At 52.9% G+C, this 206,063-nt stretch overlaps 1 protein-coding gene across 5 annotated transcripts; it reads right to left on the reverse strand.

Annotated features, from left to right (window-relative positions):
• Positions 1-477: 477 nt before the first annotated feature.
• On the reverse strand, positions 478-172,995 carry CALN1 (calneuron 1). 5 transcript variants are annotated; one of them, XM_077188551.1, is made up of 7 exons: positions 172,494-172,995; positions 152,577-152,771; positions 126,769-126,893; positions 76,713-76,856; positions 56,544-56,656; positions 14,693-14,846; positions 478-7,187 (listed from the first exon to the last, which is right to left on the reverse strand). In XM_077188551.1, the coding sequence occupies exons 2-7, from the start codon at positions 152,696-152,698 to the stop codon at positions 7,060-7,062; spliced, it is 786 nt and encodes a 261-aa protein (XP_077044666.1). In that variant the 5' UTR covers positions 152,699-152,771; positions 172,494-172,995; the 3' UTR covers positions 478-7,059. The 5 variants fall into 5 exon arrangements, with proteins under 5 accessions (XP_077044666.1, XP_077044667.1, XP_077044671.1 ...); XM_077188552.1 differs by lacking the exon at positions 172,494-172,995 and adding an exon at positions 170,229-170,406; XM_077188556.1 differs by lacking the exons at positions 152,577-152,771; positions 172,494-172,995 and adding an exon at positions 143,958-144,092.
• Positions 172,996-206,063: the final 33,068 nt, after the last annotated feature.

Here is a 206,063-nt window from a genome sequence, read left to right on the forward strand (position 1 = left end):
TGAGTGCAGTTAATCCTCCCAGAGCAGCCCTCAGGCCTTGGCAGTACCAGAGTCAGGATTAAAGCTGTGCTCAACATCCTCCTCCCAGCAGTAACAGTGCCCCAAGCCCTCCCAAGCTCAGGGGTCAGCCTCTGGCTCTCTGGGAGGGATAACAAAGGGGCTTTTAAAGCAAATGCTGACCTTTCTCTCTGAGATCTGACCGCTTGTGGCTTTGCTTTCCAGAGAAGTTCAATCCCTCCCTTTGGCCTCCTGTGCATCTGGAATTGCTGATCCCATTTCTCCAGCCAGGAGCTCCTTCTGTAGTAACAGGCTTTTAAATATGTAAATCTATTTTCAAAGCAAAATAACCCCCCCAAATGTTCATGTATCTCTCAGAAGGAATAAAGGGTCTCTGTCCTAATATTTTATGCAAATCTTGCTTTTGCTCTTGTACTCGGGCATGAATAAATATCAGTGCTTCAAAAGAGGAAAAAAAACTTCATCAAAAGAAAAAAACCTTTATTTCTATTGCATAAATAATGGTAAAATTAAAATATTTTTATACAGATTATATATTTACAGTAGAGTTTGGTTAGAGGGAACAGCTGATACATATGGCATTCAGTTTTCCTTTATACACTCCTTTATACACTCAGATAACTTGTAATAACATAGGATTTATTTCAGTTGCATGCCCAGTTAATTTATATTAATATTTACAGTATTTTGTACAAAGGTTTTTTGTTAGGATTTTTTTTTTTTTTACTATTATGCTGCTGACTTTGTGAAGTTTTTTCTTTAATTAAAAAGCCATGTCTTTTGTTAACGAGCCAAAAAAACCCGGTGAGTTTACAAATGAACAGTAAAGGGCTGGAAAACATGAGCTGGTGACAAAAGGGAGACACGGGGATTAGTGGAGACCTTCCTAGAGATGAATCAGGAGGATTCCTAATAAGGAATTGATTCCTTAGATCCTGCTATGGATTAAATGGCAGCAGCCTGGCTCCTGGGCTTATTCCAGTTAACTCATTTGAGTTATTTCTGACTGACCCTGGGGCCCACAGGTAACCTGCTCTCCCTTCCTCACCCAGCTCAGAGAAATCTGAGGATCAACAGCTGGAAGGGCTTTGGCTGCTCCGGAGGGGATGCTCAGGAGGGTGAGCCCAGCCTCGGGCTGCTGAGAGGGAACAGAGGCAGGGATTTGGGGGCTGGTGTCACCAGCATCACCTGCACCCTTTGCAATGGCCCCCAGCAGGGACAGAAGGTGCCCAAGTGCTGGTGGCACCAGAGCCACCTCAGAGCTTCCCAAGGTCTCCTGGCTGGCTGATGGAGACACAGCTGGGAAAGGAAAGCTGGAACATGGATCTCACCTAAAGAAGGGCAAATCCAGCTGCTGGTTTGAGATGCTGTCAAATACAGGCCAGGAACAGCTGGGAAAATAATTGGGTGGAAAATGGCAATTTCATCTAGCAATGGTTTTCAAGGCTACAAAGTATTTTGGTCAGTCTTGGCAGAAAATAAAAAAAACCCTGTGGTACTTTCATCATCAAATTGTCAAGTACTGAGCTCTAGATCCAGAGGATTTCTTTTTTTCTCCTTTCTCCCTCTTCTGGGGCTGCAATTATTTCATAGTGAAGATGCCAAATTACAGCAGTTTTCCAGACTTTTGCCTCTGGAAAGGTGCAAGTGGATCACATTTCCAATTATGGGTCTTAGATTTTCTGCCCACCTTGCTCTTGGTGAAGCTTCATCACTTCCTAGAGCTGCCTAAAATGTCCTTCTTGAACTGGAGAAATACAGAGCCCATCCTGATAGCAGCCAACAACATAAAGATATGAAAATGTGGTGAAACTTGCCTTTTTCTGCATTAAATTTCTGGGAAAGGAACAGGTTTTAAGTGATGCCAGGGAAATGTAATTGCACTGTCAGAGCACAGGAGGGTAAAATAATAGATTGAAACCCAGCAAGTTCTGTACATCTTCATCAGTGGAATGGAAGCATGATTCAGAGCCAAGAAAAAAAGACACTTCATCAGATTCTCATTTTTAGAAGGGTTGGTTTTTCTTCTTTCAAACGCTCATCCATAAAGCAGGAACTAAATCATGGATTACAGGGGTGGGTAAAATAAGGGACTTCATTCTTAGAGATTTTAATGTCATTCCTCCCACTGCTTCTCCCCTCGCTGCTGCAGGGCTGATGGGGGCTGTGCTCCTGTCACCTCGGGGTGGTGACAGCCCTGGCAGCTCCCAGCACGTGCAGGGGCTGAGTTTTCCATGGGAAAAGCTGAGTCCCCCTTTGTCCTGGGGCCCTCACTGAGAACGGAGCCCTCCCAGTCACCTGGAGCCCCTCCCAGTGCCAGGGGTGGCCCAGGAGATGTTTGGCTCTTCTCCAACAGGCAGGAGGATGCAGAGTCGGTTTTTGGGACAAAATATTCCTAAACTTCAATGGAGGAAAGGACCAGGGGGTGCTCGGCTCATCCGAACAGATTTCAGCCACCCAGAGTGGCAGCTTTGGGAATGTTTTTAGTTTGGCTTGCTTTGCTTGCTTCCTACCCTAGTTCTGGATTTAAAGCCCTTCTTTACTCGGCCCAGCTTATAAAGAGGGGTACCCAAATTGCTGGAATTAAAGCAACCAACATCAGCCCTGCCACTGCACGTGTCCAACAGGTGAAACCTCTGGATAACCAGGATGGAATCTCTCAAATGAACTGGATTACACCCAGAAATTCAGCTTGGCTCACCGGGGAGCAGGGACAGGAGCTGGGGGTGCTCCTCCCTCCCACCCTCCTGCTCACCCTGGACCTGGGGTCTGTGATCACTGTCCCAGGTGCCGACAGTGACTGGGGGAAATGGGGGTGCCCATCAAGCAGGAAGGAGAATTATTTTGTGAACTCTCTCTAATTCCCTGGCAGCTCCCACAGCATGAGGACCAGAGCCCTAACAAAGCCAAGCCTTCCTAATTTAAATCTTTCAATTATGTTGACATTGCTTCTGATCAGAAATTCCTCCTCAGTGGTGTACTCATGGAGGGGCCAGGCTCCCATGGGTGGCACCAGAGGTGACACCTCCCAGGTGTCACTGGCTGGGAGCAGGATCTGGCTCTCCAGGGCCACCAGCACCACCATCATGGAATATCCTGAGTTGGAAGGGACTCACAAGGACCTCAAATCCAGTTCCTGGCCACAAAACCACTGCACCTGTCCTGCCTGGAACTCCCCAGCTGTGGTTCCCTCATGGCTGCCCTGAAGGAATGTCTTTGGCTCAGACAGGTGAGCAGTGTTCCTTCAGCAGATTATGCTGGAATTCACTTCCCTCCAAATTATTTCAGCATTGGTGAGGCTGCTGTTCCTTCTGCTGGCTTCTCCAGGAGCACGGATCAGGATCACTGCTGAAGCCAGAGGTTGGAGCCAAGGTCAGTGGTGATCAGGGGTGCAGGAGCAGGAACCCAAATCCTTCCCACCAGAGCTTGACCCCCACATGGAGAACCCTCCCAAAGAGTCCTCAGCAAGCCCAGGACAGGCAGTGCTCAGACTGAGTGGATTTCACTCCCTTCTGAATTCAAGCAAAGCCTCTCCCGGGCTGAAATCATCTCGTCCCTTTTGAAGCCTTCCCTGCACATCAATCCCCTTAATTGCACACAGTTCTTTGTGGCCAAGCCAACAGAGTTGCTCACGAATTCCTAATAATTTCCTAATCCACGAAAAGCCCCTGTCCCACTGCTGGGAGCTGTTTGCCCATCCCTGGAAGTCTGGATCATGTGTGCTCTGCCACGGTGGCACCCATGTCACGAACAGCCAGGGTTGCCATGGCAATCTCCTGTTCCTCCAGAACTGCAGGGCTGAAAAGACACTTCAATCCTCCTGGAACTGGCAAGAGCAGAAGTTTAGAGCTTTTTCTGACAGCTCTGCTGCAGTCTGGGTATTTTTTAAAGTATGTTAATTAGCACTTAAATAAGGTTTTTTTTCCTTAAAGTATGGGATGTGGGGTTTTTATTTTTATGTCTTTGATTCTTCTGCTTTCTCCCCCCTCAGCTTTTGCCATCAGGTTCCAATCAGAATTTTACTGCTCTATTTTTACCTCCTGTCTGTAAAAGCAGCAAAAAGCCCTATTTTTCCCCTCTTGTGTAGAAGGAAAAAAAAAAAAAAAAAAAAAGAGATAAATGGATGTTACATAAATGGAGCCAGGGAGGGAGGTAGGAGACATTCAGTGCTGCTGGATGGGAAGGTTGTGGGGAAGGAAAGGATGGAATAGCTTGGCCTGATCCATCCTGCATTGCCAGGAGCCACTGATTAAAGAAGGGATCTCTTCACAATGCCTGGGGATGGAGGAAGGCTGCTCTAGGAAGGGAAAGGAGACCTCTGGCAAGACATGACCCTGATTCATAATGAAAAAGAGAGGTTCCCTACAGAAAAATCACACCCCAAAGCCCCAAAAATCCTGTACCCAGTAAAATCAGTGGGGAGTTGTGCAATGAACTCTACTGACACCAGGCTATGGCTTTTACCAATATATTCATTATAGGTTTGGCTTTACAAATGGAGCTGGGAGGGGAAGGGTTGGGCTGGAGAATGGCTCTATTTACAAGGGTTTATGGGGCATGCAGGAGGCAATTCTAGAGCCTTCCAGAAAGCTTCAAGGAATGCAGACAATCATTGTCCATGAGGTGCTGCTGGGCCTGGAGTCTGCTGGGGTTTGTGGCACATGGGTGAGGAAATGTGGGGAAATGCCTGGTTTGGGGTTGTGGGTTTGGGGTTGTGGGTTTGGGCTCAGTGGAGGCATTGCTCCGCCCTGTGCTCCCCCATCCCTCCCCTCCACCTCCCTCTGCCCATGCTCACTCCAGCACAATCCCAGGGACAAAAAGAGTATTCCTTGGTGTCAAGGAACATTTAGACTTTTTTCTCACAGCTGCCACCTTTCCACAGACCCCTGAGACCTAAAAGTGGGGATGAGTTTCTGCAAAATGATCTCCAAGTTCGTTATCTGCAATGCCCAGCACAGAAAATGTGTCTGGGCTCCCCAGTACTGAGAATCCCACACCAGAATATCCCACTGATATTCTGCTGCTGCCCTGTAGCAAATGGAAATCTCTCTGTCTTCTGGGAGACAGAATCATTTTTTTAATGGAATATTCTGCAGTTCACCTCTATTGGTCACAGCAGAACAGAAATGCAGGAATTATGTGTTTGGGAAAGGCAGAGAAAAACAACTCTGCTGCTGTGGAAAAGGTGTTGTCTTTGGGATGGAGGGGACAGCAGGAAAATGGCAGGAAAAGGTGAAGGTGGGACACTGAGACACTTAAAAGTGACTTGAGTTTAAAGGAGTGGTGGGAGACAGGACAAGGAACAGCAGATTTTTAAATTAGGCTGCTAAAAATACAGGTAAATGTCACTCAGAGTGGTAGAAAAGAAAGAGCTGGAATGAGAGTTGGGGATAGATCCAGTGTAAGTCAGTGGCTGCAGGGTGAGATGAAGGAGGCTGGGGCTGTGCAGCCCCTGGGGGAGCCATCCTGCCCCTCCTGTGGCACAGGGAACAGTCACCTCCGCTCCAGGAGCAGCATCTCAGGGCTCCTGGGTGTGCCTGGAGCTCTCCCAGCACAGCCACCCCACTCCAGCACCCGAGTGCCTCCATGGAACTCCCTTGGAGCACTCCATGATCACCAGCTGGGATCTCCCAGCAGGGCAGGAGATCACCTCTGTCCTGGTGTGGCACCCAGGGGCACAGTTCATCCAAAGGGAAATGCACGGATTCGTGTCAAGTTTCAAAGGAAAAACTCCTTCCCAAGTCCAACTGGCTCCTTGCACTTCCCGTGTGGTGTCCCTGCTCTGCACCATTCCATCTTCTCCTTGCTGCTCCCTAAAATGTATTCCAGAAAAACCAGCCAAGGCTCCCCAGACCTGGAAGTCTGACACACTCCAAGCACACGGGCTGGGCTCAGGTTGGGTTCCTTCTTCTCCTGCTGAGCTCAGCTTTTCCAATGGCTCCTGTCGGAGCCTGCCATGGGATGGGGGTGGTGGGATGGATCCTGGGAGGGAATGGAGAAGTTGGCTGGTCAAATCAACACTTTACCATGTGGAGGAAAATAAAACCTCCCCCCACAGGAGGATGTCTGCCATGGAGGTTTCACTGCAGATCATAACCAGGCCACATGAAACGGAATAAATCAAAATTGTGCAGGCAAGGAAAGGGGAGGGAAGCTCAGGAAGAGCTTCCCTCAGGATTTTCACCTGGGAAAAAATTCTTGAAGACCAATAAAGAAGAAGAGTAAAACTGCTGGAGAGGAAATGTTGAATATGCAGAGAGGCCCGAGGAGAGGGAGGTTTAGCTGGCGCTGGTGGTGGCAGAGTCCCTTGGAAGACTTTGCACAAGTTCAGCAATGCCCAGGTGGGAAAAAGGGGTGCTCCTCAAGCCCTGATTCACAGTCGGAAAAAAATGGCCAACAGACTCCTGCTACCCCACAGTCTCATGTCAAAGGTGGAGTTGATGAAGCAAAAAATAGACATTTTGTATGGTGCTGGCAAATTCTCCCCTTTTTTCCTCAGAAAATACTGTACAAGGATGCTCTAGCTCCCCTCTAATGCCGTAAACTCCATGGCATGGTCATAAGGGAAAAGGAAAGTGAAGCTGGAACACGTGGAACAAAAGGAACAGGACTTGCTTGTGGCAATGCTACGATCAACTTCCTGGGAATGCGGGCCCGGCGGGAGCTGTGTGGGACAGTCACTGGGCCCTGGGTCAGGACCAGTCACGAGGCTGAGCCTCCTCCCACCCGCAGAGCGCCGGATCCAAGCGTCCTCCGCGCTGCCATTGCTGTTTCGAAGCAATAATTCGGGACTCCTGGATGTGGGATTATTGCATTAGGAAACAAAACCTTTAAAGCATTAGAACAGCCCTTTGATGTCCCTGCCAAAAGGATGTGGTTGGTTCACAGGACACGCTGCTGGCTCCGGCTCCCGCCGCAGGCGCCGGCTGTGCCCGCGTGTCGGTGCCGTGGGATCGGGGCGGGAGCTCTCCCGGGTGCGCATGCATGGCGGCCATCCCGTGCCAGGACCACTCCGAGCCGAGCCGAGCCGAGCCATGCCAGCTACTCCATGCCGCTGCGCAGGATCTGGTTGGCCGCGATCAGCATCACGCTGATGATGAAGGCCATGGCGAAGGCGCAGATGAGGCTCTTGCGCACGCACGTCTGGCGGTTCTGCTTCTGGGCGTGCACTGCGGGGACAAGAGCGGTGTCACACAGGGCAGGGCTTTGATATACGCTCTTTATGAGCTAGGTCTCGTAAGCTTTTGGAGATTTATATCACACTTAAGATAGCTACCTTAAAAGGCATCAAATTAGCAGGGTGGCTTCTGTGGTAGTGTTGGAAACAGAAAAGTTTTAATAAAAGGCAAAATAACAAAAGGTTATTTTTGTTATTTTACTCCAACAATTTTGTTATATACTCCAACAACCATACCACTCTCCATTATTAAAATAACTGCCCTAGTTGTAACAGCCCTAGGCATCGCTTTAGCCCTAGAAATCTCAAAAATAGCCCAAACACTCATCCTCACAAAACAAACCCCTCTCTCAAACTTCTTCACATCCCTAGGGTACTTTAACCCTTTAATCCACTGCCTAAGCATAACTAACTTCCTCAAGGGAGGACAAAACATTGCCTCTCATCTAATTTTTCTTCTTTACAGAGAAAACTCGAGCTAGGTGCAAGAGGTTCTTGCTTTTGGTAAAATACCCCACAAAAGCAATTTGGTTTTTTGTTATTTTCTTTCTCTAGTAAATTGCTTAGACAGGACTTTTTGGCTTCTGTTCAAGTGGCTATCTTTAAGTTTGAGGTGAAGTTTTTCAGGTCTTATGAGGTGTCTTTTTACTTAATTGAGGAGGGAAACTTCTGGGCTTTTTTCCTTTTTTAAGGAAACAATGGATAGTTTTGTCATTCCATCAACAGGGGGCACATTCCTACAGGGGTTCTGTTCCCTCCTAGAGCAGCTCAGGAACCCTCCTGTTCTCACTGTCACCTCTGCCTGCTGGGACATTCCCAAACAACCCACCCAGCCCTCCAGGACTTCCAAACCAGCCCATCCCAGTCCTTCCTAACCCTTCAGGAACTCCTTTCCCTCATCATGGCTTTTGATCCCTTTAAATGCTCACAGGGATGTTTGGGGTTAGCTGTGTATTTCTTTTAAGCTCTTTGTGAAGTTGGAATCACAGAATGGGTTGGGTTGGGTTGGGTTGGGCTGGGCTGGGCTGGGTTGGGCTGGGCTGGGCTGGGTTGGGTTGGGTTGGGTTGGGCTGGTTGGGTTGGGTTGGGTTGGGCTGGGTTGGGTTGGGTTGGGCTGGTTGGGTTGGGTTGGGTTGGGCTGGGCTGGGTTGGGTTGGGTTTGGTTGGGCTGGGTTGGGTTGGGCTGGGCTGGGTTGGGTTGGAAGTGACCTTAAACCTCATCTTCGTCCCATGGGCAGGGACACCTTCCACTGTCCCAGGCTGCTCCAAGCCCCATCCAGCCTGGCCATGGACACTTCCAGGGATCCAGGGGCAGTCACAGCTGCTCTGGGCACCTGTGCCAGGGCCTGCCCACCCTCCTCCCCACCCTCCTGACCTGAACTTCCCCTCTTTCAGTTTGAACTAAGTTGTTTCTAAAGTTCTTTAATAGCAATTATCAACCTTGTGTGAATCCCTCCGACTCATCCAGGTCAACTGGGAATGAGTGGAAAATCAAGAAGTGCTCCCTGATGACACTCAGGCCCCCACTGTGACAATTCCCAGGAGCATCCATGGCACATGAGTCACTTTTCCAAACTTTTTAAGTTTTAGGTTTTCTGTGCTTAAGCCAAATCAGATTTATTAAGAACCTTTCCAAGTGAATGCTTGCAGAATAATTGTCAAAAGAAGTGAGAGCAGCAATTAAAAAGCAGATAGAGTTGGGATTTTTAGCACTCATTTTATTTAATTTTACTTTTTGCCAAGCTTGTCAGTGAGAATTCGTGCTGTGACTTAATAAAGCCAGTTCATGACTGTCCTGGCCTCCCCACATCTGAATGTCAGAGCCACGGGTGCTGTTGGGGCACTGTGGAGATTTGTTTGCAAAGGCCTTGAAGGTTCCCCCAGGCAATCCCAGGGTGGTGATGGCTGCAACTGCCCAATTATCACCCCAGCACCACCACCATGCTCACCACTAAACCATCTCCTAAGTGCCACATCCACACTTCTTGGACACTTTCAGGGGTGGGGATTCCACCATTGTTTGACAACCCTTTTAGTGAAGAAATTTTTCCTATTTTCTCATCTAAACCTCCCCTGGCCCAGCCTGAGGCCGTTCCCTCTGCTCCTGTCCCTGTTCCCTGGGAGCACAGCCCGACCCCCCCGGCTGTCCCCTCCTGTCAGGAGCTGTGCAGAGCCACAAGGGCCCCCCTGAGCCTCCTTTGCTCCAGGCTGAGCCCCTGCCCAGCTCCCTCAGCTGCTCCTGGGGCTCCAGACCCTTCCCAGCTCTGTTCCCTTCCCTGGACACACTCCAGCCCCTCGGGGTCTGCATTGTCCTGAGGGACCCTGGGCTGTCCCCAGGGTTTGAGGTGGGACCTCAGCAGTGCCAGCACAGGGGACAAGCCCTGCCCTGGTCCTGGTGCAGCCCAGGTGCCACTGGCCTTTTTGGCCACCGGGGCACACCTGGGCTCATGTAGAGGCACTGGCTCCAGCACTCCCAAGGCCTTTCCCATCTGTCCAGCTCCTCTGTCCCAGCCTGGAGTGCTCCATGGGACATTCTGTTCCTGTTGTGCCCCATGGAACAAGTGCAGGACCTGGCACTTGGCCTGTGCAGGTCAGTCAGGGACAGCCAGGAAATCATCCCAGCCAGGATGGACAGCTCTGCCTGCCTGCCCTGGGCCTTGCTTTGCTCTTTGGCCTTGCTTTGCCCTGGGAAGGGATGTCCCTGTCACCTTCTCCTCATGGATGGTCTTGTGATGATAGGAAACTTTCAGATGGTTGAAAACTGCCCCAAAACAAACCTAAAATGCAGCCAAGGACAGGCTCCAGGTGCCCGTGTTTAGAAAGCTGGAAAGGAGAATATTTTTAGAATTCATGGAAAAACCCCTTGTTCTGATCCAGCCTTGAACCTCATGGCACAGAGAGCCCTGGATGCTGGGTTTGAATCCCAGTTTTCTCCCCCATCACCTCCTCTGGCTGGTGTTCAGCAGTGCCTGTGCCCCAATCCCAGCTCCCAGTGGCCCCAGCTCAGTGCCAGGGGCACAGAGCCCTCCTTGGGAAGGGTTGGAGCCATCCTGCCCTGGGCAGGGAATGTGAGTGAGGCCTCACTGTGTTCTGGGCAGGGAATGAAATCCCCCCTGCCATCAGCTCTCCCAAATTCCTCACTCCCTGTTTGCAGTGCTCTGCTCCAGGATTCCTTCTCTGGCTTTTATAAACCACACAGGATCAGTGCTGTGCCTCCCTGGCTTTGTGCACAGTGCCCTGCTGCTTTGAAAAGCTCATTCCTGCCCAGCTGTAGTTGTTTTTTTTATGTATTTTCTATTATTTCTGTACTTTGAAAGCACTCCCAGGCAGCAGAGAAATCACTGACAGCACCAGCACTGCTGTCAGGGTGGGGCTGGTGATGGGAACAGCAGCCTGAGGCTGGCCAAGGGTTTATTGGGATAACAAACTCACCTCTCCAGAGGAAAAGAGTAAAAGATGCTTGGTGTCTTTGCAGAAATGTTCCTGAATTGAACAACTTCTTCAGGGTTCTGTTATACAACAGAGCCTGAAGGCAGCAGGATGCAGGGAAGTCCCATTTACTGCTCTTTACCTACTAAAGGGACACCAACCATCCAAATTACCTACAAATAACCCCGGGGCAAAGGGGAATGTCTGCCCAGGCAGACCCTCTGGCTGTTGGTTGGGAATGACTCCAGGAAAGAGCTGGGTATCAGCATTGCCCTGCTCCCTTAAAATCCACAGGGAGGCAGAGGAGCTGAACTCCTGATGTCCTGATTCCTGGAATTCTTCCCTACAACATGAAATTCCATTTAACCAGCCCTGCTTACTGGGGAGGGCATGCCCTCAGTTCTCTCCTTTCTCTAAATCCATCACCTCTGAGCACAGGATCTGCTTTTCCTGCTGGTTCCCATAGCTGGCATTGTCCCAGAGCTGGATGCCAACATTTGGGTGCCACTGGGAGCTTTTGCCACCCACAGGACACGCCAGGGGTTGGATGTGGAGCTGGTTCATTGGGCATGGGCAGAGCCTGAGGCTCCTTGGGAGAAATCCTCAACCCTTTTAGGGGGAAGAGCAACCCAGAGGTTTGCAACATCCATCAGACCTCATGAAGCAAAGGCAAATCAAGGCTGGGTCATTCTTCATCTCCTCAACAGTCCCAGGACAGGCTGGGGAGGAGAACTCCCCCACTGGCACAGACCACAGCCCCCAGAACCCCTCAGGAGCTGGGGCTAATGGGGCCAGGCTGTTTCCAGGTCACCCTGCCCACAGTGGGTCTGGGATGTGCTCCCAGCACTGGGAGCCTTCTCTCCTGCAGGAGAACAGCTCCTCACAAGGACAGCAGCAGTGTATTTATAGAGCCCTGTCCCAGCCCTGCCATAGGTGAGTGATGGTGCCTTGCTCAGGCTGCCTGGAGTTATTTTTGGTTTAACAAGTCAGTTTGTCATCCCCAGGCTGAGCTGAGCAGGACAGGGGAGCAGGGAGGAGCTGCTGGCTGCATCCCATGGATGTGAGGGTGGCACCCCCCTGGCAGTCCTGTAGCCACTGACACTGCTGTGCCACCAGCTCTGTGTCCTGAGTGCTGGATCAAGGGAACTGCCAGGAAAAGGCTGCTGGGCTGTAAATCTTTGGGAGCTGCAAATTGTCCTTTGCCTGTGTCCCAGGAAATCACACAGCCTTCACTGTCCTGCCCTGAGTGCTGATAAAAACAGAGATAAAGCTGAGGACAGAACTGTGCCTCTGCCCTGGGCATGTCCTTCCCCTGCAAATGACTTCAGTGCTCAGAGGGAGCTGAGGAAATCCTGGCCTTGGCCCTGACTGTAATACAAATATTGTATATTTGGGGTAAGCTGTGTGCTGAGAGGTGCAAGGTCTGCCATCCACATTGATACTGAAGAAGATTTCATGGTCATAAAGACCTTATTATCACATTTCCATAATTGTATGACAGGAATTTCATGGCTTTGTACTGATGGTGATATTACCTGTACAACACTCTTCAGCACCTGAGCCAGCTCACCCAGGTGTGGAGAAGGGGAATGTCCAGGTGTGGAAAATGGGAATGTCCAGGTGTGGAAAATGGGGATGTCCAGATGTAGAAAACAAGGGTGTCCAGATGTGGAAAACAGGGATGTCCAAGTGTGGAGAAGGGGCATGTCCAGATGTGGAAAATGGGAATGTCCAGATGTGGAAAATGGGGATGTCCAGGTGTGGAGAAGAGGAATGTCTCTGCCCACAGGAGGAGAAGGGTTTGGGGCTGGTCTGGGATCCAAGAACACACCCAGAGGTGACACTGAGTGGGGATCCCCCTTTCACCAAGCTGCTCCTGGAAGTCTCTGCTGTTTCTGCTCCCTTAGGAGATCCCCAAATCTCAGTGGGAACCACTGGGGCTCCTCTTGGCTTCATTCCTCCCAGAATTAAAGGCCCTTCATGGGGTGGATGGTGCATTAAATATAGATGGGAGTTGGAAGAAATATTTGAATTGCTGGAATTGAACTAAGAAAGGAAGTTCTTTTAGGGTGCTATTCATCTCATCCCAAGGTGGCACCTAAATTAAACCCAAGGGGTTCTACCCAAAAAGCATCTCCTTCAGTGCACTAATTAGAAGTGAGTGACCCCAGGGACACCCCCAGGACAGCTGACAGCTGTCCCTTAGTGCCACAATCCAGGCCATGTAATTCCTGCTATTGAGGTCTGTAGGGATCCTGGTGTTGGAGAGCTGGGAGCTCTGAGGGTCATTCCTGGCAGCCTGGAGAGCTGCAGGGACACAACCTGTCCTCTCCTGGCAGAAATGCTCCTGTCAGAGCTGTCAGACCAGAGCTGTCCCCTTCCACTGGGACCTGGAGCAAAACTGTGTCCCATTGTTGATGGTTCAGCTGATCTTTATTCCCTGCTGGATTTGTGTGTGTTCCCAACATCTAAAAAAGGGTCTGTTTTGCTTCTAGGTTCTGCCTGGCACCAGCAATGCCAAAACATCCCACGAGAAAAGCTGTTCCTGCTGCACTTTTGGAAACTGGAGCTTCCAAAATGAGATGCTGAGCATTAGGAACCCAGGTTTTTTCTGGGATGGTTCAGCCAAGCTCCCAAAACTCTGCAGCAGTGACAGCTGGCTCCTGTCCCCAGGGATCAGCAGGTCAGTGGGCACAACAGCTCCAGGCAAGGAAGAGACATCTCTTCCTCTGCACTCTGCTCCAGGAGGAACACAAAAATTGTTGCTTGGCCTGATTCAGAGAGTGCTGCTGCTGCTTCCCTCCTGCAGGGTCTTTTTAATTCAGCTGTGCTCCTCCAGCTTCTCTGCCCTGTTGGACAGAGGTGAGGGTGAGAATGGAGCTGCTGCACCCCATTCATCAGCCAGGCCAAGGACTGGGCTGTATTTTCATCCTCTGCTCTTTGTCTCTGCCTGGTGCCCTTTCAGAGCTGTTTGACCCCACAGGATGTCACAATTCCCCCCAAAATGGTCTAAAGTGGGATTGCTGGGTGGGACATGCAGCGGCTCCACCAGGGCACAAACTCTGAGCTTCCCTGTTCCATTTCCCTGGGCTCTTCTGCTCTTGAGATGATTTCATGGAATCACAGATCAGTTTGAGTTGGAAGGGAACTTAAAAACCATCCCATTCCATGGGCAGGGACACCTTCCACTGTCCCAGGCTGCTCCAAGCCCCAGTGTCCAGCCTGGCCTTGGGCACTGCCACAGGCTGAACAACCAGGACCTCTTTGGTTGTACTAAGCAGCAACACTTCAGAGCAGTGTGGGTTCCTCTGGCCAAGGAAATGTAAATGCTTCTGAGGTGGCTTAAAATGGGGAATGTCCTTGCCAGTGTCAGCCCTGTCCAAGTGCAAGATTTACTGCAGAGCCCAGTTCTGATCCCAACTCCTGAAGGAGCCAGGAGCCCCAAACCAGACCAGCCCCAAACCCTTCTGATCCCCTGAGGCTCTGCTGAAGGAAGGAAATGTTTCCCTTTCTCTGGGTGCCTCCAAGCACCGCTCAGCCCTTGGCTTTGCAGAGCTCCTCCCGTGCTCAGAGGAGCTGTCCTGGCTGAGGCAGGTCCTGGCAGCTCAGAGCAAAAGGTGCCCAGGGCAGCAGGGCACAGACCTCTGCTCACTGCTGCTGTTACAGTGCAGGACAGGACTCGTCCCAGCTGCTCCCTGGGAGCCTTCTTGGGATCTCACAGAAAAGTGGAGAAGCCAACACAGCTTGGTAGGGCCTGCCAGTGCCAAGAAAGTCATTCCATGGTGGGATGAGGGAAATCAAGGTGTTTCTGTAGGGAAATTCAGCCTGGCTTAGACACTGACCTCAGCACCTGCATCCCAGCAGAGAGAGGGGAAACCCCCAGTGCTTCATCCCTGTGCCTGGAAAAGGATCAGCTTAGCTGAGGGACAGAAGAAGTCTGAGGGCAACTCTTGAGCTCTCTGGGTGTCCAAAATAACTCCCTGCCACCCCCAGGCACTCCTGTCCTGGATCAGAGGGAGTTTTAGAGACACAGGAAAATTGAGCAGGACCCCAGGGACTCTCTCTCACCTTCAAACTCCGTCTGGCAGTTGCCAGAGTTCTCGTTCAAGCTCTCCTCCTCGTTGATGATGATGTTCTCGATGTCCTTCATGGTGAGGTGGTCGCGGAAGGCGTGGTACAGGATGTGCTTCAGCTCCTCCAGCGTTATCCTCTGCATGTCAAACTGTGGGAGACAGCCCAGTTAACCCAGGGATGGGGCTCCCAGGAGAGCAGGCCTAGAGCAAGGCCACAATCCCCAGCTCATGTTTTTATCAACCTCATTTCAGCAGCTCAGGGTGGGTTTGTGCTCTTTGGGGCTGGTTTCACTCCAACAGTTGATGCTGTAAAAGGGTCTTGGCACTGGTGGAGCAGCAGAGAAACCCAGAAACCCAGGGATGGCCTTCCAGGCTGGAGAGGCAGCAATCCAGTCCATCCCAACAAAGAGAAAACCCTCAGGGATTCCCCTGCTATCTCTCACTCCTCCCATGAGCCACAACTCTGTGCCCCCTTTTTTATGTTCCTAACCCCCCAGTTATGCCTGGAGGGAGGAACAAGGAGAGGACACTTCCCCCAGAGCTGACTTCTGTTGTGGATCCAGTAGAAAGTGCTGTTCTTACACCAGCCAAGTGTTAAACCCCCAATTCCTGCTGAATGTGAACATTTTGCCCCAGCAGGACATTGGCCATGTGCAGTTTGTGGTATTAATGAATCCCTGCTCATGGTGCAGCAGAAGGAGACACCCAGGCTGCTGTGCAGTGCCAGGGGAGCAGAGAACTCTCTCTGGGTGTAGGAAAGGAGGATGGAAATGTTCCAAGCCATAGTGAGTCTTCCTGAGTGCTGCAGAAACTCCTCAAAGTGAGGCCTTGCAGCCCCAGCAGGGCTTGTGCACAGGAACCAGGGCTCTCCAGGGCTCCTCCACCCCATTGAGCCACCTCAGGGTACCCAGAAAGGCCAAACCCGTTGGGAAGGATGAAAGTTTGACAAGAAAGTCTCACAGATATATGTGCATGCTAGAAAGATTTTTAAATGTAGAGTCTGATGAAGGAATAGAGATGGAAGCAAGTTTTGATATAGAAGAAAAGAATTGCTGAGCCAGTCTCACTGGATAACCAAGGAGCAAAGGGTGTGTGAGTTAGAAGGGGTTTGTATGGCTTAGAGCAAAGGATAAACCCACCCCAAACAAGAAGATGTTTTGACCAAGCAGGAAGAGAGCACAGGCAAACAAGGCAGCAAATGTTGCCAGTAGATAAAAGGTCTCAGAATTTTCCACTGCAAGAGAAAACTGAGAAACAACTCCTAGCTTAAACTGTAATGTACTGACTGTTAGTGATTGGAGAATGGTAACATGAATATGGTAATTACAGCAGTTATGATAGGCTATAGATAATAGTTAAGGTATAGATTGGTTCTACTGTATGAAAATGCTCAGCAAAGAAAAGTCTATAATGCATTGTAACCAAAACCAAAGGGTGTCCAGGCCTGCCTGCAGCTGGAGCTGACAGCTGTGGGCACAGCTCTGTCACCCACAACCCTGGAGTGGTGTAACGCCTTGGATGGAATAAACTGCATTTTCTATACAATAAACTGCATTTTGTATATAATAAGCTGCATTTTGAAAAGCTTCCTGGAGTCCTGCATCCCTCAATCAGACTCTTACACAAACCCCTCTGGTCAATGCCCCAGTGGAGGGAGGGCAATGCCAGGTCCCAGCTCCCTCTGCCCTGGGAGAGTGGGGATGCAGCAGGGAATTCCCATTCCTTCCCCAGCCTGGGGAGAACAGGACAGAGCAGGCAGGACAGGACACAGGGAATGGCTCCCAGTGCCAGAGGGCAGGGATGGATGGGATACTGGAAATCAGGAATTGTTCCCTGGGAGGGTGGGCAGGCCCTGGCACAGGGTGCCCAGAGCAGCTGGGGCTGCCCCTGCATCCCTGGCAGTGCCCAAGGCCAGGCTGGACAGGGCTGGGAGCAGCCTGGGACAGTGGGAGGTGTCCCTACCATGGCAGGGGTGGCACTGGATGGGATTTAAGGTCCCTCCCAGCCCAAGACTTTCTGTGATCCTGATTCCCTGAAGTCAGAAAAGCCAAACCCACAAACTACAGCAAAGTCCAGATTTGAGTTGGCCTCGAGAATCGTCCCTGAAGCAGAACTGGAAAAGAATTCCAGCAGAGGTTGAGGATCAGCCCCAAGGAGGTGGAATGGGGTGACCACAGGCTGAGGGGCTGCTCCTGCAGGCAGGGAGTGACAATGGGGATGGAATGATGGGGTTGCCATTGCTGGGGCTGTTTCAGGTTGGAGTTTCCCAGGATGAAGACCCCAAGGAATGCAGGAGGGGGTGTTGGGTGGGAATCCTTGGATTCACCCCCATGCAATCAGCACTGCAGGAAGCCACCCAGGAGGGCTGGGAACCCTGGGCAGCTTCACTGCCCCCTGCAAAGCTCCAGCAACACCCCCAGCACTGCTGCAAGGCAACCAGAGGAATGATCCCAAATTTCCACACCTTCAGTTGCCAGGAGAAACGCTTTTTGTCATGGAACAGGATGTGAAGAGCACAGCTGCTCCCTTTTCAACATTAAAGACAGCAGAGCAGGGCTGGTGAGATTTGTTCATGCACAACAAAGCAGGATGGAAATTGGTGATTAAATCCCAGGGGGATTTGCAGCCCAGCTTTGAACTGGGCACCAAGGAGCCACTGGTGACAATGGGGTGCTCACTATTTTTAGCTGAATCCCTGAGGAAGGAGACAGCAGAAAAACCAAACCCATCAGCCCTGCTGCTCACAGAAATGCTTTTCATCTGGACAGAGCCAGAACTTTGTCTCTGGTCCCTGCTGTCCACTCCCCTGCACATTTCCTGCAGTAGGGCTGGGATGGTGCAGGAAATGAGTGAGGGGAGTTGGGGAAATTGGTGTTTCTGTGGGTGCTGGGTAAAACCAGAGGGATGTGTGCAAATCTGCCTGCACACCCAGGGATAGATGGGAATATTGCAGGGCCCAGATTAAGCAAAGTGCACTCCTTGTCCTTCATTAACCCCTCGGAGGATGAATGATTTTGCACCTGTGCCATGAGCAGGGGTCAGGGAAGAAAACCTCAGGCTGAGCAGCTCAGGAGTGATGAGAATCCCAGGATGGGCTGGGTTGGAAGGACATTAAATCTCATCCAGAGCCACCCCTGCCATGGCAGGGACACCTCCCACTGTCCCAGGCTGCTCCCAGCCCTGTCCAGCCTGGCCTTGGGCACTGCCAGGGATGCAGGGGCAGCCCCAGCTGCTCTGGGCACCCTGTGCCAGGGCCTGCCCACCCTGCCAGGGAACAATTCCTAATTCCCAATATCCCATCCATCCCTGTCCTCTGGCACTGGGAGCCATTCCCTGTGTCTGCCCCTGCAGTTCCTGGTGCAGGGTCCCTCTCTGCCTTCCCTGTGTCCCCTCCAGAGCCTGGCAGGTGCTGGGATGTCTCCAACACCCCCCTGTTCCCCAGGCTGCACAGCCCCAGCTCCCTCAGCCTCTGCTGCTCTCCCTCTCTCCCAGCACTGCCACTGAAAATTCTCTGCAGAGTCCTCTGTCCTCCTGCCTCTGCCCCAGGCTGGAGCACAAACACAACTGTGGGGATCAGCTCATCCTCAAACTGTGCCAGCAGTAATGACTTGAGGGGTTTGGGGTCTTCCTGTTCCCGTTAAAATCTGTCTGGAGGGAAGGAATTGTTCTCTTGACAAATGCTCAGCTGCTGCTGCATCTCAAATGTTATGCTAATAGAGAGAGAAATTATCTTTTTAACTTGTTTTGTTGTCATTTGTATCCTTTAGGAGGTGGAACAACCTCAGATGGGATTCAGAATCACCCTCAGTGGCTCACAGGAGCTGGGCTGCTTGATCTTTGGGAGTCCCAGCTCAGAAGACTCTGTCAATCTGTCAATCTATACAGTGATTTTTGGTCTCTGCCCCTTGCAGGACAGCCACCCTCCCTGAGCCCTGTGTCACCCTGACAGAGTGTCCAGGGTGGCTCCAGCTCGGGGCAGGCAGGGACAGGCTCTGCTTGGACTCCCAAGTCATTCCAATTATCCCTGCTCTCCAACCCAGCAATTTCCCTGATTCACTTTTCAATTACTCTGGGTTTTATTGTGGTAATGACAGGAACCAGGGAGCAACTCTTAGCTTTTATTGACTCCGTGGGGAGGAAAATGGGGACTGTGGCAAACTGGAAACTTTCTATAGGATTTATAATTAGGGGAAATCAATGGAGCTGCTTGTGAGCCTCAGAATAATTCACTGTGAGCAGTAAAACAAACTGAGCTGAGGCAGCTCCAGGTGCTGCTGTGAGTGGGAGCTGTGGAGAGCACCAGGACCTGGGCACTCAGCTCCTGAGGGACCCTGAGGCTGGAGGGTGCTGTCCCATGAGGTATCTGGGAGGGAAACTGCACCTGGTCCAATCTAGCCTCTAGCTTCCTTCTTGACTTAAAATTCCTGCAGGAAATGAATCCCTACCTCAGTTCCTTGAGTCTCCCCAGTTGAAATTTCCCAAATTTGTGTCTGCCTTGCCTGCAGAGCCCCATTCCCAGGAATGGCCCAATGGAAGGGCTTGTTCCTTGAAGGGGTTAAATGCTGGAGCAGCACTCCTGATCATTTCATAGCAGCTCAGCTTTAAAACAAAAGAGTGGGAGGCTCCTCTCTGCAGGGCCAGGGTGGCCTTGCTGCCCTGCAGGTGGATGAGGCCAGGGGGACCCTGCAGGGATGGGAGCAGGGCCACTCTGGGGACCTGCAGGGTCTTTTAAAGCCACTTTGCTCCACAAGAGGTGGGACTGGCTGCTCTGGCAGGGAGGTTTAGCTGGGAGAGCACTTAGACCCAGGTTTTCCAAATAAACCCCCTGGAAGGGTCAGCTGGGGCTGCTGAGGGCTCCAGGTGGAGCAGGATTTTGCCTCATGTTCTGAAAATTAATTCTGCAACCCAAAAAGCTTCAAAGAATCAGAGAATCATTTAGGCTGGATGTTGGATTAAGCTTTTTTCTGACCCAGAGATGGGGCAGCTGAGAGGTGTTTTAAAAACTTTTACTCCATTTTCAGTCTCATGTGAAGAGTGAGACAATACAGATGTTATAATTCACACCATCACAATCAGAAGCCAATTATTTCCTAATTACAATACACTGTAAGCATTTCTTGGCCTATCAGCTTTTGCCACACCATGGTGTAGATGCCCTAAAGCCAATCACCTAAAATCACCCCTTGTGGGTCCCACAAAGCTGGTGGAGCTGCCTTCCCCCATAACCGTCCCACATTCCCGAGGCTGCCGGGAGCGGGAAGGGCACGGCGACATTTCCATGGAGAAATTCCCTGTCCCCTGTCGCGACAGGCTCCGCCCCTTCCGGCAGCAGCGCTGGGACACGCAGTGACAAATGCCCGTGGTGAGTGTGAAATACAAAGCTGTGGTTCGTGTCAAGTACACACAGGCAATGTGGGTATTTGTCATTGTGATATGTGTGGAAACCGACCATGGCACAGTTATAAAGAAGAATTCTAATAATTACTGAGGAAAATAAAACATGGAAGAAGGCTTTTGAACCTACCCTTTATTTGCAACTAACCTTTTTAAGTCTTAAGTTGATTTAGGAGCATTTGAATTAAAGCTTTAAGGATGTTGCTTTTTGACAGGAACTTTCTGCTTGTAAGCCTTAAAGAGTTTTGCAGTAATAACTTTTTGAAGTATAATTTTAGAATATTGCCTGTAGAAAGGATCTTTTGAAACTATAGCTTTAGAATATATAAAAAGGAGACATGCAGCTTGAGAAAAGAAGATGGACGTCAACTCAAGGATAGGGAAGGTGGACATCACTGTTATGAGATTTATAGTCCTTGCAATCAAAAGGTGGACCCACATCTGGAAACTGGACTTCACCAGATGAAATACTCCTTCCTTCTTTCAGAAACTGAACCACCACCACCTGGGATGCTCCTTTTGGGATACATCCTGAGAAAAACTAAGTCACAATAGTGTATAGAATTGTGACATAAAAATGGGGAATAGAAACTGCTGAGAAAGCTGATGAGTACCCCTATAAATACCTGTAAGCCCCACCTATGGGTGTGCAGTTGGAGGGAAAACTTCCCCCACTGTACCCAGCGCTGTATTGCTCATACTTTACCATATTAATTAATAAATTGATTGCTGCTGGAATATTGGCCTAGTCAAGCTTCTTTGTCCCTTGTGACAAATGGCCCTTGTGTGTGACAAATGTCCTTTGTGACAAACGCCCAGCGGGGCTCAGGGCACACCTGAGCCATTGCAGCCAGGTTTGAGCACACAGCACCCTGACCCCAAACACCCAGGCCGAGTCTGCACTGTGAGATGAGGAGGAATTCCAGCCTCAGCCAGCCCTGGGAACCTCCAGTGTGTCCCACAGCCCTCATGGGGTCACCAGGGGCCATCCCTGGGGAATGTGGAATCCTCTGGTGCCTGTGGGTCCCAACCTGCTCCAGGCTGGGCTCCAAACACCCCAAACACTCCAAACAGCCCCTTTGCTCCCAGGGATGGGGGATTTTGTGGCCTCCTGTGCAGGGCCAGGAGCTGAACTCGATGCTTCTTGGGGTCCCTTCCCTCTGGATATTCCATGGTGCCCAGTGTGGATCTGGAGCATCCCTTAGAGCTGCTGCTCTGTGACTCCTGGGACAGGGGCTGGAGTGGTCCCCTCGTGCCTGCCAGGAGCCCCCAGGAGCCCCCAGGAGCCCCCCTTTGGCTCTGGAGGTGGGAAATGCTGCTGGGCTGGGCTGCAAGGAAACACTTTTGCATCCAGAAACAAACCCGGAGCTGTAATTCCCTCCTGGAGATAGAATTCCCTCTGCTGGTCTCACCTCCTGCTGAGGCTGGTCCCAGGCTTTCCTAGGCCCAGACTAATTTTGGGGCAGGATTTGAGCAGGGCAGTGGCTCTCTGGCCGTGCCTCCCCTTCCCAGCTGGGATCTGATGGTTCCTAACTGGGCTGAGAGGAATCGGCCGCCTGAGAGGCACCACCTCCCCTCACACACAGCAGGAGTATTAATGCTGGCCACATTCAATTAACTTGAAATAGTTTAGTAAACCACAGAGAAGTGGTGGTTGGGTGGTTTTTTAATTAGAGAATGCTCTGAGGCTGCAGCACAAATAACCAGGCCCCAACAATTTCTGTGGTGTGGGTTCAGGGCTGCCAGGGCTGATCCCAATCCAAGGGAATCCCTAACGAGGGCTGCACCTTCCTGACCCATGGCAGGCCTGGGGGAGCCTCGGGGGGAGCAAACTCCTGACAGCTAATGGGGGCTGGAGCTGGGAATTCCCATCTGGCCCCAACCATCTTCTGCCTGTCCCCCAGATTGGAGCTCTCATGGGCTCCTGTCCTGGGGTAAATCCAGCAGTGAGCTGAGGTAAAACTGCCCTGATGGTGCTGTCTGTTCTGACATGGAAATGGCAGGTGGCAGCCTCAAAAACAGCAAAATAATTCACACAATAAATAATTCACACAGGAAAAAAAAAAAAAAAGGATTTTTCAGTGTAGGACATAACAGTTGTTAAATATTTAAGCAAAAATTCACAGAATTCACAGCATGACTGGGTTGGAAGAGACCTTCAACATCATCTCCAACCCATGCCCTAAACACCTGAACTCACCCCTGGCACCCAGTGCCACATCCAGGCTTTGTTAAACACACCCAGGGATGGGGACTTCACCACCTCCCTGGGCAGCCATTCCAGAACTTTATCACCCTTTCTGTAAAAAACTTCTTCCTAATACCCAACCTGTATTTCCCTTGGCACAGCTTGAGGCTGTGTGCTCTGGTTGTGTCAGTGCTGCTGGAGACAGAGCCCAGCCCCAGCTGAGCACAGGCACCTTTCAGGAGCTGTGCAGAGCAATGAGGGCAGCCCTGAGTCTCCTTTTCTGCAGGCTGAGCACCCTCAGGTCCCTCAGGGGTTCTTAACAGTGTTTGTGTTCCCAGCCCCTCTCCAGCCCTGTTGTCCCCTCTGGATGTGCTCGAGTCCTACCTGGTGCTATCCTGTGATATCCCATAATATGAAATCCCGTGTCCCTCTGCAGGAACAGGATTCCACCCTGAGCTGTTCCCCCCTTGGCTCAGTGTGAGCACAACAAGGGAGTTTGGGGCAGATCACTCTGAGGCTGTGCCAAAACTCCAAATATTCCAAGGAGGGGAAAATCCTTCTGTGTTTGCCCCACAGAGCCTCCCCCAACAGGGGAGAGCAGGGGCTCTGCACCCCAGGGGGACCCTCAGGCTGCTGTCTGGTGTCAGGAAAATTAATCCACAAACACCAGAGGTTTGTGTCCAAAGAGGAGACAGAGGAGTCCCTTTTTGGTTTTATTCCAGTAAAGGGAGAGGCCATGGGGCATTCCCCTGGGGTCTCTCAGATTTTTGGAGGATGCAGCCTCCTTTTTATCCCAAGTTCCCAGCCACATTTCCCTTCTCTCTTTCCCCATTTCTGAGGTACCTGAGAGGTTCAGACTTCCCAGAACACCTGATACCAGAGATTACCCTCTAATGTATAACCCTCCTTTTTGATTGTTAATTCTTATGGAATTTAGGGGTTTTTCTTCCCCATTGTTTCTTTCATCTCTCAATGTCTAATTTCATTTATCAGCAAACCTAAAGTTATTTGTAAAAGCAAATCTCTTTTTCCATTCATCAATCAGTGGAATCCTTCCCATTGTTTCTTTGATCTCCCAGTGCTGGTTTTATCTACCAGCAGACCCACAGATGGTTTGGAAAGATAAATCCACTGTTCCTCTCACTGGGAATTCTGGAATTCCTGATCCAGGCAGCAGCAGGATGTGAAGGCACCTCTGCTGTGTGCCCGGTGAGGCTGGTACCACACCAGGTGCCCAGGACAGCTGGACAGACAGAGCCTGGGACAGCAGTGACACAGCCTGGGACAGCAGGGACACAGAGCCTGGGACAGCAGGGACACAGACAGAGCCTGGGACAGCAGTGACACAGCCTGGGACAGCAGGGACACAGACACAGCCTGGGACAGCAGGGACACAGACAGAGCCTGGGACAGCAGTGACACAGCCTGGGACAGCAGGGACACAGACACTGCCCATGACAGCAGTGACACAGCCTGGGACAGCAGGGACACAGAGCCTGGGACAGCAGGGACACAGACACTGCCCATGACAGCAGTGACACAGCCTGGGACAGCAGGGACACAGACAGAGCCTGGGACAGCAGGGACACAGCCTGGGACAGCAGGGACACAGCCTGGGACAGCAGGGACACAGACACTGCCCATGACAGCAGTGACACAGCCTGGGACAGCAGGGACACAGACACAGCCTGGGACAGCAGTGACACAGCCTGGGGCAGCAGTGACACAGCCTGGGACAGCAGGGACACAGACACAGCCTGGGACAGCAGTGACACACCTGACAGCACAGCGATTGTGGAGCCAGGGGAAGGCCAGGCCCTGCAGAAATCCCCTCCCCTGGCAGTTTCACTGAGCACTGACCCCTGCCTGCAGAGGGGATCTTTAATCTGCTCCTGGGTGGGATGAGGCAGCAGAAGCCCCAGTGAGGGGAATGAATGGGCCCTGCTGCTGCTGTCTCCTGGAAGCCCTCAGCCAAAGGAAACCAATTTTTCTTTAGCAGCTACAAATGTTCTGAGAACGCTGGGAGAAGTGGATTAGAAGGTGAGACCTGTTCCTGGGCTGCACAAAGGACCAAATCATTAATAAAGGCTTTACAAACCAGCCCCAGAGCTGCTGTAGGGGACTTGAGGCATCCTTGGCACTGCTGATGGTGGTTAATGAAAAATAATAACAATGAGGCAGCAAGGAGAGCTTCTAATCCTGCTGTGCAGCACCAGCCAGAGCCAAGACAGAATCCAGAATGGGTTGGGCTGGGAGGGACCTCAAAGTTCATCCCTGCCATGGCAGGGACACCTCCCACTGTCCCAGGCTGCTCCAAGCCCTGTCCAGCCTGGCCTTGGGCACTGCCAGGGATCCAGGGGCAGCCACAGCTGCTCTGGGCACCCTGTGCCAGGGCTTGCCCACCCTCTAAAGCAGAAGGGAAAAGAGAAAAAAATCCCAAAGTTTTTATTCTCTAGTTCCATCAGCAGGTTCTCTTCAGCCACTTCCCAGGAAGGATTCCAGCCCCTGGAGTTTCCCCAAAGACAAACATGGTAAATAACAAACTCCCCCCCTCCTCCTACTTTTCTTAGCTTTTATATCTGAGCTGACATGGTCTGGAATACCCCAGGACCTTAGGACTGGCACCTTCTCATTTGCAGGACATGAAATATTGAAAAGACAATTTTTTTTCACAGTGAGAAATTCACCTAAAGCAGGAGAAATTCATCTGTGCTGGGAAAAGTCATGATTTGTCAAACTGGCACTTTGTAAGGAGAAGGAAGAAATAACAAATTTGAAATGCCATTGCTGACATGGCTAATGGGGCCCAGGAGCTGGCAGAGAGGGGGTGGAAGTGCCACCAGCAGCGTGTCCCAGAGGGGCCTGCCCAGTGCCCCAGCCCAGCAGGCGCAGCCAAGGCACACAAACACCACTTTTGGGGTTATTTTCCATCTTCCTCCTAAGTTGTAGGAACCAGGGTGTTGCAGTGTGTTTTTATTTTTCAGGTTATTGTTTCATTTGTTGTTTGGTAATTTTTTGGGCTTTTTTCCCCTTGCTTTTAGAGTAACACAAAGACTTGTCTTTGTTATTCAATTGAGCCAGGTGTCGGTTTATCTCTTTGCTACTTAGCTACTTTTCTGCCAAGTTTCAAACCCCTTCCTCCCACACCCAGCTGTTAACCCCTCCTGTCCCAAGCAGATTTCCTCCCTTGTATCCCTTGCCCTTGTGTTCCACCCCCAGTTCTCCTGATTAGCTGAACATTGTATCCTCCCTTGAGACCTGCCCCCCTGTATAAGCTGTTGCTTGCCCCCAGCTCATTGCCTGGAACCCCGAGACACGGGGAGTGTAACATCAAATAAAGGAACCCAGTGCCACCCCAGGCCCATGCTGCTGTGGCCTTTTTGTTCCATGCTGTGCCTCCACTGGCAGCTGGGATCCTGTGGAGCCCCAAAAGAGGGGATTGTCACCCCCCCACTGTCACCATCTAGCTGGGACATGTGGCAGCTGGCGCCCAACGTGGGGCACCGCCTGTGACTCTAAGAGGAGCTGAGCAGTAAATTTAACAGGCTCCTGGACTCTCTCCCGCCCTTCCCGGTGTTCAGAGGCTTACCCAGAGGCAGAGAGAGAAAGCTCACCAGAAGACCCTGAGCAGACAGCACCAGGGTGTCTCTGAAGCCCATCCCATCATCCCCACAGCCCCACATGTGCTGAGGACTGGCAGGGCAGCTCCCCTGGTGCTGCCATGGATCTCTCCTGACACGTCAGGACCCTGAGGGAAGTCACTGAATCTCAAATTCACACAGTGCAAAACCCTCCCCTCCTGCAGCTCAGTTCAGCAATTCCAGGGCACAGGATGTGAAAAATTGGTGCTGGTGCACCAAGGCTCAGAGGATGGGAAGGAAGGACAGAAATTATTTGAATATTTGGAATTTGTTTCTCTCTGTCGCCTTGTGCTGGGATGTGGATTTGTCTTTCCTTATATTTGCATGTTGTAATTATTTTTATGCCACCTTTTGCTCTGCACATAGCAACCATTGTTTGAAACCAAGATTAATTCAGCTGAAAACCACGACATCAAAACTGAATCCTGGAGTATGTGCTCAGTTACTCCAGTGCAGGGAGTCCATGATTTTTTTCTTTGCCATGCTACAAACAAGGTGATCACTTCTGAAGTCCCCTCCAGCAATTCACTTGGCATTTGTGAGCTCCTGGCAGTGACCAATAACAGAGAGAGAGAGCAGAAAATACAGAGCAGCTGTCAGTGCTGAAAAATAAACTTCAGCAAAGTGATTTTAATGCCTTACTCAGTCTGCACCAAGGAGGGAGCCCTGGCACCTCCACTCTGGAATAAATGAGCAGCTTTTCCTGCAGGAAGGCTCAGGGAAAGCAGGGGCAGAGCTGGGCCCCAGCCAGGGGATCCCACAGCAGAGTGCAGGTGAAATGTGGGAAGAGCTCACCTGGGGAACTCTTGGGGACAGCAGGGATGGTGCAGATTGGGAACACATTCAGGAGCTCCACGTGCTTGTTTGGAGCCCACTGGGAGTGCAGGGGGACCCTCCCAGCAGCAGCTCTCCATCCCATCATCTGCACCAGGAACAGGGCACAGGGGGACTCCAGGGGTTCCTCAGAACAGAGCACAAAGCAGATGGGGCGGCTGCAGGGAATTTTCCTTCCCTGCCTTGTCTGAACTGCCCCATCATCAGATTTTGCTGTGCTGTTATCACAATAAATAAATAAATTCCTTTGGATTATCTTTTATCTTTTATTAAAGGGTTTGGATGATCTTTTATCTTGGGGTGTCCTTTATGGCAGATCTGACCATGAGTCTCTGGGGAGCTGAATGTAGAATCACAGAATATCCTGACTGGAAGGGACCACAGGGATCACCCAGTCCAGCTCCTGACACCCCAACAATCCCAGCCTGGGCATCCCTGGCAGCTCCTGGAGCTCTGGCAGCCTCGGGGCTGTGCCCATTCCCTGGGGAGCCTGGGCAGTGCCAGCACCCTCTGGGGGAAGAGCCTTTCCTGAAATCCAACCTGAGCCTGCCCTGGCCCAGCTGGGGACTGTCCCCAAGGCAGGAGAGCCCTGCCCCATCCCAGCCCTGAGCTCCCACCTTGGAGCAGCCACACCACAGGAGAGAGCTCTGACCTAGGCCTGTGACATCAGGCTGCTAATTGCACTTCAGTTCTGCATGAATTAGAGAAATATTTAGCTCAGTGACACTTAAGGGCTCTTGTCCCACTAAAATAAACTGAATAAATTGTCACATGGCAGCTCAGCTCCCCCACCCTGTGCCTTGGAGAGCCCAGGGACAGCGCCTGGGGCCAAATCAAAGCTGGGTTTCCAAACAGAGCCCAGAGCTGGGGATGGAGCAGCTCTGCTGGGGGAGAGGTGGCAGAGATGGGAATGTTCACCTGGAGAGAAGCCCCAGGGTGATCTCAGTGTGACCTTGCAGGGCCTGAAGATGCTGACAGGAAAGATGGAGAGAGACCATGGGACAAGGGATGGAGGGACAGGACACAGGGAATGGCTCCCACTGCCAGAGGGCAGGGATGGATGGGATATTGGGAATGAGGAATTGTTCCCTGGGAGGGTGGGCAGGCCCTGGCACAGGGTGCCCAGAGCAGCTGGGGCTGCCCCTGCATCCCTGGCAGTGCCCAAGGCCAGGCTGGACATTGGGGCTGGGACACCCTGGGACAGTGGGAGGTGTCCCTGCCATGGCAGGGGTGGCACTGGATGGGCTTTAAGGTCCCTCCAATCCAACCCATCCTGGCACTCTGTGATGTCGGACATGGAAAATGAGCTTTATGCCACACTGAAATCTCCCTCCCTCACTGATTCCTCCTGACACCAGAACATTCCCCTGGCAATAATTCCCTATTTCTCTTTATCCCACTGAGTCCAAGACCTCATCTGGAGCCTTGCTGAAGCCTCCTCTGCTCTGCAGGCACCAATCTAATTTTCTCACCGAATTATGAAATGTGTTAATAAAATCCTGCTCATTCCAACCCTGGAGTCCTCAGCTTCTGCCCCAGCCCTGGAGAAGGACATGAACCTTCCACAGCTTGAGCAGGGATATTTCTCTAATAGGAAATGTCATTGATCCATGAAAACTCTGAGCCCTGAGTTCATTAAAACCTCATTAAATTGAGGCCTAATGGTGAGAGGGAAGGACCTGGCAGCCTGACCTGAGCTGACTGCAGACCCTGGCAGGGACCAGGAGAAATGGCACTTAGAGATGTGACCAATTCCATCCCTGGAAGAAGAACCTGTTGTGAGGGACACCAGCACCAGCTTTGGGATGGCCTTTTGCCTGGAAAGGATCTCAATTTCATCACTCCTTGAGTCCAGTTTTGGATTCATCAGTCCCCGGGTGCAGTTCTTTTGCAAATGTTACTTCATGTTTGTTATTTGCCCAAGAGCCTTGGCTCAATGGCAGCATTTTCATCTCATTCCATCTGCTGGAGAAATTCTTTCTTTTGCAAAACAAAAATTCACAGATTTTGCAGAAGAAAAAGCTGAGGACAGAGGCTGGATCAATCCTGTGACACTCAGTGGAAGGAGGACCAGGCTACAAAGCCAGGCTGTCCTTTGCCTTCCCTTCAGCCCTGACCCAGGAACATCTCCAGAGCTCCATTTGCAGAGGACAAAGCGTCTGCTCAAGTCCAGATGGGATTGTGATCCCTGGGAATTTGGGATCTTAACACATCCATCCTGCTGGGTGAGGGAGGGTTGAGTTTGCCAAGGATTTATCTTGAACTTTGCTCATTTGTCTGAACCAATGCAAACCCTGCTGCATTCCTGCCCTGCACAGGGACCCTGTGGGTTTGGGGTCAGGCCTTGGGTGATCCTGTGGGTTTGGGGTCAGGTTTTGTGGACCCCCCCAGCTCTCAGGGTGACCCTGTGGGTTTGGGGTCAGGTTTTGTGGATCCCTCCAGCTCTCAGGGGTGACACCCCCTCAGTGCCTGCCTGCACAAGAACCCTTTGGAAAGGTCCTGCTCCTTTCCTTGCCTGGGCTCAGGCTCCAGCAGCAGCTCCAGAAAGTCCTTTTCCCTTTTCCTTGGTGACACATGTCAAGTTTTCTGTTTTCCCTGCTCACAACAAGCTGCCTTTCCCTGCAGGGAATCTGAGCTCCCTGCCCAGCTGTTCCAGCTCATCAGCTCCTGTCATCCCTGACACTTTTCCTGGCACTCTTCATCCTGGTCTGAAATCCCTCAGGAGAGAGAAATCCACATCTGCTGAGGGTTTGAGTGGCTCCTTTTCTGCACCTTTTCTACCCCTTTTCAGCCACACTGAGGGGAAGTTGTGCTTTGCTGTCCTAAGAATCCTTTCACAAATGCTGATTTCACCAAGGAGTGGGTGAAGGAAAGCAAAAAGAAAGGAACAATCTAAAATGCACCAAGAGCTGCTGCTCTTTGGTAGCTCAGAATCGCTCAATCCCAGAGTGGTTTGGGTTGGAAGGGGCTCTAAAATCATCTCCTGCCTCTGTGCTCCCTCTGTGACCTGCCCATTTACTGTGCAGCAATTTTGCTGTCAGTGCTGGAGCCAGGCTGAAATATCTGCTCTCTACCTGAGTGTGTCAAGTGCACCTGGATTTTATCAGAGAGATAAGGTGAGCAGACTCTGTCATATCTGCCTGGGGCTTAGGCATCAAAACAGGTCCATTTTTCACTGATTTTGTTTTTTTCCTAGTAAAGGGAAATGTGGGTTCTTCAGGATTTGGTTTTGGGGTTTTTTGTTTGTTTGTTTGTTTAGTTTTAAATTCTGTTTGTGTTTTTTCTCTTTTGGCAACGTGGTCAATTGAATAAAATTGACATTTAGGCAACAAAAGTTCACAACAGACTCTACCACCTTCTGTATTAAAGCCTTTCTTTCCCTCTGCACGCTCTGCTTGGAGAAGTTTGATGTTGTTGTTGATTCTCCAAGGGAAAAGCTGGGAAGAGCTGCAGGGAAGGGAGTCCCTGAGCCCCCACAACTGCTCTGGGTGTGTGTGTGCACATCCACATCCATCAGAACTGAGGTAATCAATAGGAAGGCATGGAAAAATATAATTTGAAGCAGTTTGCAGCATTCATGCATAATTTTCAAATTATTTGGGAACAGAGAAGTTATCAGAGTTGACAAGGCAATGTTATATGCAGTGAGAAGGAATGAAACTTGGTCTTCAATTTATATATTCTGTCAATTAATAAAGAAATGGATATAAATGAGGTGCTCAGGAGCTGGGAGAACAAAGGGGAACCTGCTTCTCTTAGAGCTTAAAAAGCCAAAGAAACGCGTACTGGAGAAGATGGGAAAAGACACCCTGGGAACAGGTGTTAGTGTTAGCTGCTCTTTAGAGGTGCTAATGAAAACTCCCTGAGATGAACGGGATCACAGGGAATCCTGAGGATTCGATAAATTTCCGGGATTTGGCTGTGTGAATTTGACATGCCTCCATCAAGGAGATGTTATCACTCCTCGAGTCAGCCCTGCAAACAGCTCCGGTAAATTTCCCTGAGCTAATTGCTCTTTAATAGTTTGTTGTGTGAGCACTCGCTAATTACAAGTCAGGCAGCTTTGTGAAAACACATCTGAAATACTCCTACAGGTGAGTAATGGGTTTGGGGAAGAAAGGGATTTTTGACGGAGTGTGGTTTCTGAGTCCTGGCTGATACAAAGTCCTGCTTCAAACACCAGCACTGAGGCAAAGCCTTCTTGTCATTAGACATAAATAATTCATCAGGTGAGGAGATCCAGGTAGCTCTGGCCTTTCTCTGGGTGCTGCATTTTAAATTAAAAATAACCCAACTCTTTATGCTGTTGTTTGTTTCTTAACTCTTGCAGGTTTCCCTCAGACTCTGCCATTTGGGCCCAGTACAGGACACAGAGGTTGATCCCAGCCTGGAGCATTCCTAAAGAGATGGGGAACGAGAGGAGCTGCAGAATGGGGCTGGGGGGGACCCAGGGATGTGTGACACTGCTGAGACCCCTCAGACCCTGGGGACAGCCCTGGGCTCCTCAGGACAGTGCAGACCCCGAGGGGCTGGAGGTGTCCAGGGAAGGGTCTGGAGCCCCAGGAGCTGCTGAGGGAGCTGGGCAGGGGCTCAGCCTGGAGCAAAGGAGGCTCAGGGGGGCCCTTGTGGCTCTGCACAGCTCCTGACAGGAGGGGACAGCCGGGGGGGCCGGGCTGTGCTCCCAGGGAACAGGGACAGGAGCAGAGGGAACGGCCTCAGGCTGGGCCAGGGCAGGTTTAGATGAGAAAATAGGAAAAATTTCTTCACTTCAAGAGTTATCCAACAGTGGTGAAATCCCCATCCCTGGCAGTGTCCAAGAAGTGTGGATGTGGCACCTAGGACATGTGATAAAAACAGGAGCAGGCTCCTGGTACTAAAGTGATTTCAGCATTTGTTATAATAAAAGAAAGGCCCAAAGCAAGGGGGCCCGGGCCAGGCAGGAGCGTTCCCACCAAGGATGGAGCAGCGCCAGCGCTGGGGCTGCTCAGCAGCGATGGCCCCAATGATACCCCCGATGGTCCAGGTGGAGCAGCACGGATTCACTGGGTCAGATGCCCCTTTTTATCCTGTTTTTAGTCCCTCTGGATTGGTTTCTGTTTGAATCCTTCATTTGCATGAAGGTTTAAGGTGCTCGATTGGCCCATTACAGCTCTCTCCAGGCTGGCTCATGGTGCACTTTACTGAGGTGTGTTATGGTACCTTGAGTACTGGATTTCTTATAACGACCCTTTGAACCCCTTTTTCAGTATAACAACCAAACTAACAGTACATGCTTACCAATCTATCAGCTATTTTACAACTGTCACAGACATGTTTTATGAAAAATCCTTTCCTTAGGATTTTTCCTCCTGAGAAGCTGAGAGGCCTCAGGAACACAATGTAACCAATGGTTATCTGCTGCTCTGGAATGCAACAGGTGCATCTGGGATTGGGCTCATGTGGTTGTTTCTAATTAATGACCAATCACAGTCAGCTGGACTGGACTCTCTGTCTGAGACACAAGCCTTTGTTATCATTCCATTCCTTTTCTATTCTTAGCCAGCCTTCTGATGAAATCCTTTCTTCTATTCTTTTAGTATAGTTTTATTATAATAGATATCATAAAATAATAAATTAGCCTTCTGAAACATGGAGTCAGATCCTCATCTCTTCCCCCATCCTGGGACCCCTGCGAACACCACCACATACAACAGTTTCTAACCTATTTTTAACAACATGATTTAGTGGTGAGCATGGTGGTGGTGCTGGGGTGATAATTGGGCAGTTGCAGCCATCACCACCCTGGGATTGCCTGGGGGAACCTTCAAGGCCTTTGCAAACAAATCTCCACAGTGCCCCAACAGCACCCGTGGCTCTGACATTCAGATGTGGGGAGGCCAGGACAGTCATGAACTGGCTTTATTAAGTCACAGCACGAATTCTCACTGACAAGCTTGGCAAAAAGTAAAATTAAATAAAATGAGTGCTAAAAATCCCAACTCTATCTGCATTTTTTCTGCAACGGCCTCAGGCTGGGCCAGGGGAGCCTCAGGGTGGACATCAGCAGGAATTTCCCCATGGAAATGGTGCTCAGGCATTGGAAGGGGCTGTCCAGGGAGGTTTGGAATGCTCATCCCTGCAGGTGCCCAGGGAAGGGCTGGAGGTGGCACTCAGAGCTCTGGGCTGGGGACAAGGTGGGGATGGGGCACAGGGTGGGTTCAGTGCTCTTGGAGGGATTTTCCAGCCCCAGTGATCCTGGGATTCCGTGTGGTCCATGTGCAGCAGAGCCAGGGCTGGTGCTGCGGTTCCTTAGGAGACACAGCAGCAACCCCAGTCCCTCCCACCCTTATATTGCATTTCTCCATCTAACTTCAGCCTTTACTGAGACTTCCAGATCAGTGGAATGGGATAAATTCCTGGGAAGATGCAGACTCTGCTAACTACAGAATCAAAGGAAAGGCAGAAAGAATCCCCAGACATCATTAGTCTTGATTGTAATTTATGCAATAAAAATAAAAAGTGATGGCTTAAATTGGAATTTTCTGTTGCCTCTAGGAAGATCAATTGGAGTTTTTATCCCACATTTAGATGCTAATGGTGCAATCCATCACTCCAGGGCCATTCTGGGGCAATGCTGGGGTTTAGAGGTCGATGAGAAGCAAATTCCTGATGAATTATTGAACGCTGGAAGAGGAAACATTGAATATTGGAAGAGGAAATATTGAATGCTGAAAGAAGAAATATTGAATGTTGGAAGAAGAAATATTGGCTATTGGAAGAGGAAATATTGAATGCTGGAAGATGAAGGAGATACAGTGGTGGCTTTCAGAGAACATCAGAGCTCATTTTCTCCACTGGTGGTGGAGCAACTGTGGGGTCTGGACTGCTGAGGTTCAAGATCAGGGTCTATTACAGCTGCTATTTGCTTATATCATGGAAAGGAAAAAGAGCATAATGTTCACTTTTAGTATCCCCTAAACTCCATCTCTTTCTTTGGGAAGAAGTTTTCCTCCTGGTGGATGTTATAACCCATGGATGGACACGTGCATGGGCAGGTTCAGAGCAGATGTCAGGAGGACAATCCCACCTTCACTGCAGAAGGGAGGAAGAGAGACCTCAAGTGAATAATTTGCCAAGTTATTTTGGGAAGTTCTGTGAACTTCCAGCACATCCAACTTGTGCTGTCAGGAAATTTCACACCTTGCAGGAGAAATCCTCTCCTTGGGCTTGCTCTGAAACTGTCTCCTGTTTCACTTGTACCTCCCCAGCTCTAGTCATCACCTTCCCAAATTCTGACATAGAAAAGATAACCCAGTTATCTTTTTCTCCACCTAAGTTTCTTCTTTTTACCCACTTAAGTTTCTTCTTTTTAGCCACCAAAGTTTCCTCTTGAGGAAGCACCTCCTGGAATTGATAAAGGTTTCCTCCTCATTAACTTCTCCCATCCCATCATCTCCCTGCCATGGCACAGAGGAGCAGATCCCAGTGACATCCAAGAACTGAACACACACCACAAGCTGGTGTTTCCCTATTCCCTTCTCAACCTTCCCCAGTTTTCCACTTGCTGAGGGCTGAGCTGACATTCCCATGGAGCTGCTACAGGGTCTCATTCCCGAGTGGTGCCAGCCGTCTCTGAGCTCAGAGATGCACAGTGTGGAAAAGGTTTGGTGTAACTCTGTGTTCATTTTGCCATGGAAGGAGGGCACCAGGGATGAGCACCAGCAGCATCTTTCTTCTACAGAGCATCCCAGGTGTTTTCCACATCCTTCTGCATGTGCCTGTCTCCCAAAAGTGAGGGGATGTCCTGGATTGTCAAGCAAATTGTATCTATTTGCCATCTGTATCACAGTTGTCTTCTGTTCGTTGGGCAGTTTTCCTTTTCTCTTCCACACCCACTCCTCCCTCAGGGGGGACACCTGCTGATAACAGCTATTGAATGTCACTGCATGGCTGGTAAGAACTACAGCATCCCATTGGCAGATGTGAGCCCAGAGGGAGGAGCCAAGCATTCCTACCTGGATAGAATCTGGAGATTCTGGAACACCAGCACAGCTTCTGCACTGGATTTCCCAGAGGAACAGCAGCTGCCTCTCCTTCCCCTGGATCTTCAGAGGAAGAGACTGCACCTTTCTACAGGATCCCTGCTCCAGGGGGGCTGCAGCCACAATTCCAATGGGACTGCTGCCAGCACCCTGACCCACAGGGTGTCAGGTTGGGTTCTGACTCTGTCAGTGTTGTTTTAGTGTACTCATTGTTTATTTTATCTTTTTATTTTCTTCCCTATTAAAGAACTGCTATTTCCTGCTATCATTTTTTTTTGCCTGAGAGCCCCTTAAATTTATAGCAATTCAGAGGGAGGGGGTTTACATTCTCCATTTCAGGGGAGGCTCCTGCCTTCCTTAGCAAACACCTGTCTTTCCAAACTGGGACAGGGGACACAGACACTGGCCACCATCCACATGGAGAAATCAGCCACTTTCACCCTGGAGACAGCTGTCCACTGGCTCACAGCTCCCACAGAAGAGCAAATCTGCAGGAAAAGGAGCAAAATCCCCATTCTGATGCAGCTGTCCAGCAGCTGGGTGAAACTGGAGCCCGACTGGAAATGGCCCTGCTGGTGTCCTGCTCCCTTTCTCAATGCAGTGGTTCCCTTCCCTCAGTGCTCACTCCTGTGGTATTCACATACTCTTTGAACAGAGACATAATTCTCTCTCCCAGGATTTTTCCTGGGGAAGGCAGTGAGAAAGCTCAGAGAGAGAAGAGAAAACAATTCCTATCTCTACTTGCTACTCCTGTTGTTTGGCACATGTGGAATGTGTTATGGAGATTGTTTACCCAAAGGGATTTGTTAATTGGACTCTGGTTATTGTTGTTTGGACTGATTGACCAATTAGGTCAAAGCTGTGTCATGACTGTTTGAAAGGGTCACTGGTTTTTCTTTAGTATAGAGTTTAGTGTAGTTTAGTACAGTATGTAGTGTAATATAGTATAGCTTAATAAAGCAATTGTTCAGCCTTCTGAATCATGGAGTCATTGCATGTTATTCCCACATCACGGGCTCCCTGCATGGATATGCTCCTACAGCTGGGATTTTAATTCTCCAGGGGTTTTAAGCTGGAAAAGCATCAGTGTCCTCCATCCTCTCCTGTCTAACCCCTGGTAGGTGTTTGTTAATGCTCAACACAGGGATTGACCTCTTTGGGAAAAGCTTCTGTAGCAGTGTATCCAAGGGATCTGTCCAGCAGCCAGAGGGGAACAGCTGCACCACAAGGAAGCAATTTTAACTATGACCCAGGAGCCAGGATTCCCACCTTCTCTGTGCACCATGCCTAGGGATGTGTCCATAAAATCCCACTGTGAAGAGAAAGCTCTGCCCTGTGACTGCCTCTGGCTTTGGGAGGAGATGGGATGGCTCCAGCCTTGGTTCCTGACCAGACTGATCCCTCAGCCTGCCTCAGCTGATCCCTGCTGCTCCTGATGCCAAGTCTGTTTTGGGTCTCAACCTGCCTGCTGGGATATCGAGGAGAAACTCCAGACACTCCATGCTGGCCCTGGAGAAGGAAAGGCTGCTTCTCAAGGAGCCCTTCTCAGTTTGAAGCTGTTTCACACTGTGGGGCACGGGCTGGAACAAGGGGAGTTTTAAGGCCCCTTCCTGCCCAAACCATTCAAGGATTCCATGATTTCATGGCTCTGGGATTCCATGATTCCATGATTTCATAACACTGTGATTCCACAATTCAATGATTCTATGATGTAATGATTCCCTGATTCTGTGATTTCATGATTCCACAATTCTATCACTCCATTATTCCATGATTCTATGGTTCCATGATTTCATGATTCCATGAGTCTGTTCTATGTTATGTCTATGTTCCAATGTTCTATGATTCTATGATTCCATGACTGTGATTTCATGATTCCATGAATTCATGATTCCATGATTTAATGAGCTACATTTTACATTTCTCTTTAATTAAGGGACTGTTGGGCCCCGTGGGTTTTTACATTTTGGAGAATTGTGACATTTTCCTGCAATTTAAGGGCTGGTGGGAATTACACTGGCCACAACCAGGAAAACCTGACATCACCTGAATTTTTGTCTCCACTTGAGTTTTTTGTCTCCTTACCCATGGAAATTTGGCTCATTTGAATGGATAACACAGCTCATTGATGTGAACTCATCCCCTTGTCACATTTTGTTATTTTATACCAACCCCTGAACCACCCCTTTGATCCCAAAGCCTCAAAGTTCACCAGCTTCCAGGAAAATCCCACTTTCCAAATGTGCAGTTTAATACTTTGGACTGCACATACAATTTCCCACTAGAAAAAAAAGGAAAAACCAACTTGTTTATCAAAGTTTCATTTTGGCAGAGCGTTATCTTCGACTGCTCTACACGAGCTCCAGTTGCTGCCTCAAATTCAGCGTGGGAGGGCTGAGACTCCCCAAAATCCCACAGCAGGCTGGGAGCACAGCTGCAGCTGAGCTCCAGATGTGCTCCTGCTCAGTCAGACTGGCTGCAAACACAGGAGAACAAAGAGGGCGGGATTGGGAAGGGATTTTTTTGTTGGGTGTTAAGAAAGTGGAAAATGAATATTATGGATATAAAAGGCAAACATAAAATCATGGAATCAGGAGTGAATGGTGAGTTAATAAGTTGAGTTTGCATTTTCAGTGTGTGAGCAAGGAAATAATGGATTGGGTTTAGGAGGGGGGTTGTTTTTATGCCTTTTATTACTGAGGCTGCTTCCCTGCCTGGCAATCCTTCTGAGAACTCCTGACTTCATCCCCAGCTCCACAGGCACACGAAAACAAATGAAAAATGGAGGAAATGTCAGCCAAGCAGTAGGAAAAAGCACCCAAATAGAAAAACAAAGCAGCTGAGTGCTTTCCAGGGAGAATGGAGCAGGTCTTCCCATGCAGGAGCCCATGGCCAAGGCTCAGGTAGGAATTAAACACAAATCCAAGTGTCTGCATTGTCTGGGTTATCTGCAATTGTTGAACACACATCCCAGCAATGCACTGGACTCCAAAGCCTGGCTCTAAGCAGAATTCAAGGCACAATGGCCACCCCCAAGGGCAAAAGGAGAATGGCACAAAATCAAATCTGAAAACACAAAACATTTATTTTTCCCCAGCAGCCAATGTTTTCTGGTAAAATGGCAGACTGGGAAAAGGAATAAAAAACTGGGAAAAGGGATAAATGCTCCCTGGGTGCTCCACTGGGTGCAAGGCAAGGCGGCAAATCCATGCTCTGGCTTCTTAGGGTGGGTCTCAGGGAAAGGGTGATGGGCACTGCCCAGGCTCCCCAGGGAATGGGCACAGCCCCAAGGTTGCCAGAGCTCCAGGGATGCCCAGGGAGGGATTGTTGGGGTAGGGCCAGGGGCTGGATTGATCATCCCTGTGATCTGTTCCAGCTCAGGACATTCTATGACTCCCCTGGGAGATGGAGAGTGCTGGCTTTGTGCCTCTGGTCAGGCAGAGCTTGGCCCAGGAACACCAGAGCAAGGAAGCAGCAGAAGCTCCTGGGTTTGGAGTGTGCAAAGTCAGCAGAGCCCAGCAGCTGCTCCTTTGTGTTATCCCTCCTGATGGCTTCCAAAGCAGGGCTCTCAGCATCCCCTGCTGCTCCCAGCCCTGCTGGAATGCCCAGCCAGAAGGTTTTTAGACAAACTCACTTTTCAACAAGATCCAACCTCTATTCCCAGTGTAAGGAAGCTCCGAAGCTCTGCTGGATGGAGTTATTTATAAAAGAAATGTAAACACACACAGTATTTACAATAATCTTCCATTACCCACTCCACAGGCAGCTTGGAAGAATGCACGTGGAGCAGGTGCCCCGTTGCTCTCTGTTCCTATCAGAACTGATTTTATGAGGATGAGATTTTGCTCTCAACATTTCAGAAGCAACTGAGGAACAGATGGGGAAGGAAGCTGCACATGGGCAGCCCTAAATCCACCCTGTCTCTGCTAAAAGCTCTTGGTGTAAGGAAAAGTGATGAACACAGGGACATTTTGGGGCAGCAACAGCTCAAAGGAAGGAATGCAGCAGGCTGGCAAATCCGTCAGGGCTGAGGAGCTGGGAAAAAACCCCAGGTTTTCCTGGGATTGAGTAAACCCAGAGGCCCAGAAGTTTGGGAAATGTCTTTCTGTGCAGGAAGAAGTTTGCTTGTGATGCTGCCACATGGGGACAACAGGGGTTCTGTGCCAGAGAATCCCAGCTCCATGGCTGGGATCTCTGGGATTAAACCTGCCTGACCTTCCCTCGCTGGGGGTGAGGAACTGGGGTAGAGAAAGGGAATCTTCCCTCTGGCACATCCTCCTGGCTCAGCTGTTCAGGTGCTCCTCAGGGTGACAAACAGAGGCCTTTTGAGTCATTGGCAGGTGGCAAGGAGGCTCTATTCAGGCAGGCTGTGAGAGGAGGCTCTGAGCCATCCCAGAGCAGGGGACCTCACTCCTGAGCCATCTTCATCCCAAGGCCATCCCTCCCATTCCATGCCCTGCCATCCTTCCTGCCCCAGGGGGTGGCAGCAATAATAACCCCACATCCCTCAGCATCACAAAGCTCAGCTCCTGTGGGGTTTGTTTCCAAGGAACACTGAAAACTGGAACATCCATTAAACCTGGGAATCACTGTAATTTAATTAAAATTTTATCTTGATGATCCCATCATATCCTAAAAGCAACCACAAGCTCTGCCTGTGTGATCAGATCAGTTCCTGGGATTTCAGGAGTCCTGCTCCCCTGGCAGCTCATCACACCCTGAGACTGAGGGGATGTGAAATTCCTGCTTCCTGCAGCAAGATGGAACATGCAGCACTTGGATTGATTCCTCAAGGAGCCAGAGGAGAAAGGGAATGAGGGAAACAGAGAAACCAGAGCAGTGGCAGTGGATGTGCCCAGGTACAGGCTCTGCCACAGACAGGAGAGGCTGCTTCAAATGGAGCCCCAAGTTCTGCTTGGAAAAAAGGGGGATTTCTATTCATTGTGTGGCACATCCAAAGGAGAGTTTGAATCACGGGGGCTGCAAACCCCAGCGTGGGCAAACCTGTGCCTGTGCTGAAGGGAACACATGAAAAGATTGCTAATTAAAGCCATGAACTGATTGACTTCTCCCCTGAGCTGAGTGGAAATAACTTCCCAAAGCCCAGGCTCCTGCTCCCTCTGTGCTGAGGCTCAGCAATTCCAGCAGGGAAGGAGGTTACCAGCAGATCCCTCTCCTCTGACAGCTGAGTTCATTCCTCAGGCAGAGCTGCCCCTGGCCTTCTGCTCCGTGCTGGGTGTCTGGCAGGGAGTGCTGGTGGAGGGATTCACTCCCTGATCCAGCCTTTTGTCACCCTCCAGGTGCCCCTGGGGTGCTCTGCCTGCACAGCTGTGGCTCTGTCACCTCCTCAGGTGGGACCTGCCCTCAAGCAGGGGTTGGTCTCCATCCCCACAGACTGAAAATCTGATTTTCTGGGAAATATTTCCATCTTAGGTACCTTCCCCTGCTCTAAAGAGAACAGAGACTTATGAATCACTGGGTTCATCATGTTGAAAGAATGTGACTTTTTATTGTCAGTGATATTTGAAGTATTTAAAGTTTGAACATGTCTTGTTCATGCTAAAAGGGAACGGGGCTTCATCATCCCCCACCCACGGTGACCTGCACACTGAGAGGGAATATTGCTGCCTCCTCAAAGTCACTGCAATTGTCATTGCCCAAAAGATTCTCCAGTTTGGCAAAACTGGCTAAAAACAATTGGCTGAAAGCCCCCCTCATACTGACTGGGGAGTGTTTTCAATCAATGCTAAACCAAGGTGTCATTTATTGCTATGATCCAGCAGCTCCTGAAATCCCATTCCACATCTCCAATATCCAGGCTCTCCTCCTCAGATTCCCATTCCAGTGCTAGGGTCAGATGGATGGATCTATTTGTGTTTGATGTTCTCCCCTATTTCCTGTATCTCCTTCCTGCCCTTTCCTTTGGCTTTAGGTTGGACTTGATGATCTCAAAGGTCTTTTCCAACCTTAATTATCCTCTAATTATAAAGAAGAAATGTTTCCATCCCTGCAGTGAGCTGAAGCTTTGACCTCTGCAGCTTTTCAGATGCAACTCCAGTAATCCAAGCCCTCATAATAAGGGATTTTATTATTCCCAGCTACAGAAAAGCCTTCTCAGTGGAATTCCAGGTCTCATTTTCTGTGCAATTCATTAGTTGGGATGTGGTGGCTGCACCTACTTGGAGTTTGTGCTAAAAGAGAATGGCAGGTTGTTTGAAATGAGGTCTCTGCACATCCAGTGTGAGCACAGCAGGAGCTGCTGATTCTCCAGAGCTGGGTCCTGCTTCCCAGAGCCAGGGAATCATGGAATCACAGAAACACAGAACCAAGGAATAACAGAAACACAGAACCATGGAATTTGTACATCTCAGTGAAGCTGTGGCTGCCCCTGGATCCCTGGCAGTGTCCCAGGCCAGGCTGGACAGGGCTGGGAGCACCCTGGGATGGAGGAAGAGGCTGGAACAAGGTGGGTTTTAAGATCCCTTCCACCCCAAACCATTCCATGATTCCTGGGATCTCCTCCTGCCCCCTTTTTAGTGAAGGCATTAAGATAAGGAAGCCCCAAGTCCTGACCTGGTGAAGCTGCAGCAGTGTCTGGTCCAGAGCCATCATCAGCACCAGGGCTCCTGGGGTGAAGAGCCATGGTGGGGACAGGTGCCAGCCAGGACAGGAGTGTCCCCACCCCCTGTGTGACCAGAGGAGCCCTGGCTGCGGCAGAGAGGGCACGGAGCCCTGTGTGGGGGACTGTGAGGGGACACAGAGGGGAGGGGACACTGCAGCCCCCAAAGCGCTGCCACCCCCCAAACAATGACCCGGGAGTGACAAAAGGCACTCAAAGGCTTGACTGGGAGTTCAGCCAGCCTCTCCCAGCCCCTCGGGGCTCTGCCAGCCCTGAGAGCTGGGGGACATCGCTGCCTGCCAGACTGACAGGAGTGACCCCGAGGCAGGGAACGGCTCCAGGGCCCGGATTTCACGGTGCAGGTGCTGAGGGAACGGACTGCAGCTCTAATTGCAGAGCCATTTCCATTGTCTGTCAAACAGCACAGGCCGGGAGGCTCTGAAAGCAGCCTCAGGCAGGAGGGATAATGTAAATTATCCTGGGCAGGTTTAAGGTCTCTTAACAGGTGTGTGATGACCTTGGTGAGTCAGGACTGGGGTGTTTGTGATGTTGTGGAATAGACACTTTCAGGGAAGGGAAGTTCAGAGCTTTTTCCAGTTTCACATTCAGAAAACAGGAATAAATATGGTAACTTTCTCATAATAAATATAATAAAGCTACCACATTCCCCACAAATTTCTGAGATGCAACAAACTCCCCACCACAGAAGCTGTCAACTCTTGTTGCAATTCAATTTCTAATATCACCCATATGTCTCCTGTGTCCCTGTGTTAGTGTTCAGGAACACATAATCACAGAATGATTATATGCAGGTGCTTTTATTAAAGAGCTCTGGGTGTCAGGGGTACAGACCCAAATCTGACCCGACATGGGTTCGAGCTGAACATGTTTTATATCCTATCATTATATAACTTACATATTAATTATTAAACTTACATTGTTCTATTGTATACATTGATTTCATCCAAGCATGGATTTCTCATGATCCTCCTCAAACCCCTAACATAGTTTCTCATGATTCTTTAAACAATAATTATATCTAATTACATCTAGCAATTTATCATATACTGACTACACAGGTGCAGTTTCACATGATCTAGCAAATAAAAGGCCTAACATTTTCCCAGGGCCTACTAAGCCCAACTTCCTTTCTAACTCCCTGAATTTACTATGATTTTGTGAAAAATGCATATTTTATGATTGGCTTTTTGCAAATATTCAAATGAATATTATATGTGTTATATTAGAAAGTTATGCTGTATTAATTCTCTTAAGTAGTGTGTTAAATATAGTTTTAGGTTATAATGTTAAAAGGGAAACTATGCTATGTAAGATACTTTTTTAAAAGGAAGGACTTGCACCAGATAGCAGCCACAGGAACCTCAATCTTTCAGAGAAAGAGAATTTATTGCTCCCTAATCAGAAGAAATGAACTTCTTTCTGCCTTGCTCAGCACTGAAGATGCAGTCAGGATTCAGAGGAAGAAGCTGACACTGCCCAGCCAGAATCCTGTGTTTGAATGGAATTTCTGCATCATGGATGAGGTGTATGAATATGCAACAGGCTGTTGCTTTTAAGGGTTAATCCTCTGTTAACGTGGGTCCTTTTTCAGACTAATGCTGCCCAGAAAAGGTACCTGGAGTGTCCATAACTCTTTGTTCTTGTTGTCGTAATCCAAATTGTCCAAAATTTTTATTACTATATATATATTACTATTTTTATAACCATTTCATTATCATTCAACTTTTAAAATTTTAGAAACAAGTGATTGGCATTTTTCACAATTTTAAAATCTTTACTATCACCTGGAGGAGGACAGAACACTTCCAGGGTGTTTCCTCCTGCAAATTCCAGGCCTTGTTTTCTATAAATCCAATTATTCTTGCCTTGTTTTCCTGTGTGCTGTGAGATGGGGCAGCAGCTCCGTGCCCGAGCAGGGGCACTGTGTCAGGGCTGATCGCTAAAGTCAGCACTGATTATCCAACACCCGGAAAAGGAGCTGGGCTGGAAGTGGAGAGAGGATTAGAATCATTCCTGGTGCATTTTAATGGCCTTTAATCAGCCACTCCGCGCTGATTACCAAACGTTTCCTCTGAGTGTGCATGGCTGGGGTGGATTGGGGTTTAACTGCCCTAATTTAATTCCTGCTCAGCAATCAGTGCTCAGCTGGCTCCAGAGCCATGCAGGTGGGGAAAGGAGAGGATTCCTCAGAGCTGGGAGAGCCCCCAGCCCTGTGCCTGCTCCTTCTCCCATTGCTCCATCCCTGCCCCTGCCCTGGCAGAGCCCTGCTGGCCCCTGGCTGTGGGAAAGGAACAAAATTCCCCCCTGGGAGGGTGGGCAGGCCCTGGCACAGGGTGCCCAGAGCAGCTGGGGCTGCCCCTGCATCCCTGGCAGTGCCCAAGGCCAGGCTGGACATTGGGAGCAGCCTGGGACAGTGGGAGGTGTTCCTGCCATGGCAGGGGTGGCACTGGATGGGCTCCAAGGTGCCTCCAACCCAACCCATTCCAGTGTTCTGTGAATAATGAACACTCTTGGAGAGGGAGGGGTGGTGGGCAAAGCAGACCAGGCTGCCAGAGGAGTGCTCATCCTTCAGGACATGGATCAAGATTGTCTTTAACCCAGGGAGATATGGGGGAAGTTTGGAGAGAGAATAAATCACCACTGCCAGAGAAGAAAGAGACTCAGAAAGTTCTGAGTGAGCCCCAGGATCATGGATGGGTTGGGTTGGAAGGACCTCAAATTCCATCCAGTGCCACCCCTGCCATGGCAGGGACACCTCCCACTGTCCCAGGCTGCTCCCAGCCCTGTCCAGCCTGGCCTTGGGCACTGCCAGGGATCCAGGGGCAGCCCCAGCTGCTCTGGGCACCCTGTGCCAGGGCCTGCCCACCCTCACAGGGAACAATTCCTAATTCCCAAGATCCCATCCAGCCCTGCCCTCTGGCAGTGGGAAGCCACAGTAGTGGGGGACTGCTATGGAAGTACCTTTACAATCCAGGTTTGCAGGTCCCTGTCCCCAGCCCTGGGGACACCTGCCCCAGTTCAGTGCACTTCAGTGACAGCCTGGCCACATGTGACAACCCCACGGTCACTCAGGACAAACTGCACTGAGCTACAGAAATGCAAAACCCCACATCAAACACCTCAAAGTCATTTTCCTTTGGCCCAGTGCTCCATTTTCTGTTCCAAATGATACAAGAGAAACCCCATTTGATTTGTTTGCTGAGAAACAGGCCCAGATAAATGAGGGTGTTGTGTCACTGCTGAGTGAAACACATTTTAAAACACACTGATGAAAACCAGGCACATATTCAGGAAAAACAGGGCAGGAATTCCGAGTCTAACAGCAGTTTCCAAGCCTTTGATCAAAGGCCCACTTGGGTAAAAACAGAGGGCAATTTGAAGGGAATTGGATTCACAAAAATGTGCTGGTTATTCCCAATCATCAGTGTAAATATTCTCTGAGGTATCACACACCTACCCAAAATGAAACCCCCAATTCAGCACAGGAGGAAGGAGCACAGCACACACAGAGCAGGCTCAGCTCACCCCTTCATTCCCAAGATCCTCATCTTGGGAGACTGATGCTGGCATTTCCCTGCTTATGACAGGCCCAGCATGAATCAAGATGTGAACCAAAACACAAACCTAAAATCTAAATCTGAATCTTCCCAACAAGCTGAGATCACACCTAAAGGCTTGGCTCAGGGTACCAGGACACCTCCCCTGCCAGCCCCAAAGAGGGTTGGGAGCAGTTTAGGAGCAGTTTAGGAGCTGCTCTGGGCCAGTTCAGCCCTGTCCCACACCAGTTTGCCTGTTCCTACCCAGCTCTGCTCTGAGCCATGTTCAGCACTGATCTGCTGAGGTTTTTCCCCAGATCAGGTTTAAACTCAGATCAAGTGCTTCAACTGAGGCCCTGTGTTCCACAGGAAGTCGAGGAAAGCTCAGAAGGGGCTGAAGGTGCCAAAGGCTCAGCTGGCTCAGGGACAGCAGGACAGAGGGGAGGCTTCTCTCCATTCCCTCCATCCTCACAGGGCTTTGTTCTCCTTCTCTGGAAGTTCACAAAACAGCAGTCCTGGGCAAGAGGAGTTATTTTCCACACCTATCCCGAGCTGAAGCAGCAGTTCCTGGGAGGTTTCATCCTCATTTCATTCTGTGATTATAACAAATTCCACTTCTGCCCTGAAAATGCCCTTGAAACAGAGAACTTTCAAATGGCAGTAGGAAAAAGAGGTGCAGGAACATCCACACAGGGGGTTTTGAGCATGAGTTCAGCAGAGCTTTCTGTCTGTGTTAAAAATGTGGCATTGCAAAATGCCAGAACAGGGCTGACACAGCAAAAGGAAGAGCCAACATTGGAGAATAGATAAATTTAACCTAAATCTGGATTCCCGGCATGGTTTGGGTGGGAGGGACCTTAAAGCCCATCCAGTGCCACTCAGGGACACCTCCCACTGTCCCAGGCTGCTCCAAGCCCTGTCCAGCCTGGCCTTGGGCACTGCCAGGGATCCAGGGGCAGCCCCAGCTGCTCTGGGCACCCTGTGCCCACTCTCCCAGGGAACAATTCCTGTCCAATATCCCACCTAACCCTGACCTCTGGCACTTTAATCCTGGATAATGTTGTGAAAGCATGCACCCACACACCAGCTGTCCATAAAACAAATATTTATGTTGCTTCAATTGTCTGTATACAAAGGACACAAGTGCTGGAAGCTGAGGTTCAGGGATTTGTCCTCACACTGGATCAGGGTCCCTGAAATCCCTGGAATGTGGCACTTGCACCCAGCCTGGCTCCCTCCCTGACAGCTCTGCTCCTTTCAAATGCCTCCATTTGTTTTGTGATAGATGAGCAATGCCATGGTTGACTCTCACAATTAAAAGGCAAATATCCTGTATGGATATTAGGAGCAGTTTTATAGATTTATAGTTGTGTTTTGCCCCCCTTGTGTTGTTCTCAGGGGTGCCCTGGGTTTGGGACATTTGGGAGGGTCACTCGTTCCTGTGGCAGCACCTGAGCTCCAATCAAGGTGTCAGGCAGTGATCTCCAGCACTGGGCAGGGAAGGAGGAGTCCATGGACAGAACTTTGGGAGGGGATAAAGGGTTAAAAGGTGAAACCCCCATGGTGTGGGTGAGCACATGGTGGGGAAATCCTCTGCTCCTGGTGCTGTAATCTTTTCTCTATTCAGTCTTCTGTTGTATTTTTTATAAGGTTTTAATAAACCTTTTAAATTTTTAGAAGTGAGTAGCATTTCTCAGTTTCGTTTGTCTCTCTATTGCTCTGTCAGTCCCTGAGTTTGAGGCCACTGGAGCTGCAGGGGCACAGGGGAGCACTTGTGACAGGGACATGTTTGATAATGATCCCCTGGGCAGGGAACCCCCTGGGGAACATCAGAACCAACCCCCAGCAGGGGCAGGAGATGAAAAACACGCAGATCACTGTCAGGAATGATTCCCCCATCCCTTCCCCAGGGAAGGCAGCAGCTCCCACTCCCTGCTCAAACCCTTCCATGAGCTCCACCTTGCTGGGTGATCCCAAGGGTTGGCTCTGCTCAGAGCAGGAAATTTGGACACTAAAATCCATCTCTGGAGGGAACTGCAGCCTTATTGTGGCTCATTGTGAGCAGAGATCTTCCCCTTACGCCTGATCTACTTATTCACTCTCCAAAATGATAAAAATCAGTTCTGAACACTTCCCACCGAGCTCACACAAATATTGGATGCTTGCACAGTTCCCTCAGGTTGCTCTGGGCCCCTGCTGTGGCTACATTCCTTTAACTGAGTAAATGTATTGGATCACAGAATCATTTATTCTAATGACCACTTGATAGAGTTGTGTTCTCAACAGCAAAAATAACAAAACAAATATCTGTACACCACATCAGCACTGCTGGCTCTGGAGGCTGCAGCCACCTCAGAATGCAGATTTCTGTCTTTGTCAGCACAAAAATAACCCCAAACCTCCTCAGACAGAGAAATGGTGGTGCAGAAAACACCCAGACAAAAGAACAGGTTCTGAGTGAAGTGGTAAATGTGCTTAAAGAAAAATCCTCAAGGAATTTCTCTTGAAGATCTGCATTGTTCCATTCACTTGGTAGAACTGCATTAGGGATCTGCTGGGAATTTTGCTGATAAATTCAGAGCCTGGGAAGGATCTGCCTGGCACTGGTGCAGTGATGTGAGATAGTCACAGCACCATGAACACCCTCAGTCCCTGCACATCACCCAAAAGCCCAGAAATTACTGACAAAAAAACCCCAAACTGACATAAAAAAAGCCCCAAACTGAGGTAAAAACCTCCAAACTGAAGCACAACCCCACTGGCAGCACTGGTGGCACAAGTGCCTGGAGAAATCAGGGCAAGATCCCAAAGGAAGGGGAGGGAGGTGGCCCAGCCGCTGTCCCACCTCCTGCCAGCAGCAGAGGGCCCAGGGGACACGGCAGGGAGGAGCTGGGCCTGCAGGACACCCAGGCCATCTCCACCTCCTCAGCAGGGATCATCACCACCCTGGTGGCCACAGGAACGTCCCCATCCTGGCAGGAGCTCAGGACAGCTGGGCCTGGGTGACTCTGAGAGGGCCACCAGTGGTGGCACAGCTGACCCACACAGGTGACAGCTGGACAAGCACGAGCAAGAGGGGACACCTCTCTTCTCCATGGGCACTTCCAAACTGCTCCTGGTGCCTCTGCAGGGGCAGAAGCCCAGCCCCAGGTGGCCCTGGCAGGAGCTGAGCTCAGGAGACACCTGGAGAGCATCACAAACCCCCGTGGCTCACTCAGGGGTCACTCAGGGTCTGGAACCTCCAGGGAGTTCTTTCAGAACCCCAGAAGGGTTTGGGTTGGAAGGGACCTTCAAAGCCATCCCATTCCTACCCCAACACCTCCCACTGTCCCAGGCTGCTCCACGCCCCATCCAGCCTGGCCTTGGGCACTGCCAGGGATCCAGGGGCAGCCCCAGCTGCCCTGGGCACCCTGTGCCAGGGCTTTGGTGCCAGGTTCCAGGTGCACCTGAAATCTGGGATACACACTGGGAAATGGGAGTTACCTGCTGGGCTGCAGGGATTCCCTGCATGCCTTTCCTCCCCTCACCCCAAGGAACTCCAGCACTCCCCACCCCCAACACTGGGATCTTTGCAGCTTCTTCATTTACATTTTTCTAAAGGTCTTTTTTCTTTCTTTTTTTTTTTTTTTCCAAGCAGGTAATTTATTTTTTAGATTTTTCTTTCACAGAAAAGGTCATTTTCTTCCTAACACATTTCTTTGTTGCAAACAGTTGCCAACGCCTCGAGGTTTCTGCTTATTTATGAACGATGGAGTGTCTATTTTCCTGCTTTCCCTTCTTTTTAAAGCCTTAGTTCAGTTTCCCTGATATTTTTACTCCACTGAATGCCAGAGCTTGGAGGCAGGGCAATGTGTAGATTTTTATCTCACAGTGGGGATTCTTTAGAAAAAAAGAAGAAATAAACAGGCCAAGTCTGTTTTAAGTTCCCAATCTCAGATCTCCATGAAAATCAGACTTTCCTTTGAGTCAATTAAGATTTCCCTCAACAAAATTCCTGCAGTGCAGTGAGAGGTGATTTTGTTACAGGAATAGGAAGAATCCAGGGAAGCCAAAGGCAGAGTCCAGCAGGATTGGAGCTGCTCCCATGGATGGACGGATGGATGAGGGATGGATGGATGGATGGATGGATGGATGGATGGATGGATGGATGGATGGATGGATGGATGGATGGATGAGGGATGGATGGATGGATGGATGGATGGATGGATGGATGATGGATGGATGGATGGATGATGGATGGATGGATGGATGGATGATGGATGGATGGATGGATGATGGATGGATGGATGGATGGATGGATGGATGGATGGATGATGGATGGATGGATGGATGGATGAGGGATGGATGATGGATGGATGGATGATGGATGGATGGATGGATGATGGATGGGTGGATGGATGGATGGATGGATGAGGGATGGATGGATGGATGGATGGATGGATGGATGGATGGATGGATGGATGGATGATCCTGAGATCTAGACTGGGATTTAAGGCCGGGTGGAGCCTCCTCTCTGGCAGAAACTCCTTTCTGACACTGAGAGTGAGAGGATTTGGGATTTGCCCTGAAAGTCCCCTGACTGAAACTCATCATCTCTGCTCCATCACCCAAAGAGGCTTTTCCAAAGGAAAAATGATCCCAATTCCAAGAAAACCAGCACTGGGGGTGGATCCTGGTCCTCAGGGGTGCTGGGGATTCCAATCCCCTCAGAAAAAAGCCAGGAAGCCTCTCCCAGCCCCGTGATGCTGGGAGAACAGGTAATGCTCCCCCACACATTCACCTTTCCTACAGGCTGCTCTTGACACTTCCAAGAAAATCCCTGAGAAATCCACAGCACAATTCCCATTTCACACACCAGGCAAGAGAACAAAACTCTCAAAAAAAGCCCTGGAGCTGCAGACTGAGTTTATAAATAAACTGGCACAGAAAGAAGAACCTCTGGAGCATGAGAGCTGCTGGAGGAAGTGTCCCTGAGTGCTGCAGAGGGTGCACAGAGCCCAGTCACACCTTCCAGGGCAGCCAGATCCTGAACCCAGCTGGCAGGAACCCTTTGGATACCAAGTGCCTGCTTTAAACAGGCTTTGAACCAAAGCTGCAGAGCATTTCTGAGGGCTAAATGTGCTGCTTGAAGCTCAAAACCACAGCTGGGCAAGGAAATCCCGCTTTTCTCCTGCTTTGCTGCTTCCAAAACCTTGCCATCTCCAGCTATAAACTCTGCCCTGGAGGTTTGGGAGGGTAGATTTTGTTGCAGGGAAAATGTGGGGGTGGAAAGGAGGTCCCTTCACAGGCAGGTGAATGTGAGGCCTGCCAGAGTTGCTGTGGTGGATTCATCCAGGGCTCCAGGGGCATGACAGGGACACCGTGCCACCACGGGCCAGAGCACAAAGCCCTGCAGTGCTCACATCTGCTCCAGCTGTGCCAGCACATCTGGACTCAGACCTTGGCACAGAGAGCAGTGTCTGGAGATGGATTCATCCCTGCATGGTCTCAGCTCTCCCTGTGCTGCCACAAATCCACAGAGAGCAGCAGGGCCAAGATGTCCTGGCAGCAAAGGGAGGCTCAGTGGGGCAGCAGAACTGCTCCCCTGCCAGTGATAACAGCACCACAGGGCTGGAACTTACACCAAAAAGGCCTTGAAAGCCTTGCTGGGACCCACAGGTGACATTTAGCTGTCCCCAGTGCACACAGCTCCATCTGAGCCACTTCCCTCCACATTTTTTGTACCAAATGCAATAAAAATGGCACTTCTGAAACACAATTTATCCCTTCCTGAGGCTGATGCCCAAAGCAGATCCCTTGAATTGTACCCTGGAAGTGGCTGTTTCCCTCTGATAGCTCCAAGGGACACTCTGAGAGTGTCCCAAGTTATCTGGGATGAGCTCAAGGACACTGAGCAGTGTCCCAGGTTTTTTGGGATGAACTTCACACCAGCCACTTGCAACCTCCCATGGAAAATCTCACCTTTTAAATATGGATTTGAGGAAACCATGACCTAAACTGCAGGAGCAGCTGTGGCAGGAGACATTTAATTCCTAAAATTAGGATATGATCAGGATGCTTGAGGTCAGGGGCACTGGTGAACACAATGACCACAACTGAGTGTCCCAGGGAAAGGTCTCTGCCTTGGCTCCCAGCTCACATTGCAGTGCTTTTGCAGGATAATCAGTGCCAAGGTTTCCAACTGCTCCTTTACTTTTCCAGCTGAGAAAACCCAAGACATGGTGGATATTTTAAATGTACAGAATTTTTTTCCGTGGAAATCATTTGAAGATATTTCAGATTCAACAACCAAAAAGTGCTGCCCAGAATGAGGTGGTGCTGTGGGATGATTTGTTTGGTGGAAGAGAATTTGGGGAGGTGTTCCTGGTACAATGGTCTGGCCCCAATTCTCCATCTTTGGCCCCATCCATCCAATTTCCACACAAACTTTCAGCTGCATTTCCTGATTTAAACCCCAGAGCAGCCACCCGGAGGGAGGGCACTGGATCTGTGAATCACAGAGATGTAGAATGGATTGGCTTGGAGGGACCTTAAAGCCCATCCAGTGCCAGCCCTGCCATGGCAGGGACACCTCCCACTGTCCCAGGCTGCTCCCAATGTCCAGCCTGGCCTTGGGCACTGCCAGGGATGCAGGGGCAGCCCCAGCTGCTCTGGGCACCCTGTGCCAGGGCCTGCCCACCCTCTGAGTAAAGAATTCCTTCCCAATCTTTCATTTCTCTTCTTCCCCAGCCCCAGCAGTCGATTTGAGAAGGTTATTTTAAAAGCTGACACAGCAGCTCCTGGAATCGAGATTTTTGCAGCAGAGCAGCTCAGCACCAGCAAAAAATTCTGCTGCAAGATGTAAAATGTCCCATGCTGTGGTTTTACAACATCGTGCACCTGCCCAGGGGGGCTGCACTGCCTCAGGAGGAGGAGGAGGAGGGGAGGAAGGGCTGACCCCAGAGGGGCACCTGGAGCTGTTCCCACATCAAACTGGACACAGACACAAACGATTCCTCTGCAGCAAGGCTCATTTGCCATCATCAGATTAACTCCTCTGCAGGGACAGCAGGAGGAACTCACACACGGGAAGCAACTGCAGCAGGTTTATCTCTGAACTCCATAAAGAAAAATCCCTCTCCAGGGAAAACTGTCTTCGGAGACAGCCCCAACACAGCCCTCACCCCCTGCTCCCTCACCCCCTGTTCCCTCACTCTTTCTCCCTCATTCCCCGTTCACTCCCTTTCCCTCACTCCCTCTCCCTCCCTCCCTGCTCCCTCACCCCGTTCCCTCACTCCCTTTCCTCACCCCTGCTCCCTCACTCCCTCACTCCCTCTCCCTCACTTCCTCTCCCTCACCCCCTGCTCCCTCACGCCGTTCCCTCACTCCCTCAGTCCCTCTCCCTCCCTGCCCTGCCCTGTGCCACGGCCATTCCCTCACATTTTCCCCTTCATTTCACTCTATTAAGGCTCTCATTGATTGACCAGATCAGGAGAGCCCCGATCTGTCCCCTGGGACTCTCCTGCATTCCCAGCTGCACGGGCAGAGCGGGAAACCTGAAACCCTCGGTGCTGGGATGGGAGGGGAACCTCCGTGTCCCAGCCCAGCCGTGTCCCAGCCCAGACATGTCCCCAGCCCAGCCGTGTCCCAGCCCAGCCGTGTCCCCAGCCCTGCCATGTCCCCAGCCCTGCCGTGTCCCTCTGCTGTCCCGTGTCCCCTGCCAGCACCGATCCCCCCTCCTCTCGCTGAATTCCCTCCCCAGCCAGCCCCAAAGGCACCCTCACAGCTGGATGTGGGCCCTGCTCCATTTTCCAGGGAACAAAGTGGCCTTTGGGGCCTGTGCTGGGGGTGCAGCACAGAGTCAGGGGTCCCTGCCTGTCCCTGCTGTCCCTGGCCTGACCTTGCTGTCCCTGGCCTGTCCTTGGCCTGCCCCATGCCTGTCCCTGCTGTCTCATGCCTGTCCCTGCTGTCCCTGCTGTGCCTGGCCTGTCCCATGCCTGTCCCTGCTGTCCCTGGCCTGTCCCTGCTGTCCCTGCTGTCCCATGCCTGTCCCTGCTGTCCCTGCTGTCCCTGGCTGGTCCCTGCTGTCCCTGCACATCCCTCCCTCCTCACACAGGGGTGCTGTTGGATTTTTGGCCATTCCTCCTCACCCATCAAGGATCACAAACCCCAGGCTATCCCTCCCCCTAGCAAAAGTCTGTGAGAACCTGGAGAAAGAAAAAGGTTCCCCCAAACCCAGAGAGCACAAACAGCTGCTGAGCTGTTCCCTGTGCAGGACTGATGGAATATGAAATGCAGGGAACTCTCAGAACTTTGGGCCTGTAATCCAAAATTTAGGATTAAACACAGGATTTGATCTGAGACCTTGGAAAAGGCTTCCAAACTTAGGTGCTAGAAGCGAGAATGTGGATTTATGGTTTAAAGCAGAGACACGTTAAGCTAAGTAGAGAAAAGTTTAGAGTTTCAGAGTTTAAGATATAGAAAAAATAAAAGTAGTTACAGAGGTAAAGAAGGAGTTTAGCATGTAGCACTGTAGGTTTGTGTGTCATAACATGATGGCTAAGAAAGCTTATGCTGTAGCATAGGTGCATAAGATGAAATATTTAAGGATTGGGTCAAAAGCATAAATATCCTTGTTGGCAGTGTTTTATTGGTCAATAACTCCTTAAAAAGTCTTGCAACTAAGGGTCTTGTGACCTTGTGAACCATGCAGTGAGCTGAACTCACCCTTCCTGCCTATGTAGAAGATAAGAAAATAAACCTCATCATCAAAACCAGCTCAGAGGTCCTGTCTCAATTTCCTTCCAGAATTGCCCACAAGTAAATTATCACACAAGACCTGCATCCCCAAACCTGCAGGGACATCCCAGCAGTGAGAAATGAGAGCTCTGGGCAGTATCTCCCCATTGGAATTCTGCTGCTCCTGCTCAGCAGCTTTGTTTATCCCCAAATGCCCAGGCTGCTCCTGATGGCATGCACAGGCACGTGGCTGAGGGGATGATCCAGCCCTGTCCCCTCACACCAGACAAAGCCCCAGATGTCCTGCCTGAAATTCCCTGCAGCCTCCGTGTGCACACAGCAAAGGGAAAAGGGGGGAAATCAATCAGGCAGCACTTTGGCTCTCAGCTGGTCAGGTACCAAGTGTACTTGATCATTTGGCTTTTCCAAATCACCTCATCAGTGCTGTGGGCACAGATTTTCCCCTGCCCCCAATGCAGATGCAGCCCTGTAGTTTAACAATGCCACTTGTCCTGACCTCCCAAAGCATTTCAGCCACCCCAGAAAGGTTCATTCCATCCAAAACCTCTCATCCAGGGCTGTTATTCCCTCTGGGCCCCAGGGCCTGGAGCTCCTCTACATTCCATCCCCAAGGAAGTGTTTAACCCTGGAGCCTGGAGGTCTTTGCCCTTAGAAATGAGCTTGGCAAAGACAGCCCAGCATGGGGAGGGCTGGAGGGCAGCTGCTGGGATGGGGAGGGGAAGGCACTTTTGGGATGCCCACATGGCTCCTCTCTCCCATGGGACTGATTGAAGGAGCTTTGGGGTGAGGTTTCATGGTGGCACTGCCCAGCCCGGTCCCTTTTGTCCCATCCTTGCCTCCCAGCCCTGGGCACGGCCACAGCCTTGTGGGCACCATTCCCTTCTTAAAATCCTTCCTTGGGAATGGCTGCAGGGCTGAAGGGCTCTGTCAGGAACCTGGGCTCAGCCCCTGCCACTCACTGCAGAAAATGTGGAAATTGCACATCAGGGGAAATGGGGAACACGGCCAAGCCCTGGTTCCCACAAAGGCTTGGCTTCCCATCAGGAGTCCCACTGGAGATGCTGCAGAGGCAGAAATGCTCAGGGAGGAGGTGACTGATGGCCCTGCAGAGGGATTGGGTAAAGCCAGGGAGCAATGGGCAAAGAGAACCTGTTCCCTGAATGACACTTCCATGATTTTTTCCTTGCTTTTTCTTTGGGAAAAAGCTGCAGAGACATTGTACTCCAACCCCAGATTAAAAGCAACCAGAGCTCTTCAAGGGCTCAGAAATCCAGGGAAGTGCTGAGTAAAGAGGTGCTAAAGCCCATAACTGCTGTTCTTCAGGCCATGGAGCACTGGTGGAACTCAGTCAGAGCTTTGCTGCCTGAAGGAGCCCCCGGGGCTGTCCCTGCTCACCCAGGGCTCCCACCTGGAGCCTCTGCTCCCTTTTCCCTGTCCCACCACAGCCAGGGAGGCACCAGGGCCATGTCCCTGTGGAAGCTGATCCCAGGAACCGCTGCCCTAAATCCAGGCACAATCCAGTCTCCCAGCCTCATTCCAGGCATTTGCAGGGGTGGGAGTGTCACTAAAAGCCGTGGGTTAAACTGTGAGCAGAATTCTCAGGAAGGCTCCAGACTTCTCTGCTCCCCATCCAACAGCTCAGCTCACAAACCTGACTTTCCCACCAGGATTTTTGCTTCTTGAGCAGCTCCTGAGGGACTGGGATTCTGGAAGGCACCAATGGCTCCATGGGATGGGATGGGGCTCCCTCCTCTCCCTCCCAGCCTGGGATGAGGCTCACAAGGAGCAATGGAGGCATTAAAAATCCCTGGCACCCAGTCCTACCCCTCCTGGTGCCATTTACTCCCCCCAGATGCATCACAAACCATGGGGGCTTCACCAGCACCAAACTCCTGCTTTGACAACCAAATCCTGAAATCCAGAGCAGGATTTTCAGGGTTATTCTTGTCCCATGCCAGGAGGCCAGGAACAAGTTTTTAAAAGCTTTTAAAATACTCTTCCAAAGCTCCACCCAATTCAGTCTGGACAGGGCTGGAGGGTTGTAAAAGAAGGCAGAAAATCTCATTTCCAGGTTTGGCTCTTTTGCTTCATTAAACTTGAGAACAGCCAAAGTTTCTCAGCAGGCCAGGGTTGTGGAATGGTCAGTGAAAGGAGCTGGAATCCCACAGGAAGCCACACATTTGAACCATTGGCAGCAAACGTGCAGCTCTGTGTTTTGGAGAATTTTTGATCCTGCCATAACAGCCTGGACTGCTTTTCCTGGAAGCTCCAGCTCTGTTTAAAGTCTCACTGCAGAGCAGGAAAAAAGCAGCTCCCAGTGCTGGATCTGTGTCCTTCCAGTGCCTGGGACCAGCAGGACCAAACCACCCCAAGGCAGCACCTGGGGCAAAACTTTCTCTGGCACAATAGAGTGCTCATCCCTAAATTCAGCAGAAATCCCAGTGGGACCTGACCTGCCCCTCTGTGTGGAACAACTCCTGCCACAGCCAAGGGACACTGGACAGGGACACACTTCTGAGAGCAGCCAGGCGGCTTCAAGGTTCCCAACTCAAAAGATCCCTGGAGAAAAATGCTTTTCTCTTCCAGAAGTGAATCCCAGACTCCCAAAGGTGCAGCATGAGTCTCGGGGTGCTGCTGTGTCCAGCTGCCTCCATCCACAGGAACACTGGCCTTGGCTGGACACAATTCCCTCCCCCAACATGGGATGTTCTTCCACAGCCCCTGGCATGATGGACCTCAACACCCTTTCCACAGTCATTCCCACTCAGTCAAACATCCTGTGCTCCTCAACAAATCCACTCTGGAAGCTGCTGAGGGCTGCCTGAAGCTGCAATTCAAGCAATGCTGACTTACCTGCCAGAATATGCTGTCTATTGTGTTCCCCAGGAAGCCGTCCCTGCCCTCCGACGACACCAGCTTAGGTCCCAGAATGGTCATAAATTCATCAAAATCCACCTGGCCATCCCCTGGAATGAGAGGAAAAGATCAGAGACTCAGAAATCAGAGAGAAGGTTGGGTTGGAAGGGACTTTTAGTGGCCATATAGTGCAACACCCTGATGTGAACAGGGACACCTTCCACTATCCCAGGCTGCTCCAAGGCCCTCCAGCCTGGCCTTGGACACTGGCAGGATCCAGGGACAGCCACAGCTGCTCTGGAAATCTGTGCCAGGGCCTCACCACCCTCATTATTATAAATTAATTATCCCTTCAAGCCCAACAAGCACCGCTGGACCTGCTGCACATCAGGATCCCCCACACCCTGGGAAACCTCCACAGCAGCTTCCTGGTGCCCACAGACCCAAATCCTTTGCTGTGCCAGGGAATGGCCCCCGTTGTGTCCCAGATGGCCCCAAGGACAGAATCAGGCCATGGACTGAGGGGAACAGGTCATTCCCCAGTCCCAGAGAGTCCTGAGGCAGCTCCCAAAAAGCCATTTTGGCAGGGGGACAGGAGGAGCCAGCAGCACAGCCAGGGCTCTCCCTCTCAGGTTCTTCACAAGCTTCACAGGGCCAGCTCCAGGCTCCAGAGGGAGGGAGGGCAGGCAGAGCAGGGGCCAGGCCATTGCAGATCCAGCAGGCAGAGCAGGGGCCAGGCCATTGCAGATCCAGCAGGCAGAGCAGGGGCCAGGCCATTGCAGATCCAGCAGGTTTTTCAGCCCAGCTTCCCAGCAGCATCCGTGTGTGCCTGGCATGCAGAGCAGGCAGAGCAGGCACAGCCTCAGTGCCACCAGCAGGGACAGGTGACAGGTCCTGCCACTAATGAGCCGAGCTGGTGCAGTGCTGAGTGTGGCTCCTGCTCTGAACAAGGCACGGGGCTGTTTGGAGGGAGTTTTGTACCAAATGTCACTTTTACCTCCACAAAAAAAGGGATATTCATGCCTGCTGAAAGATCTTTAAAATCCCTGTCTGTCTGAGCAGTTCAATGCCCAGATCTCCTGAGAATGCTTAACCTAATCTTGTGGAAAATCTCCTTCATTGATCAGGCCACGGACATCTCCTCCTCCATGTTAATGAACTGATGGGCTGGGTAAATCAGCCCTGCTCCCTGCACCAGCAGGATTTGGGGCTGTGTTTTACTCCCATTCAGCGGGAAATGACCGCATCCAGCCCTCCCTGGAGCTGCCCTGTTCAGTCACCAGGTGTGAGAAGTGTCTCAGACCCTGAGGCTCCAGCAGATCAATGCCAGGGCGGTGACTGGAACACGGGCAGTGCCCACAGCAGCGCCGTGTGCCAGCAGCGTGTGCCAGCCGTGCCACCGCTGCTACCTGCGCTTCTTATCACACCTGTGCATCTGTGCTTATCAATCACATCTGTGCTTCTTATCACACCTGTGCGTCTGTGCTTCTTATCAATCACATCTGTGCTTCTTATCACACCTGTGCATCTGTGCTTCTTATCAATCACATCTGTGCTTCTTATCACACCTGTGCATCTGTGCTTATCAATCACATCTGTGCTTCTTATCACACCTGTGCATCTGTGCTTATCAATCACATCTGCGCTTCTTATCACACCTGTGCATCTGTGCTTATCAATCACATCTGTGCTTATCAATCACATCTGTGCTTCTTATCACACCTGTGCATCTGTGCTTATCAATCACATCTGTGCTTCTTATCAATCACATCTGCGCTTCTTATCACACCTGTCCATCTGTGCTTCTTATCAATCACATCTGCACTTCTTATCACACCTGTGCATCTGTGCTTATCAATCACATCTGTGCTTCTTATCAATCACATCTGCGCTTCTTATCACACCTGTCCATCTGTGCTTCTTATCAATCACATCTGCACTTCTTATCACACCTGTGCATCTGTGCTTATCAATCACATCTGCGCTTCTTATCACACCTGTCCATCTGTGCTTCTTATCAATCACATCTGCACTTCTTATCACACCTGTGCATCTGTGCTTATCAATCACATCTGTGCTTCTTATCAATCACATCTGTGCTTCTTATCACACCTGTGCGTCTGTGCTTATCAATCACATCTGTGCTTCTTATCACACCTGTGCGTCTGTGCTTCTTATCAATCACATCTGCGCTTCTTATCACACCTGTGCATCTGTGCTTATCAATCACATCTGTGCTTCTTATCAATCACATCTGCGCTTCTTATCACACCTGTCCATCTGTGCTTCTTATCAATCACATCTGTGCTTCTGATCAATCACATCTGCACTTCTGATCACACCTGTGCATCTGTGCTTCTGATCAATCACATCTGTGCCTTGTATCACAGCCCGTGTGCCGATCCGAGAAGCCGCGCGGCTGATCGCCATCTCCCGTGCCCTTATCTTGGCACAAACGCTGTGGGAAAACCGGCACAGCCTGAGCCCGAATCCGGCACAGCCCGGGCACAGATCCGGCACAGCCCGGGTACGAATCCGGCACAGCCCGGGCACGAAACCGGCACAGCCCGGGCACAGATCCGGCACAGCCCGGGCACGAAACCGGCACAGCCCGGGCACTCCCTGGGCTGAATTGGGATCTCCGGGCTCCAGGAGATCTGGGATTTCTGGGAGGGAATATCCTGGGGTGAGGCTCTGAAAGGGATCCTGTGAAATGCGGGGGATCCGTTCATGGTCCCGCTGCTAAAGCCGCTCCCAGCTCCGGGGCTCTGCAGGACCGAGCTCATTTCTGGGCCAGCATATTGAGGTAAGGGGTGGGCAGCCCGTCCCCCGGAGCCATTCTGTAAAACATTTATGGGCAGGGGGAAACGCGCTCCCCCCGGCGCCCCTCGGGGGCCATCCCGCGGCTGGATGGTCCCGGCACGTTCCCTTCCCGGCCGGATCGCTCGGGAAGGGAACGCAAGGTGACAGCGGCTCCGGGTGATTTACACCGATGGCACCGACAGCAGCGAATCCATGCGCTGGGATGCAAATCGGGATGCTTTGGGATGCTAATTTCTTTAAATTAGCCAGATTAGCAAGAAAACAATTTGCATTTTAAAGAGGTGCTGGTACCTGCCCCCGCATTCATTTGGCCTGTGCCCGTGTGACCCCGAGCACGGAGTTACTCGGTTCAGGCTCTCTCCAGTGTCACTCCACCCTCAGAGGAGACGGTCCCACACGTGATTCCAGAGAAAAGGACTACTGGGATCTGACTTTGTACAAAGACTTCGGGCAGCCCGTCGCTCGTGACTTCCCTGTGCCTCTGCCAGGGATCATCACTAACTTCACAGGCTTTAATCGTCAGCTTAATGAGAGCATTTTCCACAACCTCCAAAGAAAGATGCCATTGAAAAATGCATTATCCCCTTATTGACTGCTTTTTCAATTAAAACTCTTAACTAGCAAGGCAGCTAGACCCCACTTTTGCCTGGTAGAAATATCCCTTTAACATTCATGTGAAGCTGCAGAAAACAAACCTTCCCTGCTATCAGCACCTCAGGAGACTGCAGCATCATTTCATCAACAGAGAAATCACGGGTTTGTCTGAAAATTCCTTTTGACAGCCACGAGAGAAATGTTATAAAAACCAACACTAAAACCTGCACGGGGCTGCTCTGCACAGCCCAGGCACCACCACAGCCCGGTTTTCACGTCCCATCCTGGGAGCAGAGTGTGGAATTGGGGTTTGGCACAGGCAGGAGCTGCCCAGTTCACCCTCCTGCTCCTCCCCACGGCCTCGCACCAGCGCTGGGAGCTGCTGGGGGATCGAGCCCTGGAATCAAATCCAGCCCTCCCATCCCTGTGCTGCGGATGTGCTGCTCTCCCCAGGGTCCTTGGGATTCTGAGCCATGTGTGGATTATCCACAAATTAACTCAGAGTTGCTTTAAGGATGGGGAGAAAAGAGAAAAAGGCTGGGCGGGAGCTGGTGTGCTGCTCGTTTTCCCTCACCTTCCTCGCTTCTCTCCAGGAACCATCCCACAATCCCTGACCCCAGCAGGGCTCACAGGACCCCAGTCCCCCTGTGAGATGGTGCTGGTCACATCCTCCCCTCCTCTGCCTCCAGGCTCCCACCGAGGCCTGAGCACAGCTCATCCTGCAGGATGAGAACCCCTGGGAGGGCTGGAGGGGCACAGCAGGACAGCTGCAGCCAGGGGGAGCAGAATGTGCTCCCTGGCCCGGGACAGCCCCAGGACAGCTCCCTCCTGTCCCTGCTCCCAGGCACAAACACAGATTTATAAACCCTGCTCAGGCTGAGCTCCCTGACTAAGGGAAATGGTTCAATGGGGACTGGGCAGCAATGGGTTAATGGCTGCACCTGAGGGTTTCAGAGCTCTGTTCCAGCTTAATGATTCCATGATTCCAAGGCACTCACACATTTCCAGAGCTTATTTACAAACTGGGAGGGCAGGGAAACCTAGGGGCACAGTGAGGTGGGATCTGCTGGGACATGGAAACCCTGGGAATGGGGGTGAGGGGTCCACTGGGACAGGGAAACCCTGGGAATGGGGGTGAGGGATCTATTGGGACATGGAAACCCTAGGAATGGGGGTGAGGGGTACATTGGGACAGGGAAACCCTGGGAATGGGGGTGAGGGATCTATTGCGACAGAGAAACCCTGGGAATGGGGGTGAGGGGTCTATTGGGACAGAGAAACGCTGGGAATGGGGGTGAGGGGTCTATTGGGACAGAGAAACCCTGGGAATGGGGATGAGGGGTCTATTGGGACAGGGAAACCCTGGGAATGGGGGTGAGGGATCTATTGCGACAGAGAAACCCTGGGCATGGGGGTGAGGGATCTATTGGGACATGGAAACCCTAGGAATGGGGCTGAGGGGTCCATTGGGACAGGGAAACCCTGGGAATGGGGGTGAAGGGTCTATTGGGACAGGGAAACCCTGGGAATGGGGCTGAGGGGTCTATTGGGACATGGAAAGCCTGGGAATGGGGATGAGGGGTCTATTGGGACAGGGAAACCCTGGGAATGGGGCTGAGGGGTCTATTGGGACAGGGAAACCCTGGGAATGGGGGTGAGGGGTCTATTGCGACATGGAAAGCCTGGGAATGGGGCTGAGGGGCTGCTGGAACAGGGCAGGCTGGCAGGTGGCAAAGAGGGTGAGCACAGAGGGGCTCCAGGCAGGATTCCACCCCATCCCTGAGATCCCTGGGCCAAGGGTTGGGTCGCTGCCTGTGTGGGTGATCTTTGCAAAACACCGGAGCTGAGCTTAAGCACTGGTTTAAACCCACCTAAAGCACTCCTTGATTCCCTCCCAGCAGTGCCCTCACATTTTCCTCCCCTGTAAAGCTCTGTTAATCCTGGCATTAATGTCACCAAGTCACCCGGGGGCACCAGCGCTGAGGCTGAGCCTCATGACTCAAACAATGACTCAGAACCTCTCTGGCCACCCCAGCAGAGCCAAATCAGATCAGCTCATCATCCCCAGGCCCTCAGCTGGGTGAGAAGAGCTCCAGGTGCCCACAGACCTTTGCTCCCTGCAGGAACCAGGGAAGTGTGACAATAACAAGGAATGGCAGTGGTGGGAGCCTGGCTCGTTGTCCCATTGTGGGAAGAGGATGCTGAAGGCACCAAGCAACACCTCTGGGTTCTCTGGGAACCTTTCCAGTGCCACAGACCTCGTGTGGCCAGCAGGGACTTGCCAAAGCTCCCCCTCACTGCTCATCCATTGGGTGCAGATAGAGCCTGGGGATAATTCCAGCATGAGGAGCCCCAGCACCAACATTTGCCATGTGTGAGCTCAGTCTGGCCACTCCCAGAGCTCCACAGAGCTCCAGCAGGGAATCCTGGGCTCCCATGGCACATCCAACACTTGTGCCAAGTGTGGGGATGGCAGGGCTGGTGCTGGATCATCTCTAAAGTCCCTTCCACCCCAAACCACTGTGGCTCTTTGATTCCAAGGGCATCAGGGATGATGGAGCAGCAGCAAAGAGCAGCATGGAGCTGGGAATCCAGGGGTTTTTCCACACCTTGCAGCCCAGGGAGATTTGCTTTGGACCTGAGTGACTCAAGGAAGAGGTGACTGCAAAATGTTCATTGGGCCTCCAGAATAAACCTGTGGGACCACAAAATCATGGAATCATTGAGGTTGGAACTGACCTCCAGGATCACCAAGTCCAACATTCCCCCAGCACTGCCAAGGCCACCACTGACCCCTGCCCCAAGAGCCACATCCATACAGTTTTTGAACACTTACAGGGATGCCTGACCACCCTTCCAGAGAAGAAATGTTCCCAAAATCCCCCCTGAGCCTCCCCTGGCCCAGCCTGAGGCCGTTCCCTCTGCTCCTGTCCCTGTTCCCTGGGAGCAGAGCCCGACCCCCCTGGCTGTCCCCTCCTGTCAGGAGCTGTGCAGAGGAGAGGGGACACAGGAAAAACAAAACCATTAATGACTGAACACCTGGAGGGGACTGGAAAAGCACCACTGCCCTCCAGGGAGCAGACTGTGGGTTGAGCACCATCTCAGGGGAGATGAAAGAGCCTCCAGCCCTTTGGAAAGGGGATTTACTCCCTAAGCCACTTCCCTTCAACACCAATTCTCCTCCAGATTCTGATCCCATGTCCCCAGCACCAAGAGGTTCCAGGTGGCACCAGCTGCTCCTGCTGGTTCTGCACTGGTTTGTGAGAGTTGAGCACAGAGAATTCCCACCCTCTCCCTAAGCTGTGAGCTCAAACAAAGGATTTCATCTTCCCTCAGCCCTTCACTACGGGGAGCAGGGGAAGCTGGATCTGCTGGGATGGGCAGCAGGAACCAGAGCCAGAGCTGTGCAGTCCCCTTGTCCAGGCACCACCAGCCCCAAACAGCCCCAGCTGCACCCAAACCACCCCCTGAGCCCATCCCACCGCCCCTGGTCCTGATCCCACAGGATCCAACCTCAGAAATCTGCCCAGGCTGGAAATGCCAGGCAGGGAGAGCAGGGCTCCAAATCCCCTCATCCCACGGAGCAGCAGCAGCTCCTGGGAACTCCTGCCCGAGCTTTGAGGGAACAAGGGAATGCTCAGAGGAGCAGGGGTGGCCCCATCCCACCCCATTCCATGGCACAGCCCCACCCTCAGCCCTCAGGAGACACCCCTGTCTCTGCAAACCTCTCCTGTCCCAGCCGCTGCCTTGGAGGGTGGAATTAAATCTGGAGAGAGGCAGAGCTGGAGAGGGGAAGTGGAGGGGGAAAAGATGGCTGGAAATGAGAGGGAGGGAAAGGAAATGAGAGGGGGGAAAGGAAAATGAGAGGGGGGGAAAGGAAAATTAGAGGGGGAAAAGATGGCTGGAAATGAGAGGGGGGGAAAGGGAAATGAGAGGGAGGAAAACGAAAATGAGAGGGGGGAAACATTCCTGGAAATGAGAGGGGGAAAAAGAGAAATGAGAGGGGAGAAAGATGCCTGGAAATGAGAGGGGGAAAGGGAAATGAGAGGGGAAAACATTCCTGGAAATGAGAGGGGGAAAAGGGAAATGAGAGGGGGAGAAAGGAAATGAGAGAGGGAAAACATTCCTGGATTTCATCACCTCCACCCCCGGGCGGAACGGACTTAGCCCGGGTTTTCAGAGCCCTGTATATCGAATTGGTTGGATAATGCTCACTGATTGCTCCCTAAATGAGCCTTTCCCTGGCCATTCTCAGGATAATCAGGTCCCTGGAAGTTCCCTGCGTGGCCCCGGGCCGGGGTGAGGATGAGGATGAGGATGTGCGCTGGGAGCTGATGAGCACCGCGCTCCTCCTGCCGAGCCTGACCTCCAGCGAGCAGCGAGGTGAGATATTTAAAGTTAATGAGCTGGGTTTGCAGCTCGGGGCCCGGAGCACACAAGTGCTGTTTATTTTTATTCTCCCTGCGGTGCCCGGCCGGCCCGGGCTGTGTCATTGCCGTGCCCGGTTCAGCCTGGCGGGGCTGGCACGGTCTGGGCGAGGCTGTGCCCTGGGGTGAGGCACAGGATGAGCAGGAACAGCTCCGGCCTCAGGAGATTTCCCAGATAAGGCTTTCGGTTTCAAAGACTGGGAGGTCAGAGCCTCCTCAGCAGCCTGGCCCCCTCGCCCAGCACGAGGCAGAGAATTTCTCCCTAATTACAGTTCAGTCAGGGAAAATCTGGTGCAAAACTTTGGCCTTGGGAAAGAGTTTTAATTACAGACAGCTCCAGTGACTTCTGGGAGGAGAGGAACAGCTGCCCCCACTGCCAGGAAGGACGTGGGTCTGTGGGAGTGAATCCAGGAGAGCACGGAGATGCTGCCAGGCCTGGGACACCTCTGGAGAGCTGGGGGTGCTCACCTGGACAGGAGAAGGCTCCAGGGAGAGCTCAGAGCCCCTGCCAGGGCCTGAAGGGGCTCCAGGAGAGCTGGAGAGGGACTCCAGGAGAGTCCCTCAGGAGAGGAGAGGGCTCCAGGAGAGCTGGAGAGGGACAAGGGATGGAGGGACAGGACACAGGGAATGGCTCCCACTGCCAGAGGGCAGGGCTGGATGGGATATTGGGAATGAGGAATTGTTCCCTGTGAGGGTGGGCAGGCCCTGGCACAGGGTGCCCAGAGCAGCTGGGGCTGCCCCTGGATCCCTGGCAGTGCCCAAGGCCAGGCTGGACAGGGCTGGGAGCAGTCTGGGACAGTGGGAGGTGTCCCTGCCATGGAATGAGAGGAGCTCTAAGATCTCTTCCCACTCAAACCATTCTGGGATTCCATCAAAACTTCACTGGATCTGAGGAAAGGATAAATATCTCCACAGGAGCCTCTCTGTCCATTAAATCCCTCCACTCCTGCAGTTTTCAGAGCAGTTGTGTGGATCTGGTTCCATGACAGCCCCACAGAAAATCCCCATGGATTGTAGGGGCCATCCCTGCAGGAGGGGGTTCCATGGGGCTGGGAGGCTCCAGCCCAGCCCAGAAGGGGGGAGCAGGGGGGGTTTGTCCATCCCACCGAGCAGAGGAGCTGGAGAGCTCCTCACTCTGGCATCCCTTGGCTTGTCCTGCAGGGGGAGGAACAGCTCCCCAGGCCTGGTTTGTCCCGTTAAAATGAAATCTGTGCCCTCCCCATGTCCCCAGGGACTGAGGGGGACAGGGACCTGCTCCTGCTCCAGCACTCAAACCAGGAGGGAAAGTCCCAGGAAAACAGGGACTGTTTTCAGACACCTGCCAGCTCCACAGCAGCCCCAGGGATGCCCAGGGACCAGCCCTGTCACCAGATGTCCCCAGGGAAGGGCCCTGCAGGGGCTGCTGAGGGGGGTGTGAGTCCCTAGAGCCCCCAGCCCTCTCTGAAATCCCCTCCCTGGGCACCCAAACCCATTTGGCAGGTCTGTGCAGACTCAGGTCTGTCCCCAGCTGTGAGCAGCCAGTCCCTGTGTCCCATGGATCAGGAGCAGTGGGATCACCCCAGCCTGCCCAGGATTCCATCAGCTCTGCCCCTGCCCTGGGAGGGGCAGAGAGCTCTGGGTGCACTTGGGCAGCAGCAGCAGCTCATCACTCTGGGTGCTCCCTGGGGCACACACACCCTGGGGAGCCAAAATGATCCCAGGGCGCTGCATTTCAGCCAGAAATCAAATTCCACAAGGATGGAAACAAAGCACAGGGCACGAGGTGCATCCCAGCCCGAGAATGGGTGGGTTCCAGAGGGGGCACTGCGCTTCAGGCCTTCCTTTTGTGCTGGGCTGCACTTCAGCAAAGGCAGGGTGGGATATTACTGGGTATAATTTGATGTAATTCAGTGTAATTTGATGAACCTCTTGCTGCTCCTGAGCTGCAGATTTGACAAGCTGCAGCAGCAGCTGTAATTACTCCTCATTTCTGCAGTGAGAACACAGAATGGGATAAAATGTGATAATCCTCATTGTCCAAATGAGAGCAGACATGGAGAGAGTGGCCCCATAAATCCAGACACATCTCATCAAATCCATCCTGCTGCCCAAAATTCCCAGCTCAGCAACACATTTTAAAGGACAGCCAGGCTGGAATGCGGCTGGATCATTTCTCACACTGAAAAATCACTTTGAGATCAAAGGACAAACCCCAAATCCATCATAAGCCATTGCCCCTGGATCCCTGGAAGTGCCCAAGGCCAGGCTGGATGGGGCTTGGAGCACTCTGGGGTAGTAGATGCTGTCCCTGCCCATGGCAGGGGATGGAGTGAGATGACTTTTAAGATTATTTCCAACCCAAACCTGGGATTCTGGAATTCTCTGACTCCTATGAACTCTGATTTTAACCCAGAAATGGTCCCTGGTCCCCCTCCAGCAGTCTGGGCTCTTTTATATTGAAACACATTTTATATTGAGAAATAATATGAAATATTTTATCTAGCTCTTTTCATGCTGAAACACAAGGAAACATCCACCACAGTAAAAAACCTCAGGAAAACCCAAAGAAGAAAAGTGAGAGACAAAAAAAAGGAGAGAAAATGTTTCCAGCTTGGGAATGTCACCATTGTCCCACACAGGGCAGCTCAAGCTGAGCTTGTGGACAGAAGCCAACATTTCATTGATCAAAGGCTGGACAGGATGATCTTGGAAGTCTTTTCCAACCTTAATGATCCTGTGATCCTGGGATTTGTCCATGCCTAAGAACAAGGGATTTGTCTTTTGTCTGCCCCAGGAGAAAGCTGAACAGTTCATTTTGAAGGAGAGATTTGCTCTGTCTCCAGATGTCCCAGCCCATGTCCCTTGACCATTGCCATTCCTGTCCCCAGCTCTGGTGTCCCTTCCCTCCCCAGGAGCAGACCAAAGCAAAGTCCCTGGGGAGTCATGGACAGCAGGACAACAGCCTGGAGGGACACAGTGACCTTGACACCACACAGCCATGGCACTGTCACTTCTTCCCTTTCCAGAGAGACTCTCTGACATTCTGGGATGTGTCACCTGCAGTGGCAGAACTGGAGAGGTGACACCTTGGGGAGCAATGAAAAACTGGGGGAGAATCTCAGTTTGAAGTTCTGGAAGAGTCCTGGAATCACTGAGGTTGGAAAAGATCTCCAAGGTCATCAGGTCCAACCACGGCCACCAAACCACAGCACCAATGCCACTTCTGCCTGGGTTTGAATACCCAGGACAGCCTCAGGTTGTTCTGGAAACAATCAGGAAAAGTTTAGGTTGGATACTGGGGAAATGTCTCCATGGAAAGGCTGGTCAGGCATAGACACTGCCCAGGGCAGGGTGGAGTCCCCACCCCTGGAGGGGTTTAACAGCCCTGTGCATGTGGCACTTGGGGACATGGGCAGTGGTGGCCTGGGCAGTGCTGGGGGAATGGTTGAACTCAATGACCTCAGAGATCTTTTCCAACCTCAATTATTCCATGACTCTTCCAGAATGTGAAGTTGAGATTCCCCCATTTTCCATTGCTCCCAAGGATGTCACCATCCCAGAATGTCCCAGAGGTTCCAGGCAGGTCCCTGCTGAAACCAGCTCAACTTTTGCTTCATCAAAAGACTCCCCATTCTCATCCCAATAAATAATTTGACATCCAGGGGTGGATTTACCCCCCTCTCTTGTGGTAGCCTGGAGTTATTTTTCCAGCTGCTCCTCTAATTAGTTCACCAAGTGCTCATTTTATTCCTCAGATAAAAATCCCAATGAAACCATTTGTGACACTTAAGTCACACATTCATCTCTTTTATGGCAAATCCTGCTTAAAGAGGAGGAATCCCAGATAAGGCCACACATTCCATGTGCCATTTCCCAATGTTTTTTCAGCATCGCTGCCAATTGGAAGAATTTACAAATAATTCCTTTTTCCAGCACAGAAATGTTAAAATATTTCCCTTTCCCTGTGCTGGCAGAACATTCCAGCTCATTCCCCATATTGCAGAGAGAAGCACGGGCCCCTCTCACAGTTTTTGTCCATTAAATGCAGAATTATGGCTGAAAATTAGGTGAATCCATGGGATAAAGGTCAGATTTGACCTCTGGGAGCATTCCCAGACCAAAATATTGGCTCCCTACAAGGCACAGCCCCCAGAGGGGTGCCCAGGTCCACCACCAACCTCTGTGGGAACAGCCCCACACTTCCAAACAAAGCTTTGGGCTAATGGGAATCTCAGAACCCCCAGCCCTCGCCTCCCTTTCTAAAGAGAAACATTTTTGCCCAGCAGATCGCTTTTCTTCCTGTCCTGTTCTGGCACTTCCCATCCCAGCAGTGCCACAGCATCTCCTGGAGTTCACAGGAGGGTTCTGAGGATTTCTCGGGATTTCTCTGGAGACTTTGAAATATTCCAAGGAGATTCTGATTTTTCTCCATAACTGAGGGGGTTTTATGCCAATTGCACCATTTTCCCCATGGCAGCTGTGTTTCTTCAGCTGGGTGAAGCTCCCTGTCCTGGGTTACAAGATGTGGCTGGGTGTGTTCTGTCCCCATCAGTCAGAGCTGGGGCAGTTCTCTGCTGTTCTTGGGGCAGTTTTCTTGATCTCTCCCCCAGCCAATCCTCCCTGCAGGAGATCTCTGCTGTCCATGGCCACTGAGTGTCCCTGCAGGGCTGATCCAATTCCAGCATCCCATGGGGAGATGCTGCATTGCCCAGGGCAGGAGCCAAGCATTCCTACCTGGATCCAATGTGAGCCTGGCACAGCCCAGCAGCCTTTGCCCAGTGCATTGCCAGAGGAGCAGCTTCTGCTGCCCTGCATGGCCAGAGGGAGCCCAGGCCCATCTGCAGCAGCCCTGGAGCTGCAGAGGAAAACTCCCCCCTTGTGCAGGATCCCTGCTCCAGCAGAGCCACAGCTGGCACTGCAGGAGGGCTGAGCCCCCATGGGATGGGGCTGTGCCACCCCCTGACACACAGGGGACAGGGACTGCTCTGATTCTGGCAGGGCTGCTTTGTATTACTGCATTTTTCTATTTTTATTTTCTTCCCTAATAAATAACTGTTATTCCTACTCCCATATCTTTGCCTGAGAGCCCCTTAATTTCAAATTTATAATAATTCAGAGGGAGGGGTTTTACATTTTGCATTTCAAGGGAGGCTCCTGCCTTCCTTAGCAGGCACCTGTCTTTCCAAACCAAGACAGGAAGGCAGGAGCCTCCCCTGAAATGGAGAATGTAAACCTCCCCCCACTCCCCCACCCCGGAATTGCTATAAATTTAGGGGGCTCTCAGGCAAAAAATATGGGAGCAGGAAATAATAATTCTTTGATAGGGAAGAAAATAAAAGGATAAAATGAACAATGCAGTAAACCAAAACAACACTGACAGAGTCAGAACCCAGCCTGATACCCTGTGGGTCAGGGTGCTGGCAGCAGAACCATTGGAATTGTGGCTCAGCCCTCCTGCAGTGTCAGGGCTGGTTCTGCTGGAGCAGGGATCCTGGAGAAAGGTGCAGTCTCTTCCTCTGAAGATCCAGTGGAAGAAGAGGCAGCTGCTGTTCCTCTGGGGAATCCAGTGCAGAAGCTGTGCTGGTGTTCCAGAATCTCCAGATTAAATCCAGGTAGGAATGCTTGGCTCCTCCCTCTGGGCTCACATCTCCCAATGGGATGCTCTAGCTCTTATCAGCCATGCAGGGACATTCAATGGCCTCTTATCAGCAGATGTGGGAGAGATAAGGAAAACTGCCCAATGAACAGAAGACAGCTGCCATACAGATGGTAATAGAATACATCTTGCCTTGCAATGTGGGACACTTCCTTAGCAGACACTTGGCTGTTCAAACCAAGACACCTGGCAGAATCCCAGAATCATGGAGTACCTGGAGTGGGGAGGGACTCATAGGGATGAGGGAATCCATAATCCTGCCCTGCACAGACACCCCAACCACCCCAGGCCTGGCAGTGCTGCCCAAGCTCTCAGCAAAGCTTTGGAAGAACTGGAGGAGGGATTTGTAGGGATCCAGGGGATTCCCAGCCCTGCTGCTCTCCTGCCTCCAGGGAGGATTGCAGGAATGGGATATTCCCAGGAAATCAGGGAATGCAGAGGGGGGTGAGGGCAGAGCCACTCCCTGCACTCCTGGGCACCATGGCAGTGCCAGGTTGGTGGCTGGTGACACATCCCTCTGCTGGCCTGTCCCCTCTGCAGGAAGGTGACATGTCCCTCTGCAGGGAGGTGTTGGCAGCCCTCAGCTGCCATGGAGGCATCACAGGTGACACCTGTGAAGAGCTCCTGCCCAAATCCCAGCTGTGCCAGGGCTGGTTTTGCTCAAGCTCCAGCAGTGTTCTCTCCCTAACCCTCTTTTTCTTCCAAAAGTGATGAATTATGGAGCATCCATTCCTTTCTGCTCCCTTGGGAGCTCTGAGAGCGTCACTGAGCAGCTGCACACCGTGGCCCTGGAGGCAGCTCTCCCTGTGCCATTCTCTGTGTCTGAACCTGTGACACTCTCTGTGCCATTCCCTGTCACAGACATCTTTTATGAAAAATCTTTTCTTTAAGATTTTTCCTCCTGAGAAGCTGAGAGGCCTCAGGAACAAAATGTAAATAATGGTTATCTGCTGCTGTGGAATGCAACAGGGGCATCTGGGATTGGTCTCGTGTGGTTGTTTCTAATTAATGGCCAATCACAGTCAGCTGGATCAGACTCTCTGTCCGAGCCACAAACCTTTGTTATTCATTCCTTCTTTTTCTATTCCTAGCCAGCCTTCTGATGAAATCCTTTCTTCCATTATTTTAGTATCGTTTTAATATAATATATATATCATAAAATAATAAATCAGCCTTCTGAAACATGGAGTCAGATCTTCGTCTCTGCCCTCATCCTCAGACCCCTGTGAACACGGTCACAATTCCCAGTGTCATTCCCTGTGTCTGTCCCTGTGGCACTCCATGTGCCATTCCCAGTGTCATTCCCTGTGCCACTCCCCGTGTCTGTCACTGGCTCAGTGGCAGGAGGTGACACCAGGTGTGAAGTTCTCTGGTCAGGTCCCTTTATGCTCAGCCCCAGCCCAGCTCCAGCTCAAGCTCCAGCCCCTGGTTCTCCTGGTTTTTGCTGGCCCTCAGTGAAGTTGGCCATGGCAGATGCAGCCCCTCTGCCACGCTGGAATTTGCTGATGAAAACTGGATGTTGGGGCTGCTCAGGCTGGCTCAGCTTAAATCCCAAGCCCTGCCAATTTTCTTACCTCATTTGCAGGCCCTGGCAGCAGTTTTGATGGGAAGGAAGGAATGGATGTCTGGCTGCTCCACCTGCCAGCACATCATAACTCACGGCACGGGGCAGGGATGTGCAGAGGATTTCACCTCCCTCCAGCTCTCCTGACCACTGGAGACTCCTCCCTGAGTGTGACCTTTCATCCACCCGAGCTTCCAACCCGTTTAATGCCAGCAAGAACCTGTAAAGCCTCAGCAGCCCTCCCCAGGAGTGTATGGGAAGGTGGTCAGGCTGTTGTTCCTGGCAGCACTGGGCACAGCCAGCATTTCTGCCCTGCTCCTGCATGCTGCCCTTTCCCAGTGGGAGAGGAGGGAGGAGGCTGCTGCTGATTCTCACTCCACAGTCCAAGTTAAATCCCAGGAAAAGGTGAAGAATCCATTGGAGAAAAAGTAGCCATAATATAAATTCAAGCTGTACAGCACTAATTCAATTTGCAGGCAAGGTAAATCTTTCACAGAACATTCCCCTCTTTGCTCAGTGCCTCAGGAATTTCCCATTCCCTGACTTTTTTTAAATCCATGGCCCACTTGACCTTCCCCTGGCAGAGCCCCCAAAGCCCTGCTCCAGCACTGCACCAGTACAGCCAGTTTGGAGCTGGAGGATCAGCTGCCATCCCTGCAGAGAGCACACAGAGCTGCCTGGAAAGCCTCAGCAGGAATTTACCCCTTCCATCATTCCAGGTTTGACTGCACTCCCCAGCTCGGGTCCCTCCACAGCAGCAGTCTGCACAGAACGGTGCCAAAGCCTGCCAGAGTCAGGGAAGGACTGGAGATGAATCAGAACTGGGAGCCAAGTCCCAGCACATTTTTCCAAAAAAGCTCCGAATTTCGGGAAAAGACCCCAGGAGCTGGCAGCACACTAAGCCTGGCTTTGCCAAACCTGAGCCCGAGGCCCTCTCTGCCAGGAAAGGCCAGCACAGCAGGGCAAGGGGCAAAGAGCAGCTCTTGGACAGACACTTCTAAAAGTGATGGATTCCTTTCTTCCCCTTTTCTTTAGGGAATGAGATCATTCCCACAGCCGATCTCCTGTCCCTGCCAGGCTGTGCAGCCCTTTCTGTGCAGGACCCCCTCAGCAGGGTGACAGCCCCGCCCTGGTGACAACTGCCCTGTGCCTCGCAGGGACATCGGGAATGCCAGGGGGGCAGGGGAGTGTCACTGCCCCCTCTCCCCAGGCTCTGCTCCCCAGGGTCCCCAAGGATTTCCCCAGTGTCCCCAAGGACTCCGGGCTCTCCCAGATCCCCCAGCCCCTGCTCTGTGACGGTGTTCACAGGGGTCTGAGGATGAGGGAAGAGACGAGGATCTGACTCCATGTTTCAGAAGGCTGATTTATTATTTTATGATCTATATTATATTAATACTATACTAAAAGAATAGAAGAAAGGATTTCATCTGAAGGCTGCCTAAGAATAGAAAAAGAAGGAATGATAACAAAGGCTTGTGGCTCAGACTCTCTGTCCAAGCCAGCTGACTGTGATTGGCCATTAATTAGAAACAACCACACGAGACCAATCCCAGATGCCCCTGTTGCATTCCACAGCAGCAGATAACCATTATTTACATTTTGTTCCTGAGGCCTCTCAGCTTCTCAGGAGGAAAAATCCTAAGGAAAGGATTTTCCATAAAGGATGTGTGTGACACTGCTCTGTCAGGATTCCGGCGTTCCCCCCCTGTCACAGCCCCGGGGCACGGCTGCCTCTGCACCCCAGCTCCTGGCAGCAGGGAGGGCTCCCCCGGCCCTGCCAAGGACATTTTAAAGGAATTGTTCCTTGTGCTCAGCTCTGCAGTGGCTGAAATCCCTCCCTGGCTCCAGCATCCCGATCCTGCATTTCCCTCCCTAACAGGGGTTCTGTTGCTTTTATTCCCTCGGTAATTGTTTGATGAGTTCTCCCAGCAGGACTTGGCTCGGGATGATTCCACCCCTCCAAACTTCTTCTGGCAGAGCAATCAACACCTCATCAGAGCAGGTCCGGGACTGGGGGGAATCCTGCTCCTCTCCCGGGAATGTCACCGGCCAGGGCTGCCCAGGAATGCACAGGGAAAGGTCCAAAGAGCCTGGCAAAGATTATCTGTGCAGGGTGGGATTGTCTGGGCCTGTCCAGGAGCTGGGCTGGATCATCCTGGGGGTCCCTTCCAACTCAGGATATTCCATGATGGTGATGGCATAAAAGGAATTGCTTCCATCACCTTCAGCCTGGCTCAGCTTCTGACATCCGACTTTGGTTTGTGTTTCAGCTGTGGAATGTCCCCCTCCAGGCTGGGACAGCCCCTCACCACTCTGAGAGGGGAGACTCAGCTCCTCCTGAGGGCCAGCTCCCATCTCTGCTCTGTGTGACAGGGACAGCACCCAGGGAATGGCTGGAGCTGGGCCAGGGGGGTTTAACCTGGATTTTAGGAAAAGGTTCTTGCCCTTGTGAGAAACGACTGCTCACTTTTTCAAATGTTATTAAATTTTAACAAAAACTGCAACCAAGAACTAAATAAGGAAAAATTACAGTGCTGGGAGCCCCCATGACTACCATCCATGTGCTCCTCCACAAAATGGATGCTCAGCTTTTTACATCCGTAGCCCCTCTTAAAGTTTTGTCAGTCAGCTCCTTCTGTGCCATCCATTGGTGGAGATCACTTTTTACACCTTGACTGGAGGCCAGGTGTTGTTATGCTCTGCCTCCTGGCGACAAGCCAGCCTCCTCTAAATGTCCTGACTGCTGAGGCTGTTACAAAGAGGGGAGGGAAAGAGGACTGTGGAATGACATCTTACAATAACATTATTATACATCTGTATAATATCTGTATCTTAATTGAGAGAGCCAACAATTACATTACTTAATTATTATTACTGTCTATTATACCCCAAGGGTGCTGGGCACTGCCCAGGCTCCCCAGGGAATGGTCCCAGCCCTGAGGCTGCCAGAGCTCCAGGAGCTCCCAGATAGGATTGTTGGGATTGTGAATTTTGCTCTGGGTTCACCCAGCTGTATCCCACAAGGGATGATCCATCTCCCTTCCATGGATTGCCTGATCCCTGGGATTACCCACAGCAGCTTCACATCTCACCTTGCCCTTTCCTTTTGTGTGGAGACAGCAAAGTTCCCCAGCTCCCTTCCACCCTTCCCATGGTGAGCTGGAGTTGTTGGATGGGGATCCAAGGGCTGCCAAGCACTGGGAAAGCCCCTGGAATGCCCCAGCAGAGAGCAGAGCTCGGTGAGCACTCACCATCCATGTCCAAGCGCTGCATGATGATGGCCAGCTCCACCTCACTGGGCATGTTGTAGTGCATGTTCTTTATTTGGCATATTCACTGTTTAATTTGTGGTTTTGCAATCCCTCTGTATTGTCCTCCCCCTGTCTCTGGAGTGGCACAAGCCCCCCATTTTGTATATAATGTTTGTAAAATTAGGCTTGCTCCCTCATTGTTAATCAGTTCAGTTCAGTGTTGGTTTTTCTGTTTGTTACCTGGCCACTCCCTGCCAAGTTTCAAACCCCCCCCTTTCCCAGTTGTCAACCCCTCCTGTCCCTGTCCTTTTCCCCAGAACCATCCTTCCTCCTCCTCTCATTAAATGTGAATCCCTCCCCAAACCTGGCCTTCCCTTTAGAAACTTCCCTGTCAGTTTTGTATCCTTCAGAACCCCATTGGTTTACTTAAGCTGTTCTCCTCCCTTGAAACCCTCCATTGGTTTACACATTGTATTCCCTACCTTGTGTTCCACCCCCAGTTCTCCCGATTAGCTAGAGATTGTATCCTCCCCTGAGACCTTCCCTGTTTATAAACTATTGTCTGCCCTCGGTTCAGGGCCTGGGATCCTGGACTCTTTGTTTTGCCATCGAATAAAGTTACCCCAGTTCCACCCCAGGCCCGTGCTACTGCCTTTTGTTCCTGCGCCAAACCTCCACTGGTGGCTGTGTAATATATGTTAAAAATAATTCATGCTATCAAAGAATGTATTTTATAAAGATTGTGAAGTCCAAATGAGTCTCCGACCACAAGCAGCCTGAGGGACAGATGTCTATTCAAACTTTGAAATTCCTGGAGTCGGCTAGATAAGGCATTTTAGCCTAAGACTAGAGCACCCAACAGGATGAGAATCATCTGAAACCTCCTAAGAGCGATCGTCGATCATCGATCATCGTCCTGCGGATAACATCAATCAAGATAGGCAGGGACGCCAGGAACATACATGTGAATACATGGCTTCCCCTGGCTATCAGCCAGGAAACGGTGATTGTCCAGCTCTGCACAGTGAAAGAACCAACTCTGAATGTGCAGAGTTACAAAAGAAACTGGGACTCCTTGGCCTCGGGCACAATAAACTGTATAAAACACCCCCGCTAGAGGCAGCTCTCGTGAACAGAGGGGGATGCAATGCAATAGAGGTCGGATCCAGGTTCACCCAGCGCCGATCCCGGGCTCAACGCTGTCTCTTTGGCTGTGGTGGTTTTCAGGACCGTATTTTGGTTGCAGAAAAAGATAAATAAAATCTTTTTGCATTTTTGATCATTTGGTTTTTCAATTGATCATTTATAAGAGCTGGGATTCTGCAGAGCCCAAAGGAAGCTCTGTCACACCCCTGTTATCACCTAGCCGGGACTTAACACACCACGACACCCCTTCCATGGACTGCCTGATCCCTGGGATTACCCACAGCAGCTTCACATCTCACCTTGCCCTTTCCTTTTGTGTGGAGACAGCAAAATTTCCCAGCTCCATTCCACCCTTCCCGTGGTGAGCAGCAGTTGGATGGGGATCCAAGGGCTGCCAAGCACTGGGAAAGCCCCTGTGTCACTACAGGACACAAAAGAACAGAAGCGCACACCGCTGTTCTCAAGGTGAAGGAAAAAAGGGAATTTTATTTTCTGACTCTAACATTTATAGTTTTCCAAGAGTGACAGTGGATTGGAGGGTGACAGTGCCACCTCTCCAATGACACTGGACAGACCAACAGTCCATCAACTTTCTCCTCCTCCATGAAGGAATGCAAAACAATGAGTTATTTAAAGAAAGTGTTTGAGAAAGTTCGCTACAAGAATGTCAACATCAGAAAGCTTGGAAAACCTTAAAAAATCAGGGCACCAGCCCTGAGCACTCACCATCCATGTCCAGGCGCTGCATGATGATGGCCAGCTCCACCTCACTGGGCATGTAGCCCAGGGAGCGCATGGCCATGCCCAGCTCCTGCTTGGAGATGAAGCCATTCCCGTCCCGGTCCAGCACTCGGAAAGCCTCCCTGATCTCTGTGGAGGGAAGTGGGAGAAACAACTGCTCACTTGGGAAATTTCAAAAGGTTTGTTAAACCTCAACAAAAACACAACAGAAGGCCTGTGAAAAATGCGTATTTTATGATTGGCTTTTCGCAAATATTCAAATGAATATTATATGTGTTGTGTTAGAAAGTTATGCTGTATTAATTTTCTTAAGTAGTGTGTTAAATATAGTTTTAGGTTATAACATAATGTTAAAATAGAAACTATGCTATGTAAGATACTTTTTAAAGGACTTGCACCAGATAGCAGCCACAGGACACCTGAATCTTTCAGAGAAAGAGAATTTATTGCTCCCTAATCAGAAGAAATGAACTTCTTCCTGCCTGCTCAGCCCTGAAGTCAGGATTAAGAGGAAGAAGTTGACACTGACCAGACAGAATCCTGTGTTTGAATGGAATTTCTGCATCATGTATGAGATGTATGAATATGCAACAGGCTGTTGCTTTTAAGGGTTAATCCTCTGTTAACGTGGGTCCTTTTTCAGGCTTATTTTGCCCAGAAAGAGGTACCTGGACTGTCCCTAACTCTTTGTTTTTATTGTCTCATATTGTCCTAATCCAAATTGTCCAAATTATTATTACTCTAATTTCATTATCATTTTTATAACCATTTTATTACTATTAAATTTTTAAAATTTAAGAAAAACCAAGTGATTGGTGTTTTTCACAGGACTACATAAGGAAAAAGCTGCAGCACTGGGAACTGCCCCTCATGCACACCACATGGCCAGTTCATCTTCAAGCTGGGTGCTCAGTCTTTTATACCCCTGGAGGTTGCATCAGCCAGCCCTGTCCCTCCCAGAGTCTGTCAGTCAGCTCTGCTTTGCCATTTCTCAGTGCAGACTGCTTTGTACCTGCATTGGAGCTCAGGTGTTGCCATGCCCACCCCCTGAGCACCCCAAGCTTTTCCATTCCCAGCTGCCCCATGCAAGGGACACCTGTGCAGCTTCTTTGTACCTGTGCTAGACAGCCCAGGCTGTCTGATGGCAACAATACAGGGGGAAAGGGAACTGTGGGGAGAACAGAGGCCATCTAAACTACACTAACATAACTGTGCATCACTGAAGCTTCTCTTAATATTCACACAATAGTTATCTTTTAATTGTGAGAGCCAATCATCTCATTATCCATCTATAACAGAAGGGAGAAGGGAGGAGCTGTTATGGTGGAGGACTCTGGATGCTGAGCACAGAAGCAGCAGCTTCTGCCTTTTCCAAGGTTAATTGTGAATATTTGATCATCCCAGGGCAGGATGATCAGGATATGTTAATGCACACCCACAAACCTCCATGCACTAAGGATATCCTGGGATCAGAGACACAGAACTGGAAAAGCCCTCTAAGACTGAGTCCAACCACCTAACCCAGCACTGCCAAGGCCACCACTGAGCCCTGTCCCCAAGTGCCACATCCCCAGGGCTGTTAAACCCCTCCAGGGACTCCACCCTGTGCCACTCTTCCAGTGAGGATATAATTCCCAATATCCAACCTGCACCTCTGCTGGCACAACCTGAGGCTGTTTCCTCTTCTGCTGTTGCTGTCACCCTGGGTGATTTCCTTCTCTAGATCCTGCTCACAGCTTTTCTCTAATTTATAACGTTTTTACAGCACTAAACAGTCTCAGATCAATAAAAATACTGATGGAACATAAGGAACCACTTCCATCAATCGTCCTTAGCCTGGCTTAGCTCCTGATATCTGACTTTGTTTTGTTTTTTAACTTTTAACTGCTCCAGCCTGTGGCAGCCCCTTGTGTGAGGGGAGACACTGAGGGGCAGCTCTGATCTCTGCTCTGGGGGACAGGGACAGGAACAGGAACAGCCGGGGATGGGCCAGGGCAGGGTCAGGTTGGATTTCAGGAAAGGTTCTTCCCCCAGAGGGTGCTGGCACTGCCCAGGCTGCCCAGGGAATGGGCACAGCCCCGAGGCTGCCAGAGCTCCAGGAGCTCCAGGGATGCCCAGGCTGGGATTGTTGGGGTGTCTGTGCAGGGCCAGGGCTGCACTGGATGATCCCTGTGGTCCCTTCCAGTCAGGATATTCCATGGTTCCATAATCCACCACCTCAATGTCTCTGCTCACAGACCTCTCAGCTCCCAGCCCCAGACTCCCCAGATGTGCCTCTTGCAAATGCCAGAGAAATTGTAACTTCCCAGCAGCTGGGAGCCTGTTTCACTGGAAAGGTTGGAGGTGAGGAGGGAAAAAGGTGCCTCAGTTTTGGTGAAGCAGTCTTTGCCCCATGCTTGGAGAGGGAATCAGGGGATGCTCCATCATCTCCCTCAGGGAATGGGGATTTAGGAACAGCCCAGGGCCCACTGCAACTGCTCAGAGGATTTTCACCTTCACTTAAAACATTTCTCTGGAGAAGTAGGAGGGAAAACTCATCAGGTTTTTTGGGAAAAGAACCCCAAACTAATGAAAAATTTCTCCATTCTCCATCAGGAACTGCAGGATGGAAAATGTTTGGCTGCCTGGCATAGTTCAGGCTTTAAGGGAAATATTCCCAGTCCTCCATGGGCTACCAGAGTCCTCCCCCAATCCTGTCCCCAGGAGTCAGGGGCTGCCAGACCCTGCAGAGGGGCCTCAGAAAACCTTTGGATGTTCCTGGGAAAAAGACAGGAGCACCAGAGCCCACCAGGGAATGGTTCTGGTGGTATTTCCTAATCTTTATTTAAAGCTTTACAATTCAAAATCTGCTTCTAAACCACCTCACCCAGGTTCAACCCTCCCCTGCCCCCACCAGACCACTCCCATTTCCAGGGGCAGGATCCCATTCCCATTTCCAGGGGCAGGGTCCTAATCTCATTTCCAGGGGCAGGATCCTGATCTCATTTCCTGTTCCCATTTCCAGGGGCAGGATCCAGTTCCCATTTCCAGGGGCAGGATCCAGTTCCCATTTCCAGGGCAGGATCCTGATCCCATTTCCAGGGGCAGGATCCTGTTCCCATTTCCTGTTCCCATTTCCAAGGGCAGGATCCTGTTCCCATTTCCAGGGCCAGGATCCTGTTCCCATTTCCTGTTCTCATTTCCTGGGCAGGATCCTGTTCCCATTTCCTGTTCTCATTTCCAGGGCCAGGATCCTGTTCCCATCATTTCCTGTTCCCATTTCCAGGGCAGGATCCTGTTCCCATTTCCTGTTCTCATTTCCTGGGCAGGATCCTGTTCCCATTTCCTGTTCCCATTTCCAAGGGCAGGATCCTGTTCCCATTTCCAGGGCCAGGATCCTGTTCCCATCATTTCCTGTTCCCATTTCCAGGGCAGGATCCTGTTCTCATTTCCTGCTCCCATTTCCTGTCTCCCTGCCAGCCCACCCTGCTGGGAGGGAGATGTGGGGAGGCTGCTCAAAGCTTGGGTTCATAATTCCAGGAGCCTTTGGAGTATTCAGGACTGAATCTCTGAATCCCACCAGACTCTGCCAGCTGCAGGGAAATCTCCTTTCATGTGTGGTCCTGAGAGCTCAGTGCAGTAAATATTACACCCAGATCAATTAATGGGAAAACAAACTTGGGACAGCTGAAGGCAGAAGAATGAGATTCATTGCAGGGAGCTGGGAGAGGATTTTAAGAAGTAAAACATGAATCTGGAAAAGTTTACGTGTGAGTGAGACTGATCCAAATGCCAGGGGTAAATGCCAGGGATAAAGGACACGTGTCCAGGGCTCTGCTGGGGAATATCCACACAGCAGCTCCAGCTGAGGGCCCTCTCCAGGCACACCCATCCCAAAAGCTGCATTAACAGCATTCAACCTTTGAGCTTTGAGCAGAGCAAACCCCCCACACACACATTTGGGGCTTTCTGTTCCTCTCAAAGACCTGAACTTTAGACCACACTTAGCACATCCTCCCCAAATCCATTCCCATCACCAAACAGAGCCTTTCCCCTCCCCACTCTATAAATACCACTTGTGCAGAGGTAGATATGAGCTATTTATAGGCTGAACACACTGTACAGGGAGCAGTGTGACCTCAGGCAGAGCCTCCTCCTGATCTTACATGGAACAGCTCCTCCTCATGCCCTTCTCTTCCCAAGGGTTATTCCCATGCTCCTGCAGGTGCTGCCCATCCTGAGCACCCTCCCCCAGCCCAGCCCTGCTCCCAAACCCCGCTCCAGGGCCCTGTGGCCCCTGGCTGCCCCTCACCTTCCTCTCCAGCTGTTACATTTCATTACCCAAAGCTAAAAATACAGCCTCCCTTTCCCCAGATGCCTTTCCCCACCAAGTCTCCATGGCAACAGATGCTCCCGGCTCAGAGCTGCGAGGGGATGTGGTCCATGGAGTCAATCTCTCCACAGACAGCGCTGGGGCTTGGAGAAGCTTTGGGATCTTTCCTATTCCAGCATCTCCACAGGGATGCTTTGCCCTGGTGCAAGATAGCAGAGCCCTGTTTTGTCTTTAAGGATCACAGGGTGTTGAGGAGCTGCTGCCTCAGGAGCTGCCCTCTCCCCCTGCCCAGCCTGGGTGGCAGCAGGGAAAACCAAGCACGTGGATTTCCCTTCACTGGGGGGTCAGAAATCCCAATATTTATTCCTCTTTCCCTAAGCAATGTCTTCATTTACTCCCAAACGTGGGCAGCTGACACAGAACTGTACCAGAGGATAAAAGGGGAAAGAGATCCCAGGAAAAACCAGAGGACAGGAAGCTCATCCTGCCCCATGGAATCCCAGAGTCCTGCAGTGATTGGGGTTGGGAAGGACCAAGGCTCATCTTGTTCCACTATCCCAGGCTGCTCCAAGCCCCAGCCATCCCTGGCTACCCCATCATCCTGATTAACACCTTCGTTAATGACCTCAAAGAGCAGCAGCCACAACATGAATTTAATTCCCAAATGATCCAAGGCTGGGAAGAACTGGAAGGGTGCATGTCCAGCGAGGAGAAAGGAACAAATCAGTGAGGGTTTGGGGGCAGAAGGGGCTGGGCAGCAGGAGCAGAGCTGGCTCTAAAAGGTTTCCCAGGAAAGTTCATCCTGATGTTCCTCCCTGGGTGTGAAGATTCCTGTTCCCCAGGAGCCCAGAGCACAGCACTCCCTTCCCGGAGTTATTTGAGCATTCCAGAGCTGTGGAGGGGAAGGGGGGGAGATGTGTTTGCTTTTGATTCATTCCGTCTCTCTGCTGCCATTGAACAGCTGCACTTTACAGCATCCCGATTACCGAGCACATGTCCCATCAACCCCTCCTCCGGGAGAAGGAGGGGAGAACCAGGGAAAGGAGGGGAGAACCAGGGAAAGGAGGGGAGAACCAGGGAAAGGAGGGTTCTTCATTACCTTTCTGAAGGGCACAAACAGCACTGCCAGACCGGCCCTGACACCCAGCCTGAAAGTGCTTCACTCCCCCAAATCCATCCTCATCCTCCCCTCCCGCTAACCCTGCTCCATCCCCCTCCCTGCTCCAGCCCATCCCTCTCCCCGCTCCTGCCCGACCTTCCCGCTCATCTCTCCCCCGGGCCGGGTTTATTTCCAGTGATTTCCCTGGGCACCCATCGTCATTTTGTTGTGTCTCCTGGACGAGGAGGAGTAACGATTCCCTGGAGAATTAATGCCATCACATGCCCTGGCCGCCCTGGGGTGGTTTGGGGTGTAAATCCCACCCCAAAAGTGTCATTACCCCGCAGCCCGCACGGCGCTGTCATTGGGGAGATAAGAGCCGAGATAACACCGCCCCAAATCTCCCCACTCATCGCCGTCCTTAATTGTCCTTAATTGCACCTTTGGGCCCCCGAGTACGGAGGGAAGGATCTGAAAGCTGCAAACAGCTTGTCCTTGAGTGAACCGGGGAGTGAGGCTTGGCACTACTACGGCTAAAAAATTGGAAATTTCCAGCCCTCCATCTGCTATTCTCACTCTTGTTTTTTTGGGTGGGTTTTTTTTCCCTGCCGCAAATTGCAACGAAGTGTCAAAATAATCCTGTTTTTATCTAATGGCAACGCCCCCCCAACGTATTCCAATGGGAAGTGTCAAAATATTTCCCTTGGTTTTTGGGATCTCGGCAGAGCAGCTCAGCAGTGCTCTCACCGTGCCCTGGGGTGTCCCCCCGAGCTGCTGCAGCCTCTGGCTCCTCTGTCAGCATCCCCCAAACCGGGCAGGACCAGGCTGCTGGAATGGGAATAACCAGCAGGACTGACAGGGCTCCGGTGCTCCAGGGCCTGGGAGACACGGGGATGGCAAAGGCACCAATGATCCAATGCTCCTCACCTGGCACAGCTGGGAAAGATCTCAACTTGCACAACTCAGGAGCGCCCTGGGACAGTGGAAGGTGTCCCTGCCATGGCAGGGGTGGCACTGGATGGGCTGGGGCTGCTCTGGCCCCAGGGGGGTTGTTTGTCACAGAATTGGGCAGATTTTTATTCATCTCTACCTTCCCCAAGAAAGAAATGATTTGTGGAAAAGACATTTTTGGTGCTTCTGCTCCCAAGCACATTGAATATTTCCAGGTAACCTTTGGGTGTGGATGTGACAGGTTAGAGAGAGAAACAGATAAACTTTCCCAGGCATTGTCCTAGGGAAGTTGTGAGAATGCTCAGAGAAAGAATTAAAACAATTCTTACCTTAATCTCTGCACCTGGTGTTTGTGAACATGTGGAACGTTTGTAGGTGATATGTATGGAAAGATATTTTACAAAAAGGTGTCGTTCCTAATTAACCAGTGGGGTGAGGGGTGTTGTCTAAGGACCAATCAGGTTCTGGGGGACCAATCAGGTTCTGGATCCTGTCTATAAATATGTGTAGTTCCTAATAAATCTCAATTCCTGCTTTCTGAGCATGGAGTCAGTGTTGCCTTTCTTCAACTGTTCCTAACTCAGTGGTGACATTTGGGAGCTGCCATTCCCATGGAATTGCAGGACACAACAAGAGCTGCTGCTGCAGGATCCACCCTCAAAGGGAAGCTTTTCAAGGATTGGGAACCCCTGAGGGCAGGCTGGGGGGCAGCAGCACTGTGATCCTGCAGGTGTTGGAAGGATTTGGCAAACCAGCAGCTTCCACTATTGTGTATCAATTTCCCTGCTGTGGAAATCCCTGCAGGAGAGAGCAGGGCTCACCCACCAGAGAAGGGTGAGGCTGGAGGGGCCCTGCTCTGACCCCCCCTGTAAATCAGGAGGAAGAGCCAAGTTGTCAGTGCCTGGGGAATAATCAGGAGGAACAATCACCTTCTCTCTGTGCTAGGAAAGGGCCAGGCTGGGCCTGAGGATGAGCTTGGAATGAAAGAACTGAGGAGGGTGATGGAGAGGAAGGCAGGACTCAACTCATGGAATCCTGGGATGGTTTGGGTTGGAAGGAAGCTCAAAGCCCATCCAGTGCCACCTCCCACTGTCCCAGGCTGCTCCAAGCCCTGTCCAGCCTGGCCTTGGGCACTGCCAGGGATCCAGGGGCAGCCCCAGCTGTGCCAGGGCCTGCCCATCCTCACAGGGCTTTGATTTCCACCTGTGAGGGGACAGGAAAAGGGAGGGGACATTCCAGGGACAGGGAAAAGCCATTCCAGGTGAGGAGCACCACTGGTGTAGGAACAAATGGGTATGAGGGAATTTGGCCTCAAGAAGGAGGAAGTTCCAGGGGTGAGCAGTGGGAAATGGGGCTCTGTCTGTTCTGGGCAGCTTTGGTGACCAAGTCACTTCCAGCAGCAGCAACCTCAGTCTCCAGGGACCTCTTCCAGCCTGCTGAGAACATTTTTATTCCAAATATTTCAGTCTTGATATCCTTTATCAAATATTTCAGTGCACACTGCAGCAGTCAGTATAAACACACAGGGTCATTCCTACAGGTGATTCCAGGGTCATTCCTACAGGTTATTTCATGTCCTTACAGTTGATTTCATATTAATTCCTACAAATGATTCTATGTTAATTCTTACAGATAATTTCCTGTTCTTACAGGTGAGTCCATGTTAATTCCTACAGATGATTCCATGTTAATTCCTACAGATGATTCCATATTAATTCCTACAGACAATTCCATGTTAATCCTTACAGAAAATTTCCTGTTCCTACAGATTATTCCATGTGAATTCCTAAATGAGGGCTCATGTTCTGAGCTGTCAGTCACTGCTTGAAACCTTTCCTCAGCTCCCTGCCCTCCCCTCCTGCTGCATCCCTGGCTCCCTGCATCTCCACCAGGGTTTTTTGGGCACCCAGCCCTGGAATTCTGAACAGCAGCACCAGGACAGGGGCCCTGCCCAAGCCAATGGCCCTGTTCTGCTTCCTGGATAAAAAATCAGCTTTTTGTGCCACATCCACTGCAAATCCCTGTCCCCCTGCAGAGATGGGTATGGAGACAGCACCTCACACCCATTCCAGGGGGTTGGTCACACAAACTGTGTGACCCTGAGGTGCCAGCACAGAGACCCTTCCTCTGACTTGTCCAACACAAAACCTCTGTGAGAGAGGGGCTCCAAACACCCAGACAAATCCAGGGGATCCCACAGCACTGGCACAGGCTCGTCCTGGGCTTCCCTGACCATGGAAATGCCCTGGGAGCAGCCCCAGAACTCCCCTGCCCTGGGGGTCCTCCCCAGCTCCGCTCCCCAGGTGGGGCTGGTCCAGAAGCAGGAATTCTGTGGGGCTTCTGCAAGTTCTATAACCCAGGATGGGCAAGGCCAGGAAAAAATGTGTTACCCAACCTCGATAGAAAAGGAAAAAGAAGAAGAAAATGAGACGGAGAAAAAAAAAATAAAGAAAAAGTTTTAGAAAAAGAGATAAAAAGAGAAAGAAGAAAAATAATAAAGAGAAGATATGGAAGAGAATAAAAAAATGAAACAGAGAAAAGAAAGAAAAAGGGGGAAAAGAAGAAGGAAGAAGAAGAAGTAGGAAGAAGGAAGAAGAAGAAAAGGGAAGAAGAAGAAGAAAAAGAAGAAAAGAAGAAAGAAGAAGAAGGGAGAAGGAGAAGAAGAAGAACAAAAAGAAGAAGAAGAAGAAGAAAGGAAAAGAAGAAAGAAGAAGGAAAAGAAGGAAAAAGAAGAAAAAGAAAGAAGAAGAAAGAGGAAGAAAGAAGAAGGGAAAAAACCCCAACACCCCGCATTGAAAGGAGATTAGTGCTACAAGGCAGATAAATTCCAGATTCATGCTACGACTTTTGTTTACAACTCCAGAACCCGCTGCTAAAAGGCTGAATGAGGAGGGAATAAATTTCCAGTGTTTTCCAAAGAAAGCTCCATCTCCCTTTCACAGCTCTCTCTATCAGCAAACAGCCTCCTCCCCCCTCCGCCTTCCAGAGCAGCACAGAGCGGGCGCTGCCCTCCCTGAGCCTCCCCCGCTGCAGCTCCCGCTCAGCCTGCTCGTCCCAGGCATCCCCAATCCCTGACATCCCCCAGTTCCTGACATCCCTGACATCCCCCAATTCCTGACATCCCCCAATCCCTGACATCCCCCAATTCCTGACATCCCTGACATCCCCCAATCCCTGACATCCCCTCACACCCCTGACATCCCCCAATCCCTGACATCCCCTCACACCCCTGACATCCCCCAATCCCTGACGTCCCCTCACATCCCCCAATCCCTGACATCCCCCAGTTCCTGACATCCCCCAGTCCCTCACATCCCTCACATCCCTTCACATCCCTCACACCCCTCACATCCCCTCACATCCCCTCACATCCCTCACACCCCTCACATCCCCTCACATCCCTCACATCCCTTCACATCCCTCACACCCCTCACATCCCCTCACATCCCCTCACATCCCTCACATCCCTCACATCCCCCAATCCCTCACATCCCTCACATCCCTCACACCCCTCACATCCCTCACACCCCTCACATCCCCTCACATCCCCCAATCCCTCACACCCCTCACATCCCTCACATCCCCCAATCCCTCACACCCCTCACATCCCTCACACCCCTCACATCCCCTCACATCCCCCAATCCCTCACATCCCCCAATCCCTCACATCCCTCACATCCCTCACATCCCTCACATCCCTCACATCCCTCACATCCCTCACACCCCTCACATACCCCAATCCCTCACATCCCCCAATCCCTCACACCCCTCACATCCCCTCACATCCCCTCACATCCCTCACACCCCTCACATCCCCTCACATCCCCTCACATCCCCCAATCCCTCACATCCCCTCACATCCCTCACACCCCTCACATCCCCTCACATCCCCTCACACCCCTCACATCCCCTCACATCCCCTCACACCCCTCACATCCCCTCACATCCCTCACATCCCTCACATCCCCTCACATCCCCTTACACCCCCCAATCCTCACATCCCTCACATCCCTCACATCCCCTCACATCCCCCAATCCCTCACATCCCTCACATCCCCTCACATCCCTCACACCCCTCACATCCCCTCACATCCCCTCACATCCCCTCACATCCCCTCACATCCCTCACATCCCCTCACACCCCTCACACCCCTCACATCCCCTCATATCCCCCAATCCCTCACATCCCCTAATCCTTCACATCCCCCTGACATCCCCCAATCCTTCACGCCTCTCAATTCCTCACACCCCTCACATCTCTCAATCCCTCACATCTCCCAATCCCTCACATCCCTCAATCCCTCCCACCCCTCCCATCCCTGCTCTCCCAGCAGCCACATGGGATTGTTCCCTGTGGTTGCTGGATGGAATTTTGATCCTGCCCCGTTTTCCTGCTGGAATGAGCTCTGTAGGTCTCCAACCAGTAGCCCTCAATCTGTGCCCAGTAGGAAGCAGAAGCTCTCCCTTCATGTGCAGCTCCTTCCCTGGACCTCGCAGAGCCTCAGCTGGATTTTGAGCACTCTCTGTTGGGAATTTCCTGCCCAGTATTCCTGTGCCAAGTGGAATCATGTCCTTGGGACAGCCCATAGGGATCATTGTTACAAACCCTGAGACCTGGCTGACAAAGGGGATGGCTTGGGATCCTCCTCCCCATGCCAAACTCACCCTTCAGAAGGACAGGCAGTCCCTGCAGCAGGTTTTCCTGGAGTTCCATTGCTCTCCCAACCCTTCTGCTTTAATTAACTTCCCATTAAGCCCAGGTTAACAAGGCCTTACTGTGGCTTTACTGAGGACCAGAGAAGGACCTTGGACCCTACTGAGTCTGCTCAGGACTCAGGAGTGGAGCCCACAGTGAAATATTCCTTCTCATTCCCCCAAATCCTCCAGGTGGAACAGGAGCAGTGCCTCCAGCATCCCTCTCATCCCTTTCCTCTCAACAGACTTCACAGAATCCTGGGATGGGTCGAAAGGGATCCCAAATCCCATCCAGTGCCACCCGTGCCATGGCAGGGACACCTCCCACTGTCCCAGGCTGCTCCAAGCTCCAGGGGCAGCTGCCCTCTGCATCCCTTGGATTAATTCCCACTCCTTGTTTCTCCAATATCCCCATCCAAGGTGAGCAGCTGCCCCTGGGAAGGACCTGCCTCTAGTTTCATGCTTTTCATCCAAAATTCCCTATTCCTGAGCATTTTCTGCTCCCCAAGCCCCAGAATGTTTTCTATCCTGGGAAAATCTTTTCTCCAAAAGTCCTGAGTGATTCTAGCACAGAAATGCTTCCCTGAGAGCACCACTGGTGATCAGGAGCCCAGCAATAAATCCCACTCCACACATCCTGTCTGTCCCTGCCTCCTCCCTGCTGGGAGCTCAGGGAAGGAGCCTCAGTCCTGGCTCCAGAGCAGGAGAGAGGCAGCACCAGCTCTGTTTGGAAAGGAAACTCTGGGAAGGACTTGGCCATGCCAGAATTCCCCTCCTGGTTCCACCCTCAGACACAAACTCTGCTCTTTGTGCACAGAACCCCAAACCTGAGTGCAGAATTAAACTCAGATTTTTGCCCCTGCTTTGGAGCAGTTTTCCCCATTGTTTTCCCTTTCCATAAATTGGGCACCTTCTCATTTAGGGCTGCCAATCTCTGCAATCTCCAAACTCCAGCCAGCACTTTCACCTCCCAAGGGATCTCTGCACATCCCCAGATCCCTGAGGAACAGGAGCAGCTCAACAGGTGAGGGGCTGTGACCTCAGTCCTCAGCACCCAAACCTGCAGCCCCAGGCTCCTCAATGCCTCTGGAAATTCCCAAACAAACTCAGGATTGCCAGCAGGCAGAAAACAGATAGCAGCAAGGGCAGATGGGTAAAAAGAAAAAATAATTAAAATTTTGAAAAATGAAAGGGAAAGAAAAAGGAAAATTAAAACAAAAAGGGAAGAGGAAAAGGAAAGAAAAAAAAGAAAGAAAAAGAAAAAGAAAAAAAGAAAAAGAAAAAGAAAAAAAGAAAAAGAAAAAGAAAAAGAAAAAGAAAAAGAAAAAGAAAAAGAAAAAGAAAAAAAGAAAGGAGAAAGAAAAAAGGAAAAGGAGAAAAGGCAAAAAGGAAAATGAAAACAAAAAGAAACAATAAAAAGAAATAAAACGAAAAGAAAAAGAAGGAAGGAAAAGGAAAATGAAAAAGAAAAAATAAAAAGAAAGGAAAAGAAAAACAAAAAGAAAAAAGGAAAAGGAGAAAAGGCAAAAAGGAAAACAAAAACAAAAAGAAACCATAAAAAGAGAGGAAAAGGCAAAGGCAAAGGAAAAGGAAAAGGAGCTTTTGGGCAGCCTGGCTTCCCCTTCTTCAGCATCTGGGATCAGGCCACAGTGGAGCAAAAGGCTCCAAATATTTTGGCCAAAAGAAAGGTGAGGGAATTTGGGAACTAGTCCACTCCTTGGTTTGCTTTGCTTTCCTTGTTGTGCTTTGCAGTGGAACAGAACCAAAGCTCATCCATCATTCCTGCTGGGAATGGGTTCCAGAAAAGGCTTCACCCCACTGTAGTCCCAGTATTTCATGGCCCTGTTATTTAATATTTTAAACACTGAAATCATCAATTCCAAAGGAAATATTGCAGCATTCCCAAAAGGAAGCCCTTCCATTATTTCTGGCTGAAAGGGCCATTGCCAACAGGGAATGGAATCAAATCTGCATTTTGGGGATGGAAAAGGTTTCCATGGAAGAATTCCAATTGGTGATGTCTAAAGCAGTTTGGGAAAGCTTTTCCCAAAGCATCACTGGGGTGTTTCCCTTAAGGACACGGAGCCCCAAAAAGTCCCACAGCAACACTTCAGCCCCTCTGGAAAACTGACATGGCTCCAGCAGCTTTGGCAGCAATTCCCAAGTATTGCCCTGTGCAGAGAGCAGCAAACTCATTGCAAACCCCTCCAAAACTCTGAATTTTACCCTGGAGCTGCATTGTGAGTGCTCATTCACTCTGGCTGAAGGTCCATCCATAACACCACAAGTGATGCTGGGACTGGAATTCCCCTGGATTTGATCTCCAGGCAGGTCCTGGCATGTGAGACAGGGGCTGTTCTGTATTTGTTGTCCCCAACAGTACAAAAAACAGGCCCAGCCTGATTTCCAACCAAAGAAATCAGGGAGAGGAGTTGTAAAGGCAGTTTCAAACATCCACCTCTGGAAATGTAATGGGATAAATGGAAATGTAAAGGGATAATTGGAAATGTAAAGGGATATTTGGAAATGTAAATGGATATTTGGAAATGTAAAGGGATATTTGGAAATGTAAAGGGATATTTGGAAGCTGCTCACTGATGGGAACAAATTCAGTCTCATGATTTGGGGACTTTGCTCCTGAAGGAGACTCAGTGGACCCTGCCATGTCCCAGGGATATGGAGAGACCTGCAAGGACTCTTCCAAATCTGCAAATCCAGAGGGAATTTCCACTTCCAAAGTACTTAATAGCAGGTGTAGGAGAAGATTTCCTGGGTTTCATTTTCCTCTGTTTACGTTTTGCAGACAACAGGAAAAACTGTTGTACTATAAACCTTGAAATGTTCCAGGAGAGTGACTGAAATATTTGCATTTCTCTCCTGTTTGGTTGTTTGAATGAAACTGCAATTTCTGCACATCAAAGGCCCGTTAGAATAAAGCCTTCCTGAGAATAAATCCTGTTCTCTCTCTGTGTGCTGTGTACCTGAAAGCAGTCCTTGAGAATTCCATTGGAAAAATGTGTTGGAGGCAAGCACAGACAATCCAGCTTGGAAGGGATTGCTTTCCATGCAAGCTTTAATGACACTTTCAATTTCAATAATGCTGAAGAACTCATTTCTTTTCATTTCCTACCTTTTGCTAACATATTTTTCTTTTTTTTTTCCACTCTTTTTTTTTGTCCCATCCCAAAAGCAGGAGCTTGGCAGCTCTTCCTGTGGTGGAATGAAAACAAACATTGCTGGAATGAGGAAGAGAAGTGAGATTTGGGCTCTTTGCTGGTGCTGACTGCTTGGACTGGGACACCAAAAACCAGCATTGTTATTTTACTGCCTGCAGATGATCAGATCCATCTGGGTGAGGCAGCAGTTGGCAGAACCCCCCCGGGGAGCTCCTCCAAGTTTAACAGTCTCTGAAGGCACTGTGGAGTGGATGAATTTTAAATTCTCCCTAGGTTACATTCTCAGATCCTGGGAGCAGCCCCAAAGCTCCTCTGTGTGCATCAAACACCAGAGAAGGGGAACCCAAACCTTCCTGGCTCTGGCTCAAGATGACCCCAGCAGGTGCTCAGGTGGCCAAAAGCATCGTGGGCTGTATCAAAAACAGAATGGCCAGGGCAGGGATTGTTCCCTTTGTCCCCTATGCTGGCCCTGCTGAGGTCCTCGAGGGCTGTGTCCAGACCTGAGCCCCTCAGGATGGGAGAGCCCTGGAGGGCCTGGAGCCCCAGGAGAGGCTGAGGGAGCTGGGAAGGGGCTCAGCCTGGAGCAAAGGAGGCTCAGGGGGGCCCTTGTGGCTCTGCACAGCTCCTGACAGGAGGGGACAGCCGGGGGGGTCGGGCTGTGCTCCAGGGAACAGGGACAGGAGCAGAGGGAACGGCCTCAGGCTGGGCCAGGACAGGGGCAGCTCTGGGTGCTGTGTCCAGCTCTGGATCCTCAGCACAGCAGGGACAGGAGCTCCTGGAGCGGGGCCAGCTCAGGCTGTGAGGATGAGGAGGGCCTGGAGCATCTCTGTGCCCAGGAAAGGCTGAGGGAGCTGGGGCTGCTCAGGCTGTGAGGATGAGGAGGGCCTGGAGCATCTCTGTGCCCAGGAAAGGCTGAGGGAGCTGGGGCTGCTCAGCCTGGAGAGGAGCCCCAGCTGAGAGGGGCCCTCAGCCCTGGGTGTCCCTGTGTGCAGGGAGGGGCAGAGCAGGGCCCGGGCTCGGCTCCAGGCCCAGCAGTGGCACCAGAGCCACGGGCAGGCCCTGAGCCCAGAGCTGCCCCTGCCCAGGAGGCACAACTTCTGCCCTGGGCAGTGCCCAGCCCTGAGCAGGCTGCCCAGGGAGGGGCTGGAGTCTCCCTCAGCGGGGATCCTGCAGAGCCCTGTGCACACAATGCTGTGCCCTGTGCTCTGGGATGGCCCTGCCTGAGCAGGGAGGTGCCACCAGGGACCCTCTGGGCCCCTCCCAGCCTGGCATTCCAGGATTCTGGGACACCCAGGAGAAACAAGAACTACACCTGGATTGCCATGTCAGTGTGTCACAGATCACAGACTTTGGGATGGAGATAAGGCCACCAAAAGTGACTGGCAGGAAAGGCTCAGCACAGCACAAAGGCTGCTCCTCCCTCCAGCACCTGGGCTGGAAACCAGCCTGGCTCATCCCAGTAAAACCAGAGGTGGATTCCATCACATCTCCCATTTCCCAAGTGCTTCTTCCCATCCAGATGGATGCACTGAACACCAGAGCTGCCTTCAGAGGCTGTTTTGTGCTTGAGAAGGAGGCAGCAAAGCTGCCAGCACTCAGGCTCTTCAGAGGGCTGCTTTAATTAACTGGTGTGATCTCAAAGCTGAAGGACTTCTGACATACAATTACAGGGCATTGTCTGAGCTGGAAAAAGCTGTGTAACCCTTGCCTTTATCATCATCTCACTCCTGTTCACTCAATACCTCCAAAATACATCCCATGGTCACGTTTCAGTGGCCACTTCTCTATCTGCTGGTCCTTGGAACAAATGAGTGTTTCTAAAAATACCAGGAAATCTCAGAACCTGAGCACACAACCAAGCACAGAGGCTGCAACTGCACTTCAGAGCTGACATTAAAATTCCAGCGTGCTATCTGAACTCTGGAGAAGTCCACCTTAAGCTCTGCTTTGGAGGAGATAATTTATGCTGGGCCATCCATCTCTGTCTGGGAGGCAGAGCCACCCCTGAGGTGGGGACAGCCTTCCCCAGAGTGCTGAGGTGACACAGGCAGCCACGGCTTGTCTGTGTGACTTCAGGTGCTGAACCATGGAAAATCCCAGGGAAAGGTGCTGCCAGGATACAGGTGATGGCTGGAAAACCCTCCAGCAGGTGTTGGAGCCTCTTCCAGCTCATCCTCCCCACAGATGCACTCCTGGAGTGCCTTTTCTCTGAGGGTTCCATCACTCCCTCTTCTCCTGCCCCACCACACAGGGAGATCCTTGTCCCCCAGGGACCTGGGGCCATCTCCTCCTACACCCCAGCTTTGAGTCATTCCTGATTTATTCCCTTTCTCTCACACCAGCCTTGTGCTGCCCCTTCCATCCTCTTCTCCAATTCCCTCATTCCTTCTCTGCTGCATCTCATGCACAGCCCAAATCCCTGCCTCATTCCAAACACAAGAATTCCTTCCTGATTCCCAGCCTGAATCCCAAATCCCTGCCTGATTCCAAACACAAGAATCCCTGCCTGCTTCCCTGCCTGAATCCCTGCCTGAATCCCAAATCCCTGCCTGATTCCCAGCTGAATCCCTGCCTGATTCCCAAATCCCTGCCTGATTCCCCAATCCATGCCGATTCCCAGCCCCAATCCCTGCCTGATTCCCCAATCCCTGCCTGAATCCCAAATCCCGGCCTGATTCCCCAATCTCTGCCTGATTCCCAACCTGAATCCCTGCCTGATTCTCCAGTCCCTGCCTGATTCCCAGCCCCAATCCCTGCCTGATTCCCAAATCCCTGCCTGAATCCCAGCCCCAGTTCCTGATGGATTCCCCAATCCCTGCCGATTCCCAGCCCCAATCCCTGCCTGGATCCCAAATCCCTGCCTGATTCCCCCATCCCTGCCAATGCCCAGCCCCAATCCCTGCCTGATTCCCAAATCCCTGACTGATTCCCAAATCCCTGCCTGATTCCCCAATCCCTGCCTGATTCCCAAATCCCTGCCTGATTCCCAATCCCTGCCGGATTCCCGGCTGGCACCCAGAGCTCCTGTGCCATTCCCGGCGCTCCCCCGGCTCCAGCAGGGATGGGCAGGGCTGGCTCAGCCCGGACACGCCTCCCCCTTCCCTGCTCTCCCCGATCCCGGTGAGGACTCAGCCCGTGGGCGAGGTGGGGATGGAGCCTTCAGCCAGGCAGGGCGAACCCCGCAGGGGATGAGGAGCCAATTTTTGGAATTTCGGGAAAGTGGAGCAGGGACTGTCCCGGTGAGCCATTGCCCAGCCCGGGGTCTCCGGGCACAGGAGATGCTGCTCGGCTCGGAGCACAGAGCTGGGCTGCTCCCAGGGCACTGTGCTGCAAACAGAGCTCCTTTCCCTGCCACACACCTGATGGAATATCCCAAACAAATATCCCAGAGCTCCTTCCCCTGCCACAAACCTGCCTGAATATCCCAAACAAATATCCCAGAGCTCCATTCCCTGCCACACACCTGATGGAATATCCCAAACAAATATCCCAGAGCTCCTTTCCCTGCCACACACCTGATGGAATATCCCAAACAAATATCCCAGAGCTCCTTTCCCTGCCACAAACCTGCCTGAATATCCCAAACAAATATCCCAGAGCTCCTTTCCCTGCCACAAACCTGATGGAATATCCCAAACAAATATCGCAGAGCTCCTTTCCCTGCCACACACCTGATGGAATATCCCAAACAAATATCCCAGAGCTTCTTTCCCTGCCACAAACCTGCCTGAATGTCCCAAATATTCCAGGGCTCCTTACCCTGCCACAAACCTGCCTGAATATCCCAAATATCCCAGAGGTCCTTCCCTGCCACAAACCTGGCCAAATAACCCAAATATCCCAGAGCTCCTTACTCTGCCACAAACCTGGCTGAAAATCCCAAATATCCCAGAACTCCTTTCCCTGCCACAAACCTGCCTGAATATCCCAAATATCCCAGAGCTCCTTTCCGTGCCACAAACCTGGCCAAATGACCCAAACAAATATCCCAGAGCTCCTTTCCCTGCCACAAACCTGGCCAAATAACCCAAATATCCCAGAGCTCCTTTCCCTGCCACAAACCTGCCTGAATGTTCCAAATATCCCAGAGCTCCTTTCTCTGCCACAAACCTGGCTGAATATCCCAAACAAATATTCCAGAGCTCCTTCCCTGCCCCAAACCTGGCCAAATGACCCAAACAAATATCCCAGAGCTCCTTTCCGTGCCACAAACCTGGCTGAATATCCCAAATATCCCAGAGCTCCTTCCCTGCCACAAACCTGATGGAATATCCCAAATATCCCAGAGCTCCTTTCCCTGCCACAAACCTGCCTGAATGTTCCAAATATCCCAGAGCTCCTTTCCCTGCCACAAACCTGCCTGAATGTTCCAAATATCCCAGAGCTCCTTCCCTGCCACAAACCTGCCTGAATATCCCAAACAATTATCCCAGAGCTCCTTTCCCTGCCCAAAACCTGGCCAAATAACCCAAACAAATATCCCAGAACTCCTTTCCCTGCCACAAACCTGCCTGAATATCCCAAACACAGGGGGGTTATTAATAAACCAGCCCCGAGTGCAGGCGTAAGCAGAGCCCCACGCTGGATGCAGAGTGATTTATACACAAAGCAAAATAGATCAGTCTCACGTTGCTGGAAAAGGACACCAGATGCCTTTGACGTCACCTAAATTATCTCTATTTTTAAAAGTTACTCTTTCCCATTTGCTGCCAACTCAGAAAGTCCAATTTGCCAAGATAATCTATCGAGTGGGGATGAAGATTTCCAAAGTTGAAGGATCAGTCTCTTAGCAACCGTAGTACTCTTTGTATTAAAGAGAGCCCAGGCGTCTCCTGGAGCCTTTTCTGCACCTAATCAGTGAATTCCCATTAAAGACAGAATATTGGAGAAACGTCACTTAGGATCCAGGATACATCTAAACACACCAGGTCCATGCTCTCTCTGCTCACAGGGATATTTATAGCAGGGAGACATGTCAGGGAAGGATGTGGCATCTCTTATTCATGCAAGGGACTGGATAAGAAATGAGAATGTAGGAAAAAAAAGGTGTAGCTAGAGCTGATAAGAAAAACAACATAAAATCATGGAAGAACTTCTTCCAGCTGGGTCTGGTTCAAGTTGGTGGCCTTTGGGTGGTGGGAAGGGGTGAGAGAAAAGCAAAGCTCCCTTTCCTTGCCTGCTCTGCTTCCAGCCCAGTGTTTGGAGCCGTTTGATGCCTCCCTTTCTCCAAGCCTTCCAGAATTCTGGAAAGGGCTTTTGCCTCCCACATCCACATCTGCTTCTCCCAGCCCAGCACAAAGCTCTGACTGCTGGGAAGCTCCCCCTGGTAACACCTCCAGGTGCTCTGCAGAAAGCTGCTGGAGAAGGTGCCACTGTTTTGGGTGGAGAAGGGGTGACACAAAGCCATTTCTGTGTTCTGTCCCTGTGGAGATCATACTCAGCAATTCTGGCCTTTTCCATTCACAAATGCAACAAAAACTTCAGAAAGAAATGGAAGCACGACTCCTGAGTCACTATTTCAGTACAGATGGCCTAAAGATGGTTCCTTATCTCTTTAAAGATGGCTCTTTCTCTCCTTGCACCCCTGCAGGCTCTGTGCTGAGGCCATGCCCTGTCCCTCTGTGCCCAGCAGCAGCCTGGAGTCTGCCTGGGCTGTCCCCAGCCTGCTGAGAGTGGGAACCATGGAAAATCCCTGGGAGCAGGGCCAGGGCCAGGCTCTGCACGTGGGGATCAGAGCACAGGGATCAGTACTTTGGGGTTTTAGGCACTGCCCTGTGCCCATGGCTGCCTCCCACAGCCTGCTCATGGATCACACCAATGCTGGTGGCTGCAGCTGCCCAAGAGTAAGGACAAGGAGACATTTCCTGCTCCTGGAGCCATTGGGATTGGAGCTCTGGGCTGACAGGAGCAGGAGCAGCTCTGAGCTGGGCCGTGCCCTCCCTGCAGCCATCCCACAGCCCAGCCCAGGGCAGGGATGGCCAAAGCCACATCCCAGTGATCACAGGTGTGACTGTCACAGGTGAGCTCCAGGTGAATGTTCTGGAGCAGCCTTGGATGGGAGCAGGATCCTGGGAAGCAGCCCTGGAGCTGGCACCAGGCACTCCCCACTGAGTAAACAGCCACAGCTCCCAGAGCTTTGGGACCTCTCTGTTCCTTATCTCCCAAGAGATAAGAAAAGGAAATAAATTCCACCTCTCCTCTGCTCCAGCTCTGATCCTGGCTCTCCAAGTACTGCTGACCCTATTTCCAGAGCACTCTCCAAAGCATCCCAGGAATAATTCCATTATTGCCTGGATTGTTATTTATGACAATGTGGGGATTGGGGAAGAGAGGCCCAGTGCCTTTAGTGCAGAGCAGCTTCCCCCTTTCCACCTGCTGGATTATTCTGGGTGGGTTTGTTCCCTGGCACATGGAAAATGCTGGGGAAATGATCCTGAGCTGGGTGTGCAGTACCTGACTCCAGAGGCACTGGGGGCAGTCAGTGTGACAGGGAGCTGTGGCACTGCCAGGGACACTGGGAGCAGTCAGTGTGGTATTTTCTGGGGTCCTCTGTGGCAGGAAGGAATGAATCTGACTCCATGTTCTTAGAAGGCTATTATTATTTTATTATTATTATTTTATTATTATTATTTTATTACTATTTATTATTGTTATTCTGACTCCATGTTCTTAGGAGGCTAATTTATTATTTTATGATACTATATCATATTAAAGAATGCTATACTAAACTATACTAAAGAATAGAGAAAGGATCCAGACAGAAGGCCAAAAGATACTAATGAAAACTTGTGACTGCTTCCAGAGACCCGACACAGCTGATGGTGATTGGCCATTAAGTCAAAACAATTCACATGAAACTAATGAAACAATCACCTGTTGGTAAACAATGTCCAAACCACATTCCACAGCAGCAAAACACAGGAGAAGCAAATCAGATAATCATTGTTTTCATTTTTCTCTGAGGCTTCTCAGCTTCCCAGGAGAGAAATCCTGGTGAAGGGATTTTTCCAGAAAATATGATGGTGACAAGTCAGTGTGACAGGGGCTGTGGCAGTGCCAGGGACACAGTGCAGTGCTGCAGCAGCAGGGTCACTACAGCCTCAGTACAGATATTCAATATATCAATGTTTCCCCACAATATCCATGCACAGTATGAGCACAGACACAGCACCCTAAACCTCCTGGTCTGCCTGGAATACAAAGTGCAACTGGTCCCACCTTAAAATTCCATTGAATTTCCCCAGGCAATAATGGAGTTGGTTGATAAAATGACTGTGGAAATATTTCTTGCAAATATGAATTGATTTAGATTGATGGGAAATAGAGTCAAGCCCACATGACTGCTCTTGGCAGCCTGGCCATTAAATCCATAATTCAATTCCAAGGAAACCCAGCCCTGGTCTGGATTTCCAGCACAAAGGAGGCAGGAAGGGAAAGAATCCAGCACCAATCCCATTCTCCCAGAACGGCTGGGGCTCTTCCAGAGGGGCACAGCCGCCCTGCCTGGGAGGGGGATCCTGGTCCAACACCTGGATTCAGGAGTTTTCTATGAAAACATCTCAGGAGAGAGGGGGATTGTCTCCCTAAGGAAGCAGTGAGAAGGGAGCAAAGTTCCTAAGTCAGTTCAGGGGGAAAACCCAAAGTTTCTGTTACTTTCCCACTCCTCTCATGGAAGCAGCTGCTCCCTCAAAGCAGAAACTGCTGCTGGGAAGCAGCTGCTGCTTCCAGAGGCTCCCACATCCCTCTCAGCTGATCCCACTGTGCTGGACAGAACCTGCCTGTTATCCTGGAGACACTGAATCAGCACCTCCAGAGCTCAGGAAAAGCTGCTGTGAGTTCTGCAGGTTGCCAAGAGCTCCAGGGGACTCCACAGTGGCCAAGGAATAACGAGGAGCAGGGAAATCCCAGCTGTGCTCCTTCCACAGGCTGCATCCTGTGCCAGCTGCCTGTGGAGAGGGACTGCAGATTCAGGAGGGATCCTGGACATGGAGGATCTGCTCCAGGACCTGGGGGAAGGATAAAAGCAGCTCCTTGGTCCTCATCTCCATCTGATATTCTCTCCAAGGGTATTTTAGTAACAGCACAGAAGAGAAAACAGGAGCAAAATCCCAAAGAGCTCTGCCAATTTCATGGAAACAGAGCTTCCTGAGCTGGAAGGAACCCACAGGGACCATCCCAGTCCAGCTCCTAGCCCTGCACAGGACAGCCCCAGGAATCCAGCAGGAGTTTATTGCTGCAGCACATCATCCATCCCTTCCCATCCACTCCATCCCAGGTCCCAGCAGGGGGCTGACAGTGGCCTCACACATTCCCTGTGCCTGCATGAAGCTCACTAGGACAGTGTCCATGGAATCAGGGATCAGCCAGTGCCACCCCTGGCATGGCAGGGACACCTCCCACTGTCCCAGGCTGCTCCCAGCCCTGTCCAGCCTGGCCTTGGGCACTGCCAGGGATCCAGGGGCAGCCCCAGCTGCTCTGGGCACCCTGTGCCAGGGCCTGCCCACCCTCCCAGGGAACAATTCCTCATTCCCAATATCCCATCCAGCCCTGCCCTTGGGCACTGGGGAGTCCAGCTGGCTCCATCCCTGCCCAAGGAAGGGCACTGGGGGCACCTGGAATGCCCAGCCTGGCCCAGGGACAGCTGCAGCCCTGCAGCTCCTGGGAAGGGCAGCACCAGGTCAGGGTAGATCTGATCCAGCCTCAAGGGCCCTTCCTCAAACAGCCCCAAGACCCCCACAAATGCTCCCATTCCCTGTCAGGATCACATTTACTTCAGTTTCCCCTGCAGGAAGGAGTCCCATGGATTACCCACGCCAGCAGTGCTGCTCCACTTTCTCCTCTCCCAAACACCTCCTCCAGCTCCATCTGACATTTGCAGCTCTGCTTTGGAGCAGACAGCCAACAACTGCTCCCTGTTCTCCTTCTCCACACCCTTCTCCCACTCTGCAGCCTGGATTTGCCACATCCTGGGCTCTGCTCAGGCTGGGAGCTTTGCTGAGCTGTCACAGCTTCTTGTCACCTGTCCCTCCAACGTGGCCCTTCCAGCCACTGCCAGACACTCTGTGGCCACCAGAAACACAGAGCTGCCACCAGACCCTGACAAGAAGCTGAGAGGAACAGTGGATTTGTCTTTCCAAACCATCTGTGGGTCTGCTGGGAGATAAAACCAGCACTGGGAGATCAAAGAAACAATGGGAAGGATTCCACTGATTGATGAATGGAAAAAGAGATTTGCTTTTACAAATAAACTTTAGGTTTGCTGATAAATGAAATTAGGCATTGAAAGATGAAAGAAACAATGAGGAAGAAAAACCCTTAAATTCTGTAAGAATTATAAATTAAAAGGGAGGGTTGTATATTAGAGGGGAATCTCTGGTATCAGGTGTTCTGGGAAGTCTGAACCTCTCAGGTACCTCAACCAATGGGGAAAGAGAGAAGGGAAATGTGGCTGGGAACTTGGGATAAAAAGGAGGCTGCATCCTCCAAAAATTGGAGAGACCCCAGGGGAATGCCCCATGGCCTCTCCCTTTACTGGAATAAAACCAAAAAGGGACTCCTCTGTCTCCTCTTTGGACACAAACCTCTGGTGTTTGTGGATTAATTTTCCTGACAAACCTCTCCTTGCTGCTGAGCCATGGGCAGGAGAAGAAAATAAAGAAACCTCCAGGCACCCACCCCAATCCCTGGAACACCTGAGGTGGAAATCCCACACTGCAAACCTCAGCACTGCTGGCAAAGCTCCCTTGGGCACAGGAGCTGCCCCAGTGCCACAGCGAGGAGCTGGGTCACATCCCCGTGTCCCCCAGAAGGGACAGGCCAGGATCTCCAATCCATGGAGCCAGCATCAGTCTGCAGTGACCTCACCATCCCAGCCAGGATCTCCAGTCCATGGTACAACATCAGTCTGCAGTGACCTCACCATCCCAGCCAGGATCTCCATTCCATGGAGCCAGCATCAGTCTGCAGTGACCTCACCATCCCAGCCAGGATCTCCATTCCATGGAGCCAGCATCAGTCTGCAGTGACCCCACCATCCCAGCCAGGATCTCCAATCCATGGTACAACATCAGTCTGCAGTGACCCCACCATCCCAGCCAGGATCTCCATTCCATGGTACAGCATCAGTCTGCAGTGACCTCACCATCCCAGCCAGGATCTCCAATCCATGGTACAACATCAGTCTGCAGTGACCCCACCATCCCAGCCAGGATCTCCATTCCATGGTACAGCATCAGTCTGCAGTGACCTCACCATCCCAGCCAGGATCTCCAATCCATGGTACAACATCAGTCTGCAGTGACCCCACCATCCCAGCCAGGATCTCCAATCCATGGTACAGCATCAGTCTGCAGTGACCCCACCATCCCAGCCAGGATCTCCATTCCATGGAGCCAGCATCAGTCTGCAGTGACCTCACCATCCCAGCCAGGATCTCCAGTCCATGGTACAAATCAGACTGCAGTGACCCCACCATCCCAGCCAGGATCTCCAATCCATGGAGCCAGCATCAGTCTGCAGTGACCTCACCATCCCAGCCAGGATCTCCATTCCATGGTACAGCATCAGTCTGCAGTGACCCCACCATCCCAGCCAGGATCTCCAATCCATGGAGCCAGCATCAGTCTGCAGTGACCTCACCATCCCAGCCAGGATCTCCAATCCATGGAGCCAGCATCAGTCTGCAGTGACCTCACCATCCCAGCCAGGATCTCCATTCCATGGAGCCAATATCAGTCTGCAGTGACCTCACCATCCCAGCCAGGATCTCCAATCCATGGAGCCAGCATCAGTCTGCAGTGACCCCACCATCCCAGCCAGGATCTCCAGTCCATGGTACAACATCAGTCTGCAGTGACCCCACCATCCCAGCCAGGATCTCCATTCCATGGAGCCAATATCAGTCTGCAGTGACCTCACCATCCCAGCCAGGATCTCCATTCCATGGTACAGCATCAGTCTGCAGTGACCCTACCATCCCAGCCAGGATCTCCATTCCATGGAGCCAGCATCAGTCTGCAGTGACCCCACCATCCCAGCCAGGATCTCCATTCCATGGAGCCAATATCAGTCTGCAGTGACCCCACCATCCCAGCCAGGATCTCCATTCCATGGAGCCAATATCAGTCTGCAGTGACCCCACCATCCCAGCCAGGATCTCCATTCCATGGTACAACATCAGTCTGCAGTGACCTCACCATCCCAGCCAGGATCTCCAATCCATGGTACAACATCAGTCTGCAGTGACCTCACCATCCCAGCTCCCCCCTGCTCCAGGGCTCAGGATCCCAGCAGGGCTCTGACCTCCCCTCACGGCCAGCCAAGGCCCAGGGTGGGCCATGGGCAGCTCCTGGGGTCCCAAACCAGCCCCACAGCCCAGGCCAGCACCTCCAGCCCGGCCATCTCCATGGGGACTATCCCCACCAGCCTCTCTGGAGCTTGGGCACCTCCAGGGCCTCCCCCTGGGCAGCCCCAGCTCTCAGATGAGCTGCTGAGGGCTGGACTGGCCATTCCCTGAATGGCCCCATCCCAGAAACACAGGGAGAAGCCACAGCTGGCAGGACCTGCCTCTTCCCCTCCTCACTCTCCTGTTCTCGTGGAAAAGCTGCAGCAACATTCACACTTCATCACAGGAACTGTGCACACAGGGCCAGGGCAGCTCTGTCCCTCTGGAAATCCCTCATTCCCTCATTCCTGTCAGTTCTATCCTTTTGGAAAGGCCTCATTCCCTGATTCCCAGCAGTTGTATTCCTCTGGAAATCCCTCAATCCCCGATTCCTGGCAGTTAATTCCTTTGGAAGGGCCTCATTCCCTGATCCCTGTTAGCTGTATCCCTTTGGAAAGGCCTCATTCCCTGATTCCCAGTAGTTTTATCCCTTTGGAAATCTGTCATTCCCTGATTCCTGGCAGGTAATTCCTTCGCAAAGGCCTCATTCCCAGATTCCCAGCAGTTCTATCCCTCTGAAAATCCCTCATTCCCAGATTCCCAGCAGTTCTATCCCTCTGAAAATCCCTCATTCCCAGATTCCTGGCAGTTGTATCCCTCTGGAAATCCCTCATTCCCTGATCCCTGTTAACTGTATCCCTTTGGAAAAGGCTCATTCCCAGATTCCTGGCAGTTCTATCCCTTTGGAAGTCCCTCATTCCTAGATTCCTGGCAGTTGTACCCTTTTGGAAATCCCTCATTCCCAGATTCCTGGCAGTTCTATCCCTTTGGAAATCCCTCATTCCCTGATTCCCAGCAGCCCCCAGGTCTCCCAGCACCAGCCAGGGCAGCCCCTGGAAGCTTCTTGCTCTGGGCTAAGATTTTGCTGCTCCTATTGTCTAAAAATATCTCAGGAGAATTTGCTCCAGCCCAAATGGCTCAGCTGAAAGGGCTTCAAACATCCAACATCTGCTGGGAATTGGGGCAGGGGCTGCCTTGGTTTGCCTGCCCTTCTCCCAACCTCAGACAGCTCCAGAGCCCTGAGCTTGGAACCAAAACCCTGGTTCCACCAAAATCTGCAATGAGATGGACTAACACTTCCCAGCTCCTCCTGCATGCTCAGGTTACAGTTTCCTGTTGGTTTTCCTGGGATTTCTGGGCTGGGCTCTACTGGGAGCAGCTGGATGGGCACAGAGTCCCTGCCTAAGGAGCCGTGGGAGGAGAAGGCAACTGGGACCTGTCTGAAGGCCACAGAGAGTTCTGGGCCTCCCTAAATCCTGCCCTGAAGGTTGAACTCTTCCCAAGTCCTTAGCCTGTGGCATCCACACCAGGGAGAGCATTCCTGGGAAGCTGTGGCTGCCCCTGGATCCCTGCAGCCTCCCCAGGGCTGGGCTGTCACAGGGACAGGGACAGGGACAGGGACTCACCCCATCCCCATCCAGGAACTGTCTGGAGCAAATGGGAACCTGCAGCCCAAGAATTCCTGCAGAATTCCCTGTGAGGGTGGGCAGGCCCTGGCACAGGGTGCCCAGAGCAGCTGGGGCTGCCCCTGGATCCCTGGCAGTGCCCAAGGCCAGGCTGGACAGGGCTTGGAGCACCTGGGACAGTGGGAGGTGTCCCTGCCATGGCAGGGGTGGCACTGGATGGGATTTAAGGTCCTTCCAGCCCAACCCATGCCGGAATTGTGTCATCTTTGTGACAAATGTGCCACCCTGGGGTGTCCCAGAGCTCCCCAGGGCAGCAGGGGCCTGCTGGGACAGTTTTCCACCTGGGGATCCCAACCTTTGCTGGGCCACAGCCAAGGGAACAAATCTGGCCCCCCTTTGTGCCAGGCTGGGCTGTTTGAACCATGAGCTCTGCTGCTTTCTTTGGGCACACCCAGCCCCGTGGCAAGGTTGTTATTGCAGCCACGCTGAGCTGAGGAGGCTCCAAGGGAACCTCAGGGACCTCCTGGTGCCCAGCGAGGGCAGAGCCAGCAGCACAGAGGGCCACGCTGCTCACACTTCATTGGGAAGCTTTAGAAATTAATTGGAATACAAAGTCAGGTCTAATTGATGTTTGTATTGATTGAACTGCTCCAAGTCTTAATTTTGGTTGTAAAACTTCCTTTAAAACAGAGCCATTTATAATTAAGACAGGATCTGTAATTAATGGAGTTTTATACTCATAAAACTGCCTCTCTCATCAGTCTAAATTAAACTCCACATGAAAGTTGGAGCAAATTAAATAAAGTAGATGCCAAAACTACTTTCTCTGAACTCTTTGCTATTCTTATTAATGTCAAAACAGAAGAGATGTGAAGGTGTGGAAAACTGTTGGAAATCCATGTTTGAAGGACACCATGGTCTGTGCCCACCCCGTGCAGGGTGAACACAGGGACATCCCCATCACCCTCCACACGAGGCAGGAGCCAATTCCCACATTCCAGGTGGAAAATCAATACTTTCATATTTAAAAATTAACATCTTGCCCCTCTTGCACCATTGTAACAAACAAACCTGCCTGGAAAGGTGTTTTTTTCCACCAGAGTCAGACAAGGTCACCACAGCCAAGTGGGGGTGGCAGAGGTTCCCTTCACGTGCCAGGGGTTATTTAAAACAAAGGTTAATTAAAACAAGGGTTAATTAAAACAAGGGTGAGGATGGGCCTGGCCATGCCCCCACGTCCCCACTGATGAAAGTCCCCAGCTCTGGTAACAGTGGTTGACCAAATGACTCTTCCCAGCCTGATCCACTGGAAATCTTTCCAGCCACCAACAACAATATTTACACAGCCCAGACAATTCTGAGCTCGTGGCAAGAAAATAAATCATCGTGGACATATGTACAGAGCTCCGAGTTCCCCAATAAATCTGTTTGCCATGTTTGTCTCATCCATATCTAGGTAATTAGTAATTCCCTGGTTTAAATGCTCCCATTTAATTGGGATTGCTGTTTTTAGTGGAATATCGTTTCCTCTTCCCAAAAGGGCCATTACTATTTTTGTACCATAGGTTTTTTCCTGGCTGCCACATTCTGCTCTCCCCACTCAAATTAAAAAAGTCACTGCAGCCCTCAGCAAGTATTTATGGCTCAAAGATTCCTACACACATCCCTGAGCTGACACCCAGAGAGCTCCTCACAGCTGCCCAGAGTTACCCAGGGCTGTCCCACGGAGCCCCAGCTGGAGCCCAGGCTGCTCACAGCTGTCAGAACCCAGCACATCCCTCTGGCTGTCCTGAGCAGCCCAGACCCTGCCAGGGGGCTCAGAGACCCTGGCACAGAGCCCAAGATGCCTGTGTGGGTTTGATTATGACCCCTGGAGCAAATTACCAACCTTAGATGAAGACCAGCAAGCCACAACAGTTTAGGTAGAAAAATAGTGAAGTTATCATGGGGTGGAAAAGTAGATTTTGGGGTTTCTGGTATGGGGGTTCAGGGGGCAAGATGGAGGGAACTGGGTGTGTCCAGCCTTTCTCCTTCTTCTTCTTGGCCTCCATCTTCTGCTGTGATGGTGGCACTTACAGATTGGTTTAGAGTAGAAGCTCAGTGTCTAACATAGGTGATAGGTATTGGGAAGTAATTGTAAATATTGGACACGTAGTTTTTAGTATAAGGACATAACACTGCCCTGGGGGCAGGCAGAGTGCTTGGAGCTGTCCTGCTGGATGGGCCTTGGCAGGGCAGGAGAAAATTTTTTATAGACAAGAAACAATGAACAACCTTGAGACCGAGAAATGAAGAGCCCTGACTCCTTCTTCAAGCCCCAGGCTGGGAAAAGAGACTTTCTAACTTATCTTGGGGTCACTCTGACCAGCCAGAGACCCTGACAAGCAGCTGCTGTGAGGAGCTGCTCAGGCACTGCCTGTCCCCAGTGCCACCCTTTGGGATGCCCAGCTGTGCCCTGGGCAGCAGCAATCAGAGGTTAGGGGTTGGGAAGGAGGAAAGTTTGACAGGAAAGTCTCACAGATATGTGTGCTTGGCAGAAACATCTCTGAATGTAGAACCTGAGAATGCAATAGAGATGGAAGCAAGTTCTGATATAGAAGAAAAGAATTGCTGAGCCAGTCTCGCTGGATAACCAAGGAGGCAAAGGGTGTGTGAGTTAGAAGGGGTTTTTATGGCTTAGAGCAAAGGATAAACCCAGCTCAAACAGAAGATGTTTTTACCAAGCAAAAAGATAGCACTGGCAAACAAGGCTGTTGATGTTGCAAGTAGAAAAAATGTTTTCAGGATTTCAAAAAGGTTTTCAGGTTTTCAAAAAGGCTTTCAGAATTTTCCATTGCAAGAAAACTGAAAAACAACTCCTAGCTTAAACTGTAACTACTAATTTTTAGTGATTGGAGAACAGTGACATGAATATGGTAATTATAGCAGTTATGATAGGCTATAGATAATAGTTAAGGTATAGATTGGTTCTACTGTATGAAGATGCTCAGCAAAGAAAAGTCTATAATGCATTGTAACCAAAACCAAAGGGTGTCCAGGCCTGCCTGCAGCTGGAGCTGACAGCTGTGGGCACAGCTCTGTCACCCACAACCCTGGGCTGCTGTGACACCTTGGGTGGAATAAACTGCATTTTGGATACAATAAACTGCATTTTGTGTACAATAAACTGCGTTTTGTGTACAATAAACTGCATTTTGAAGAACTGCCTGGAGTCCCACATCTCTCATTCAGGCTCTTCCCCTAGGGAAGGCTCAAGATGAGGAACTCTGGCCAGTGCCACAACAGGGTTTGTCCCCTCCCTGGGGTTATCCCAGCTGCCCCTGAACAGGCACCAGCCAGAGCAGAGCTGGGGCTGATGGAGGGGGAGGAGGTGCCTCCCTGAAAGGGTGGCAGGGAAATGCCCAAGCAGCACCAAACCCCCTTGTTTGATCTGTTTTAGACAAACCCAGAGGGGTCTGTGGCCCTCCTGCCTCAGAGCCTCCCTTTCCAGCCCATTCTCTTAATTTCTGCTGCTCTCATCCCATCAAAGCCTCACAGGCCTCAGGAGCAGGAGCTGGGAGAGGTAAGGGAATGCAGAGAGTTGATTATTAATGAAGCACATCAATTACCATACTGGTAATTACCCAAAGGGCCAGGTTCAAAGAGCCTCTCTCTGTTCCAGCACTGATTCCCAGCCCAGCCCCTCTCACAGCCAGGCCCAGTCCAGTGACAAACTGGGCTGGCACTGGGTCTGTGCCCAGGAGCTGAGACCTGCTCAGGCAGCAGAGGCAGGCTGGCAGAGTGAGCTGTGCTCATGGGCAGCTGCAGCCCAGAAACCCCCAGGAGGGGATGAGACATCCAATCTTCCAGCACTCAGGAAGGTGAAACTTTCTCTAGGAGCTGATCCCAAAAAGGTTTCCATTAGAATGAGAAATAGACTCTAAGGACACCAGCAGTTATCTGACCCCTTCAGTGCCAGCTCAGCTCCATGCATGGGAATTTCCCTGCCTCCATCACTGGGATCAGGATTTCACATTGGGGAAATTCTGCACTTTTTCCTTGGGAGCCACTGAGGCCCTGCCCAAGCTCAGCTCTTCCCTTGGCTGAGCAAAGACACCAACCCTGCTCCTCCTGAGGAACATCCCATGGGCAGCTTCTCCATGCACAGGAACTCCAGGGATGTGCCACCTTTGGCTTCCAGCACTGCTGGGATGGAGGAACAGGAGCTCTCAACACATCAGCAGCAGAGCTTTCATCTGCCACACCTGATTCCAGCCCCAGTTGTGGGTGAGAGGCTGAAATAATCACCCTAAACAGCTGAAAGCAGCAACTTCAGCTCTGTTCTTGCAGACAGACCTCAGCAGAGACATTCCCAGAGCAGAAGATTCAGCCCTTCCCCACAGCAATGACATCCAGGTGTCACCCAGCCAAGAGCCCTGCCCTGCTGCTCTCTTACAGGGGAAATAAACTGAACCCTTCAATCATTCAAAAACTCCTCTCCAAACCCCCAAGAGCTGCTGAGCAGCAGCTTCTGAAGTGAGAGCTGCTGTCTGATCCCATCTCCTTCTGCCAGGCCTGGAGGGACACCTCAGCCTTACTCTTGTTGATGTGAGCTGCAGAAATCAAAGCACATCTCCTTATCCAAGGAGGAAAAAAGCAGATTGGAAATGCCAGAGCCAGTGCAGGACAGCAGGGAACCTGAGGAGAAGCCAGACTCCCCCTCCAGAGCCCTGGATTTTACCAGACTCTTGATTTGCCTTGCTGCCATTTCCTCAGTTCAGACATTCCAGCCTCGCCTTGTGAAAAGTGAGAGCCAGACAAAAGGGAGGATGGGGAATCCAGCAAAGGAAAGCTGTGCAGAAATGAGCTGGAATGAACCCTGAGGAAGCCATCAGCTCCCTCAGCCCTTCCCAGAAAGGGGTGGGAAGGTCCCTTCTGCAGCCCAGCCAAGCCAAACCCTGGGGATTTTCACTGCTGGGCTGGAATGGCCATTCCTGGGCTTGGCCAGAGCCTGGGCTGGCTCCTGGGAGCTCCTCAGGGAGCAGTGAAAGCACCTGGGCAGGACCCTGAGGGCATTGGGGTGGCTCAGGTGTGACCCCACTCCTGGAGCTCCTCTGCCAGCATGGGAGGGATCCCTGCCCATCCCTGCCCACCCCTGCCCATCCCAGCCCATCCCTGCCCATCCCTGCCCATCTCTGTCCATCCCTGCCCATCCCTGCACATCCCTGCCCATCCCTGCCCATCCTTGCACATCCCTGCCCATCCTTGCACATCCCTGCCCATCCCTGCACATCCCTGCACATCCCTGCCCATCCCTGTTCATTCCTGCCCATCCTTGCACATCCCTGCCCATCCCTGCCCATCCTGCCCATCCCTGCCCATCTCTGTCCATCCCTGCCCATCCCTGCCCATCCCTGCTCAACCCTGCACATCCCTGCACATCCCTGAACATCCCTGTCCATGCCTGCCCATCCTGCCCATCCCAGCATGTCCCTGTCCATCCCTGCCCATCCCTGTCCATCCCAGCCCATCCTGCCCATCCCAGCACGTCCCTGCCTGTCTCTGCTCATTCCTGCCCATCCCGCCCATCCTTGCACATCCCTGCCCATCCCTGCTCATCCCTGCCCATCCCTGTCCATCCCTGCCCATCCCAGCACATCCCTGCCCATCTCTGTCCATTCCTGCCCATCCCTGCCCGTCCCTGCCCATCCCTGCCCGTCCCTGTCCATCCCTGTCCATCCCTGCCTGTCCCTGCCCATCCCTGTCCATCTCTGCCCATCCCTGCCCATCCCTATCCATCCCTACCCATCCCTGCCCATCCCTGTCCATCTCTCCCCATCCCTGCCCCTCCTGCCCACCCCTGCCCATCCCTGCCCATCCCTGGCCCTGCTGCTGTGCCCCTGGCTGGGACAGAACCACCCCAGGCACTGTGTGTCCTGCAGAGCTTTCCCCAAAGCAGATCCAGCCTCTCCTGACACCTCATCAGCTCCCAGCCCCCGTGCTTGGATTTGCTCTTTCTGTGGAAGCTGGGACATGGCCAGCCAAAATCTGCACAACTGCCACACCTTCAGGGCAGAACTGAGTGAAAAAGCTCAGACTCAAAATGAAACACTTTGTTTTGGAACAGAATGAGAATTCTTTTTTCTTCCGTAACTTCCGATTCATGGCAGAAAAATGCAAAAATTCAAATGTGCTGATTTGGCTCCAATTAAAAAAAAATAGAAAAAAGTAGGGGTATCCATTTACTTTTAAACTTCAATAAACTGCACAATCCCCTATTTGCAGAGCTGCACTGGGAGGCAGTGCCTCTCCTGGGGCTGTTAACTCTCCCTGCAGTCCCTGAGTAACAGATTTGTACAATCAGGGACCTCGTTACTCCTGTGCTCCAGAGAGGGAACCTCAGCCCGTCTCATTGCACTTCCCCCAGGAGCAAAGCAGGACTGGGGTGGTGTTCACAGGGGTCCCAGGACAAGGGGAGAGATGAGAATCTTGACTCCATGTTACAGAAGGCTGATTTGTTATTTTATGATATATGTTATATTAAAAGAAAATTATATATTTGATATATTATATTGATATATGATATTCTAAAGAATAGAAGAAAGGATTTCATCAGAGGGAAAGGAAAGGGGAAAGGAAAGGAAAGGGGAAAGGAAAGAGGAAAGGAAAGGAAAGGAAAGGAAAGGAAAGGAAAGGAAAGGAAAGGAAAGGAAAGGAAAGGAAAGGAAAGGAAAGGAAAGGAAAGGAAAGGAAAGGAAAAGGAAAGGTTATAAAATCTTGTGACTGACCAGAGTCCCAACACAGCTGGAACTGTGATTGGTCATCAAGCAGAAACAACTCACATGGACCAATCAAAAATGCACCTGTTGCATTCCACAGCAGCAGATAATTATTGTTTTTCTTTTCCTCTGAGGCTTCTCAGGAGAAAAAATCCTGGCAAAAGGATTTTTCATGAAATATGTCTGTGACAGAGGACAGACCATCCAACTGTCTCCATTTTCTCCTTTTCCCTCCTGCAGCACTGGAATCACATTTCCATGCAGTGAGAAGCTGCACTGAGTGCTGGGCAGTGCATCCCTCAGAGACACTCAGAGCTGTGCTGTGAGGGCCCCGGCGAAGGAGGAATGATGAGGAGGGCTCCACTGATCTCAGAGGGCTAATTAATTACTTTATTATATATATTACTTTATTATATAAATTATATTAATTATATATTACTTTATTATATATAATTACTTTATTATATATATTACTTTGTTATATTATATTATTCTATACATCCAAACTGAACCTGCCAAGCACCCAACCCTGCAGAGCCTGCACAGAACTCGTGACTGTCACCCAACAGTCCTGACACACACATGTCATGGACATATTTTATAAAAATCCTTTTGACAGGATATTTCTCCTTCAAAGCTGAGAGGCCTCAGGAACAAAATGTAACCAATGGTTATCTGCTGCTGTGGAATGCAACAGGTGCATCTGGGATTGGGCTCATGTGGTTGTTTTTAATTAATGGCCAATCACACTCAGCTGGCTCAGACTCTCTGGTCAGTCACAAGATTTTATTATCATTTTCCATTCCATTCTCTTTGTTTGCTAACTTTCTGGTGAAATCCTTTAGTGTAGTTTTAGTATATAATTTTCTTTTAATATAATATATATCATAAAATAATAAATCAGCCTTTGAAACATGGAGTCAAGATTCTCATCTCTTCCTTCATCCTGGGGATCCTCAAACACCACCACACACACACACACCTGGCCCTGACAGGCCAAGGAACCAAAACACCATCACTGTGGGTAAACAATCTCCATGTTGCATTCTAGTTTTGCACAAACACAGGTACAGCAAATGATAAGAATTATTTTTCCTTTCTCTGAGGTTCAGAGAATGTGAAACCCAGAAATATTCTTGGGAAGATGTGCCTTGCTTTTCTCTGTGATGAGAAATGTGGGGCTACACATGCTGGCAAACACAGCTCCCATTCCAAAGGCAGAAATTGCCTTTGTGTCCCTGCCCAGCACAGTCCCCTCCTCGTGTGCCAACGGGGGGAACTGCTGAGGACAAAACTGCTCCAAGGCTTTTGTACCTCTGGGAAGTAGCAGCAATTCCCATCGGTTCCAGAGCCCTTCCCTGCCTGTGAAAAGTACAGATGATATGGCTCCACACAGATATTTACTGTAGGTATTATGTTGTATTGGTTACTAGTGCTGTATGAACATTTTAGTAGCATGGTAAATGGAGTTTTGTAGTTAAAAGGTAACTTTTGTAGTTAAAATAGGAACTATGTATGTGGGATATTTTTTTAAGAAAGGAGTGAGGTACTTGCACCAGATAGCAGCCACAGGACACCTGAATCTTTCAGACAAAGAGAATTCATTGCTCCATTAGCAGAAGAAATGAACTTTGTCCTGCCTTGCTCAGCACTGAAGATGCAGTCAGGACTCAGAGGAAGAAGCTGACACTGCCCAGCCAGAATCCTGGGTTTGAATGGAATTTCTGCATCATGGATGACGTGTATGAATATGCAACAGGCTGTTGCTTTTAAGGGTTAATCCTCTGTTAATGTGGGTCCTTTTTCAGGCTTATTTTGCCCAGAAAAAGGTACCTGGAGTGTCCATAACCCTTTGTTCTTATTGTCTTGTATTGTCCTAATCCAAATTGTCCAAATTTTTATTACTGTAATTATATTGCTATGTTTATAACCATTTTATTACTATTAAACTTTTAAAATTTTAAAAACAAGGGATTGGCATTTTTCACACTGCCCCTCCCTGCCCAGGGCTGTTCACACAATCTCATGTCCTGGATTAGATTTTGTTGAAAGGAAAATAATGAGATTTGTGTTTCCTCACAAATTAAAAAGAAATTGCCCAAAAGAATAATCCTAAAATACAAAATACTGCCTCATCCCAGATGTTTCTAATAGGCTTGTGTTCTAATGGCTTATTTAGAGAGACTTTCCTAAATGACATCTTAATGATGTGCATTCAGGACCATGAGACACAAACATAATTCACTACCAAAGCTTGGGGCTTTTCTTTCTTTTGTTCTTTTTTTTTTTTTCCCAGAATTGTTATCAAAATAGAGGAGACATTTTCAGAAAGCCTTTGTGCTGTTCTGCACTAGTAAAGAGTGAAAATTCCAAACGTGAATGGTTTTGGGAGCTTTTTTTCTTGCTCTTCCTTGGCTCTGGCTGCCTGTGGCCCTTGAGCAGCTCCCTGCTTGTCCAGCCCACCCCAGCTGCAGCCAGGTTTGGCTCCCACTGCTTTCCCCACTGGTGAAAGTGCCAGGGCTGCAGAGCTGGGCACTGAGCCCCACCATCTCCTGCCCTGTCATTCTGGGTGCTGCTCCATGTGATGCTCATGAGGGTCCTGCTGCTGCCCCAGCACTGCCACTGTCCCCCCCTTTTGTCCCTCCCAGCTGGGCCCAGGCCACAAGAGCCCTTCAGAGTGGGGTGAACAGGAGACCAAGGCAGACAGAGAGGTCCTGGCTCGGCTCATGCCCCAAACCCCACCTGGAGCAAGGCCCAGGGTGCCCCAGAGAGCCCCTGGCCAGCCCTCCCTGCCCAGCATCCCCCAGCCAGGACCTGGGGCTGAGCTCAGCCTGCCAAAACCATGGCTCAGCTTCAACTCATTTCATTTGGAGACAGAGCAATACCTGAGCCAGGCTGGCACCAGCCCCAGGAGCTGCAGTGCTCTCACCCTGCAGTGGCTGTGCTGCCACTGAGGGCTCCCAGAGTGTTCCAAAACTGCAGCTCCTGCCTGGCCCTGGGAGCTCTGCTGCTCTCCCTGTGCCCCTGGGCACTCCCTGTGCCCCTGGGCATTGTCTGTGATCCCAAACACTCCCTGTGCCCCTGGGCATTGTCTGTGCCCCTGGGCACTCCCTGTGCCCCTGAACATTCCCTGTGCCCCTGAACATTCCCTGTGCCCCTGGGCATTGTCTGTGCCCCTGGGCATTGTCTGTGATCCCAAACACTCCCTGTGCCCCTGAACATTCCCTGTGCCCCTGGGCATTGTCTGTGATCCCAAACACTCCCTGTGCCCCTGGACATTGTCTGTGCCCCTGGGCACTCCCTGTGCCCCTGAACATTCCCTGTGCCCATGAACACTCCCTGTGCCCATGAACACTCCCTGTGCCCCTGGGCATTGTCTATGCCCCTGGGCACTCCCTGTGCCCCTGAACATTCCCTGTGCCCCTGGGCATTTTCTGTGCTCCCAAACACTCCCTGTGCCCCTGGGCATTCTCTGTGCCCATGAACATTCCCTGTGCCCATGAACATTCCCTGTGCCCATGAACATTTCCGATGCCCCTGGGCATTCCCTGTGCCCCTGGACACTCCCTGTGCTCCTGTGCCCTCCTGGTATCCAGGGTTTGATCAGGAAGCAGAGGGGGCTGAGCCCAGCACATCCTTGTCCCTCACAGCCCTGTGGGGGCCCTGCAGCCCTGCCCAGCCCTGGCAGCACCAGGGTCCCTGGCAGAGGGGCACCCCATGGATGGGTGCCCAAGGCTGGACTTCCAAGGGCTCCTGCAGATGCACAGGAGATCAGAGGTGGGAGAGCAGCCCTGCCTGCTGGGCTCCTGCTCCATCCCTGGCCCCTGGGCCTGTCTGCCTGCAGGCTCTGGGCTCCAGGGACAGCTGGACAGGGCTCTGGGAACGGCAGATCCAAGGCTGGAGGCTGCAGCTCCTTCAGCTCCTCCCCAGCTCCAAACCCTCTGCTCCCTCCCACCCATCCTGCCCCATGCCCTGGGGCACATCCCCCCTGCTCCTCCCCTCCTCTCCTACTTCCCCCAGCTCTGCCCTTTTGGGAACATGCAGTGCAGCCCCTGGGGGAGCATCCTTGCACAATCCAGCTCAGGAAACCAGCCTTGGCACCTCTTCCCATCTGAGCTGAGCTGAGGTGTCTCAGGAGGCACGGCTGGGCAAGGGGAGCTAGCAAACAGAGGATTCCAACCAGGAGAGGACACCCAGGTTTGATCCAGCCAGAGGAGAGGACACCCAGGTTTAATTCCCAGTTTGCTGACACCCCTCTGCTGGCTCCACACCCTGCTCACTTCCTCAGGACAGGAAAGGCTCTTTGTGGCCCACAGGGACATGGGGACAGGACTGCAGTGTCCCCAGCAGAGCCCTGGGGGTGCTGGATGTTCCCTGGAGCAGCAGGGCTGGGATCCTGCAGTGCCAGGGGCTCTGGACCCACCCCAAAGCAGGAGCACCAACGTGGACACCTGGGGCTGACCCCAAAGGCTCTGCTCCAGGGGCAGCATCTGGAGAAAGCCCTGCAAAGGCACCAGGTGAGACCCTCTCTGTCACTGGGATTCTGTCCCTGCCACTGCCTCAGCAGCACTGTGCCAGGACCTGGTGCCACCCCCGTGTCACCAGCAGGCACCACAGGGACAGGGGCACTGGGGAGTCCAGGCACAGCCACTGCTGGTGGGGAGCAGCAGCCACAGAGAGGCTCTGGCAGCTCCCAAGGCTGGGGCAGCTTCTCCCCCTCCCCAAATCCCAGTAAACTGAGGCACAGAAGCATCAGTGACAGCCAAAAGATCCCAGTGAAGGATGAGCAGGGATCTGCCCTTCTGCTTCTCCAGTGTGCACCCAACCCCCAAACCCTCTTATTTAGGGGGAAACCTATTCCTGAACGCTCCCCTGTGCAGATCAGTGGGGTTTTGCAGGGGTTTGTGCCTGGGGAGGAGGCAGCTCTCAGCATTCTGCTGGGCTGGGCTTGGTTACAGCTGGTGTGCTGAAGTGGATGTCACCTCCTGGCTGGAATCCCTGTCCCCACAGCTCCAGGGACACCTGGCACTGCACTGCCCCACCAGCCCAGCACCAGGACCACCTCCAGGCCCTGCAGGGTTCTGAATCAGGGCAATTAAAGATGGATCTGCAAATGCCAGCTCTGAGACCCTGTCTGAGTGGGCAGAGCCTGGCAGCCCCACAGGCCCCTCTGCCCACCCTGCTCTGGGCCCTGCACCCAGGGCTGCCCTGCTGGGACCCCCAGAGCCCTCCCTGTGCCAGCTCCTGCACTGGCAGCTGGGACAGCCTCCCTGAGCTCCTGAGCACTGAGAGAGGCCCCAGGAACTGAAATAAAGAGGGAGCCATTGGCTCAGCTCTCAGTGCCACCAAGGGCAGCTCAAATCCAGGGAAAAGGGCAGGTTTGTGCCTCTGCCTGTGCAGTTAAATGGGAAGAAATGGCTTTTCAGAGGGATTTTTGTCAGAATTCAGGACATTCCTCTGGCTGTCCTGGATTGCCTGAACCCCTGCTAGGGGCCTCAGAGACCCTGGCACAGAGCCCAAGACCCCTGTGACTTTGATTATGACCCATGGAAAAAATTACCAACCTTATATGAGGATCTGCAAGCCACAACAGTTTAAGTAGAATAATTATTAGTTTGTCACAGGGTGAAAAATTGATTTTTTGGGGTTTTTGGTATGGGGGTTCAGGGGGCAAGATGGAGGGATCTGGGTGTGTCCAGCCTTTCTCCTTCTTCCTCTTGGCATCCATCTTCTGCTGTGATGTTGGCACTGTTGGATTGGTTTAGAGTAGAAGCTCACTGTCTAACATAGGTGATAGGTATTGGGAAGTTATGGTAAATAAAGTACAGGCAGTTTTTAGTATAAAAAGATAACACCACCCTGGGGCAGGCAGAGTGCCCCTGACTGTCCGGCTGAATGGACCTCAGCAGGCCAGAGAAAGAATTTTATAGATAAGAAACAATAAACAACCTTAAGAACAAGAATAGAAGAGTTCTGCCTCCTTCTTCAACTGCCAGACTAGAAAAAGAGACTTTCTAACACATCCCAAAGTCACTCTGACCAGCAGAAGTCCCAAGAGATTTTCAGCTGGGGACCAGCAGCTCGAGTCCCCAGGGCTGCTGTGCCTTCTGCAGCACTGAGGCCTCTCCAGGGCCTCTCTCCTGTGGCCAGGATGGCTGGGACAATTCCCTCCTGATCCCAAGGAGAGGCCCTTTATGGGGTGGGAGGGATGTCCCACATCTGTCCCTGTGGCACTGCCAGCCCTGCCCAGCCCCAAAAGCCTCAGCAGGAACTGATGCCTCCCTTTGCCAGGGAAAGAAGCTCTGGACAGACTGACCCCGTCCCAAGGGATCCCTGGGAGCTGGGCCAGCAGGAATGAGGTGTTTGGGACTGGCTGGGTGTGCACAACACACCAACAGCTCCCTGAATCCACAGCTCTGCCCCTCCTGGAAAATGGGGGACACTGAGGCATTCAGCCTCCAGGGGATGTCCAGGGAATGTCCAGAAAATGTCCAAGGAATGTCCAGGGAATGTCCAGGGAATGTCCAAGGAATGTCCAGAGAATGTCCAGAGAATGTCCAGAGAATGTCCAAGCAATGTCCAAGGAATGTCCAAGGAATGTCCAGAGAATGTCCAGGGAATGTCCAGGGAATGTCCAAGGAATGTCCAGAGAATGTCCAGAGAATGTCCAAGCAATGTCCAGAGAATGTCCAAGAAATGTCCAAGGAATGTCCAGAGAATGTCCAGGGAATGTCCAGGGAATGTCCAAGGAATGTCCAGAGAATGTCCAGAGAATGTTCAAGGAATGTCCAGAGAATGTTCAAGGAATGTCCAGGGAATGTCCAGAGAATGTCCAGAGAATGTCCAGGGAATGTCCAAGGAATGTCCAAGGAATGTCCAGAGAATGTCCAAGAAATGTCCAAGGAATGTCCAGGGAATGTCCAGGAAATGTCCAGGGAATGTCCAGGGAATGTCCAGGGAATGTCCAGGGAATGTCTGGAGAATATTCAAGGAATGTCCAGGGAATGTCCAGGGAACGCCCCAGCTCTGGGCTGCAGGAGCCCTGTCCCAGACAGTGCCACAGCCCAGCAGAGCAATAAGGCAGCAGGTGAGGATGAGAGCCCTGTTTGCATCCAGGAACATTTCCTGCAATAGCAGGGACTTGCTAAACCCAGCTTTCACACCAGGGACTGAAGGACTTGTAAAATTAATGATCCAGCCTAGGAGCTTGCATCAAAAATTAAAAATCCCTATTAAAAATTGGATAAATGTGTCACAGCCAGATTGAAATGCCTGTTAGGGCAGTTTAGCTCCTGATGTGGATTTGCTCCATTACCATGTCCAGAGGGGACACAGGCAGTGAGTTCCCAGCCACAGGAGCATCAGCCTGGCAGGATCCATGGAATGCCAGGGAACACCAAAGCCTCAGCAGCACCTCTGCTGAGAGCACCCAAAAGGAGCTGCACCCAGGCACTGTTTGGATCCCTCTCCCCAAATCCATCCTTTTCCAGCTCAGACAGGCTCCATCTCCACTAGAGTAATCCAGGAGTCCTCCAGCCCTGCCCAAGGATATCTGAATATCCCCCCAGTAGCTCCCTGTCTCACCAGCCTGTTCCCAAACTGTGTCAGCATAGCTGGAGCTCAAACCATCCCCTTAATTGTTGTCCAGATGGTGTCCCTGTCATTTTAATTTGTTGGCAGCCAATCCCATTTTATTTGTGCTCTCTTGCTGCAAGGACTCTTTCCTTGGAGATGCTGCTGCTGCCTGTTCCTGCATTTTGGGGGCAGGGAGTGCAGGTGACACATTCCCCTTGGCAGAGGGTGTGGGACAGGGGGAGCAGAGCCCTGAGCCCTTCCCAAGGCTGGGTTTGTCCCCCTGGAAAATCAACCTGCCAAAGTCCAGCCTCCTTGTGCAGGGCTTGGGGTGTAAAGGAGAATGGAAATGCTTCTTGTTGTGGAAGTACAAGAAGTATTTCCATTCCAAAATAAGGAATGGAGGGGGGCAGAAAGCTTTGGGTGGGGGAAGCTTTCTGCCACCCTCCTGCTGAGAAGCTCCAGAGCTCAGAGCTCATCCCCTGTTGGGCAAGATGAACCAGGAAAGCCTTATAAATATGATTGTCTGGCAAAAAGATTTTGAGAATATGAAAGAGATTGAGATGAAAGCAAGCTCTGAGATACCTCAGTTACTGAACAACTGGAAACAATGGTGTGGCCAGCTGAAGGTGATCCCCTTTTGATGGAACAACACCCTCTGCTTGCAGACAGGCCCAAGGGTCAGAGCAGACCCTACAGCTTGGCAGAAGGGGCCCAAAGAGGAGTTTTTAGGGTTTAAAATGTAACACAGTGTGGTAATGTAATGATTCTTATAGGCTGTATGTAAATGCTATAGGATTTGTACATTGTACTAGATTGGTTAGTGAGAATTCAGCACAGAAGATGATTTATTGTATTGGAACAGGAACCTCACTCTCTTACCCCTTTTACTCTCTTACCCTCTCATCTTCTCTCTCCCTCTCTCAATTCTGCTCTGAGCTGTGGCTGGCAGCTCCCAGCAGGGCCCTGCCCCCAGGCCCTTTGCAATAAACCCCAAGTTCCTGACCTGGCTGCAGAGATCTCTGCTCTCCCTCCATCCCCACCATCCTGCCCCCCATGCTCCTACAATCCCCAGCCCCAGTGGTCCTGATGGCAAGGCAGGAGCTCAAACCCTCAGAGCCTGGGATTCCTCTGAGACCCCCTGTGCTCCCACCCTTTGGCTGTGCACACACTGCCCTGCCTGTCTGGGGGAAAGTGATGCCAGTTCCAGGGACAAAGAGCTCTCCTGGAGGCTGAGGGAATGCTGGTGGTGCTGGAAGTGTCTATGGCACACAGGACCCCCCTGCCACAGGGAGCATTCCCAAAAGGAGCTCAGGACAATGGAGCTGCCATGCAGCAATGCTGGAGACTCCTGATGGGACAGAGCACAGGGAATGACCCCAAAACCTCTGCCTTGGGGGATCCCTGCAGCCTCCCCAGGGCTGGGCTGTCACAAAGACAGGGACAGGGACTCACTCCATCCCCATCCAGGAACTGTCTGGAGCAAATGGGAACCTGCAGCCCAAGAATTCCTGCAGAATTCCCTGGCAGGGTGGGCAGGCCCTGGCACAGGTGCCCAGAGCAGCTGGGGCTGCCCCTGCATCCCTGGCAGTGCCCAAGGCCAGGCTGGACAGGGCTTGGAGCAGCCTGGGACAGTGGGAGGTGTCCCTGCCATGGCAGGGGTGGCACTGGATGGAATTTGAGGTCCCTTCCAGCTTAAACCTTTCTAGCATTCTGTGATCCTCAGAACATTAACACTGCACCAGATTTTATCATTTCTTTAGGGAGGCTGCTCCATACCTGGAACTTCCAAGTCTCAAGGAAATCCACTCTGGAATTCCAAGCTGTAGCTGGAAAATTGGCAGAAGGAGCTCAGCAGAAGGGACAGGCAGAGCTGCTCCTGTCCCCAGCAGCCTGGCCATGGTGCTGTTAGTTTGATATCCAGGGACACAAAACCCCATCACAGCTCAATAGCAGACAGAAATAATTCCATTTCCAGCCACTCACAGCACAACACTGGGGATGAACCTCCCTTGGAAGAACTCTGGGAAACAGCAAATGAGCTTTACACAGTCCCAGGCACTGCATGAGTGCTTGCAGGGCTTGCACTGAGCCCCTAGGGAGCTGTGCAGGGATCCATGTCCAGAGCATCTCCTAGCCCAGGACAATTTTTTCTTATTTTCCTTTTTCCTTTTTCCTTTTTCCTTTTTCCTTTTTTCCTTTTTCCTTTCCTTTCCTTTCCTTTCCTTTCCTTTCCTTTCCCTTCCCTCTCCTTTCCTTTCCTTTCCTTTCCTTTCCAGGTGTTTTCCCCTCCCTGAGCCCAGCAGGCTCAGCCTGTTGCTGTCCATGACTCAGCCCTGACTAATGCCTCTCCCCTGGCTCTCCTCCCTGAGCACGTTCCTGCTCCTGTTGCCTGGATCCCACCTGGCACACAAAGATAACACCAGTCAGTCCCACAGGAGAGGCTGGAGGGACTCTCCCTGTCCTTTCCCCTCTCCCTTCAGTGCCCACCTGCAGGATGGCAGTGCCAGGGAAGGCTCAGCCTCTGCAGAGGGGCAGGAGCTGGGGCACAGCAGCTCTGCCTGAGCCAGGGAACCTCACTGAGCTCTCCTGGACACAGCACAGCCCCAGCTCTGAGCAGCCCCAGCCTCCTGGCTCCCAGGGCTGTGCCAAATAACAGCCCCAGAGGAGCCTGGCTGGTGACAGAGCCCTGCAGGACACGGCCCCCTCCCTGCCAGGGCTCCCAGCACCCAGGAGTGTCACCAGAGGTGTCACCAGAGGAGGGGGACAGCCTCACCTGGGCTGGCTTTCAGAGGCAGGGGTGGGGTGGCACAGCTGTGTTGGTGATGTTGGGCCATTTTACCAGGGGTGTGTGTCCCCAGAGTGTCCCCAGCCCTGCTCCTGGGGCTGCAGCCCCCTGAGCCCCTTGGCCCTGCCTAGGTTACTGCCAGTGCTGATCCCACTCCATGTGCAGCAGCACTTAGCCAGGACCCCGAAATTCCCTCAGGAGCTGCTTCCAGTGACTCAGGAGCTGCTCAGGGATGTCTTCTCCAGCCAGGAAAGAGAAAGCAGCCAGGAGCTGCTGGCAGAGGGGAGGTGCTGGGAAGAAGCAGCAGGACTCAGGCACCTGCTGTGGTTTGTAACCATGAGGATGGAAGAGCTTCCTGGTGAGGGAAAGCCCCCCATTCCTGCCCTGTGTTCCCCTGCATGCCAAGCTCCTGCAGCCCTGGCCTGCTCTGCTCACACCTGCAGCTCAGCCAGGCCCAGCCCTGGCACTGCCACCCTCCTTAGGGGCTGTGCTGTCACCTTGTCACTGCACAGCTCCTGAAAGGTGCCTGTGCTCAGCTGGGGCTGGGCTCTGTCTCCAGCAGCACTGACACAACCAGAGCACACAGCCTCAAGCTGTGCCAAGGGAAATACAAGTTGGATATTAGGAAGAAGTTTCTCACAGAAAGGTGATAAAGTTCTGGAATGGCTGCCTGGGGAGGTGGTGGAGTCCCCATCCCTGGGTGTGTTTGACAAAGCCTGGATGTGGCACTGGGTGCCAGGGGTGAGTTGAGGGGTTGGGGCTGGGTTGGACTCGATGTTCTTGAAGGTCTCTTCCAACCTGGTGATTCTGGGATTCTGGGATTCTGTATAAAGCCCAAAAATCTCCCCCAGTCTAGAAGAAACCCCACAGACACCCCAGCCCCACCTGAGGCAGGAGCTCCCTGGGTGAGGCACCAGAAGCCAGCACTGCCCTGCAGCAACATTTCCTCCTGCTGATTCCCAAGGCACCTGGCTCAGGTGAGGATTTTTTGGGATGTCTGCCTGGACAAATGCTGCTGCCATGCTTCACATTTGGGTTTCTCTGCAAGGCCCCACTTGCATCTCCCCCAAGCCTGCTTATCATGCATGTGCCTCCCTTCAGGTGAGATTTGTCACATTCCCACTCTGGAAATGTTTTTCCCTCCTGACAATACCCTTTAGATAGTGCCTGTGGAGGTGGATGACTCAAGCTTGACATGATTATTTCCATCCAGCATTTTTTATTAAAAATACTCCTGGTGGTTCAGAACGTGAGGACAGGAGCTGCCTTGAAAGGGACGTGGAAAGCTCAGAGTCTGCACAAACTGTGCCATGATTTCATGTCAACCAACAAGAGCCAGAAAATCTGTGTAAAACAGCCCCTCCCAGCCTGGATTTATCATTTCATGCACAGAAACCTCCAAGCACATGGCACTAACATCCACCCCAGACCCCTCCAGTCCCTCAGAGCCAGGTTATGGTGCCACTTCCAGACCTGGGCTGGCTTTCAGAGGCAGGGTAGGGTGGCACAGCTGTGTTGGTGATGTTGGGCCATTTTACCAGGGGTGTGTGACCTCAGAGTGTCCCCAGAGTGTCCCCAGAGTGTCCCCAGAGTGTCCCCAGCCCTGCTCCTGGGGCTGCAGCCCCTTGAGCCCCTTGGCTCTGCCACTTCCAGCTCTGTTATTTACCCAGAGTTAGCAACTCCTGATTTAGCTCTGGGCCAGTTAATTCCCTTTGTGACAGCTCCCAAACACCCTCACACTACTCCAGCCCCACAAACAGCAAACCTGTTGCTGGGAATGGACCCCCATGAGCAGAGTGACCCCTCCTCTCCTGCCTCCCCCTGCTCCTGCAGCGTGGGAAGAACCAGAGCAGAGCTGGGGATGGCAGATGGCTGCTGCAGGTCAGGAAAGCTTCACAGGGAAAAACTTCCTGTGCCCTGCTGAGGCCTCACCTGGGAAACTGGACACAGTTCTGGTGTCCCCAGCATGGGGAGGACAGGGAATTGTTGGAGCTTTGAAGTTGATAAAGGGAATGGAGCTCCTCCCCTATGGAGACACACTGAGAAATTTGGGATTGTTCACTTGGAGAAGGCTCCAGGGAGGGCTCAGAGCCCCTTGCAGTCTCTCTCCAGGAGAGCTGGAGAGGGACTGGGGACAAGGGATGGAGGGACAGGACACAGGGAATGGCTCCCACTGCCAGAGGGCAGGGATGGATGGGATATTGGGAATTAGGAATTGTTCCCTGGCAGGGTGGGCAGGCCCTGGCACAGGTGCCCAGAGCAGCTGGGGCTGCCCCTGGATCCCTGGCAGTGCCCAAGGCCAGGCTGGACATTGGGAGCAGCCTGGGACAGTGGGAGTTCATCCCTGCCCATGGCAGGGGTGGCTCTGGATGGAATTTAAAGTCCCTTCCAACCCAAACCATTCTGGGATTTTGGGATTCTGAATATTCATTTGGAGAATAACCTCTCAGAGAAGAGGCAGAGCAGCACTTTGAGTGCTCACCCCAAGCCCTGGGCTCTTTCCCCTTACATCACTTGAAATCAGAGCTCTTTTCCATCTCCTGATCTCCCTGTTCTCCTCCAGTCCCCAGCTGCAGCTGAATCAGGGAGAACTCCTGGCTATTCCCTGTGGGATGAGCTGGGAGTGGGGTCGGGCTGCAGCACCATCCCCTGCAGGATCCCAGAAACCCTTCCCAAGGGAACAGTGTTGACACACACAGAGCCAGACACAGGAAAAAAAAAAAGAAATCTGCTGGAAAGAACCCAACAGATCAGGCACTTGTTGGAGCCTTGAGTGCAGAGGAACGTTATAGAAAATTCCCAGTGACTCCTCCAGCTCCAAACTTATCATAATTTAATCTGTGTGACTGGAATTTCTCAATAGGCTGGAACTCCCTCAGGACCAAAACCTCATTGAAAAAGAAACCAAGGAGAATTTTGGCATCTCTTCCCCAGCCTGGAAGATGAAATGCAAATCTGTTATTGGCATCGAGCTCTCACAGCTTGATCCATCCACAGAGCTCCAATAGCCTGACATTAACTTCTCAAGGAAGAACATTTTGTTACTCATCCTCAGACAGTTTATGCTTAAAGGCAGAAAGACTAATTCTGTTTGGGGTTTGGGCAGTGAACCTTCCCAATTACCAGCACAGTCAGGCACTGATCTGGTATTAGAGACAAAACACAGGGAGATGGAGACTGCTGAGTTCATTTTAAATATAAATTCCAGAGGCTGAACACTGCTGGCACATGGAGAAGCATCTCCAGCTTCTTCTGCTGCCCTGGCTTTTCAGACACGGATGGATCTGGTGCCGTGTGTGCAGGTGGAGGGTGAGCTGAGGTGGAGCTCGGAGCTGTCCCAGAGCTGGGGCATCCTCATGGCAAAGGCACAAAGAACGGACCTTCATTGGAGCCCGTGCTCGGCAGACAGGGACTCAATGGATGCTGAGGTGCAGAGCCGTGTCCAGGCTCCCGGAGCGAGGGGAGGCAGCGATCCCGGCACGGCCCCTGCGGTGGGACACGGACTGGCAGCTCTGGGCTGCTCCTTCCCGGGGGCGGCTCCTCCTCTCCCTCATTTGCCGTTCATTACCGGCGGCGATCCGCGGCTCCGGAGCGCGGATCCTCCCGGGGCTGGGCTGGGCTGGGCTGGGCTGCAGCTCCTCCCGCGGCCATCGGGACAGCAGGGCAAGGATCGGGGCTGGGCTCCCTTCCCTCACCCAGCACAGCCCGGCTCTCTGACCCAGCCCAGCCCATTTCCCGCACCCAGCACAGCCCGGTTCCCTTTCCTTCTCTGACCCAGCCCAGCCCGGTTCCCGCACCCAGCACAGCCCGGTTCCCTTTCCTTCTCTGTCCCAGCACAGCCCGGTTCCCTTCCCTGCCCCAGCCCAGCCCAGCCCGGTTCCCTTCCCTTCTCTGACCCAGCCCAATCCATTTCCCTTCTCTGACCTAGCCCAGCCCGGTTTCCTGCCCCAGCCCAGTTTCCATGCAGACGGGACGGGGGAAGCAGAGCAGGGACGAACAGAGCATCCCCCGAGCATCCCCCGAGCCCTGCCCGGCCCTGGCAGGGATTCCAGCCCCGGGGCCACTCGAAGCCACTCCTGGCAGGTCTCTGCAAATCTAGCAGGCAATTCCAGCAGCCGTGCTTTAATGGGGACAGCCCTGACAGAAGATCCTTGTTTGTGCTTGGAGTGAGCTGCAGGAGCTGCTCCCACCTCAGTGTGCTCAGCAGCCCCCTGACCCCACCAGGACAGGCCAGAGCTGTGCCTGGCCATGCTCTTGGCGTCTCTGGGGTGAGGAGAGGTTGAGCCAGCTCAGCTCAGCTGAACTCAAACCTGCAAGCCAAGCTCCAGGCAAGAGCCCAGAATGTGACCTTGGCAGTGCTGGGGTTCCTGGGTCTGGGCTAAGCTGCACTGAAGTGGTTTCTCAGGCTGTCTCTCACCTGAGCTGTGTCCTCACACCCTCACTGCGAAGAGGAAAACACTGTTGGTACCTGAACTAAATTAATGTAAAGCTCACAAACCCAAATCCAAAGGCTCTGAGGTGGAAAGGCTGGGAAATGAAGGTTTGATTTACCAAAGCACACAAGAAAAGGGGCAGGGTGGTCAGAAATGTTGGCCTCCTGTTGCTCCAAAATGCCTCCAGCCTGTCCAGTTCCACTTTGCACCCTTCCCTTGATCCTTCCCTCAAAAAGTTCTCCATGGAGGCCCCTGATTGTGACCATGACTTGTATCAAGTGTCCACTGGAGAGCAAACCAAGAGCTCCAATACATTCCACAATACTCAACAACATTAATTATTTAACTCAGAAATGACCCTGGTGAGCCACAAATCCTCTACAAAAGAGACCTTCCCCCCTGAGCCAGCTGGGGACCTGAAGCCCTACCTGGCCACACATCCCAGGCCAGGGCAGAGAGGATTAACAGCAGCAGCTTGCAGGGGGAATGATGGGATCCTCCAGGCAGCACACATGGACAACCTTCCTGATGGCCCATGCCAGACTAGGGTTGCTCTGTGCTCCCTACCACTGATCTGGAAAATGGAATTTTAAAGCTCTTCTTAAGCCACAAGCCACCTCCATGCATCTTCTTACACTGAGACATGGAGAGGAACCTCCCTTTGGGAAGGCCTCAAAGCAAATGAGACTTGGTGTGAAGAACACACTCAGCTCTGCAGGGCCCCAGGGAAGGCTAAAGACATCTTTGGGGCAGTATGACCCTAAATTTTCTCATTTTACCCATAAAATGCAGGCTTAATATTTCAAAAAGCTGCAGAAGGACAAAAGCTAAGACTAAAATCACTCCATAGCTCCCAGCACAGCTTTGGTCAGGGATGTTCTCTGTGTTTCTGATCTGCTGAGCCATCCCACTTCTTGTGAAGAAGTTTTCTGAAAAGTCCCTTTGCCCAGCATTTGTCTCCTGGGAAGCTGAGGAGTCTCTGAGAAAAAGGAAATCAATTTTATCTCATTTGCTTCTCCTGTGTTGTGCTCATGAGGAATGTGTTTGGAGATTGTTTACCCACAGGTGATTGTTCCATTGCATTCTGCTGGGAGTTGTTTTCACTCTTTGCCCAATCAGGGCCAAGCTGTGTCGGGACTCTGGAGAGAGTCTGGAGTTTTCATTATTATCTTTATAGCATTCTGTAAGTAATCCTTTCTCTATTCTTTAGTATAGTTTAGTTTAGTATTCTTTAATATAATACAGTATCATAAAATAATAAATTAACCTTCTGAGAACATGGAGTCAGATTCATCATTCCTTCCTGCCATGGGGGTCCCTGCAAATACAATAACTTCCCAGCTAACTGTGTCCTTGCAGCAGGGGAAGGTGCAGTGAGCCCAGCCCAGCCCAGCCCAGCAGCACTCACCATCCAGCTCCTCCACAGAGATGTTGGCCAGCTGCTCACTGTCGCTGCCAGCCGAGAGCGAGCGGTTCAGGTAATTGCCCTTGTACAACAAGCCAGCTGTCACATGGTGGAATGGCATCTTCTCCCTGCCACCAAAACAGGAAAAGAGAGGGTCATTGTGGTTATCTACCTTTGTTTCATGGGATGGAGCAAAGGCTGGCCTGGAGCAGGGGCTGTGTCAGGACCCAGGACATTGCTCTGGCTGCCCTGGGTGATTCCAGACCCTGGCAGGGGCTCAGAGACCTTGGCACAGAGTCACAAACACCTGTGCCTTTGATTTTAGCCCATAGAAACAATTAACAACTTTGTCTGAAGAGTTACAAGCCACAGGAGTTTGAGTAGAATGATAGTGAATTTGTCACAGGGTGAAAAAGTAGAATTTTGGGGATTTAGAATGGGGGTTCAGGAGACAAGATGGAGGAATCTGGGCATGTCCTGTCCTTCTTCTTCTTGTCCTCCATCTTTTGCTGTGATGGTGACACTTCTGGATTGGTTTAGAGTAGAGCCAGACTGTCTAACATAGGTGATGGGTATTGGGAAATTATTGTAAATAAAGCACACACAGTTCTCAGTATAAAAAGCCAACAGCACCCCAAGGGCAGGGGCTGTGCCACAACCCGACCTGCTGGACAGATCTCAGCAGGTCAGAGAAAGAATGGAACAGATCAGAGAAAATAAACAACCTTGAAAAGCAGAGCTGAGGAATCTCAACTTCTTCTGTTGTGGGGCTGGGAAAAAAGAGACTTTAATACCTTGGGAGCCATTCCAGCAACACCAAACCCAAGAGGGCTGGAGCAGCAGCCCAGGTGGGTGTGAGAGGGGTGGGCTGAGCTCAGAGCTGGGCTCTGAGGCTGAAGGAACAAACAGCAAAGCAGCTCCTGCCTCTGGCTGCTGGAGAGGAGTGAGGGGAGCCAGAGCAGTGGAGCCTTGGGGATCAGGATTGCCCAGCACTGAGCCTGCAGAGTTCAGCCTTGGTAATGATTACAGAGAGCACAGGGCTCTGCACTGACCTGCAGGGAACAGGTTACAGCATTGTGGAGTGTTTGGGTTGGAGAGGACCCTGAAGCCCATCCTGAACCACCCCTGCCATGGCAGGGACACCTCCCACTGTCCCAGGCTGCTCCCAGCCTGTCCAGCCTGGCCTTGGGCACTGCCAGGGATCCAGGGGCAGCCCCAAGTGCTGCCCAGCAGCACAACTTCCAAAGGGCAGGGAAGGGTCTGGCACCCCTGAGACCCCTCCTGGAGCATGCAGCCCCCTCAGAGGGCCCAGCCACCCACCCTGAGCAAGGTGTTGTCACTGCAGACCCCTCTGAGAGGAGAACATCCACACTGGAGCAGGGCCCCACAAAGAACATTCCCACCTCCCAGGTCTGAGCTGAGGAGAAATCCCTCTGCATGGGGGGCTGGAGCAGGGAGGTGTTTGCAAACCCCACAGGTGCCAGCCCAGGGAAGGGCAGGCACTGCCCAGACAGGAGTGGGAATTGCTGTCAGCAGCACTCACCCTGTGATTTAGGAGGCACGAGGAGGAGGCGAGTTTGCCAAAGTCAATTGAAATATTAAGAGGAAGATTTCTCATGCCCAGGGCTGGATTCAATCAGCACAACCTCATCCCAGGCCTATTGTGCTTTGGGCTGCACATTTCCAGCAGAAATAAATCATCAGAGCCACCCAGAGCTGGCCAGGGACTGCCTGGGGCTGGAGGTGGCCAGGACAGGCTGGGAGTGGCTCTGGAAGCCCCCAGGGCACTCAGTGCACAGGGCAGAGGTGCTCAGAGCCCACCCTCAGTTCTGTGCCCAGGAGGAGGTGCCAGCTCTGCAATGCTGCTCCATTCAGCAGCACCAGGATGGTCTGGCTGTGCCTCAGCCAATAACCCAACGATGCAGACAATGCAGATGGATTCAGTGGGAACAAAAGCCTTCCTGCTCCCTGGGCTGGGAAGAGCTTGGAGAGACCCCCCAGGAGCAAACCAACCTGCAGGAAAGCACAGAGGGAGAGCAGGAGGCTCCTCCTGCACTGCTCAGCACGCTCCAGGAATTTCCCTGGCAGTAATTATGTAAATAAATCCTAATCGTAGTTTTAAGTATTTTTATTTGGGAGCCAGTTTGCTCCAGCAGCACATCAGAAACATAAACAAGGGGTTCTGTTTCATTAGGCACATCTGTAATTTCCCAGCCCTTGCCAATTCATGGGTTCCACTCTGAGACGCTGCTCCCTCTGACACCTGCTCAGCACTAAAATGGGAATTTTACCTGGCCAAGGGACACTCAGAGGCAATGCCAGCTCTGCTTTCACTGCAGAGACACTTCCAGCCCTTTGCACCACCTTCACTTGTTCCCAGCCCCACCACAAACCATCCAGGCAGTGACCAGCTCCTGTTTTCTCTGGACAATCACCCCAAGGGTAAGCAGAGGGGTGGAAGGGACCCACAGGGGTCATCGAGTCCAACCCTTGCACAGCCCCAAGAAGCACTAAAAGCAATTGCACTGAATTTTCAAATCACAGGAGTTCCAGTCTCCCCTGGGGGAGCTTGCCCTGCACACTCAGTGAGCCCATGGGGCTGCCTGGGCTCTGGCACCCCTGGCCCAGCCCCTGGGTGAAGGAAACCCCAGCCCTGCACCCCCTGAGCCCAGCCACGGATGGAATAGCAGCTCACCATGGGTTTAAAGCATTCCTGAAATCACTTGCACAGCCTTAGCTCCTACAACCATTAAAAAAAAAAAAGACATTGCCTCTCCCCTGAGGGCTGAAGAGCTGAAAATCAGCTCCTACCTGGATCCTGTGGTGTGTTTTAGTGCTGGAGGAGAGCCATGATACCCTGGAGTGAGAAATCCTGGATTAAATTCTGCTGCCCAGATATATTAGGGTATAAAGCTGTAACATCATTCAGCAGAAACCCTGCAGAGCCCCTGGAATCCAGCACCTCTCAGCTCTAACAAGGGATGCTCCAAGGGGCCCAGAGGCCCCCAGGGATGTGGAGCTGTGCCTCAGGAACCCTCAGCACCCTCAGGCAGGAACCTGCAGCCAAAGCCAAGCCTGAAATGGGGAGAAAACAGCAAAAAGGGGCCCAGGAGGGGCAGGTGGGGGAGAGCTCCAAAGCACTGGAGTGGGAAAGCCCTTAGGGGGGGACCCATTAAAGCTCCTGGGAATATGTAGGTGCCTGTCAGGGGTAAAAGGGCTGTCCTGGCACAGCCAGACTGGTCCAGGCTGGCATTCCCATCCCTGGATGTGCTCAGGGCCAGGCTGGAGCAGCCTGGGACAGCAGGAGGTGTCCCTGCCCATGGCAGGGGTGGCACTGGGTGGGTCCCTCCCAGCCAGATCAGTCTGGGATTCTGGGACAGGCTCACTTTGAATGCAGCCAAAGTGTCCATCCAGGTCAGAAACACAGAAACCTCCTGCAGCTTCCCTGTGGCTGCTGCTCCCAGTGCCCAGCGAGCCCTGGGACACTCAAACCACACTGGAGTGAGCTGCACCTCCATCCCATCCATGTGCTGCTGATCCCATCCCATCCCTGTGCTGCTGATCCCATCCCTGTGCTGCTGATCCCATCCCTGTGCTGCTGATCCCATCCCTGTGCTGCTGATCCCATCCCATCCCTGTGCTGCTGATCCCATCCCTGTGCTGCTGATCCCATCCCTGTGCTGCTGATCCCATCCCTGTGCTGCTGATCCCATCCCTGTACTGCTCCTCCATCCCATCCCTGTGCTGCTGATGCCATCCCTGTGCTGCTCCTCCATCCCATCCCTGTGCTGCTGATCCCATCCCTGTGCTGCTGATCCCATCCCTGTACTGCTCCTCCATCCCATCCCTGTGCTGCTGATCCCATCCCTGTACTGCTCCTCCATCCCATCCCTGTGCTGCTGATGCCATCCCTGTACTGCTCCTCCATCCCATCCCTGTGCTGCTGATCCCATCCCATCCCTGTGCTGCTGATCCCATCCCTGTGCTGCTGACCCCATCCCTGTGCTGCTCCTCCATCCCATCCCTGTGCTGCTGATCCCATCCCTGTGCTGCACCTCCATCCCATCCCTGTGCTGCTGATCCCATCCCTGTGCTGCACCTCCATCCCATCCCTGTGCTGCTGATCCCATCCCTGTGCTGCACCTCCATCCCATCCCTGTGCTGCACCTCCATCCCATCCCTGTGCTGCACCTCCATCCCATCCCTGTGCTGCTGACCCCATCCCCGTGGTGGCACCTGGCTCCATCAGCAGCAGGGGCTGGGGGCAGGCACTGACAGCATTTTACCTCTCCAAATGTTCCATCTGAGCACTCTGCCCCATCCTCAGGGTGGCCCTGGGGCTCCTGCCCCTTCTCCAGAGCTGCCCAGCAGCCCCTGAGCAGGGAGCTGGACTGGGCTGGGCTCTCCAGCACAGACACATTTTCCACCAGGACCTTGTGAACCCAGCACAGTGTGGGGGTTCAGGAGCAGTGCAATCCCCTTGGATAACATCATGAAAATACCACGAAAACATTGACATTGAACCAGAAATCCCCCAAAGAACCCCTCACCAAGTGTGTGGAGATCTCCCCATGGTACCTCAATGTCTAAAGTTGAAAGATTTAACTGGGGTGTGCATTCTATCCCCATCTGTCAGAGCTGGGGCAGTTCTCTGCTGTTCTTGGGGCAGTTTTCTTGATCTCTCCCCCAGCCAATCCTCCCTGCAGGAGATCTCTGCTGTCCATGGCCACTGAGTGTCCCTGCAGGGCTGATCCAATTCCAGCATCCCATGGGGAGATGCTGCATTGCCCAGGGCAGGAGCCAAGCATTCCTACCTGGATCCAATGTGAGCCTGGCACAGCCCAGCAGCCTTTGCCCAGGGCATTGCCAGAGGAGCAGCTTCTGCTGCCCTGCATGGCCAGAGGGAGCCCAGGCCCATCTGCAGCAGCCCTGGAGCTGCAGAGGAAAACTCCCCCCTTGTGCAGGATCCCTGCTCCAGCAGAGCCACAGCTGGCACTGCAGGAGGGCTGAGCCCCCATGGGATGGGGCTGTGCCACCCCCTGACACACGGGGGACAGGGACTGCTCTCACTCTGGCAGTGGTTTGTGGGGTTTTTTCTGTACTATTACATTTGTATTTTTAGTTTCCCTAATAAAGAACTGTTATTCCTATTCCCACACATTTGCCTGAGAGCCCCTTAATTTCAAATTTATAATAATTCAGAGGGAGGGGGTTTACATTCTCCATTTCTGCCTTCCTTAGCAGACACCTGGCTGTTCAAACCCAGACACTCAAAGAGCCCTCACCAGCTCTGTGGACTGTCCCCAGAGTCCCCTGGCAGGTTCCAGTCCCTGTCCAGGCTCCCAGCAGCTCCCACCCCTTTGTGCCCTGCCAGTCTCACTCCTGCCTCTCAGCACAGCCACGTTTGTGGAATTTAGAAGATTTTCATAGCAATATTCCATCTGGATTAAAAAAAGCCATCTCCACACTGCTCACATGTCTGTGGCTGCCATTCCTCATCAGCCCCTGTGCTGCTCTTCCCAAAGAGGCTCAGAGCCCACAGAACCCCACAGGACCATTAAAACATTAAACACGAGGTTCCAGGATCCATCTCTGGGACAGAACTGGGACCAATTTCTGCTGATCCTGGATCTCCTGGCTGGTCACCACTTCAGAAGAGGTTCCTTGTTCCTCTCTCTCCCATGTGCAGCCCAAAGGGTGCCCAGGAATCCACCCTGGGGAGTCCATCCAGGTTTTCCAGCCTCAGGCATGGAACACACAACCTCCCTTGTGTCCCACCCAGCCAGAGTGCTGTGTTTGCCCTCCCCATGGAGCTGCAATTCTGTGGATCCCAGGGGCTGGGAGAACCCTGGCAGGACCCCAGGCTGGATGTTGAGCCTGTGGTGTCCAACAGACTAGGCAGAAATGAGGAAAAGTGGGATGAGGATAAAATGGAGATTTCCAGCTCTGCCACAGGCTGGGCTGAGGGAGGCTGAGCTGGAAGAATGGGAAGCACCCCTCCATGGATGGCCAAGGGCAGGAGGGGAGCACCAGCACAAGCTTTGCTCTCCTAGCCCTTCCTCAGGGCTGAAAGGAATCCAGGAATATTTTGAAAATCCAGGGAGCAGTCAGGAAACTGGAACAGGAGCTGGGAATTCCCTGAGGTCACTTTTAAACCGTTTAAAAATTCATCAAATGAAGTGATGGTGTTGAAGCTGCTTCTCCCTGGGCACAGCAGTGTTTGAACATCTACAGCAGAGCAGGAAATGATCCTTTGGAGGAAATGATCCCATTTTCCCCAGGCCTGAGGCACTGCCCCTGTCCTGGAGGGAGGCTGTGGGATCCAGCTGGATCCAAAGGACAGCAGAGCAAACACAGCCTGGGGTACCTGACCCTCCATGGGGCACCAGCCAGGGGACACCTCCCAGAGAGGTTCCTTTGCTACTCCTGGTCCTTTTCCATGGTGCTGTCCATGCTTCCCTCTCTCTCTAAGGAGGCTGGGACAGCTGAGGGTCATGGTTAGGCCTGGCTTAACCTCTGCCATGGGAGAGGCTGAGCTGGACTAAATCCCCATGGCTGCTTTGAAGCCAGCCCAGTTCAGGGAAGGCAAAATCCTTGTGCTGGGAAAAAGTCACTTTGTCCCTTGTCACCTGCATTCCCTGCTGCTAACAATAGCTTTAAAGATTTTTTTTTCTCTTTTTTAATTTACTTTGTGCACAAACTTGGCACCTGGAGTGCAATCTGAGCCTGAGCTGGCCACAGCAGAGCCTGCAGGGCTCCAAGGGCTCCTCCTGGCTCAGGAGGAGCAGAGCTCAGCAAGGTGTGAAGGGTATGAACTGCCCAGGCCTGGTTTAACCAGGCTCAGCTCAGGGGTGTGAAGAGAGCCAGGGCTGAGAGGAGGCTCAGGCTCAGTCTGTACTACAAACCAAGAGAAGTGGCCTTGGAAGGAGCCTTGGGATGGGGAAAAATAAAGTCTGGTTCTTTTAAGAGAATTTTCAATCTAAAATAGAGCACAGATCCTCGCAGGGAGGCCAGTCCTGCAGGAAGTCTGTGATTGCTGACTACTGATCCCAGTCTTTATTGCTCTCAGAGCCCAAGCCACCAGGAAGGCACATTGGGGATATTTATAAACAGGACAGAGAGGAACAGGCTCCTGCTGAGCCTGCACAGGGCACTGGACCCTCTGGGCAGGGCTGGGGAGCCAGATTTGCTCAGGCTGGGCTGAGAGGGCAGTGAGCCCCAAAGCTCCCTGAGAGCTCTTCTGGGACACAGGAGGGCTCCCCCTTCCCTGGCTGGGTATCAGAGCTTAGACCTGGCTTTTCCACATGCATTTTCAGACAAATTCCACCTTTCACAAGGATTTATGGACTGCAAACACAATGTGAACTCACACACGTGAGATTCACTGAGCATCTGCTGCTGGGGATCCAGGTTAAACCCAAACTGACCTCCAGGGACCATTCCCTGTCCTGGCCCATCACATCCCCACGTGCCCTCAGCACACCTGCATGGCATTTGGGCTCTATCTGATCATTTCTTGGCACAATCCTAAGGGAATGTTCCTCTGATTCAGGCAGGAAACGCAGATCTGGCACACCTGGCTTGGGATACCAACAACAAAGCAGCTCATGGTGATCACTGGGTCAAAAAGCCTTTACAAACAGATCATTCTCAGCATTCAAAGAGGTAACTGGGAAGAAAAAAAAATCCTCTGCAAGGCAGAGAACAAGATCTGAGTGACAGCCTCATGTAATGTACAGCACCCCAGGAGCCACAAACTTCCACCCTCGAGAGCCACAAAGCACTTGGAGCTTCAGAAGGTTTTGTGCTGGGGGTTTTCCCATCTTCTGCAGTAAATTCCAAATGAAAAAGCAGAGGGAGGGCACTTGAAAAGACAGCACATCTTGACACAACTGCTGCTGCTGCTTTGAATTCTGGCAGAGAGGGAGAGCTGAGGGTGCCAGGTCTGTACCAAACCCAGCATTTGTGCCTGGGAGAGCTGAGGGTGCCAGGTCAGGATCAAACCCAGCATTTCTGCCTGGGAGAGCTGAGGGTGCCAGGTCTGTACCAAACCCAGCATTTCTGCCTGGGAGAGCTGAGGGTGCCAGGTCAGGATCAAACCCAGCATTTCTGTCTGGGAGAGCTGAGGGTGCCAGGTCTGTACCAAACCCAGCATTTCTGTCTGGGAGAGCTGAGGGTGCCAGGTCTGTACCAAACCCAGCATTTGTGCCTGGGAGAGCACGGCCAGAGCCCAGAGCTGCTGTTTGTGGTTTCTGAGCCGTGCCTGGGGCTGATCCCGAAGCAGAGGGACTGCAAGGATCCGATATCTCCGTGTGTCCTCCCAAGGGGACAAAGCCCCTCTCCTCTACAAACAGGTTTCAAGTGCCCCATTAATGAACCTGCAGCGCTGCCTCACCCGTGCTTCCTCTCACCTCAGCTCCCAAACTCATCCTCACCTCCTGCAGGCAGAAATCCCCAGATTTGTGCTGCCCTCTTCCACTTTCTGTCACTGCTGCTGCCCCCATTTGTGTTTAGTCAAGATTAATAAAAAATAAAATTCCATCTTCCAGGTTTGGAAAGCCTGAGTTGATGGTATAAAGTAAAAAAAAAGAAAGCCAGCAATGGGACAAAAGTCTTTAATCTCTTCTCCCCTCTAATAATTCACCTGGAAATGTGAAAAAATCCGTTTGGGAATGAAAGTTTTATCCCTGGGAGGCTGAGCCTCCCATTCCCTCCTGTGGGACAGAACACCAGGGACAGCCATCACATAGGATCCCCAAAAAAAGCCTTTTTCAGGTGACAGGGATTTAGGAGAGGAAACCCACACAGGCTACAAAAACCTCTCAAATCTCCAGGCAGAAGGGAAGCTGAAGGATCTGCACATGGGGAATTGAGGCAGACTTCTCTCCCTAAGTAAACTAAAGAAAGTCTGTTCTAAAAAGAGTAAGCTAACTAAAATTTAAAGTTTTATTTCTTTACATTATCAAAAAAAATTGTAAGAAGAAAAATGTTCTAAATGTTTTGTTCTAATTCTTATTACTCTTTTATTACTCTTTCTTTTAGTTACTATTAATACATTTTTCTTTATACCCTTTTGAAGTTTTAAACCTCTTTTACCTTTCTCCTAATCCTACCTCACAACAAAAAGTAAATACACTAGTAATTAACTAGTAATTAACCCTAAACCCACCACACTCATTAGTACATTAACCAAAAAATCTCAACATTAACAAAATCTCAAAGTAACAAACCAAAACCAGCACACGTGGCAAAGCTGATCAGCCTCTGGAACAAACATCCCAGGAGGGACGTGTCAGTGTCACCATGGTATTGTCTGAAAAATCCTCTTTGCCCAGGATTTCTTCCCCTGGGAAGCTGAGAAGCCTCAGAAAAGAAATGTAAACAATAATTATCTGATTGCTTGGAATGTGGTCTGGAAATCATTCATCAACAGGTGCATCTTTGATTGGTTCCATGGGAATTGTTTTTAATTAATGACCAATCCCAGCCCAGCAGTGTCAGACTCTGAGGAGTCAGTCAGGAGCTTTCATGATCATTCTTGTTCAGCCTTCTGATGTCTCCTTTCCCTTTCTTTAGTATAGTTTTAGTATATAATTTCTTTTAATATAACATCATATCATAAAATAATAAATCAGCCTTCTGAGAACATGGAGTCAAATTCCCATATCTCACCTCGTCCTGGGGACCTCACAACACCCCAATCCTGTGTGACCAGGGGGACACCTCCAGCCCGTCACCAGGCCCTGGTGCCTCACTGGAAGATGTTGTTGGAGTTAAAGGGTGAAAATCTGGGGCTGTTGATGGATTGTTTCCCACACTGGGGGCTCTGAGCTCCTCCTGGGCCCTAAAACCCAGGAGGGCTGCCCTGGGGGGAGCTGCTGGAGCTGCCAGGCCCCACAGCAGCCCCTGCAGCCCCATTTCCCTGCCCAGCCCCTCCTGTTGGTGCTGCAAGGGCAGCCAGGAGCAGCCTGTGCCCACCAGGGATCCCTGCAGCATGGACAGGGGGCTCCTCCTGGCCCCTGTTTCCCAGGAATCAGCTTCTCCAGAAGTCAGGGTGGATAAAGGCAGCAGGAGCAGGTTCAGCTGAGCACCAAGGGCAGCTCAGGGGTGCCAGAGAGGCTCTGGGGCATCACCCAGCCCTGCCCAGCCCCACAGTCCTGGCTGCTCACTCACTAAAAGATCCCAATTCTCTTTCTCTGGAATACTCAGCTCTTTTGGGTTTTTTCCCTGAGTACAACTTGAGATCACTCAGAATTAAATGATGGGAACGAGGTCCTTGTTGACAGCAAGAAAAATAAATATCTCAGAGCTTAGAGCTGAGGAGCACATCAAAGCAGGGAGGAAATGTCACCCCTACCCCCATAACCCATCCCTAACACATTTCCCTGCTCTGCTGAACCCTTTTCTCCTCCACTCACAGCTGCTGAGTGTTTGCTCATTGAGCCTGGCCAGAGGGGACTTTTCTGAGCTTCTGTTCATTCCCTCCTGTCCAGTTCCCTCCCTGGCCAGGCATAAATCAGCCCTGGAGACACGAGCAGCAGCAATTGCTGGCACCCCCAGCACCCTGGTTCACAAAACAATACACAATGGATTATTCAGAGCACACCCTGCGTCACACACCAGTAATTATAAACATGAAATCTATCAAATAATGACAATTAACAGTGGATCTGACAGAGTAACACACTCCAAATAGCCTGGTGGTTGATTACGTCTTATTAATGAAATGCCAAAACATTGAGGGCTCTTAGCAGGACAATTAATTGCTCCCAATAAATCTGACTTCTGCCAGACCTCATCTTTAAAGGAGGCTTTGGGACATCTGGTGAGGGTTATTTTGTAAAGCAATGGCTGATGGTTCCTACAGAAAATTCCCTGGGAGCTGGGAGGACTGGAGCCACCAACACACAGAAATGAGCAGAAGGGAATTAGAGACAAGGGCAACCCCAACACTGGAATAATTTTGTATAAACTGGGGTGGATTGTGGTGTAAGATTCCAACCAAGATCCACTCCCAGCACTTCCCTGCAAACATCCAGGGCCAGCAGCTTCTTTGGAACAGCGTCCTCAGACACAATGGCCCAGATTCAAGGGATCCAAGGAGGATCCCAGGCTGCTGGGAGAGGGTGGGCGGCCCCAAAGGGAGACCTGTCCCCCCCAGAGTGCCCAGAGCCACGAGGCTGGGCTGTCACTGCCCCAGGGATGGGCTGTGGGGACAAAGACTCCCCCCCAGAGTGCCCAGAGCCACCAGGCTGGGCTGTCACTGCCCCAGGGATGGGCTGTGGGGACAAAGACTCCTCCCCAAGGGTCCAGAGCAACCAGGCTGGGCTGTCACTGCCCAGGGATGGGCTGTGGGGACAAAGACTCCTCCCCAAGGGCCCAGAGCCACCAGGCTGGGCTGTCACTGCCCAGGGATGGGCTGTGGGGACAAAGACTCCTCCCCAAGGGTCCAGGGCCACCAGGCTGGGCTGTCACTGCCCAGGGACGGGCTGTGGGGACAAAGCCTGCAGGGGCTGTTGTGCCAATGGCTCCACTCCTGCAGACACTGGGAATGTCAGCTGCCCTGGACACACAGCACTGCTGCCAAATGTGGTCTGTGTGTCCGTCCATCCATCCATCCATCCATCCATCCATGCAGCCCCTCCTGTGGCAGGGATCCCAGTGACTGCTGTGTGTGGGGTCACTGGGATCACTGGGCCCTTTCCAGGGGCCAAACCCCGGAGCTCTGGGCTCTCCCTGGCCCCAGCCCATGCTGGAGCCCCTCACCATCCCTGATTGCCCAGCTCCTGTCAGGGAGAGCAGGGTCAGGCTGTGCTGCTTTCCCTGCAAGCTCCTGCTCCTGGGAAGATTCAGTAGAGCTGTTCCAGGAACCCCAGGGATCATTTCCTGCTGGAGCAGTGTTGGGCTCTCAGGGTGGCACAAATTACAGCATCCTTATTTTTATTTCAGCCTTCATTTGAAGGGAACGTACGAGAGAAATCTGACGCTGGCTGGGCCTGGAAGCCACAAGCACTCTGTAAACAAGCTCTGCTCTGAGATTTCCATGTTTCTTCCTGAAACACCAGGAGAACCAGCAGCACTGGCTAATTGGAAACAGCTACAGAGACTTCATTTTCTTGTTTTTTCTGGGATTTGCTCTCGGGCTGGCTCTTCCCAACCTTAATACCTGGCTGGGTTGATCAACTCTTTGGAATGTCATTTGCATAAGGGTTGATGTGCTGAGGAGAAATCACTGCCCTGGAGAGGTCAGGGATATCCAGGGGAAAAAGGAGAGAGGCCATTTCTCCTTGAGTGCTGCTTTTAAAAGGGGTCAGAGCAGAGTCTCTGACCTGAATGAATAAATAGACCCCAAGGAACACTTTACTGTGACATCCTTGGGAGCCTCTGGACACAGCCTCAAACCCTTGGGGACATTTGTCAATCAGCAGCAGAGAAACGTGCAAGTATTCCAGCCCTGCCCCCAGGGTCACAGCATCCCTGGAGGCAGCAGCACCTCAGCTCCTGGGCTGGGACAGGCTGGGAGCACCTCAGCTCCTGGGCTGGGACAGGCTGGGAACCCCTCAGCTCCTGGGCTGGGACAGGCTGGGATAGGCTGGGATAGGCTGGGACAGGCTGGGACAGGCTGGGACAGGCTGGGACAGGCTGGAGCACCTCAGCTCCTGTGCTGGGACAGGCTGGGATAGGCTGGGACAGGCTGGGACAGGCTGGGAATCCCTCAGCTCCTGGGCTGGGACAGGCTGGGACAGGCTGGAGCACCTCAGCTCCTGGGCTGGGACAGGCTGGGAACAGCTGGGACAGGCTGGGACAGGCTGGGACAGGCTGGGAACCCCTCAGCTCCTGTGCTGGGACAGGCTGGGACAGGCAGCAGCACCAGCAGGGCTCACCCAGGACACGTTTTCCTCCTCAGTTTGCCCAAGGCTTGGCAGGAGGGGTCTCAAACAGCTGAGCCCTGCACGCCCTGAGGGACAGAGAGTCTCTTTAGGCTCCTGCAGCTCCTCAGCTCTGAGAGTCTCTGCCCCCCTGAGCCCTGCAGAGCCAGGCCCTGGGCAGGAACAGGGCACAGACTCCAGGAATGGGGGCTGGCATGGAGGAAGCCAGGCTGGATTTGTGCAGGGCACCAGCAGAGCCCTTCCCACCACTGAATGAGTCCCAGCTCCTCAGGCTGCCTCACGTTCTGGTCTAACATTCCAGCAGCCAGGAGAAGGAGATGCACACAGATGTCCTCCCTGCTGTCACCTGTGCCAGGCACCCTGCAGGACACCCAGTGACCACAGGCAAGCCTCACTGCCCAGCCCTGTTCACATTTTAACCTTCCTGCACTCCTGAGCTCCCAAAGCTCTGCTGCAGGGAAGGACTTCAGGCAAAGGCAGGGAATATAGGAGGGTGAGGAAAAGGGCTCAGAGAGCCCCAAACCAGCTCCTCCAGCAGGCATCACTCAGTGCTGGGGTTCACAGATGAACCCACTGGGCCCTGTCACCCCACTGGGCAGTGTCCCCACCCCAGGGACAGCCACCAAACCTGCAGGGAGGCCAGCAAACAGGGAATGGCTCCAGGTATGGAGCAATATGGACCCAGCCAGGTGAAATGCTGGGTAGTGCCTGGGAAAGGGAGGGCCAGGAAAGGTCCAGGACCAAAAAGGGGCCTGGAAGCCCCAGCTGGGGCAGACCTGAGGACAGGGTTCAGTGCAGATGTTTGAGGGACAGACCTGAGGACAGGGTTCAGTGCAGATGTTTGAGGGACAGACCTAAGGACAGGGTTCAGTGCAGATGTTCCAGATTTGCTTTTCTCCTGCTGTAAAAATGCAATTGCAAGGACGCCCAGCAAGCCTCCACAAGCTGATGTTAAGTTCAAGGAATGAGAGGGCACTTTTAGAACCACCCACTGAATTTCTTTACATCCTCCAGGTCCTGCCTATGGACTCCAGGTTCAACAGACTAAATTCAGACTGTGGCTTTTATTACCACTGCTTAATGTCTTTATTCTGAGAACCATTTTCACATGTTAGTGCTTTTATCGAAGGAGGCTGCAGTTAATTAAAAGCAGACCTTTAAACCAGTTTGTTTCTATTGCCCTTTTTTCATGATAGCCCAAGAACTATTGCATAATACCCAGGATTTACTTGAGTTTCTGCCTCACACTTCTAACCACATTCACAGGTTAAAAGCACAGTTAAAGCCTCCCCAGCCTGGCAAAGCTCTGCCATATGATCAATTCCCAGTACATCATTACCTGGGGACTGTATGAACTGAATAAAACTGACTTGGTCTTTTTACACAACATTAGAAAACCCTCTCAGTTCACCTCAGGAAGGCACCTGGCCACAATGAATGCTCCCAGACCCTTCTGACATTCCCAGCATTTTCTGAAAAGGCTCTGCCTGTTTGAATTTGCATCTCCTCATAGATTGCCTGCCATATTTCATCCCAAATCAATAAAAGCTCTGTGAGCACAGATGTAAAATGATGGTGGAGGGTATTTCTAGTCCAAGGAGTTTCTCAATGCGCATTTTGCTCAGTTTACCACAACTCTGGAAGACAAAACACGCACGGCACCATCACTGCACGGGTCAAGCCATGATTTTGCTTAGAAATTAGGACATTTCAAAGGAAATACGACGGGAAAGTTGCATTGCTCTGAACCGACAGGGGCAGCGTTCCGGGGGCAGGGGGAGCCGCACGGGACCGGCCATTGCAATGTGACTGAAGGGGCTGGGGCAGGGCAGCCCGGACAAGCAGCCCCCAAAATGCTGTTTCTAAGCCCATCTACAGTTACAGAGCTGCCGTGGGATGGAAAGGATCGGCTGCATCAGCAGAACCCTCGAGCACACCGCGATTGGACAGAACCTGCCTGGAAATGGAGCCAGGGAGGGGGAACCAGGCTCAGCCCCGCTCCCCCACGGGTGAGGCAGGCAGGAAAGAGATCGGGGTTAAATTTCCCTTTGTGCCTTTTGCTGTGTTTCCTTTGGGGCTTTTTCTCCTGGCAAGCCAAGTTCTGCCCTGGGCTCGATGGCAGAGAGCTGCTCCCGAGGCGCTTTTGTTCCCTGCTGAAATGCCCCTGGCCCACCGAGAACTCAGGGGAAGGCGCTGTGGGAGCCAGGCGAGCTCTGCACCCTCCCGAGGGATGGAGGAGCAGAACGCAGCTCCCGCAGGACAGAGCCTCCCCAGGGGAGAGCCTGGCACCCCCGCGAGCCTCACCCGAGCAGGACCCGGCTGCTCTCCCTCATTGCCGCTGGGATTGTGCCCCAGCCGTGCAGACCCCTCCAGGCACAGCCTTTATCCACAGGTGCAGTGCAGAGAGGATCTGGCTACAGGTCCAGAGCATCCTCTGAGCAAAGAGCCGAGCATCCACCGAGACTCCCCGGACTGGGAGGATGAAGCTTCCCCGTCAAACCCTTCCCGGGAACAGAGTCCCACACATGCATTGCTGGGGAAAGGGAGCGTGCAGAACCCACGGGAAGCCAGCTGGAAAATTCCCTGCTAAAGACCTGGCATGGGGAGCTCTTACCTGCTCGGATTTGTATTCCCAGCTAGCAGCACACCTACAGCCCCAGGCTCTCAGGGGGCATCGCGGGGGAGCTGATTGCTGCAGGTCATGGGTGTGTACAGCCAGAAGCAAAAAAAAACCGACCCAAAACAACCCCCCCAGAATCCCCCAAAAGCCACAACATGACCCAAATGAGATCCCTGCAGCGGCTGTCTCGTTACAAGCAAGATGAGATGAAGGAGGGGTTTTTACTTGCTCTGAGGCATCATATGGAGCTTAATCACAGCAGTTACGTATTGGGTTCTTTTGGCCTTCAATCAAGTGTGTCATTTCGGTGGCAGCTGCCTACGTGATGCTAGCACCCTGGGCGCTCCAGTCCTGTGCCACTGCCGGCCTTGTGCAGCTATTCTACAGCTCAACAACGGGCAAATTCCATTTCCCAGGCTGCGGGAAGCTCCTCCTGTAGTCCAGCGAGCCCTTGGAGCCACCCAGGATCACACACCTCTCCTCCGGTACCCAGAGCCCACCGCAGCGCCCGTCCCGCTCTCATCTCCCGGCGCAGCCCATCCGTGTCCCGAGGACTTCCAACACTCCCAAAGCCACCGGGAGGGGACACAGCTCGCCAGGCGCCCCGCGCTAAGGGGGAGGCAGCTGCTCCACGGAAAACAGCGAAACTTGGTGGGTGGGAAAGGTCTGAGGAGCTGCTGAGTAACCGCGGAAGGGCTCGGCCAGGAGCCGGCACAGCCCCAGCCCCGCTGCAGCCCCGGGGCTGCTCGAGGGGGATGCAGGAGGCGAGCGCTGCAAATCAGGTGTTGGACCTGGTGACTGAATCAGCTGAAAGCAGCCGGGGCTGGGCTCATCACGGCTCCGAGCGGGCAGCGGGGGTCGGGCGCGACTCTGCCCGGAGCATTTCGGTTGCCGACAGCGGCATCAGGAGGTGTTCGGGGCCGGATTCCTCCGTCAAGTGCATTGGTTGGGTTTGACAGATTGATAAGGACCCGTCCATTCAAACAGATGGCGGATGCTCCCTCTGCTCCGGGATCTGGGATCTCCACCCGTGTCCGACTCCCCGAGAGCAGGACACCGCATAGACACCGAGCTCTCATTACATCACCCGCTACGGACGAGCAGGGGGCCAGGAAACGAATTAAAAAGGTTTTCTGGGCAGCCAAAGTGCTGTTGTGCCGCTCCATGGCAACTCCACAAACACGCGTGTGAGCGCCCACAGCCGCACACCGCCGGCGAGGGGCACGGCCGCGGATCCGGGTACCGAGGGGAGGGGATGAGCATCCCGAGCATCCCCCCGCGCACCCCGCGGCCTCCCGCGGCTCCCCCCGCGGGGATCGCTCGGCTGCCGGCCCGGCTGAGCCGGCTGGCGGCGTTGGCTGAAGCCCCAACAGGTTCCCGGTGGAGCCGCGGTGCCCCCGAGCCGGGGAGGGGAGGGCGCTGCCGGCTCCCTCCGAGCCCTCCCTCCGTCCCCGCCCGGCCGGGGGGCAGCCCGAGCTCTCCCCATCCTCGCCACCTCCTCACTCACCTCTCCACCAGCCGGCTCCTCCGCCACAGGTTTGCTCGGCTCCACTGTCCCCCCCCGCCCCTCCAGATCGCTCGCAGACGAGTTATTCAGAGGAGGATGGAGGGAGGAGGAACACAGAGATCTGGGCGGTGGGGATGGCGGAGAGAAAAAAAATAATATAAAAAAAAAACCCCACCAAGCGAAGGGATGAAATCAAATCAAAGAAGCGAAGAACTGGACTGAACGGAGGCGATGCAGGAGGAGGAGGAGGAGAGCGGCGCGGCGCGGCAGCCCCGGCTCAGCGCCCCATGGCCCCGCAGCCCCGAGCGCAGCCCGAGCCCCGCCGCGCCGCGCCGCTCCCCCGGCCCGGCCAGGGACCACCCTCCCTCCCCTCCGCCGGCAGCCCTGCGGCGCGGCCCCCGCTAACCCCTTCCTCGCCGGGCTCCCCCTTCCTCGCCGGGCTCCCCCCTCCGCCCCAGCGCCAGCCCCAGCCCAGCCGGGGATGCTGCGCGCAGGGAGCGGCCCCAGCCCCGGGCAGGGCTCCGGGGAACGGGGGGAGCCGCTCCTTGGGGGCCGAGCCCCCCTCGGCAGGGTGCGTCTCCAGGTCTCCTTTCGGCAGGGAGCGGGGTTAAGCCGCCGGTTTCTTTTTTAGAAGCACGGAATCGTTGGTTGGAAAAGACCTCCAGGATCAAGTCCAGCCATTGCCCCGGCACTGCCAAGGCCACCAGTGACCCCTGTCCCCAAGTGCCACGCCCATCCCTCCAGGGACGGGGACTCCACCACCTCCCTGGGCAGCTCCGGCCAGTTCCTGACCACCCTTTACATGGAGGAATTTCCCAAAATCCCCCCTGAGGCTCCCCTGGCCCAGCCTGAGGCCGTTCCCTCTGCTCCTGTCCCTGTTCCCTGGGAGCACAGCCCGACCCCCCCGGCTGTCCCCTCCTGTCAGGAGCTGTGCAGAGCCACAAGGGCCCCCCTGAGCCTCCTTTGCTCCAGGCTGAGCCCCTGCCCAGCTCCCTCAGCTGCTCCTGGGGCTCCAGACCCTCCCCAGCTCCATTCCCTTCCCTGGACTTGCTCCAGCCCCTCAGGGTCTGTCTTTCGTGAGGCCCAAAATTCCCCCAGCACTGGAGGTGCCCCAGCAGTGCCAGCACAGGGGACAGTCACTGCCCTCACTGCCCTGGTCACACCATTGCTGATATTGGCCAGAATGGCCTTGGACTTCTTGGCCAGCAGCAGTGGAGGAGAAGAATCCACAGCTGCAGGTGTGTCCTGTGCTCTGTGTGCCCAAACTCTGCTTCTCCCTGCATCCAGGGCCCCCAGCCCGCCTGGCCCCACTGGCAGAGCCCCATCACGATCCCAGGGGCTGGGAAGGAGGAGGTGCCTGCAGGAATGCCCTTCTCCCTGCCACATCTCCCCCCTTGCCTGCTGCAGTCACCTTCAGCTGGTAGCAGCACTCGGTGGAGCCGCCTTGGCTGCCCAGCTCCTGTTGGAATGCTCCTGAGGCACACAGTCCTTGGATCCCTGCCTGGCACCAGCACAGCCCCTGACCCCGGGGACAGCTGGGCCAGGACGCTCCCAGCAGGGGAAGTTTGACTGAAACCAATTTGGGCTGAAAGGAAGCAGAGATGCTGTGCTGTGACAGCAGCTGACTGCAGGAGAGGCTCTGATGGGAGCCCAGCACGGCTCAAACTGCCTCAATTGGATCTGGAAAACAGCCTGGAGAGACACCTGCCATCTCCAGCAACTCCCACAGCCCTGTGTGCATCAGACAAAGCCTGCAGAGTGTGGATCTTAGGGCTCAAAGGTGTTTAATTCACATCTTGTCTCCCTTGTACTTTTCTGCTGTAAAATCCTTCCTGTCTCCTTCCCTTCAGCTTCGTGGGTCATGTGTTCCCCATGCTGGGATTTATTGGGATCAGAATGAACATGGGCTGCATCTCAGGACCCAGGGGCAGAGGGATTTTGGCTCTCTCTGCTCCCTGTGCAGACAAACTCCATAGAAACCCAGTCTCCACTGATGGTCAACTCATTTTGCTCCACCAGCTCAGCTGTCCTGCCCCAGGGGGGATTTCTGCATCCCACTGCCCCTCTCCCACTGCCTGGACATTGCCTGCACAGAGATTCAGGAATTTAGCCACGCTCCAAGTCCCTTATAAACCATCAGGGCTGGGCTAGAGTTTCACCATTTTTATTAATTTATTGGCATTCAGTGAGAAGATAATCCCTGCTCCAGGAGCAAGGCCCTCAGCACCAGTGGTGGAAGGTGAGTGATGGCACCAAATGTTGTTCAATCAGAATGAGATGCAGATGAATCTCATCCTTTTACTTTTTGTTCCTATTTTTTTCCCCTTGATCCATGAGAAAACTTTCACCTGCAAGCTCCCTCATCTCCATCTGGGCTGCCTATGTGAGTAAATGGGGGCAAACCTCCTCATGTGGGAAATTTATTCCCTGCCTTTAGCTAATTTCCTTTCCTTCAGCTCTGGAAAACATTAACCACAAAGGTCCCAACCTTCATGGCTGAAAACAGTAGCTGGAAAACCCATTAGGCCAATATATTTATAATTAAAAATTCTGAAAGGAATGAGTCCTCATTAATCCCCAAATAGATCCAGAATATCTCCAGGTTGTGTCCACATCAATAGGGGCAGCCCACGGCTCTTTTCCCTTTTTTCTTTGTTACAGTGCAGAGCTGGTCACTCCAAACCCTCTGGTTTTCAGCTTCTCCTGGGGCTGAGGGGGGGATGGACCTCTCCAGGAGGATGGGGCTTCCCTGGGGATCAGCCCTGGGATGTTTGGAATACAGCAGAGCCAATAAAACCCTAAGGTGCCACAGAGAGTGATGGCAGCAGGGCAGGCGGCTGTCCCTGCCTGGGGACACTGTGGGTGTCACTCCCAGGGTGACCAGCACCTGCTGAATTCCCCAGGAGCTGCTCCCTCCAGTCAGGCTCCTCCCTGGGGCCCAGCTCGTGGGGAGATGCCCAGTACAGCCACCCCCAGGGCAGGGCAGGGTCCTGGTTTGGGAGCCCAGCCAGGGGTGAGGGACCACGGAGCAGCAGCAGCAATAAATTGGGTGTCCAAGGGGAGGCAGGGCAAGCCAGGCTATGGCTCCAGGAGAGCCGTGTGCCTCTCCAAGATCCCTTGTAGCCAAAGGGGAGGCCTGCAGGGCCAAACATCGGGGTTCCTCAGAGAAGAAAGTCCTCGATGGGATTAAAGAGCTTTGTTCTGTTAGTTAGGAATGGGCCTCTGGAATGAAAAGCCCAGAAAATCGGGAAGGCCCTTGGAGGGGGGAGCTCTGCAATCCTCCCTTCCCCATAGTGCTCAGAGGGGGCTCTGCCCACTCCAGTGTGGAATGTCCTGGGCAACACCCACTGTCCCCACCCTGGGGAGGGCTCAGGAGCCTTTCCCACCCTCGAATGGGAGAGGTTTTCCAACCTCCAGCCCACATTTTCAGTATTGCTTAATTCCACCCCATTATTTCTGATGAAACACTTGGTGGAAGGAGTACAATTGCTCCCTAGCCTGGATTTTCATGTTTTAAAGGTGCTTAATTATTCCAGGAGAAACTTTTATTTTTCCTTTTCCTCCACCTCGCTTCTGCACTGGATGCTTTCTCCTGGAGTTTAATTAGCACATTTCAGAATGGAATATTGAGATTAAATCACTGCTGGGCGAGCTCTGCTCCAGGATTGATGATCCTTGGGCACAGCTTTTGTTGGAGCTGCCAGCTCAGGCCATGGATTTATGGATCAAAGGGTTCTTTGGGCCGGGAGTGGTGCCGCAGCGGGCTGGGGACACGGGCCAGGCTGCCAGCCTTGTTCCCCCACAGCCACAGAAAGGAGGGATGAGGGGGCTGGGGGTGATGTCAGGGTGGGCAGGCCCTGACAGGGAGCAGCTGCGGCTGTCTCAGCCCTGGCAGTGCCCCAGGCCAGGCTGCAGCTCCCTGGGACAGTGGAAGGGGTCCCCAGGGCAGGGGTGGCACTGGACCCCTTTGAAGGGGTGGCACTGGACCCCTTTGAAGGGGTGGCACTGGACCCCTTTGAAGGGGTGGCACTGGATCCCTTTGAAGGGGTGGCACTGGACCCCTTTGAAGTCCCTCCCAGTCCCGAGCACCCCAGGCTCCCCCTGGGCAGAGGGGACACCCTGCAGCCCTGCAGGGGACAAGGAGGGCAGGCACAGCCCAGCAGCAGGGCTGGCACAGCAGCACCTCAGCCCCACCATCTGTGGGATCCATGGCAGCCTCTCCCAGAGCCTGGGGCTGGCTGCAAACATCAGATGTAGGCACAGCTTTGGCTCCAGGCCAGCCCCTTTCCTGCTGCCTCAAATGCCAGCATTTTGATTCAAGCTCATCTGCAAATGCTAAAAAAGCTGCAGCTTTGCAACAGAGTCCACCCTGGTGGAGCTCATTGAACGGAGACCTTGAGGGAGGGGGAAGATCCCAAACCTTTAATTGTGTTACCTCACCCAGCTAAAGGCATAGACACCCACAGGGATCTTCTCCCAGAGAGGCTCCAAACACTTGTGGCTTCCCTGGGGCCAGGGAACCCTCTGTGGACAGGAATTTTTGCTTACAGCCCTTGCAGGAAGGCTCCTCATGCCAGGAGCTCCTGTGAGGGAGATTATCCCAAAAACTCCCAGCAATGCCCATGTGGGAGACAAGAACACCTCCAGCTGGTGCTGCTGGGCAGGCTGGCTTTCCTCTGGTCACTCAGAGCAGCTCTGGCACAGAGTGCAGCAGAAGTGGGTGAGGTTTCACCCTTCAGAGCCCACAGACTGAGCCCCAGCCCCAAAGCCAGCAGGAATTTCAGCAGCCAGGGCTGGGGGGGCTCTCTGGGGTTTGTTTTGCTCTTTGAAAGATAGCCCTGTAATTTAGTGACTCATCCATTCTCCAGCCTTTGTTGCTTTTCATTTTCAACATCTTTAAGCTGTTTGTGGAGAATGTGCTTATTTTTAGACTTCCCATCAGGGAGAGGCATCTGAGCTGAGGGAAGAGCTCCATTGAGGCTTTGGTGTCTGGGGTGTTAATGGGCAAATTTCCTGCTGGGGAGAGATTTCCTTCCTTCCTTCCTTCCTTCCTTCCTTCCTTCCTTCCTTCCTTCCTTCCTTCCTTCCTTCCTTCCTTCCTCCCTCCCTCCACTGGGAGCAGGAGGGGTTCACAGGCTGTGCCCTGGGGGTCTCTGGGGTGCATCGAGCTCTGAGCCCCTGGAGGGAGGAGGGGGAGGATGGATGCAGGGAAAACCAACAAATCTTGGGGCATCAGGAATAAAGAGGCCTCAGGATCTCAAATCATCCTTATCAAACCTGCAAATCTCTGTCCATAGTCAGAAATTCTCTGTCCCATGGCACAGACTGGCAGCAGGAAGGGCAGAGGAGGAGAGCAGCCCTCAGCCAAGAGCCAACCCCCATTTCTCTCCCCTGCAGCAAATCATGAGGAGTATTGAGTAATTCTGCTTAATTCAGGTTTGTTTGTTCTTTCTTTTTAAAAGCAATGTTTTTATTTGAAAAAATTAAGTCAATTTTTTCCAGAAAATTGACAAAACAGAAGATGCTTTTTGAGTTAATGAATAGGTTTGGGGTTGGATTGGTTTGTGAAGTCTGACACCTCCTCATTTTGGTTTGCAGCTCCAAATTCTTGTGGGGAGCTTTAAAATGAAAGGAAATTTCAAAATGAAAATTGGCTCTGTTGCACACCGAGCCAGGCATCTGATCAGGAAAAAAAAAGGGAAAAAAAAAAAGCCCAATCCTGCCTGCTTCTTTCTTTCTTTCTTTCTTTTAATTTAATTAAGTCAATGGAGAACGGAAAGGCCTCAAATGAAAACCACACTGGCCCCAAACGTCTCCAAGGCTCCAGATGTGAATTCCTGCACCTTCTGCTGGCGAGCACATCCTGGCTGTCCTCCAGCACTCGGGCACAGCCCCTGCTCAGGAAGGAGAGCAGGAGCCAGGGATGGCCTGGAAAAGGCCAGGAGGTGGCTGCAGTCCATCCCTGGAATATGGGATCATCCAGACCTGAGCTCAGCTCTCAGGGCACGTCCCATGGACTCTGCTTTGCCCCATGGAGCCATTTGGGGTTTGCCATCCTGTGCCACCCCCTGTCCCCAGTGTTGGAGCGTTGGGGGGCAGGACAGTGGGGATGAATGGAGAGCAGAGATCTCTGCAGCCAGGTCAGGAACTTGGGGTTTATTGCAAAGGGCCTGGGGGCAGGGCCCTGCTGGGAGCTGCCAGCCACAGCTCAGAGCAGGCCTGAGAGAAGAGAGGGGCAGAGAGGATGAGAGGGTAAGAGAGTAAGGGAGTAAAAAGGTAAGAGAGCGATTGTTCCAATACAATAAATCTTCTTCTGTGTTGAATATTCTCATTCTCACTGACCAATCTAGTACAAGATACAAATCCTATAGCATTTCCATACAGCCTATAAGAATCATTACATTACCACACTGTGTTACATTTTAAACCCTACAAACTCCTCTTTGGGCCCCTTCTGCCAAGCTGTAGGGTCTGCTCTGCCCCTTGGGCCTGTCTGCAAGCAGAGGGTGTTCCATCAAAAGGGGATCACCTTCAGCTGGCCATGCCATTGTTTTCCAGTTGTTCAGTAACTGAGGGATCTCAGAGCTTGCTTTCATTTCAATCTCACTTATAGTTTCTATATTCTCAAAATCTTTTGCCAGACAATCATATTTATAAGGCTTTCCTGTTTCATCTTCCCCAGCACCCAGGTGTCCCTCGGTGTCCCAGCCCAGGCTCAGCCTCAGCACGGCCCCAGAGGTGGTGCCAAGGAGCTGCTCCCCCAGCCAGCCCGGGCAGGGTCCTGGGCCAGCTCCAGGGAGCCTTTCCAGGCCACCTTTGTAACTGCACGGAGAGCCACAGTGCTGATGGATGGCTGGGAGTGCTCCCTGGTGCCTGGTGTCCCCTCCTCTGTCCTGGCTATCCCCTCCCCTGTCCTGGCTATCCCCTCCCCTGTCCTGGCTGTCCCCTCCCTATCCTGGCTGTCCCCTCCCCTGTCCTGGCTGTCCCCTCCCTATCCTGGCTGTCCCCTCCCTGTCCTGGCTGTCCCCTCCCCTATCCTGGCTGTCCTCTCCCTGTCCTGGCTGTCCCCTCCCTATCCTGGCTGTCCCCTCCCCGGTGCCACCGGCCAGGCAGGGCAGGGCCCGTCTGCTCCTCATTCCCCGGAGCAGCTCCGGAGGCTCCTGGCCGTGTTTGACCTCCTGGCACAGACACAGGACCCAAAGCTGCTCAGCCACGAGCCAGAGCTCTGTGCTCTGCTCTGCTGTCCCCACCCCACGGGCTCGTGGTGGCACAAGGGACTCCCCTGGGGGAGCTGCCCCACCTCGTGTTCCCAAGGTCCTGCACCCTCTCTTTCCATTTCCTTAAATCGTGGAATCACAGAATCCCAGAATGGGTTGGGTTGGAGGGACCTCAAAGCCCATCCAGTGCCACCCCTCCATGGCAGGGACACCTCCCACTGTCCCAGGCTGCTCCAGGCCCCAATGTCCAGCCTGGCCTTGGGCACTGCCAGGGAGCCAGGGATCCACAGCTGCTCTGAGCACCCTGTGCCAGGGCCTCACAGGGGAGAATTCCCTCCCAATATCCCATCCATCCCTGCCCTCTGGCTGTTAAAACCATTCCCTTTGTCCTGGCACTCCATGCAAAGCACAAGGATGTTTTTTTGTTGCATCTAAAACTTTCCATGAGCCACAGGGAAACCCCCAGAGGGGCTTAGAGGTGAACCCCAGGCCTGGGTGAAGGCCCTGATGGAGCAGGTGAGGAGCACACCTGAAGCACAGAGAGGGGCATTCCCTGCTCAGGAACAGCCCCTCTGAGGAGCTGGCTCAGGGAACAGGAGGCAGGAGGGTCCATGTGCCCAGGCTGGGGGGACAGTGACAATGGGATGGTTTGTGCCAATATTTACCAGGCCAGCTGCCCCAGCCCCACCCAGCACCCCGAGCCATCAGCTGGGGGCACCTGTCCCAGGAGGGCAGGAGACAATCCCAGAGTTAATCACTGAGTGCTTGGGCCCAGAAATGCAGTGGCTTAAGAGAAAATCTCACTGTATTTTTTTTTTTTAATAAAAGCCTTTCTGCGGTAGATTCAACCCAGAAAAACCTTGCTCAGTCTGTGGATTGCAGTGCAGGTATGAGCCAAATACATGGTGAAAAGGAGATAAACACCGTGTCCTCCTGCATGGCCACGGGAGACAAATTCCCCATTTAGAAAGCCAATAAAAATGTATTTCTTTTAGAACAACTGCATTCACGGCACATTGTTTCTGTGAGAAAAATATGTTAGTGACTTTGAACTCCTCCAATGCCATCCAGAACATATTTTTTTCCCCAAAGTGTCTCGAAAGTAGCAAAAATTACGAAAGAATTAATGACTGTTAACAGCTGAAACAGATGGTCTGCTGTGAGTCCCCACAGCCTCATGCAACTGTGAGTCAAGCCATTTTTCAAAATGGTGAAGAAAGAAAAGTAATAAAAAAAAAAAAATCAATTTCCAAGGCTACCAGGCTTCCAAAATTCGGCTTCCAAAATTCCACTCGGACTTCCCAGGCGAAGGCAGCAGGAAAGGAGGGGCCGGCTCGCTCGGGCCCCACCTTTGGCTGCAGCCCGGGGTCCCTCTGCCCTCCCGGGAGATGCTCGGGGTTCGTCCGCGCTCAGCAGCGCCTGGGGCGGGTTCTGCTCCAGGGTCAGAGCCAGCATCCTCCCCGCACCCCGGCGTCCCCACGGCCACCCCGGGGGCAGCGGCGTCCCCCCATCCCCTCCCTCCCTCCATCCCTCCCTGCCAGCGCCGGGAAGGGCCCGCAGAGCACGAAAGCACTTGCCAGGAGGGGAACTCCGGTTGCCGGCTCCGCTGCGGCGGCTCCTCCTTCTCGCCCGGAGACTCATCCCCGCGGCCACCTTCACGCTTGGGCTGCCCCTCTGCCGGCTCCTGGATCAGCCCCATCGGGCACTCGAGTCGGCGGGGCCCGGGCGCGGGGCGAGCTCATCATGGGGCCAGGCGAGCCCGGAGCGCGACTCTGCGGAGGAGCGACACAAACTTCAGCGCACGCACGGCCAGGCTTTATCATTTATTTAAACCCCCCAGGTCAATAATTCATGCCGAGGAGCGGGACAGCAGCGGCAGCGCCGGCACCGAGCGGCCACATCTGGAACAGATGTTCGGTTCCCAATACAAGCGGGGCTCGGGGGAATGCACAGTGCCAGGGAACGGTGCGGGGCACGGCCCTGCTCCCTCGGGGCACCAGCCACGGGCTCCTGGGCTGGCACAGAGTGGGTGGAAGGGGCACCAGCCACGGGCTCCTGTGCTGGCACAGTGCAGGTGGAAGGGGCACCAGCCAAGGGCTCCTGGGCTGGCACAGAGTGGGTGGAAGGGGCATGAGCCACGGGCTCCTGGGCTGGCACAGAGTGGGTGGAAGGGGCACCAGCCACGGGCTCCTGGGCTGGCACAGAGTGGGTGGAAGGGGCAGGGCTGGCTCCAGCTGCAGCCCGGGCTGGAGGAGCTCAGACCCACAGTTCCACAGGCGCTCCTTGGCAGTGCTGGGCACAGGCTGGAAAGGCTCCTGCACACACCCACACGGGCATCCATGAGCCCCCCGGCCAGGAGCCCACTGCCATTGGTGCCAGCCCGGAGTGCCTCGCTCGGGGTCCCCCCAGCGGCCCCAGAGCTGTGCCAGGAGGTGGCACCGGGCAGAGCTGACCCCAGCCTGCACTGCCGGGCTGTGCCGGGACAAGAGGAGCACCTTTCATCGGCAGGTGTCACCCCCGGGGTGTCCCCTCAGCGAGTGTCACCCCCCCAGTGGTGACACACAAACCCTCCAAGCCTGACAGCCCCTCTGTGCCGTGCCACCGAGCCCCTGCCCGTCCCCACAGGGCCCTGAGGCCACTCCCAGCCCAGGCCACAGCTCCCCTTCCCCTCCCATGCCCAGCGGGGCCATGCCAGGGCTCCTCGTGGCCACAGCTCCCCTTCCTCTCTGCAGCCAGGACATGGCCATGGCAGGGCCCCTGTGGCTGGGACTGGCTGGCCCTGTCCCCATTCCTTTAGGGACAGCAGCCGTGAGCAGGGAGCGATGGAGCAATGCTGCCAGGCACCTGCTGTGCTTTAGGGACTGCCTTAGGGACTGGCCTGTGCGGGGCCAGGAGCTGGAATTCATCCTCCCCACTCAGGACATTCCAGGAACCTCTGATCCTTCGGCCAGGCTCTCTCCGTGCTCTGATAGACATACATTTATTTATTTATTTATTTATTTATTTATTGCTGGCCCCGGTGCCCCCGGGTGCCCCACAGATGCCCCTCGTTATCCTTCCTGACACCGGCTCCGGGCTCCTGCCGGGCCCCGGGCCCCGCCCCGGCTGTCCCCTCCCTGTGTCCCCTCCCTGTGTCCCGTCCCTGCTGTCCCTGCCCATCTGTCACTCGCCAGCTGGCCTCACTCGCCCGTTCTGTGGAAGGTGAATTGAAAGCAATAATTTCTTTGCCTGCAATTGCACAACACCTCAAGCACCTGAGCTGTGACCCAGCCCTCCAAGGTGTATTATTATTAATTATAATTATTATTAATTACAATTATTATTATTATTACTACCAGCACTGTTATCCCAGCCCTCTCAGGGCATCCTCTTGACACAGTCCTTATGTTTTGTGCTACCTCTTTTATCTCTGTGATTTGCAGCACCTCCTCTGATATCTGAGCTCCATTCTTTGGGCAATGCAAACTTGGAGATGCACAAATTTTCTCCGTGAAAATAAATTTTTTTCTTGCTCCTCTTCCCAAATGTGAACCTTGCACTTTACCCTGCCAGCCAGCCACCTAATGCCAGTAAGAAATGGACTTTCCTTTTCCCTAGATAATGACTGATCGTGCAGATTGGATAATGAAATAAGTAATGCCATTAGCAGCCCCTTAATCAGTGGTGAACAGTGAATAACACTGAGACTGCTCCTGAAGGACAGGGAAAGGGGAACTGGGCAGAAATGGGGAAACCACCCAAAATCCAGTCCCTTGCTCGCCACATTTCTTTTTTACTGCTGAGTGCCTAACAATCAATGCCTGAGGCATCCAGCCTTGCGCCAGCCTGTCCAGGTGAGGTGTCTGTGCTCAGGAGAGTCCCTGCACATCCTAAATCCTGCTGAATTCCACACTTAGCAGGCAGTCACTTCATTTCTGTCCCTGCCTCGTGCAGGATGTGAAAAAAGAGGGAGGAATCCAGGAGGGCCCTTCCCTGCAGTGCCATTAACAGTGGTGGTGGCACAACACGGCCACAGCTGCAGCAGGACCTGTCCCCACCCTCAGGACCTGTCCCATCCCTGGCTGTGCCTGAGCCACATTCCTGAGCATTCCCGGTGCTGGACATGGAGCTTGTTGCTGTCCTGCCAGCAGGTGACAAACAGGAGATGCTGGAGCAGATCAGAAATGAGATCTGAGCAGAGTCACCCCGGGGGAGCAGCTCCCCCTGGAGCAGGGCTGTCCCGTGCCTCTGGTGTCTGTCTCTGTGTTATCTCCACCCACAGAGAACGTGGCACCCCTGGGCTGGGTCTCCAGTCCCCATCCAGACACGGCTCTACCAAAGCTCAGCTGCTCTGTTAGCTCCCCTCCACCTTCCAATCCGAGGATCACTGAGCTTGGAAAAGATCTCCAGGATGAAGCCTAAGCTGTGCCCCATCCCCACCTTGTCCTGAGCCCAGAGCTCTGAGTGCCACATCCAACCCTTCCTTGGACACCTCCAAACCTCCCTGGGCAGCCCCTGCAGTGCCTGACTCCCCTTTCCATGGGGAAATTCCTGCTGATGTCCCCCCTGCCCCTCCCCTGGCCCAGCCTGAAGCCGTTCCCTCTGCTCCTGTCCCTGTTCCCTGGAGCACAGCCCGACCCCCCCGGCTGTCCCCTCCTGGCAGGAGCTGTGCAGAGCCACAAGGGCCCCCTGAGCCTCCTTTGCTCCAGGCTGAGCCCCTGCCCAGCTCCCTCAGCTGCTCCTGGGGCTCCAGACCCTCCCCAGCTCCATTCCCTTCCCTGGACACATTCCAGCCTCTCAGGGTCTTCCTTGGAGCAGCCCAGAACAGGACACAGGGCTGGAGGTGCCTCATCCTCCAGGTGTGGCCTCAATCTTTGTGCCGAGTGGCCCAGCAGGGATTTTAGGAAGAGCTGCATTGTGAGTAAACACCACCCTGAACTGCTGAGAACCTTTCCCCAGGAGTGCTCACTCTGGGAGAGAGGAAGATCAGGAACAACAACCCTAAAACTAAAAATTATCAAAGAGAAGACTGAATGGGACCCTTTTGAACCCCCTCGGTAAGACACCTCCTCCATCCTCACCTCCAGCCCTCTCACAGCACCGCAGTGAGGCTGTGAACACCTCGGTGTCCCTGAAAGGGTTAATTGGGAAGGCATTTTCCGCCCAGCCCCTCGCTGGCCCGGCACTGGAGCTCCTGGCCCTGCTTCCCTCTCTCCTTGGAGCCAGCCCGACGGTGACTCACGGAGCTCATCCCGGTTTGGTGACACTTGTCACCCGAATGTGCTGCTGGGGAGAGCCAGGAGGGGCACGAACACGGGCACGGAGCAAAGGTGGGGCTCGTCCTAACCGGGGGTGACGCTGCTTTCTTTTCTCTGATAATCAGTGCTGCTCAGAAGAGGAGAACCCAGCTCTAAGGGAAAAGAAGGGTCCTCACATCACTTCTTCCATCAGGCTGACACCTCTTCATCTCGGGGAATTTAACATCTGTTACATAATTCAGGGAACATGTGGTTATTTTCCAGGCTTATTAATAGCCCAAACCCCACAGCTTAAATGGAAATGAGCAGCTGCTCCAGACTTCACCTCTGGAGCGGGGCTGGGAGCTGGGAGCAGGTACCGGGTGGGGCTGGCTGGGGCTCAGGGCTCCCCCTGCCGCAGCCTGGGCTGATGCTCACACAGCTGCACTCCCGCATTCCCCCCGGGCCTCCTTCCCTTCACATCTCATTTTTCTTTCCAGGAGAGGCAGAGGATGGTGGAGAGGGTTGGGGAAGTGCAGAGAGGAGTGGAGGGAGACAGTGGATCATTGTACACTCTGTCCCAAACCAATTCCATTCACAGGTCACTCAGTCACTTCCCAGATGTCCAACAGGGCTTGCAGGCACTTCCAAGGCAGGATTCAATCCTGAATGCCCGAGCTGCCCTCTCACTTGGGGAGCAGGCTGAGGAAGGCCCTTGGCACCTGGACAGCAGGTGGGAAGGTTTCTGTGGCTCTGTGGCTGTGGGGATGAAGGGCAGCTCATGAGCACTCCTCTCCACCCTGGAATGGTGCCGTGGATGCTCCCTGGTGTTTCCAGGTGGGATTTGGGCTGGGCAATAGGTAAAGGTGAGGCTGCAGCTGGGACACAGGCGTGTACAGGATATTCCTGAGACACACAAGCACAGCTCACATCAGGCAAAGGAGAGGCAAAGCCCTCAGCCACCTCCAGCCCATGCAGGGACACATTCATGGATCATACAAATGATCTCCTCACTCTCTGATGGTCTTAGCAGAACCCAAAGTTCATCTTGATTCAGTCCCAAATCCCTCTGTGGCTTTAATCCAGCACAGAAAACCCAAACCTGACAAACAATGGGGGCTGGGGAGAACCTCCTCATTTCCTGGCAGTCCCTAAGAGCCAGGAAGATCTGCCCAGAGGGGGTGAGGCCACTGGAGCCTGCAGGGAGGAGGAGGAGGAGGCTCTGGGCAGCTCTGGGCACTCTGGGTGGCAGTGGGAGGAGGGCCCCGTGCCCGAGGGTCAGGCAGGGACTGGGCACAGCAGGGAGAGCTCCCAGCTCAGGAGCTGCTCCGGCTCCAGGAGATGCCTGAACACCCCCAGGGCAGGGCAGGGCTCACCCAGCTCATCCCAGGGGACAAACAGGCAGGAAATTGGGGGTTCTGCATGTTCAGTGAGTGTCAGTGCTTCACCCAGGGCAAACCCCCCAAAGCCACGCTGGCAGCTGGGAGGGGACTCCAGGGACAAGCCTTGGCTCAAGGCTGCCTTCAGCAGCAGCAGGAGCTGCCTCCAGGCACCACATCCCAGCTTCTGCCTCCTGCTGCACCAAGGCTGAGCCTCAGGACTGCAAACTGCAATTTCCATGTGCTCAGGAGCCATGGGCCACAGACTGTGCCTGGGAGAGCTGGAACGGGAGCATGGACAGAGCCTGGAGCTGGGCTGGGACTGGGGATTTTCCAGCAATCTCCAGACCCTGCTGCCTTGGCTGTTCCCAGCCCAGGGATGGGCTCAGCTCTCCACTCTCCCCACTGGAGAGCTTCTCATGCAAACTAAAATGATCTGGTAAAAAAAAAAAAATGTGAACAATTCCTCTAAATCTGAAATCCCCAAATCCAAACTGCTCCTGCTGCTCCCAAACTGCTCCTGCTGCTCCCAAACTGATTCCTGACCCAAACCAGAAGGGACCATTTTGGCAGAGGAAAAGAGCTGTCAACTTCAGCAGAGTTTGACTCAAATTTTCTTTTTTTCCCTCCCTGTAGCCACCTTTTTTCATCCCCACCCAGCTGAAAGTTCACTCATTTTTACTTTTACAAGCATATTTTCCCTGTTCACAAAGCCATGCTTATCTGACCTCCTGGATCTGTAACAATCATTTCTTATTCCTTCTCCTGTACCTGCCCTGATCCTCTTAGCTTTGCTGGAAGGATTTGGACAAAAATACTATTTTTGACATCCTGGGATTCTTTGACAGACTCTTCCATTCCAGCTGCTATTTTTTGCCTACATATCCTGCTCCCAAAACCTGCAGGGTGGCAGTTCTGGGGTCAATTTGACTTAAACAATTCAGTTTATTAGCACAAATACACAGCCACAGGATATTAGGGAAGGATTGTGCTGAGTACCTAAAAGCTCTTGGAAATGTAGGAATCATCCAATTAAGTCTGTTACCCAACAAGAGCTTCACACACTGCTCACAGTCTTTAGAAAAAAGCAACTGGCAACGTCAGAAAAATTATAAATTGACAATTCCCAGTGACTGACCTCCTGTTCCTATTGTGCATTTGCCATGGAACGAAAGAAAAACAGGAAAGAGTCTTGCCAAGGTATGGGGAAGAAAACAACAACAACAAAAATGAATGAGATTTTGTTGGCAGAACTTGCAAATTATTCCTGCTCCCGTTCACCCAACTTCCGTCACATAATTGCCGTGTGCTGCAGCAAATTCCCTGGAAATGCTTCTGCTGGGAGGATGGAAGCAGCAGTTTGTGCAGAGCAGGAGGCTCCTGTCCTCAAAGCCCCAGCCAGGAATGAGGCACGAGCAGGAGAAGGAAGGAGGAACAGGGTTTGGGTCCAACCAGGCGGGTCTGGGTCTAAGCCAGGCTCCAGCAGGTGCTTGTGAGGATGGCCAGGCTGGATGGAAGGAAAATCAGTGTGGAATGGCAGAGCTGCCCTGGGGAATGGCAGAGCTGCCTTAAGGAATGGCAGAGCTGCCCTGTGGAATGGCAGAGCTGCCTTAAGGAATGGCAGAGCTGCCCTGAGGAATGGCAGAGCTGCCCTGGAATGGCAGAGCTGCTCTGGAATGGCAGGGCTGCTCTGGAATGGCTGAGCTGCTCTGGGATGGCAGAGATGCCCTGAGGAATGGCAGAGCTGCTCTGGAATGGCAGAGCTGCCCTGGAATGGCAGAGCTGCTCTGGAATGGCAGAGAGCTCCTCTGTGGAATGGCAGAGCTGCTCTGGAATGGCAGAGCTCCTCTGTGGAATGGCAGAGCTGCCCTGAGGAATGGCAGAGCTGCCCTGAGGAATGGCAGAGCTGCTCTGGAATGGCAGAGCTGCCCTGAGGAATGGCAGAGCTGCTCTGGAATGGCAGAGCTGCCCTCTGGAATGGCAGAGCTGCCCTAAGGAATGGCAGAGCTGCTCTGGAATGGCAGAGCTGCCCTAAGGAATGGCAGAGCTGCTCTGGAATGGCAGAGCTGCTCTGTGGAATGGCAGAGCTGCTCTGTGGAGTGGCAGAGAGCTCCTCTGTGGAATGGCAGAGCTGCTCTGGAATGGCAGAGCTCCTCTGTGGAATGGCAGAGCTGCTCTGGAATGGCAGAGCTGCCCTGAGGAATGGCAGAGCTGCTCAGGAATGGCAGAGCTGCTCTGGAATGGCAGAGAGCTCCTCTGTGGAATGGCAGAGCTGCTCTGGAATGGCAGAGCTGCCCTGAGGAATGGCAGAGCTGCCCTGAGGAATGGCAGAGCTGCCCAGGAATGGCAGAGCTGCCCTGAGGAATGGCAGAGCTGCCCTGGAATAGCAGAGCTGCTCTGTGGAGTGGCAGAGCTGCTCTGGAATGGCAGAGCTGCCCTGGAATGGCAGAGAGCTCCTCTGTGGAATGGCAGAGCTGCCCTAAGGAATGGCAGAGCTGCTCTGGAATGGCAGAGCTGCTCTGGAATGGCAGAGCTGCCCTAAGGAATGGCAGAGCTGCTCTGGAATGGCAGAGCTGCCCTGAGGAATGGCAGAGCTGCCCTGAGGAATGGCAGAGCTGCCCTGGAATGGCAGAGCTGCTCTGGAATGGCAGAGCTGCCCTGAGGAATGGCAGAGCTGCTCTGTGGAGTGGCAGAGCTGCCCTGTGGAATGGCAGAGCTGCCCTGTGGAATGGCAGAGCTGCCCTGGAATGGCAGAGCTGCTCTGGAATGGCAGAGCTCCTCTGTGGAATGGCAGAGCTGCTCTGGAATGGCAGAGCTGCCCTGAGGAATGGCAGAGCTGCTCTGGAATGGCAGAGCTGCTCTGGAATGGCAGAGAGCTGCTCTGGAATGGCAGAGAGCTCCTCTGTGGAATGGCAGAGCTGCCCTGAGGAATGGCAGAGCTCCTCTGTGGAATGGCAGAGCTGCTCTGTGGAGTGGCAGAGCTGCTCTGGAATGGCAGAGCTGCCCAGGGATGGCAGAGCTGCCCTGTGGAATGGCAGAGCTGGTCTGGGGAGTGGCAGAGCTGCCCTGACTCAGAGCTGCAGCCTCTGGGCCAGGGGAGGTTCAAACCACACTTTGGGCTCTCAGAGATGCCCAGAGGTGCTGAAACTCAAGCAGGGCTTCAGCAGCAGTGTGAGGGCATGGATGTGCTCAGCCAGCCAAGGAGGCCTCTTCCATCCCACCTCCACATCCTGCTCCTTGCTGCAGCAGCAGCTCCTGGAAACTCCAGCGGGGAAGCCAAATCCCCCAGGCCACACCACTGCTCCTGATGCTGGCACTGACCCAGCCTGGAGTGTCGGCTCAGGAGGGACAGAGGGGACCTGCTCCATGGTGGGAATGACCAAAGCAGTGCCCAGGGGTGGCCCCAGAGCAGGGAGAGCCCTCCCCGAGGGTCCTGCAGGCTCTGAGCTCTGTGAGCAGAGCTGAGTGCTGGAGACACTCAAGGGAAAAGGGAGAAATTCCATCCACCCTACCCAAAAAGCTCGGTCAGGAGCAGATGCAAACAAAGCTGCAGTGGAGGTGCAGCCAGGAGACAGGGTGGGAACAAAGGTACCTGCAGGGAATGAAATATCTGGAATGGGCTGGAATGGGCTCCATGGGCAGGGTGTGGGTGGGACCCTGGTGAGGACACTCAGGGCATCACAGAACCATGGAATATCCTGAGCTGGAAGGAACCCCAAGGATCATCCAGTCCAACCCCTGGCCCTGCACAGACACCCCAACAATCCCACCCTGGGCATCCCTGGAGCTCCTGGAGCTCTGGCAGCCTCGGGGCTGTGCCCATTCCCTGGGCAGCCTGGGCAGTGCCCAGAACCCTCTGGGGGAAGAACCTTTCCTGATCTCCACCCTAAACCTCCCTGGCCCAGCCCCAGCTGTTCCCTGGGCCCTGTCCCTGTCCCCAGAGCAGAGATCAGTGTCTGCCCCTCCTCTGCCCCTCATGAGGACGATGGAACCATGATGAGTCTCCCCTCAGTCTCCTCAGCTCCAGCTGAACATTCCAGTGCCCTCAGCTGCTCCTCTTCCCCTCAAGGCCACTCGCTTTCTTCATGGCCTCCTTTGGATGCTTCTTAATGGATTCATGGCATTCCTAATGGATTCATGGCTTTCCTGCATTGTGGTGCCCCAAACTTCACCCAACATTCAAGAAGAGGCTGGCCCAGCCCAGAGCAGAGCAGGACAATCCCTCCCTGGTGGCACTGGTGGCCCCAGGACAGGGTCACTGCCCCCAGGGCTCTGACAGCACCAAGCCTTTGGAAACATGGGAAGCACTGGGATCCAGCTGGTGAATACCTAAACCCTTGTCAGCTGTGCTGGCATCTCAGCGTGCTCCTCTGGAAGTGGCCCTGTGCTACAGAACCACATTTATGGAATCTCTGAGGCTGGACAGAGCTGCAGGCCCATCAGGTGTGACCTGTGCCCACCCTGCACCAGCCCAGAGCAGCAGTGCCAGGTGATTTCAATGACCCAGGGCTGTTACAGCTCAAAGCTCTTGGTGCTCCTGAGGAAATCAGGAACTCCTTTTCCTGGCTCAGGAAAGCAAGTGTAAGGATTTGTAAGAGAAAGGGGCACAGTCTCTGCACCTCAGCGTGTGCTCTGTGCCATTGGCTGAAGTCACTGCACTTGAATTTCCATGTTTTTCTAAACCAGGACTTGCCTGGCAGCTCTTGAGATTTCTAAAATAACTTTTTCTATGCTGCTGTTGTTCTTCAGCAGAACTTTGAGCAATTGCTTATCAAAAGGGGCCTCATTTCCCCAAATTAAATAAATACTCCATAAAGCATGGGATGTATAAATTAGTCCAATGTGCTTTCAAACATTCTAGGGTTTTGAAAAACAAAATCTATTCTGTATTTAAACTCTGCAGCTTTACCTCATGCAATATCACTGTGCAAAAGTTTTAATTTGATTATACATCTTATTAACTGTGCTCTCATGTGTCCTCCCCTTTTTCTCCTGTTCTACTGATTTACTGTGAAATAAAAGCCAATCATGGCTCATACAGTACTGCAATTTTCATCAGAATTCTTCTGCAAGCTGCTAGCAAAACATATTTAAGGCTGACCCTAACAACCATTCTCATTTTCCTTCAAACATTTCAATTATTACTTAATTTAGGCCTGCTTGAATAGTCCTGCCACCTCTCATTTGACCACTGTCACAGCAATGCAGGAGTGACTTCAAAAGGAAAGGGATTTGAAATGGATGAGTGGTGATGATTAATTATGACTTCACTCAATATTGGTGGGGCCAAAACTCAAATCTGGGGTCAGTCCTGGGCCCCTCACTCCAGGAAAGACCTTGAGGGGCTGGAGCATGTCCAGGGCAGGGAATGGAGCTGGGAAGGGTCTGGAGCCCCAGGAGCAGCTGAGGGAGCTGGGCAGGGGCTCAGCCTGGAGCAAAGGAGGCTCAGGGGGCCCTTGTGGCTCTGCACAGCTCCTGACAGGAGGGAACAGCCGGGGGGGTCGGGCTCTGCTCCCAGGGAACAGGGACAGGAGCAGAGGGAACGGCCCCAGGCTGGGCCAGGGGAGCCTCAGGGAGGATTTTGGGGAAATTCCTCCATGGAAAGCTGGGCAAGCCCTGGCACAGCTGCTCAGGGAGGAGGAGGAGGAGGCTCTGGGCAGCTCTGGGCACTCTGGTGGCAGTGGGAGGAGGGCACCGTGCCCGAGGGTCAGGCAGGGACTGGGCACAGCAGGGAGAGCTCCCAGCTCAGGAGCTGCTCCTGCTCCAGGAGATGCCTGAACACCCCCAGGGCAGGGCAGGGCTCACCCAGCTCATCCCAGGGGACAAACAGGCAGGAAATTGGGGGTTCTGCATGTTCAGTGAGTGTCAGTGCTTCACCCAGGGCAAACCCCCCAAAGCCACGCTGGCAGCTGGGAGGGGACTCCAGGGACAAGCCTTGGCTCAAGGCTGCCTTCAGCAGCAGCAGGAGCTGCCTCCAGGCACCACATCCCAGCTTCTGCCTCCTGCTGCATCCCCTGCCCTGGCGGCTTAACCCACATGGTATGTGGCACTTGGGGACACGGGGCAGTGCTGGCCTTGGCAGAGCTGGGGAGCAATAAAGAATTGTTGGATGGAAAAACATCAACTCTGAGAGCAGAAAACAAACTCTGGCTCTGAGATGGCCATGAGCAATCCAAGATGTCAGAATTACTCCCATAACTGCAAATATAAATTATTATATTTTATAATTAATATAAAATGTATGTATTTACCACAATACATATTAGATTATAATTATATTATAATATATATATTACAATATATAATATATTACAATTATAATATAAGAGGAGTTATGTTCACACCTGACTATATATATATATAAGTAAATATATACATTTTATATTAATTATAAAAAGGTATAAATGTAGAAACACAGAATATACTGATTGTTATATAATTAAAAATTATATAACACATTAAAAATTGAGAATCTGCTTGAATAGAAATAAAAAAGGAGAAGTTAAAAGATTAAAATAACTGCTTTAAACTCTCTGTTGCAAACCTGGAATAATCACAGACTACCAAACCAACCAAAGGTAAAAGGAAAAAAGGTTGTGCAGCAACCCAGCAGAGCAGGGGAATTAAAAGGCTCAAAGTGTATCCAGGGAGGAAAGAGACCCCTGGGTGTGACAAACTGCTCAGACAGGAGCAGGGGGACAGCCAAAAAGGGGCCTGAACAACAACTCTCTGAAGAGGGGACACCATAGCCTGGTCAGAAGCAGGAGGGGAAGGAATTCTGGCAGGGGGTGAGGAGGATGGGTGAGCACCCAGCACAGCTCAGGAGAGGCTGAAAGGGCCAGGGAATTGTTTGCATTCCTTGTCATTCCCAAGGAGATGGGGAAAGGAGGCAGAAACAAAGATGAACAGTCAGTTTTCATCATGGAAACCACTTCCCACTGCAGCCCCAGAGAGCCCTGTAAAATAGACCCACTCAGTGACTGGGAAGGTGCCTGGGCACTGGAGCTGTGTGAGTGCAGTGACAGCTTCCCTTAATGGCACAGAGTCGAGCAGGATCAGCAAACCCTGAACTGCTGCAACAGCTGCACAAAAATCTTACAAAATCCAATGTCTGAGGTCTGAAGAGATGAATTTCAGTGCCAAATCCTGCTCAGCAGAAAAGACCCCACGGTCTCCCTACCAAATGCTGAGCTCTGGGCTCAACCCTGCTGGCCAGGAAGGAGTCACTGGGGGGATGTGGAGGCTGCTTTGGAAAGAGCCACAGGAAAATGCAATGTGAGAGATTTCTGTCAGAGAAACAGAGCAAACTGAGCTGTGCTGCCGTCTGGCTCTGCTGGGCACCTGCAGGATGAACAAATCCCTGCTCAGAGAGCTCAGGAAGGGAGATAACAGAACGAGGAAGGGTGAGAGGGGGAAAGGAGCTTGGACAGAGGCAGAGAGAGAATTCTGCACAGAAATAGATTGACAAGTCAGGGCCCTTCAGTCTGGCAAAGAGATGCTTGAAGGGGATGTAGGAAACACTTACTAAACCAGAGTTTTATCACATCCTCAACATCACGGAGCAAAGGCAATAGAGAACAAACACTTGCTGTTTCTCACAGCACCAGACTCAAGAGATACACAAGGAAATTACCAAGAAATGGTTTCAAAAAAAGAAAAAGGCAGAAGAAGTGTTTTTTTGCAAATAGTGCCCAATTATGTTGTTGAATTTTTCCTGGAAGACATTAAGTGCTCAAAAGAGGAATAAAATATTGCATTGAGAGTGACAGACAGCCTTCAGCTCAGGAAGTTTTCAGCAGGGGTTAAGAGGAGCTGGGAAGCTGGAGGAGGAATGGGCTGCACTTGCCGTTCCTTGGGAGATGAGGTGAGAGGGGAATTTGTCCTCACTAGAGAGAGTCCCAAGGATGGAGCTCCAATACCAATGCCCTGAGTCTCTGTGGCTTTTTTCCTACTGCCAGAAAAGCAAATATTTCCTCCTGGAGCTGCTGGACACTGAGAGCTGCAGGATATGTTCCAGCAATTTTCTGTGGATCACAGCTGGGATATAAAGTGTTTAACTAATGGTCAGGAAGAAGCCCAGTGAAATCATCACTGGTCACCCTGTGCTTTGCACAGAGCAGGTTCTGCTCATAACTCACACTCTTAAACTGAGCTAATCTGTCCTTTCAAACCCTCAAGCACCAAAACCAAATAGCTTTAAGGGACTTTGTGGCCTGGGGGGTGGCAGGGAGGGAGGAGGGAAGGCACTGGCAGACTCTGGTTTCTCCAGGTCCCACAGGGAGTTCTGGGCTCTGCTGTTGGACCAGAGCTGCTGTACTGTACAAACCCCTGTGCAAAGGATGCTCTCCATCCCACATTGCTCTGCAGCCCTGCCTGGGGCTGGAGCTCAGCACCAGGGGGTGCCAGGACTCCCTTCACACCTTCCCCTCTCACCCCATCATTAATTTTATAAACAAACCTTATTTTGGTGTTTTGTCTCCAGAGGCACATGAGAACACACAAAGGGGGTGCCCACAGGGGACAATCATCAGACAATCCCACAAAGACAGGGCCATGGGGAACCTTGTGTTTCCTTACAGCCCCACTGCAAAGCTTCCCTGGAACCTCTGGGGAAGCCCAGGGAACCTCCCCAGCCTCTCCCTCTCCTTCCTTTCCTGCCCCTTGTGCCTGCAGCTCCCATGGTCACCCTTCCCTGCCCTGAAAAGCCAGACTGTCAGTCCAGGCAATCCCCTCTGCCTTTGGCTCCAGGCTCCCAGAGCTGCTGAGCCACAGCAGCAGCATAAGGATGTCCCAGTGCTGTGGGTGGCACCAGGCTCCCCCCTGTGCCCCCGAGGCCTCAGGCACTCCTGTCCCCTGTCCATGGATATTCATGGACACAGCAGCTCCTCTCACCCAGCCTGCACCCCCAGACAAGCATCTGCCAGGGCTTCTCACGGATCCCAGAGTGGCTTGGGTTGGAGAAGTCCATCCCATTCCCCCTGCCCACGCAGGGCCACCCTCACTGTGCCCAGCAGTGGCTCTGACACTTTGGCACCTGAGCCTGGAGCAGCCTGGGGGCCCAGCTCAGATCCAGAGCCAGCTCTGCTGGGTTGTGCAGAGCACACAGCTGAAATAGGGTCAGGGCTCCCAAAGGGACCAGGGCTTCCTGGTGCCTCTGGCTGCTCCCAGTCTCTGGAGCTGCAGTGGTTTTCTCAAGCATTAAATGAGACCCCAGGTGGAGCCTCCTTGCCTTTAGTGCCAGAACAGGAATAATAAGCCCTTATCACCTCATCATCCACCCTTCCACACGGTTCAGCTGGACTGCAAAGAGCAGGGACAGCATTTTCCACAGATCCATCTCCTTCCTATATCCCAGAGCAAGCCCCTTTTACAGCTTCCACCCCAGGAGGGAACAGGACATTTATCAAATACCCCAAAGAGAGCACTCTTGGCTTCAATCAGGTCACAGGACAAAACTGCACCTTCAGACCCTGGTACAACCTCATGGAGAAAAGAAACCATCCCCTCTTCCAGCTTGTTTGATGGACTATCCAAACTGCCTGGATCTCCTTTCCACTGGGCATTCATTGGAACTTGGAACAGCTGTGGGCTCCATGGGCTGGGAGCAGTGGGACTCCTGCTGTGCCAGGGTGCAGCTGGATGGGGTCCTGCCCCCTCAGGCTTTTCTCTGGGGTTTATTTTGGGATTAATCCCACTGGTGTTATTTGCATTACAACAGCTCTGGGATCTGCAATTTTGTTCCAGAAAATGGGATTTTGCATGTGAACTCATTGAGAGGAACTTACCAAACCAACACAGTCTGCACGGACCGAGGTGCCAAGGGACAGTGCCACTCAAAAAAAGCTGCTTGGCACTGTCACAGCACCACTGTGACAGCAGTTAACTCTTGTGACAGCCACACCTCATAACAGCCTCCTGTCCATCACCAGGACAGAGGAGCTTTGCCCTTCCCAGGAGCCACCATTGACAGTCGATCCCTGCCCGTGGTGATGCTTTGCCAGAGGGTCAGGGAGGGATCCTGACCCCTGCCCAGCCCTGGGGGCAGCTCTGGGTGCTGTGTCCAGCTCTGGATCCTCAGCACAGCAGGGACAGGAGCTCCTGGAGCAGGGCAGGCTCAGGCTGTGAGGATGAGGAGGGCCTGGAGCATCTCTGTGCCCAGGAAAGGCTGAGGGAGCTGGGGCTGCTCAGCCTGGAGAGGAGCCCCAGCTGAGAGGGGCCCTCAGCCCTGGGTGTCCCTGTGTGCAGGGAGGGGCAGAGCAGGGCCCGGGCTCGGCTCCAGGCCCAGCAGTGGCACCAGAGCCACGGGCAGGGCCTGAGCCCAGAGCTGCCCCTGCCCAGGAGGCACAACTTCTGCCCTGGGCAGTGCCCAGCCCTGAGCAGGCTGCCCAGGGAGGGGCTGGAGTCTCCCTCAGCGGGGATCCTGCAGAGCCCTGTGCACACAATGCTGTGCCCTGTGCTCTGGGATGGCCCTGCCTGAGCAGGGAGGTGCCACCAGGGACCCTCTGGGCCCCTCCCAGCCTGGCCCAGCCTGGCATTCCAGGATTCTGGGACACTCTCCTGCTGTCTCGAGCACAGCCCCAGGCCTGGAGCCAGCTGAGGTGTCAGGGGGGTTGCAGATCATTACAAGGCACAAACATCCCCGGGGCAGCCACACCGGTGACTCCTCCACAGCAGCTCCTTGCTCTTAAGAACCAGCAGCTTTCTTGTGCTTAACCCCTGGGAGACCTTCCTCTTCCCCAGTTAATCCTTTCCCAGCTCTGTAGGCTGCTTTGCCACAGTGGATTTATGAGGCAGCAAAAATCAAAGCACACTCTGAATAGGTTCCTGTTCCATTTGCAGCTCTGGGGGTGCCAGCCCCTTCCTGCCTTTGCTCCTGCAGTGGAGCCTCCAGGAGAAACCTTTCCAAAATCAGCACGGGCCTCCCTGCCAGCTCCCAGTGAAGCATCAGCAGCTCCTGAGGGTTTATTAATCCCCTTTGAAACAGTGCCTGAGGCTCCCAGAGTGCTTGGGCAGGTCTCAAACTGGAGTCCAGGCTTTGGCTGGAGCCAGGAGCAACCCAGAGTCATTCAGTTCTGAGCACAAGAGGATTTAAAGGGTGAAACCTGCATCAAACTGGGCAACATCTGTACATGGCTTTCCTGAAACTCTGCTCTCAAGGGTCCCCAGGGCTCCTGACGTGATGTAACTCTATTTAAAGAGCAGCCTCCAGCAGACACGGATTTCTGGCAGTCTCTGGGTGACCATGGAACACAAGGTTTGCATTGTCTGGGCAGCCTCTCACCTCCTTCCATTCAAGTGGGGGCTTAAAATAATGCACTGGGAGTGGCTTCTGCTCAAAAGGCTAAAACACATCCTGCAGGAGGGGAAAAAAGGGTAAAAACACCAAAGGAGACGAGCAGAGCGTGAGGTGGATGAACCTGCTCTGAAAGGGTGAGCACAGCAGATGACCATGAGCAGGATGATCCATCCCTGCAGGTCCATATCTGGATCCTGCCATCCCCTGGCAGTGGCTCTGCCACCCCCAGCCTGACACAGCGTGCTGGTGTCTGTCCCTCAAGCATTTCCCTCAATAACTGCAATTTCACTCATATGCTGCATTTTTTACCACTTCAGACTTCTCTAGACTGCTTTTAATTTATCAGACTAATTCCAACTGCAATACCCTGCCAGTGATAGAGAATGGGCTTGACAAACATCCCTTGCTCTAAATAGAAGAATCTATTAGATTCTAGCAGCTCCAAGTAGTAAATTTAGGTTTTATCTCCGCCAGATCCATATTGGTCCCTTCCTGCTCCAGACACCCTGCTGGGTTCCTTTTGTTTAAAGGTGACTGGCAAAGGGAAAGCAGAAATGAGAGCTCTGCCTTCTGTGCTGGGCTCCTTCCACTCTACACTCAAGGAGGTAGGAAAGGTTATTGCCAACAATAAAAATAGAATTATTTTTCTGCCTCTTTCTCAGAAATTCAGCTCTAGTTTGGAGCAGGAAAATCTCAGCTGCTTGGAGAAGGACAGGCAGGGCAAGATGGAGCAAAAGGCCTGGTGGGACCTTTCAACTCAGCCCTTTGTGCCCACCTGGGGATGGTCCCTGGTGGTGCTATCAAGGAGCCTGGGGAAGGAAAGGGCGCTGGGGCTGCTCAGAACCTGTCCCACGGAGTCCAGCCTGTCCCTGGGGAATGCTGGGGACTCTGCCACACTTGTCCAGGACCTGCTGCTCAGTCAGGGTTTAAATTCACCCTTCCCACCTGCATCAGCCTCAGTGGCCACCTCCAACATCTGCCCAGATGGGGAGGGACAAGCTTGGCACTCCTCACCATTCCTGGGTGAAGAAAAGGGGGGGAAATGACAAAGAGGCCTTTTCATCCCCAGAAAGAGGAGTTCAAACTCAATTATATCCCTTTAGAAAACAAACCCTGGTGCAGATCACCTTTAACATGAGCAATTAATTCCAGGTGAGCAATTCCCTGTCGGTGCCTGCCAACCCTCCCAGCTCCTGGGTTCAGGAGTGACAAACCCTGCACTCTGAGTTCAGTTACAGAGCACAAAACACCAGATCACACTAATTGCTGACCTCAAAAACATCCCCTCACCTCCCTTCTTAACCTCAGTGTTCCCAGAAAGAAACGGAAAAGCCAAACCTGGGCACCCAGCCCTTGCGCTGGCAGCGCTGCTCCTCCCGTGCTCAGGCATCCAGCGGGACACGGATCCGGCCTCGGGCAGCACAGGGGGCTCGGCAGGGAGCTGGGAGCTGCCAGGGAAGCTCCATCCTCCCACTGGCAGCAGCTCCCTGGATCCCAGGCTCTGCTGTGGCTCCAGGCTGCTCTTGGGAGCGCTGGAGATACGAAGGGCTGGGCCCGGGAATGATCCGTCCATGCCAGGACGCATTCCCTGAGAGTCAGCAAAACTTTTCAGCTCTTCAATTCATTCTATTATTTCTGCTGATGGTACTATAAATAATTACTCCCCACCCTCCGTGTGCTTGAGCTGCTTTGCTGAAAAAAGATGCACATTTTGTTCATCTTTCAACACGCTGCCTGTATTTTTTGGTGGTTTGCAAGCCCTGCTTGGTGTTCTCCAGCTCTGCAGGATGGAGGGAACAGGTTCCAGGGGCCTCACCCAAGAAGAGCTCACCTGCAGCCCTGCTCAGACCACGGGAACAGGGCTTCTTAACTTTCAGGCACTTTCAGGTTTCCTTGCCAGGTCATTTTCTTCCCCTGGAGCTGGGAACAATGGAGCCATTATCCCACCTCTCCTCACAGGGGACAAACTCCTTCCTAATGTCGCCAAAGTCACAGATGGCTAAAGAACTACCAAGGGGTGGGAACTGCTGAGGAAAGCAGGGAAAACCAACGATCCCAAAGCCCTAGGGTGCCCAGCATCCCTCTGCCTGCGCTGCCTCGCACTCCATGAGTTCAGCACAGAGCTGTGCCATGGATTTCCCTCTGTCCTGGCACCTCTGCTTTTCCTTGCAGGCTCTATGCCCCCTCCTCTCCAAGTTTCACTCCTTTACTGCTCAAGGCAAAGTGTTTTGCTGCCCACAAACCAGCTGATCCCTGCAGGTGCTGCTGCTCAGATGCTCATTCTCTGACCCACGGCTCTGCTCTCCCTGCTCACTTCCAAGTTCCCCGTCCCATCTCTCCCTCCTTGATGGCAAACACCGTGTGTGAGGAGAAAAACCCCATTTTCCTGACCCAGCTGTGCAGCCCCCACGGTCCTGTGGGCTTTGGGCCGTGCTGAGCTCACAGAATTCCCTCCCCAGGCCCTCCACCCTGAGAGATGAAGGCGAGGCAGAGTTTTTCCCAGTGGATTAAGAAAAGCGGGATTTTTTTGCTGTGCTAACGCCTCGACATGCAAAACATAAACAGCTCCTCTCCTGATTTCCTGAGAGGTGGCCACCATCGAGCACTTCTCAAGGAGATTAGTGGCTGCTTTTCCAATCCTATTTCAAGCCTCGAGGAGGCTGCTATTTGTCAAAAGAGTTATTAACCTCCAATAGGCACCAGGATAAATGTTTGCTGGCACAGCCTCTCTCCTGCATGGATCCTGAGGGACAGAGGCTCCCAGGGACCCAACCTCACCTGGGACCTGGGCTGCAAGGACTCAAACAGGCTCTCATTACAGTCAGGGCACCTTAAGGATGCACCCACCTGAAATGGAGATGAAGGAACGCACAATCCATGATTTAAGGAAAAAGTCACGTTGCGTGGCTTTTAATAAATAAACAGAGAGCCACTCGGTTAAGGAGGAGAGGGGGAGAGGAAAATCACTGGCTGAGTGGGGCAGTTCACAGTAAACATTCTCTGGGCACAGGGCTCCTGCTGAAAGGCGATTTATCAGCCCGGTGAAGGCTGGGGTGGGTGACAGTGCTGGGGAGAGGAGACTCCGGCGTGCAAACAACGCTGTCGTTCCCAATAACCCGGAATTCGCTCCGCGAGGCTCTCCAGAACTGCTCTGCATTGCGAGTGCAATGCGCATGGAAGGATGTGGCAAAACTCCCCTAACCTGGGAGAGCCGGGGGACGGAGAGGAGCCGAGCGGCGGCAGCGCGGCGGGGACCAACTTCTGCCGCGATTTATGGGCCAGGCATCCCAACTTAGCTTCTGCTGAGCGGCAGCTCCGGGATTTCAACAGCGAGGGGGGAAAAAGCCACAACTCCGGGTCATGCACTCAATTATTTAAAAGGGAAGGAGGGGAGCGGGAAGGGAGCGGAGGTGGCAGGACAGGCGGCCCCGGCCCCAGGTGCGCGGTGGGAGGGCTCCTCCTGCCCCGGCCCCGCGTCAGCCACAGCCACGCGTTCCGCTCTCTCCCCGGCACGGGAAAACACATGGGGAAAGCAGGGGGATGCTCCCAGCTGGCAGCCGGGAGCGGGGAGAAGCCGTGCCCGCAGCCCCGTCCCTCGCGTACCTCCAGCCGCCGGTGCCCGGTGCGGCGCGGTGCCCGTCCATGCCCAGCCGGAGACGGAGCCCGGCGTGTCCTGGGGAAGCGCGGGCGGCTGCCGTGACTTGGGAATACAGAATATGGTACAAGCTTTAATTAAAAGAGTCTGAAGGCTCTCTCCTGCTCGCTCGTCCTTTTTTTTTGCAGTACCGGATCGGATTTAAAGGGCTAGAACCCCAATTTGGCACTGCTGCTGCCCCCGGAGCGCCGCGCTGCCGCCCGGGCCTGCCAGTGCCAGCATCCTCCTGCCGCCCGTCGGGGGCATCCTGGCAGCCCGCGGGGCCGGATCCGGCAGCAGCGGGAGCTGCGCTGGCAGCAGCAGGCTGGAAATCAAGGCTCGTTCCAGCAGGCACGGTGCGCGGCGAGAGGGGATCCCACAGGCAGCGGGGTGGGCGAGGGCAGCCCGAGCGCTCCCGAGGGTGCACGGAGCAAAGTTTGTGCTCTACCAGTGCTCCAGAGAAGTGGGAGGAGGAGGATCGTGTCCCTCTGTCCTGGTGATGCCACCAGCCTGTGGCGGTGCCCAAAGGCGTTGCCCTCCCAGCGCCAGCCCTGGGTGGAGCGGGGCTGTTGGGAAGGGCTGCGTCACCCAGGGCGGTGGGGAAGGGGAATGGGAACGGCTGCGTCACCCCAGCCCAGCTCTGCAAGATGGGGTCTTCAGCTCCTGCCTGCATCCCGTGAGCAGGGAAGCAATTCCATTTGGATTTGGAGGCCACTTGCTGGTGCCAAGGCAGTGGGGAGACAGCCTGGCACTGGCGGCGTGCGAGTGACGCCGGTCCCTCCTTCAGCTCCAGGTCCCTCTCCAGATCCAGTCGCTCTCCAGACCTCCATGAAAACACTCATCTGCAACAGGCTGGGCTCTCAGGGCCCCTCGGGCTGCTCAGCAGGGCAGGCATGGCCAGGACACGGTGCCAGCCTTCCATCCAGCTTTCCCAAAAAAAGGGAAGAGGGGATGAAGAGCAGGGTTTCCATGGAGCCCTCCTTGGTCCAGATTTTGAGCTCGAATGAGGAAAACCAAAGGAAACAAGGAGCACATCTTTCTTCTTCTTCTTCTTTATCTCCTTTTGCCTGGTTTGACCCCACAGTGCCACCCTCCCTCCCCAAGGCTGGCTGGGAACATCCCGCTCTGGGTGTCTGACCAGTGCGTGCCGTGCTCTCGGGCTGACCCGCGTGTTCTGGCTTCCTCTCGCCTCATTAATTACACCCAGGGGTGGGTGCCAAAAGGAAAAGCTGGTTCTAATTCCATGCTGCAACCCAGCTCCAAGCTGCTGGGATAATTAGCAGGTTATTAATGAACGAGAATATTCCCACCATGGAGGGAGGAAGGATGGGGAGGGAGGGGAAGCTCCATTTGGGCCTGGTTGGGAAAACCGCATTGGAGTGGGAGTCTGTCCCTCAGTCCAAGGCTTTGAGCCACCTGCAGTGCCCGGGAAGTCACTCACAGCCCTGGGGCTGCTGGATGGATCCACAGAGCAAAATCCAAGGGCTCTGCTTGGCTGGGGGCCACGCTGGGAGCAGAATGGCTCCGTCTCCAGCCCCAGCCTGTGGACTCCCATCTGCCTCTGGGCATGCACAGGGAGAGGCTTTGGAGCCTCCTTCTCCATCACTCCTGGGTGATGTTGACTCAGGGCTGTGGGGTTTTTGGTGCATCACCATCTGTCAGCTTCCTGCTGGGGGCTGGAGGCTGTCACCCCCAACACTTCTCTTTGAACCCCTCATAAACTGTGGGAACAGCACAGTCTTCCTTCAAAATCAATCTGAACCAAGCCTTGGTACCAATTCCCTGGGTTTAGGCACCAGCTGAAAATTCCTGGGAAAGGCATCGCCTGGCAGAGCCTGCTGGGAAAGTGCTTCTCTAAATACTGAGGGGCAGCAGGCAGGGGTGAGATTCCAGCAAAACCAGGGTGTCCTCAGAGGCTCCAGCCTGAGCTGCTCGTGTGTCTCTCCAAGGCATGTGGTTGTTGTTCCTTTAATTATTAATCCTTGCATTGACGTAATCAAATGTGCCCAAGCCTTTAACGAATGCCTCAATGTAAAAAATGAAGAATAAATTTCTTTCCCTCCCTGAAAACTTGTTTCAATCCCATGACCAATTTTATTGCCGTTCTGCTCTAATTTTAAATATAACGAGAAACATTAAGGTTTTCAATTAAAAGATCCCTTCCTTCAGATATTGGAACATAGCCTGAAGTGCAGACCACGTGTGATATTTTTCATTGGGATGGTGTGGGCTAAATCTGATTCCCAGATCAAACACAGTCAGGCTCAGGCGTGCAGTTGGCCAGGCTGGAGAGGCTGAGCTGTTCCACTTTGGGAAGAGCCTCAGCCTTGTTTGTGTTTTTAGCTGACTCCTCGTGTTTCTGAAAAGAACCTTGCATTTATTCCTTCTCTTTTGTCAGCCTGGGAGTCTGTGGTGAGGGGCAAATGAACCTCATGATGCCACCCTGGACTCATGGAATTTTTGGCTTTTGTTGGTTTTTCCCTTTTCTTTAGAATGATCAGATCCATGGCCACAACAGAGGAGATGTTCCTTGTGCAGTGAGCTCAAACATCAGCTTGATGCCAGCCTGGAATCATGGCATTTTTGGCTTTTGACTGCAAATATTCACTTTTCCCTCTTCTTTAGAATGAGCAGATCCATGGCCACAACAGAGGAGATGTTCCTTGTGCAGTGAGCTCAAGCCCCTCATTTGCCACAGTTTCAGTGTTGGCTTTGTTGGACACCATTAATGTGAAGTTGGGGTCACAGAAGGTTTATTCATGTGTTCTTTTCCACAGACCCTAAATCTGGCACTTGTCCTCCACCCTAAATCTTACAGGTGGCCCCATCTGGGCCTGTCTCCTCCTCTCTGGGAGGGTTTGCAGCTGGGCAGATGTTCAGCCCCAGCAGCAGTGGGTGTTTGCAGGAGTGAGGTGCCCGCTGGGCTTGCTGGGGTCAGCATTGCTCCTCAGCCCTGCAGGAGCTCATTTCACTCCTGCTGGGTTTTGGTTTCCTAATGGAAGTGGCACCACTGATTTCACTGTCCCTGAGCCTGCTCAAGGATTGTGCCTAATGGAAACATCAGGTTTGTGCAGATGAATGGGAAGACAGAGGCTTCCAAAAAGCACCAAGGGAAGGGCACTTCAGGTGAGAGGAGCTGGAGCAGAGTCTGGATCAGCCCCTGGCTCCAGCTGCCTTGCCCAGAGCCCCCAGACTCTGCTGGTCCTGCAGGAGGCCCCTCTTGTTCACAGCAGCTCAGCCACCCTTCCCCAGGCAGGGCTCTGGGGCCCTTGGAGGGGTGGGAAGGGCCCTGGGACAGGGACATCACCCCCAGCCCTGGCAGTGGGGTGGCACAAACCCATCCCTCAAGGGCAGAGCTGGGCAGGATCTCATCCAAACACCACATCATGTTCCTGCTCCATTCCTTTTCCAGCTCAGTGAGGCTGCCTGGAAAGCCAGGAGTGGCTGAGCTCACAGGAGAGCTGAATTTTCCACTCTTGAGCCAAAGAGTGTTAACTTTATCTTTCCTGAACCCAAGAATGTTAACTTCTGCCATTTCTGAGCCAAAGAATGTTAACTTTTGCCATTCCTGAGCCCAGGAGTGTTAACCTTTGCTGTTCCTGCAGGTTTTGATGTGTCAGGATGCATCTTGTCTCACTCCATCAGGTGTTTTGGAGGCCACACCACCTCACTTGCTTTGGTTTCAGGTTACAAGAGCCCCTTCTGCCTCCCTCGTTCTGAGTTCGCACAGCACAGAGCAGCTCAGCCCTTCCTGATGGAATGAAGGAATTCCTGATTCCCAGAGGGGTTTCTCTGAGAACCCTCCTGTGCTGCATGGAGGAGGACGGTGTCAGGGCAAGGAAATTGCCAGCTGAATTCACAATGAATCACCCAAATTACAGCCCTTTAATAAAGATAAAAAGCAGAGAGAATAGAACACGCTGCAAACCTATGGGCAGGGGGTTGGTTTCCTGAATCCAAAGACAAAGCTTTGAAACCCATCTTGGCTTGCACTGGGAGATTGTTTTGGAGAACTTCAAAAGGAATTTGGAAACAAACAAAAAAGCTGGTTAAACATGGGGGAGCTGATAATCACAACTTATTCCTTTTTTCCCCACATTTGTGAATTAAAGTGCATTCCTGCCATATGGATGTGGCTTTTCCCATCAAAGGCTTCTGCCTTCCTTAATCCTGCCCAGCCCAGGACAGGCTTCAGCCTGATCTTGATCCTGATCAGTGCCAGGTTGTCCTCTAAGGAGAGACCCCTTCAAGAGCTGAAAATCTGGCAAAAAACCCGGCTTCACCTGTGTTTGAAAGGCAGAAATCAGCATGAAATTAATCTTTACCAGGTCTGCTGTCAGGGGATATGATAATGACAGATAAAAAGCAGTATCTGCGTTCCAGATATGTAAAAAAGGGGTTTTTTGTTTCCACAGTTGGTGGGTGATATTTTGTGCAAGACACACTGAGGGCCAGGGCTGGGCAGGACCTTGGGGGATGGTCCATGGATAGATGATGGGAATCCCCACTTCCACTGGCAAGCAGCTTGGAAGGAAAATGTGAAGGAGACCTAAATCATCCTGTTTCAGGACATAAATCAGCCTCTAACTGACAGTGGGAACAGAAGAGCCCTTATTGACAGGCTGGGTTAGGTTCTCCAAATGTAAAAGAAGAATTAAGGAGCTGTGAGCTGACAGCTCTAACAAGTGCTGCTCCTCCCTGGCTGCTCCCAGCTGCAGCTTCAGGAAAAGCCAAGGTGACAGAGCCAGAGCCCCCATCCCTGAACTGCCCATGCTGCTCCCTCCTGCACACACTGCCCATCCTGCTCCCTCCTGCACACACTGCCCAGCTCAGACTCCATTTCATCCTGGAGCAGAGATCCCAAGGGTCTGCTCTTCCAACAGGTTTCAGGACAAGTGGTTGAATAAGCCCAGAATAAATTCTGTGAGAGGAAGAGACAAATTCAGCTCTGCCATGTGCAGAGACAACATCACTGCCCAGCCCAAGCATGGGGCTTCAACCCCTAAAATCACAGGTCCAGTGAGGCTGGGAAAAGCCACAGCCAGGTGGATTTCAAACCCTTCTGGGCATGGGGACTCACCCCTGCCCCAGGCAGCTGTGCCAGGCCTGGACAATCCTGTTCCCAAGTTTTGCTGCCAGGCTGGTGGGGACTGAGGGAAGGAGCTGAGAGTGCTGGATGAAGATCTGAAGGCCATAACTCCACAGAAAGCAGCTCCTGTTGGCTCTGCTGCCCACAGAGTTGTTTAACTGTTTTTTCTTGCCTTCAACTGAGTCAGACACTGCTGGAAAATTCCAAATTGCCTCAAATCAGGAAAACCTTCAACTAAAACCCCCCAAGGTTTTGTCCCTGCAGTCTGCTCTGCTCCTGACGTGCCCTCCCTGCCCCACACCTGCAGGCCTGGCTGCATTGGCAGGGCTCCTCCAGCCCAGCAATTCCCCCCTGCCAGCCCAGCCATGTCCCTCCACCCATCCAGGCAGGAGGCAAAGCCAAGGAGGGTCTCAGCAAAGAGCCCACCCTGCCCATTCCCTGTGCCTGGTGCATTTTTCAGGCTGTTGGGGTCACTTTGGTGTCTTTTGCTCTTTCAGGAGGACACAGAGCCCACATTTAGGATGGAGTGAGCCAGACTTTGTTACAAGGTCCAGCACCCACATCCCCCTGTGCGTGGTTTTTCCATGTCCCCTGTGTGTGGTTTCTCCATGTTCCCTGTGTGTGGTTTTTCCATGTCCCCTGTGAGTGGTTTCTCCATGTTCCCTGTGTGTGGTTTCTCCATGTCCCCTGTGTGTGGTTTTTCCATGTCCCCTGTGTGTGGTTTTTCCATGTGCCGCCATGTTCTCCATCCAGTGTGGCCAAACCAGCCCAAGCCCAGCTCCAGGAGCCCTGTCCTGGGGCCACCAGTCCTGTTGGGTGGCCCTGGCAGTGTGGGACAGGCGTGGCTCTGAGCTGGGAGCCCTCAGCACTAGGGAAGCTCAGTCCCTGAGCCCAGGCACTGCCCCCTCCATCTGAGGTCAGGCACATGCCAAAGGGACTTGGCAAGTAGTTCCCATATTTTCTTGGCATCTCCCTGCTTCCCAGCCCACCAAGAGCCAGGAAAAGGGGTTGGCACCAGGCTCAGGTGCTCACACAGGGCAGCAGCCCCTGCCCAGGAACGGGATCCTGGCCCAGAGCAGGGACCCAGTCCCAGTGCCCAGCCCTGGCTGGGGGATGTCCCCAGAGGGGAGGAGAGAGTTTGGCTCCCAGTTCACAAGAGAAGGAAAACAGCCATCCATGTGCACTGGGAACAGCCCAGAAACCCCAAATCCTGGGCTGATCCCAGTGTGGGCAGCAGGGCAGGGATTGGGATTCTGCCCCTGTGCCCAGGTGAGACCCCACCTGCAGAGCTGCCCCAGCCTGGGCCCAGCACAGGCAGGAGCTGGAGCTGCTGGAGGAGCCCAGAGGAGGCTCCAGGATGGGCAGAGGGATGGAGCAGCTCTGCTGGGAGGAAAGGCTGGCACAGCTGGGAATGCTCACCTGGACTGGAGAAGCTTTGGAGTGACTGAATTGTGACCTTGCAGGGCCTGAAGGAGCTCTGGGAGAGCTGGAGAGAGACTTTGGACAAGGGATGGAGGGACAGGACACAGGGAATGGCCCCCACTGCCAGAGGGCAGGGATGGATGGGATATTGGGAATTAGGAATTGTTCCCTGGGAGGGTGGGCAGGCCCTGGCACAGGGTGCCCAGAGCAGCTGGGGCTGCCCCTGGATCCCTGGCAGTGCCCAAGGCCAGGCTGGACAGGGCTGGGAGCAGCCTGGGACAGTGGGAGGTGTCCCTGCCATAGCAGGGGTGGCACTGGTGGGCTTTGAGGTCCCTCCCAGCCCAACCCATTCCATGATTCTGTGATTCCATAACATCCTGAGGGTTTCAGTCACATTCCAGCCCCTCCAAGCTTCTCTCTGCCGTGATTTTGGGTGGATTTTAGATCGCTGGGGCCGTGGCAGAGGCTGCTGTGCCCTCGGGCTCCTTTCTGCCCCTCGTTCCCTCCCTGGCAGTGCTCGCAGAGCCGGTCCCAGAGCAGCTCCTGCTCCGCTCGGTGCCCGCGGCCCCGGGGCTCAGCGCAGTCATTAAAGCGCTCTTTGAAGCGCAGCTTTTCTTCCCTGCAATGCAAGGCACGATTTAACGCTGCCCCGCTGTGTCACTGCCCCGGGGGGGGGACACACGACCCCCGCCCGCCCCTCCTGTGCCCCGGGGCGAGCACACGGGAGCAGGAGAAGGGAAGGGTTCAGCCTGGAACGGAATATTCACTTCCCACACGGAGCCGAGGCAACACTTAAAATAAAACCACCTCGTTCAGCCGTGCCAGTGATGCCAGGGCGTGCCCGCAGCCGGGGATGTCTGTCCGCTGTCCCCTGCCCCAGCGGATGCTGCGGGAGCGGGTCCGTGCTGCCGGGATGTGCCAGGAGCAGCTCTGGCTCCTCACCTTGGCTTCCCGTCTCCATGGCAATGCTGGGCGAGCATCCCCGAGCACAGCGGGGCCAGAGCCCGGCCCGGGGATGGGCTGGGGTGGGATAATGGGGTAATGGATAATGGGATAATGGATGGGATAATGGGATGGGATAATGGGATAATGGATGGGATAATGGGATGGGATGGGATGGGATAATGGGATGGGATGGGAAAATGGGATGGGATGGGATGGGATGGGATGGGATGGGATGGGATGGGATGGGATGGGATGGGATGGGATGGGATGGGATGGGAAAGCTGCTGACCTGCCTGGCCGTGGCCAACCCTCCCCCAGAGGAAGGCTGGGAAGATGGACAGGCCTCCAGTGAGGCATGAGCTAGGTTGCTGGCCAGTGGGAGCTACACTGCTCAGCCTGTGCCAACACCTGCCTCAACTGTGGAAGATGCTAGGAGGAGAAGGAAGGATGGGGGAGTAGTCAGAAGCTTATGTTGTTTATTCGTGGGAATGCTATGTCTGGGGCTCCAATTATTAGTGGAACTAGTCAGTTTGTGAACCCTCCGATTATAATTGGTATAACTATGAAGAAAATTATTACGAAAGCAGGGGCCATGACAGCTACGTTGTAGACTTGGTCGTCTCCTAGAAGTGGAGAGCCCAGTGGAGGGGCTGCAAAGTCACCCCTGCTCCCTACCCCTGGCATGACACAGAGGTGACCACACTGAGGAGGGATTTTGTCACTCTGCCGCCCTGTCCCCTGCAGGGGCAGTGCCAGGCCCTCCATGGGGACAGCTCACCACAAAGACCAGCTGCAGCTTTGTGGGTTTGCTTTTGTGCGTGCAAAGAAACCCTCAAATCAAAGGCAAAGCCCTGTGCCCACCTGGGACCCTGAGGAGTGCCCAGAACCTCGGGGTGTCTGTGCTGCCCCTTCCTTCCCCATGGCTCTGCCCAGGGCAGGGCTGGGGCCCTCCTGCTCCAGCAGCTCCCAGCAGGAGCAGAGGAGCTTGGGATGGGATGGGATAATGGAATGGGATAAAGGGATGGGATAATGTGATGGGATGGGATAATGGGATGGGATGGGATAATGGGATGGGATAATGGGATGGGATGGGATAATGGGATGGGATGGGATAATGGGATGGGATAATGGGATGGGATGGGATAATGGAATGGGATGGGATGGGATGGGATAATGGGATGGAATGGGATGGGATGAAATGGGATGGGATGGGATAATGGGATGGGATGGGATGGGATAATGGATGGGATAATGGGATGGGATGGGATGGGATGGGATAATGGGATGGGATGGGATAATGGGATGGGATGGGATGGGATAATGGAATGGAATGGGATGGGATGAAATGGGATGGGATGGGATAATGGGATGGGATGGGATGGAATGGGATAATGGGATGGGATGGGATGGGATGGGATAATGGGATGGGATGGGATAATGGGATGGGATGGGATAGGATGGAATGGGATAATGGAATGGGATGGGATGAGATAATGGAATGAGATGGGATGGGATGGGATAATGGGATGGGATAATGGGATGGGATGGGATATGATGGGATGGGATAATGGGATAATGGGATGGGATGATGGCTCTTCACCTTGCACCTGGCCTGCAGGCAGATGTGATGTCCACACTCAGCAGCCCTAATGCAGCCCCCAGGGGAGAGATGTCCTAAGGCAAAACCAAAGATTAAAAAATCTGCTAAACCCCCAAATGTGGGATGAAGAGCTTATCAGGGGGTCTTGGAAGAGAGGAGAAAGAAGAAAGATGTGTTGGGTTTATTTGAAGGAGACATTGGGAACCACAGGGGTTGTCCCAGACCCATCCACCCCCAGGCTGCCCTGTGCCTTTATCCTTCCCTAAATCACCTCCCCTCAATCACTAAAGGGAATTTTTTGGGTTAGATTAAAATTAAAGAGTGAGAGCTTCTCCCTCCTAAAACCTCATTTTGGGTTAATCCTGTATTTATCCTAAAAGTGAATGAATCAAATAACTGAAGGACAAGGACGTAAGAACAACGAGTATAATCATGGAGAGGTTCCCATTAGCCTGTGTGGGATTACCTCCATTCCATTCCTGCTGGAGGACCTGGATTAACCCTTCCTGTGGCCCCATCACAGCCCAGGAATCCTCTCTGCTGCTGTCCCTGGCTGTGCCCTGTGCTGGGGGAGCAGCAGGAGGAGAGCAGCCCATGGAGCACCCCCTCTGTGATAGAGGGGGAATAAATAACACAGTCCTGGCAGGTCCTGAGGGGGAGCAGGGGAGGTGGCAGGATGGGAAGAAACTGGAGAGAGAGATGGGAATGAAATGGAGAGGGCAGGCAGGTGACAGTGTGCCAGTGGCACCCTTGGCTCAGCTGGCTGGTCACCCTGTGGCCAGGCAGGATCTCCTCAGGGATGGAGGGGGAAGAGGGGCCAGCCTGCAGGAGAAATGCCTTTGGACACACCTGGAATTTTGGCCAATGCCATTGGACACACGTGGAGTCATGGTTTAGGGAGCTGCTGGTCAGAGGGGATCCTTCACACAGGGTCCACCCGTGGAGCTCCCTGGAAACTCCTGCTGAAGCTGCTGGAGGAGCCCAGAGGAGGCTCCAGGATGGGCAGAGGGATGGAGCAGCTGTGCTGGGAGGAAAGGCTGGCACAGCTGGGAATGCTCACCTGGACAGGAGAAGCTTTGGGGTGACTGAATTGTGACCTTGCAGGACCTGAGGGAGCTGACAGGAAACATGGAGAGAGACTCCCTGAGAGCCTGGAGGGGCAGCTGGGCAGAGGAGCTCAGGGAAGGGACCTTCCCCATGAAATCCCTCCAGCCTGGACTTCCAGAGGGATCATCCTTGGCTGGGAGTGTGACCCTGAAGAAAGACCTGGAAGGACAAAAGGGGTCCTGGAGGTGGGTGGGGAGAGAGGCCCAGGATCAGCAGGAAGTGGGAAACGAGGAAAGCCCTGGCATGGGCTGGTTCCCATGGTCACCCCTGCTGCTCCTTCCCAGCCCCTTCCCAAAGCTCAGCCTGAGCCCAGACCCCACCTGGGCTCTCCTGAGCCACAGCCCAGGGCCCTCATGCAGGAGCTGGGAGGTTTTCCCAGAAGGATTCAGAGGCCCAGGCAGGAGCAGCCCCAGGGGTGAGCACAAGTTTCCATGCAGGAAATGCCCCAGCCAGGACAGTGCTCAGGAATGATCCCCTGGCCTGCTCCCCTCTGCTCCCCTCTCCAAAGGATTACCCAAGGAGACATCAGCAGGACAGCCCTCACCAACACCTCCTCCCCAAGAGTGTTTTTCCTCCTGTGCTTGTTCAGTGAGTGACAAAAGGTCTCAGGATTTTGCCACAAATAATGAAAACCAGGTGCAGGAGCAGGTTGCAGCTCCAAGACTCCTTTGTGATTCTTGGCAGCTCCTGAGGCTGCCTGGCTTTGCACACAGCAGGACTGAGGCTGCTAAAAACACAAACCTGCTCCTGCAGGGTTTATTTGGATTGCAGGAATCGTCAAGTTCAAGGGAAAAGAGGCAGCACCTGCAACCTGCACTGGGCCATCTGAGCAGTGCAATCCTGTCTGGCACCAGGCTGCCAGAACCCCTTCATCCATGGAAAGCACATTTCCCAGGTGGAACTGACAGTGGAAATCCCTGCACAGCTGTCCTGTTCCAGTTTCCACTCTTGTCACGCCCAGCTGGGATCACCCCTCTGCTCTGCCCCCACCTCCCCTGGCTGTCACACCTGGAAAGGTGGAGGGCAGCAGTTTCTGCAGTTTAGGGGAGAGAAATGAAGTGGTGGCAGCATCACTCATGAGCTCGGATGTTAAAGAAAAGAAATAAATAAAAGAAGAAAACTTTGGAAGAAATGAAAGGGAAACAAATCCCAAAGCTGGGGCTGTTCCTGTGAGGGGCACCCTGAGGAATGAGCAGCACTGAATGAAAATGGATTGTGGGAATGAGAGCAGAGAACAGTTCCAGTCACAAATTCACAGAACAGCCTGACTGGAAGGGACCACAGGGATCATCAGTCCAGCCCCCGACCCAACAATCCCACCCTGGGCATCCCTGGCAGCTCCTGGAGCTCTGGCAGCTTCGGGGCTATGTCCATTCCCTGGGCAACCTGGGCAGTGCCCAGCACCCTCTGGGGGAAGAACCTTTCCCTGATCTCCAGCCTGAGCTGCCCTGGCCCAGCCCCAGCCATTCCTGTTCCTGTCCCAGGAGCAGAGATCAGCACTCAGCAGTGGAACCCAGAGCCCTCAGCAGCCCCTGCCCAGCCCCAGCAGCTCTCCCGGGGTGTGTGCCTGGGTTTGGAACAGGAACGCTTCTGCCAAGAAGTTTTTGCTGGGGGCAGCTGCTTCAGTGGGCGAGAGGTGGCCCAGGACGGCACAGGTGGGGAAGGACCTCAGAGCCCGAGGGGTTTGGTTACCCCAGCCCAGGATGGCACAGGGCACAGCTGGGGTAGAGCCAGGGTGGGCAATGCCAGCAAGGAGCTGCTGGCACCGTGTGCTGTCCCCTCGGTGGGCTGGGACTGGCAGCAGCCTGGGCTGCAGGGATGCCCGGGCTGTGGGATGAGGCCAGCAGTCACAGCTGAGCGGGGCCAGCCCAGGCTGTGCCGTGCCCAGGGGAATGCAAACCCCGATCCCTGCACAGCCCGGGCCGTGCGGTGCCCAGGGGAATGCAAACCCTGATCCCTGCACAGCCCGGGCCATGCCGTGCCCAGGGGAATGCAAACCCCGATCCCCACACAGCCCGGGCTGTGCCATGCCCAGGGGAATGCAAACCCCAATCCCCACACAGCCCAGGCTGTGCCGTGCCCAGGGGAATGCAAACCCCGATCCCCACACAGCCCGTGCCGTGCCCAGGGGAATGCAAACCCCAATCCCTGCACAGCCCGGGCTGTGCCGTGCCCAGGGGAATGCAAACCCCAATCCCTGCACAGCCCGGGCTGTGCCGTGCCCAGGGGAATGCAAACCCCAATCCCTGCACAGCCCGGGCTGTGCCGTGCCCAGGGGAATGCAAACCCCAATCCCTGCACAGCCCGGGCCGTGCCGTGCCCAGGGGAATGCAAACCCCGATCCCCACACAGCCCCGGCTGTGCCGTGCCCGGGGGAATGCAAACCCCAATCCCCGCACAGCCTGGGCTGTGCTGTGCCCAGGGGAATGCAAACCCCGATCCCCGCACAGCCCGGGCCGTGCCGTGCCCAGGGGAATGCAAACCCCGATCCCCGCACAGCCTGTGCCGTGCCCAGGTGAATGCAAACCCCGATCCCCACACAGCCCGGGCCGTGCCGTGCCCCGTTCAGTGCCCTCTGCTCGCTCTGTGGCCAGGGCAGGGCTCTTCCCTCCTGTTCCAGATTGCAATGCAAGATGTTTTCTATTCCCATCTGTAGGGCAGATTACCTTTGTCAAGTGGGCAGTTTGCTTTATCTCTCTCTCTGAGTGACCACATTCACACCTCCCTGGGAGGGGACATCTGCTGATAACAGCCATTGAATGTCCCTGCATGGCTGATAAGAACTACAGCATCCCATTGGGAGATGTGAGCCCAGAGGGAGGAGCCAAGCATTCCTACCTGGATATAATCCAGAGGTTTTGAGACACCAGCACGGCTTCTGCACTGGATTCCCCAGAGGAACAGCAGCTGCCTCTTCTTCCACTGGATCTTCAGAGGAAGAATACATCCTTCTCTACAGGATCCCTGCTCCAGCAGAACCAGCCCTGACACTGCAGAGGGCTGAGCCACAATTCCAATGGGACTGTGCCAACAGCCTGACCCACAGGGTGTCAGGCTGGGCTCTGACTCTGTCACTGTTGTTCTAGTGTACTGCATTGTTTATTTTATCCTTTTTTTTTTTTCCCTATTAAAGAACTGTTATTTCCTGCTCCCATATTTTTGCCTGAGAGCCCCTTAATTTAAAATTTATAGCAATTCAGAGGGGTGGGGAGGGTTTTCATTCTCCATCTCGGGGGAGGCTCCTGCCTTCCTTAGCAGACTCCTGTCTTTCCACACCAAGAGACCTCCCCATCTCCTACTTCAAACATCATTCCCAAGCCAATTTTCACTTCAGTAAAATTGAAAAAAAAAAACCCAAACTAATCCAAAGGAATCTTTTTGCACGACCTCAATCCATTTAAGGTGGGATCTTTTCCAGAATGATAGAAGCCATTTATCATTAAAAAAATATCTGTGTCACATTATTGCCTCTGTGACTGATGACATTACAGATGCTGATGGAGCATTAGATGTGACATCACAGATTTCTGTTATTTAAAGGGACAAAGTAAATTAAATTTACCAGTCAGGGGGATGAGACAGGGAACAAATCCACTTCATTAAAACTGCTCCTGACTCCTGTCAGTGTGCTGTGATTTGTTCAAATACACATAATTTCCTTTCCCATTCTGTTAGTACTAGAGAGAGAGACATGGTGTCAAAATCCAGATCAAAATGATGGAACGCTGCCAGAGACACCCAGGGTTTGTCAGCTGGGGCTGCTGATCCCTCCAGGAGCAGAGGAATTGTGAGGAATTGTGTCCTGGTGCTCCCAGGCTCCCCCAAACCTCCCCAACACCCGCCTGGCTGCAAAGCCTCTCCGAGAAAAGCCTCAGGGAGCAGGGAAAAACCCCCAGTGTTTTTTGCCTCTGCTGCAGAAACATTCCCTGATTTCTGGAGCCCCAGCATGGAGCTCCTGGGCCTGGCACAGGCTGCAGCTGGAATCAGGATATAAAGTGCATGGAGCCAAAGGGAGCAGGAATATCTGATGGGATGGAGGTGGGAAGGAGAGTGAGGGACCAGGCTGCTCAGAGGCTGCAGCATTTCATGCTGTGAGAAAAATAATGAACACCTCAAATGAGAGGGGACCAGAGCCTGGAGATGCCAGGAGAGGCAGAGAAGGAAATGTGCCATGGAGGGTCCAGGGAAACAGCAAAAAAGGTGCAAGTAAAGATTCTCAAGCGTGGTTTAGGAATCTTAAATTCCCTTTTATGCAGGACTTTAATTTGCATGGGCTGCCAGTGAGATCTGAGCTACAGAGAACCTGACCTCAGGATATTTAAATACCTCAAACTCAGTCTGGGCTTGGAGGATGGAAGGTTTTCACTCTGAAGAAGTCCCTCAGCATGACCAGCATCTTCCAAAGCCTCTGGCCAGGCTCCTGCAGATCCATCCCAGGAGCCTGAACCACTGCAGGAACGGGATTGGAGGCAGACTGCAAGCTTTGCCCAAAATCCCATTTCTGCAAGTGAGCACGGCTGAGTTTGGCCAAGGAGCCGTCTGGCCCAGGAGCCAGGCCCTGAGCAAGGCCCAGCCCGGGCTGGGGCCTACAGAGCAGGGCAGGAGCAGCCAGCTGGGACCCAAAGGGTTCACAGGCTGGGGGAGAGGCTCAGAAAACACAGAAAACATGGACAAGGAGAAGAAAGCAGTGGCAGGGAGCCCCCAGGCCCTGCCCCGGCCCTGCCCTGCCCAGGCCCATGTCACGATCCGTCCTTACAAACGGGTTTCGTGATGGTTCCTGGATTTGATCTCAGGGTGCAAAAAACCAACACGGCACAGGGGATTTGCAGTGATAATCAAAACAAATGCAGCTTCATTGAAATAACCACAGCAAAAATGCGTTGGGGAGGGAACAGGGGGAAAAAAGGGGAAAATAAGGGAAAAGAGGGAGGAAAAAGAATGGGTGTATAGTTACCAAATGTGGTACTGCGGAGTCCTTCGGGATCCTGCCAATGGAGTTCACCAGGCCACGTCCAGGGAGATCTCAGAGGCACAGTTCATCTGGACCCCAATTATACTCTTTTTTGATGGGGGAAAGGGGATGGATTTTGCAATTGAAACAAAGGCAGATTATTGTATCTTTAGGGGGAAAAATAGTGTTTGGATAAGGGTACACACAGTCCAAGTTAGGCAGAAGGCAAGAGCCATTGTTTTTGTGGTCCATGGCCTGCAGCTGCAGCATCCATCTTCCATCTTGCTTTGGGCAGCTTTCCTTCCCCCCCCACCTTGCACACCTCCCCCAAGTTGGGGGTTTCAGTGCCAGTCTCTGGAGGAAGGAGAGAGGGGCCTTCTCACATAGGGATTTCATGTCTCGGTCTCTTGATGAAGAGGCTTCTTACGTCTCTACTTGTCTGTCACGATGGTTAAGGGGTCTTCCTTTGGGGGGGACCACCCTAAAGCTTAGAGCTTTAGGGGACCACCAGCTTTAGGAGGAGTCCAGCCAGGCTGAGAGGTGGGGAGGATTCCAGAGCTATTGTGCAAAAGGGCAGGGTGCCCTTTGAGCTCAGTGTAGCATATAGCAAATGCACCTGTGAAAACAATAGCTTAGCAAAGCTCTCAGGTCTCAGGCACATGACTTTCCCCCTATAGGATCAGCAGACATGAGGGGTTTTGTTTTTTCGGTGGTCTCTCCAATGGCAATCGTGAGGCAGATGAGGGATATTCCAGACTCTCACAGCCCTGCTCCTGCCCAGGCCCATCCCAGCCCATCCCAGCCCTGCCCGGCCCAGCCCGGCCCTGCCCGGTGCCAGGGACAGCGGCCCAAGGGGACAGTGCAGAGTCCATCGGGGTGCCCAGCACAGAGGGTTTGGGAGCACAGGAGGGGCAGGGCTGGGAAGGGCACCCCAGAGCCCTGGTGCTCAGGATGGGTGACCCAGACACAGCACTCTGCCCCAGGGCCCAGCTGGTTTGACCCCTGGTGAAGCAGCTCCCAGGAGAGGCTCCCTGTAATGCTGCAAGGAGGAACAGCTAAACCCCCCCAGTGAAAGGGCTTTTCTGTTCCATTCCATGCCTGCAGCCAAGGAAGCTTTTCCAGATCCATTTGATCTCCCTGTATGACCCAGCCCAGGAGGGACCGGGCAGTCTCCACATTCCACTCCAATTTCCATGTCCATCCATCCAGGAGTTTTCTCCTGCCAGGAGCCCTCTGGCCCATCCCTGGCCAAGGCCAGGCTCCCCAGGGATGCTGGCCAGTGCTGTCCAGCAGGGACATTCCTCCTCCACTCTTCTCTTGCACAGCCAGCCCAGCCTAGTGCCAGCCCCCGGGAGGGAGCTCCACACCAAATTCCTCATGGGAAGCTCCTGGCTCCCTCAGTCGTGGGTCCAGGCATCCCCTCTCCAATGGGACACCCTGGTGGGTTGTCAAACCCCTCCAAAAGTCCCCTGAAGACCCTCCCTGTGTGTGGGGGGGCGCTGGGAGTGCCCCTGGGCACACAGCCCTTGGGCACCAGGACGTGGAGCCCATCAGTGATCCTGGATTTCCTCAGGAGGCTCCATCCCCCAGGGGCAGCAGCTGTGCAGCACCAGGAGGGGCACAGAGGGCAAAAAAAAAGCAGAGAAGAATCAAATGTGACTCACTTCAGGGTCTCCAGGATTTTGGCTGGCTCTGGCTTGGAGCTGGCTCAGTGCAGTTCTCCCCCTTGTCCCGGTTTCTGCCAGGGCTTTATTTCCTCATCCCAAAAATACAGAATGAACAGAGAAGCTCTGGAGGATTCAGGCACTTGAATGCATCACAAATGTGCTGCTTCATAAATCCTGGTGTGGCTGAGGGCTTGGAAGCTGCAGGAAGGGATTGATGGATGGCTTTTTCCATTCTTATTAAGCCTAAAAAACACTTTCCCAGGAGCCATAAGGCCTTGAAACCTCCTTCCTCCTGTCTTTGGGACACCAAAGGGAAAGGGAAAAAATAAGAATATTCCTTCTCCTGCCATTTCCTCAACTGGACACAGAGCAAATCTCCTCACCTCTGGAAGGTTTTGTCTTCCCACTTGTGCAGGTGGGGCTTGGTCAGGGAATTCCTGCTGTACCTGGGGCTCTGAGGGAGGGTGGCTGTGCCAGGCTCTCCATGGACACAGGACCCACCTTCCTCTGCCCCTTGGTGACAGAGCCCAGAGTCCCAGGGCTGTGATGGATAAAGCTCCATCCTGAGCTCATCAGCCTCCCAAAGCTTCATATTTTTGTGCCTCCAGGTGAGGATAGAACATGTCCAATCCATCATTTCCAGCAGAGCAGGGAGAATGTGGCTGCAGTCCCAAACTGTTGCTCTGGGAATGGTGTTCATGACTCAGCCATGGCTCCTGGTGTGGAACTGGACAAGAATTAACCCCTGCCTCAGCCCTCTGCCACCTGCAAGGGCAGCTCTGAAGGGTCCATTTTGCTCCCAAATTTTTGCTGCTCTTCTGTTCTAAAATTGGAAACTGCCGTGGCCAGAGGTGGTTGAAAAAGTCACACAGTCACAGTCACACAGGCTTTTCTTGCACAAATCACAGAATCACAGAGTCACTGCAGCTCAAAAACTCCTCTGAGATCACCGAGTCCAACCACCCCAGCACTGCCAGGGCCAGCACTGCCCCATGTCCCCAAGTGCCACACGCACAGGGCTGTAAACCACTCCAGGGATGGGGACTGCACCCTGTCCTGGGCAGCTGTGCCAAGGTTGAATGACCCTTTCCATGAAGGAATTGTCCCAGTGTCCACCCTGAGCCTTCCCTGAGGCTGTTCCCTCTGCTCCTGTCCCTGTTCCCTGGGAGCACAGCCCGACCCCCCTGGCTGTCCCCTCCTGTCAGGAGCTGTGCAGAGCCACAAGGGCCCCCCTGAGCCTCCTTTGCTCCAGGCTGAGCCCCTGCCCAGCTCCCTCAGGAGTTCTCCAGCCCCTTTCCAAGCTCCTGGATGTTTCCACCCTGAGAGTCCAAAGCTCATTTGTGCTGACTCAGCACCTTCACTCAGTGGCTGTCACAGCCTGGGGTCTCTGAACAGCCAGCCCTTAATCCCTTGGGATTTCACCCACTAAAAAGCCTCAGTGAGGACCCTCAGCCATTTGTCATGGGCTGATGGCACCTCATGGCCACGAGGCCATGCTGAGGTTTTTGGGCTGTGATGGGTTTGGGAGTGACAGACATGGAGAGCTCAAAGGAAAATGTCCAAACTCCCAACTGATCCAGTCCAGCTCTAATTAGAAATGCAAGGAAAGTAACCAGGCATATGCAGGTAGCAGCAGGATGATTTATTTTATTACCCCTACAATTATTATTAGAGCTCAGAAGCTCCTGAGGCGCAGCAGGACCACTGGAATAAAGCATGGAAGCAAAGTGCAGAGAAGGAATAGAATAGAAGCGAGGTATGCAAACACCCCAGGCACCAGGAAATCCTGTGATCCAGGATTAACAATGCTCTGGAAATGGGACCCTTCCTTGGGAAAGCCAAGGAGCAGCTGCTGGAACTGGAGTTTAAAGCAGGCAGCACAGAACATTTCTGGATTTTGGAGGGAATGCCAAGACTGGGGGATCACAGGGAGGAGAAATCACCTTTGGTCACCCTGGAGCTCTGCTGGAGATGGAGCCTGGATAGACAGAGCCAGCTGTGGGCTCAGCCCCAGGGCACAGAGCAGTGACCCCAAGCTGCCCCTGCAGCCCCCTCCCAATCCAGGGCTCCACGGGGGTCCCTGGAAGGGAACAGGCTGGGGGACCTTGGGTCAGGAGCAGAGGTGGGAACAACTCCCTGCCTTACTGCATCCCTGCACTCGGTGCTCCCCAGCCTTGCTGGGCTCCTGCTCACTCCAGGGGCCATGGGGATCCTCCCACACTCCCACATTTGCCTGGGTATCCATCTGGGATCCTCTCCCATCGAGTCCCCTGGAGCAGCAGCTCAGCGCAGCTCAGTAAACTCATCCAACTCATCCAACTCATCCAACCCATCCAACCCATCCAACCTATACAACCCATCCAACTCATCCAACCCATCCAACCCATCCAACCTATCAAACCCATCCAGCCCATCAAACTCATCAAACCCATCAAACCCATCCAACCCATCCAACCCATCAAACCCATCCAACCTATACAACCCATCCAACCCATCCAACCCATCCAACCCATCCAACCTATCAAACCCATCCAGCCCATCAAACCCATCCAATCCATCAAATTCATCCAACCCACCAAACCCACCAAACCTACCAAACCCACCAAACTCATCAAACCCATCAAACTCATCCAATTCATCCAACCCATCCAACCCACCAAACCCATCCAACCCATCCAACCCATCCAACCCATCCAACCCATCAAACCCATCCAACCCATCAAACCCATCAAACTCATCCAGCCCATCAAACTCATCCAATCCATCAAATTCACCCAACCTATACAACCCATCCAACCCAACCAACCCATCCAACTCATCCAACCCATCAAACCCATCCAACCTATACAACCCATCCAACCCATCCAACCCATCAAACCCATCAAACTCATCCAACCCATCAAACTCATCCAATCCATCAAATTCATCCAACCCACCAAACCCACCAAATTCATCCAACCCATCCAACCCATCCAACCCATCAAACCCATCAAACTCATCCAACCCATCAAACTCATCCAATTCATCCAACCCATCCAACCCACCAAACCCATCCAACCCATCAAACCCATCAAACCCACCAAACTCATCCAACCCATCAAACCCATCAAACCCATCCAACCCACCAAACCCACCAAATTCATCCAACTCATCAAACCCATCCAACCCACCAAACCCACCAAATTCATCCAACTCATCAAACCCATCCAACCCATCCAACCCATCCAACTCATCAAACCCATCCAACCCATCAAACCCATCAAATCCATCAAACACATCGCTGTGGCCTGAGCAGCTGCAGGGCTGGCAGTGCTGATGCCTTAAGGAGCTGGAGCAGAGGCTGGATGGAGTTCAGAGGAATAAAATGGATATTTATGGAAGTGCCTTCAAAGGCCACACCCTGGCAGTACCAGAGCCACAGTCATGGTTCTGCCCAGATGGCTCCAAGATGGAAGCAAAAGAGAGCTTGGTCATGAGATCTTACATTTTATAAATTTTAGTCCATTTGCATAGAGGAGCCAACTGTCCAATTAACAGCTTCAAATTATAAAGTTTCATCCTTCTTGCTTGCTTGCCTGCTCTTCTCTTTTCACATTATTTATGCTTTGAAGTTTGAAGAGATTGTCCCTGAGTCTCCAGCTAGAATGGGATTGTTTTGTCTTCACCACCCTGTGAAAAGATCCTAGTGACACTTAATGTAAAGCTAAAAGCTGCACACCAAAACAGAACAGAAAAACTTAAACCCAAGGTATCAGTGCCAGCCCAGGCAGGGGTGACACCCACACAGAGCAAAAGCCACCACAGGTCACCTTGTGTAGCTTTTCACCCCTCGTGGAGCCCAGGGCCTCAGCAGGGCCCTGACTGCTCAATGCCAGGGATCAGGAAAGGAGAAGAGATGGAAAACCAAAGGGCTGGGACATTGTTCCTGCAGCAGAAACCTGGGGTGGTTCCAGACCTGAGCCTGTAGAGCAAGGGACTGGAAAAGGACAGGAAAGGAAGGACTGGCCAAGCAGGACTCTCTTGGTTATCCTGAGCAGCCCCAAGCCTCTCTTGGCTTCTTGGTTATCCTCTCCTGGTTATGCCACTTGTTCTCCCTGGGTTCCAGTGGGGCCTGAACCTGCTGAGCTCACAGCAAAGCCCCTCCTCCTCCCAGCTGAGCTCAGGCAGACATGAAGCACCTCTTGCAAAGCAGGGAAGAAATTTGGTTTTGCACAAATGTTCCTTGTGCTCTGCACAGGAGGATGTGGTTGGGAGGGCACAAAGCTGACATCAAGAACTCTCTAAATCCAAGTTCTGAAATGCATCCACCATGGAGCCCCAGCTGCCCAGGGTGAGGTGTTCACAGCAGCTCCTTCACTGGCTGGGGGTTCCTCCCTTCTCTGCATGTGCCAGCAAGACTATTTCTATTTTTCAATCAAGTCTCCATCAGTGGTTTTGCTTTTCTCCTGAGTTTTGTTGGATTTCAGGACCGTGCTAGTGTGAGGTTATCAGTAAAGCTTTCCTCAGCTCGTTGATGTGGTGCTGAGGGCAGGTCAGGGTGGGGTTATCATTGCAGCCTGGTTCCCTGCTGGCTGATCCAACGGGAGGCAGAGAACTCCAGAGTGGGTTCCTGGCCCCGGGACCTTGGGCAGGGCTTTGTTTTTGGCTCAGTCCCTGCTGCTGCTGTGAGCACACCAAACCCAGGCTGGGGTGGATTAAGGGCTCAGCTCCATTCATTTCCCAGGGAATCAGGTCACCTCTGGAACAGCTGGATTTCCCAGGAAAAGAGGAGGCTGTGCTGGGAAGGGCTGGGGGCATTTGCCCCTCAGTTCAGTGAGGATGAGAGCAGGCACAGCTGGGCCAGGGAGGTCTCACCCCTTGGCCAGGCCCCAAAAGCAGCCTCAGCATCTGAGCCCACAGGCAGCAGCCTCTGAAGGAGCACCAGACAGGTGTCCATGTGCAGAACGGGCACCAGGAGCCTGGGACACTCGACCTTCCTGGCCTTAATGGGGCTCTCACACAGAACTGAGGCAAAGTCAGGAAACGGTTCAGGCAAAGACCCAGGAGAAAGAGAACTCCCAAAGCTGCTGGCATTTCCAAACTGCAGGGGGAAGGGTGAAGGGCAGGGACTGAGCCCAACCACTTCTTCCAGAAACCACTGCTGTGCTCTCAGCACCGCTGCAGCTGTGCCTTCCCTGTGCCTTTAACTGGAGTTTGGTCCCGCAGTTACCACAAGCCCCTGTCAGGGTGATGAGTGTGAGCACTAAAGGCTTTGCATTTTTAATCGAGGAGCAGAGCTCTCACTGAAGGGATGCTCTGGCCGAGCAGCCCTCCTGCCTGTGGAGCTGGCTTTGGAGGGGAGCTCAGTTTGGCCTCGTTTATTGGTGCAGAATGTGCTGTGCCCGGCTCCAGCCCCACCCAGCACAGCACCGAGCTCAGAGTCCCGAGCAAACCCTGCCCAGCCCGGGCCCTGGGCTGCCCAAACACTCCCCCGGCAAAGGTAAAGCCGTGCTGTGCCGCCGCCCTCCCTTCCGAGGAACTGATGAATAATTAATGCAGCCACTTAACTCCACTTGACCCCGAGCGTTAATATTGACAGCCGAGGAAAGGCAGGGCAGGGCTGGGGCCATGGAGAGCCCCGACAGGGCTGGATCCTGCCCTGGTGCCACCAACCTGGACACAGAACTGGAGTAGAGATGGTGAACAGCCCCCTGGCCCTGCAGGACCCATGGGTCCGAGGCTGTGCCCATCCAGGGGCTGCTCTGCACCATCCCGGGGAGAGGTGGCTCCCGGAGGGCTTTGGAAGAGCCCAGCAGGGTGGGCAGGAGAGGGGAGAGGCAGACCCAGCCCTTGGAGCTGCTTTCTCACTCACACCACGGCATCCCAGGCCTTCCTCCCAAAGCCTGGCTTTGGTGTTCAGGGTGTAACAGCAGCAGAACAAACCCATGGCCAGCAGAATTCCAGGGAGCACTGAGGGCACAGGAGTGAATCCAGGCCAAGGGGTCAAAGTCTCACAGCATTGCTTTGTTTGGGTCCATTCCCTGGCTGAAGCACACTGGGACAGGAGCAGGGCACACAAGGGCAGGGGGGTCCAGCAGGCAGAGCTGGGGCTCAGGGGACTGGAACCATCCTCCAGGAGCTCCTGGAACCCTCTGGAGCAGAGCTGTATCCACATGGGAAGTGTGTGAGACCCAGATAACCTGGAGCCACAGCAACACCAGGGTTTGTGGGGACGTTTCTGGGCTCCTGCCTGTGGAGAAGGAGCTGATGAACGTCCTGGAGCTGCCTCTCCTTGCTCTGCACAGCAGATTTACAGCACAGCCCTGCAAGGACAGCTCGGCAAGGACAGGCACTGCCTCTCCTCCTCCTCCTCCTCCTCCTGCCCCAGCAGCTCCTTTCCCGGCTCTGAGACCCTTTATCAAAACCCCAGCCCTGGCTCCTCCCTCACCTTCCCCAGGCTCAGCTTTTGTCCCCTCCCTGCAGAGCCAGCCCAGCAGCCCCGGGGGCTCTGCAGGGACCTGCCCAGGGTCACCCCAGCCTCTGTCCCCTCCTCTCCCTCGTTCCCAGCCCTGAGGCACCAAATCCCTGCTCTGCCTCCCCAGCCCCTCTGCTGTGGCCATCCCCATCCTCCTGGGCTCAGGTCCCTGAGCAGGGGGGGCTCTGGGAGCCCTTCCCTGGCCCTGCTTCTGCACACGAATGTGTCCCCATGCTCCCAGACGTTCACATCATTAATTGTGATGAGATTACACATTTTCCATTTAACAATTTCCAGGTGCCCGAGGGCTCTCGGCTCCCTTTGTTCTCCCTCTCCCTTCCCACTCCTGCAGCCCAGAGGAGCCCATTTGGGGGAGATCCACCCCTGCTGGCCTGGCTGGAGGCACCTGGCCCTGCAGGGCTCCTGGAGCCGTTTCTCCCCCTGGAACAGGGAAAACAGCTCCAAGTGACACCAGTGTTCATGTCACCAGTCCCTCCCACCCTCCACAAAGCTCCTTGAGGCTCACTGGAATTTTTGCCACAAGGTTTTTGGTTTGGTTTCATGGGTTTATTTTTTTCCCCCCTTGCTCCTGCTAAATGCTGTACCTGCTCCTGTGGCTCTTCCACTCATCTCTCTCATCCATTTCCACCACCCTTCCTTCCCCCTCCCTGCTGTGCCCAGGCTTTTCTCTCATGCATCATTCATCCCAGCTTCGTGCCTTCTTTTAGGGCAGCCTTCTGGGAGCTGCACATCTCCTTGAGTTCCTCCTCTCCTCCTGCCTTGCCCTGCTTTGCCCTCACACACACTTTCCCTGGAGTTTTCCTGGGAATGCTGCATCCAAGGCAGAGCAGGAAGGAGGAGAGCAGCCTCCACACACCTTGCAGCAAACCTGGGGAGACTTCCATGGGATTTTGATGTGCAGAGCCTGGCCTTGGGCTGGCAGCTCTGGCACTCCCACATGGCCAGGAGGAGGGGCCAGGGGGACACTGTGGTGTCCAGTGTGGTAAAACTCCAGGTGGAATTGTCCAGGAGCTGCCAGGAATGGCCCCAGGCTTTGGGAGTGCTCAGGGATGCTGTGCTGGCTTCCCTGTGCTGGTCCTGCTCCCAGCAGCACCTCTGGGAACAGAGCCCATCCTTGCACCTGCCAGCTGGAATTTTAACTGGGATCAAACAAACTCCCCCAGGCCACTGAGGTGTCCCTGCAGCTGCCACCAGAGCAGTGTCCAGCACTGAAAGGGACAATATTTCCAGCCTGGGTATTTCCATTGCAATTCTCTGTTGTTTGTGGCTGCCCCTGGATCCCTGGGAGCCCAGGCCAGGCTGGGTGGGGCTCTGACCAAGCTGGGATGGTGGAAAGGGTCCCTGCCCATGGCAGGGGCTGGAAGAGAGGAGCTTTAGGGTCCCTGCCAACCCCAAATGCTCTGTGGCTCTGTGGTCACCAGTGACAGCTCAACAGAGCAGAAAACTCCCCCAAGTCCCCCAGAATTGCATTTTTTGTGATACAAATGGCGGTCCTGGGGAGCACAAAAGACAAACAAACAGGAGGAAAAGCTTGGGAAGGGCTTTCCAGCCCCTTGGTGGAGCCTCCCAAATTTCTGTTGATGACAGAGGCCTGTGAATGTCCCAGCTCTGTTCCTGACCCTCTGTAAAAGGTAAAAGCTGCTGAGGAATTCCCAGCTGTGCCCAGGGCTGCCAGGAGAGCTCCAGCTGGGAGGAAGGAGGAGGCAAAGCCATCCCCCCTCCTTCCATCAGGAGATGCTCTGGGTGTAATTCCCTGGAGTGTGGGATGAGCACACGGCCAGAGCTTCTCCACTGGGCCAGAAATGCACACAAATTTCAGAGGCAGAGCATGGCAAATTACTGCTGAGGAGACAGAGTGGATTCATCCCAGCAGCAGCTCCTCTGCTGCCTGGGGACTCAGAGAGCTTTTCCAAGCACCTCTGTAGCTCTCGTGCCTTGGGAGGGTGGATAAATAAAAATAACTATATAAACAACTATGAAATAACTATATAAATAAAAATAACAAATATAAATAGAAAATTAAATATAAATTGTCGCAGACATCCTTTATGGAAATTCCTTTCCTTAGGATTTTTCCTCCTGGGAAGCTGAGAGGCCTCAGGAACAAAATGTAACCAATGGTTATCTGCTGCTGTGGAATGCAACAGGTGCATCTGGGATTGGGCTTATGTGGTTGTTTCTAATTAATGGCCAATCACAGTCAGCTGGATTGGACACAGAGCCCAAGCCACAAACCTTTGTTATCATTCCTTTCTATTCTTAGCCAGCCTTCTGATGAAACCTTTTCTTCTTTCTTTTAGTATAGTTTTAATGTAATATATATCATAAAATAATAAATCAGCCTTCTGAAACATGGAGTCAGATCCTCGTCTCTTCCCTGATCCAAGAACCCCTGTGAACACTGTCACAATAAATATAAATATTTTTATAAATTGAAATATAAATATAAATAGCAGGTACACACAGCAGCCACGTGGTTTTCCACCTTCCTTTTGGGTTGTTGGATGTTTGGCTGCTGTGCCCCAGGGGCTGTGGAAGGGCTGGAGCAGGGGAAGCCTTCAGTGGGGTGGGATGTGGCCATGGGCAGCTCCATCCAAAGCACCCCTGGAGAGCTCCTGGGAGTGCTGGAACTTCTCCAGGTGGGTGAGGCCCAGGGGAGGTGCCTTCCAGGCAGCTCAGCCACATCCAGTGGCAAATCCCAGGGATCAGGGATGTTTGGGCTCATCCCAGGGTGGTGCTGTGACTTCCCCCCAAGGCTGGGGTCCAGGAGGAGGGGCCCGTCCAGCTGTGCCCAAAGCACATCCCAGGAGAAAAGCAGGACACCAGGAGTGCTCCAGGGTGGGCTGATCCCACCTGGAGCTCCAGGCCTGGAGGGCAGGGATCAGCTCCAATCCCTTACTCAGCGTTTGCAAAGCCTCACTCACTGTGGAGGGGATTTCAGATTAAGCTCTTCAAGCAACAAAGCAAGATCTCTCTTTTAAAGCTCTGCTTAATCCCATAATCCTGAGGGAAGGCCTCTCCTCCCCCTGGGGAAAAAGGAGAAGTTTTTGCTGAGGGAGACATAATGGCTTCATCCCCACAAAATCAGGTGATATTTGCTGATTGGGCACAGAGGGCCTTGGGGAAAGCTGGATTTTGGATAACAGTTTAAAGATCTTGGAGGAAAAACCAGATACCCCAAAAACCACCCTAAAACCACAGGAAGAGACAATGGGGGGGGGGGGGGGGAAGAGGGTGTGAACACTGTGAACACTGTGTGACCGTGTGTGACACTGTGTGACCGTATGTGACACTGTGTGACTGTGTGTGACACTGTGTGACCATCTGTGACCGTGTGTGACCGTGTTCACAGGGGCCTGAGGATGAGGGAAGAGACGAGGATCTGACTCCATGTTTCAGAAGGCTGATTTATTATTTTATGATATATATTATATTAAAACTATACTAAAAGAATACAAGAAAGGATTTCATCAGAAGGCTGGCTAAAAATAGAAAAGGAATGGAATGATAACAAAGGTTTGTGACTGACTGAGACAGTCTGAGCCAGCTGACTGTGATTGGCCATTAATTAGAAACAACCACATGAGCCCAATCCCAGATGCCCCTGTTGCATTCCACAGCAGCAGATAACCATTGGTTACATTTTGTTCCTGAGGCCTCTCAGCTTCTCAGGAGGAAAAATCCTGAGGAAAGGATTTTCCATAAAATGTGTCTGTGACAGGGCTGTGGTGGCCCTGAGGTGCAGAGAGCAGAGCGGGTTTGCCTTGGCTGCAGGAGGGACTGGGGACTCTGTTATGGGACAGGGAGCAAAATCCCCCAGTGCATGGCTGGGAACCATTTGGGATGACCCAGGGCAAAGCTCAGCTCTTACATGGAACAGCCCCTGGCTATTATGGGATGGAAGGCACCTCTGGAGGCCTCCAGCCCAATCCTCACTCAGTGGGGTCACTCCGGGGCTTGTCCAGGTCACAAAACCTGCAGGGACTGAGGCAGACCCGGAGCCAGACCTTCCCCTGCAGCCTCCCACCTCCCCAGGGAGGGAGGAGCTGCCACTGCCCCTGCAGGAGGTTTGGGATCTCCAGGCACAGGGAAAGCAGAACTCAAGGAGCACAAAGCCAGCACAGCCCGGGCCCGACTGCCTGGCTTTGAAGGCTTTAGATGGGAGATAAGAAACATCAAAACCTCACATTGTGTTATCAAAGGAGGAGTGAAGTCTGCAAACAGCCTAGAAAGCCCTGAATCCTATTGATAAAAGATAATATTGAATCTCTAAACAATGTGAGCACTCATTTTCTCTCTCACACTGATTCTGCCGCAAAGATTTCTGAGTTTATTCAGCACTACTCGTAGTTCAAGTGATTTCAGCACTAATACCCAAAGGAAGCAGCCAGTGTGAGCTGGAAACCTGTTAGAGATGTGGAGCAGGTGACTGCTGCCAACATTCCTCCAGAACTGCTCCTCCCTGGGCTCAAGTTTGGAGTCTCAGTCTGCAGAAGAGAGCAAAACGCTGCTGGGAGCTGCTTGTGGAGATGGAAACAACTCCAATTGCAGGAGCTCTGCTCTGGGGTGTTTAATGAGCAGCCTGGGCCATCTCACACCTGAGAAAGGAGCTGCAGGTGTTTCCTTGGAGGAATCAGAGTCACAGAATCTCCAGGGATGGAAGGACCCAGCCCCTGGCCCTGCACAGACCCCAGACCCCACCCTGGCACCCCTGGCCTCGGGGCTGGGACCTTCCTGTGGGAATCAATCACACAGACTGCATTTTCTTCATGGTGGAAAAAGACCCTTCTTTATTCACATAACTCCTTTTTATACACTGGTACAGACCTCGTGGGTGACTCCAGTTGGTCAGGAGCTTTCTTGCCAATTACTTCATTGCTTAGTAACAAGTTGTTACCCTGTGTTAATTGGTCACTCAAACCCCAGGGTGTACGTGCAGGGAAAGTTGTTTGTGAGAGATAGTTTTCATTTTTCTATCTAAGGTGTAAAAACAGTTTATACAGGTGTAGGTATTTTACCCAGGAATAGATTGTTATGTTAACAAACTGCTCACACCAGGATTGCTTTCACATGGGAACTTGCAAAGGGCTGGCCTGACAAGGCCAGCCACTGATTTTAGGAGAGCAGGTCTGATTTTATGAGGCCTTTCTTTACAATTTTTCTACCTTACTGCAACACCTTTCCCTGGGGAATACAAGTCTGTCCAAAGTTCTGAGAGGAACAGTGGATTTGTCTTTAAAATCAAGCTGTGGTAGATAAAACCAGCACCGGGAGATCAAAGAAACAATGGGAAGGATTCCACTGATTGCTGAATGGAAAAAGAGATTTACTTTCACAAATAAACTTTAGGTTTGCTGATAAATGAAATTAGACATTGAAAGATGAAAGAAACAATGGGGAAGAAAAACCCCTAAATTCTGTAAGAATTATAAATCAAAAGGGAGGGTTGTGCATTAGAGGGGAATCTCTGGTATCAGGTGTTCTGGGAAGTCTGAACCTCTCAGGTACCTCAACCAATGGGGAAAGAGAGAAGGGAAATGTGGCTGGAAATTGGGATAAAAAGGAGGCTGGGTGCTCCAAAAATTGGAGAGACCTCAGGGGAATGCCCCATGGCCTCTGCCTTTATTGGAATAAACTCAAAGGACTCCTGTGTCTCCTCTTTGGACACAAACCTCTGGTGTTTGTGGATTAATTTTCCCGACACTTCCATCACCCAACGCTGCCAGCAGCCCATGCTGGTGGCTGAGCAGGGGAGGAGCAGCCCTTGCTGCCCCACAGGAGGGTGTGGGGGTCAGTCAGAAAGACAAAAGGGGGATTGGGGTTTTACCAGCCCAGCCTGAGCCTGGGAAAGAAGCAAATAAAACAAAAGTCCAAGTGAAACCTCCAGGCTCAAACAAATCCACCTGCAGTGCTCTGGCTCTCAGCCACGGCATGGTTGGAGCTGGGCTGGAGGAGTGTGAGGAGCTGCCCCCAGTCCAGAGGGGCTCAGGAGGGTGGGAGCCTCAAATCCCTGAATCCCCTCTGGGTGTGCCCTGCAGGGGAAGGAGAGGAGGATCTGAAGCTGTTGGAGCCCGACCCCCCCGGCTGTCCCCTCCTGTCAGGAGCTGTGCAGAGCCACAAGGGCCCCCTGAGCCTCCTTTGCTCCAGGCTGAGCCCCTGCCCAGCTCCCTCAGCTGCTCCAGCCCCTGCCCAGCTCCATTCCCTGCCCTGGACACCTCCAGCCCCTCAGGGACATTCCGGAGTTGAGGATCCCCATGGCCAGGATGCAGCGAGGGCTGCACCGAGCCCGTTCCAGTGCAGAACTCTCCAGCCAGGCCCCATTTCCACAGCTCAGCGTCCAGAGGGGCTCAGTGCCAGCCCCTCATGGCCAGGTGCCCATGGGGATGATGTGACAGGAGGCTCCAGCTTTCCCAGAAAGGCACCCCGGGCTGCTCCGGGCTTTAGCAGCTGATCATTGCTGCCTTTGATGCTCTCCCTGCTTCCCAACCAACACGTGTTCAGCACTGAGAGGATTTCACAGCTGAGCCGAGCCCAGCCCCTGGCACAGAGAGGGAGTTTAGCAGTGCTTGATCTCCCAGATGGTACCCCAGAGGTGAGGATTATGTTGTTATCAGCATCCCTAAAAATGCCGGTGATGGAAACAGCAGAGACACAGAAAGGATAGAGCGTTTCTTCCATCAGGATTTCACCACCTTTTTATAAGTAATTGCTGGTTTCTGAATTTTTTCAAGATTTTCTTTGGTTTGTTATTTTTGTTTGTTTGTTTTGGTTTGGTTTTTTTTTGGGGGGGGGGGTGTTTGGTTGGGTTTTTGGGTTTATTTTTGTTTGTTTGTTTGGGGTTTTTTTTGTTTGGTTTGGTTTTTTTGTTTTTGTTTTTGTTTTTTTTGGGGGGGGGGTTGTGGTTTTTTGGTTTTTTTTCTTTTTTCCTTTTTTTTTTTTCCCTGAAGTAATTCCTTGCAAGCCTTCTCATTGACTTCAGTCTGTCCTGAAGTGATGGGGATCTTTTGGTTTAAAAATTTGTATTTGGAAGATGCCCCCAGTCACTGCTCCCTGGGGGTCTGAGTCCCCATCCCAGGTGAGGCATCCACCCTCCCCAGCAGCTCCAGAGCCTGTCCTGAACTGGGATGGGGAGAAGGTGAAAATACATCCTTGGGGCAGAACTCAGCTCCAAGGAATCCCAGAATGGGTTGGGTGGGAAGGGACCTCAAAGCCCATCCAGTGCCACCCCTGCCATGGCAGGGACACCTCCCACTGTCCCAGGCTGCTCCCAATGTCCAGCCTGGCCTTGGGCACTGCCAGGGATCCAGGGGCAGCCCCAGCTGCTCTGGGCACCCTGTGCCAGGGCCTGCCCACCCTCACAGGGAACAATTCCCAATTCCCAGTATCCCATCCATCCCTGCCCTCTGGCACTGGGAGCCATTCCCTGTGTCCTGTCCCTCCATCCCTTGTCCCCAGTCCCTCTCCAGCTCTCCTGGAGCCCCTTCAGGCCCTGGCAGGGGCTCTGAGCTCTCCCTGGAGCCTTTTCCAGGCGAGCACCCCCAGCTCTGCCAGCCTGGCTCCAGCCCTGGGAGCAGCTCCTGGGGCCCCTCTGGACTTGGGCACCAGGGATGGGGCACTGGGTGCTGACAGCCATAAATCCCCTGCACTCCACGGGCTGGATTCACCCCCACTCTCCTTGGCCTCCCTGGTGCTGCTCCTGGGTCTCAGGGGTGCAGGTCTGGCCTGGAGGAGCTGGGCTGGTCCCTGGCTGGGTCCCCTCCTCCCAAATGTCCCTGCTGGACCCGGGGCCAGCAGCTCCAGCCACCTCCAGCCCCTGCTCCGACTGCTGGGCTGGGCCAGGGAGGAGACCCGGGACAGGGGGACCTGCTGAGCTCCCAGCCTGGCACAGCTCAGCCCCAGCAGGGCCAGGGCTTCCTTTGCAAGATTTCCCAGGGATTTCTTGTCTCCCCTTCCCCACAGTGAAGGAGCAGAAATGTCCTGGCTGGCTTGGGTCCCTCCCTCTGGCAGCTCCTCAGTTTGCAGGTGACAAAATGAGGAAGTGACAAAATGAGGACGATGCCCTTCCTTCAATTAATTCCCATCTCTTCTTCCTTCCCCCTCAGGGCACAGCAGCAGCTCCAACATCATAAATGATTTAGGAGTGGAGCCAGATGAAGCCAAAGCTGATGGATGACAATGCTCTGCTTGGGGGAATGTTTTCCTGCTGGAGGTTTTTTGGAAACAAATATATTTATCCTCATGCAAAATTGAAGCGCAGCCCCCATGGCAGGTGAGTCAGCCCTGAGTCAGGATCCAGCAGCAGCACAGCTGGAAGAGCCCATGGAGCAGCCAGGAGGGCTCCAGGCTGTGCCAGGGAAGGGGGAACTGGACCAGGCACAGGACTCCTCAGGGCCCCTCCAATTCTCCCTGGCTTTAAGAAGTTCAAATGATTTTTGTCCATTTTGCCCCTCAGGGTGGAACTTCCTGAGTCTCCAGGCTGGGTTTGGAAGCACCAGGTGCCCCCTGGCAGGAAGTGGCAGCCAGGACATGCTCTGTGCCTTGGCTTTGGGTAAAACCCCCCAAACCAGGGCAGGGGGCAGCAGGAGGATGGGGAACCCCAGCAGCACCGTGGTCCAGATCAAAGCCTATGGAAAAGGGGATGCAATTACAGGTATTGAGTCAGATACACTTAGGGCAGCACGAGAGCATGGGCTGGTCCTGAACTGTGACACCAGAGAGGTTTCCCAGCTGGGATCTCTCACTGCCCTTGGCAGAACAGAACCCTCCCTGAACTCAGGTCACTTTTCCCGGGTGCATCCATTCCCTGAAAGCCTCCCTGAGCAATCCCAGCCCTGCAGCCCCTTTTAGCTCCACCAGGAGCAGTTCCAGGGGAGGCAGGAGGTGCTGCTGTGGGAGGGCAGCAAATCCCTGCTCCCAGCAGGGCAGAGCCTCCCTGGCACAGCCAGAGCAGGGTCCCAGAGCAGGGTCCCACAGCTCCAGCTGTGCCAGCCAGTCTCCACTTCTGGGTGTCCCCACACAGCCAGAGGGGTCTGATCTGGGTCCTTGTGTTCTCTTGTGCCTCTGGAAGCGCTGGGTGTGAGCACCCAGCTCACCTGGGTGGATTTGGGCACTGGAAGATCCACCCTGAGCACAAGGCAACCCCAGTGGAACTGCAGGAGCAAATCCTGCCCTGGGAGCAGCTCCAGATGTGGCCCAGGTGGGTGTGGATCACAGGATTTGGAACATGCCTGAGACCAAGGCCTGAAAGTCATTAATGCAACAAATTCATAGTTTAGGGCAAACTTTAGGTAATTTTTTTAATGATATGTTATTTCTTCTTCATTCCCTTTGAATCCTTTCAATCCTTATGAATATTTGTAAGAAAACTGAATTGACTCAGCTTTTTACTTGAAAAAATTAATCAAAGATGAGGATGATGTGATGGGTCCAGCCTCTGTGGTCAGGTGATGCTGAGTGCCCATCCAGGAAATCCTGTGATCCACCAAATCCACATCCTGGACATGGAACCATGCCTGGCTCCACCCCACAGGGCTGAGCTGTCCCACAGGGCAGGGGAAAGCCCCGTTTTAGGACATGGCAGGTGCCAATTCCCATGGGAATGCTGTGGCACTGACCCCCTGTCACCCACACTGTCCCCTGCAGTGCCCTCCCTGCCCAGCACCAGCTGGGAGCAGTGGGGAAGAGCAGGGAGAGGATGGGGGGAATGCAGGGACATGGAGAGGATGGGGGGAATGCAGGGATGTGGAGAGGATGGGGGGAATGCAGGGACATGGAGAGGATGGGGGGGAATGCAGGGATGTGGAGAGGATGGGGGGAATGCAGGGACACACAGAGGATGAGGATGGAGGGAGTGTGAGGACACAGAGGAGATCAGGAGATGGATGGAGGGAGCACAGGGAGGATCAGGAGGGGCCTCTCAGTGAGTCCTCCCAGCTGAGCCTCGTGGGGGTGGGACCTGTGTGACAGGGACAGCAGGGACTGGGTGTCCTGGGGGCTGCAGAAGAAATGGCACCAATGCCAAGGACAGGGTAAACACCATTTTCTTTGGAGCCCCCTGTCAGGGAGCTTTGGAGCACCTCACAGCACGAGCTGGTTCTGGGGCTTCTCTCCCAGAGCAGCTCCTGCAGCTGCCAGGGCTCCCAGGGCCAGCAGGGAACTGGGATGGACTGGGAGGGTTCTGCCAGGGAGGTGGGTGTGGGATGGAGGGAATTTAGGAAAGAGGAAGAGGTGCTGAAGGCCAAGATCCATTGAGGGGAATGTGGTGGGTCCTGGTGGACACCAAA

The sequence above is a fragment of the Agelaius phoeniceus genome, chromosome 20 (assembly GCF_051311805.1).
Source record: "Agelaius phoeniceus isolate bAgePho1 chromosome 20, bAgePho1.hap1, whole genome shotgun sequence".
NCBI lineage: Eukaryota > Metazoa > Chordata > Aves > Passeriformes > Icteridae > Agelaius > Agelaius phoeniceus.

Excerpts from the sequence above, each read along its gene's own strand:
- CALN1 (XM_077188551.1), bottom strand. The coding sequence starts at position 152,698 with ATGGGGCTGATCCAGGAGCCGGCAGAGGGGCAGCCCAAGCGTGAAGGT. Across the intron at positions 126,894-152,576 it reads CAACCGGAGTTCCCCTCCTG|GGAGAAGATGCCATTCCACC; the intron begins GCAAGTGCTTTC and ends TTTTGGTGGCAG. Across the intron at positions 7,188-14,692 it reads CTGCCAGACGGAGTTTGAAG|TGCACGCCCAGAAGCAGAAC; the intron begins GTGAGAGAGAGT and ends TTGTCCCCGCAG.